Here is a 269,140-nt window from a genome sequence, read left to right on the forward strand (position 1 = left end):
CGAGAGGCACCTGGGATCATCCACACGAGGGCTGAAACGAGAGGCACCTGGGATCATCCACACGAGGGCTGAAACGAGAGGCACCTGGGATCATCCACACGAGGGCTGAAACGAGGTATAGGTGTGGCTCATTAGCGCCACACCGCAGAGAACATGGGGGGTAAAGTCATGCGAGGTGTGAGAAACCTAATAAGATTATTCAATAACCAGAAGTGTAACATTAACAACATTCAGGGAACATTAACAGGCATCAGAGGAAATTTAAAGGCACAAATTCATGCATGTGCATGTGAGAGAGGTAATGTAAGATTAAGTTATTTTTGAATAAACAAACATCAGATAAAAAGGTGAATTCTATATTAAAATTAAGGTATTTTAAACCAAACCAATTTACACTGAATGAGCTCTCTCCTGCAGATTCCCATCACAGGAGAAATAGCCCAGCCAAAGATGAACACTGAACAGTGACCCGCATCAACAGCGACACTCTTGTCCTGTGTGAAAACATTTATGGCTTATGACTGAAAAATACAATCATCACCAAAGGCTCATTTTGTTTCATTATAATGTGTGAGTATGTGTGCAGCCTTCCCTTGTCTCTTTGTATTTGTGCTGTACTTGTACTTGTTTGTCCATCGCTAACAGATGTCTATTCTTATTTCTTCACTGACTCATAAGAACTGAATCACACCCTTTGCCAAATAATTGCATTTGATGCGATACCTTCACAATTCAAAGGTAAGGATATGATGCATAAATTGATGAATACTCAGAGACAAAAGCTAGACGGAGTAGTGTTCCACTAAGTAAATGTGGTGATGAATAAATGTAAGATCTTGTGTTTATGCTCACAGCGGCTCATAAAAATGTTTATAAGCAATTCTAAAATATCCACAATCGTGTATAATGATTGACAGAGCAACTTTAAGTACTCATAATGACTGATAATACATCTACTTCATATAGTTATCTGGCAAACCAATGCTACAGCACAGGGTTTTACATTTTAGCCTATATCTCCTTACCCGTTAGGCCTAAACTTAAAATTCAAATTAAAATTTCATACAGGTACTGTGGGCCCTGCCCTACCAACTTGCAAATGACACTTTCAAGCTCCACCCACAATTTTTGGCTAATTTGCATAATTTCCCCACTTGTGCAAGCTAGTCCTAGGTTTTCCAAACAAAATAGACAAATGAGGTGTTTGACCAATAAGATCCCTGATCTGATCAATAATTCTCAAAAAAACCTCTCTACCTCTCACTAGCCACGCCCAAACTAAACCTTAGTCATGCCAGTTTTATTCAGGCTGCTGTAACTCAGCGATGCCTTGGCTTACCTTTATATTATTATTATTATCATTATTATTATTGTTGTTGTTGTTGTTGTTAATGTAATTTACTTTCTGATAAAGTATCTATCTATAATTGTTATTATTTATTATTATTATTACTAATTGATAATTAGTAATAACAATAAAACTATTAATAATTAACTTAAGTCGTTGTTCGGTTTTCAACAAACAATTTTGAATAGGTTAAAAAAACTCATTCAGTTCAGCACTCCTGTTAATCTGCAAAGCCAGATGCAATACAAATCCAGAATTATAACTTAGGTGTAATGAGCAGAGCGGAATGACAGGGCTAGACGAGACAGAGCAAGATAGCTGGGGAAAGATAAGTATTCAGAAATATGTCACGCTGTCAGACGCTGCCTGAGTAAAAGTTTGAAACGTTGCCCTCACAGTGATTCTTACAAATGTTCAGATTCTCTAACAAGCTCATTGTTGTTCCTTCAGAGATATCTGCTAAGTGAACCCTGCCTTCCTGGGTGACAGTCTGCTGCAAGGCAGAAGGAAAGGGAAGAGTGGAATACCACTTTCTTAAAGCAATACAAACATGTGATGTGTTTTTAATTAATTTAGTTGTATATAATGAATGAACGCTGCAAGTATGTTTTCAGATGTTCATGATTAAAACAAAAAGGGGAAAAGCAGGATAAATTCTAGCCTCATTCTGTTTGATGCTACAGATTGCTTTGCTCTATCTTAATCATGAATGTCTCCCAGCCTATAGGCCAGGAAAAATACTGGCTATTACACCTAAAAATGTTTGGGTCAACAATCCTCTAACATACAGAGTCAGATAACACGGCAAAATTACAGTACATCCTAGTGTTGTGGGGGGGGGGGGGGGGTTGCTGGAAGTCGAAAGACAGCAACCTATTGCGGCATATCTGTAATCTATCCTGGGTATATCGACAGACGGGCAGAGACAGACTGTCCCTAGAAAACAAATAGGTGAGCCTCAAGAAGAGGCCTATCTGAAAATAGATAAAGGGAAGAAAGACATAATAAAAGCAAATGACACTATGTGGAACAAATATATTCATCAGGTCGTACAAGTCAGTTTTGTATGTGCATTGTTTATGGCAATTGTATTTAATTCCAAACAATGAAATGGATCTTTAAAAAATCCCTCATTCAACAGTTCAAGCATAAACAATCCAGCATTCCCCAGTGATTTCGAAATGCTTATTATTACTGATTCACCTTCAAGTTTTAAGCCAGCATGTAAATGAAATGGGTTTATGATAGAATGTGGACTTAGGATAATCGCAGAAAAGGTAGTGAGAAATGCAGAGCAGTCTCCACATACTGAGCATGAGGTTCATACCCGTGAAGAGCCACGCGTGACACAGTAAGCATAAACAATGGCAGTTTAATTCCCCAGTATGTAAAGACCACCTTGTGTGCCAAGAGACCTGATAACTTATACATTTTCCACTTATATTAGCATAAAGCACTTGATGTCACAAACCCGTCATTTCTGATAAACCCGATAAAGCCTCCATATTCATAAGCCCTGTTACTCGTGCATTTTAAAGCACTATTGAGTGTTCTGGGCAGGTAATCTGCATCCCTGTCTGTAAATATCACAGATGTGAGATTGTTAAAAACAAGGTAGCACTACATGGGTGCAGGGGGGGGAGGGAGGGGGTGTTAGAAAAGGAGGGCAACAGGAAACTGGGGGGCAACAGGAAGTCACTACAGCTTGATATTAAATATTTTATTGAACTCTTTTACCCTGTAACCGACCCGACAGCCTTTGCAGAAATGATTTTTTTTTCTCTTGCTTGAGTGTTCATGTAGTCATCTGATTATCATCAAATACAAGTTCTTGTTTAACATTCACAAACCCTGGTAATTAAAACCCAGTGTTTTAATTTTTCCTTCACAAAAATCTCGATGAGCTATTGATAAGTTAATTGATAAGGCACTCATAAACCATCTAGGCCATCTTTCTATGTGCATACCTACTGTAAAGGAAAGATTATTCATACAGGACACAGGATTACCTGTTTCTAATTTTGGCGAAACGAATAATTTTTTGATTGCATACCGTCCAATGTGTATATTAATAGATTTTTTATTATGTCAAAGACCCGTGTTTTGATCTGTACATGTCGTTTAATATCAATTAATGTCAAATATAACATTAATTCAAATATCAAATCTAAGACATCAATGGTTAAAAAGGTGTTTAAGAAGTGATATTGCCTTCAACATATCAAAACAATATATTAAAAATTACATTTGTTGCAAACTTGAAAAGCAGGGACTAATGGCTAGTTCTCTTTTTTGTAGTTTAGTAGTAAATTATTCAGTGATTTTAAGGTTTAATTCCAGCTGAGTGCAGTTTGTATTTCAGGTTCTCTTGCAAGCTGGACAAAATAGCTGTTCACACAAACACTGCTTCTTCTTCCCTTGGAGAACTGAAATACTTTTTTATCAATATTGTTCGTGCTTTCAGTCAAATGTTCAAATTTGTATTATAATCATTCCTTCTGTAGGATAATGATTCAGAGTATGGTACGCATAAAATAAGCATGTGTAATTTTATGCACCGACTTCATGAGCCCTAAATGCACTGTCTTGTTAGCCAGCCAAATACACTGCATTCAGATGTTAATGATAATAACATATCTTAATGGTCTTGGTTATTCTGGTTTGCATTAGTTTGAAAATGCTGCGATGATGGATGGATTATTACAATTATCATTGTAGCACCAGTAAATGCTGTGGTGTTCTTAACAGATGCCCTACACTAGGGGATCCCAACCTTTTGATGTTTGTGAACCAGGAGTTGTGTGTGTGTGTGTGTGTGTGTGTGTGTGGGGGGGGGGGGGGGGGTAGTAGGTGCCAGTGGATCAAGTGATGATTATATTTTAGATTTAATTCTCTTTCCAGCTACAAACAGAAGGATACCCTGCTCCTGAATAGGATAAGCAGATACAGTAAATAATGGACGGATGGATGGATGGAAACACAGCGTGTGAACGTTAGAGGTTGGAAAATTTGAAAATATGTCATTTACTTTCAGGAATTAACTTACCTCTTACTCCACACCCCCGGCATTCTGCCGCCTGAGGAAGCCCTACCCTTCTCTACACTAACGAGGATGAGAAATTAGTTACTGCTTTAGTAGGTGAACATTTTTTTTCGGAGAACTAAATTACATTGAGTTGGAGTGGAGAGCGGAAGCTAAACAGATATTCATACAAAACCTGTGGCTTTTATCTTGTTCTTTCTCCTCCAAGATTCCTTTCGCTGACCCTGAGCGAAGCAGCTGTTTGATCCTGATCATGTTCCCCACATCGCATCGGCCATCCTAAGAACCATCTGCCCATGTACTGTTTTGAGCTCTACCACTTTTGGTTGTTCTCCAAAGCAGTTTTTTTTGTAAAGTGCTGTTGACTCATTTGGAGGACAATATAATGACTGACAGCACCCAGAGTGATGTCACTTCTGTCTACATCACTGCTCTCAGAAATTGATTTCACTCCCTGCATGCTCCTGTACTTGGGATTACTTGTAGTCATTGATTTGTGACTTGTTTATCCACCTCAGGACACAGTCTGTCTGCTAATTGAAGGCGGGCACGCTATGGCAACATGCTTTGGGACTGAGTAAGAATACCTTCTAAATGAGGCATTATTCATATTGTAGGTAATATGTGCCCAACGTTGCATTTTTGGCATAACTAGATGATTGCTTGAGAGATTGCAAGAAAATACTTAAATTTATTAAGGAACAATTAAAAACTCATACAGCACTAGAAAAAATGTCCCTTTTCTTTTGTATATAGGTTAATTGGTTAAAAAATGGTAGGTATATTTGGCAAAAATGGATATTAATTCCTGGAAAAGAGGATTGAATGTGGATTGTGTATGGATATAAAATAAGTGAGCATTTCAAGCAAGGTCCACGGGGATCTTAACTAGACTTCCGTCTTGAGACCAGATGGTAATTTTAGGCAAAAACGGGAAATATACCCCCCCCCCCATATCAAACACACACATGTATATGTACTGCAGCTATAATTTAAAACATATATATGTTTTCAGTCAGTGAACTGGAGTTTTGGCAGTAGCTGCCCAGATAGGCCCCGGGCCCCCGGACAAGCAGGTACAGAAAATGGATGGATGGACGGATGGATAGATAGATGGATGGAATTAGAGTTGGCATATGGTCCCTAGGTGTGACTGTGTGTGTGAATGGTGGGCATGCCCTATGATAGCTTGGCACCCTAGCCTTGGTTACTTGGTTACTCCCAGCCTTGCACCTTAGGTTCTAGAACAGTGTCCACTCTCCTGTGACCCTGCACAGGGCAAGCAGGGATAGTAAATGGATAGACAGGTGGATACAAGTAGTAATTAAGTTGTAGCAGAAATATTCCATTAATGTATTGTATGGCCTGCGATGGGCTGGTCCCCCGTCCTGAGTCGTTCCCCGCCTCGTGCCCGTAGCTTCCGGGATAGGCTCCGGACCCCCCGCGACCCAAAAAGGATAAGCGGTTTGGAGAATGGATGGATGGATGTATTGTATGGCTGGTATTTTCACATTTAATGTAAGCATTCACAGCCAATGCAAAGCATATGAAGGGCAGTGGTACTGTGGCTTCACACCTCCTAGGTCACGTGATTGATTCCTGCGCTGGCTTTGTGTGTGTGGAGCTGGAATATTATCCGTATGTGGCTGTGGTTTGCCGCCAAGTACTCGGTTTAGGCGTGTGCGTGTGTATGGGTGTGTGTGTGTGTGTGCGTGTTTTTGGGTGCTCGCCTCATGGATCATTACACGACAAATTTCAAAATACAACGTACAATATTAGTACCTGAGCATTAGCATGGCAACAGGTGCCAAAATCACGGACGTGAATCACTTCCTATGCTGCATTATCTAACCTAAAAACAGCAATATACAGTTATTCCTGCCACCAAGCAGAACGGGATCGCTTTCTAATTTTTGCCCAAATAACAGAAATACATAAATAATCATAAGGAAGTAGTAGAGGTGTTAGCTAGCTATCAGCATTAAAATGTTTCTAGATAGCAATCTATTATAGTTCCATCCCACGTTAGCCAACTCTGCTTAGAAATTCTTTCTGTTGCCTAGCAACTACTCCTATTTGCCCTGTTAATACCCATTAAGGATGATGTCTAATATACCGACTCATTCAAATATTTTTTAAATCAATATTTCCTCAGTATGAATTTACATCACATCCTGCCAGGCCTTGTAGATTTCATATATGTGAATGAGATAAATATTAATATTGATCTATTGATAATTTCATCCAAAATGAATTTCAATTAGGGTTTATGTGTGTACATGTCATTACCGATACTGAATTTTCATTTATACATTCTTGATATATCTAGGCAATTCATATACCCTTAAGTGATATAAGTTAATTATTTGCTTTTTAATAACACAAACATCCACCCTGCCGCCTTTCCTTTCTCATTCGTGTGACTTCCTCATTGCACCTCTCCTATTTATGCACATGCTTCTGTAGATATCATATTCATAAAAAGATTAGACAGCCAGATACAGCATCTTCGTCAGACACAAAGCCAAATAAAATGTCAGACTCCTCACAGCGGCAAAATCACTCCTTTCCATTAAATGCTATGAATATTAGAAATAGTTTGAAACCTTACATTAAAAAATTTACCTTAATAATTATTGATCAAACACACAGAGATATCGATAAGCCTGATGAATGAACAAATGGGATATTATAAAAATGCTTAAAAATACAGTGAGAGTTTCACAAGACAGTGCACACTGTTACAAATAAAACAGAGAAATCTGTAAATGATGCTGTGGATTACAAGCTCCTTGCTAATTCTGTGAGCCTTTCCATGTTTATCTCCAGAATTCAGCTGTGAGTGGGAGGTCTCCACACTTCTGTCTTTGTTTGGCTACGCCACCTGCATACTGATTGCACAGCCGGGGGTGGGAGTTTGGGGGGGGGGGGCGGCGGGAGTGGGGACGACGACGACACACAGCCCGGGGGATTTCCGCGGAGGGAAGCTTCCTACCGTCTATGCTACAAGCTCCCCGGGTGTCTTTAATCACGGCTAGCTTGTTTGCAACCCCACATTTAAAACTGAAATATGCGAATTAGGGGTTCTGCGTCTGCCTCAGTCTCCATTTTCACTGCTGAGCAGGTAGTGGGTCAAGACCTTCAGATGAAAGATTGCAAGCGAATGCATGTTCTGGTATACAGAGAGTCCATGAAGCTACTCCAATCCACCTGCAATTTCACGCTGCACATTATTCTGTAAATACATCTGACAGTTCCACAGGTAAAGCACGTTGTGAAATATGAGATGCTACAGTATTCTCATTATTTGATGTGTTATATTCTCACTGCATTACATTCTGTATTACAAACCAGAAAAAAAACATTGCTTATTATATTCTTTTAGGCAAAATTTAGTTGGCAGAATACCCATGGATCAAGGCCGAAAGCTTATGGATAAATCAGATTACATGCTCTCGTCATGCACCAAGATATACTACGGATTTCATATGTCTGTAGATTAGCATGGGTGCATTTTTTTTTCAATCGATAACTTATTTTGATTAGAAAATGTGTTGCAGTGTGTGTCAAGATTTTAGTCTTACGACGTTGACATTTATTAATAGACAGGTTGTAGACACTCCAGAATCTTCCCCTCTTTCTGCTGTGTTAAGTAGCCAGTTTTCCCAGGTTTTCACTGAGAATTGTGGACCATCCGCACATCTGTTTCACCATCTAGTCTGTGGTTAAAACAATACTTCAGAATCTGTCCCACGCATACAAAAAAGTCACAAATCACTGTCCTCCACTGAACCTGTAGGAATCGTGAATAAAAGCAGTTTTGAACTGGATTTTTTTCCGCACAAAATCATAGGTCAAACAGCTTATTCTTATGAATTGTTGATGCAGCCTCTGAAATAATACATAATAAATGTGTCTCTATGCCAGTCCTATAACCTAAGCATATGCTGTGATATCATTATGAAAGAATATGCTGTTTCACATTTTGCAGATGTTTTTTTCTAAAGCAACATGCATTTCCGTCAGTTCTGGGAGCAATCGGGGGTTAAGGGCCTTTCTCAGGGGCCTGACGGTCAAATCATTCTACCAACCACAAAATTTGAAGCAGCAGCTGTTGCAGTCACAGGTACAGCATCCTGACTCTGTGGGCTACACGCAACCACAAACAATAGCCGTTTTTTATGAATGGTTGTTTTTTTTGTACCATATTCATCACTTCTGTAATATAAAGAGATTTTGTCACTTTGCATTAGTATATGTAAGTAGTGTCATTTATCAAAAAAGTACCAAGTATTTTAGGAAAATAAGCTTTTGCATGTTTTGGAATGAAGACATGCTTGTTGTCAGTTGCTGGTAAATTGAATTCCTGGCCTGTGAGAATTCCACATTATTTACATGTCAGTTCGGTTAAGAGAGTCTACCAGAGAAATGGATGGGAATTTTCTCTGGGCATGTACATCCAAAGCTGGACCCAAAGTGGAGCAAAGCTGAATGTACTTCAGCATCAGGATGAGTGCAAGCCAAACATCTGCTGTTTTCCTCCTTCTCAGTTTACATTATAACAAACACATTTGGTTTGATCACACTGCAGAATACTGCAGGGCTTTCGCAATTATGTTAACTGAAGTATATTGATGTCTTATTTATGTTGAAAATCTGTTAAATTTTCATAAAATTTTCAATGGATCTGTCACTGACAGGGTTTCTGTGTTTATCCCGTCCTGATTTTATAATGTAAGATATAAATGATTAAATCCTTTACTATGTTGACTGGCATTTATGTGTCACTCTGACTTATGCAATATGCCATGAAAGAAAATTATTTTATTGATACCGGGTACATGCATTCTTCAATGTGCATGTCTGTCTTCAAAAAGGAATAGTGCTTGTTTCCAGGTATTTCAGCCAACATATTCATAAGCATCTGTTCAGTGTTACTAAACAAATTATAAAGGAAAAAAAAATCACAGATCTTATATAGTGAGCGAGCAATAATGACTGAATATCAAGGATTTTCCTCTCATTCAGAGAGTGTCATAGCTATAGATAATATGCAATTAAAAATAAACAGTGTCTATACAACAAGCTACATTGCAGTGGGTGAGATGACGGGATTAATTCCGCACAACATGGCTGTGCAGTGATTGTTTGAGGTGCAGCTGCTCAACGGTAAAAGTTGTTGAGTGGAGGGGGGCTGCAAATTTGGTGGCTGTTGGCACTGAAGAGTAAAACACATGAAAAGGGATCTCAGTGCCTTTACGGGGGGGGGGGGGGGGGGGGGGGGGCGCTTTTTAATACTTTGGGCAAAAAGGCGAGATGTTGACGTGCCCCCAGTCACCCCTGCACATGCCTGATGTAGAGGTATATTATTTCTGTGATACAGGGTGTTGGTTTTTTCTTCAAGGGCCTAATATTCTGCTGCCGTTGGTGCGCATTGTAAGAAATGTGGAAAGACAGGAGTCAAAATGCAGGGTGGAAGACTGAAAGGTCTTCTGGAGGTGGATTCCATGGCAAGGAGACCACATCTGCATGTCCTGAGAGAAACCCACTGAGGGTTAGGGGGAATATGGCAGGAAGGGCCCAGCAGCAGGATGAGAGACAGGGAGCTGCGAGGGGGTGTGATTAATGTGATTAGCCAGCAAGCCCCCCAGGAGCCAGGCTGTGTGGGGCTAAAAAGTAACCAAATAAATAAAGCATTCTGCACCATGCAGTGCACGAGGAGCAAAGGGCTTCCACACCGCTATTGCAGTCTGTGCTTTAAAAAAAAAAAACAACTGGAACTCCATTTAACATCATGTGCAAAACATACGATACAAAACAATATAAAGAGGTAAAATAAAAATTCAAGCCCTCAGACCCTCATTTTGACAGTTTACTTATCAGTTTATTATTGCGTAACCACTATTATGTCGGTGTTTTGCTGCTGCTAGAAACTGATTTTCCCAGAGGAACCGTCCCGAGGGATTAATAAAGTCAGTCTGTCTATCTATCTATCTATAGAAATAAACTCAGTTACTTTCTCCCAATTATGCATCATTCATTCATTCATCCATACATATTAGTTTGTTTTACATGCAGTTCCTTTCAGCGAATGAAGTTGGCAATGTGAAGTTGCCAATGTGACCGGCATTGAAGATATGATTATCAAGATCAATAGGCAATATGATGGAACATAGCTGACTAGAGATCTATAGTGAGTTTTTCAGGTTATACAAGAGGCAATATTGTAATGCGTTCAGTATCATCTGAGCTCTGTGCTTCAGTAATGGTCAGTTGTTACTCTATTCTGTTAGTGCTGACCAAACATCTCACTCAGTCATTTACAGAAAGTACAGCTGGTGTGGTCTAGGAGCACACACACTTAAACTCCAAACTTTATTATCTTGCCTTTAAATTTACTAAAGAAATTATTTTCTGCCTGGAATTCAGTCGTGGATGAAACCTTCTATCATATAACAGCAAAATAGATGTGCTATTATATCATATTAACTGACAAATGAGGGCTACTGTAAGACTGTCACAGAATTGCCACAAATAATTAAAACATGATTATGAATGAGTACACCGATGTTTTTTTTAATAGGGAGCTTTGTATTTTGTTTATTTCATTATGAAAATGTCAAGCATTTCAGACTTACATTGCTTTAAGGATTTCATTAAGCGATACATTAAGTTAGTGTCTCTCAACTCTGTCCTCTGAGACTTCCAGACAGTCCATGCTCCATCCCAGCTCATGGTTGGGAACTGGGATGGAGCAAAAACTTGGACTGTCTGGGAATTTCCATGGACCCGGTTGAAAAACGCTGCATCAAGCAATAAAAAGTAATGCATACAGTTCTGAAAACCCTTCAGCTGCAATAAAATGGCATCCTGGAGCAGATAGATACTGTAATTGAATCTGGGATGGCCAACCAAGGCATTTGAAGTCAACTGAAATTCAGCTCAACCCAGATAAGATATGTTAGGCCAAAGGATGGATTGTTTAGTTGAATCTGTGGTTGCTTGAATAGTGGAACTGTGGAACAACTTAAACTTTATTTGCGATGGTGTTTTGGATGGTGGGTGTGGCCATGTACCTGGTGTCCTGTAGGGAAAGACCCTGGTGAACAGTGTCATGCCAGAGTAAAATTCACCCCTGTACAGATATAAACATGTCTACAGTCTATAACTAACTCATGACTTCATTTAGAGGCATGAATTGTATCATGGCTACCTTGACAGACAGCTCATACAGCAAGCTCATTTTTTGTGGTGCAGGACAGAAGTGTCCATGATGTCATAATCGTGCTTCTCAGCTGCACTTCCAGACACCACCCCCCCCTCCCTGTTCTCAGTTCCATAATCTCAACAAATGTTTCTTTTCAGTGTGTAAAAGGAACCTACTGCTACATTTACATTTATTTTACTTTGCAGACACTGTTGTCCTATGTGAAGTAAAGGTGAGGTAAATAGCACATTACAAACACACGTCAAGGACGTCTCAACTAGGCATAAGTGCAGCTAGGCCGAGCTTCCTACCTGACATCATGATTCAGACATGAACTACTTCCAATTAGTCAACAATTCACAATGTGTACTATATCTGCTGCTCCCCATTCAGTTTTAGGGAAACCTGTAAACAGAGGTGGAAATTTCAGGTCCAGAAAGTACAAATCCAGACCAAGATTTTGTTTCAACCAACCAGTTGAGTACTCTGTGACTGTGACTATTTATGCTCAACTGGTTGGTTGAAAGTAAATCATGGTCTGGATTTTTACTTTCTGGACCTGAAATTGCCACCTCCGGCTGTAAATAATGTACATTTGCAATAGGTCGTCATTGATGAGAATCGAATGGAAAGCAGGAACATCTGGACATGCTTCCTGCTGAGATTCCCACATGTGTTGTGAAGAGGCAGACGGTCTGTGATGGCATTATAGCCCAGCAACGCCAGCCATGAATCCGTCACAGCAGACCTGATATCTACTGTAGCAAATGAAAATATTCAGTATGTGAGTGTTATGTGTGTGGAGTCCAAAGAAATAACCTGCAGTAGAAGGTAGTAATTTGCCTTGTATTTGATTTTGGGATAAATATGGCGTTCTTATTGGTGGGAAATTAAATGAGGCCTCCCATTGGATAGCAGGGTTCTCGTTGATTTTAGAGGGAGTATCTGAAGGAGGGCAGACTCTGATCGAATGTGACACAGTACGCTATTTTGGTTGTTTCAAAGAATAAACGTACCATCATTTGTTCAAAATCTTTCAGTGCCTCCTATAGTTATTATCTTCCAGTCATATTTATTCCCGAACATGACGATGTGGAAAAAATTTGTAGCTAAAATCTGAGGAAAAACGTATGTATAGATGGAATAGAAATACAGTTAACTATTAATTTTTGCTTCTTTAGTGCTTGCACAAGTGTGTGAAATCAAAAAGGTTTGAATATTGTATTTAATGAGTTAGAGTCTAGTATTTTTGATTATTTTAATTAGAGAATAAAATAAATTCATGCTAATTTAGAGCTGTATTTAGTTTTTAAATATTTTCCAGTTAAAGAAGAATGTAGGTTGTTGAATTTGGCACATTTGGTGTGTTTAAACTGTATTGACTACTTTGGGATATTGTGTCAGGAGCTCTGAAAATCAGGAACATTTGAAAATTGAGTCAAAGAAGTCATACAAACTCCAATATGTGACAAGGATAATAATTTGTGACCTCAGCATGATTACAGAACATTATGATTTCAGATTCCATTGCTGCATATCACACCACACAACTTTTGCTTCGATACACTGAACAGTAAGTCTCGACGGTACTTTTTTATTGAAATACTAAAATGGTAAAAGATTATTGTGTAAATAAAAGAAAATGTAAGATACCCACACCAGATTGGTAAGGCTCAGCTCGGACCCACACCACAAACACGCCCCCTTTGCTCTTCTTATTCTCCAGAAGACTGACAGCTGCACCTCTTTCCTGTACCGATTCCAGTGATTCGCCTGGAATATATAACCAGACTAACCACTCTACCCAGTGCAAGGAATTGACCCATGTGCAATTACCAAGCGTACGTTTGATCATTTCCTCATCTTCTCCCAGCTGCATGAGTTCCCTGCTGTGCTTCTGTGTCCACAATCCCTGATCCCTACCAGCTGAACGTGATTTCTCATCTCATTCTTGGTGTGTGTGTGTGTGTCTCTGCCGTGCCTGCATTTGCCTGCACTCTCAGAACTGACCATTTGACTTTCCGACCTATGCTTTTACTTCCAACTTCGTCTTTTGTCTGTCAGTTCTTTCCCTTGTTTCTGAGGTTTCTGCAAGACAGTCAGTGTTACCAGGGGTGAGACCAACACAACAGAATTAGCACATGGAAAAGAAGACAAATAAACGTTGTTCCGGCAGGAAAAATAGAAGCAAATGAACTGTGAAGGTAGTAGATGTAGTAATGAAGTAATGAAGGTAGATGGATGGTTGGGTTTTGGCTCACTGAAGGGCTGGGATGTGGATGGTGGGGCTGCTGTTGAGGCACCATACCATGAAAGTGTGTTTCTTTACCTCATTTCTCACTGAGACTGATTCAACCAGTCCTTTGTCACCTCATGCAATCCAAACATCAGCCTCAACAAGTATATCCATTCACATGCTTCACTGTACAGTACAGGAGGGCTGCTAGAGATTTCGGGCCACATGAAAGCATAACATATTGGGCCCCCAACCCAGACCAATCCAGTTATGTTCCAATTTTTTATGGGCTGTTAAGCCTGAACTCCCCACCTTAATACAGCCTCTGTTTATAACATGCACCTTTACAGTAGCGAAAAACAAAAAAACTACAAAATTACTAGTATGACATTGTACAGCAAAGAAGTTACATTGAACTATATTAGGATTTACACTACAAAGAAACGCTGTCTTTTTGCTCCTATGTGTCTGGCCACAGAATTTCATCCACCTCACATTTGATATAACACCTCACTGTAAGATGAGGATAATGTTTTAGCTTAATTTGACCGTCCTCTACATGGTTCTGATGTGCCATCTTCACAAGAAGACTCCATTACACCGACCAATGACATCTGATCATGAGCCGGGTGATTGTATTCCTAACATCTCCAACCTTAAATGAATTTCTCTACTGGACTGAGGAAGTGGGATTAATGTGGAAGAAACTCCATCAAAAATCATGGATAGGCGATGAACCATTCTTTGATTAGGTTTGCATGATGAAAGTTCACATTGTCCCAAATGACTACATAATTTGGCACGTAATTCCTGACCAATGTCCTTTCATTCTCAGAAAGTGATCCTGGTAGAAGTGTGTCCACAGGAACTAGACGATGCTGTAGGCTGTACGGTCAAATGAGATCGATGTAGATAATTAGGCCATTCTTCCATCCACATAGCAGCATGCATTGATACCCTGTCCCTGTGCTGGCCTGGAACGGTAGCTCAGTGATCTACGATGTTTCGACTACATCTCCTGACTTTTGTATTTTTTCCAAGCAAATATATGCAGGTCATACTAGGGAATGATGAAAGAAAAAGACGTTACAGTGTTGTGTACACTGATGAGGTGACGCAGCTCCTTCAATCTGTCACTATCCATCTCCGAAGGACAGCTTGCAGGTTTGTCTCATTTTTAGATGTTTTCTCTATAGCACCTAATCTTGTGGAGAGACTGACAGAGTTGATGTTGTGAAAGATGCCTTCTGTGATTGCACACTGGATCTCATTTTAGTCTGATGGCATTGTTTGCCATCAGCATATTGCAGATTTCTTCCTCTTGCAGAGTTGTGACAACTGCTGATTTACCACCAGCATGGGGCAGTCGTTCAGTCCTAAGCAATGAATACAATTCAACACAAACAAAGGTGGAATTGGTAAATCAATGTATTGAATCCTCAAACATGAATTGGTTGGGTTTACTGGAAAATTGGGTAATGCTTTACTTGTGCATCAATTAACCACGAACTAAGTTTTAGTTACATATTAAGTTCATGGTCATTAATGAATCGTGACTTTTGTCTCAAGCAGTTACTATATTTAATATAGCTGTTAATTCTGCAAACCTTTGTGATCTACTGAAGGAACTATGAAGGAAGTACTTAGGAACTACTGAAGGAACAAGTAAAGAATAACACAAGTGAAATACTGATCTCATTTGTTCTTCATTAATGAATCATGAGGAATCTATTTCAAGTAACTACTATAATAATACGTTCATGATTTGATTTCAGTAGTAACTGAGTTACTACCTAGTATTTGTGCCTCTTACTAAATATTGCATAATTACGAATTTGTTTTCCCTTCTAAATGTCTGGATTACAGTTTTTCTCATTTGCTCAAGCAGTTTTATCCATCCAGAAGTCACATTTCAAACCAGTGAACACACAGTTCAAAACAGCAGTTTTCTCACCAAAATGACACATTTTGTTTACAAAAATGTCTCAGTGTCACTGAACAATAAGCCAATAAAATGCAAAAGGCACAATTTAATTTGAACCTATCCGTTTGTCCTCTATGGTCCTGACCATTAAGCTACATGTTCTTGTTAGCATTACACTAGATGCCAAGGAATGAATCAAGGGAAATATATCCTTGCATGATATGTCTATCCCTGGCAGTCTTCTCTGAGGACTTCCAGGCAACCAGCATTCATTTCCTCCAAAAGAGACATTTGGTACATGGAGATAATGTTCTATTATCAAGCTAGGAAGAATTCCACAAGGAGGAATTCAACAAGGAGAGTAGACTGGTATGAACCAGCGTGATAATCATATGCAGATTTACTGCAAACTCTCATTGACAAGTGTAATGGAAGGTGACATTGTCCCAAATAAAGACAAAATGTGATTTGCCAGGTCTGCGCAGCACCTTTCTCGATTTCATACAGCAGACCAATAAATCTAAGGATATGGTCTGTAAGGATATGGTCTGTATCCTAAGGAATGAGGATCGGTATGTAACAAAGGAAGCCATTACTGCTCCACACATGGTGATGTTAGTGCTCTTAATACTTGGTACAAGAACAATAGCCCTCCAACTCATAATGTTCTTGCTGTTTCTCCTCACCTTAGATACCAAGTCATGTTGTTGTGGATCTACATGGATGGATGTGAACTTATGATGGAGTTAAGAACTGTGCAGTGCAGTCTCACACTGCTGGTATTTGCACTTATGAGAGTAATTTCAAATGGCCTGTCACTAACTGTTTTATACAGTTTTCCAATCAAGTTTACGTACCAGTCATTAACTGCGATGTATTTTACTGTATATGGTGGTGATTATCAGTATGTAAGGCATTTGTAGACCAGAATACTTTACAGTATGTCTGTCATATTCATGTTTCTCTGTATCCTTTTTATTGGTAGACAATTTTCGAATTTGATGCCAGAGAGACTGCATTTGAGTGCATCCTTATTGATGGAGCAGGAGGGAACCTGACTAAAAGGAAGAGAAGGGGTTGTAGCATTACTGGACATTGTGTCTTTGTGCAAGTGCTTGGGCAACGCGGAGGCAATGTGACAATCTGCACAGCCATCAGTCACCCTCCACTGTCGCCTAATCACCTTCATGATCACATAAATCAACAACGACAAAGGGAGTCGGGAAAGATGGAGCAGTTTCACTGCATTGCAATTTGGGACAATTCTGGTCGTTTTTCACCATCCTGCATCAATACGCAACTGGTACATTGGCTATCCCAGGTTTTCCGATCTATTCCTAACAGTGAATTCCACCCTCCTCAGTCCCATTGTGGAGTTTTACTCAGAATGGCTTTGGAAGGTATACAGTATGATATGACTGTGGAGGAAGACTATGGGGAAATTGCACTGGAGTTCATCCAAGGACGGTTAATACACAGCAGAGCCTATTTCCTCGACTGCCCTGGGAGGGCAAATGTCACATGTGATATGGGTGAGGTTATGCGGCTTGACCCAGACCAGAGCCAAGATGCTGAAAATGAGGACGCAGAGATTGATGGGTAGTGTGACTGCATGATGGGTTTTTTGACACCTTATATACCTTTATAGCCCTTATTTGATATTTTTTTTGAATTACTGACATTACTGGCTTTGATTTATGTGCTGTTACCTGAAGTTGATGTCATTGGTTGCTATATGAGGTGAGAAAATGTTCTTATTGGTAAATCACTAGATTAATCTTTTTCGATTTCTTTGACAGTGCAACAATGCTAGATCACTGCGATTTATGTAACACATACTGTATATTTATCAGTTTATGATTGTCAGCTGGACTGTTTTGCATCCTAAGATTTACACAATGAGCATGTTACTACATACAGTACATGTGATAAGAATTAGATTCAATAGAAAAGCAATGAAATCCATTCTGATGACAAAACCTTAATCAATGTACCACTTGGCCATTAAACACAACTTCTACAATTGCATAAATTGCTTGAACATTTGAATTTATGCAGAAGAAATGGGAAAATCTTATAAAGCTGTCAATAAATGCAATGCTGATGTGGAGAATTACACCTAGTGTTTGAATGATAAAAATTATCATTCAAGGATTGTGATAAAGTAATTGAGAAAAACGAATAGGTTTATTATATATGACTGCTGAATGAAGACATTTGTTAAAACATATAAAATAGTATTAATGAAGAAATATTCAGTTAAAATAATCCCTCCATCCATTCATCCATTCAGTACAGAATTATCCTAGCATAGGGCAAAAGGGAGGGAATTCCTTGGATGAGCTGCCAATCCTTCAAAGGGCAAAGACACACACACACAAAATTGGAAATGTAGAGACTGCAGATCTCTCCACCACATTTTTCTGGTTTGCTGAAAGAAACTGGCATACCAGTATAAAGCCTGCAACACTGGGAGAGCATGAAAACTGCAAATACAGAGGATATGGGGCGGAATTCAGGCACCCAATTCTGGAGCAAAAGCATTACAAACTGAACAATCATGCCACCCTCAAATCAAACAACATAAAACATATGAAATAAAACATGTCTCCTTTCATTTAGCTTACCCTTGTTTGTGTGCAAGGTCATGTGATCCAGCCCTAAGGTGTCTGAAGCCCTCAGTAAAACACTGAATGTATATCAGGATACTCAACTTCATTTAAACCTGTATATGAGAACACATACTGAACTGTTATCACATTGTGTACTTTGGAAAGGGACTTTTTAGCATTTTACATATATTTTACTGTGAATGGTCACAAGGTAACAGCCAGTTGGCTTATAACAGTAAATTGATTCAATAGAAACAATGGAGAGACAAATTGTCTGAGCTTGACACAAAGTCCCACTGTTAGAGTTCACGGCTGTTGCTTGGTTTTAGCTTAAGCAGTGAAGCAGCCGGAAGGAGATGGAAATTCCGCTTCCATCTGGGATACCGGACCTCAGGCATTGATTCGAACACAAGGCCATTCAGACAGTAATATACAGCATGGAGGGAGGCTCATGGGCAATAGCTGCAGGACCTGCCATTAGGTGTCTAAAATAGTACAATATTCTACAGACCTGTAGGGGAAAAAAAACCGACTGCAAAATATAAATATCAGACATTGCATAGAGACAATGAGAAAAGCGTGGGGGCGATATGTATCTTTGCCTCAGTGATAAGCAGAAAGCTGGCTGCGGCTGCTGGGTCACAGCTTGCTGCTCTTAAGGCAGTCTCTCTGAATAAGACTGAACAGGACAAAGCAGTTTGATATTTTCAGCTTCCAGACGGTCTCCTCAAGGGTATTTTGGCTGAAGGAGATGAACAGATGACTTTATTTTCTCTAGGTCTTTGTTTCACCCAGAACAACTTTGAGCTTTTAAAGTCACACTATTAACAAACCAGAGGCCAGCACTACAGAGCCCGAATCGGTCTGCCCAGTGATCCCTACGTGATCCAGCAGCTTCTTTCTGTGAAGGTGATATGGTCGACTTTGATGAATCTGATATCAAAAGTAAAGCCTGGATGTTTGATATTTTTTGAAATCATTAACCTCAGATGTCTTCTTGGTTTCAGGGCAGAAGGCAATATAATAGTTGCAAATGAAACAACAGGCCACAGTTTCAAACTCAGACTCAACAAATATGAGCATAACATATTACGTTTGAGCATTGTCACATTTACGTAAAATGTCAAACCTCCACCCTTTCACAAGAATATTCAAGCCTCCAAACCATATCATATATAGCTACAATGAAAAAGTACCAAGAAAACAAGTGTTTCAGATGAATATACTTTTTTAAATCATTTCATAATATATATTTGAATTAAAGGTAAAAAACAAATGGCAAGGCACGATTTGGATTTGAATACATTCTTAGTAGCCTTTGAAAAAGCCATAAACCACTTTTATTACCCAATATATGGTCAAAACCATCAACCATACTTTCAGTGTCAGGATCCTTACTCTCTAAACGGGGTGTAGCTCTACACCTGGGGCTCCATGAGGAAACATCACCTTCAGCCCACCAGCTTGGGTCGGCACTTTCAATTGCTCAGTTGATTTTGCCGAGCGGGGGGGAATTTGGGCCCCCTACAAAGTGCTGGACCCCCTGATTCAGTCATGGTATCTATGCCCCTCCGACAACCCTGTCTCTAAATAATTGGAATCTTCAATGAACACATTGAGTCAGGCCTCAATTTAATGTGTAATTTGAAAGAACAATTTCCTCTACAATACTCTGTCGCCTTCACTATACTGGGGCATGCAAATTTCATTCAACCAAGAGACAATCCCTCACTGCATTATCAGCATGACCTCCAGCTGCATTTTTCTGTTAAATCTTCTAAAGGTCAAAAAATAACTAATAAGCAGAATATTTTTTTACATTCAGTGAGGCATATTGTGAAATTAATACATACTTGTTTTATTAGCTATATCAACAGCAGCAAGGGATTTGTTCACATTTGTGAGAATTAGGGGGGAAGATCTCCGTGAATGTGAAAATTTTTTAATAATACTTGGACGCCCCTAACCTGAACTCATAACAGTCTGCTAGCTTGTACGATTACACTTTATGTGTTAATTTGTTGGTAATTTCCTATCTAAACCTGTTTAATAATATACAAACCATGTAATTTATGTTCCTGTATGTACAAGGTTACAACTGTGTGCACTGGGAGATATACATTTTGGACTCGGTATTAAAAATGCTAAATTAACGGCACTGAAAAGTTGAAAAACGTTCGAGGCTGAATGCCAGGACAAAGATGTGTGGCACCCCCAAGCCAAGACATTAATGTTAAACGTTTATTATGCACTTACACTAACCAATATAATGTATTACTAATATCCATATATTGCATGATTTTATGACCCCAATAATTTTCAGTATTGTTTTTGGCTTATGTCATCGGTTTCTGCAATCTATCAGCAAGCCACAAAAATATTCCAGTTTGATGTTGGGCAGTCAGCTCGCAAATAGCCAAAACCGCGAATGTCAGACTCATGAATCTGGAGTGGCAACTGTATTATTTTGCAATCAAATCAAATGGTTTGGCATAGATGTGCTCAAGGACTTAGAAAGAAGTGTAATATATAGGCCTAAGTATTAAAATGTAAGTTGTTCATTATTATAAATTGCATACCATAACCAGACCCATGCCAGAAATCAATCTTGGGGAGGGTCTGGAAGTCTACTAATGTACATGTTCTCCTCTGCAAATTTTGTCGACCATGGTCCCCCTCAGGGGTGCGACCCCCTCTTGTAATTTTACTGTCAGGCTCCAGCCCTGGTCGGGAGCAGGTTCAGACCCATCATTTTACTACACGGCTACGTGCCTGACCATAACTAATAACTTATCTAGAGGAAGGCCTGGGATAGGGAACATGGTTAGGGTACAGCCTGGAGGGGATGCAAACATAAACATGTTATGACCAAATCACACACGCCCACCCCAGGATGCGTGAGGCAAGAGAGCTGTCTGCGGGCTGATGATGAATACGTGCATTTGATTTATACATTGAATTGAACACTTGAATTGGTTTGTATCTGTCGTGTAGTGGGTCCCCACAATAAACACTGCCTTCAGCTTTGGTAAATATCCTTACTGAGCACCTCCTAAGACGTATGCAAAAAAACCCCTAACTTACATCCCGGTCCCGCCAATAACGCCACTGAACCCCCAACCCCCGTGACATCATCGGGTCAAATGGCATCAGGTTACATTACACCACAGTATCTCTTCCCATGATACAGATAATCGGTAGTAAATAATTGTTACCCAATTAATGAAATACAATTATATTATTTTGATATACTTTTGGTAACAATGCCCGATGGAGTCTGCAGCTAAAATGTGGTGATGCTACACCTCTTATTGAAACTCTCTCTTCCCCACAGCTTAGTGTATCTAAGTATCATGATGCACAGTGGCAGATTTGGCTAAGGAAGGACAAACAAGGATGCAGGATGAGGGAAACTATTGTGAGTTTACTGTCTATCCCAATGTTCCTCACCCTGGTCCCCGGGGCCCCCAGACGGCCCACGTTTTTCCACCCTTCAAGCTTCCTGCCAGACTGCCCACATTTTTGTTCCGGGTCCATGAGGCTTAGGTTGAGAAACACTGGTCTATCCCACATGCCTGAGCTCTTCTAACACCTGTCAGATAAGTGTTCTTCCAATGACCTATATATAATGTGTCTGTTTGCGTATGTAAATTAATTAACATTGTGTGGCCTGTGGAGAGGAGAAATTGGGGCCCACATTAACCTTAACCAATTGATTTATGAAATAACTGAGAAGGATTTAAACTATTTTACATTACATTTAATGCAGCAGAAATAATGCATACTAACTATGACTTTTACACTCTGGAAAATAATAACAGCAATAATAACGTTCAAAATGGTTGGCACAGTGCCTCTTACCTGCAGGGCTGAGGGATCCAGTGATATCTTTGCTGTGTGTGTGTGGAGTTTTCAAGGTCTAATTGTATTCTAATTGTGTTCAACTGATGTCTGCAGCTACTGTTTCCCGGTTAACACATTCTAATGTTGCATCTGCAGTGAATTTTGTACTGCACAAGCAATAATTTAGGCCGAATTGCCTTGTATCCGAGACATTTTCAGTGACACTGACAATAAAATGATAACAAGTATCAATAAAAAATTGTAACATATCGTAGCATTTGGCAGACCGGGGCATCGTGTTGCCAGCACGAAGCAATAAGGCGGCTCGCTTTAAGGGAAAACAAATGTCCTTTTATTAAGCTGAACCACCGAAAAAACAGATAATGGGGAAAACGCAGGGAGGTCTCATGGCACATAGTATGGTCGTACACGCGGTGAATAACTAAACATTACAAAGAGATACGCGAAGATCAGGCAACTGAGTACCAACTGAGTACCAACACAGGTAAGGCCACACTGGACAATCAGGTCCACTGTACAGCTATTTACATGACATAGACAATGGGCTATTTACAGCTCTCCCAGCATGCCCTGGGCTGTTAGTGGCCTCCAACATGTGGAGCCATCTCGCCGACACTCCCTCCCTCCTAGAGGTCGACCATTCCGGAGATCATCACAGCCAGTCCTCCACCATATCCTCCAGCAAGTCGCTAAGGACTGGCGATAGCAGCCTGCACCCTCTCCGGGGGCTGCAGACAGGCTGAGCAGCTGGGGACCGCTGGCAGAGCAGGGCTGCCAACAGGCTCTGGAGGTGCGGGTTCCACCGGGCCTCTGTCCTTCTTCCAAGGCTTGATGTTGGTGAGTGCCAGGCTGTTTCCTTTACTGGTCCGCAACTCCGGTGGCCTCATGCAGCCATCACCAGCTGCTCTTGCAGCTTCTCCAGGCCGTGGCACCCCTGCTTCAGGGACTTGTGCAGCCGCAGCTGGTCCCATGCACCCTGTTCCCATCTCCTGGGCCAGCTGGGCTTCTAAGGCATAACACACCTCTTTGTGGCCAAGCAACAGAGCCTCCACTGCCTTCTAGGGGTTGCACTCACATTCCTAGCTGACCAGTTCTTTGCACTGCTGCCCTCTGTTCCTGCTGCTTCTGCTGCTGCTGCTCTGCAAGCTTCCAGCACTCCTTGGGTTTTGCCCAAAATATCGTATAGCAGTCAAGGACTGTATGTCCAGATCATGTTTTTTTTTCTTCTTAGTCCATGAAGTTTCCGCGTCAGTCGACATTAAACCTGCGTTTGCCTCTTAAGCCAGGAAATTCAATCTTGGGTTTATTAACTGAGCTTGAACTAAACTTAACATGATACTTAATCCGAGCCTGGATGGTGAGTTGCTCACTAATCGGGAGGCTACTGGAATAAATGGACAAGAACAGGTAGCAAGTGAAGCAACAGTAGTCTGGAAGTGAACCAGCTCCCTCACAAGCTTTCCGGGATGTAAGGTGGGGTGTTAGAACGGTAACACCACAAGATTCACTACATTCACTACCACATGGCAATACTTCACAGACAGTGCTTAGAGGGGTGTTTTTGGCGCTAACTAAAATAATCTGACTAGCTTCCACTCACCTATGCACAACAACGCACAGCAAGGCTTGTTGAGTTTGTTGAGTATGCTCCACATACTACTACTCTATAATCGTGAGTCATGAGAGAGAAAAGCACTGCGTCAGAGTAAACTTCAGTGCCGGTGAAGGAAGCGCAGCAGCCACAACGTCTTTTTAAAAGGGAGATATTGTGGATGTTGGTGCTGCGGCCATTTAAAGAAGCCGACGACACACAACAGACTGGTGCCGACTACGACTCGGAATACTACGAATTTATTGCAGCACTGGAAGCATCGCCGTCCAGAAGAACATACAGAATGCAAGCGCTTACAATCACAGACACCAGTAATTAGTGCTGCAACTTTCAGTCGCATCCGTATTGGTTCAAAACAGGACACAGCATTTTATTTTTCAAAACCAGGTGGGTGGCAACTCTGCTAGCAACGTTTAGCCAAAGAAGCGGCGAGGTCAAGAAAAAAAAAAACAGCAATAAAGCATATTGTTTATGATTTATTAAAAATCGATTTCAGTCTGCAATCCATTCATTTAGTCATATTTTCCATGTTGTATTTAAGGGGAATCCTAAGGGAGTTTTAAGCATAAATAGAACTATTATTGAACTATTATTGAAAATAATAAATTGTGAATTATATTGTGATACTTATTGATATCGACTGAACATTTTTTGATCACAATAACATTTTTGGTCAGTGTCGCCCTGCCCTCTCTGGACAGCATTTCTACTGCACAAGTTGACTGTTTCAACATGACAATTTTTTGCATCTAACCGCAACAATACTGGGTCGCGTGAGTTACTCGGGTTTGGTGTGAACCTGGAAAGCTTTTTTTCCCTTGAACTATTTAAGGATAGCCACATTGTACTGTGCAAAAGCATCCTGTGCAATCAATTTTATTGCTGATATTGTTTCCTTGGCTGCTATTGTATTGTACTACATTTGCACCAATGCAGAAACTGGTCCCAGTGTAGTTTGCTCTGTATCCCAAGCGCTTGGGTTAGCTTCATTGGGTACCATTTATCTTAAAGGGACTGTCATGGGACTGACAGTGTTGGATGTCTGTATGCTCTGCTACAGTAAGTCAGGTTCCGGTAACAGACCTGTTATTGGTACATTTCTTGTGCTTTTATTTTAAGTTCTGCTAAAGCTCAAAGAGTGTAACTAGTGGGTAAACTAATGTGAATAATAATAAGCTTTTGGTAACTGCCGTTTATTTCCAGATTGATTTTTATGTTGCCCTAGTCATTCTTATCTCATTTCAAAGGGGTTTTGGAGCTGAGACTGTTATTTGAATTATTTGAATTGATACTTTGTTTTGAATTTTCTAATGCCTCATATGTAAACTGGGGTAAACCAGGTGAGATGTGGTGCATTTACCTGCCGCTTATTTTGTATTAAGTTACCCATTCGAATATAGTAACCCAGTTACTACCACAACTGTAATCTATTATATTTTGATTTGGGCAGGATAATTTGCACCGGGCTGACATTTTTTGCAGGGCTGTGACATTATCTGTTCTTCAATTCGCAAATTAATTCTCAACTTCAAAGAAAATATGTATGTAAAGGGAATGGGTGTAATAAGGATCCACTGTGTTTTAATTCTCCTCCATTGTTCTGCAGCATCTCATTTATTTAAAACAATATGAATAAAGGTGTGTGTGTGTGTGTGTGTGTGTGGGTGGGTGGGTTAGCTTCATTCAGTGGAGGCACCATGATATTTATTTAATTCACACTTAAGTGTTTTGTTGTTCCTGGTTAGATACAAGAATCCCCTTTTTCTAACATTAAAATTCAAATTTATTGTCAATAACAACAGTCTGTGAACCCAGCATTATGTTTGATTATATATATATAGGAGTACCTTATACTGTAGGGAAAAAAGATTACAACTATGCCAGTGTTTGGTGGGGAATGATTTGATCAATAATGAAAAAAAAATCTAGCTGTGTTGTGCTCTATTCCTCCTTCGGAGTATCAGTGATCTCTAACACTGAATAGACTTCTTTGTTCCACAAAAGACACTTTGTATAGAAACATATGGGCAGTTCAGTGAGGGTCATGTGTGGCTCTGCGGGTTGGGAGTCTGTACCATTTCCCGGAAGGTCAGTGGTGCAAATCCTGCGACCGGTTGAATAATAATTTCTCCACTGGGCCCTTGAGCAAGGCCCTGAAGGCTGGTCCAGTGCTGCCGGGCGAGCAGCTGACCCAGTGCCCTGACCCCTAGCTGCACTCTCACCTCTGTGTATGTCTCATAGCAGAGTAAGGTGGGCTATATAAAAATTAATGCATTTTTAATGCTATTACACAACAGCACAATATAATTACTATTACATTGTTTTTATACTTTAATTTCTTTATTCTAAAAATCAGTTTATAAGCCTTTTCAGTGACATTTCTGTCACCAAACTATTATGGTAGCCATATACAGCACAAAAAAACCTTCACCTCAGGCCCCTGAATACAATTAACCATAGACATTTGCCCTGTGAGAAAAGTCATTGTTCCACACTGTTTCAAATCGCTCTTGCTAAATTCAGTCAGTAATCTTCAGAAGGCAGTGGGCAAAAAATCGTGGTCTGTGGCACATTCCCTTCCCTAGAGCAAGGTCAAGTGCTTGGCACACAGGAAATGGGCTATTAATGCTATTAACACTGAATCCATGCTCCCAATACAGATATTATTTTTCATGGAATTGTATAAATTAAAGTAACCAAAACTAACACTGTAGAAAAAGGGGGTTTGGCAACTTGAAAACAGTGATTCAACAAAGTGGCTCAACATGGTAATATTATTGAAATCCATTTGTACACATATGATAAAATTAGGTTTCTGGCTGGCTTAAGCTTTGGGTGATGGGGAAGGGCGATGGAAACACAAACCACAATGTTACAGGCCTACTGTATGTAAATGTGGCTCCACCGGCAGATAATTATTTAAGTCTCGGTAACATTGAAACTGTCTTCTATAATGCACTGTAGATACATTCATAATGCATTATAATGGATGAAATAAGAATGAATAAATTATTACAGCATCTTCCATTGACAGTAATAAGGCATTATAGTGTTCATTATAATTGTCCATTAGCTCCAATGAAGCTCTCATCTATAATGCACAACAGATACCTTCATAATGCATTATAATGGTTAATATAAGAATTAAGGCTGCTTTGTACATATATACATGGCTGTAAAGTGTTATGCCTTTTCACAAATGTTTATGAATATATATTATGTTTATAATGCTTTATGAATGCATTACGATGTGTTATGATTGTATTGTAACCCCAACGAGATGGGTCTGCCCAGCAGAGCCCAGTAATTGCAAGGAGCATGCTGGGAAAATGTGTAAATAGTCCCTTGTTTGTGTTATTATAAATACTTGTGTTCCATATTGTCATGCATGCAATTGCCTGTGTCATGCATGAACTCTGTCTGATCCTCACATGTTTTTAGCCATTGTGTAAATCACCCACCATGTGTGCGCCTTACTGTCCGGCGTCTGACCTCCCTGTGTTTCTCAGTTGTGTGTTCAGTGATTGTTTAGTGTCAGTGTTAGTTTTTTTAAGGCTTTAATAAAAGAGTGTCCTATCTCCTTAAAACTAAGCCATGTATCATGAAGATGCATGGCTCAGTGAACTATCTTGCCGCTGCTGGATGCCTCAGCCTGCCGGATATTACAGCATTCATAGGTCCGTATAGACATGGCCTTCATAGAGGATATTACCACTGCGTCTTTGAAAATTAGAACGATTTGGTAGCTATGGAGCTCATGGGTCTTTCCATATAATTCTGTGCTGAGTCACACCTCACCTTCATAATTATAAATGCAATGCACTGGAAAATAAGGATTACATATATATGTATTTATATGGTGTACGTTCTTCAGTCATAGTTCACGACCCCTTGCCTTCTGACAGTCAGCCATTCTAATTGAACTATGTGATGGACCCACTATGTAATGGACCCAAGGTAACCTGCTTAAAGAAACATCTATTGTCACACTGCAACTTGCAAGTTTTCCATTCTGAACAGCATGAGTTCTAACCCACCTACTGCCATAAATGTCATTAAATGTCAGTCTTTGCTGTCAATGTCTATTGTGACACACTCACATTTTATCACAGGGGCTTTTGCAGGTTGGTGGAGGTCAAAGCTGCTCCCCCTGATCTGAATTGCTTTCTTTTCTGCTTTGGCTTCTTCCACTTCACTCTTCGGAAGGCACACGCTAAAAAACATGCTAAAGATCATGTTCGAGACGCGTTTTTCAAGCATGTCACCAGTTGAGAGCTAAAAACTGTTTCCCACAGTGTTGCATCAATTGGCATTGCTCATGGCTTCTGACACTTGATCATCGTCACATCAATCATAGGCTTATTTTACAGTTGTTTCATAACACATGACCCAAGATGCATCACATCTATCACATATGCAAAACAAGAATTTTATAAGAATATTTTCAAATGCCTGTTCTGACAGGTCAACCAGTAGATGTAGTCACATATAAATTAAGGAAAGGTAATGTGTATCAGAAATAATTTACCTTCTCTTGAGATGTTAATAATTGCGATCAAGATAATTGTGTTTTTACTTATGAAATAGGAGTTCCACAAAATAATAAAAAATAAAAAATATGACTAATAACTAATTTATTTAAAAATCTACTTAAGTTAGATTCTAATGAAACAGCGCACAATAGTGTTGCCAATCAAGTCTTAGCCCACCCCCAACAACCCTCTTAAATCCCCCCTTCCCATCAAAGCCAATGCTAAAAACTAAGGCCTTGTTATTTAATACCTACAAACGGATAACTTTGTGCACTGCTTTAATTACTTTTTTTAATAGAAGACTTGGACATCTTGGGGTGATTATAATTAAACAGAAAAGATACAAGCCAGGCTACCTGATTTCTAGGTCATAACTCTGTGAGATGCCAGCGGCTGTTCAGTACTGCATTCCACAGGTCCTTCAAATGTTTGCCATTTATAATACAAATAACTATACAATTAATTAGCAATATGCATTAATTTCCAACTAAAACATAAATGAAAACTCTTACAAAGTGTAAACTAAAAATAAAAATAACTTTTGTTGGTTTCTGAACTTTGCATATGCATGATATTAATTTATCTCACGATTAAATCAATGTTTGATTGAAAACAGTGATGTATGATATTAAATCTATTTCCAAAACATTTACGGGTAGTTTGAAGTCTTTCTTAAAGGAATTTTCATAATACTTTGTAAATGTGTTTCTAAATTACCAACCTATAAGCATGTAAATCATCCCAGTATTGTTTTATTTTACAGTACATGGGAAGTATTACATATTGTCAGGTTTTTTCCCATTTTTTTTACATAGTGAATTCATAGTTTCAGCAAATCTGTGATGACACTGATAAACAAAGTACAGTGGTACCTCAGAACTCGAATTTAATCCGTTCAGAACTCCGGATCGAATCCTAAAAAGTGCGAGTTCTGATCGAATTTTCCCCATAAGAAATAATGGAAAACCAATTAATTGTTTCACCTAAATGTTTTTTTTAGCATTTAAACACAAAATGAACCGGATAAAACAAGAAGAGCATGTACTGTACTAAACACATCTAAGCACATTTATCAAAACAGTAATTTGTAAAGTAAGAAAATAAATGTATCCAAACAATGTGTAAAGTTAAAAAAAACAACTGTACAACAATCCCCATACCCTATAGTGCGGGTGCCCAACCTTTTGAGGTCTGCAGACTGGTTTACTTCTCTACAAAAATTTGGTGAAACATCGTGGGTGCTTGCAAATCGAATGACCAAATTTCATAGGTTTAACTATTTCCATTTATTTCAAATGTGAACAGAACACGCAAACATGAAAGGTCGTAAAAAAAAAGGAAAACTGAAAATAAATCGTTTATTTTTAGATTAATTTTCCAACCCCACTGCAAAACCCCAGCATTTCACAGCTCGGTAGGATTCTGACCACGGACTGTAACCTTGGAACCGCTACCCTGTAGGGTCATTACCAGGACATTAACATGTTGAACTTGTGCTCCATACTCAATAAAATGTATTTGTATTGAGGGGGGCTTTCACAATACATATAAATGTGAGAAGAGCTGGAAATCCAACGTACCGGGGGCAGCAGCCTTTTAAACTTCAGAACATAGTTTGGGCTTAATTAGTTTTCGCTCCCCTGCCCAGAGGGAGCTAAGCCAGTGCTGGACAAGCGATAGCCACATCGCTTCCCGACAGGCTGCCTGAGCATCACTCACACCCCCCGTCTCTGTTCCACTGTGACTCACCACCCCTGTCTGCCAACTGCCCCATCTCCGCCAGACAGTCTGAGGCAGCCTTTCTGACAGTCAGCCAAAATAATTCCAGAGCAGGCAGCATTCAGGTGCTGTGTGCGATGTGAGAAGCAGAGAATGGAGATTACAGACAGCTCAGAACAATTGCTGAAAACACGCCGGTGCTACGAGAGTGTCACGGCCCGTCTGGATTTGTCACTGGAATTCCTGTACTCCATGGTCATGTGACTCCCGCAAATATGTGTTAATACACAGAGGGGAGCCATTGTGAAGAGTGAAGGTGATGGAATAAATTAGAGCTAAAACATAAGCATCACCCAGCACCAACTGGTGGGCCTTCATACTAGTGCTGGTTAATGCTGCTTTTACACACAGTCATGGTTATGCAAGTTAAAATGGAGCCCTCTGTTGTGTAAGCCGCACCAACTCTGGTCTTATGATACTTAAGGTTTCTGGATAGGTTTGTGTACACGTCAAACAAAGGATGGAAAATTGCATTATTGCAGTAATTTCAATTTTTGTTCAACTTACTCCAGATTTGCATTAATGGGGATGAGTAGCTTTTTGAAAAACATAAATCTGATAAATGAATGCAAGACAAAATAGTAAATATAATGAGACAGACAAGAAATGTTCTAGGCATTTTATCATTTGAAACTGCATAACATCTTGAAAATGGTTCTTTATGTATAGATAAAGGCTAGTTCGTATTATACTAAAGATAAAATGCATGCTACAAGACTTCCATGTATACGCCATAGTAAAACTACCTATCGCATGTTCTTCAAAACAAAAAGGATCAGAGCAATACTAATAGTCATTCCCATAACGATGTAGTGTAGTGTCAACAGTTAAAAAATACCCATAAGTCATTATGTAATGTAATAGAAGAGGGAAGTATATGTTGAGGAAATTGTTTTCATGGTAATGGGTACGATTAACAGTCGTTTCTAAAGGAATCTAAGTAATCAATACTTCAGTTCACCTCTGAGAAATTTAATTGCTTGTCAGGGAACCCTCCTGAATGTAATGCCACATGAATCTGTAGGACTTGGTCGGTCTTTACACAGTTACTGCGCTCAGATGTTCTCATTAGCAGATCACTTTGGCTGAACCTGCTGAAACGGGTGCTGCACTACTGGGGAGAAATGATTTAATTTTATTCTGGACTGGGAAAGTCTTACTGCTCGGCCTTCTGCTCTGTGTTTATAATGAGTCATCTCAATGGTGCTTACAAAACTTGTCACATGTCTTGATGAGATATGTATTTCAATTTTTAACCTTCGTGCTTTAAATTGTCCAAGTCTATGATGGTCATAACCTTACTCTGTATACTTATTTCTGCTATATATACTAAACACCTCAGAAGCACAGCTAAATACAGACATTGTTCAACGTACCTGTATCAATATCGTATTGGGGGTAATTTGTGGCCCCTAAAGTGCTGAACCCCCTGAATCTACCAGGGTATCCGTGCCCTTTGAACGCCCTTAAACTTGGCACCCTAAACTAGGTTCTGCAGAGCTTTGGTGTAGCTCTAATTTAACACATTGTTACAGATGGACATGGTGTAGGAGGGGTGATCCACACAGTGGCTCACAAAAAGGGACTATAATTACTCAACAACAAAAAAAAAAACACTAGAAACAAAAAGGCGGTCAAAAACAAAGCCGATAAACAACAAGAACGCAAACAGGGAACAAGACAGGAACAACCATAGCAGGACAAGAGCAAATACGGGGCAAGAACAGCTACAAACACACAGCGACCAACTGAAGAAATGGGGCAAGGACAGGCACACTTATACATTCAAAGCGAGGACTTCAACAAGGGACAGGCGTGAATTATTACAGAAAACTAAGGACTACGACTAGCAAAAAACAGGCGAGCATAATCAGGAAGCACTACAAACACTAGGAAAGAAGAATCATGGGTATATAACATAACTACAAGCAGGAGATAACAAGGAGCAAACACAAGGAACTAACAGTAAATAGAAAGAGACAAATATTAAATTCTAAGTAGTTGAGGCTGGCCACTCATTGGCCAAATGGAGAAATGACTCATGGACCAGGGCAGGAGAGGGAGCGATCCTGACACACACCTGATACAGATAATCAGTGTCTTCAGTAGCATCTCAGTAGTAGAACCAGCTTAACTTCAACATACTGTAGCTGGCCTTAAGGATCAAGGTTACTTTATTGTCATCAGTAGCTTCATACATGTGTACGCTACACCAAGTTCTTCAAGTTGAACTCCGTTTACACAATTTAATACCCCTCAAGGAATCTAAAACTCTTCTAAAGACTCTGGAATCGAGGTTATCTATATGTAATTGTAAATACTAACTATGTTTTCTTTTCTTTCTTGTATTATTTTGTAAGACTCTGCATTGTCACTGTGTTGCTGCCACCTTGGCCAGGTCTCCCTTGCAAAAGAGATCTGTGATCTCAATCGGACAAACCTGGTTAATTAAAGGTTAAATAAATAAATAAAAAAATGTACGAAGAGAGATGAAACAACGTTTCTCCGTGGCCCCGGTGCAACATATAGTAACATATAGTACACTTAACATCACAGTAACAGGGCGTGCAAACAGGCAGTAAATAAATAGTGCAGAGATGTAACTTTGTATGACTTGTGCAGTTGCACAAGGCAATTGGCAGGATTTACACCCAACATAAGATGCTACAAAGTGCAGTAACAGAATAAAAAAAACAGTACAATACAAACAATAATAGACAGGAAGATAAACAGACAGCACACAGTTAATACTGAGATGCTACTAAGGAGCCTGATTATTTGTATCAGGTGTGCAAAATTAGCGCTGGGCCTAAGCTCTACAGGGTGGTAGGACTCCGGGAGAGGAGCTGGGCAGCCCTGACCAAGACTGATGGTCAATAATCGACTCTGAGCTGTGATGTAAGGCCATGTGTTTTCAACCCTCAGGTGAAGCAAGTGCTAGAACTATCTACTGATCACCACTTAGTGAGCTGGATTTGGCGAGACAGGTCAGGATGACCATGACAAATAGAATTTCCAGGAAACATCTGGCTGAAGCTTCTGCATCACATGAATTCAGCGCGCAACTCCTGAAAAAGTCACCCCGTATGCCAAGTTAGGCCAAAGACAATGAGTAAAAATGGAGCAGAGTAAAAATCGCAGTCATGCCAACAGCTGCGAAGGGCTGTGGTCAGAAGGTAGTCGATGTCTATCAGGGCAGTACTCTGGAAGCAGATGGTGAAGGCCAAAACTGAAGGAAGCTATCAAGCTGAAGATGGCAGCCTTGAAGGCAGCGGAGGCAAAATGAAGAAATGTGGTGAGGCCCCTTAAAGAGACTAAACGTCAGAATACGTCTGGAATGTGAGATGCAATCTCTGCTCCGGTTGTGTTCAGCAGGAGTGGGGAGGTGAGGTCCAAGTGATGTTGTCAAGCAGTAAAGGAACCTACTGAGGAACTCCTAACCCTGGACAATATGCCCTCTTACTAGGAGGCAGAGAATCAGTACAGCTAATGCTCATATGATCAGAGGCACCTATGGAAAGGCTGCTGGGGTAGATAAAATATGTCTGCTGCATGATGTTAGCGCCACATGACTGACATTCCTTTCGGTGTGGCATGGATCCAAATAAAGTATTTATGGACTGGCAAATAGGGTGGTTTTCCCTGTTTTTGAAAATGGGAACCCAAAGGTTGTGTTCCAACTATCCTCTCCTCATCTTCTCTAGGAAAGCCAGGGAGAGGAAACCCAAGCCTCATGCTCAATCCAGTTCCCAGCCTGGCCATTAAACAGCTGTATGAGAATTAATCTGCTGACACGTGCTACATGTACTTTGTGAACTTTGAGGAAGCATATGGCTGCCTGCCCTGCCCGGACTTGGTTCTGCGGTGAGATGCGACGGAGATTAGAATCAGCACCTCCATATCTAAGGGCACTGAAACAGAGGATTGCTCCTTTCAGATGAGTGAGGAGAGTTGGCCCTTAATGCAGGATTTTAAGTACCTCGGGATGTTGACCACAAGTGATAGCAAGAGGGGAGTCAAGACAGGTGAATTGGTTCAGTTCCTGCAGTTTTGCAAGCACTCAGAAACTCTGTGACAGTGGGCATTGTTAGATGATAAATGGACTGCATGTATATAGCGCTTTTTACCAAAGCGCTTTACAATGTACGCCTCACATTCACCCATTCACGCCTCACATTCACACACCAGTGGTGGAGGCTGCCATGCAAGGTGCCAACCAGGAGCAATTTGGGGTTCAGTGTCTTGCTCAAGGACACTTTGATGGGGTCAGGAGGACCCGGGGCTCTAACCTGCAACCCTCCGGTTACCGAACGGTAGCACTATCTCCAGCACCACCACCGCCCCGAGATGAGGCTTCTGGTTTTCTGGTTGTCTAACCATCTACAAAATGACTAAAAGTTAAAGGTTGCGAGTATGAGCAGCTGAAATGAGGTTTCTCCATAGGGCTACTGGACTCACTCTCTGCAACAGAGTGAGAAGATCTGGATCTTGAAATAGAGCCATTGCTCCTTCAGATCGAGAGGAGTTAACTGAGGTGGTTCAGGCATTTTATAAGGATGCCACCTGGACGGCTCCCAGGCGAGCTGTTCTGGGCACGTCCCGCTGGGCAGGGATTATATCTCCCAGCTGGTATGGGAACATCCAGGGATCCCCCAGAATGAGCCAGAATCTTTGGCCATGGAAAAAGAAATCTGGTCTGACCTGCTGGGCATGCTGCCACAGTAACCCTCACCAGGAAAACAGATGGGAAGATGAGATGAGTGAAGAGATTATATAATACAAAACAACAATCCTTGTAACACCTTATTTCACAAGAAAATCCTCAAACCATCCCCAGTAGTTTGCTTAGATTTTTCATTAAATAACAGTATGAAAAGGAAGTTCAGTATCACCACCAATAACTTTTCTTTCTCCCACACTCCCTGCTCATCTGGCAGAGGAGGGGGACAGATTAGCCAATTTCCAAGAGCAGGAAATTTCTGTTTGGTCCACGGAATTACATTTTAGTGCCATGCAATTGCTGTTACTAACCCTGCTAAACCGCACTCTGTTGTCCCACATGGCCCTGCTCAGTAACTTTGTTAAAAAAACGGACAGGCAGTCATTCCCAGCAATGGCTGACCACTCGTCATCCTTGAAGACCTGAACAGTCGCCTTGACAAACTACAGACTGCCAGCTTCCTTAAACCCCGACCTCGTTTGGCCTGACCTGAGATTCAGCACCAACCCACTGGGCAGAAAATGAACTAGACCTCATCCTGACACATACTGTACATGTATCACAGACAGTCTACATTTTTACCCCTTTACATGTCTCTGATTACAGACAGTCTACATTTTTCCCCCTTTACATGTCTCTGATCACACAGTCTACATTTTTACCCCTTTACATGTCTCTGATCACAGACAGTCTACATTTTACCCCTTTACATGTCTCTGATCACAGACAGTCTACATTTTTACCCCTTTACATGTCTCTGATCACACAGTCTACATTTTTACCCCTTTACATGTCTCTGATCACAGACAGTCTACATTTTACCCCTTTACATGTCTCTGATCACACAGTCTACATTTTACCCCTTTACATGTCTCTGATCACACAGTCTACATTTTTACCCCTTTACATGTCTCTGATCACACAGTCTACATTTTTACCCCTTTACTTGTCTCTGATCACAGACAGTCTACATTTTTACCCCTTTACATGTCTCTGATCACACAGTCTACATTTTACCCCTTTACATGTCTCTGATCACAGACAGTCTACATTTTTACCCCTTTACTTGTCTCTGATCACTAATTTCCTCCCTTCCCCCTCCCTTCTTGGAGTCCCTCTCCCAGCTCTCCCACTTGCTTCTTTACCTCTGTCTCCTCCGCCCTTCCAAATCTGAAGGAGTTCTGTTCACTTTATGCCAGTTAAGTCTCTGATATGTTCTGCCTTGTCCCATCCTCATGTTTGGACACCCTCTGTCGCATCTCCTACAGACCATCATTCTCACAACCCTCTCAGTCCAGTCTCCAGCACTGTATGTGTGGAATGAGTAAAGCACAGGATGGCTGAGAAGAAATAGTAGAAAACAAGACACCCTATGGATCTGGCTGAGTACCGATCACTTTTATTATCTATCTCTGCTACCATCTCTGCTGCTAAAGCCACCAACTTCAAAGACAAGGTCACCACCACAGACATACAAACTATTCTTCACTTTCAACACCCTCCTCAAGCCTTCGTCTACCCACCAGCCTGACTGTTGATGACTGCCACTTCCTTCCTTGAAAAAGTGACAGACAGAAAATGACTTCCCCTCCTAATGACACTCGCTTGCTGTGATTTTTCAAAGCCTCGATAATGAGCTAGCTGCCCTGCTAATCCACACCCATGGCACACAGCTTAGATATTAGCACTTACTCAGTTACTCACTTACGGGGCAGTGATATATAGCATCTGACTGCTTATCCAAAGCAAACTAATAGACCAAATACTAAAGTCTTAATCATCCATTTTCCCATTCAACACTAAACTTTTTTGCTGCCATGTTATTTCACTCTCTCACTCTTGCACCTAGACTGAATGAACAATTAACAAACATTATCAAAAAAGTCTCCAGACATCATAAAGTCAGCAGGTCTTCCCCATTGCAAATAAATTAATAATGATACAATTATTTATTAATTTTAAAATAAAAACCAATTAGAGCATTATATTAGAGTGCAATAAGAGCATATTTCCAATTAACATAGATTTCCTTTTGCAACGACGTGATGTGGACATACCGCTCATTATAAACTTACATGAGGTCTGAAGTCCTATAAAGCATTTTATATTCATTTTGATTCATACATATTTGTACCCATATGTTGTTGTATTTACACTAATTTGTGTTTTATAGAATATAAGGACTTAGAACATGTGTGATATATCAAGAAAGGTGACTATTGACAAAGAATGCAGTTTTAAGTTCTGTGCAAGAAATACGATACATGATATATTCTGGAAATATTACTTGTATTGTAGCTGCAGATTTGATCTTTAATACATAAATGGGAGTGATTATTTTCCCAGAAGTTCAAGCTACAAAAATGAGTGTTATTTATATGCAACATTTGATTCATGAGGAAATTGGCCGAAATTTTTCATGATAAGCACCTAATATGCCAGTCAAGCTCATTTTTATATACAGAATTCACATGAGGACAATAACCAATTCATTGTGTGGAGCTATTATTTCTGAGAAGCAACCTAGATGCAAGTATGCAACGAAAGTCATTTCGAGACCTCATTCACTCCACTGTAGAAATCCGTACTATTAAATTGATCAGCCCTGAGACTTTTGGAGGCACGTGGAGATAAATCACAACGTTCTTTTATGTTCGAATGTGGAACCGGTGTTTGTTTATAGTATCCGTTTGGCTGATTGGAGATCAGAATAATGGAGCATCGTTATAGCTGAGCGAACTCTCCATCATGAAGCTCCTGCCTACAGTGAACACTGGGCTGACTGCTGTTCCCCCATGACGCCTTCTCGCATGCCTTTCCACCAGGATGGATTCACAGTGCATTGCAGATGATCCTGCTGAAATCTGTGAATGCACTGCATGTAAAGCAGTACTCCATAAAAACCCAGTATTTGCAGGGACTAATTAATTTGAAGGCCTGCTATCGGCTCTCTGTCACATCATTGCATTTATAACTTTGGCGACACGTCTCCTCAACCACCTGACAGGCAAGTTTTCATTTGCAACTCTTAAATTAAGGGTCCTTCGGGACCAAAGAATATAGTGGCTGCCACCAAATTTTAGTTGATAATAGCTTTATGAAGCAATTACAGTACGAATCATAAGTGATCACACCCTCGCTTCAATATCATTAAAATATTAGGAAGTTAAACGTTCAGTTGTGTTAAACTATTTGTGATTAAAGCAAAGTAAAACAAATTGCGAAAATGTTTGACTGATTAAATTGCAATGAATGGTCTATACATTAAAGGAAACTGACAGAAGTCAGTACACGGTTCACTGATGGGATTTCATGAGTTTGTTTTTATGTTCTCTATACCAACCTTTGATGCTGATGACACATTCAAGCCTCTTTGGCAAAGATATCAATGTAGCACAAATCTGCGGAGAGACATTCTGTCATTCTTCACAGATGATTCTTTTCACCCCCTTATCACAAGGGTGTTGTCACAAGAGTGTCACAAGCACACTTGCAGAAAGCCACAAAACTGCAAACTTAACCCACATTTTTTAAAACGTGAATTCCAAAAAACTCCTCAAAGTGAGTTAGATTAAGTTTAACTTTATTGATCCTAGGTGGAAATTCTGGTGCACACTGCACGTGAAGATACATACTGTATAATGCCAAACAGACAAGATTCAAAGACAGTGCATAGTACAAATGGATGACAGGAGGCAAGTATAGCGCCCCCTGAAGCTGGGAGGTAAAATTGTTCATAATATTGTCCAATTTTGCACATCCTCTTCTCTGCTACTGCCAGTGGGACTAAGGTCAGTCCTGTGATTGAGCAAACAAGTCCCCAATTTTGCAAAAAGCTCCTTGCAGATGTCTCATGCAGGGCAGAGCTAGACCTTGTACAATAGGGAGGCCGGACTAGACACAAGGAATTTACTGGGGGGGGCAATGGAGTAATATTTGGCCAACCGTTAAGGTATTACACCAACCAGGGAGGGAGTTCACCTTGGTAAACTGAAGGGTTGGGCAGCTCTGGATTACAGAATTAAATGATCCATATTTTGTTTTTATTTTCTTTTGTGAAGGGTGGCAGCTGGGGTGGTCACATGTTTATCCCTGACACCCCCCCCCTACCCAACCCCCCCCCCAAAGATCCACCCACAGTCTGACACACTCCAAAGGCTTTGATAACTGAGCAAGTGCTGATAATAACCAGCAGGTGTGTTCCCCTGGAGGAGTGCCAAGCCAAAGATTTCCGGAAGACTGCTGCTTCTGTATGCTGGCTGGTGGCTTCCTCCATGACTCGCCAAAGACGTGTCATTCCTCTCTGCACTTACACTTTTCACTTCAGGATTCCCCCAAGATGCTCTGCAGGATTCAGGTCAGGTGATGCCAGGTGGCACCTTTCATTTTAAAACCTCTTATCTGCTTATTGTTGTGCTGGAATATTCCTCTCCTGCCAAGTGTCTTCAGACTGGGAATCTTCTCTGCATGCAGTATTTCAGAGCACACGCTAGCATTCTTGATGCCATCTAAAAAAAAAATTCTCATATATCTGCTGAACTTATGCAGCCCCATATTAATATACTCCCTCCCCCGTCTCTCCCAGTTGGCACTATGGAGTCACTGTGAAAAGTCACTGTGATGGTCTCCTTCAGGTCCACACCGAACATGCTAAAGTCCACCCAGACAAGTTTAAACTAGTTTCATCTGACCAGTGAATGTGCTGCCAATATCCATCAGGCTTCTTTTCATGTTTTTTGGCAAACATTAGTCTTACAATTTTGTGGTGATTTGTTAGTAATGATTTTATTCTTGGATGCCATCCATGGAAGTTTATTTCATGTGATGTTGAATGCACTGTCTGGCCTCTCATTGAGAGGCCAGTTTCTCATGCTGAGTTGGAAGCACTGGTTTCCCCTTTTCAGTGTGGCCTAAATGAGGGACTGGGCCTTTTGTAATGTTGAGTTCCAATACATGATAACAACTGCTGTAACTGTGTTTCAGCTTGTTTGTAGTAGCTTGCCAATGTTTTTGTATCCTACCCAACTTTGTGAAGTTTTACTATCTGGTTCCTTACATTTTCAGGCCTTGTCATGTGGAACCATAACGCAGTGTTTCTCAAACCAGTGCTCAGGGATCCCCAGACATCGTGCTCTATCCCAGTGCACTAGGAGTTGGGAGGGAGCAAAAACATGGATTGTCTGGTGGTCCCCAAGGACTGGTTTGAGAAACACTGTCATAATGGAATAGAAGATGCCCAAAAGAGGTCAAAATTGGGTATTAACAACTTGTTTTGGATACTTAGCCATTGTTGTTACCCAAGACAGAGGTGTATTGAGGCAGGGTAGCTAGTATTTCTAAGGAAATTTGTTTATGACAGATTACTGTTTACCTCCAAAAATACCTGCCAACCAAACCAGAAACATAGCATCAATCAAAAGTTTGAGCGCATCTGCTTGAAACCATGATTAGCGATTAGCTATGCTGTAGCCTCTTACCTGCCCCTCCCCCGGGTCGACCAGTCTGCAATACTGCTGCTAGTTTTCAGATTTCAATACAAAACATCCTAATGTAAAAAAATAAATAAATAAAATCTGACCGGAAATGACATATATACAACAATTACAAAACATTATCCAAATATAAAATCACTTGCATAAAATGATCAATAAGATTTGTTAGCCTTTCAAAATGGCTGCTAGTCAGACTGAGCACTTTCTTTTTGTTTATATGAATAACATAACACCATACAAAGATGGCTGATCCCGGAATTCATATCTCCGTAAGGGTCCAAAGATTAATATTCTTCAAACACCTTTAGTCTAAAATAAGCTAAAATGCTCAAAAACAGAAACTTACCTCTGTAAATACGACATCCGTGACGTCATAAGTTTTCATCCATAGATTTCAGCATATGCACTGTGCCTACATATGATTCACAGTATTCAATGCTTAGATCTTGGCCTCCTGAACAAAATGAACCTGGATATGGGCCAGTCAGTTTGGTTTTCGCTGAATGGAAACCCTCCATTTTCATGGACTTTCCGGCCTCCTGAAAACCCGCAGCAGCTTAAAACAGGAAGAACCAGGAATAGCCTGAAAAAGTCGAGTTCAACAACATACAAGCCCCACCTTACTTTAAAGCTACGCTGCAGAACCGCTTTATGGCACTGGTTTCTCTGGTAGCAGGAGGAGTGGGCACTCAGGGGGGGTGGGGGACACCGGGAATAACTTTTAAAACTTAGGATACAAAGCCAGGAATGGAATCAAGTGGAAAAAAAATACAATTTAACAAGTACAGCTAAGGCAATTTTATACTTTTATTTTCTGTTTTCAAGTCTAAGTAAACTGGAGGTGCTGTGGGAAAAGGTGACCAAACGGAGCAGTCGCTGAGACAAGATTTATATCGATTGGTACCAGTGGATTTTCAAAGCTTGGACTATCTTCATATAGGGGGGCACAGGTTGTTAAACTTTGTTCACTGCTCATGTAACAGGAGTAGAAGTCAGTCCTATAGACAATGCATCAAAATGTTAAATATTTAGGTTCTTCTACTGTGCAAGACACAGTGCATGTGAGTTCTGCATGTGTGGTTCCTACTATCAAGTAAGGAGGAGGCAGTGTAAAGGTCTGGGGTAGCTTTTCTGGTGATGGAGATAGTGATTTTTACCAAATACAATCATGGAGTGTAGAAAAGTCACAGCAAAGCAACCCACTTCTCTGAGAAGACACGGCCGCTGAAGCGATTTAACCAAATGCCCAATGAAGCTGTCATGAAAATAAATGGTGGCAGTTTTGAGGAATCCAAGATATTGGGACAAGTTTCAATTTTCTTGAACACTGATTTGGTTTCCTTCTGTTTTGCTCATGTTGCAACTGTGATTATCCTGCTATCTGCTTAACATTTCAGGGAAAAAAATGCAGATTCTAAGTTACAATTTCCAAAGTGCTTGTCTGTATTAGTTAGGTAACGCTAGGCGGTTCCATTCTTGTTTATTGGCGAATTATCCAACACTTTCTGTTTCAATGTAAAATTTAACTTTTGTTTGAAAGCCAGTCAAATTATTCAGGAAAAAAAATGTGTGTGTAATGGCCAATAATTGTTCTTTTACCCAATATGAGAAAAATCAAGCCCGCCTACAGATGTGCTGAATTGATGGCAATGTTCAAACTGGTCCGGAAATTACTCCAGAAACTGTGATTCACTCTGAGCTGCTGTTCAGCTTCTTGTTATCCTTCATTTGGCAATCATACTGTCCACATTGACCAAACCAGTAATTAAAAACCTTTCATCACGTATTAATAGGACAAAATGACTCATTCTTAAATAGTCCAATTTTACCAGCATGGGAGAGCACGGTGATGTTTAATATAGGTTTATGATTTTTTTAAATTCTTAGAATAACATTACATTCATAGCAGTATCTCCATTTCTGTCTATCAGGCCCACTCATGAAGTGATTCCCAGTCCCTGCAAAAAAAGGGCATTTCCTGCTATCCAGGGGCACACTGTCGCCTCACACCTCTGACGACCAGGGTTCGATTACCTGCCCCGGCTCTACATGTGTGGAGTTTGTATGTTCTCCCTGTGTCATCATGGGGCTTCCTCCAGGTTCTCCAGTACCCCCCATCCAAAAACATGCTAGGTAGCAGATTGTGTGTGTGCCTTGCGATGGGTTGCCCCCCCATCCTGGGTTGTTCCCTGCTTCGTCTCTGTAGCTTCTGGGATAGGCTCCGGACCCCTGCTACCCTGTATCGGACAACCGGCTATGGAAAATGGAGGGATTTTAATATCCATGACAAATTATGCGTGAAACAAATTTAATAGTGATAAGTCCATCAATTTTCTATAACTGCTTATCCTATTCATGGGGGATTCCAGAGGCTATGGGCACAAAGCAGGAAACAACTCAGGATAAGGGGGCCAACACAGTGCTGGGTGTATTCATGCATGCAAACCAACAGGCAATCTTGGAACTCCAATCAACCTCAACATGTTTTTGCTCTGGGGCGGGGAGAACTGGAATACTTGGAGGAAATCCCACAACAACATGGGGAGAACATGCAAACTCCACACACATGGAACCAAGGCAGAGACTCGAACCCTTGTCCTAGAGGTGTGAGACAACAGTACTAACCACTGCACCACCAGTGATATCTGTCTCTGCACAAGAGTGCAATTAGAGCAAACCCAACTGAAAGCATTTGATCAGTTTTAATATATATCTATAGAGTCTTGATCCCTTAACTCCCACAGTTCAGAGACATGCAGTTAGTCTAACAGGTTTCTCTAACATGCCATAGTGTGTGGATGTTCTGTGATGGACTTTCCCATACAAGGTGTATATTTAATGTCATTGTTGTTTTTCTTACTGAAAATGAGTAAGATAACATAAGAGAAAGACGACATTTAGAACAGAAAATGTCATTAAAGTTACTCAGCTAAAGCCAGCTGTAGGAACATCAAGCTTTCTTTGAACCACATTTTTACTGGACTATTGACATATTCCAGTAGTGATACAGGTTTGAGTAGCAGGTGCACACAATGACAAGATATATTACATTTCTGCGCTTATCATAGCATCAGTAAATACAGGATGCCACCCCCAGGATCCCCAAAGATAAAATATTGCCAAGCTGGGGAGGCAAATGTGTACCAAAACACAAGACAAATGGCATACCATATTGGTTCAATATGGGACAATCCTGTAATTTACAGGACAGGTGGGGACTCTAATCCCACAGTACTGGTGAATGTTTTTTATGATGAAAAATAGTACATCAGGTGTCTGGCATTGTTAATAGCAAAACGTATTAGGGAATTAAAAACATAATTCTGCCTGAAATACAGTGTGGCTACAAACTGTCCTGGCTGACTTTGTCATCAGTATCATCAGCTAATTCAAGAGGAACATTCACTTGGAAAATAAATCAGTTAAAGTTAAAAACCAATATCTCTCAAGTGCAATACTAAGACAGTGAAAAGAGGTAGATTGATTCTGTGATTAACTGTCTATGTTAGCTGAGGTTTCATAAGATGAAAGAAAAATTACGGGGTTCTGTGTAAGCTGTATAATGTGGGAGGAAGTTGCCAAGAGACTACAATTAGATGACCATTTTTAGAAAGTGTTCCTTCACAGGAAGATTACAGATCACTAGGCAGATTGATAATAACTGTAGAACATCTGTAATGTATACAAACACCCCAAGAGGATAACAAAAAGATGTTTAAATATGGAAAACAAAAATTTAGGTATGTTTTTTGTGCATGTTATTCACAAATCAATATTCATCAAATCCATCTATAACTTAAAAGCAAATTGTGATGACCGTATGTAATAACAGTGAACAGGAAGCGGAGAATCACAACCAGGCAGGTAGAAGTCTAGAAACGGGCTTTAATTCAAGCAGTGGAACAGACACGGTACAGACGTTAATGACAGACCTAGGGAAACAGACTAGAATGCGGACTAAATGCATAGGACTGACTAGATCAAACAGGAAACAGCTGGTAACAAGCGGGATTCACACGAGGGTAACGAGGTGGGCGTGGTACATACGAGGACTGGACGCGCAGGTCATGACACAAATGTGGATAGTTAGACAGACAGACAAACAGACAGACTCATTGGCCATTTTATTGAGGAGAACAGGCTCCCCCACAGAGCGTGCATGCAGGGTCAAGAAATTCAGTTCCTCTTCATCTAAGCATTATAACAAATAAGCCACAATCTAAGTGATTTAAAACATGGTGTGACCGCTGGTGCCATGCATGATATTTCCAGCAGCCCTGAATCCACCCGCTTGGGATTTTCATGCTCTACAGCATCTACAGTTTCCAGCGAATGGTGTGACGAACAAAAAAACAGCCAGTCAATGGCATTTCAGTGCCCGAAAACACCTTGTTAATGAGAGGGGTCAGAGGAGAATGGGCAGACTCATTAAAGCTGACAGGAAGGCCACAAGTGCAAAAATAACAGCTCAGCACAACAGCGGTGTGCAGAATGGCTTCTCCGATTGCACAGTTCGTTAGCCTTTGAAGTGCTCCTGGTGACAAAGAGGGCCGTACTACCTGGTACTATGTAGGGGTATCTAATGAAGTGTCCATTGAGTGTACAGCAGTTTGCTAATGCAATGCTATAATATTTTTCAATGATATGCTTCAGTTATAATACAGATACGATGGGAAATGCCAAGTCATTCCTAGGGTAATTGCATTTGTGGCATTAAGCCAGACAGGTCACGCCCATTTACACCCACCCATCTACAGAGCAGTTCATTAACCTACCCTCATTAAGGCATGGATAATTAACATTGTTTAAGTACAGTACCACTCTGTAGGAATGAAAGCAGACCGTCTGTGTCATAGTCCCAATAGCCTGTCCCACCTTTACCTTCACAGCCGAATGAGGCATCTATAGCTGTAAAAATACCAAAGCAATACGTGCATTTTCCCACATCACCCTCAGCAGGGGACAGCAAGAACACGGTGATGAAGAATGTCCTGTCGAAACTGCAAATGACAACAGTAGGAACCCAATTCAGTTTTGTCAGATTGAAATTAAAAACATACCAGTGTAATACATTTTTATGCAGCTTGACAGCATATGCATTGAGATGCTTGAGTCATACTGATTTTTAACTCCCTAAATGTGAAAAGGATTACCAATGAGGACAGAAACGGTCTGTCAGGCATCCATAAGCAGAATTATTTAACAGACAAATAACTCTTCTGTCAGGATTCTGCTTGGAACAGATAAGAGACAGATTTAACTGCTTTCCACTACACATTCGTATCTGTTTACTTTTTTTTGTAGAAGTTAAAGTAAAGAATTGTACTATATCCTAACAAATTAAATGAAGAGACAAGAAATGTCAACAGTTGCATCTAGTGCATTTCCTTAAAAGTATTTATTTAAACACCAGCAACATTCTTCAGCATATGAAGCTTTCTCAAACCATTGTGAATGTTTTAAATCATCAGCACTCCTACAACAAACACTCAAAAACAATAACATGACTGTCAGATACTTCCCTGTGTTTTCTCATATTATTAAAGTACACGACAATAGTAAAACTTTGCTAATCAAAAACAACAAATCCTCCAGTGCTTGTTATTGGACATGAATCAGATATTCTACAGCGAATACTAAAATACACCAAGTCACTGCATTCTGGATGCCAGTTAAGATCTCAGCAGAGACGATCAGAGATTAATGCCAACATGTATTTTTACCCATTAAGCTTTCCTCTGGATTAATATATACTCTTTTGGACACTGAAGGCATCCTCAAGGGCCTTCACAACAGAGCCTTTTCATTTTCAGAAGATCTTTAGAAGTTCTCTCCCTCAGCTTCTCAGGGACAAAACCATTGAAGTTAAAGTAACATGCTAAAACATAACACTACGAACAATTCACTTTAATTAATTCAATTTATTTAATGGCCATGGTAAGTCTTCTCCATGAAGCACAAAGCATGGGAGAGCATTACAAGGGACACACTCAGTTATGGTATAGAGAACCCAGACATCCATCTACTGTGTGGCTTTGGACCATGGGATGAAACCTTGAGCACCTAGAGGACACTTACACAAATAGGGAGATCTCTCCAAACAGTGCCACCCTATAGATCTCCAAACAGTGCCATCCTATAGATCTCCAAACAGTGCCATCCTATAGATCTCCAAACAGTCCCATCCTATAGATCTCCAAACAGTGCCATCCTATAGATCTCCAAACAGTGCCATCCTATAGATCTCCAAACAGTCCCATCCTATAGATCTCCAAACAGTGCCATCCTATAGATCTCCAAACAGTCCCATCCTATAGATCTCCAAACAGTGCCATCCTATAGATCTCCAAACAGTGCCATCCTATAGATCACTAAACAGTGTCATGCTATAGATCTCCAAACAGTGCCATCCTATAGATCTCCAAACAGTGCCATCCTATAGATCACTAAACAGTGTCATGCTATAGATCTCCAAACAGTGCCATCCTATAGATCTCCAAACAGTCCCATCCTATAGATCTCCAAACAGTGCCATCCTATAGATCTCCAAACAGTGCCATCCTATAGATCTCCAAACAGTGCCATCCTATAGATCTCCAAACAGTGCCATCCTATAGATCACTAAACAGTGTCATGCTATAGATCTCCAAACAGTGCCATCCTATAGATCTCCAAACAGTGCCATCCTATAGATCACTAAACAGTGTCATGCTATAGATCTCCAAACAGTGCCATCCTATAGATCTCCAAACAGTCCCATCCTATAGATCTCCAAACAGTGCCATCCTATAGATCTCCAAACAGTGCCATCCTATAGATCTCCAAACAGTCCCATCCTATAGATCTCCAAACAGTGCCATCCTATAGATCTCCAAACAGTGCCATCCTATAGATCTCCAAACAGTCCCATCCTATAGATCTCCAAACAGTGCCATCCTATAGATCTCCAAACAGTGCCATCCTATAGATCTCCAAACAGTGCCATCCTATAGATCACTAAACAGTGTCATGCTATAGATCTCCAAACAGTGCCATCCTATAGATCTCCAAACAGTGCCATCCTATAGATCACTAAACAGTGTCATGCTATAGATCTCCAAACAGTGCCATCCTATAGATCTCCAAACAGTCCCATCCTATAGATCTCCAAACAGTGCCATCCTATAGATCTCCAAACAGTGCCATCCTATAGATCTCCAAACAGTGCCATCCTATAGATCTCCAAACAGTGCCATCCTATAGATCACTAAACAGTGTCATGCTATAGATCTCCAAACAGTGCCATCCTATAGATCTCCAAACAGTGCCATCCTATAGATCACTAAACAGTGTCATGCTATAGATCTCCAAACAGTGCCATCCTATAGATCTCCAAACAGTGCCATCCTATAGATCTCCAAACAGTGCCATCCTATAGATCTCCAAACAGTCCCATCCTATAGATCTCCAAACAGTGCCATCCTATAGATCTCCAAACAGTGCCATCCTATAGATCTCCAAACAGTCCCATCCTATAGATCTCCAAACAGTGCCATCCTATAGATCTCCAAACAGTGCCATCCTATAGATCTCCAAACAGTCCCATCCTATAGATCTCCAAACAGTCCCATCCTATAGATCTCCAAACAGTGCCATCCTATAGATCACTAAACAGTGTCATGCTATAGATCTCCAAACAGTGCCATCCTATAGATCTCCAAACAGTGCCATCCTATAGATCACTAAACAGTGTCATGCTATAGATCTCCAAACAGTGCCATCCTATAGATCTCCAAACAGTCCCATCCTATAGATCTCCAAACAGTGCCATCCTATAGATCTCCAAACAGTGCCATCCTATAGATCTCCAAACAGTGCCATCCTATAGATCTCCAAAAAGTGCCATCCTATAGAACATTAAACAGTGCCATGCTATAGATCTCCAAACAGTGCCATCCTATAGATCTCCAAACAGTGCCATCCTATAGATCACTAAACAGTGTCATGCTATAGATCTCCAAACAGTGCCATCCTATAGATCTCCAAACAGTCCCATCCTATAGATCTCCAAACAGTGCCATCCTATAGATCTCCAAACAGTGCCATCCTATAGATCTCCAAACAGTGCCATCCTATAGATCTCCAAACAGTGCCATCCTATAGATCACTAAACAGTGTCATGCTATAGATCTCCAAACAGTGCCATCCTATAGATCTCCAAACAGTGCCATCCTATAGATCACTAAACAGTGTCATGCTATAGATCTCCAAACAGTGCCATCCTATAGATCTCCAAACAGTGCCATCCTATAGATCTCCAAACAGTGCCATCCTATAGATCTCCAAACAGTGCCATCCTATAGATCTCCAAACAGTGCCATCCTATAGATCTCCAAACAGTGCCATCCTATAGATCTCCAAACAGTCCCATCCTATAGATCTCCAAACAGTCCCATCCTATAGATCTCCAAACAGTGCCATCCTATTTAATGTCAAATCCCCCATCGGCTGCACAGATAACTGACTCATTGATGACTTTGGCTTTGACCTTGACCACATGTTACAGCTTGCTTTTAGCAAGGACTCCTCTTCTTTCTTTTTTCTATAAAGTAATCTGGCTGGGGGGGTGGGGGTGGGGGGGGGCAGCCAGTTGACCTTCGACCCCCAGATGTTTTTTTTTTCTCCCTACTTGTGATTTTTTTTTTTGGTTATCCTCCTCTGCTGTCATCTGGCTTTTTCTTTCTGTCTTTCTTTCTTTCGTTCTTTCTTTCAGGCAACTAGTTATAGATGCTATATAGAAATCAGTTGAATTGAGGATTAAATAACAAAAAACAAATTAATAAAAAAAGAGGTCAATAATTGCAGTAATACCTCAAGTCATCCTTAGAACAAAATTTTATCTACCTGTCAGTAAATTTTATCTACCTGTCTACCTGAGGGGGGGTTGGGGGTAATCGTACAGCACCCGCCAGTGAAACCCTGTCCTGGAATCCAATACATTGCTGGCTGAAAGGTAGTTAACAAGTTTATTTTGATAAATTGATATATAAATATGACTTATATAGTTTGGCTTATATTATATATTGGTATTATGCTTGTAAAACAAAACGTCATTCAAATTTTAAGTAAAGTATAGTAGTTTCAGGTGAATAACATACTGCCTAATCCAGGCTATAAAAAGGAGGATTTATTAGAGCACGGACACCTGTGCTGGCAGCTTACAGAACACACATAAAGCCATGTGCGTCTAACAAACAATCCAAGAGAATCATGTTTTATTTAATTGCATTCTTATTGGCAACGACAAGAAAGCCAGTTTAGTAAACTCCATGTCCCTTTCCCTCCTCTATTTGATACTTTGCATTGAAAACCCTTAATAAAAAATTAGAGTAATTATGTTCTCATTCAGGTTACATAAAATGCGAGCTGAGTTTAGTATCATGTTGACCTTGAGAAAAATCAAGGAGGACAGACGAGAGGAGACACCTCAGACTGGAGGAGATGCTTAGAAGCCCTAATGGAAGTACGTGAAGGGCTAAATGTGATTTATTGGCTGAGACAGAGGTGGTGAAAAGCTCACTATCACTGCCAGGCTAAGAGATGCTACTGCTTCCTGCTAATAGGGTTTTCCTCACTGTTGAATACACAGCTGTTAATAGGGCTGCACATCTGGAGCTGGGCTTTATTATGTGTCAAATCTGTTTAGTGTTTGTCTAGGGGGGAAAAATTCCTCATTACTGAGCTGATAAAAAAACACTGGGCGAAACGTCTTACATATAGATATAATTTATATGGAAAGTGAAACATTGTCACTGGTTGAAGTGGGTGGCACATGATGCATTAGTTAACAAGACATGACCAAGCGATTGCTGGTTAAAGATGTACTGAGGAGCTGGTTGGCAAAACCTTGAAAAAGATTCGACATCAAGTTGCTTATTGTAAAGGACATAAGTCTAAAAAAATCACAATATCATACAAAAGAGTCACGCAACTTATAAAGCACTTCTGTGTTATTGTTCAGTATTATGGTTATTTATGTCATTCTGGAACCACCTAAATACCACTTAGTAAGAAAACATTTTGAGTATTCAATGCTAATTTGTTAATATTAGCCTTGTGATGTTCTCTGCCTTAGATTTGCCGATGCTGTAAAATACGTTATCCGTGTCCAGGTTTATAATTTACCGATTTAAAGTGTTGTGTTATCGATACAATTGGTAAGAAAAACATTTAAAGTCTAATGTAATGTGTACATGACGAAGGTCTGGTCCTTAGACTCAGAGGGAACCTCAGTCAGCTGTGTCGCCCTAATGTTTACATCCCCAAAGATCCTGGCAGAGCCAGGAGCGCGTGTGTGATTTGTTACTGTGTCATCATGCAACATCTGCTCCGTGGTCGTATGGGTGCGGCGGGCGCAGCAGCGGAGGCATACGTAAGGTGATCTTTCGAAAGAGCCCACCAAACGTGCGTTACGCAGACGTTTTCGGACAAATGGTTTTCAGTTTGATTAAAAAATGTTTATCTGAGAGATTAAAAGTGACTGTTAATGGCGGAGTGATGGCTCTGAGGCTGGGGATCTGTGCCAGCGATCGGAAGGTTGCTGGTTTGAATCTCATGAAAGCTTGGAGTGATCACACTCCGTTGGGCCCTTGAGCAAAGCCCTTAACCTGAAATTGCTTCATCCTGGGTATGATGTTACTCTACATCCAGCCCTGCAAGCAGGTCCTCCAACTTACAGGGACAATGTGGAGGTTGGTGGCAGGATCGGCACTGCAGCCACTGGAAAACTCACACTGGTCCATTCAGACTAGTGTGGTGCTGAGGTATCACCTGTATCACATCCCTGAGGTGGTTTGTTGGGTGGAGGGTGTGGCAATGTGCTGTAATCAGCACGTGCTCCTTACCTCTCTCTCATTAAGCAAACTATTCAGAAAAATACGTTCAAAAATGCAATTTGTGTGGAAGAGTATCTGTTCTGAAACAGCTGAGGGCCCCCATACCCGCCTTCAGTGAGGGAGCTGCACATGTGCTGCACTCATATACCACGTTCCCTCTGGGCTAACAGGCTATTAGCGTGCCAGTGCCTTGGGCTATGTCAGTAACCGGCTGCTGCTGAGGGCAAGCGGAGGAACAACGGGCGGCTGCTGCAGATGATAAATCTCCTGAAAACCAGGCAGCAACACTGAAGCAACATTTTTAGTCCAATGCTTTGGCACCGATTAATATGTAGATTTTAATCCCCATTAATGCACTGGATTTGGAGCATAAACATGAGTGGGCCAGAATATAAACCAGTCCAAAGGAGATAAATCATAATCAAAAACATCTTCCATAACTGCTTAACCAGCACCAGGTCCTGGTGAGCTGGGAGTCTATCCCAGGATTGGCAGGACACACCTTGGAGAGGATGTCACACCATCATGGGACAGACTGCAAGTAAACCTGAGACACAAATTCAACTAATGCCGTATTTTTGGAGAGAGACTCAAAACCATCTCAACACAGGCAGAACATGCTAATTGTATACACAACTTGACGTTTTAGAGCTCTCTCTGTTGTTTAAATGGATTTATTTTAATGGAAGAACATGGCTGCCCAACTGTATTGTGTTTTAAGTAGCAATGGATAGTTCAGGTCCAGAGAGTAAAAATCCAGACCAGGATTTTGTATCAACCAACCAGTTGAGTTCTCTGTGACTGTGACATTTTATACTCAACTGGTTGGTTGAAACAAAATATTGGTCTGGATTTGTACTTTCTGGACCTGAACTATCCACCTTGAATTTTAAGCTTTTGTGTCACAAGTACCATTGAAATGTACTGATGACTGCAGGATGGTAACAGGAAGTTGACCTCTACTGAATAGGAATCAGTCATGGAGATGCGCAGAGCTTTAATATTTGCAAAAGTTTGAATGTACTTTACATGACCATGCTTAACTGTAGGAGGAGCAGTGAACTCAGGCTTCTTCATTATAACAGCCTTATGACGTTTTGCATGGCCTGTTAGCTGGAAGATGCAATGAAGAGATCAGCTGCTGCATATTTAAACAGGCTCTACTCCTATAAGTACAGATTGTTTCTTTTTTGAGAGAGAAGGAGAGGGAGGGGGGGGGGACTTGCTGTCTGCCGGAATCAGCGTGATACATGATCATGTCGCTAGATTAATGAATCAGACGGCGGAATGGCTAGCAGAGATAAATCTCCAGATTAACAGGGGGATCTCAGAGGCTAGGGTTACCCTCACTGTGAAACGCTTAATTAGAGAAGCGTACCCATAAGCCCTTGGATATTGTGGCCCAGATGTTTCACGTTTTCTATCATAAGCAGTGATAGAGGGATGTAGCTATAAATTCTGGGCCCCCTGATAAAATGTGAAAGCACCCCCCGTCATCACCCCCACCAATTCGAGTGTCCCCTGAATCTGCCCGGGTATCCATACCGCCACCGCTGTCCAGCTCCTATAAAGCAGGATTCATCCCCACACCCTGTGAATAGAAATAGCCTGTAGTGGGTCCCGTAGAGAGAGGTTCTTTGACACTGATCAGTGGTGCACGACGCAGTCATGATCAAAGTCTTGTTGACCGCACTTTATGACAGTTTACAGGTCTCAGGAAGAGGAATCCACTATGCGCTGAGAGCACTGCTCAAGGCCAGCAAGGTGTCACGTGTGTCAGGGACTGTGAGGGTGGCATGACGGTCACAGGCACATAGCAAAACCCACGTGGTCCTGCCAAAGAGCCACACTGCAGTGTTCTTCAAGAAAGTAGCTAAATTGAACTGGTCCATATTTTACCATATAAATGGCAGAAAAATTAACTGCTCTTCAAAACAGGCATCAGTGCAAACGAGGAGCTACTTAATTGTGGGAAAAGGCACATGGGAAAGGTTCTTTTTAGTCATCATTATGAAAATTCTATGCAGAGTAAGCGAGATAAAGGGCAATAGCTCCCATATCAAAATGCCATAAGAGACTTTGTAGTAGAGAATGTTTCATGAGGGTGTGGAAAAGTACCATGAAAAGTACCAGCTCCATTATTCTGGGGTGATGATTTGAAAACATGCACCAGTTATGTTTATGGGGGGGAACAGAGTGATGATGGCAACTATGGCGATAAGGAAGTATCCGGTCAGGTAAATGATTGAATTTGTGTTTGGCCGGGGAAGTGGTTGAACTAGCATTTGTCTGGTAGAGGGGCAATTGGTCTCACACTCAGAGCTGTTGGGATCCGCCATCTTGCCCCGCGTCAGGCCCATCCGCCATCTTGCCCCGCGTCAGGCCCATCCGCCATCTTGCCCCGCGTCAGGCCCACCCGCCATCTTGCCCCGCGTCAGGCCCATCCTCCGTCTTGCCCCGCGTCAGGCCCATCCGCCATCTTGCCCCGCGTCAGGCCCATCCTCCGTCTTGCCCCGCGTCAGGCCCATCCGCCATCTTGCCCCGTGTCGGACCCATCCGCCATCTTGCCCCGCGTCAGGCCCATCCTCCATCTTGCCCCATGTCAGGCCCACCCTCCATCTTGCCCCGTGTCAGGCCCATCCTCCATCTTGCCCCGCGTCAGGCCCATTCTCCATCTTGCCCCGCGATACACAGGATCTTGCTGGTTAAATTATTTTGCTGTACAATACATCATCATTTGGCTGCAAGCGGATCCCTGACAGTGAGCTGTCTTTAGTCTAGGCTGGGCCTTTGTCCAGTGGCCTTCATACTGCCTAAATTATTCCCATTGCTTACTGGTTGTGATCAAACTCCATCAAATATGTGCTTTTTTTTTGAAGCCCACTAATGTAACACTTTACGAAGCAAACACTGGTAAAACTTTCCTTAAGGCCATGGTTTCAGTAGTTTATGAACACATTCATAATGCATTATAATGCGTTCATAAAGCATTATAAACACGGTTATAAATGGTTATAAAAAGGCATTACACTGATATTACAAGACATATAGCAATATACATTCAATACGTAAGACCTTTTCGTGAGCAGGGGGAGGCTGGAGCCTATGCCAGGGGGCACAGGGCTGAGGGACAGGCTGCAGGCACACACACACACACACGCACACTCACGCACATGTAGGGTAAACATATCCTTATGGGGACCGCTCATTCATTTCAATGGGAAAAATGCTAACGCTAACTATGACAACCTTAACCCCTACCCAGCCCTAACCATAACCATAAGTAACCAAACAAAATACAAGAGTTTTCTGCATTTTTAGTTTTTTCATAGCAGTCACCGATTTTTATAAAATAGTGTTTTCCCTTATGGGGACCAGGAAGCCGGTCCCCATAAGGGAAAAAAAACGGATATTTATCACGTTATGGGGACATTATGTCCCCATAAGGATAGGTAAACCCGCTCACACACATACGCACACACACACACAGATGCCTGTTAGCCCAACACCAGAGACCCCAAAGCAGAATGGAGGCGGGATTCAAGCCCCAGTCCAGATCGTGTGAGGCAGTAACGCTGCCCAATGAGCCACACCATCCCTATGCTTACATTTATTTTGTGTAGGATTTTAGGATTTTTAAATTTTGTTTTAGTTTTTTTTTTTTTTTTTTTAAACAAAATTTAAGATTTTATGTTGAAAGTAGAAATAGTCTTGAATCATATGGAACTCATACTACATACATATATAATACAATATCTACTGAAGAAAGCACCTTCAGGAATAAAGGTCCATTAGCTGGCTATTGCCTTGTCACCCCAGTTAACTGGGCCCAGTCCCATCCCAGTATATGAAGGGTTAGCAGCTTATCGGCTTTCACTGGCAACTAACTTGATGGGTCACACCAGCATTAAAACATCAACGTTAAAATCAGCAGCAATCAGCCAACAAATGTGACCGCTATAATTTAACGGTTTATCTGTGTAGTGATTCACTTCTCACAACATTTGTTAACAAAGATAAATAGGCAAGTAAAATAATAGGCAACTTATTCCATGACGCAGTCACACTCACATTCAGCCACTGTGTCCTTGGATATCTACTCTGTATCACACGAGGTTACTGGGCCTGATGAATGGCAAGATGTTGAGCAGCATGCATTCTTCACAGTCAGACAAAGTAACGCAAAGGTATTACACCTCAGTGATTGCAATTTAAAATTCATGCCATTAGTACAAGTGAAACAATGTAACTTAGATTTGCTGGTCATTATTAATTAGGATAATCATGCACCTTCCAATTATGCACCTTGCAATTCAATTGATTGCAAGTAATCTGTGCCTGATCAAAAACCAATCAGTGGAAAATGCATCACCCCCCTGTGTTTCATAGCCATCAGTCACCAAAAAATAATTACGGCGAGATACGCTTGTCAGAAAAAAGTATACAGCCCTGGTACATTTTTGTACTTTAAGTCCATTTCTGTACTTTAAAAGGCACATTTACCTACAGCTAGGGTGCAATTGGCAGACTTTTGGTGGTACTTTTTTTTTGACAGCGTACAGTTACCTTATATATTAATAGAATCGTACTCCTATCCTGTCGATGGAGTTTGCATGCTCACCCAATTTTGTGTTATTTACTCATGAGTAACTCCAATCATCTGGTGTCTTGAAATTAGGGTAAATACTGTATAAAGTGCTATACCTGCTGTGTACAATGAAAATAAAAGCATTCTATTCTCTTATCTTCTGCTCTATTCTGTCTGAAACGTAGCATTTCCTCATGCCCATTACTGTCTGTGTCCCTGTGCTAGATTAGCAGCTGCAAGATCAATGGATCCTGGGCAAAAAGGAAATACATTGGGCTCAGATTTCTCAGTCAGCCGTTTCTTTCGTATTTTTACTGTGCGAAATAATTTAGTGGCACTGTAAACCGCAGTGTATGACTTTTTTATTACATTTCAACAAAATGACCACACGAGGTCATTCGTGTTTATTTTCATCGTGCACAGGAGGAAAATGCAATATGGCAGGTTTACTTGACTGTTCAAAAAGCACAAACAAGTATAATATACGATGAAGAATAATAGAAAACGAAAAGAATAAATTAGCAAAGACATTTCCTTCTTCCCCTCCTAGACCCTCACCAGGATAAGCGGGAGGAGGATGGATGGATGGATCCCCTCTTCCCAGATGAAAAACATGGACTCTAATATTATACAACATGCTTGAATGGGGCTGTTGCTCATGGCATTATGCTGTGTAGGGATATATGATACATCATCATTCTTGTATTTACCTCAGTGGGCAGTGAATTTTGAAATGTCATATTCTAATGTCCCACTGGTTAATAATCTTGTATATTTCAAATGCCATTTTTGAACCTGAGACTAAAAGGATATCACATAAGGTCAAAACCGATCATATTATTTACAAACCGTATTTGTTCCCGAAGATTGGTTTGGAATTTAAAAATTATAAAATAGAAACACCATTTCCATTTTAGACTCACTTACATGGGGGGAGGGGCACTATCACCTGCATCACGGGGCCCGTAGGGTCTCACAAGCACAATGGACAGCTTAGAGATGCCTTTGGACAGAAGAACCACAGGAGACCCAAGCTGAGCTGCCTTTTGCGCCAATTTATTCTGATTGCAAATCTGTAAACCCATGTGTTATTAATTATTACCTAATTATTTAATAATTTAAACATTTATTGCATGTGTTGTTTAGAAATGTGATCTGTTAATTAGTTGTCAATGACTGATGTTGGTGTCTCCAAAAAATACTGAACTCTAAAGCAAAAGCGTCTTTTCTGAGATGTTTTCTTAATGTTTTGGCCAAATATAGTTACATTAGAAATACTTTTTCTAAACACATGAATCTCCAAAAGGTGGAAAGGCTACGTAATTCCTGATGTACCTAGTATGTTTCTTCTCGGTGACTTCAGGAACCTTCAGAAAAAGTTCTGGCCCGCGTTTCAGAGTGTACTGAAGACACGCCTTTCTGGACTGGATTTCTGCCCAGGGTGTTGTAATTCCTTCAATCGTCCATTAAGTCTTATGTAAAAAGCCAACACTGACCATGAAACACAGTTCTGTCAGGTTCAATAAAAGCACAAATTAGTATCCGGAATGATTTTGTGCTGTCTGCCTTATCATCAAGTCACCTGGTCAAGAAGCAGCACCTAATAATACTGTCTGCAGCTGTTTGGCATGATTCATGCCTCTCTGGGTGCATTTGCTGCCTTTTCACATCAAAGCAATGCAAAGGGGGACGGGGTGTCCCCCCCCCGCTCTGAATTATAGCCTGACAGACGCATAACCGAATAATTTGTGGACAGCGAGGACCCACGCGCTTCTTCCGACAAGATTGAAGACACCCAATTAATTTGTCAAGTTGTCTGTCAGCGTTCATCGGCCACGCATCCCGCATGTGTGTTTAGTAAGAGCATCCCATGTGGCAGCAGAGATACGGATAAGGAACCATCTAAATTCAGGATATAAATTGCTTTGCTTACAGAGATAAGGATCCATCATATAGATTTAATTTGAAATACTTTGTTAATGTTGTCTGCTGGGACTGATGTTATGCATATAGCACCACAGGGAACTGGGTAGTCATAGCCAGTCATGACCAGTACCGTAGCCAAAATCTTCACCATTATGTCATATATTATAAATGTATTACATTTAGGGCCTTCCCCACAGGGAGGTACCATCTGAGCTTAGGAGTGTTATGTATCCTCCACGAAGCTTGGTGGCGCTCATACCCTTTCTGCTTTGTTCATAGTTGTCTGTTTATGGTTGTGAGGTGCATGGCCCTTTAAAGTTAACATTTAAATGGATGGGGCTGATATCAGGTAGAGGGAGTGCAGGATAGGGGAGAAGAGAAGAGAATTCACTCTATTTCATTCGCTGTGTCTAGTTGGCAGATTTGGCTGTTATTAATTTAATGTTTTGTGTTGATACCATGGCTGTGCTGTATATATAGTTTACTCCATCATTCAGCTACCCCAGCATGGTCCGTACATCTGCATCATTCATCATATCTTCAGTTAACCGAAATATATTGGTAAGATTACACCCACAACATGAGACTACTTGTTTGTATGCTTTTGTATATTTTTATGTATTGGTTGTTGGTTACTGTGTTGATACGTACATTCATGACAATTTCTCACCATGTAGAATGTATAGAATGCATTTATGCTCAACATACTGTATGAGTAACAAGTACAACAAAATTTCAATATTTGCATATCCCATCTTGCTGTACGTGAGGGATACACACAGAGAAGGTGAAAGCAGAGCTTGGGGTCAGCCACTTATCCGGCAGCCCTGGACTTAGACCCCATGCTTAAGAGTCCAGTAGTGACACAAATACTTTGCCAGCTATGGGATTTGAGTCCAAAGCCTTCCGCAGAGAGCCACAGACTGCTGACCTGCAGAGCTACACGCTACACTTGTACCTGATGTATTCAGATTACCTCAGAATTCCCGCGTGTTTCTGTTTTCCATGCCTGTGTATATCGTGTTCGCCCTTATATGCACTTATCCTTAGTTGCACCTCATCTCAGAATAATCAGTGGGCATGTGCAGTGTTATTGTTGTCTGTACTAAAAAAACACAGCAGAAATCCAAGAGGAACATCCCATTTACAGCGCCAGACCCCGGGATTTTCTCACTGTGCATTCGCATGGTATTTGGCTTAAGGTGTCTGCTGCACGAGGTGCGACTGGAAACATTGGGCTTGTAGCCATGCTACTGTAGACTTTCTTCATATGTGGTTCATGTTAGTAGGAGTTCAGCTCATGAACACAACAGCCCTGTTATGTGCATGGAATGAAAGATTGCCATCATTAGGATCTCCTGAGAACTATTGCCCCGGGCTGAGGATGCAAAAAACTCGTCATCACACAATGTATTCCGAGGTTATCATTTTATTATACATCTCACATTAAGTACATGCATCACATTCATCTGCCTTCACTGGCCACTTATCCAGGACAGCGTCATGACAGTTCTGGATACTATGCCAGGAAGAACAGGGCACATCAGGCAAAGGAGACTGTGGGCTGGTTGTTAGTCCATCACAGGACACGCACACAATCACATTCGCTGGACAAATGAAAGATACCAGTACACTTAAGTACTGACAGAGAACCCAGAGAAATAGACAAACACAGAGCTGGTGACAGAAAGCAAAGCCACAACCTTAGAGGTGTAATGGCATCAAAATATTAATATTCATTCCATTCAGAATAATTTATGCTGAGGTACATTTCCAGATAATCCTCTTGTTTGGTTTGCTTTTTTTCCATTGTGCACTGTGGTTTACCTGAAAGGAATTGGACCCAAGTTTTAATTTCACATCTGATGTACCACACAGAAACCTCCCTATTATAAAGAATAGGGTAACGCTTTGCAATATGGTTCCTTAGTAACTTAGTAGTAACTCATTTACTACTCAAGTACAAATCATGAACAAATACAGTAGTTACTTGAGGTAGAAGATCACGTTTGTTACTTGTTCCTTCAGTAGTTAACAGAGGTGTATAAAATTACATATAGTGACAAATATAGTAACTGCTTGAAATAAATGATCAGTCGCGATTCATTAATGATAAACGAACATGAGATCAATATTCTTTTTGTGTTATTTGTTATTTGTTCTCTCAGTAGTTTATTATAGATTAATAAATATAGTAATTAGCACAGAAGCAGAACACATTATTAAGGACCCCCCCTCCCATCTTCTGTAACTGCTTGTCCTATTCAGGCTTGTGGGGGGGTCCTCAGCATGTTATTGGACTTTGTGGAGTACCCAGAGGAAACCCCACAATGACATGGTGACAACAGCAAACTCCACACACCAGGAGCCATGGCAGAGACTCAAACCGTGGTCCCAGGAGTGAGAAGCAACAGTGCTAACCACTGCCCCGCCCAGCCCCGCCCCGCCCCACCCCGCCCAAGCCCCGCCCCAGCCCCCGCCCCAGCACCGCCCCGCCCCAGCCCCAGCACCGCCCCCGCCCCGCCCAAGCCCCGCCCCCGCCCCAGCCCAACCCCGCCCACATATGAATGAGCCCAAATCAAATGGTTAATTAGCAATAATAACTAAATGAAATTAGTAAAGATGAACCCCAAAGGGAAAAGATTATTTATTTCCCCGCCTATTTAACATGGTATGTGTTCTGAATAAATGGATTAACTAGATATAAAAGCAGAAACAGGTTGGTTGCATGTTCTCTGACTTCGATCTCTGTCCACAGTACAAACACATCCCTGTCTTGTGAATCGTTGTTCACCATTAAAGATAAATCCATTATTTGCAATTTGCACAAGTACATTGGAATTCTTCTCTTCACCTACCCCATGTTGCTCTCCATAAATTTTTTTTTTTTGGGGGGGGGGGGGGGCACAGTGCAGAGTCAGCCAACAAATAGCACCCTGAAGCTGCTTAAGGGCCTTGCTGAAGCAGTTACAGACGCCTGACTGTTCTATTGATGCCAAAGATGAAAGATGATCACAGGCACGGTCCCTTAGTCCATTCACTGCCACCTATTAATGAATTGTGATGGACCATTTATTTCAAGCAGTTACTATATTTCTTACTGTGTCTGTTAATTCTATAAATCTTTGTGAACTACTGGAAGAACAAATAATGAATAACACAAAAGTGATATACTGATCTCATGTTTATTCATCATTAATGAATAGCAACACATATTTTATCTTAAGTAACCATATATATTCATTACCTGTTCTTGAATAGTAAATGATTTACTACTAAGTTATTAAGGAACTGTACTGTACAGTATTACCAGCAATAGATATAACTAATTAGGCAAAACCTTCACAACATGATTACACCAAGTGTAATCCTGCTCAAATAAACAACCAAAAAAATTTAAATATATGTCCTTATTGGAGATCATTGACTTGGTGCTGTGCTCTATTAATCTCCACTGCTTTCCACGCAGTACACTGAAACGATCGCCCTTTAGCAAGAATCAGGTAGCTGCGGCTGTGGATTCAAACAGTGAATTACTTTGGTCACATGACAGAAAATGAATGAGCTGACTCACATAAGTAATGTGCAATGCCCAGTTATTGATATGTACATGTGTCTGGGCACTGCATTCTGAATGTCGCACAATCTGCCACATCCATCTTCTTAAAACAGCATAAGTTTAGACTTACAGCGCAATGAAATACGCATAGGATCCAGAACCATTATTTGTTCCTTTTTTTATCTTGCCTTTCATCTTTATGAGAGTCACATCATGCTGAACTTCAGGTGCCTGTGTGAATATAAAGCAGAGGTTTGCTAGAATGCAAGCATATTAAAGGTAGGTTTAACAAATCAAATTAAGGTGACAACATGAACTTTTTTCTATTTTTATTTGATCAGAAATAAAGGGATTTTGATTTCGCAATTTTCGTAATGTTTTTAAATGGTTTTTAAGAGAATCCAAATGTCCTCTCAACAGTCATTACGATGATGGTTTCTTTACATATTTTGTTTTCAATCATGGGTCTCATTGTCTGATATATACAGTAGATCAGATTATTACCATTTTTATCCAATAAGTCATTGCATACCTGTTTCTTCATTTTCATGTTATGTATGATGGTAGAACGATCTCTTAATAAGAATATGAGAGTATATTAGTTTTTCCAAAGAGGAAAGGTGAAGTGTTATGACAAGACCCAAAGAAATCCTGTACTCTAACATAGGTAATTGGTAAGTCTTTCATTATGTTTGGTTTCATTATGCCATGCTTCATGCATGACAGGATGCTCATGTAGCTTTACTTACACAAAAAAGATCTGGGCGCAGAACGAAAAATGATTGCTTCAGAGAGATAACCAATCAGAGGCGGGATCAACCAATCAGATGTCTTGGTCCCGCCTCCTCTAGCTTCTAGGACCCACTTCCTCTATAATCTGATTGGCTATCTCTCAGAACCAATCATTTTTCATTCTGTCTTCAGAACTTTTGTGTGCAAGTGAAACTCCCATGTGCTGTTAGCATTGACTTACCATTACAATGGTAGGCCTGGTACTGAGCCATACTCTTTGGAGCAAACCATGCTGTTAGCAGGTACCGTGTCAAAGTGGTCGCCTGCAAAAAAACTGCAGATGAGAGCTCTGGTTTTGTCGCTATGTGAATGTTGCATAGCTGGGTTGCAGATGTAGATGCTGCTGAGAGGTGATAGATATCCTAGGGCCATGAAGGCAACATGCTGGTCTTGGAACGTAATTTGTACCTGCAGATGTGTCTGATCCACAGGATTCTGTCATTGCAATAACTTCATGCACTACAACACCAATGGCAAGCCATTCATTACCAGGAAGTGTTTTTGTGAAACTGACAAGAGAATTGGGCTCGGACGGATATCTTTATTATGGTTTTCCATTTGAAGAGTTACCAGGTTCGTCAAGGAAAGGGCCACCTAAAATTAAATGGAAATCACAATAACATCATGAATAAGAAAAAGAAGACAAGTGTAAATTTGTGCCAATAAACTTTTGAGAAGAAGACTGGACTCAGGGAAAAAAATAAACCCATCAAAATGGAAGAATCATGTAGTATCATGTACTATAAAGTAAATAAGCTTGCAAACAAGAAACATAGTTTATAATTGTTTTGTCCTGGCCCTCCAGCAACACATATATACATAAATACAATACATACATTTTATATATAATAGTGAAATGAACACTGCACTATTAAAAAATAACAGTAATGATAAAAATGTATCACTGAAATTTGGGGCATTGTCTTGTCTGTTCTGTTCATTTTGCCGTAAGTTTTCATTTGGCTGATTGTTTTCATCCACATCATTTATGTGTTCCGTTCCTGAGTAGTGATAGAATTGCCCTTGATGTGCTACTGCACTGGAATCACTGCAAGGCTCCTTCATTGTCCCATTGTCCAGAGAAGGTTCACTTTCCTCGCTAAAAACTCACTGGCTAATGAGGATTCCATTGTGAAAATGTGGGGGAAAAAAATCATTTGGGCTGAAGAATGGGGGAATCACTGGAGGCCCACATTGCCCCATATGACAGAAATGTGGTTTGGGTAGCTGATGTCATCCCATTGCGTGGTGGAGGAAAGGTCATACATATCATCAAGAAATACCAAAAGAAATGTTTTAAGCATCAAGTGTGACCTGGCTGTGGATAATCCCTTCGCTGTCTGAGAGCCTGATGCATAGTAACATTTCTACACCGTTGACCCACGATGCCAATGACCTTCCTACTCTGCTTCATACTCACACTGAGTCATGCGTTACTGACACACATGACCTGAGTTTGTCCGGTATTTGCATGAAGCTTTTGCAGTTTCTGAATAAAGGAGAAAGGAGAGCTTTACCATGCTTCCTGAGTATAGTGCTGCAAAAACATTCACACTCATAGTTATAAGCATCAGATTCGTTTCACATGAATTCATCTCACAGATTTACATTGTGTTACGTTCATGGGCATCCCATGCTTTCTCAACAAACAATCAATAGAGAATATTGATACAAGATGCATGTCTTGAAAAAATTCATTGACCTTGGTTTCTATGCATTTGGAACCTTTTGGAGTCTAATTGCATTATTTGTCAATGCCATGTTCACTATTTTAGCCTCTTTTTCTTGGGTGGATTTCTCTCATGGATAATTACACTATCTGTGCAGCTCCTGATTCATTCCCATTCTGTTGCCTTCCCCGGCTTCTGCCTGTGGAAGAATGATAAATGTCATAATACATTGTGAACTAGGCAGGTGCAGACTGGGCATCGGGAAGCTTGTGAATTTCTTTCTTCCCCAATGGTGGCATCATATAGCCTATATCAGGGCTATTCAACTCAGGCCCTCGATTCCAAATCCAGGCCGTGTTTTCAGGTCTCCCAGGTAGTGAATTTAATAATGACTGATTCTGATTGGTCAGAGGCTTCACACCTGACTGACAGGTAAAGGAAGGCTGGAAAACCAGCAGGGCTCGGCCCTTGAGGGCCGTGAGTTGAATAGCCCTGGCCTATATGATCGAGATTGGTACAATTTACCACCCTGGTAGGTGATTAAAATATACCAAGGGGGAGCCCCCCCCCACCAGGCTGCTGTCTGTTGCTAGTCCATCCCTGGAGTTGGGTGTAGTGATGTGTAACATGAATAGACTGGAATCTCAAGCTGATTTTTAGCAAGTATGTAGTTCGCCTAGTTCTGTAGAAATAGTCCATGGGTCTGGGATGTCTGACTCCTCTGTGCATGTCTACAGTCACAAATGGCGCGACAAACCTGTAACATGGAGGTATTGTTTACTTATGGAACTGCACAGTGCTAGATCATTCCTGTATGAATGTAGGGTTTATTCTCACTTATGTGAGTGACCTTGATGCATTAATTAGAAACACTGAAATTAATGTACAGTATGAACCAGCAAGGCATCTCATAATGGGGGAATTAACTTTTCAGAAAAGCCGCAGAGGAGCCGTGGAAATGGTCAAGTCATTTGTGAGTTACTGTGAGCGTGTTTTCCAGCCCCAGAAGGTGTTACTGTGGAAACTGTTATTGTGGAACTGGTTGGCATGGAGAGAAATGTGAATTGCAATGTCACCAGACTCCAAGAGGAGATGTTCATCTCCTGGTGCCAAGTTGCAGCAACTGAGCTTTAAATGCAGATGCAGACTGTCACACAGAAACATATGTCTTACAACGACAATGTTAAAATTTCTAATGCAATTATATTGTGCATACGTTTTTCTGTAGCACCCAGTTGAACTGGGTCATCAACATATGTAGATCAACGGGGCTTTGATGGCTCACTTTCCAGAATGCACAGCTGGGAAAGGGCAACTCCTATGATATGGCTCTAAGGTGTAAATAAGAGAGAGAAGCTCATTTCAAGCCTTTTAGAGACTGAGTTATTGTAACTGACAGGTACAAATGAGAATGGTATACCTTTGGCTCCTGTCCCAAACTATTACTTGGAGTGAATTGAGGAAAAAAAAATATCCCATCATGTGAATCCCTAAAGAAATTAATCAACACTTGAAAAGCCAGCAGCAACCAACCACAGAAATTATCCTTGGAGCTCTTCAGAAAGCACTCAATCGTTAATTAGCAGAAATTGGCAGGGGACATTTGAGGTCTTCCACATGACCACTGTCTTTCTCCTGTAATGTCTGGTCCAGTGTTTTGTTCATGGAGAGCAAACCTAGAGTAAGTTTTGTTGGAATTTTTATTATTCGCTTTTACCATGTTTCAAAGATTTTTGTTGGTGATGATGATGTTGTTGGTGTGGCAGATTTGTCATGGAAATTAGAGCGAGTCACTTTAGGCTGCTCCTGTGATGTACATATGTTCCAAACAGCGGCAGGCTCAATTTACAGACCACTCACTGTGTCCTACCTATCGAGACGGTTATGTTCCACTTAGGGAAGATGGCTGCTTATGTAGCTGCAGGGACACCCTCAAACTCAATCACTGAAGTGCAATAAACAGACTTCTGTATCCACATCAAAGCCAGCCATTGGGCAACAAAGCAGGCAAGATCAACATTAAAGGAGAATGTTCTTTTTCAGTAGTTATTATTCAATTGAATTGATTATCTAAAATTATTCATATACCCAGGTCTTGTTAGCTGCAGTTAATTTGTATCATCTGAGGTCCATTCATAAGAACACAACTGGCCAACACACACCTCCACACTCACATAAACACAAACATGGCCTCTAGCTTATGTACAGTACAATAGGAAAAAAACATAAAAACAAAAGCAATTTTCATCTGTCATAAACAAAGGAGTAAGACTTGTTCAGAAAATGTCTACCAAAGTCTAGCCATAGTTCTTGGAGACAATCCTCCTTCAAATGGGGAAACAAATGTTTCATTGATGGGTTTCAGGATAGAAGAAAGCAATGGAAATAAAGGACATGCTACGTGTATCATACAGGTAATCTCATACAGGTACAATAAGACAGATTGTTAATATATACAGTATATGCATAAACACAAACAAAATATCATACAAACAAAAACCACTAATTCTTCCACTAGGGCACCACTCACTCCAGAATGAATGTTTTGTACATTTAATTTTTAGCTATACTTTGGGTGTTTCTAAATATACGACCTTGACTGTACTTGTGTTTTCGCGTATGCATTTTACGTCTGTTCTTAGTATTGGAACTGATCATCCATTGCTGAAGATCAGTTCCAATACTAAGAGCAGAAGTACAGAGGATGGGAAAAATGCCTAGATGTCGTGAGGGGTTGCAGAGCCTGTCCCGGAGGCTACGGGTGCAAGGCAGGGAACAACCCAGGATGGGGTGCCAATCTATCGCAGAGCATTCACAAAGTATTATAAATGTGGCTATAAATATTATATAAAAGGCATAACATATAATAGCCATGTTTATTATGCATTATTAATGCTTTATGAAGCTCTCATTTATGATGCACTATAGATACCTTCACAATGCAGTGCGAAGCATCCTTAAGTTTTATACCGGTCATACATTATGAAGGTATCTATAGTACATTAATAGATAAAAGCTTCATTGGAGCTTATAAAGTATTATAATCAATACTTTAATTCCTTATGACTGTCAATAGAAGATGATGTAATGCTTTCTTAATTCTTATACTGACCGCTATAATGTGTTTTGAAGGTGTCTATAATGCATTATAGATGACAGTTTTAAGGAAAGTGTTACAAACTTCTTTTTCTACTTGAATTTAACATTTAAATATGTTGTGTCGTGCTTGTGTTAAGAATATTTTAAATCCGAAATAAACAGGGACCATTACATTTAATGACAGAATATTAATCTTAAATTACTAACCAGTCTGATTGAAACTAACCAGTTATTTTGTTGTTTCTTTTGCAACAACAGCTATAGAGGCTATAGAGGAAGTATCAGAATATTGAAATCAATGTCAGTGACTACAGGGTAAGACAAACAAGAGGAGCACGGTACTGGCCTTTGGTTTGCGCATTGTTACACTGCACGACTCTTTTATATTAATGATGGGATGGGGGTGGGCTCTCCCCCCGCTTCTGAGAGCTTTTGAGAGCCATGGGGAATTATGCTGTGCTTAGCAGGCGAGGCTGCTTTGGCCAGGCTGTTCCCGGCTGCTCCTCCACACAGTTCGTGATTGCTGCAGGTCACACTAAAGTAGCTCTCTAAAAATCCCTCCTACACCTAAATTGCTATATTAATGGCTTCCGTTGTTGTTGTTGTTGTTTTTTTCCTTTCTATCTTCTGAGCTCCAAATTATGAAGAATTCCAAGCCACTCTAAAAAAGAGAAAAATCGTTTTTAATGAAAATGAAACATGCTATTTCCAGTCTACACACCAAATCGGACCTTTGTCTGGTCAGTCTGGCACTGCAGCTGCTGGATGTTGCTTTTGGGCACTGCATCTGTCATGCAGTTACATTCAGCTACACCTGAGCTGTTTATCCACATACATTTGGTTGTTCCTTCAACTTTGTCCATTAACTCAAATGTCCAATTGAACACGAGCTTGTGGATGTCAAACCTAATATGACTGGTGCTCCTGAGACTGCTTTGGTAGCCTTCGGGAGTGTGCAGTGTACAGTGTGCAGTGTATCTCTGCAGCATGTCTGAAAGAATTGCAGAGAGCATCTCTTGTTATCTTGAGCACAATGAGGCTTCCTTAAATGTTTATAACTTGTTTCAGAACTTTTCAAAAGCTGCCAGCCACTGTTTTCCTTAAACATGTCACAACTTTTAAAAAATATTTTGATTTCTAAAAAGCAGGTTGGGGGCAGCACAGTGGCTCGGTGCTTAGCTCTCTCACTGCACACCTTTGGCACTGGGGTTCGAGTCTCCGCCATGGGTCCATGTGTGTCGAGTTTGCATGTTCTCCCCATGTGGTCATGGGATTTCTTTGAGGTACCCTGGTTCCCCCTCCTCCCAGTTCAAAAAAGGTGAATTGGACTTACCAGACTGTCCATAGGTGTGAATGGCGTGTGCACCCTGCAGTGGGTTGCCACCCAATCCTGGGTTATTCCCTGCTTTGCACCTGTGGTTTCTGGGATAGGCTCCAAACCCCCATGACCCTGAGTAGGACAAGCAGGTACAGAAAATGGACGGATGGGTAACAAGGTTATTAAATGTACAAAATTTTTATTAGCAGTTCTCCAAGACTTTTTTTTCCATGAAAAAAAATAGAGAGTCTCTCTCTCTCCACGGGCTGTTTGTCTCTGCAGGAAGCTGAGCATGTGGGGAAAGTACTCACTGCAGCATGGACTCCCCAGGGACAGGGGGGGGGGGAATCCTGCGGGTGTGACAAAAAGATCTGCCTCCCCACCACTCAACACACATTATTTCTCCAGTCAGGAGGATGCTTGTGCGTGACTGGTGAGTTTTTGGCTGCTTGATTGCTTTATGGACTTTCCCTGCTATTTTACAGGAACATCTACCTGGACAAAGACACGGTGATGGCTTCCCAGCAAGACAGAGTCTTATTCTTCTTCTTTTGTCGTGGTTTTGAATTTAGGTACTTTGCGGTTATCTTAAAATTTGAGTTTACAGAGTTACTGTTAAGTAATATAATTTTATTGGCAAATATAATATTACGCCTAGGCTTCAGGCTCCAGGGATATGGCAGAGAGCAAAAACGTGGACCACGTGTGGATCCCCAAAGACAGGATTGGGATACGCTGTGCTATCAGATACGTAGTTATCAAAGATGGATGGATAGTTTCTGATACTCTACTATTTTAATGCTCTCAGAATATGTATACAAAACCTCATGAAAATGAAACACACTTTACAACAATGGTACATCCCCACCTTTCAGAGGCAGATTCAGCATTTATATTTATTTTGCCAATTTGTTTTTAACCTTTTTGGTTGTTTAATTCTCAGACATCAGAAATATAATAGCTTGTTTGTTCTTTATTTATCATCGTTTTGTGGTGAACCTCGGGGCTTCCGCCGGAGTAATAACAATGTCAGTTCTCAGAAATACAATCACAGGGCGTTAATGAGGAAATTTATTGCATCGAAAAGGTTGCAATAAAAATGAAAGCCAACCAGCTGGCTGGCACACTCCTGGGCATTCATCAAAACCCCTGGCATTTATTCCATGTAAAATTAATATGAATTACAAAACATTTTACATTTAAGAAAATGAATGTTCTTTTCGGCTATTTTTTTTATTTCAACATCGAGAATATCCTTATCATCATCATCATCATCATCATCATCATCATCATCATCATCACAAATAAACAGAAAAATAATTAATAATAAACCCACATTGAGGGCTAGGTAGATAACAGATAGAATATTGCCGTCACGTAGAGGCAGCCATACGGTTATTGTCATAACAGCCAGACAGAGTTAAAGAAAATGAAACGTAATCTAACTTAAGCATATTAAGAGGGACCTGTGCACAGCACATGGCCCCAGGGAAAGGCAGGCACTCACATGGTCAGGATTTAAGCCTGGCGGTCCTGTCAGCTAAGAAGGATCCGGGCATCAAATTACAATGGGAATCGCTTCAGTCAGGACTGAGGAACAAAGCAAGATCAGACGATTTACAAAAAGACAAAAAAGATAAAACAGAAACCAGAATGAACCAAACGTCAGGACCAGAGAATATCTAAGGAACACAAATCATAGAATGAAAGCAATCCAAGAAATCAGACACATATTAAAAAAGAAAAGAAAGAAACCAAAAAGCTAAACCAAGACAATAGATCACCAATAAATAGTACTTAGGAAGATTGGTTTAGTAAAATTTTACTGTTTATAGATCTTGCAGCTTAGGTGGACATTAAGTCAAGATAATCCTCGAACAACCTCGTTTCTTAATTACCACATTTTCTTTCTGATGTTTGTTAAGCTTCATCTTAAATATAACTTTAAAAAGTTGATACTAAAAGTGCCAGTGATTTAGGAGACCTGCATTGAAACTTCTGAGTGGCTTGTAACAACTCCAGTTCAATTATTTCAGAAACCTAACATTGTATGACACTTGGTAAACTGGTTAGGTCCAGTGGATTAGGAGATGGCAGAGTGTAGCATCTCGCTATGGAACACTCAGAATATATTTTATTATGCAATAAGTCTTATTTTAAATCAAAGAACATATGGCAGTTATTGTATTCATAATATTTCTGTCAACACTTTCAAAATGTAATTATATAATTTGGAAATGTAAAAGGTTTAAAGAAAAACTATGCATATTTAGTTGAATTCATTATAACTACCATTAAAAAAAGTTAAAGGCGGGACAGATGAGCATGTCGGTGAAGACCTGTTTTCCCATAACGAACTTCCTAAGCATCTGCCACATCCCCAAAAAATATAAACACGCTTCAGCAACATAACAGCTATGAGCCACACATCTTGACTTGAAAATTATAAACAGACAATGGGTATGAGCAGTACCTAAGCCCTTGCTTGCACCCATCCTCATCGTCAAATGCGCAAGCCATACTTTTGCTGTAGATTACAAAAACAAGAAATGACAAACTGTACTTTCCTCTCAGAATTACCTTGAGTATTTAAAATAGTATTAACCTCTTAAGTACATTCGACTTATGGACTGCTCATACTTACAAACGGAGTGCCATAAAGCTTGTTATGTTAAAAACTCACGGTTAAATACATCCATCCATTTTCCGAACCACTCATCCTTCAAGGTCCCCGGAGCCTATCCCGGAAGTTACGGGTACGAGGCAGGGAAGAACCCAGGACGGGGGACCAGCCCATCACAGGGCACGCTCACACACCAGTCACTCACACATGCACACCTATGGGTAATTCAGTAACTAGCCACAGCACATCTTTGGACTGTGGGGGGAAACCATAGTACCCAAAGGAAACACCATGACAACAAGGGAAGAATATGCCAACTCCACACACATGGAACCCAGGCAAAGACTCGAACCCTGGTCCCAGAGGTGTGAGGCAACAGTGCTAACCAGCATGGCAGCTCGAGGTACAGTACAGTACATGTCACTGTTAGAATTACTGTATAATTATTATTATACAACAGGTAGTTCCGACCAAGAAATCTGATTGGACAAGAGGCGTTCTATGAGTGTGGTTATCAGAGTATAATTGCACTCGGACATTTCACATCAGATGTGTCACTCCGCTTTACAGGCGTATCTAAAAACGGCTCCGTGCCTCATTTCCACTGACACGGTGCTGGGCTGCGTCTTGCTTGGTGCCTTTTGAGAACCTACCGGCTTTTCCACCAGTCTCAAAAATATATGTAGGCGGAAGTTAGAGTAAAGTTCATATGTATTCCATTTTGTTGGATCTATTTTGATCTGTTTCGGATTTTAAGTTTTTATATATAAGTTGTCAAACCGAAAATAAATGTTTTCAAAGTATGACTCGTTGTGGTATGCCCTAATTGCCTGTATCCATGTTTATCTCCATAAAGGCTCCCCCATCTGTGTGTAAGTGAGTTTATTCTCGCTCGCTGTTTAACGCTGTCCCATTAAGTATAATGCTAATAACCGAACTTTGCTATCTGATGATCTCTTCGCCACTCGAACACCACAATATTTTATTTATTAGATCTACAGTTTGGTTTTAATGTACAATGCAAAGTTATTCCGCTAATAAGCTGGCTGGTTGTTTCACTGCTGGCGCTGGTGATATTAGACAAAACTATACTGGTTAAAGACTAGAGCCCATCTCACTTTCGCTAACGTTACACAAACTCTTTTTCTTTTTATGGAGGCAAAGAAGAACAATAACATACTCAAAGCTGTGCGGTTGTACTCCAATATATCACAGCTGTGATTGTCTTTGGCCATTTATTATTATTTTTCCAACTTACCTACAAATTTGAGAAGAACTTAGGGAACGGATCTTGTTCATAATATGGGGACTGCCTGTAATACAATGACAGAGGTATCTATCAGTACTCACAAAAGTAATCAATTACAGACAGTTCAGGTACAGAAAGTATGAATCCAGACCAATGTTTTGTTTCGACCAACCAACTGAGTATGAAGAGTAACAGTCGCAGAATACTCGACTGAACTGAAAGAAAACCTTGGTCTGGATTTGTACTTTCTTGACCAGAACTGTCAGTAATGAATTATTTTTGTATCTTCCCCGACTGTATCTGCGTTGTGAAACCATACAGTACATGCTGCATTAGAAGCCAACAGCATCTGAGATATTACTTGTTGATCTGTACGATATCAAGTCATAGTTGCCGTCTTGGTGTTAAAAGTGTGACAGATTAATCTTATTCTTAGGACGTGATTTTAGATTTTAGCATGCCAATGAGTTATATGATAGCTGTTGTGACACTGAAGCCTTGGAAGGGGACAGAAAGACAACACGCCTGGCAGGGTGGGGCTAATGCAACAGCAGATCCCAGCTGGCAGTCGGTTATTATGGCGGAAGACAATCAACCAGGCTCTCCTCAGGGTCTTAAAGAGCACCGTCACACCAAGGTAGGAGAGAGAAGAGCTGCTGGACCCAGACACTGCCCACCCGCCAGGCTCAACCCCCGACAACCCCCAAGGCAGTGCAGGAAAACTCCAGGAGTACCACGCACTGCCGAGCACCAGGGACGACGCACCAGGACACCATAAGGCTTCAGCTTTCTGCCCAGCACCCAGACTGCCCTACCTGAACTATAAATAAACACACCTCTCTGGGGATGCTGAGGCTTCCTCGATCTCTGGGTCCTTCCTGCTCGTGACTCAGTACAAAGTCATTCAGCAGAAAGTTATAGAGTAGGGCGTGGTGGAATATAAGATACTAGGTAACAGCTCCAAAATTGCCATCGAGATACGATTTTTAATCAGATATGATTTTTAATTCCTCAAGCCAAAAAAAGTGCTCTTTGATGTTTCAGTAAATGCAAAGTGATAAATGCGTATTACAGCAGCAGTAGCACGGTGCTCGCTGAAGTGTGGAGGTCTCAGATCGATGCGCGATGGCAGGACTGATACATGTTTTTGTTTAGTTACATTTGATTTAGCAATTTGCTTTTTACCAAATGCTTTGAGAAGTCTGCAGTTTCATTATGCTTGATCATGAAATATGGTTTGTATATATGATGAAATAGCAGGAAGAAAATCTGTTTCTGTTGAAAACTATTTTTGTCACATTTAGAAATTATGCGCAATACAAGAAATGCATAGAATTTGCAGAAATATTGATTGGACAGAAATGTATATGATTTGAAAATAGTTTCTGTTATCTTCTTGGAGCCACCCAGGAATGACACTGAGCCTTAATAGTTTTGAGCATGCAGTTTAATTTATACACAAGAATTGATTCTAAACTGTACAATAATCAATGCCAACAACTCAACTGTACCGCATCTGGACTTTCTGGCAACGGTTACATGGTTGATGGAAATCCCTGGACCCAGACAGTTCGTTGGCATTATATGTTTTGCCTCAGTGGAGGGATAAACATCTACTGTCGCAGGGCTCTAGAGGTTATCATGAAACACCAGCACTGCGGTATTTATAGTACTGTAGGCTGGGCGCACTGTATAGAACTTTGCAGTTTTTAAAATATACTGTAGTGGGTTTTCTAAAACAATGCAGTTCCCCCACCGAGCTTCTTTGGATTTTTGGTGTGAATCTCACTATATAATTTAAATGATAATGCAAAACAGCTCTGCAGAAAATATGATTTTCTCCCTGTTTCCCTGTTAAATAAAGTTTACCTGTATATTCCTGCGAGTTTCTGGACAAACCTGATTTCTATCAATCCTGGTTTTTCATTCAGGGTGAGAGATACATCCATTTACCAGGAAGCTGCAGGAGCCAAAACCAAGATAAGAAAATACTAAGATGAATAGCAAACACTGGCAATGACTGGACTGCCCAGGACTAAACAAACAATGAAACAAATATAGTGTATATGGCAGACACAATCACACAAACAGTCACTGCAGGTGAATGACACACAGCTATTGAAATGTTACGAACGATTTGGGGTCATCATTGCGGGGATGACTGTGATAGACTTCATGAACATGAAAACACAGCATGTGTCAGGCCTTGGGAAGGGCTGTAACCGGGTCTGGGCAGATGAGGCATCTGAGGGCCCAGGGTAATGCCAGAATTCAATCATATATGATCAGTAGCATGGCACAGGTGAGATAAACAAATAAGCTTGTCACTTTGTCAGACCTGCCTACTCAAAGGTGCACTGTGAAGTTATGACTCTAGTGCATCCATGGGCATAAATTATGGGGGGGGGGGTTGGGGGTTGTAACCCCACAATAATCATATTCCGGCCAATACAGCCCCTCCCCCCCAAATAATCGTATTGTCATGATGAATGGGTGGGGACCTCAACCACTCCTCCCCCCCCCCCCCCCAATGTTCCATACAAAGCTACAACCTTAAATGCATCAATTAGCTTAATTAAAGGAAGTGATTCAACATCTAACCGCTAACCACAAAGTCATAAATCCTGCAAAATATTATGAAATGTTCAACTTGCTAAAATTCCAGTTTCATTGCCAATAAATTAAACTGGATTCATACAGTGTTATAAAGTTATGGGACAAATGATGTGAAGTTTTCAACTGGGATATGAGCCGTCTGTCAGATCTTCTAATGGCTTATCATAGTCAGGGTGATGGGAACTGGAATGCCGCAGGTATAAAACAGAAGCTGTCTCCAGCATCTTCCAGGGCTTCAGCCTCACGACTACCAAGAGATCAAAAAACATGGTAAACCATTCAGAGTAGCAGGAGAGAACATTCAACGCACACGAGGGGGGGGGGGGTGGGGGTATGTGATCGTGGATCAAGAAGAAGGACTGTAATCTGTAAACAAATTAAAGGGGAGAGGTAGTAGCACGGGCTGACTTAATGGGAGGTGTTCTTTGCAGCGTAAAGGGAAATTTTTTTAACATACTGGTAAACAAAGACAGATTGATACTCAGTGAACCGTAAAGCTCCTCATTTAGTGTGCTAGCAGTATGACAATTACTCCATAACCCCAAACCCCACAACAATATATAAGCGGATGACAGTGCCGAAGTCCTGTTTGCATGAAAGCATTAGGTATTTCCCCGAGCTGTTCAGTGGGGACTGAATACACGGCACTTCAATACAAGAAGAGAGCAACCCATTTTCTCGGATCCCACATTCTGCTAAAATAAAACTAAGATTCATAACTTTCAGAGACAGAACAGCAAAGCGCTGGGGTAGAACTCTGTGTCCCACTGTGTAGCGTGGCAATAATAGAACCTAATACTGGGTGGGAAAAAAGGAAATAAAAATTATTTGCATGTCATCTTTTTCAATAGTTGCTGGCACTGCTGTTGTAGTTACTGTGGATTCTGTGGGGACGATTCACTATAGCCAGAGCTGGGAGACACGTCAAAATCAGTTAGGCATCTCAGGATTGGTCTACATCCATCTCAGGACTGAAAGGCAGGTCCCAGAGGTACTGCTACAAATAGCCTGCATCTGTTTCATTGTTTTATTTTGTTTTCACTTTGACCCCAAACTGGACAGCAGTTTTAAGGCCTAAGAATGCCGACTGGTTCATTTGTCCCAGGCCACTTTACGTTAACTGCACCTTCATGATGCCTTTATGATGCATTCGTAGAACATTCAGTGCACCTACATAATGCATTAATAATGCATTCCATAGAACATTCATAAGCAGCATAGTATATAGTACTATATATCCCAGCACCCTAACATTCCTTAACAGCTTTAATATACTTTAATAACAAAAATATTATTATACGATTATAATGTTTGTTATCATCATATCAAATTTGTTATTTGTATATATTTAGGTTAGGATATTAAGGTATACTTAGATGCTCCTCATGAATGTTCCATGAATGCCTAATGAATGCATTATGAAGGCGCAGTTAATGTAAAGTATTATCCACTGTTTTTTCTCTTCAATTGTGTTGTTTGGACTCCTTATCTTTCTTATGACCATTATTTCTGAGAAGGAAACTCCAGTATCCCTTTGCTTGCCTGGCCATTAGCCGTGTCTGGAGGTACCTTTTGCCGTCCCCTACAGAGTGCACCTCACACCCTTAAAGAGTGTCGTGAAAATGAGGGAATCTCATTGTGTTTACGTCAGAGTGCCCTTGCAAACAGTACGAGACGGATCAGACTGCTGAGACGACCACTGCTGCAGCACAGATCCTATTAGCACAGTGTTTCAGGCTGGCTTCCAAAATAGATGTGAAGGCGACTTTCTTAAAATGACTGGTATCAAAACAAGCAACTTGCAGAGTGTTACAGCATCTCCAGTGACAAGACCACCACACTGGACCATCGACATTATCAATTTGCACAAGAAAAAGTGACAAATTGTCCTTTGTTATGCAAACATCTGTGTAAAAAAAAGGTGATGTGTCTGCATATTTTCATGGTGGCAGGTGGAATTCTACGTAAAGTTTTATGTTCCATTGCAATATAAATTTAGTCTGCTGCGAAATCTGATACAGAGCAAAAGAATATTCTGCTTCTGCTGGCTGTAGCACAGGTCACATTTTAGGCTTCTTACTTTAGCATTCTTAGGGATAGCAGTCCCCAAGTCTATAGTCAAGCTGTTGGTCACCGTTTGGTATGGAAGCTATCAGACTTTAGCTCTGTTAGCTAGTGATAGCCAATACACCGTCAAGGATAATAACAGCTGTGTGGAGGAATTCATATTCCAGCAGCTGACGGCTGCTGCAGCACCCAGGACAGAATGACAGGGTACATGAGCTATGCAAATTAAGAGTGGTCCTTGTGTTTTTTTTGTGCTCCAGACTTAACCAAGGCTTTCCAAAACTCTGTGGGAGTGTTTAAACACTGGAAGCAGCTCTTTGACCTGGCGATGATGCTCACATCAGAAATATCTGTAACAGAGGCAATCCATGAGACTGCTGGCAGAAGAAAACTTTAAACCACAAGGCTGAATAAGGGGTCTCTAACGCCGGTCCTGGAGAGCTACTATCCAGTAGGTTTTCTATCTTACCTTGCTTCTATTTCTGGCATTTACCTAAGAACAGGTGTGGCTCATCTGAAGCCGGGTAGGATAGACAACAGTAGCTCTCCAGGACCGGAGCTGGAGACACCTGGACTAAAAAAATATTAATCAAGTGGGAACAAGGAGAAAAAACTGTACAGAATGGGAGACATTGGATATAGATGAGAATCAATGAGGATTTGTCCAGTTCTAGGAGGACAGTGTGCTGATGCACCAGCAAGAAAACTGTAAGACTTAGAGCCGTAATAAAGAAGCCATGGATCATAAACACAATAGCATGCCCACAATCTGGCAAGAAGATAATACCATGGAACAGAAATGTAAGAGAAATACTTCACAGAAGATCAGTCACAATTTAACCATCAGATTCCAGTATGCAACTGATGGAAACACTTAATAAATATCTCCTTTATTTACATAAAATTGTTTGTGTGTGTGTGTGTAGCATTGTTTTCATTCATTATGCACTGCAATGCATGTTACATTTTTGTGGGACATTATATATTTTATACTTTGTGTAACTCAGTGTTTTTGTTAGGATGAGATGAGAAGATACATTTGCAGCACCACCAGGTTTAAGGCAATTTGCAAAGAAGGAATAAGTAGCCTAAATGAATTCCAAGCCGTGATCCAAATCTACAATCCAAACTCAGGCAGAAGGTCAACACAAAAAAGAGTGACACGGGGTATTATCAAATACAAACCAAAAAATGAAGCACAATAAAGTTAAATGAACAAATAGAAACTATAAAGACACTCAACAAGAATGTCACTTAAACCTTCGGGCAGAGGGACCTGACTAGTAGTGGCCCACTGGCCGTACACTGCAAATGACTTCCGGACAAATCAAAATTGTGTCACACCACAACCGCAGTGGGCGCAGAATGTTGTTCTATTGTGGCAAGTGCGCGAGTCATTTTAATAAAGCAAATGACCGGTCGTTTAAAATGGAAGTTGCACTTTTTTATTAAAAGCCGCTATTGGTTTAAAACTTGAAGTGGCGCAGACAAGGAACCCAACAATTTAAATAACACTCACGGTTACACACTAATGAAACACACATGATTTTGACATTTACTATTAATAGAAAGATACGAATACATATGTTAATGTACACTATTTAAAGTTCAGTGTGGTGCAAAGCATGCTGGTAACTGCATAATTAGTCCTGCTGACCAACCCCCTGTGATCACATTTATGTCAGCCAATTGTGGCCAGTGGGTTGGATCAGGGGACTCTGCACAGGTGGTGAATCGAAACAGTGATCACTGCGATGATTAGGCCTATGCGTCATATGACGTCATTGCAAAATGACATTGATTCCATCGATTTTTCCTGAAGCATACAGCTAGCTTCAGACTGCCTACCAGGCAGGCAACCTAGGGGGGACCGAGTGGGACAATCAGAGTGAAACAGGTGGAACTCCTCAATGAGTTAAGGGCCCAAGATTGCATGGATGTGGACCCATAATTGCTCCTCAAGGCCATAGCCCTCCTGGTCCTCTAGGTCTTTCAAATGGCCACAGTGCCTGGTGTCCAACAGGACCTGGATGCAGATGTATCTGGAATACAGATTCCCCACCAACATCTAAAGGAGGAGGGTGTATCAGGGACAGACGGCAGGTTCATGATACTGTAGAAAGCCCACTTTAACAATGAGACATAGCGCATAGGAGTAATCGGATAGTGGGGTATTAACTGTAAAAGGTAGGTAACAGGATTAATATGATCTTGTAAGGACCAATATACTGGGGGCTCAGCTTCTTCATGGAGATATGCAGTTCAATATCCCGAAGAGACAACCAAACCCACTATCCAGGGTGGAACAAGGGAGTTGGGTGGCGGTCGGTGAATCACTTCTGTGTTTAAAAGCCTTCCGGAGTTGCACATGGGACTTCCTAAAATTGGCGACTCCAGGTAAACCATTCATCAATAGGTGGGACATCACTGACCTCCATCTCTCTTGGGAATAGAGGGGGCTGGTATCCTAGAACACACTGAAAAGAGGTTAGGTGTACAACAGTATGAACCAATGAATTGTGAACATATTCTGCCGAAGAGAGATACCTGTACCAGCTCCAACTGATATGGGTGGATCAGTACCGTCGTAGTTGATTCAGTTCACTGTTTGTCAGTAATACCTGGAAGATTCATGTTGACCACAAATGGGTACAGAATGCTTTTCACCTCCAAGATGTGAATTGTGGGGTTTGGTCTGGGACAATATTCTCTGCTATCCTGAAAGTCGTAAAAATATGGTGAAACACATAAATTCAGCTAATTGCATTGTCTTAAGTTGATACCTGCCCCTGGTCTGCCTTTCAAATGGCACATAAAAAAATAACCTATCTATAGTAATCAGGATAGTAGTAATTCCATGTTAGAAGGGAAGATCACTGATAAAGTCTATCGCCATATGCAACCACGGTCTTTGAGGAATGGGTGGAGCCTCAAGCAGATATGCATAGTGAATATGGAGTTTTAGTTTAGGCACAGAAGAGACTTGAGATTACAAACATCACTGAAATCAGTATGAGAGGGACTACAACAACGTACGAGTTAGTAGCTCTGTGGTTCATGATATTCCAGCTTGCCAGACCCTCAGCAGTGTCTGCACCTATTAAAGCTGGAGGATGAGGTTCAGGATGGTTTCAGTGATGCCAGTTTCAAACTGACAAGAGAGAGCATCAGCCTGGGCGTTCCTTGTTCCCAGGTGACATGGAACAGTAAAATTGAACCAAGTGAAGAACAGGGAATACTAAGCAGGGGAACAATCTTTCTGCATCTCAGATGTGTTCCAGGTTCTGCGGGTTTAACACCACAGAATAATGAGCTTCCCCTACCAAATAGTGCCTCAAATCCTTCAGCAACAATTTCACACCCAACAGTTTTTCATACCCTCATACAACAGAAATCTTATATAAATAGAAAGCACAGAGGAAGAGCTTAGAGGGGGTACCATAGCATTGTGAAGAATCACCCCAACACCCACTACTTAGGAATCCACCTGATTGGCAAGTGGAAGAGTTGGATCAGGTTGCTTGTGCACAGGTGTGGAGCTGATAAGGTTTATGAAAATGTTTATACGTGAGAAACCAGGAAAGTACTGCAGATTGTTGGCAATTTTGGTGTCAGGCCAGTGGAACACTGCAGATACCTTATTGTCATCCATGTGATCTCCATCTGGTCCTGATCTATAGCCCTAGAAGGACATGGTACTGTAGCTCTGTAAAAGCCACAGTTCTCAGTCCTAAAATATCAGTGATGTTCTTGGAGTATTCAAAGAACTTAGCTTATGACGTCCCAGTGGATGGCCATACTGGGAGAGTAAGTGAACTGGTCGTCGATCTACACAATCTGAAATTTACCACACCTGAAAAGATCTCATTTTTTAAAAAGACTGAAAAACAAAGGGGACCTTCACTAACCCATATAGCACCATCAGTATTAGCAATGCCTTTTAGTAGAAATAAACATTTTCCATTAATCTTCCTGTCATAATTGAATTTTGATATATGCACTATGATGGCAGACACACATTCAAACATGAAGAGATTGGTACAAACTCACAGCGAGAATGGGATCGAGACACTCACCGGGCAGGGGGGGAAAGAGTAACACACAAGCACTCGGGGAAGATCAGGGCTAACTAATGCTCAGTGACTGGACACAAGTCAACAATTCCTCACGCATAGGAAACCAACTAGATCTGCTATTTAGCCAGAGCAATTAGCAATTTGTCAAACCAAAAATGGGATACAAGAGCTTGTCTGAAACATACAGCAGGTCAGAAGGCAAATCCAGGTATCCAAAGAAAACCAAATCTGCCACCCAAGCTCATGTCAAAGGTCACAAAGTCAATATCAGCAAAGCAGGAAAATCACCCAATACAAATAATGAAATGAAGAGCAAGAAATCCAGAAGAACAAACGGAGGTCATGTGTAAACAGGGTGCTGGCAGTAACAAACAAACAAACAAACAAACAAACAAACAAACAAACAAACAAACAAACAAATGCTCAGTAAGATGAAACACTCAATACTTAAAAAGGAAGTAACTGAAGACCAGGTGGTTTTATACCCTGCTAATTACGTCAGGCTGATAAACTACAGGTGTGCCTTTATTTTCAGGCAGAGGAGGAAGTGACTGGGCGTAGATGGCTGGTCTCTTGGTGTGATATGGATGTGACAGTATTAAATAATAAGTAGAGATAACTCGCATCTGCTGTACAGTACGTGAATAGACACCAATGTTTGCCAAAAAAGAGCAGTATTTCCAGCAGCAATATTTAACAGATTGGTGCAGCATAAATTTATATTATTAAGAATTGTGTGCACAAAGGAACCATTACATTTCCTGGAGCAAGTGCAGATTTAATGCATTTTTATAATTTAAAGCCGCAAACAAACAAAACAGTCTTCAATATTTCCCTGTATGACATTACTCTGGCTGTTACAGAAGGATGCACACTTCACTGAGCTGTGCAGTTCAGAGGACCGCTAACTTAACTATTGGTAAAAAAAAAATATATGCATTAATAATAATACAAATAATAATTTGTATTTGCATAACCTGATGTATGATAAAAATCATTAGCTCAAGCAAATGTACATTTTAACACAAACATATTTTAATTCATATACAATGACAGTCACTGATGCTTATGAAGTCATTATTTGCTGCTACTTAGATATTCTGTTATTTATTTACCTGCGCGCCTCCAAAATGTTGCTTTACATCCGTACTTCACATTTGGTCATTTTGACGCATCCCTTAATAAGTGGGATAATGAAATGCTTTCCTGCCAAACTTGTTTCAACCCAGAAGACCTCTGTCCAATATAACTCCTGCCTAGATCTGTTCTACTTGGCTCAAGACACTCAACTGCTCTCGTTGCTCTCATAGCCAGGAAGTGCGAGAATCCGTGCTAATTGACACCTGGAGCTGAAATGCAGACTTTTCGCAGTAACATGTTCGCCATGGTGATAAGACAAGTTCTGACTTAAAATTAATAACGTGCAATGTGTGAATTTAAGGTCGTATCACAATCCTTTTCATTCTTACGTATATATAGAGTAAAAGACAACTGTGTGATAACATATTAAAGTCAAAAATATTTGGTAAAGCTGGGAAATATCCAACTGGAATGGCATCAATAGAGAATTATTTAAAGCAAGAACACCTGACTGGAAAAATGTACATACGTATATACGTTCAGTGCCACTTTATTAGATACACCTACATGTAGCCAGTACCAGTTAGAACCCACTACTGCCTTTCTGCACACCAGAGTCGTACTGAGATATTTTTCCACTTGTTGACTTCCTTGTGGCTTTAAGAAGTCTGGTTGTCCTCCTCTCACCATTCACATTAATACTCTCTTTCCAACCACAGCAATGCCATGGACTGGAGGGTTTTTCCTCCACACTATTCTCTGGAAACTCTACAGCACTGGTCACACACCTTATTCACTTTTATGAAGAAAATCATCTGGCGAGTCCAAAAACTTGGAGTGCCACCTAATATTCTGGCCACTGTGTGTATGCACAGTTCAATAATTTGATTTTGTTATAAACATTCATTAGGACTATATATTATTTTAGTAATTTTCCAACAAGGCCCAAATAATGTTTATTAATTAGTCTGAGCAGCCATCCTTAGGAATAAATCAGCTCTTGAGGCATCTGAGAAAAGGACAAACTAGCCCCAATTTGCCTTGCAGATGCTGACAGGCATATTAAACATTGCCATGGTCGTCTAGGGCGATAAAAGATGCAGCTTATTTTCTGACTTGGCCCCTTCCCACAAAGAGTACACTCCCTGATAACCAGCCGGATGCTGTAAATGCTTAGAGACGCAACAAAGTCTGTTTATGTCAATCGACTGCCATTTATGTTGCGAATGGAAACAACAGCAATAAAGCCATTTTATTAATCGGATACATTCCCAAGAAGCTCTGTTGAGCATGCTTTTCTGTTTTCTTTCATTTTCTTCTTTTTTCCCCCCTGCTTTCTTTCGTTAACGTCCCACGCTCTAGAGCATCTTACAAGAGGAAGTGTCCTAAACTGCTATCTCAACAAACATGACTCATTTTCCACTGCTGACCTTTCATCTCCGGTGATGATTGAAGGGTTGAGCCATACGCTGCAGTTCAAAAAGGCCTTGACCAAAACGACGGCATTTCAAAGCCAGTCTTCTAGGCAGGGAAAATCAGGGAAGCTTTCTGCTTGTCAATAGCAGCTGGCACAATGAACAGAGGAAGCCTATTATTTTGCCCATGAAAGCCAGATGAACAAGATAGACAGGAATTAATATGCAAAATATGATGAATCATGGGTGATGCAGTGGTTAGCACTTTTGCTTCACACCTCTGGGTTCAGGGTTCAAGTCTCTGGCATTGGCTGGATGAAATATGCAAGGGCTGTATGTAGATTAACATCATACGCAGGACAAAGCAAATGCAGGTTAAGGGCCTTGCTCAAGGGCCCAACGGAGTAGGATCACTCTGGGCATCCACAGGATTTGAACCAGCAACCTTCTGATTGCTGGCACAGATCCCTAGTCTCAGAGCCCCAACTCCCCTTTGGCCAAACGCATTGGCTAAATAAATAAATGTTTTCCTAAATGTAATGCAGCCTGCTCAAAGGAACTAGAAATCAGGGTTTAAACATAATCACACTTCAGTGTCGGAATGAAACAGTCCTGCCCTCATGCGTCAGCTTTTTCCATTAATATGGGAAATACTGATCATTTATGGCATGAACAGGAAGCTCAAGCGTTTAGATGGGAATGTTGAATGCTATGAGATTAAGAACCTCAGTTTGTAAACAGGACATGCATTTCAGTACAGGGGCAAATAACTGAAACTAATCAGGTTTTATAATGCAATTTGCCAACTGAGTGGCTAAAGATTATAGTGGTTTTTGGTCACATGTCACTTAAGGTGAATGTTAATATCTAATGTGACTTTCTTTTATTACCTTGGAGCACCATCTAGGGAATTTCACTGTAATGGTAAGAGAACAATCCGGGGAACTGATTAGTTAACTAAAATTAATTATATTGACTGAAGGAAGCTGTCATTTGAGTCATCTGAGGAAATTAGAATTTCATTAGATCAATTACTTTGTACAGCCTTTATTTATCAACACAAGGAAAGCATGGTCACAATAAAATGGGTTATTTAGATACAAAATCATTCAAGAGCAATGCCAACCTCTACTGAATACCCCTAATGAATCAGTTACCATTCATGGAGAGCACTATGAAGGAATAAGGTATGGTACTACAACAAGAATAATTTAGAAGGAAAAAGGTAAGTGAATGCAGTAAAATAAAATGAATAAAATAAATGCAGGGACGGATAAATGTACAAGCTACATTCACTTTCCAAAGTGACATGCAAGTGAGGCAAAAAGCACATTGAAAACATAGACAAACAATTACTAACAGGAGTGTTGCAAAGATGAGACCTGGGGGTGATGTTACATAGTGGATGGGTTGATTGGGGCGGATTATTGCAGGGTACCCTTTAATTCTAGGGGGGATACAAAGAATGGCATCTCTTTTGAACAACAACAGCTACAGAGCATTTAAATGTAAAAAACTGAAAATGAACACTGTCCAATAGGTTCTATCTGTACATTCTATGCTGGGCGAATCCCCTTCAAAATAACCCTGAATTATCCTAATAATTCCAAACATGCAAATTTGCCTACATAAATAGTTGAGGACAATCAATAATAAATAAGCATGCATATGTGTCTTCATCTGCAATGGGTTAGTGCCCCATCCTGGGTTATTCCCTGCCTTGTGCCAATAGCCCCCAGGATATCCCCCCCGTGACCCTGCATGGGACAAATGGTTTCAGAAATTGGATGGATGGATGGATGTGTTGGATGGATTGGATGAAGTAAATATGTTATGACAAATGTAATCTGTCGTTGAAGTGTGTTTTCCCATGGTTTCCTCTTTGTGGAGCTCAGGTTTGCCACATGGCCGGGAAGGCCGTGTGTCCAACTGATGGGTACGAAAGACTCCTAAGGAGTTGTTGTCTCCAGTTGAGGGATAGCATGGTCAGTAGGGCAAGGGGGGTTGAGTGATTGGGATGAGTGCCCATAGACTAAGGAACCATTCCCTGCCAAATGAGGTCAAGTGTTACTTTTTTAATTCCCAGCTTCCAGTGAGGGCTCTGACTTTGCTTCATCATCCTTATCTGATGGTAGTGGACATCTGCATGTGCTGGTCCATGAAAACTCCAATCTAACTGTAATGAACTCCACCGAATTGCAATACATCCCCCTCAGGGAGCTCTGCCACTGAGAGGTAGCCTATTAAATTTATGATTACTAAACCCACATTTATAATTATTCATATCAGAGATTAAAGTGCAGTGGTGATTTTTTTTAAATTGGGTCCCCAAAAAATAACAGGTATAAAATGCAATCTAAGAAACATAGTTAAGGGACAATGATCCAGGGTGATACACATACTGTACCAAAAACCAAACTGAAATCCTTAAAGATCTGAAAACAGGCAAGTCAGTAATCATCATTCAGAAATACGAGGATGATATCCAGAGGACACTTTGAGTCCCTCGTAGAATGCCTTTGACATCACCAAGGTGAACTGTGGTCCACAGTCCAAGACAAATCCCCTGTTATTGTGAGAAATCTAAAAACATGGTTGAAGAGATACTCTGTAAGTTCCATAGCCTTAGGCAAACCTGGCTGGAGAGTCAAGCGGCACATCTTGGAAAACAATAACCATAAGTATGATGAAACAGGCTTTGGGGCTGATCCAGGTAGGTCAAAATCCCTAGACAGAATGTCAGTCTTTCTGTTCTTAGGGCTTAGATGGCACATGACCATAAACCTGCCTAGGCTTAAGCGGTTTACCCTCATGGAGGTATTGCATATTTCAGTTCTTAGTGAGAACCACAGATAGGTGAATTGTGACTTTCAACCCAGTGCCTTCACTCTTTCAATGTTTGTTTTATTGAGAGAAGTTTGTGGTTGTCTACATCATAGTAAGGTCGAGATAGTTTGTTGAAAAGAAATCTTCAGGGGAAGAGTTATGAGGTATTCTGAGCCACTGGGGAAGATCCATCCTGCCTCCACTACAAAAATGGATGGACAAAATGGATCTGGTTGCTTCAAATTGGATCTAGGAATCACCTGTAGAAATGAGAAAAGTCTAGAAAATGGTATCACTACTTGGAGACCTTGGCTTCTGGCCAATCATGAATTATAGACATTTAGAAGAATCCCTGTATTCATCGTACAATTCAGGGATAATGACCTATAATTCAGGGATAGATAGTGGATAAATACACCTTTGTGCAAATAAATTGAAACAAGTTGTCGCATCTATATGCAGACAGACTGACCACAGTTTAGACAGACATCACAGTCATATTGATTTACACTTATCACCATTGGTCCAGATAAAGAACCTGGTGGGCTGATAAAAATTGGACAGGAATAACCCAAGATGGGACGCCAATCCATGGCAGGGCAGACACACCATTCATGCCTATGGGGTCTTTGGCAACTCCAACTAACCTTAGCATGGTTTTGCACTGTGGGGGGAAACCAGAGAGCCTGAGGGAAACCCCACGACAACACAGGGAGGGGCCCGAACCCCAGGGCATTCACTTGAAGATTACATGGATGGCTGAAGCACAGTCATACCACCCAGCTCATCACCACCCGAGCAGGCCTGCCAGTCTTTGGGCAAAGAGCCTCCTCTCTCCATCCACTCAGCGAACTCTCTCTCTTGTTGGCTGTGCCAACCAGCAGGTCCCAGGCCACTGCATGCATGTCCGCGTGTCAACGTATTTCAACTAATTTGCACAAGCGTGTATGTTCCAGTGGTGGAGGGGCACCTGGCAGCAAGTCAATAGCATGATCCCAGTTACGATGCAGTGGCAGTGTGGTGGCCTCGACCTTCTGAATACTTCCAGGAGATCCCAGTATTCCACCAGCATAATTTCTGTGGTGTTTTCCTAAGGACTCTTGACAGAAGTGGAAGAACGAGGCAGAGTTACACATTTAAAAAGACAAGATTTACTGCAGGAAATATTCCTTCTGTCCAGGATACCATAGGGTCATGCTGTAGCCAGGGGTGACCTAACACCAAAGGAACTTAATACAAGAATCTATATGTTTTCAAAATGCAGGTCAAGGGATTCAGTATGTTGAGTAATACAACCTTCTCCCATGGGTTACCAATCAGAGGCCTCACATGGAGAGAGTGGTTGATGGCTTAACATGACACTCTTAATTGGTGCACCGACTTCTTGTCAATGAGGTTCCCCTCCACACGGCCAACTATCAGCAGCCATGAGTGACCTGGTAACGAGTCCACAGGGGATCAAAACAGGAATGGTAAACTGCTTTTGGGTAATACTAACTAGGGCTGATATTCCCACCTGCCTCTTGGCTGGTCCTCTTATCACATAGAGTAGACGACTTTACCACACATGTCCAGCTTCTTCAAAATACAGACAGGTGGTTGTATATTAAACAGTAACAGTCCTCTAGAGACAAAGGGGATCAGAGAATATGTGGGGTGAAGAATCAAGAGAAGAAACTGCCGTGTCATGGAACCTACCCAAGTGCAAGCTCTGACTGTTCTTCCTTTGCTCTTGGACCATCTTAGATTATACACAGATATGGACATCTAGACAAACTGGTCTGTAGTGGAGATATCTCTCCAACATGCCAGCATATCTTCTGGAATTTCCTGTGACCCAGTACTGGCCAAACCATTTGGCAACACAGGTGGGTGCCAACTTAACAAACGAGCAGGGCTCTCAGATCTCAAGAGCACTCTCCGAACATGCACTCCAATGGCACTTCGCATTTACATCCTGTACATACTCACAAGTGGAACTGGGCAGTACAGTCTACTAAGCTAGTTGGTTCTCAGCAGGAAAGCTTGCCTAGGATGCCACTTGGGCTTTGATGCTCATTGCTGTAACCTATATCAATGCATGGTGAATAAAGCAGGTTCATTCCAACCACTCCCTGCCACTATAGTTTGGAATTCCAGTGTGTAATTTGCTCCTTCCTGATCTCCCTGTTGGGATTTACATAAACAATTACCCATATCTCTTCCCACAGCTAGATAGTTAAAGACCTGTTAGAAAAATACATGGAAATCCGGTGCTGTGACCCACTTTAGGACTCAGGCAAGCAGAGAGAAAATATTGTGAATCTGGTCCATATTAGAGTGAAATCGCTCTGGGTGGCGGGTCATATACAATGAGCATTTCACCACAAAACACTCGCACATTTCTGAGTGGCTGTCATACTTCCCAAGCATTGCAACTAAGATCAGAGTGGTTGAAATGGCAGGAGTGGAAGATTGCAATGAACATTTAACATTCATTCCTTCCAATACCACATCTTATCTGGATGAGAAGTACAGAAGTTTATCCAATTTCAAACTGTAGTTCTGTCATAAATGGTCTGTCAACAACTTCTCTTCGAATGTCAGGGGCCAATGTCCTCTCATGCCCAGGGACTTGTGTGTTTTATTAAAAGAAACCTCTATTTCAGGACAGATCAAAGTGTTGGCAAAATCGATGCAAAGGGCAGAGCAGAAAGTAGGCAGGACATGCTCATCCGAACAGGCTGCACGGAGGTGAGAGCTGATCAATAAGCCAAGCATGATGTGTCATCATCCATTGCCATGGCCGTTAGGCCAAAATGCTGGTCACGACTTGCATGGTGCCCCTAGAGCAGGACGGATGGCCCAACTTCAAACAACATGTCCCCCTGTGGTTGACTCCTCGGGGAACATGAGTCAGGGCCCGCGGTAGTTATTCACTGTTAATCATGCAACATTAAGATTGGTGAAAAGTACATATGCATATATTTAACATTTCTGTTGCTAAATCTGTCATGCAGCTGACATTTCAATGAATGAATGATGTGAATCAGCAGTTTGGTAAAAGATTTACCTCGTCTCACCATCAGTATATGCAATTCTGCACACAAAATACTGAAAAGACTCATATGTTGCCCTGAAAGCAGACGAGAAACATTCTAGTATGATTTGAATACCTCCAACTTATGTCAGAATCTTTAGATGCTGGCATTGTAGCGAGAGTTTACAAACACATAAGGAACGCTAAGATTGAATAATTTTCAATGTTAATAATTAATGTTAGAATATCTCTGAATCGGCTTTTTCATAAATATCCCATCCCCAAATTGTGAGTTTACCATTACAGAGATAGCAGTCAAGCGTGCTATTCTGATATATTCATCCCTTCTCTGTGAGTACAAGCCTCGAAACCCCAGCTGCATCACAATGATGTGACGATAGGTAATCCCCTTCCATAGCTCTTAGTATAGCTCTCGTCATTAGTCTTAAAGTTGCTCTTCTTAATAAGCAAAGGCTGAGACAGCAAAAGTTACTATGGTGACCACAGTGGGCAGAAAAGCGATTTGGGCATAACTGTGGAATTTCTCCTTGACTCCTGTAAAGAGCTTCATTACCATCAGAAGTGCTATACTGCTCTGCCACTGAGAGGCTGAGCACTTTGAATATAAGGAACTGAGGAGTCTCACAACCACCGGCTCAGTGTTGCCTCATCAGTGAACAATGACACTCAGACTGACTGAATTATTTAGGGGGGAAAAAATCTTATGTGACAGAATATTGCTTTGGGTTTTTGAAGTAACTACTAATGATTTTCAAATGAGCACATGAAATCAACAAGCTATGAGAATTAATAATATGACGCAAAATTATTTTAAATTAGATTCTTTGTAACTGGTTGGTTTCTGGCAAGTCACATATTTGTAGGATAATGCAATTTCAGGCTTGAAAAATGGCTTTTAATACCATCACAAGTGTGGCCTCTTTCATATACCTGCAATTATAAAATGCTCTAAGCCATTAAGATCTTTATGTAACTTATTAAATGCTGGTTTTGATGCTCTAGCATCTGACTCATTGATATACCTGTGCCATGTTGCAATCAAGTAACTGAACAAGATCTATGTGTTAAGTTGCTGTAAGTCAGGGGGTAGCTCTCTCTGAATATTATTTAAAGTGAGCGGCGAATGTTGCTCAGGAATCAGTCATCATTGCTCTAGCTTCTAGATTTGTGGGTCTGACTTTAGTTTGCTTGTGTTTTATTTTTGGGTTTTGGTTAGGGTTGTCAGAATTGTCACCGGCTTGTGATTCAATGTGCTGTTGTGTTGTTTACAGAATTGTGGTTCTGGGTTGGCCGGCATCATATTTCAAAGTTCATGGTTCTGATTAGCCAACATCTTGTTTCTGCATCTGTGGTGTTGATTAGCCGCAGTTCCACAGCTGGTGAGACAGACAAATAGCATCTTGTTTTTAGGCTTGAGGTGGCCATCTTGTTTTCCTGCTTCAGCCCAGTGGTTTCAGGTATTATTGGCCAGAAAACCTGACATTGTGCATGAGTAGCCTGGTTCAGGATGCCCTGGTTGTGATAAAGACATGTTCCGAGCGTTCTGATTCCATGTTGTGACAGTAACACCAATGGGATACTGCACTAGGTCTGTTTTTACTAGCAAAATCATAGACCATCTGCAGTTCCCTGAGGGCCGGACTGGGAAACACTGCCTAAAACAGTGTAAATATCAGTAACGTTGCATTGTAGGAGATGCGTGTGTTGCCCTGCAAAATACAAAGACAATACTGCAGACTAGCATGGCTATTTATAAATTACTTAAAATTACCTTTAAATGGAAAACCATGTCCTGTGCATGAGGAATATTACATATATCTAAAATTTGAATGAATGTTGTATAATTTAGGTTTTAAAATAAAACTAAACAATATATTTTTAAATAAATATCTTTTTTTCAGTAGTAGCTCACTGTTCATTGGCATACATTTGCAACATCTCTTAGACAGGCTTTTTCGGCGGGGTAGTTACTATAGTTCATGCAGGTCAGTGAGTGAGTGCCAGTGACTGTGTTTGGAGAACCTCCAGCAAGCCGCATCAGTGCATGTTGGAACTGCATCCCGGGCTCATGCTGCCTGTATAATGGAACCCGCAGGTGCAGTTTAATTGCGACGTCGCTCTCCTAAAGCAATCTGAATGCTGCGAGATTCTAGCTGATTGAGTCAGCCGTGCATATGGCTCTTTAGGCTGCATCACCCATCTGCAAAACCCAGGACATTACGACGTCTGCCTGCATGCTAGACACCGCCGGCAAGCCTCGTGCTACTGACCGGGGCATAGCATGGTATCTGTAGCACTGTTGGTCCTTTCCATTATCTACCCACTGTGCAAGAGCGCACTGATATCCAGATGGCTTCCCTTAAAGGCATTCATCAGGTTTGCATCCTCCCACAACTCAGAATACACTTTCACATGACAAATCTCACCACATGTAGCACATAATTACCAACAGAGCACAGAAAAAAAAAAAAACAGAAATCAACTAGCTGACACCTAAATGATGCAAAAGGGAGAGAATGAAGGTTACCAGAGAAAGGCAGCTCATGTTGAGACCTTTTTAAGGGCAATGGATTTTGAAAAGCTTAATTAGTGCACAGGTTCAAGTTACCCTTTAGCACTGTGTGGTAACCTTTGTTTGCATTGCAAACCTCCTGCTGTTAAATCAAGAGTAAAAAAAAAATCGCAGTGAAAATTCCTTCTTTCTCGCTCCTATCTAATGATAAAAAGCCTCCGTCTGGATTAATACAGCCCTTCTCGTCATCATATTTTCTGTATTAGCCAAAGATAATAATTAATTTGTATTTTTAAAAGAAATTGGATTTTTTTTTAGATTTGATTCCTCACATTAACTTGCAAGAATATTAATCCTGACCAAATTATATCTGCTATAATTTGTATATCAATATTTCATGGGACCTTATTTCCTCCACCAGACCTATCTAAATAAAAAAGGATACCACATCTAAAATTAATGAGCCACCCTGTTGAATAGACATATTCAAGGTGTTTTCACCTGTCAGCTTCCGTATGTCCCATTAAACCTGCTGCTTTATGATGCAGAAAAGGACCTTCCATGGATCTTACTGTTTGCTACCAAATATGCCTCTACAAGATTAATACAGTATTCTGATGCAATTGCAGAGGACACAAACATTATCGGTTTCTGTAAGTGCTGAAACAATACTTATCTACAACCTAAAACTCTCACACTTCCTTTCATATCCTCTTTTCTACAGTAACGTATTATCGTATATTTTTATTGTACATGATGTTCCTCCCCTCCCCCCCCAAAAAAAAGAAATAGCAGTTATAAATATTTTTGTTATAAATATCACCTAAAACGTAAGCAAAATGAGTACAATTTGTCTGTAAATGAGCTGTTATGTGTAAATGAGCTGTTAAAAATACTGAAAATGGTGCATCCAATCGGTGTTTTGTACTGTCAAAATATGAATCCAGTGAAATGGTACATTCCATTAAACTGCAGTGTGCAGTTGGCCAAGGCAGAAGGAGAGGGGCAGGGTCCTCGTTTATGAGAGCGATGGCCTGAGGAGAGGAACTGCGCAGGTAGCAATTGGAGCCAGACTTTGGGGCTTTTCCTCTCAGCCTAGCAATTTGAAAGACCCTGCCCTGTTATTTGTGTGTGTGTGTCTGCCTTGTGTTGCATACTGCCTGAGGTAGGATCCAGGTGCATGAAGGATGGATGGATGGATGGATGGATGGATAATATATGCATGTGCGTGTCTACATTTTGATTGAGGATTGGAGGATTGGTAATTATATTACAGTCTCTTCCAAGGACCATAAATACATATCCATGTACGTCCGCATGTTTGCCTGTCTAAAATTATGATTCCTTACATAAAGGTTTTGATTCAAGTAGAATGTTTAAAAGAGAGGACTGTATACACAATTTTGTAGTTTCTCCATGGAACAACACTCAGGGTATCTGAGTACCTCGACATGGCCGACACATGTGCAGCATATGATCAGTAACGAGGGTAACATAAGCTTTGCTAGAGGAATCACAGGTTGCTGCCGTATCTCTCCCAGCATTTAGTGATTCAGGCAAATGCCATCAGGAGGAATCAACATATGGCACATTTGCCAAGATTTAAATTCCAGTGAACCCTGAATGCCTTTAATTAGGCAGGATTGAAATGACGCTGTGAGTGATAAAAGGACCGTCAACACGGTACTGATGACGGTGTCACAGGACGGCTCTTCCTGTGTGTCAAAGCTTGCTCATCTCCCGTACTTGTTTTTTTTTCCCCACCACACCTTTTGAAAAGCTCGCGAAAATGATCCGGATGCTGATTCCAGAGCAATCTGTCTAAATCAGCCTCCATTTTCTTTGTGTCTTCTTTATAAATGCAGTCTCTTAACCTCTCCTTTTCTACAGGACATCTCCTGAGATCCTGAGCTTGCCGAGTGTGTCGTGATGGACGTTTCGCAAACTCTGCCAGTGTCCATCTTTTACCCTCTGACACCCATATGTGACAGCGACAGAGTCATTTACATAAAACAATGTTTCATCCATAGAACTTCACTGTGATTTCAGGCTGTGTGTCTGCACTGTATTCCTAAAGACATCTTATATTCCATCCCATTGCAAAAAAATGAAAAGGAAGGTGACACTGGAAAACGTCACACTGCTAGTACAACTAAAAGAGACAGTGAGACTAACGTGACTGCGTAAACCTCGGTAAACGGTGTGTTTAAATAAAAAAGAACTTGGCAAATGATATTGTTTATCAATGCCTTCAGTTATTACTGCTCACACAAAGGTTTGCAGGTTCATGTACTAACTCTTAAACCAACAAAATTGAATTATCCAAAAATCAGTAAGAAAATACCACATTCATTTTCATAATGTAATGTACATTCAAAAAGAGATTTAGGTTGTTGACAAGAGAAATGTATAGTTCTAAAGGAAGCCATTTGTCAGAAATGAAGTTGCTCAAAGTGCCTTCAGCACATAATTATTCTTGCACTTCAAAAGGCAATATGAAATGCATTTTGACAAAGGCTCCATGTGGCTGCCATCGCTACAGGATTCGTGTTTGTGGCCAGGGGAGCGCTGTGTGTACAAATAGTGTCGGAAATTCATTTCAACACACACACAGACGCACACAAACGCACGTTTCAAGCACCTGGCATTCAGCAATTTACCACGCTTGGCCTCAAGCTGAAGACGCTTCCTGTATTACCCGCTAAATCAGATTTTAGTGTTACAATCCATGGAAGAAGCTAAAGTCCAAACAAAGAAAATCACTAAGCAGTCTCAGCTTTGCTACACTGTGGAGGGAGAGTGATAAAGCACTCGACAGGTGTAGCTACTTTGTCAGACACTTGGGGCTCTGTGTTTAACAGCCTGGCTGAATGTCAAAATGTGGACGGGCAGCGACTCCATAGAAAGGGAGGCTTTCTCAGCATTCCCTCGAACCCCAGCCAGTGTTTCCAAAACTGATTCAATACTTTGACGCGTTTTGCAGTTGTTTTGTTTTACCTTTATGGATGTTAGCTGCCGTATTACATTTGTATCTTTAAATTAAAAATGACTAAAAACTTGAAATTATATGTCACTGATTACCATATTAATAATCTGACAAAATGACCACACATTTGGATGTCATTAATATTGCCTTTCAGAAGCATGACAGACAGCACAGCTGTGGCTAAAGACTCCAACCTGCAAATGGAATGACACAAACTCACAATCACCCTGGCCCAATTGCCAATAATGGTCAAAATATGTTACTCCTCTATATCATTTTTTTTTTCTCTGCAATCAAAATATTTGTCAGCCGAGTTGCAATGTAAATATTTTGCACTTGGGAATTTCACTGGTTTGCCAAAGCATGCAGTTCCCATTACATGTCCCACTGATGAGTGATGTGGATAATTGAATGTATTAGGAATGGTTAGTGGTTCATTTCATGCTCCAAAGACTGTCATTTGAGTTATTTAAACAGTAAAAAATTGGTGTATTTCTAACATCTCCGCAGGTATATCTCAGTTCCTGGTTCCTGATTATAAGGGCTCACTATTTTGGTTATGCTTCAATAATAAATCTTAAAATATACATTACCCTCCACACTGAGATGTAACCCTGTTTTCCGCATTTAAAAAAAAATGCATCGTAAATGACAGACTGGTCACATAACCGTTCTTTGTGTTAGCAATCTGACTCATGTCTAAAGCTGCATGCTAATTTAGTGAGGTTAAGGGAAGATTTGAAAACAGCAGGTCAATGCTGGGAAGGGCTGGGGCACAGTGAAAAAAACTGCCCCCCCCCCCCCATGACTGGAAACAGTGGGGTGATAACAGACTCAACAACATAACAGCCTGTGGTTCTTAGAAAGGACAGACGTGAGAGAAACCTATTGCTTGAGAGCTAGTAAACAAATCCTGCCTTCATCTTTCTCAAGGTGTGGTACCTGCATAATTCATCTCAGAGACATATGCAGGATTAGACATGGACTTGCATGCAGAATACCTAATGCAGAATGTATTCGCCCCTTTGACCTCATAGCGTGTAGGTTTGACATACGGATCATGCTTCCCCATTGATAATCTTCAACACAATGCAGAAAATCAATTGGCATTTGATTTGCATTCCATTCTCAGTTCTACAAATACATGTTTTCATATCAATGCAAAAAAATTCTGATGAGAGGGGCTGTGAGGGTCTGTGTAAATCTTCCTGGAGAATTTATCTTAGGCACAATCACAATGCACAGTCTTATTAGATTTGCGTCATCTTTCAGTTCTCAGAATGATGAGTTGTGAGATTTTCTGGGCCACTGGAGACCATCTGAGTTCTACATTGATCAGCCTTAACTTTAAAACCACTGACAGGTGACAGGTGAATAACATTGATTATCTCATTCCAATGGCACTTGTCAAGGGTGCCGTTATATATTAGGCTAGTGAACAGTCAGTTCTTGAAGTTGGTAAGGATCTGGGCAACTGTAACAAGGGCCAAATGGTGATGCCTATAAGACTGGGTCAGAGCATCTCCAAAAGGGTAGGTCTTGTAGGGTGTTCCTGTTATGCAGTGGTCAGTACCCACCAAAGGTGGTCCAAGGGAGGCAAACCAGTGAACCAGCAATGGGGCCATGGGCACCCAAGGCTTACTGATGCGCGTGGTGAGCACACGCTAGTCCATCTGGTCAGATCTGGTCATAAGAACATAAGAACTATACAAACGAGAGGAGGCCATTTGGCCCATCGAGCTCGCTTGGGGAGAACTTAACTAATAGCTCAGAGTTGTTAAAATCTTATCTAGCTCTGATTTAAAGGAACCCAAGGATTCAGCTTGCACTACGTTATCAGGAAGACTATTCCATACTCTGACTACACGCTGTGTAAAAAAGTGCTTCCTTAAATGTTCCAGTTTGAAATGTTCTCCCGCTAATTTCCACCTATGGCCACGAGTTCTTGTATTTGAACTAATGCTGAAGTAACTATTCAGTTGAACAGCATCCAAACCTGTTAGAATCTTATAGACCTGGATCATGTCCCCCCTCAGTCTCCTTTGCTTGAGGCTACTGAGCTACTATAGCACAAATTGCTGAAAAGCTATTGCTGACTGTGATAGACAGGTGTCAGAACACACAGTGCATCACAGCTTGCTGTGCATGTGGCTGCGTAGCCATGGACAGGTCAGAGTGCCCATGCTGACCCCTGTCCACCGCTGAATGTGTCTACAATGGGCACATGAGCATCAGTGCTGGACCATGGACCAATGGAAGACCGTGGCCTCGTCTGATGAGTCATGTTTTCTTTCACATTATTTGGACAGCTGGGTGTGTGTGTGTCATTCGTCTGGGGAAGAGGTGGCACCAGGATGCACTATGGGAAGAAGGTCAGCCGGTAGAGGCAGTATGGTGGTCTGGGCAAAGTTCTGCTGGGAAACCTTGGGTCCTGGCATTCATGTGGATATTATTTTGATGCATACCACCTACCAAAACATTGTGCAGATCAAGTACACCCCTTCATGGCAACGGTATAAAGCTTTTTAGTTAGCAAATTAGACTCTCCACTAACTTTGAAAACCATTAGCGTAACAATTAGCTTCCACTAAATTTAGTTCTACTAACTGTAAATCTGCTAAAAAATTTTGCAGGTAAAGTGAATAAAGTTTAAAGGTCAAAAACATTTGTAAACTCTAAAATCATACGTTTGTTGCTGTTTGTTATGATCCTGTATGTCTGTCTGGTGAGCTGTTAGCCAGGGTTGGGGCCATTCCGGAATGCATTGATCAATTCCAGTCCAAATCAGGAAATGGAACTGGAGCTGGGATTGGAAAAAAACTACAGGGAACAGAATTGGAGTTGAATTTGAATTTCAGGGAGATTTAAGTTCCAACTCTAGTTCCATTTCCTGATTTGGACTGGAATTGATCAATGCATTCCGGAATGGCCCCAACCCTGCTGTTAGCTGAATATGTGTAAACACAAGACATGATTAGGCAATAACTTGTCAGATTGAAGATAGTCTGGGCTAAATGTAAGTGAACGAAGAAAAAGCCAATTTAAACTGGGGTACCATGAACTAAGCAGAAAACAGGGGCTTACACCACAAAGCAGGATTACTTGCTTAGCTGGATAACTTGTCGATTTTAAAGCACCCTAGTTTAAATGGACTTTATATCTTTGTTCACTTACATTTAGTCCAGACTACCTTAAATCTGACAAGTTATCTAACCCTAACCCTAACCCTAACCCTAAGAAATCTTCTTCGTGATACAGGACCCCAGTTGTATTTTCCAGCTTATGACTGACAGAGCTATAGACCAATAGAGCTGAAACCCTCCTTCCTAGTTCTGGATAAATGGCACCATGTTTGTAGTCCCAAAGCGGCTTCACTGAGGTCAAAATGTCAGCATGGGCTAGTTGCAAATTGTTGCTTGTATCTTGCAAACAGAATACCATGGAAAAAAAAATTCAATGCAGATTTATTCCGGAGACTCTAAAAAATCCAACGATACCCAATTGGGTAAGTCCTAAGCTTCCCTTGAGAATCACTCTAGTCCAACAGATGGGATTTCAGTGTTAATCAGGTTAAAATTTTAGCTTTCTAGGTATGTTTTTACCAGTTTTAGAGCCTAAAACCAAACCAAAGTTAAATTCATATAATAAAAGTTCTAATATCATTAGCTTCCACTACATTTTTTTGCAGTTTACTGGTTATCAAAGATAATTTTTGGATAGCCATGCCCACCACTGCACAAGGGGGAACTACACAATATTAGTCACATGCTTTTAATGTTATGGCTGATTGATGTGTGTCCTTCAGTGATTGCAATACTATCAAATAGCAGGGGAACACCACTGCACAAGGGGGACCTACACTACACCACTACACTACACCACTGCACAAGGGGGCTCTACACTACACCACTGCACAAGGGGGACCTACACTACACCACTACACTACACCACTGCACAAGGGGGACCTACACTACATCACTACACTACACCACTGCACAAGGGGGACCTACACTACACCACTGCACAAGGGGGACCTACACTACACCACTGCACAAGGGGGATCTACACTACACCACTACACTACACCACTGCACAAGGGGGCTCTACACTACACCACTGCACAAGGGGGACCTACACTACACTACTACACTACACCACTGCACAAGGGGGACCTACACTACACCACTACACTACACCACTGCACAAGGGGGACCTACACTACATCACTACACTACACCACTGCACAAGGGGGCTCTACACTACACCACTGCACAAGGGGGACCTACACTACACCACTGCACAAGGGGGACCTACACTACACCACTACACTACACCACTGCACAAGGGGGACCTACACTACACCACTACACTACACCACTGCACAAGGGGGACCTACACTACATCACTACACTACACCACTGCACAAGGGGGCTCTACACTACACCACTGCACAAGGGGGACCTACACTACACCACTACACTACACCACTGCACAAGGGGGACCTACACTACACCACTACACTACACCACTGCACAAGGGGGACCTACACTACATCACTACACTACACCACTGCACAAGGGGGATCTACACTACACCACTGCACAAGGGGGACCTACACTACACCACTACACTACACCACTGCACAAGGGGGATCTACACTACACCACTGCACAAGGGGGACCTACACTACACCACTGCACAAGGGGGACCTACACTACACCACTACACTACACCACTGCACAAGGGGGACCTACACTACACCACTACACTACACCACTGCACAAGGGGGCTCTACACTACACCACTGCACAAGGGGGACCTACACTACACCACTACACAAGGGGGACCTACACTACACCACTGCACAAGGGGGACCTACACTACACCACTGCACAAGGGGGATCTACACTACACCACTGCACAAGGGGGACCTACACTACACCACTGCACAAGGGGGACCTACACTACACTACTACACTACACCACTGCACAAGGGGGACCTACACTACACCACTACACTACACCACTGCACAAGGGGGACCTACACTACACCACTACACTACACCACTGCACAAGGGGGACCTACACTACATCACTACACTACACCACTGCACAAGGGGGATCTACACTACACCACTGCACAAGGGGGACCTACACTACACCACTACACTACACCACTGCACAAGGGGGATCTACACTACACCACTGCACAAGGGGGACCTACACTACACCACTGCACAAGGGGGACCTACACTACACCACTACACTACACCACTGCACAAGGGGGACCTACACTACACCACTACACTACACCACTGCACAAGGGGGCTCTACACTACACCACTGCACAAGGGGGACCTACACTACACCACTACACAAGGGGGACCTACACTACACCACTGCACAAGGGGGACCTACACTACACCACTGCACAAGGGGGATCTACACTACACCACTGCACAAGGGGGACCTACACTACACCACTGCACAAGGGGGACCTACACTACACCACTACACTACACCACTGCACAAGGGGGACCTACACTACACCACTGCACAAGGGGGATCTACACTACACCACTGCAGTTTTTGTTCATTTTTTTTTTATTCTAATGCAGTTTATTATTTATTTGATTTTCACTAATCAATCCAAAACCCATCCTTAAATAGTCATTGACAGTAGTGCCCTTTCTTCCTGTATTGTGTGGTGACCATAGTGGATAGTAACATGCGATCACCATTATCCATATTCCTTTAGGTTTTCTTCCATTTTTTATGGGGAATGACTTGCAAAGACACATAATGTAAATAATGTTGGTGTGCATGGAATGTTTTGTTATTTGAGCACAAACTCATGCATATTGTCCATTCTGCTGCAATAACTCCTCTGATGGGACTGTCTCAGAGATACAAGTTTCTGTCCAGGCAACTACTGGACTGTGCAGTGAAGAGAAGACGATTTTGATAAGCCTTCCTTATTTTCATAAAACTCAGGGAAAAAAAATGCATTCTGATAAGTATCATGAGAAACATTTACATACGCATATGCATGTGAATGTACAGAGAGGGTTTTATATAAACTCTATATATGTAGCTGAATAAGGTTTCTGTACATATATACTATAAATACATAAGCATATATTACTTGTATTATCTGAGAATAGTCAATGCTTCTAACTGTTAATCCATATAGGGGACTGTGTTTCATCACTACAGGATTAAAAAAAAACCTAAGAGGTCAGACTCTTACCACTCATTGGTTCCACCCTCAGCACAAGAAAAGCATGTGTAACTGTGGCAACTGTGACTGCCGAGAAGGGCGGAGAGGCACAGCTTGTGAAACGTGGATGAGTGCAGAATTCTAATACCAGAGGACCCTGCAGTTCTTTATGACAGTGTTCCCTAATCTGGTCCTTGGGGGCCCACAGACAGTCCACATTTTTGCTCCCTCCCATTTCCCACTAGGGAGGTGAGAGGGAGCAAAAATGTAGACTGTCTGGCACGGAAATGGGAGGGAGCAAAAATGTAGACCGTTCGTGGGCCTCCGAGGACTGGATTTGGAAACACTGAGACCCGGATGCGTTACAAACATGGCTGACGCACAAGTAAGATGGCACCTCAGAGAGGAACTGAAAAGGCAGTACTGGAGCTGTTAGACACCGATCTTCATCTCTTAATTTTAATTCCATTCCTTTTATAAGTAGAATACTAAAAACAAATTCTGAAATTATATGGTATTTTTAGGCAGGAATGTGTAACATATTGATATCCATACTGTGAAAACCCCTAAACAGTGATACAATGTGCTGCTTTGTGGTTTTATTTAATACTTCAGTCTTTGTTGATTTTATGAAGACTTAGAAAGCCTTGATCTGTATTTAAAGTGCTGCATTTTACCATTGCTTTTTTAACAGTAGCAACACATGTAACATGACAGAACATGACATGCACGTACTAAATATGATAAGACACCTAAGAGATTATCTGATATAAAAAATCTGTTCATAAGCATCAATTGGTAAGTAGACCATTGAGTTTTTGCCTTTTTATTAGACTTAAAAAAACAAACATTCTAACCTGCAGTAACAACTGGACAAGTGAAGTCCACACACATAAAACATTTTGATGAACATTTTGACTCAGTCATATTAACCTGCGGCATTCTTCCATTGCACCTGGCAACAAAAGGTGACACATGAATAAAAAAAAAAACCTACTTACTCAGATCAATAAACAGGACTGGAAACCAAGGTTTTGCCAGACGTACGCCAATACAGGTGCATACGGACACAAATTTGGATAGTGTGTAGATGTGTCTGTATGTCTATCCTCGACCACATTCGTAATCATAAATATTAAAGATTTTGTTAAGCCTTCAGTGCTTTCTAGGCTGTGTCACCCTCCGTTTATTGATGTACTCAAATAAGCAGAGCAATAATGTACCACACTTTGTATGTAATTCCATTTGTTTTTGATATAACAGCTTTATATAAATATTTTATTCAATATGTTGTATCAGTGTATACAATGAACACAAACTGTACAGTGCAGACAAACTGTTTGCATATATGTATGTAAAGTTAGCGGTACATACCAACAGTTCTTGATACATATACCCTACCACATGCATTTCATCAGTGCCATCCTCTTTCCATGCAACAGATGAGACAAGACTGATTTTGAAATAAAACCCAAGGAACAGATAACAAGGACCCTTTTTTGCGATGTTCGATTATGCTGGAAAAAAAGGTAATATTATGCATTAAAAGACCTTCACGCATTAAACCCCATTACAGAAGACACTACCTAGACACACGATTAGGCAACAAATATTACAAAAATAAATAACCCTTCTTTCACCTGTCCTCTGGTCTGCAGGGCAAGTATAGCCCAGCATGTAGAGTTCAATGTTTAAAATAATCACTTGAAACATGTAGACAGTGCACATCAGCCCTAGATAAAATTAAAACATTAAACCCCTTTATGAATCGTACTGCATTGTATAATAGCATTAAAGTAGCTTTGTACAGACATATTGAATTATACATAATGTGCTTAACTGGCTCCTAGCTTAATGTTCTAATAAGGTCCAAAAATTAAAAATATTCAAATTAATCCCTTAATATATTTGCAGTTTAGCTGTATTCCTTCAGTCTACTTTTATAACAACATCCTAACTGTTATTTAATAAAACTATTATGGAAACCATTAAAGCAACACATGTTTTATGTTAATCTGCTGACTCATTCAGATAATCCTCGATAAAAGTGAAAAGACGTTCAAATGATAACTGAGAACACGTGCGCAATGAACGAGTTTACGTTTGTACAGCGGCGAGCTGATTTAATTTGGAACTTAATGCCAATCTGACAGAACGACACTCTGCCCTCATCCTCGCTTACTTTGGTCATTTTAGCACTAGCATGCATCTGGTTATTTTTATTTTGTTATATATTGTTTAGGCTATTAAAATGATCGGTAGCTAAACTCGGTATATGCTATAGTGCCGATACGTTAATGTAAAGGCCAAAATGCAGGTTATCTGGTTGGTTATCTTTTATATATGTCTTATAAGTTGCTAATGTATCGTCACAGTGAAAACGAAGAACAAAGAAAGATACAAGTTATGGATGTTGTTGCTGTGTATATGATTACTATCATTAATTTATTTAACGTCAAGGTCAAACACTTTGGTAATTTAATGTTCGATTTCTGCAAAGTGGATTGAAAAAAAAAACTATACTTAAGTGAAAATGCTACTAGTTTCCTGCTGAACATGAATGAATGACGAGGCACCTTTAACCCAGCAATGGCTGGGTACATGTTTTTGCATGCTGGGTTAGAGGTCTTCACAGGCACATGACAGGTCAATATGGGCAGTATGGACTCTGCATGCTGAGCTAGGAATCTCACCTCACACACATAATCATTTCTGGTTGGTAAAAAAAAAAACAGAAACAAAAAACAAAAACAAAATCACATTTCTCTTGCTTCATACAGTGAACACATTTTAATCATAACCTAACTCCTGCACTGCTGCTGCAAGAAGGAAACACAGCGCTAAGCCCTAATGTATCGGCAAACAGAAAGGGTAAGCGGCCGGTAACAGCATCTGCTTATATTCAGCTGTTTTCCACTTTGAAGAAGGCATTCCACAACGACTGCCGATCACATGACATGTCAGGTCTCCCCCCAGTCCACGGTCCAGAGGAACTATTGTAAGAGGCATCGAACCTCTGCAGAAGGCCTACAAGGCCTATAGGTATTCCTAGAGCCACGCTCTAAAGTAAAACTAAACGGAAAATAGAAATCAGGTTCCTATTTACCAGACGAGGCAAACGTCACCACAGGTGGAGTCAGAGTGTGATATGTGTACTTCGCGTGTGAAGAACCCATCCTTCGCTGACAGCCGTGCTCACAATCAGCGCTCTGCTATTGCCAGTCACTGGAGGGATCTGCTGGCCCTCAGTGTGTGTGTGTATGTGTGTTTTTTTTTTACCAGGAAATAAAAGTTCACACTGAGGTTGGTACGCCGCTTCTATTCCCTTGGTGTAGCAGCCAATGTGACTTTTCCATCCCAAAATTTTAGGACCGCCATCCTAAAAGCTCCTACAAACCCAGGCCACCTGTGGTGTATTATTTGTAATGTAATATCAGTGTTTGTGGGCGCGCGCGTATGTGTGTGTGTGTGTGCGTCTGTGTGTGCGTCTGTGTATTAGAAAATCGCACATAGCCCCTGCAAAATTCTCAAAGTATTTGACAAAGAGAAAGATTGATAGAAGAGAGATAGAAAGAGAAAGAGGAGGGAACATATTTGTAAAAAATAGATGACAGTCCATTTTAAGTATATCTGTACAGCATCTATCCAGAACACAGCTGGTGTACTGTGGTATAGAAAATAGATCTGAATTCAATGGAATCTGCTGGGACAGGGTTCGAATGGGGACTCAGGAGTGACCACCAGCAGGCAAGGTACTGTGTGAGACTTTGAATTATATCATTTTCATGGATTGTCACAGTTACAGAAAAGATTAAAAAGGCATTCCATATCTGGTAGGATAATCCATGGCGGGGTGTGGCCGACTGTCCAGGCATCTCCTCCTAGCGCCCTGGCCAAACTTCCAGGTGAATCCACCAGTGACGAGACTACGGAGAAAGAGCAAGGAGGTGGAACGGCCTGAGCCCGACCCGCAGATGAGCATGCTGGAGCCTAGCGGGGAGAGAGCCCGGCCCCGCAGGTCTGGCTATGTCGTCTTGGCCGGCTTGCTGACTGGTTTCCCGCCATTCATTACCACTGGCTCACTTGTGCTTTTGCTGCGCCGAAGCGCAGCCTTTGAGGCGGTCTCTCCGACATCATGCAAAGATGGTTCCCTGTACATGGCAACTGAAGAGAGAGGACAGGGCAAGCGGGTTAGGGTTAGGTTTAGGGTTAGGGTTAGGCTCACGTGGGAAACTGAATACGCTGATGTTACAAGTGACCTAAAAAATGACATGTTCTGAACAAATAAATACTTTTACATTACACATTTCTTCATTTGTGATATGTATTCATGGCTTTGTGTTATTTATTAATAAAGGTAATCTATCCCATATAATATAATATAATATAATATAATATAATATAATATAATATATGTCCACTTATCCACATTATAAACAACAGTTGAAATGATATAAAGGTATTAAGAGGTATTTCACTATCAGGACAGACTCAACGTAAAATCAATTTCCCTTCGTATAAGTTATCTATAATAGTGTGTTAGAATTTCAAATGAGATATTGATATAATGTACCTTAGTAGGTACATTGTATTTTGAAACACTGAGAAACAGATATGACGTCTGTTGAAGAGTAAAATGTAAGTCTAAATGCCAATAAATCAACCAGGGGCAAGACCAAAATGGCTACAAGACTAACGTGTCTGTAATGTTAACACTGCTGTTCTGTTAATAGTTTTTGAGTGTACTTCACTGCAGGAGCATAGCCAGACCTTGTACAATGGGGTGGCCAATCTAGACCCAGTAATTTTACTGGGGTGGCAATCCACTAGGCTACGTGCAGCTATCGACTGATCGACGAGTTGGGCAGCTCTGGTTTACAGAACTAAATGCTCCAGATTTCATTTCTATTTTTTTGCTGAAGGGGGGCCACATATTTACTATGGGGGCCACGGCCGCTCCTGCCCCCCCCCCCCCCCGGATCTGCCCCCTACTTCACTGGTACAGTATATCCTTAGCAGGCATTTCTTTGCTGAAATTCCCTGTCTTCTGTGTCAAATGGGCTCAGATTTATGGGCTTTACCTTCTAATGGCTTAGGCAGGAAGTGAGCAGCTGGTTTGGTTTTCTTCACCCGATTTCCCTTCATTGCTTGGCCTTCCTTATTAAGGCCCAGGAACCAAGCTCTGCCAGACTCCTGTTGTCTGTACAACATGGAGGAGTAGATCACGTAGTAGTTTTCAAATACCGACTCTTTGAACTTGCACTCTGCTGTAAAGAGTTCCTGCAAGAGAAAGTTAAAGAGCGGAGGAGGTGGTCAGTTTTAAGCAGCATCCGATAATCACTGATGATGATTATGTGATTTTGTCTCCTACAAGAGAGCGGTACATTCTAAATAGGCTGATGTATGAACCCCACTTAATATATTTGTGATACCAAGCTTCACTTCACAGACATACGGGTACAGGTGAAGACAGCACTAAAGACAGTACTGACACTAAAGGTTACAGAGAGCACGAAATGTTAAGGACAGTACTGACACTGAAGTTTACAGAGAGCACCAAATGTCAAGGACAGTACTGACACTGAAGTTTACAGAGAACAGCAAATGTCAAGGACAGTACTGACACTGAAGGTTACAGAGAGCACCAAATGTTAAGGACAGTACTGACATTGAATGTTAATATGTAGCGGTTTAGGGAATCCTACAGGTAGACAGGTTCATTTAAAAAGCTGGATGATGGTTCATTTAATATGATGATAACATAATCATTTTACATTGTGATCTGTAAGACTCTCTCATTGTCAGTTGGCCTCAGCCTGGGCTATGGGCATCAAGAAGGTGTCCGATGTCAAAGTCGAAATGAAAATAAAAGGAAAGCAGGAGCAACAGTCCAGCTTCAAAACACACCAAAGCGAATCTGCTGCCACCCCAAAGTCTTTAGGAACTGTAGCATCATTCAGAACTTTGGCCTGTTAGACAGGCTGCTTTCAGAATAAGACCGTGACCACATGAGGTGACTAGCTAACATGAGCCACTAATAAAAACAGCATGAATGCAGCTTTTTCCCATGTTACCAAAGCAACAAGCATTTCACATACTGAACAAGTTCCATTTGAAAGCAAATTGCCTGTACATTTCAGAAAGATGGGAAGAGGACATGCATGTTTACATGTGAATGACATAGTCGGTTTCACATTAATCGCTGCCTGGCACTGAATGACCTTATAACTAGTGGCACCTATAGATACAGTAAAGATAGACAGTAACAAAACATACTCGCGACTTTCTGAAATACCAGAAAAGATCCACCATTTGCCTTCAGGTTATACCTTATTATGATTCTGGCAGCTTATGTGTTGCGCATTACATGACTAATGCCACAATAAAGTGCTTCGTTGTCACATATTGCATGTTTCAGAATACTTATTACGCCCCCCCCCCGATCTTGGTTAAAACACAGCACATTTCCAAATGATAGCCATCATTAGTCTTAGTTAAATCACTTTTGTCCGATCCTGACAACCACTCAGGGTTTGGCTGATGAAACAAAGACGGGAACCTAAGTGACACTTTGGGAATTATAATTGGAATTTAAACGAGATGAGATTGCTTTGCGTGCGCTGTGGGCAGCTGCATGTGGGTGTCTTAGAAAGCCCCCCAGTACCCTTTATTAAACATTCAGACTCTGATTAACTCCTGAGAGATCAGCAAAGCTGGACAAAAGGTCTCCTGCAGAAGTGGTGATGTCCACCAAGTGTCATTCCAACAATTAAGCACTATTAGTGAGTTGCCCCTTCACGTTTTAATGGTACTTACACCCCAGATTCGAAATGCAGTGCGCTGACTTCAACAGTAATATTTTACTATACCTGTCATGGATTGCAAAGCTTGGGTCTATATTCAATGTTACTATTCATTTTCCATTTGCCAGTCTAGACCATTCAAAGCATAACAGAAGACCTGCTTAAACAGTGACATAATGACTCTGTAATCACTACCGTGCAGATTACAGTGAAAACTGGCAGAGGCCTGGAAGAACTGGAGCTGCCCCATGAACTCAGGTCCCCTCCTCCTGTTAACTGCACTTACTCTTATTAACATCTTGCCAAATTGGTCACTGAAATCACTTCATAGCAGGTCCAGTTTAAAGAAACAGCAGCGGACAAATCTTTTCCAGCTCTTTAAGACTGTACCCTTGTTAATTGATTAAACCTTGTTTTTTTTTTCTTTCTCTAGTCTGTAATGATCTAATGCCTTCTGGTCATATTCTACTTAATGGAAGCCATTTTCCTGCAACATTGATGAAATACAATAGAGACTGTGCTCAAATGGAACCAATCCATTTTCTAAGTGTATTATGGCAATGCACTGTTTTGCCTTCATGGTTGCCTGAATGACCTCGGTTAGGTAATTGTTTGGAGATCTATGCTGTCAGGTGAAGGATCTTGCTGGTTGACTGGTGAGAGTAATTAGATCATTTTGTATAATACTGGATGGAAAACCTCTGCCAGTATTTTCATGTTTACCGCAGTTCATTTCAGCAGCATGCATTCAAATAAAAATGCATTAATTATGAGCAGTTATAGCACCTTTAAAGCAACACAAAGAAATTTCCTTTTTTAATCTGATTATCAGGGCAATAAGAATGGCGGTTGAGTTTTGGACTGTAGAACACGTCGGTATGCAAGATGGGAATGTTTTTTAAGCAAATTGTAATGAGTGTAAAAGAATAATATGAAATTAATTTTAGACTTTATGAAGTCCAAAATATTATAAGAAAAAGGGGGGAAAACCTTGAGCTTATGCCACAAATAACAGATAAAAATTTGTGTTTATACTGTATTTTATAAAAAATCCCTCTTTGGTGGGATAACTGGATGGTAAAACCGCCGAATTTTGCGGTATACAGGTCACCGTTGACCACAATTGGTTCCGACTGAACGGTCATAAGTCGATTTGGTCATAAGTTAGCTCTTTATATGTAAAACGTATCTTATGTAAAATATACTGTAAAATAAAATTATATCATCTTTAAGTAATATTGTTGGGCATTTTTTCCCGCTTTTTTCACCATTTTCTTAATTCATTGCTGCCAGCGGCTGGGGCAGAAGCGCTCGCTCGCTCACGCAGCGCAGTGCACACGCTGCCAGATGTGCCGCAGATGTGGTCACGCATTTGCGGTCTCTGAAAAGTTGTGAAGCTGATCAGTCGCAAGTCGCGTGAGTCGTAAGTCGACGACGAACTGTAAATTTTACACTATCCAGAAAGAGAGACGTAAGAAATAGACTGACGTGATGGAAGGGAGAGACACTTGATTGGGCCTCAAATTGAGAACGTGTGGGAGGGGGGGGGGGGTGGCAGGCGGCAGGAAGGCGAGCCCATAGCAGAGGAAACCGGCCAGACAAAAGCTCCTCACTTCCTGACCCACTAATTAATGAAATGCACCGGTGGCATTAGTTATTACACACGTCTGCACTTATCACTCCGGAATGACAGTCTTCCTTAACCCTGTCGTCCTTATCAGGTGAACCCACAGCAAATACATGCACGTATATTCCTTTTGCGCTGGGTTGCCATAGTAACATAAGAGAGCTGCTGGAGTTGGCAATTATGCATTTTGTGAGCTGTATGAAGACAAATGTTTCACTTGTCTTGCCACGAAACCTATTTGAACAACTGACATGCTGCATTTTCTGAGGGACCAAAGAAAAATTGATGTAATAAAATGGCACATGTCAGGAAGAATTATATTTACTTCAATAAAACCTAATTAATTTGAATTTTGCAGGATGAGGTATTGCGCTATTTCTGAAGAAATGCTCCTGATAATAGTGTTTTTAAACCACGCATATTCTGAATAAACCATAAGGATGTTTTAGAAGAAGACACAGCTATTGCAGGAACTATTTATGAACATCTGTGAGTTTTTAGGTTACCACATGGCTAGCTTCTGCAATAGGAATTAAATTAACAGTTTGTACTTTAACAGACCTTTTCAGCCGCAACATTTTTTGCTGTTATCAAATGAGCCATAACCACAAAGATAACTGAATGTGTGCAACTGACACACCAATTATATTCAAAATCCCTAGCAGTACTGAACCTACTTGCATCGTTAATGCAAAACCGCTGGCCAAACACATGATTGTGTATAGGAACATGCAGAGAATCCCTGCCAATGCATTTTTTTTTCTTATAATTACCAGTATCGATCATAACCACTCACTCACAGAAATGTACAGCCAAAGATCCCATGTTCTGAATATGCCCCGGGAAATAGACCCAGTTCAGATCCAGTGGGTCACGTCAAAGTTATTTGTCCTGTTTTGCGATTAGCGCAGCAAAACAGTCCAAGAGTCTGCATTCTTTTAACTGGCCATAACATTGGCTATGAATCCACTCATTTCAGATGCAAGAACGAGCGCTAACTCTCTATAAAAACAGATGCTAGATCTGTAAAAATCATCTTCCGGCAAAAAAAAAAAAAAAAACACATTTGATGTCAATATTACAGGAAGCCGAAATTTCATTGGTAAAAATGTATGGAAAAGTCTGTTTGTGTTAATTTGACAAGATTACTGTGTTTGTATTTTATGGCTACGCTTCATCATAAATTATTTCACTTATCAGTGCATTAGTAGGTGTGTGTCACTTAGAGACAGGTTAGAGGCGACCATAATACATTTTTGCATATTTTAGATAAATTGCTTAAAAAAAACCTGCCACACTTGAACACATTTAATTAAAGTCAGTGCTTCAAACCATCAATGTGTTCTTGAGAAATTAAACTGTACAAAACTAGTTTTCTTTTCATTATTAGTTTGTTTTTCAAGAACGAGGCATCATTTTATTCTCTTTTTGAAGACATATTGATCACAGTGCAGTCCATAAATATTTGGACAGTGACTTTTTAAATTTTTTGTTAATTGTCTCTATATTGCTCTCCTGCAGATTCTCTCTGTAAAATCAGACAATGACTAAAACTGAGTGCCAAATTTCTGCTTTACTTTGAAGGATTTTACATTCATAATGAGTGAACAGTGTGGGCAGTGTGTCTCTTTTTATGCCGTCTCCCAAATGAAGAGGGCCAAAAGAAATTAGAAAAATTAACATCCGCTAAAATTATATTAAATCACCATGTTTAATATTAGTTCAGAAATCCTTTGCAGTCCATGGCTGCATGCATCCACGGTCCATAGACATCAACCAGATGCTTAGATCTTTGATGGCGATGTTCTCTCTTTTGTTGCTCTGATTTAATGCTTGTCTCATTGTCCTTCCACATGATGGAGTTTTGTCATGTGACTTTTGATGTGTTCCCTTTAATAAGCAAGCAAGATGCTTCTGTACATTTCTACATTTGTGTGATTGCTGCTATCAGCAGTGATATCAACAATGACAGTGAGTCAGGTCCACTGACAACTGCACATGTTCAAGGCATAAAACTGCCTTCACTATGCTGGATAGATGAGGCAGTACTTCACTATGCTGTATAGATGAGGGGATACTTCACTATGCTGTATAGATGAGGCGGTACTTCACTATGCTGTATAGATGAGGGGGTACTTCACTATGCTGTATAGATGAGGCGGTACTTCACTATGCTGTATAGATGAAGGGGTACTTCACTATGCTGTATAGATGAGGCGGTACTTCACTATGCTTTATAGATGAGGCGGTATGCTTCACTATGCTGTATAGATGAGGCGGTACTTCACTATGCTGTATAGATGAGGTGGTACTTCACTATGCTGTATAGATGAGGCGGTACTTCACTATGCTGTATAGATGAGGCGGTATGCTTCACTATGCTGTATAGATGAGGTGGTACTTCACTGGGCTGTATAGATGAGGCGGTATGCTTCACATCATGAGCTGATATTTTATTTCACCATACTTTCCTCTTTCCATCAGTCTGCAATGATAGTTGTCTGATCAGTCCATAGCACATTGTTCTAGCTTTTTAATGTACTGTTTGTACCCTTGTCATCTTATTCTTAAGGCTTGCTAGGAGTTTGCATCTTGTGATGAACCCTCTGATAATGTGTTGGTGTAATCTCTCTTGGTGGTAATCTTTGATACATCTACTGTTATATCCTGAAGACAATGTTTCACTGGTTTAACAATTGTCAAAGGTTTTTTCTTCACCGTACACTATTCTTCTCTGATCTATTGCACTGGTCTTCCATGGTCTGCCAGGTTGTTTGTAAATGCTGAGCTCACCAGTGTGCTGAGCTCACCAGTGTGCTCTCACTTCTTAACAATGTGACACACGTACAGTGCCCTTCACATTTATTCGCACCCCTTGTAAAGATCTGTAAAAAGGATTTAGGAAAAATCTACCTGAAGTAGCTTCATCTCACACTGAAAAAATGAGAAAAATCAAATCTTTCATTAAAATGAATTTCTTCAAAGAAAACCAAATTCTTCATCAAAAAATAATTATTTAACACATGTGCCACGATTACTGGCATCCCTGGAAATTATAGTGAACATGTAACTGAAATATGTTTTCCCTAAAATTTATATATCTTTGAGTTGACTGGAGTGAATAGGAACCTTCAAGCTGTAATCCATGACTTCCAGATTAACTGGGGTACAAATATGACGTGACACTGAGGCCAAATTCTCTTAGCCATCCATCAACATGGGAAAGATAAGAGAACATACAAATCAAATGAGGGAGAAGTGTGTTGACCTTCATAAGTCAGGGAATGGGTATTAAAAAATAGCTACTTGCCTTAAAATGCCAATTTCTACTGTTGGAGCAATAATGCAAAAGTGAACAACTGTAGCTGTTACAAACCAGCCTGGAAGAGGACCCAAGTCTTCCCCCTACGTACAGTGAGGAAGATTCCCAAAAAATTATTAGACACAATGGACTTGGGAAAATTTAGGTAAACACCATACAATATGTTGCTAAAAACTGTATGAGAAGCTTATGCTGTATGAAAAGCGTGAAGCCCACTTGGGCGGATGCTGCAATCGCTCAGCATCAGTTGTACAATATATTGCTAGACTGGGAACAGATCAAAATTCAAAGTTTGATGACCACTGAATGTGCATCGCTATCATACAATCATAAGGTCGAAAAATCCAAAGTCGAACCATTGTAAAGCAAAGAGCATCTGATCAGGACTACAGAGCCAAAACAACAGAAAAGTGTTTCTCTCCAAATAGTCATATAAACTAAGTCACCATGAAGCATCGAGTGTGCTTTGAAAACAAAGTCTGGGTGCATGTGTGTTTTAAGTACAGATGTACTGTAGGTCTGTAGTTTGTATTAATTCAATATACTATCGGAGTGCTTAAATTTAGAGTACAAGGAGATCTTTCGAAATTGTGAGCCTATACCTATGAATGTTGCAGATATGCTTACGTAAAGGAAAGCAACTATTATATAGCTTAGAGGTAGTTGTGTCTGTTTTTTTTTTGCTTAAAAATATGTCAAGCGTGGTACATTAATCCTCTGAATGTATCCCTACTCTGTACCTCACGTGTTACAACAAGCAATTCACTAGAAATCCAAATTAAAAAAGGGATTCAAAGTCAACAGCCTCTCACAATAATCCAATAATTGTATGCATGACCTGCACTTTTTGGAAGTTACAGCATGGATAGCGACCAAAAGCAAGGGCCCATCGATATGCTAAAGGGCTTATCAGCGTAAGACAAAAGGGAAAAACTCAATAAGTTAAATCTATGACCAAGGAAAGAAAAAAAAATCGATTGAGTTTGGAATCTTTACTTGTGACACCAAATGCACACCTTTGATAAATGCCACAGAGGCCGTTCCATCTAAATCAGTTGAATTACAATCTTCCCTGCTCTTATTTCCAAGGTTACCTTATATTAAGAAATAAGAATAAAGTGTAGCGCCTCTTGTAAGACTAGTTCATTTTTCTCACTATGTCTTCATCCACCAGGATCTATCCCCTTGCTATCTGACTTTATCACTGGATCAGTAAACATGTCTGCCTTTCAGCCCAGCAATCTGAAAGCAACACCAGTACATAGAGAATGTGATGAAAGACAGAAACTATTTAAAGAACATTTGAAGAATCATTCTGCTAAAAGGATATCTATTTTATGTTAGACTTCTGTATGGCTGGAATTGTACGTGAGAAGCCCGGCTGGATGAGTCTTCAGTAGTGTCTCCGGTGTACTAAAGATTGAGCCTTTTTCGGAAATTTGCAGCTGATTGGCTGTGGAACTCAAGGACACCTCATTTCAAAGGCATCTGAGGTGCCAGTTTGTTGCTAATGCACCGGAACAGTCACATGGTCTCCTCTGTGCTCAAGAGATGGAAAAGCTCTAGGATCCAGTTTACATCCATGACTGGAATAAATCCTATGCCAACACCCACTTCTGTGTTTTCAGTCTCAGTGCGTGCCGCCTTCCCAGAATTCATCACAAAAATATGCTTTAAAACCATGTTTGTAACTGACATGCAGCAGAACGACGGTGAGGTTATATATGCTTTCCTGCAACACATTTTGCGATGTGTCACCGATGAGCTACATATTAACGGCTTGGGCAGTACTACCCGTACACATAATATCAAAGCCCTGTACATAATCAATGCCCCCGCTGCCTGAAAGAGAAGAAAACACTGGCCCCACCTTGCTAAGACACATGGTACACATGGGGGAAAAATTGTTTGTTGAGCAGTGAGTCTCACGGTGCAGAACATTGCTTTGTCGGGTAAAGGATTTGATAAACACATCATGCAGGGAAGGTGTGGTGGAGAGAGCAGGGATGCTCTGAGCCTAAGGCTACTGGTCAATGCCCACAGCAACCCGACGGCTCAAAAGAACAAAGAGGCCATATTCACGGTCACCTGGCCCAGACACCGTGGTTTGGGCTGATCTCTAATTTGGGGCTAGATGGGTGTTTAAGGACGTGGCCCCCTTGCAACGCAGCAGTCACTTTCAATCTTAGAGAAGCCTTCCTAACAAGCTGACAAACTCTTCGTAAATAGGACTGCAGGCCACAGAGACCACGAATCGCAAACTCTGACAGCCTGTCCAAATGCGGGGATCTTAAGAATTTGGCGTCCAATTATGGAACAATCAGATGAGACTAATGAGTTTATTATGATAATCTTTCCCACTTGCCCTTACAATCCCTCTGATTCATTAATATAAAAAAATCAAATCGGAACTCTCGATTAATAAAAAATGGATATAGGCAAATCAGCAGCTGTTGTCAAAACACACACACAATTTATTTCATACCAAACAAGATGGTATGAGCCTTAGTGTATTTATCTCCAAATTATGAAATGAAACATGCAAACGCTATCAGGCTTCTACTGATCAAATACACAGCTTGTTGCCGGAACTTTCTGTTGTCAAAGACAGTCTGAAGGCAGGTTTATTGCATCTGGCTGAACTGTCAATATGGATATAAGACTCAACACACACAGAATTTAATGATAAAGCCACTCTATTGATGAGCTGGGGGTTGATTTAAGGGTGCAGCCTTGTCTGACTCATGTATGAAGCAAGCAATCTTCCATGAAGAAATACTGACAAAGCAAGCTATATATCTTGATATATCCCTAAACATAGAGAATATGATGTATTGCAGGCTATGCTGTGTTAAGCAGGATTTATAAACCTCAATATAACAGGCAACACACACAGGCATATGTTTTTATTTGTGCCAGGTGACTGATATAACCCAGAACACCCCTTCAGATGGACTGTCATCTGTACAGAACAATATTTGAAAACGCTTCACATTAATGGCACCTTCATAATGCCTTCATTGTGCATTCATAGAACATTCAGTGCACCTTCATAATGCATTCAGAATCATAGAACATTCATAAGCAGCATGTAAGTATACCGTGACATCCTGACATACGTCAGCAGCTTTAATATACATTAATAACAAGCATTATATAATAACAAACACAATCACATTTCACTGTTAAGGTATGTTGCGATATTAAGGTATACTTACAAGCTACACTATTTATAAATGTTCTGTGAATACATAATGAATGCATTATGAAGGTGCAGTTTACGTAAAGGGTTAACCAATATTCACACAAGAAATTGCTAGAAATGTCCTGAAAACAGATAGTCCGTATGCAATTTTATTTGTAAAATGCACATCTACGAGGTAATTTCAGAAGTTACTTACTAGACCAAATAATCCTTTTTTACTTTTGAACCCTTTCTACTTTTCATTGCATCGTTTCCATATCGTCTTCTTCTCAGTTTGCTCATTAACTGTTTGCTTAAAACCACAGCCTAACGGCTGCATTTTTTGATTCGATATTAGTGACATACAGCTTAGTTAAACGAGGTGTGTACTTGTTGTGTGAGTGAAAACAGAAAAAGGCAGAATGAAAAAGCAGCTGTGTGTTTCCTGTATCCTGCTAAGTACTATTTTTCATTTTTTTTCCCCACACAGTTCTTTCATCTTAAAATGCTCTCCACAGGATCTGTGCTGTGAACTGCATCAGAGACTCAGTCAATTCGAGAGACTTGGTGACTCTAGATGACTCAGTGAGTCCTGGAGCTGAAAGGTCGCTGTGAGCAATGCTTGCTTGTAATGATCAAACACTGCAAATATGATGATGTGTTTTCATTTCATATGAGGAAAAAAAAAAAGCCACACTGGTCCTCTGTGATCCTCAGACCCAGTTTTGAAGAGATACTGTACATGCAGTGACAGTGCTGTGAGTGACAGTGGATACCACACAGTGTTACCCAGCCCGGTCCTCGGGAACCTCCAGACAATCCTCGTTTTATGTGGATTGTCTCGCAGGAATCAGAGAGAGACCAAACATGTGGACTGTCTGGGGTTCCCCCCGAGGCCTGGGTTGCGAAACACTGCTTTAACATCCCCTGGCTACCTGTACTTATTTTAGCAGAGGTGGAAAGTTCAGGTTCAGAAAGTACAAATCCAGACCAAGATTTTGTTTTAACCAGCCAGTTTTGCACTCTGCGAACGTGATTCTTTATGCTCAACTGGCCGGTTGAAACAAAGTATTGGTCTGGATTTGTACTTTCTGAACCTGAACCCTCCACCTCTGCATTTTAGTGTCCCATTAATGCAATTTTGGGGAGATGGGGTATAGTGGATCACTTGTTAGCACCACTGCCTCACACCTCTGGGCTCATGGGTTTAAATCCCACCCATCCTCCGTGATTGCATGTTCTCCTTGTGTTATGTGGGTTTCCTCTGGGTACTCCACTTTCCTCCTACAGTCCAAAGACAGTTTTGCAATTGCTGTGCACTCGTGCCTCTACGTTTCCCATAGTGTGAGTGGGTGCCCTGTGAGTAGCTGGCTTCCTGCTCAGGATGTTTGCCTGCCTTCTTGCCTGTGTGGCTGGAGATGGGCTCCAACAGAAGGCTACACGCCCTGCTCCCACACCCCGGTACTGGATAATCGACTGAAGGATGAATGAAATAACTCCGTTTCAATACTTGTTTCTCTTCAGTCATTCCCACAAAATCAAACAAAATCTTCCTGATTTCCAGTATAATTTTAAACACTTAGCTGTATGTTCTCAGGTCAATATAGTGAGACCCACAGAACACTGTGATGGGAGAGGAATATGTATTTTATAAAGGACATGGGTGCAACAGGATTAATGAAAATATGGGGCAGTCATTTTGGCATGAGAAATCTGAAACATGGTTGGGGCAGAAATGTGCAAGGACACCTTTCTGGGTCTGAGAGCATTAATGGTGGTGAAACAGTGCAAAAATCAACCATTTACTGTGCAGGAAACAGTCAAACGGATACAATTCTCCCAGTCATCTGATCTCCAGAAATAGCCACACCCTCCTGTATTTTACATAATATAATTACCCAAGATTTTGCTACATGTATAATTTCAATTTTGGATGCAGTGATCTGTCCCACTGTAATTTCTCTATAACTGCTATGCAGTTATGCGGAAAAGCGACAAAATCAGGGAGCAAATGGTTAATGCAGGATAAAATGTAGGGTAAAGGAACAAAAAACATTCTCTAGCAGATCCAAAGGCTATGCGGCGATTGCTATTTGCTATTTGAGCAGAGATGAAAGCGATTTCACTGGCAACTAAAGTAGTCCCAGGTTGAACAGTAGCAAATTATTCTGAACTGTAGGTTGGGAATAAAATTCTTCCAAGGATAATTTGACTAAGAGCAAGCCTTGATGTTCTCTCTTTTGGCCCTTTCCTTCCTAAATGAGAATTTTACAGTTCATGGAAAAAATACTTTAAAAGGAAGCGAATAAACACTTTTTTTTCTTTCAAGGTTTTTAACATATTTTAAGTCTAAATCTAACTTAAAAATTGTGACAATGATGTTGCACTTTTAAATTAATTCCATCCATTAAATCCGTGTGGAAAAAACTTGTAATCTACATTGCACACAAACATCTGGGCTTGTACCAAGTCCAGTACCATCATACCACAATTATGCTTAGTAACCATGTTGATATACAGTACAGCTGTGCAAGCTGTTTGATAGTGTGAACATTACTCAGGTGAAGTTTAGTCAAACTGCATTTGACTGTCAGATAAATACCAGTAATGTTAAAAAGTTCCAGAGGCAGAGGAGCAGGACAAAGGCAGACACAATGGAAGATGGCATGTTCAGAGCAACTGTGTTATTCACAGAGATGCCCTCAGTCTCCTACTGTACATCAAGCTGGGTCACACATATAAAAACAACACTATAGCAATATAGAAAAAAAGAACAGAATGACTCGTGTCTAGAGGCTGACATGCTAGAGTAAACAAAACAGCGGATGTTTAACTTCTGAGTCTCTCTGAACTCATAAGACAAGAAAAAAAACTAATGAAATACCTAATAATATATTGAAATGTTTATTGGCAAATGTACTTGGAGATTACAGAGACTACAATATTTTTATGGTTAAAAACCCTCACTATTAAACTGCTGACCAGAAAATCAGTTAGAGGTTAGTTTTATTTTTATATGATATAATTTTTATATATTTTATATCATTGTTAGATATAACACAAGAGGAGGAATCAATAATTGTGGGTCCTGACATGTCTGAGATCAAGGACAAGTAAATTATTATGGATTAAGGAGAAGCAGCTACTGAAAATATATGACATTCTAACCAGTCAGGCCAATAGAGGCGTATCTGACAGGGCACCTGAACTTTCTCCACTTTGGATTCTAATAATTAGGAAGGGTAGGCCCTGCACTTTCTTCTCAAGTAGAACTGTGAAATTACACCTCAGCATTGCCCAAGCAGCGCGTTCCACAGAGCCTAAGGGCCCACTGCACATTGCATTTATTCAGGGATGCTTAGTTTGAGGAAAAGCAAACCCCACGCAATCGAACATACATACAACTGTATGTGAGGTACACTCTCAGAAAAAAAGGGTACAAATTGCTTGTCACTGTTGTAATTGAACCTTTTATGGTACAGAAATGGACTCCCAAAGGTACAGACAGTATCAATGTGCCATCAATGGTACAGAAATACTCCTCAGAGTCCATTAACGATTAAACTGCGGTAATTCAGTTAAGGGTAAATGTCTATTTTAGCTCCGCATGGCCTCTGGTTAGGTCTGCCATCGCGGCCCTGATAGGTACCTTTAACCTTGTTGTTCATTAATGCATAAAACTGGCCTCCAGTTCACAGCCCATCATCTCGGAGCTTCCTGACACCTGCACTACATTAAGGAAAGGAATGGAACACTTCAGAAGTAACGCTCTCTTTACCAAAACCAAGAGTGTTAAGAACTGAATACCTGAAAATCCCATAATGGTAGATCCAGGGCTTCAAAACTACAATTTAGGTCCATTTTGCAGCATGCAGTAATGGGTGACCTAGATATGTACATCTGAAAACATATCAACAAGTAAATATGTTTGTATCTGATGAGAATTCACAATTATAGTTCAACAAATCATAAAAAGTAGACTGACAAGAATGACATAGCTTTAAAAATATTTCCTGAAATCTGTGCTATAACACTATATCTGTAAATTTACATTGTGAATTTAAAGACTTATTGACATATTATTTATGCTATGGTTTTGCTGGCTGTTGTAATTAGTCACCCCTGACCCATAAAAATAGAAAAATCACACATGCAGGATTCAGTATCCATTCTCCATTGTACATTCTTTTAATGTTTCTTGTTTGAAAGATTTGCTGTGGTTTTAATGGGCAGAAAATCATGTTAAAATGATATGCTATAAAATACTTGCTTCTCTTTGAATACTGATTTCCATATTGAAATTCATGTTCACTATGCAAGACATAAGGACGATAAATTTGAATTTCAGTTTTTCATAATTTTAATTTAAAATGAATAGGTGATCTACAGCCTTCAAAGAGCGCTAAGGAGAACCGAATTAAGCGTCTCAGTAATACGAAAGGGGCCCTTTCTTTCAATTTTTAAATTTTAACGATAATATCACCAGCCAGTGTTACAGTCATGGGTTCAGATATATATTAGCCTTTCAGAATGTTTGGAATTGTGCAATTAGGTTAATTGAGAATCAGGAATGGCACGATGTCCTGCAGAATAACCCAAACTACACTGGAAGGCTTCTAATCCCCGGAGCTAAAAGGCTCTGTGGCCCCTTGGCACTGATACAGGCTTCATCTCCGTGGGAGGTGCCGCTAACCAGGTTAAGGATTACGTACATAGATTTACATGCATTTACCCTGAGAGCCTAAAGAGCTGCTCACTGCGCCTCGCGATGCTCTTCAGATATGCTGGTTTGAGTTTAGGAACTTTGCAAAAGACGAAGAATTTGTAGACTCCTGGCTGCAAAATGAGAGCAATTTAGGTACTGCCAAGTCAGATTATTCTGAATGCAGTATGAAATAAAACTAAGTGTACATATACCAATACATGTATTCCACTTTCAGTAAAACTATACACACACAAACCCAGTACAGAAGATGGATGGATGGATACACAAAATACACATTTCACTAAGATGACTCATCCAGAAAATGTGTTAAAATCTAAGGCCTTGAGCAGGAATTGTACAGTCAAAGGGAAGAGGTTCTCAAGGTGTGAAAACATGAGAGGAACCTTCAAGCAGAAGAGCCACAAGCACTGGCAACATGTCCAGAGCTTCTGACCGCTCTGCTTTATTGGCTGCCACTTTGTTCCAGAGAATCACAGACCCACACAGCAGCTCACATTTCCTTCAAAGGCATGTCAGGAATTTCTGCCTGCCCGTGATCATTATAATTCTGCCAGGCTTTAAGAAACATTTACTAAAATAGTTTACTGAGCTTCAGATAAGGTACGAAAATCAAACGTAACAGTGGACGTTCAGTACGTGTATCTCAAAAATCAACACTGAAGCAAAGGTATGTGGTTGTATTGCACAACACATCATGTTTTGAATTTTATTAGTTTGATGTTTCATTGCAATAATACAAGAAATGTGAAAACATGTAATTATGTATTTCAAATTATTTTTGCATCCACTTCTCATTTTTGAAATTGATGCACAGACTCTCTTCACTGAAAGAATACTCGGCAACAGCAAATGTTTGCAACGACATGGCATGCATAGTTACGACAAAAGGACCGGCTGTGTGAATCGTAGCTACACTTGGAAAGATGTAGAGCCTTGACTACAGAGTTCAGATTTTGACTTCTTTTTTTGTAATGTGATTAATTTACAGATTTATCAGACTGAACCTTTCATTTATGACCTGAAGCAGAGCCCAACGAACTGCATCCCTTTGATACAGATTCTAATTTTTATCCTTTATGTGAACACGAGTCATGGAACATATCGAGCAAAGAGAGTGGACCCCTCAAAGACTTTCATCTATTTTACCAGGTCATTCCGTGGCTTCAATAAGTAAATTTGACAATTGTGAATAGCGGCACCAACAATGGTGGGCACAAGATAAAGGAAGTCCGTCCATCTGCCAATCAGGTGAACTGAAGTGGAAACCTTTCAAGAAAACCAACAGGGCATAAAATGCCAATTCTTTTTTATTGTACCAGGAGATTTAATGAAACGGCATAGGCCAAAGTGAGGGGGGGGGGGGCACTCTTTGCTGTCTTCAAGTATAGATGAAATGCAATTTAATAAAAAAAAAAAGAGAAAAGAAACACACAAGCAAGTTCTTTGCCTAGCCTTTGGGTCGCAGTCTAATTCCATGCCATGTGGAAATTGCAAACTGGCTCCTTCTCTCAGACAAGCTAGAAAAAAGCCATATGCAGCTTTGCAAAAAAAAAAAAACAAGCTACTGTTTGCCTATAGGCCTGAACAATGAGGGGCGGCTGCGGAAATTGCAGGTTAGATCTTAAAAGGCTATATTTTCATTTTGGGGGTGTTTTAACTGCTGTTAAATTCAGATGAAAGTAGATCAGCATTAGGAGTTGAATTTAATGTGGGATATTGCTGTATTCAAATAGTACACGCAAAAAAAAAAAAGCACAGCAAAGTGAATTATACAAACTATACCAAATCTGAGGACAGCTGACAAATATATCTACAATTCTATTCATTTCCAGTCTTTAAATATATTTTTTTAAGTCAATTTGGCTAAAAATGTCAGATTCAAAATCATTATTAAAAGGCACTTAACTGTATCTGTATCGCAACTATCGCGGAATGAAAGGGACTGAACGCATTTGTCCATCACTGTTCATTAAAACAATATAATTTAGTCTCATGGAGGAGAAAGAATCCGGGGGCTGCAGTGGCAGGAATGTGTCAAACTCAGCAGCAACCTGGGGGCTCTGAAGCTGCCACCCTGGTCCGCCAAATGCGTCGAGGCTTTGTGCCCCCCGGGCTGCCCTGGGAGACGGCCCTTTCAGCGGGCACCCCCGTGTCTGTTCTGAAAACGGCGGCCAGCTGTTCCAGATTGAGGCTCCGATCACGGGCATTGATAAGCGGGAAGCCGGTTTGATTTGGGTTATTTATTCAAGGGCTCGTCCCTTATCTTCAGAAAGGCTGACTGCTGTAGAAATGGGCCATGAATCCTCAGAATGGGAGTGAATCATAACCCAGACGGACGGCGTTCGGGCCTGGGCTCTTCCCACAGCGGGTCCTCTAGCTCGCTGACAACTGGCAGCAGCCGACGGCAGAACCGTCACCCAGGGGCCCACAGACATGGGCACGTTTAAGAGGAAAATTCAAGCAAAAACACCGCAACAAATGTCATGCAGGCCACGTGCTCTGCATCCACAACGGTCAGATCTCAGTGTTAACGCCCTTTTTAATATTGCCTGTACATACAAAACGCAGTATATATTGGTGTGTTGATCTAAGATAACAGTGAAGTACTAACAACCAGACATAACATAACACCAATGATAGAAAATAATCTCCCAGATGTAGTACTTGGTAAACACATAACTAAGGAAACTTACACAATGGCCATATGCATACACCCAAAGTACTGAACATCCCTGAATGGCATTAAAATTCAATTAAAATAGCAAGCGCGAATAAATAATGAAAACAATAAAATGTATATACCCACGTACAGAATAAAATCAGGGGCTGAACACATTAAGAATTTTGTGACATTTTGGGAAAGTTTATTTCCTTTGGAAGTGAGCAATGGATTGAAAAAAACCTGGCGCACAACGACGGTGCATAAAACAATGCAGAGCCAAACAGCAGCGATCAGATAGCCTCACCCTCAGGCCCTTCATCAACAACCACTTTGGGAGGGCAGGGAACTCACCGACGTGTAGAGATGACCTTCCCCATTCATGGCAATGTATAACCCTGTCTTCACGGACTGTATGGCGACAACTCGAAGGCCAACAGGGATGAGGTTGAACAAAGCTATAGCAGGACACAAAGTGGTGGTCAGAAGGACAGACTGACTGCACATAAGCATATTTCAGGGCAATCGGCGAGGGCAAAGCAAAATTCAGGCACGCGGGCGGATACCGCGAGGTAATGTGCTCCGCCAAGATTGGCTGGCAGCTTTAATGGACCTTTCCTCGGTCCGCAATGTGCTCTTTGCTTCCCGTTACGTAACGACAATTATTTGCTCCAGTGAGGAAATTACAGCCCTAGCAGCGACGTGAAGTGTGTCCACGCTGCTCATTTAAGCCTGACGACAGGGTAAACCCCCCTCGTGGCGCGCGCAGCGACCGAGCCGCGCTGCAGCGGGAGGGCTCGCGATCACGGCGCGCGTCCGAGTCCGTGACCAGACGGGACGGTGGGGGGGGCGACCGCGCCGCGGCCGCTGAACGCAGAGCAGGACTGGCGCTGGGCGCCCGGCTCTCCGTCTGCACGGCGCAGCGAAATCAAATTAACGAGCTCACCCATAACACTTTGAAAGTGTAGCGGCTCTGGCTAATGACAGGCTTCCCCGCCCACACAGCAGCATGACGGGCCATTCTCACACTCTCAAAGGGTTTTCCTTCCTCTGCACCTGTTCCCTTGTCACATACGGTGGCACCTAGCAGTGCTGCCTGTCTCTCAAAGCTATCGCACTTTCTTGAGGAATTGTGGGCGTGTGGGAGAAAAAAAACAAGATTTGTAGTGGCATAGATATAAAAAAAATTAGAAGTCTTTTCTACCATCTATGGTTTGTTTGTCACATTGCAGTGCAGTGTTTGCAGCTCATAACTTCAATATTCAATACGGGAATATTTAAATATAGCCTCTCTCTTACCAACAAATAGGAAGGGGGTATTTAAAAGCGTGCCTGCTCTTTTTTTCCTAATTGCATGTTAAATCATTTGTAATTGTACGGTCTACGTGTGCTTACTATATTTGGATCAGGGCTTATCGGCCCCAAATGCAGATGCAATTCCCCTAGTCAGCCCCAAATACTAAAAGGAAAACATTCCTTTAAAATAATAGCACAGCAAAATAATTTCCTTTCATTTAGAACATGAAGAAAACATACGGTGTGGAGACTCTCACGTAATCAAAACAAGCCAACTAAAGACCCAATTAACCCAATGATCTTGTGCTAAAATTGCCGGTAAAATTTATTATTTTTTTTTAAGTCGTGCCACATTGTCCAAACAGAAAGTCAAAAAAAAAAAAAAACAAACTCACAAGAATTAGTGCTGTCATCCTTGGTCCCGTCCAGAGATCCATCTGGATTCATTTGCAAGTAGTATCCCTGTCTGCAGTATAACCTGGTCACTATTCCCTTGAGCTGGGGATCTGAGAGAGAAAGGGGGGAATGGGATGGAGTAAGAGGGCATCATAGTCTGGTCAGAAAGAAACGATCACAGTCCTACAAAAAAAAAGTACAATTTGTTTTTTAAGGATGTTGCATACTGTGTAAAAAATGAAATAAACTTCACTAGTGACACAATTTAATAGCATACTAGTAGGTTTAAAAGTTTTTTGTAAATGTAAAAATGACTTCCATTCTTTTTGCATATTTCACATCCGAGATACATGCAGACAGTAAATTTAAAGGAATATTACCAAACAGCACACCTAACTTATATGCAGTGCCAATTTAAAGGATATTAAGTGTGCAGCTACTCTTCCTGCTTTGGGCTCAGCAGTGCCCTCTTCAGGTTCATGGGAAAATAATCGGAAACGTTCATCTTCAATCCACCCATTTTCCACAACCAATTATCTAAAGACGGGTCATTATTAGCCTAGAGACTATCCTAGGAAGCAAAGGGAACAGGAGCTAGATGTACGTTCCAATCCATCACAGAGGGGACAGGAACACACACACACACACACACACACACAGTCTTTTTATTATATCTTTGTGGGGACTCCCCATTCAAGATGATGGGGGAAACTCTAATCCAAACATGACGACCTTAACCCCTTCCCAGCCATAACCTTAAGCATATGTAACCAAACAAAATACAAGACTTCTAGCATTTTACAGTTTTTTGATTGCATCCACTGATTTTTACAAAACTTCCTCTTGTGGAGGCTGAAGAAAATTTGGTCCCCACAACATCAAAATAACAGGTTTTTATCACACTGGGGAACATTTGGTCCTCACAATGTAATATATACAGCAGTACATAATACACACACACAAACACACACAGATTTGTAATTATATCTTTAAGGGGGGAAAATCCTAATCCAGACATGATGACCTTAACCCCTACCCAGCCCTAACCTTAAGTAACCAAACAAAATATGGGACTTTTGGCATTTTTGTTTTTTGATTTCATTCACAGATCTTTGTGGGGACCTGAAACATGGTCTTCACAATGTAAAAAAAAAAACATTTGGTGCCCACAATGTAATATAAACATAATCCACACACACCTGTAATCATATCTTTGTGGGGATCGCTCATTTATCTCTATGGGAAAAAAGCTAATGCTAACTATGACAACCTTAATCCCTACCCAGCCCTAACCATGACTATAAGTAACCAAACAAAAATTTTAGTTTTCTGATTGCAGTCATGGAGTTTTAGAAAATTGAGTTTCCCCAGTGTCCTGGTCCCCATAAGGTAAAAAAAGGGGGTATTCATCACATTGTGGTGATATTTGGTCCCCATAAGGTAAGGTATATCTGGACCACACACATGCACAGACACACACAGATATACAATTAGAGAGATCAATGTAGAAACAATGGCAGTACACTTCAACATGGGAAGAACATGCAAATTTCATACACACACAGTGAGAGTGAGAAAAAAGGTTTGAGGTCATGTTTGAAAATCACTTTGGCGTATTACAAAGACACCCAATCAGGAATCAGCCCAATCTTGACGTATTACAAACACACCCAATCAGGAATCAGCCCAATCTTGGCGTATTACAAACACACCCAATCAGCAATCAGCCCACTCTTGAATGCAGCAGCTGAGCTTTTACAGACTGCAAAGAATGTGTTTTTATTTGTCGGTATATTTACTTTGCGTCATTGCATCAGCATGGAGACCCTTATTAATGGGAAGTCAAGCATGACAAATATGTGCATCATATTGATAAAGATTTATTAAACATCACTTATATTGGGCAACGTTTTTTCTACTGCCATAAAGCAGTAGGGGCAGTCTAAACAATGGCTTGTAAAACAGATTACAAGTTATAAAACTCTCAGGAGCTCCCATCCAGGTCATTTAGGACAGAATCAGCTGGCTGTGTATCGCAGCATCCTGGTGTTTATAAGGGCCTGTGATTTTGAGTGACTGAAAAAGAACCACGGTCCTCTGTTCCTCGTAGCACGACTGTCATGGCAAGTCCAGGTAAAAGACTTCCCCCGAATGTGGGAGAATGGTTTTTTACAGCTCTGTTTCCACCGAGGATGTCACCCTGACTTGTGAAAAAATATAAAAACGTTTGCATCATGTTGCCGCAGCAACGTCCAAACATAAGAGCAGCGTTGAATTGGCATGACTGAATATACAACACTGACCAATACAGAATATAAATGCACTGTAAATGTTTAATGTTTAACGCCCCGTTTTATTTTTTTTATACTGTTACTCATTAAAACGATCTAGGAGTTAAGTAACCAAGCATTTAAATTATACATTTCACTGAGGATGACTCTGTGACATCCTATTTGTATTTATTGGTAAAATTCTAGATTTCTCACTATTATTCACAAATGCCTTGAGGTCATAATGGTGATGGAACATAGTCATAGAGAAAAGACATTGGCTTACAAGAACATCAGAGTGTTTCCTACTGAGCATCTTGCATTGTTCCTCATTGTGCTTAATGATACTCTGATCGTTCTGTTTCTGATTCTGATTCCCTGAATGTGCGCAATCACAGCAGTAACGACAATATTTTCAGCTCTCCTTTAAGAGGCCAACGCCCTTCGGTCTGCAAGCTCACCTTCCCATCTCTGACATTTGTCGTTATCTCTGCCTCAGCTGAGACACAGCAGACATTCTGGGTTCTGGACAAGATGACCCATCAGCAGCTTGGTTCTGATGCTGCCGTTTTAAGAAAAACAGAGACGCGGTACACAGCAGCAGAGCAGCCGTACGTCTGTCTCCTGTGTGTTTACCGAAATTGCGATAACCGTGCCTGACTTTATGGTGCTGGATCCAGTTGAGGTCATTCTGCTGAAAGCTTTTTTATTGATTCAGACAGATTTTCATGTTTAAGACGGCCATCCCACATAAAAGACCAGTGAGAATCCTGCAGCAAGGCTTCAAAGATGACAAGCAAAGCTTTTTTCCTGACTGGGAACAGACTAACCGCCCACTGGCATGGAGGTGGCTGGGGGGTGTTTTTCCCTTAATCTCCCAAATACACACACACACACACACACACATGTCGGGTAAACATATCTTTATGGGGACCGCTCATTCATTTCTATGGGAAAAATGCTAGCGCTAACTATGACAATCAACCGTAACCATAAGTAAACAAGCAAAATTCAAGAGTTTTTCTTTTTTTAGTTTTTTCATTGCAGTCACAGATTCTTATTAAATGTAGTTTTCCCTTATGGGGACCAGGAAAAAATGGGTATTCATCACATTGTGGGGACGGACATTGTGTCCACATAAGGTAAGGTATACCTGCTCATGTATATGTGTGTGTGTGTGTGTGTGTGTGTGCATGCCTTAACAAATCAGTTCATATCATTCTATCAATAATACAGTATATTGTATGATTCTGTTTGAAAAACAATATATGCAATATGCCATCAGCAAATATCCATCATTTTCAAAATCCAATCAGCTTAACTGCCTACATTTTCTCCAAAAAGTACCATAAATACTAATCCGTTTATCAACAGCACAGTACTTCAAATAGGCAGGTATCATTGCAAGCGACACCCCACTTTTGACCTGAAAGGGGCTGACCCAAGATTAGCAAGCTCGACACTTCAGGTTCAAACTCATTATTAAGGCTTATACTGGACTTGGACACATATCATGCTAAAGCATAAGTGTATAGTTCATGTCCAAAATGGTCAAATCCAGGCCAAGATTTAGTTTCAACCAACCAGCTGAGTACTCCATGACTGTGACACTTTATGCTCAACTGGTTGGTTGAAACAAAATCTTGGTCTGGATTTTTACTTTATGGATCCAAATTAGCCGGTTCTGTCCTATAGTAATCACTTTTTGCATCCAGAAGGAATCTCAACTATTTAATAAGCAGTGGTGGCTTAATGGTGGCTTCCGCACTTGTAATTGAAAGATTGCAGGTTCGAATCCCCAAGTAGCAAAGCACCACTGAGGTACCCTGAGCAAGGTACCGCCCTCAGGCACTGCTCCCCGGGCGCTGAATTAGCTGCCCCCTGCTATGTCACGATGTCACATATGGGTTAAATGCAGAGGAAACATTTCATTGTTGTGCTGTGGTGTGTCAACAATGACCACTGATCACTAAATTCTAATATGCATGCATTTATAAGACGACATTTGTTGATATCCCATTTACTTAGGCAGGAAAAAACAAGCATTTCACAGATCCTTATCATTTGTTGTGTAACTGATTATAACATACCATATGTACACTTAGTTTACAATGCAATAGGTTTAGGGCAACAAGATAAATACTGCGAAGTGTGGTATTTGTGCTCCGGACTGAGTAAAAGACAAAAAGATTAAACTGAATTCAGTTGTTGCAAAACTATATAAGACGAGTGCTTGCAGTTAATTTGGATGTCTGTATTTACTTACTGTTTTTATTTGTGAAGAAATGATGGAAATGGTGCCTGAGAAAGAGGTCAGAGTACAGTAGCTACATGTGTCTGTGTATGCTCTGAGAGAGGAAGAGGAGATTGCAAGGAACGCTGTAAGGCTACAGCAAACAGGGGGAGGACAGGATTCAACAACAGCTCATAAAATGTTAGTGAGCGCCCTTGGTCATGAATCACCCTTCACCAGGTCTCTAAGTTTTCTTGTTGCCTTTCAATGCAGCATCAAAGAATGTCCTTCAGACTGAGGGAGAGGCTGAGACAGGGACACAAATGCATCTGACAACCGGTGTGAAGGCAAACCGCACCTACTACAGAATGTACAACAGCCACAAACAGAGAAAACCGGACGGGAGTAATCGGCAGTTTACGAAGATCCCACTCAGCAGCATCTGAATGTGTTACTTTGTGAACAAGGCAAAGGGGGTTAAAAACACAGACTGCATTTCAGCCAAGCTGAAAAGGTACTTATGTCAGTGATGAAGATGACCTTCTTAGGCAGTGGTAGATAATCTCATTCCAACCTGACAGTCGGTACTGGTCAATCAACATTGTCAATGCAAATAACAAATAATAATTTTGTATTATTCAAGGAGATCTGTCAAAATAGTGAACATGAATACATTCTATTTCATTAATTTTATTTACAATTAAACAATGCACACAAAATATTTAATACAGAAGGGAAACACTGTAACAAAAGCAAAATATTGTTCAACAGCACGTATCCTACACTAGAGCTTTGCAGTCTTGGTCCTAGTGCCAGGCTGTGAATATTGGCTTTTGTTCCAAACTGCGCTCTTAATTAGTTTTGTTAGAGTTGTTGATTAAATGAATTACCCAATCCAAATGCCTTTAAACTGAAAACATTTGGCAATATGTTGATGACTTAGTCAAAGAATGAGTGAAATGGAAAAATTTCCCATAAAATAAATCTTATTCGCCTGCATTATTTCTGATTCAATTAGTATTTAACAGCAAAATATGAAAACAAATGAGTGTACTAATTGCTTGTGCTCCCTTTATTTGAACATTTATTTACCCACAAAAAAAAATTTAATACATCTGTATTGACCTAATGAAAATCTGCCCAATTAACTGACATTCTGTTTACAATAATTTCATCCATTCCAGCAATAACTCATTGAAGACTGATTTATTAAGAACACCAAGCATACTGGTTTTGTCTGTATAACACCATGTTGGTCAAGCTGCTAATCAGTAAGACATGGCACCAAAGTTCCATATACGTTAAACACAAAGTCTTAAATAACCAAGAATAATGCAATATGTAGGCCATACATTATGTAGTTTGAAAACCAATCACAAGTGAACAATAACTCATAATATTTAAATACTTCTGCTAACACATATGATACAATACAGATGTTCATTTTTTTGTTTTTTTTTGTGTCTTTGAAGGTATCTTGTTTGAAAATTATGCAGCAGTGTTGTGCAAAGCCATAAACTGTAATGTACACAGCCAGTGTGACAGCGCAGTGCAGAGTGTTCTGTTTCAAACGGGTACGTTTCCCAAAAGCATGCAGTAGTTGGTAAAAATGTTAACAACTTACATAGTTGGAACCGCGCAACTGAATGGTTCCAACTATGTGAGCCGCTAACAGAAGCTTTTGGGAAACGTCCGACGCAGTAGGTGTAAAAGTAAAGAGGAAGACTAGAGAAAATGCAGTTTAAAATAGACAAGCAGCCAGAAAGAACCACACATGCAGTTCTGGTCAGTCATGTAACATTCCTTCAAATGAATTTTGAGCATAAAATTGCAATTATTTTGACATCAGAAAATCTACCCTCCTCACATGAATGGCGTGCTGTATGACACCTGTACGTGCACACAAAGGCAATAGCCAGCAGACCACATCAGAGGGGGGTTATTAAATGCTTATGCAATTTTAAAGAGGTCAGTTTTGTGGCTGCACAAAAATGACCCGCAGAAAATGTAATCTAGCCCCGATACAGATGCATATCTGGGAAATGCTGCTCTGTTTGCTCTTCGCTGGTTTAGTGTAAGTCGAGACATCGTCTCTCAGAAGAACACTTTCATTAACAGCTGTATATTAAGATTGAATTTTCCCTGAGGTTCAATTTTCCACAAAATCAATTTTCTCATACTATTGCTCACTGCCTATGGGCAGTGTCAATCATCTGTAATGGCTATACCTTTGGCTCACACTCACGCGGGAGTGGTCACTGTCTAGCCTCACACTAAAGAAAAGTATGATGCGTAATTCAAGGCATTCATTTATTGGCTGTCATTACAGAGAAACTGGCAGGTCTAGAGGTACGTAGAGAAATGTGGACATGGAACATTTATCTCGGGAGTAGAGTGATTATACCAGCCATGAGGTGACTGTTTAGCTTGGGTAGCACAGTCAAGTCACCAATTAAATGAGGGGGGCACTCTGCACCTCAAACAGCTTCCCAGTTCTCTCGCATCTTAAGACGACTCTCCCCTGGTTCGGGATTCAACTTCTTGAAAAGGACTGAGGTGTAAAAGGTGAAACACTCACATGCTCAACATATACCCTTTGTTCTTAGCTTGTGAAATAATCTGCAGCAAAATAATAATAATAATAATAATAATAACGGAAATATGGACGCTGCATCTGCTTGTGCTGATCAGAGCTGTGATTGAATTTAAAAATTTATGTCTGACCCCGATCGCAAATCTCCACTGAGGCCAGAGCTGTTTTTTGATGCTGTTCCCGACCCAAACGTACTAAAACAATACTTGCAACAAAACTGTTTAATCACAGAGCCAAATGATACATTTATATCATGCTAATGTTTAACCACATTTTTCTGACTGGTTTGCCGTGTTTTGTATTTTCATATAAATGCAAATCATGTTATTTTGTAAACAATTTTATAATAATTTCATTTATACATTTTGACTATGAATATCCTAATTATAATATATATTATAAAATGTATATTATATATATTTTATCTCATAGCATGGCAGAACAGAGAAACAGTGTGTTATCTTATACATTTTAAATATATTGTAAATGAGCAGGACATTAACATCTGACTTAGAGCTGTAACAATCAAAGTGAAGCTGTGTTGTCATCTTAAAGAGAACAGGAGCCCATGTAGAGGCACCACTGATGCCTGGCTTCACCGTGACACGTCTGCTATCCCCGCAGACAGGAGAGGTCCATCCTTAATAATAAATGTGGTCTTCTCTTCCCCGTCTGAAGCCAGACGAAGGGATCTGCGTCGGGGGGAAGCCTTTCCAAAGCGTCAGGACTACAATCAGGCGTGTGCCAGCTGCAGGCGTCAAGGTAACATGTGTCTGACCCACTTTAGGTGCTTCTGGAATGTGAGAGGGGCTTTTCCAGCCTTCGGAGGTTATTCCCATTCATTCTGCATCACCATACGGTGTCTGGAAGTATTCAGTCACAGAACTCAGCTACTCCTATCATTTTAAACAATTTAGCTTTTTTTTAATGTAAAGTGCTCTGGGGTAATCCCCGTTACAGAATGTTTTAGAAATATAAACTCCATATAGTTCAATTCAGAAATGCAGGGCTAGCATGGCATGACACTAATCATTTGCTAATCTTAAAATATTCTTAAAAATAATAAAATAAAATTTGCACTTGTTCTACCACACAGGTGCAAATCATTCTGCTACCTCTGCATTGATTTTTTAAATCGTTTTATAGCTTTCCATATGTTAAAACCAGTTTTCTATGGACTGATTTTGCAGACCAGAGAATAAGGAAACAGCAAATGTCCATACTTCATATAGTGCATAACAGTAATAAACGACTGGTGGAACAGATGGATCCAGTATTCCTAAATGTTCTCCTATAGGACGGTGGTGGAACTGATGGATCCAGTATTCCTAAATGTTCTCCTATAGGACGGTGGTGGAACTGATGGATCCAGTATTCCTAAATGTTCTCCTATAGGACGGTGGTGGAACTGATGGATCCAGTATTCCTAAATGTTCTCCTATAGGACGGTGGTGGAACTGATGGATCCAGTATTCCTAAATGTTCTCCTATAGGACGGTGGTGGAACTGATGGATCCAGTATTCCTAAATGTTCTCCTATAGGACGGTGGTGGAACTGATGGATCCAGTATTCCTAAATGTTCTCCTATAGGACGGTGGTGGAACTGATGGATCCAGTATTCCTAAATGTTCTCCTATAGGACGGTGGTGGAACTGATGGATCCAGTATTCCTAAATGTTCTCCTATAGGACAGTGGTGGACCTGATGGATCCAGTATTCCTAAATGTTCTCCTATAGGACAGTGGTGGACCTGATGGATCCAGTATTCCTAAATGTTCTCCTATAGGACAGTGGTGGACCTGATGGATCCAGTATTCCTAAATGTTCTCCTATAGGACGGTGGTGGAAGTCCTGATTTAATGTAATCACCATTTTAAAAAGTCGTCTGAGTGAACACCACAGTGAAATAACGAAGAGATGTTGCTTATATAACATAGAAATGAAACTTGGTCAAATTAAAATAGAAAATAAATCCTGCTTATAGGACTGAATCAAGACTGATCACAAAAAAATGTGACAAGCGATGATCAGTGGTGCCATTCTAACAATGAACCGAACATGACATTTAAACGCCTGTTAGCTTGTAATAATTTTCTGATAAAGGTTTTACGAAGTTTTTCTATAGCAATCTTCCAAGACTCCCATCATACCTGCAGCCCCCTCTGGGAGGACATGCGGAGGTGAGCACATACATATTCCATGAAATTGAAATGTGCATGGACAACCAGGAGAACTGAAAGGGCACATCTTCTCTGTGCCTCAGCTTGGGCCTAAAGACTGCACCAGTAAAGTCCACCCTTCCATATCTGTCACCATTCTTTTACACCTAGATGTTCTGAGTCGTTGGAAAACAACAGGTTATAGACTCAGAGGCTTCATAATTTCCTTGGACTAGTCTCGCTCTCACCAGGCAGTACTGGCGGTCATCTGAATTTTCTCTGAATCCCGGGTCGTTGGGCGTCCTCTTATTTGTCCTTCAGAAACAGCTAATTCAAGGGAATGGCTGAATATCAAATGGAACACAGCGAGAAGTCTGATCATGTGGTCTGAGGACTGCCTCGAAACTCATGGAGCTGGAGATGTGATTAAAAACCGGCGGGCTCCTTCACTGAAAGGTTATTAATAAGGCTGGTGGGATTTGCTGAAATGGGCCACACTAGGGGCTGTATCAGAGAAAGACATTGTTCCGTAAGACAAGTTCATCCTTGGCAGTCTTTAAGGTGGCGGGGGGAAGGGGGGGGGGTCTCAGTCATTTTGATTTTGCAGTTGCGACAGATTTAAGCACCCAGATGTGTACACGATTCCAGCCAAAGATCTTTTTCATTTTGCTGAGCTAGAGAGCAAGGTACACACCTTTAATGTGTGTAGCTCTTTGATGAACACTCTCGGCTAGAACAGTCAGCAAGTGCTGTCAGAGACGCGGAGTGCAACCTCGCCTTCCCTAAAATAATGGAAATACCATGTTGGATTATAAACAATCAGAGTGCAGTGGCGGATAAAACGCTTAAGTGTTTCTTCCACTTCTGAAGTCTGAAAACAAGGGTTGCCCAGTCATTGAAGTGGGAATGATATCAATGTGCTGTGTTCATTTTTGACAATAATGTCAATGATGCATTTCTAACAAAGACTGATTGGATTGTATATCATGAGTCCTCCAGTTATGGTACCTAATCAGGTACAATATCTCCTTGGGTGTGACACCGACTTCCATCAAGAGACTTTCTCTTTCTATATCAGCATGAACCCCTAAAACAATAACTACCGTCATACCATGTTCCTTTCAGCTAAAAAAAAAAAAAAAATCACCTTCTGGAGATTCACACAGAATAAATTCTTTCGTACAGCCTATTACTTTTCCCATAAGTCACAACTAACAAAAGCACATAAGAAGCTTTTAGAACAATAGATCTTTCGCTAGCCTAAGATTTTCTGAATCTCAGGAGGATAAAAAAACAATGATGATGTATTAAAACCCCCAGAGGAGCCACAAACTAAGCCAACACTCTTCTATTAGTTTGCCTTGTGGCACGATTAGCCCACAATCATCTGTGAAACCAGGACAAATAATCCATATTTCTATATACTCTACCAAATATTTTCATTGTCTCTTTGAAACAAGGTCATAGGAGATAAGGACCAATGTGTCAGCAGTGTCCCTCGAGCCATAATCACTGCAAATCTAATTCCAGGCAGCCCAGTGGCTCTGTGGAACCAGCTGACACACATAAGCATGTCAACGTTTTCCAGAGGTAAATAATGACTTCATGTCCTCCTGGCATGTCTCTGTTTTACCTAACATGTACATGCCTTGGAAACATACTTGCTCTTACTCTTTTAACGGTTCACCTATTTATTGAGTAGACAAGCATGAGCAGTTCTCCAACGACATTTCTTGCCGTGGGCAAAAAAAACGACTTGCTTTTTATACTGCCTGATTTTTTTCAAAACACATGAACACACTGAGAAAAAAAATGTGAATCACAATAAAATGTTCACAAATTTTTCTCTAATTTTTCATCATCTTACAGAACAAAACAGTAATACTACTCAAACTGACAGAATGCATCACATGGAAAAGTCTTTACTATCCTAATATAATCATAATATCTAATACAGTCATTAAAAACACTGTATTCCATTGTGTTTTGTTTTTGTTGGTCACTATGCATAGCATGGTGATTAACACAAAGATGTTCTACGTCACTGTTTGTACATAGATGTTTTTACTGCAATATGCACTAGAAAACTTTGAAAGGCCAAACTTAACTATAAACAAATGTGTAAGACAACAGTACAGTTCTCACCACTGATATGTACTGAATTTGTTATTGGTGTGCAAATTATTGTCAGTCTGTTGTTTTATTATCACAAAGACAAGTTAATTATTAATATACTTCCTACTGCTGCTCTTTGATACTGTGTGGTTACTGCCTGCAAAACAATCAAGTCAATAGTAGTAGTAGTAGAAATAATAATAATAATAATAATAATAATAATAATAATAATAATATCATATGGTGAATACATGCTAAGGTGTGTTCCTGATTACAGATGTTCAAACAGTAACATACACCCTGCAACAAGTTGGAAACCTGCTGAAGGTGGGTTAACTGTATTCACTAGTCACTGGACATGCTTTTGTAATTGTAATCGTTGAGATTTTCATTAATTGATAAATCCTAGTTTCAATGTGCCATCGAATACCAGTGACATACGCTGAGCAATCATCACAATGTGCACAGACAAACAACCACACAGATCTATATATATATAGATAATGAATGAATGAATGAATAAATAAATAAATAAATAAATGGTTGACGTTTACCTGTAACGCATACTTTTCCAGAAAAGGGCACTAATTAAGTCATCGAAAATAAGTGACTGAAAGATGTTGTGACCATACTCGGTTTCCAAAAGCGGTTTGGGACATGAATACATGAAAGAATGGATGACTGAACTAATCCATTATTTTTATTTTATTTATTTATTTATTTATTTTTAAGTAAACACTCTTCCAAACCAATGCAATTCATTCAAGACAAAAATGTTTCGCTTTCTCTAAAGGTTCACATCTTCGGAATTCAATCGCAGAGACTCGACAGTTACACCTCTGCAAAAACCACAAGGTCAGTTAACTTCAATAACAAACGCAACAGGGCGAACCTCGCGGGTACCAACTAACTAACCCATATTCTGGTAAGCAATATCCTCATTAAACCTAGTAAGATTACTATCTCTAACATTAATTGCATAAGCCTTGCATGATTCAGATTCACAGTTATAAAATCCAGCAGTCATTATTTGACTCAACTCATTTGACCACGTTTCTGGAAATTGGAGACTGTAAATGAATACGCATTATATGGAGAATAGAGACCTTATGACCATTATATCCAAATGCTCTACTTTATTTAATGAATTATTAACCTGTGGTTTGGCGACTTGAACACGAAAAGCGCTCCGTTTGTAGTTAAAAGTGTGTGATATATTGTAATTACTGTGAAGTACGTGATTTCCACACCTTGTCTCCGTAGTCTTCTCTTCCTGAGGCCGAAGATTCTCACTTTGGAGAAGATGTCGACTAGGTTCCCGTTGCAGAGACCCTTGTTCTTACTGGGGCTTTTCCTCCTCCTATGGGTGGAGGGCCGGTTAATATTCTGCTCCCGAGCTTGTCTCTTTTGCCGGATTAAACCGCTGGCGATAGCCGCTGCCATGTCTCAAAAACACTGAACTGTTCAAAGCAGACAGCAGCACACACACACCCCGCCTCGTCTGTGCTCGGACCCGTGCACTAGCGTCCCATAGCCCTGCACGCGAAGCCCCTCGATCTACGAAAAACACAAATTTATATTTCTCGGCGAAGTCCACAGCCTACAGTTTAAAGGAGCTGCCAAGCGGCGTGTTTTCATCGTTTAAACATCCGTGCACACAAATGCAGTCTATGGTATTCAGGATATTACAGCCTTTTTAAATCGATTTTATATAGGCAAAATCATCCCGTGTCAACAAGCGTCGCTCAAACTTCAAAAAAATGCAGATTGCAGACAAGTGTCCATTCGCCGCTTATAACGTTTAAAAAGCACCGACTCCCACAGACACGACAGGTAACCACACAGTCTAGTTCACGTAAAAAATGTACTTCTTTACTTTTTCCGTCATATTTTCTTTCTTTTTTTGGACGATGGACAGAAATGGCCACCGCCTGAGACAGTAGTCAGGCAATAAAACAAAACAGAAAAAACAGAAGATCTTCGTGTGTTTTTTCCTTGAAGGACGACGGGTCGCCTCCCAGGTATGGATTTGCTATTGCGATGTTTCAGTTTCCACATTCGTCTGCTTTAAAGGCAATCGGAGACTTTCCTTAACGCTGACAAAAGGATTTCCATTTACCTTGACGCTGTCCATCATTTTGAGGAGTGGTTAGTACGATCGACGGGGCACTAGCAATTTTAATAACAACTTTCTAATAGACGCTCACATTTACGAACCAAAAACTTCTACAAAATTAACGGGCTGTTTATTCGAAATATATTCCGATTATATTCCACTTTGTCCGGACCGAGAGCGTTATCAGTGATCCTCGTTTCCAGTATAAAAATATGAAATCGTACAATTGGTGGGGGGAAAAAAAACTAAAGCTGACCCAGGTCTTGTGAAGATGACGTCTGCCTATGACAGCACCGCACAAATAAATAAAGTTAAAGAAATCCCTAGCAATATCATTCAATAACAGTGTGCGAATCGCAGTCTCCTACCAGCCATCACAGAAATAATTGCAATATATTCTGCAAAACGGGAAAGGCGGCAGCTACAGCAAACATAGTTGTCAGAGCATGGTCACAATTTTGCATTCAATTCCCGGCTCATTTCGCGCAAATCCAACGTTAAAAAAGCACCAGCGTTTTGTTTCCATCGATAAATTCATGCATGCTGAACATCAACAAGTCATGTCAACTTCCACCTCGTTTTACCATCTACCTCGGAGGAGGAAAAAGCCCACCCTTCGGGAAGTAGCAGCTGCTCCGCGGATATCACTCTGCTGTGTGACTGTTTGCTGGGAGCCTGTAGTAAATCGCACGCTTCTGCAGGACTCTTCGGCTGTACGAGGACTAACGCCCCCGCTGAAACGCGGACATAGACACGGGGACGCAGAATATGTTTAATTCTGCTGTTAAAGATGCAAGCGGCTCATTAAAACAGCAACTACATGCTGTCAGCAAGGTTTCTCATAAAATCCAGCTAATAGACTGTCATTAATCAGTACACTCTGCCACTAACCCTAATATTTTCTCTCTCTCTCTCTCTTTATGAAGTAGCCTACTACTTGCTTTTGTTTACCAAGCCTTATTAATAAATACATAGAATTTTATTAAGTGTAACATGAATGTTTTAGAATAACTGTTATTATGTTCTCAAAGCAGGGTGGGTGAAAGGGAAAACAAACTGAAAATGTTCATACTCTGGTGGATCATTTACTGAATCACATTAAATTCAATACAACGGTCGGCGACCTTTGCTGAAGCCACGCGCAACATTCCGGCCATTTCGACGCTTTTTACCTTTGATGTCTAAATTAGCGGTCAATCCAATTAACGCAGGTAAAATATAAATGATATGGCACTCAAATGTGGATCTAAAGCATCATCTGGCACTGCTTTATAATAACAACCACACTCGAGTGTGTGTGTGTGTGTGTGTGTGTGTGTGTGTGTGTGTAGAAAGCAGTGAAATAAGGAAGGGGTGGGTGATCCGTCCGTTTACAGTTCAATAAGGCGACATGGCGGTGCGATGTTTCGCGTACAGACGAATTGCTGTGTGCTGGAGGCCCAAACAAATCCAAGGCACAAAAGGAAAACTCACGGGAGCCACCTGCCGTTTGAGGCAGCCACGAAGCGCGCCTCCCTCCCCGTCCGCGGCGGAGAAATAGGCGTCGGGTTTAGGGAAATACATTTCAGACACATTCGATTATGCCTGACACACTGTTTGGACTAGGATTCAAGTTTGTGAATTACAAAATATGTTTAATGTAAACAAAACGTTGAGACTGTGACATAAACTTGTACTGACAATATCCTATTTTTGCACTACATTTAACTTTAACGAATTGTCTGTATTTATTATTGATTTACTTTTTATTGTCAATCAAACAACTATAGACTAACAACTAACAACTGCCCATCATACAGAAAATGGAAAGGTATCACACAAAAATGACTTTGATTTGCCTTTTATGAAACTATCCATCCGCCAAAGTATCAGCGAAGTGCCTTTTTCCGGCGCCCCGTGGTTTTCCCCAGTCGCTGGCTTTCGGAAGGAAAAAGGAAAAGGGAAGGAAAAAAGAAGGCTGCGGGCTCCGGCGTTTACAGCTGCCGCCTGTAGCGGGCGCTGTCCCCCAAACAGCGCTCACGATGTGACAGCTAAAGGCGAAGGGCTTTACTTCGGCTGTTGATGTCGCGGGTGTCGCCATTGTCATCCATGACATAGTATCACCCGCAATGAATGCATTTCATTATCGCCACGCTTGCTTAAAAAAATCTGCAATACGTTAAAGCATATGGAAAATTCTATGCAGTTAAATGACTGAATCCCGTTATTTGAAAACTATATTAATCAAATAATATAGTGTAAACGTAAATCGATCGTTTTGAATATACAATAGCCTACATTACATCACAACATTCAAAATTAAAAGGATTTACACGTATCGCAATGAAATGGTCTTAATTAGACCGTCTCTCTCTTTTTTTTTAGCATCAAACTAGGAAACTCATTAAGGGGATTTGTCTGGGTTCATTAATATGTATCCAAGACCCGAGGTTTAAAAAGATACAAACACTATGGTCTAAATATGACTCAAATGATAGCAACGGTTTAGGTATTTCGCAACGTACTATGCAATTTGACAGTTTCAAATTATATTGACAACCAACGACAAAGGTAATATGGGAGTGGATCATGACAGAAGATTATTATCCGTTAAGTTCATTATCGGCGCTGCTTAGCATATATTGGTAATTCAACTCCAACAAACCACTGAAGAAAACCTGTATATGGCGTATAATTGCTCATCCTGGTCTTGAACACCAAGAGGTGGGGGGAGCGGGCGGGTACTAGAGCCAATCTCAAGCAGCATACAGCGCGAGGCTGAAGTGCACCTTGGACAGGATCCCAGTGCAGCGCAGGTCTCGTGCACACACACACACATCACACAATTGCCTAATTGACTGTGGGATTAAGTCCACGTGACGCAGAGACAACGTGCAAACCCCACACACGCGGGGGGAGAGGCGGGATGAAAAACCCCTAACCACAGAGGCGCGAGGCAATAATGCTAATCAGGGAGACACTGCCACCCCTAGGATACACGCATGTCCCATAAAAATGAGCACACTGCCAAAATTTTTAGAAGCGACTTCAAAGTATTTGGTAACATTGATGGTATTACAAGGTACAATGAAGTAGAAAAAGAAAAGAACAGCATGTTATCCGCCCACTTTGAACTTCACTCAGGATTTTACTGATGGCTTAAGTTATTAAACTGGATTCGGCACCTATTCAGATTATGAAAGTACATGTCTTCTTTTATTTATATAAATGTATGTTACCCTGTGTGGGATAACAGTTAAGTTGAATTAGATCTCATTTGTAGTGATGGGAGGGTGAATGCTTTGAAGCCCTCAGTCATGGGATTACTGTGCACTGACACTCACTGGATGCTTTTAACTCACCTGTCAGTGGGTTAAATCAGCTGGTAACTGACTGCACATGGTAATTTCACCTACAGTCTATTTCAAAGCCCTCTTTCCTCTCTCGCCACAGATAAAAGCTACATCAGAACTTGTCCCCAAATAATATCCAAGACAGTTATAAAAGTACTGATTTCTAAGTGTGCATGTAACAAAAATATCCAAGCATAATACATCCGTGGTACGAAAGTGTGTATTTTTACAGTTAAGATAAATTCCGGGGAGTATGAGAAGATGACTGGAAAATAACGACAAACTTTGATTTCTTCCAGACATTAATGAACAGTGTATGTACCCCATGCAGCAAGGGTAAGATATTATTATATATATATATATATATATATATATAGTTGGTATGGTTGTGCAAGGGTTAGCATTGTCGACACCTCTGGTACCTGGGTTCCAGGTGTGTGGAGTTTGCATGTTCTCCCCGTGTCGTCGTGGTGTTTCCTCCGGTTTCCCCCGCAGTCCAGAAACATGCTGAGGCTAATTGGAGTTGCTAAATTGCTCATAGGTGTGAATGGTGTGTGAACGTGCCCTGTGCTGGGTCAGCACTTTGGCTCGGAAAAAGGACGGAGAGATACAGACATGCACACCTTTAGAAGCGACACTCTGTTGGGTGCCTATGGTCACTAATATGATTCATTACATGTTCATTTAATTCCTTAATAATAATGCTTTGTATGGCTTGAAGCTCTGTGGTCATAAGGAAATCTAGCACTGTATAAATGGGATAGAGAACGCTGAGGTGGAAAAGCATCAACATTCAGCTGTAATAATGTCATCCTTAAAGAGGAAAGTCTATATATTACATCACAAAGGTTAAGTGGCTCCCAGTACCTAATATGCAACTTCCACACAACTCTCATACGCCACCATATCTGATTGAGAAGCTCTAGGTCCTACTTTATAGTGTTAGACTCCTACTCAGCTAAAATAATCCATATAATGTAATAAGGAAGAATATCTATGCAGGTCAATGAACTGGGATACTTCCCTGCAATATTTTACAGGAGCTGTGGTTTCAAAAATTCACTGCACTGCCAATTTCTAAATACACTCGGTGACAAAAAAAGTTAAGCACCCAGAAGTAATGGTCCCATTTGGATGTAATTGGTACACGTGCAGACCGGCGATGGGTGTGTAAATGATTCAGTTTGCAAGGAGCTGGCACGTCTAGTCACCAGACACAGAGGACGCCTCATAGACGCATTAGACAGCGTTACCGGCACTTGACGGAGTTTGATAGGCGTCGTATTGTGGGTTTGCCTGAGGCCGGGTGGTCATGGGGCAATTGCCCGGCATGTGGGGTGTGTAGATGTCAGTCACCCGACGTTGGAACCAAAGGGCATCTGAGGGCACCTACACATCAGGAAGGTTCCGGTCACCCAGGACAGACCAGACCAAGGGAGGACCATCATATTGTACGCCAAGCATTACAGATCCTCATGACATCCTGCCATCCAGAGACAGGTATTGGACTCTCTACAACACCATGTGTCATCCTGCACCGTGTCTCGACAACTGGCATCAGCCAGACTACAGGTTCACCGTCTCATGCGTAGGCTGCCGTTAACACCAGCGCAGAGACGGTTGAGTTTGGAGTGGACCGTAACCAGGAGGCATGGGACTGATGACGAGTGGCATCATACCAAGTTCAGCGATGAATCTCGGTTCTGCATTACCACAAATGACCATGTGTCGGATGTCAACTCAGACCCAGTGCCAGTCTGTAGGATCTCGAGGGCCAGTTACAACCACAGTGGGCTGACATGACGCAGGAGAAGATAAAACGGCTGTATGACTCCCATGTATCCAGGCCCGGGGGGTGCCACACCCTACTGACATGGGACCAGCAGTGTTCCCATACTGCCAACTCTGTTGTCTGTTTAACCTGATATTATAATCATTGCAGTACAGTCACATGACCTTTCACCACATGCAGATTCATTTCATCTCCAGCACTCTGTCTGGGAGCTTTTTCGTTACTGAGTGCATACTGTTTTAGTATTATATAGGAACTTTTATTCATAACAATGTAACACTTGAAATGAAAATGTTCCTTTAGTTTTTTAAGGACGATCAGGTAGTAATTAAGCTTCATATCACAGCTATTCCATATATATTCACATTTCACTTCTCACACTGTTACAAAACCCTCCATAAAAATGAACCTCTCTGCCACAGCATACTGTCAACCGTGAGCTGAGTAGATCTTGTGCCAGACGCTAACAGGGTACAGTAAAATACACAATGAACAGGCAGATATATATGTTAATAATATCACTCTTCCATGATTTCCTGCTGGGAGATTGCTGGAGAAGGTCCAAACCATGATACATCAATCATCAGAATGATGTAGCGCATGTTATGTACAGTTAAAAGGTGCCTCTGTGTTGTGCTGATTGATGTGTACCTTGCTTCCAAAGGCACAAGCAGGGATATTAATCTCTAGGTACGTATGTCGCTTGAGACAGTGAGCAGACAGTCAAATTTTTCCGTCTTTTCCGTGCTCTGGATGGGAAAATTATTGCCGGAATATTAAACGCCACTAATGAGCTGCCTGTCTGATTATAAAGTTGTGAAAAGGGGCATGTAAGCACTTCAGATGCGAGCGGCCGGGACGTTTAACATGCAAGAGGGGTTTTTGCATGTGAGAGAGCAAAATGCATTGGCCGGGAGAAGAGAGAGAGCCTGCAGACGGCTTGAACACGTCGCTCCCTCTTTGATCCATCTCTAAGTATGCAATTCTCAAAGTGTTCTGTCAGCACACGCACAATGGCACTCCTCTGAAGTCCAGGAACAGGCTTGAGGACCTTCTGAATATCAATTAGCCACAAATCCTGCTAACAGACACTTTTTCGTGCAGCCAGTGGTAGACGATGTGGGGGGGCAGAAGGAGGGGCTTTTGCACAGGCAATCTCATTTTCTACTAAACCGAAATTAGTACTCAGTGTTTCAGAGAATCACCAGAGGATGCTTCATAATCGTATTTTCTCCCGTAATGCAGTTTAGGCTGAAAGGATGGAAGGCTTAAAATGCACCCAAGGTCATTTCTTTGTCATGTACAGTGTCACAGACACGCTGGAGGATGGCCGTGTGGCAGGTCAGTAATAGGAGATGCTTCAGGTGTTCTCAGTAGAGATGCGTCTTGAGATGCAAGAAGATTTCTTGAATGTCGTGAGGAATTCAGCAGAGAGGAAATTCCTGCTGAATCGCTGATAATGTTTCTGAACTGTCTTGAGCATATAAGTCACAGCAAAAGAATAACCTTGACTCAGATGGAATTTCCAAATAGCCTAGAACCATAATCAAAACATGACATCATAACCCACCTAGGCTCAAAACTGGCTAAGAATCTTTCCCCAGAACTCTTTATTGGCTTCTGCAAAATCTTAAAGCCACACACACTGTGAGCCCACTGCCCTATGCACGAGAAGTCTATAATGCCCCTTTATTAACAAAAAAAAAGCTCCTTTTCAGAATATAATGATGGATGATTTTAAAACGATTGGTGAACCACTTTCACATTGTGGGCGTCACTGTAGCTGAGAGCAATCAAAGGTAGTTGTTATTAAATGCTGGGAGGTTGAAATGCTGCCCTCTGCTGGGAGCTTGTAAGCAATGGCACTCACGGCAAAATCCAAGGGGAGCCTTGCCATCAGGGGGAACAGGGTGGCATGCAATCAGACACGAAATGCTGGTGGCAGCACCGGGGGCAGGGGAATGAAGACGCAGCCGCTAGCCAATCGTCAGCACGGATTCAGGGAGAGCACCAATCAGGATGAGCGGAGTGTACCCATCTCAGCATGGTACAATCTGAACGGTAAAGGTCACACTGCTTATCACAGAAGCTGCATGGAAGTCAGAGCAGCCCCTCATCGGGGAGAGCAGGAGTACATCCACGCTAAGGCTGATGCAACACAAAACCACCACACATAAGCAAACAAAACAACGCTTGTGTTCTGCTAAATCGCCTGGAAAACAAAACTTTCCAAACAGCAAAAGAAATCACAGGAAAGAACACTCTTCTGTCTGATTCTTTTTGGTTATTTCATAACACACCAGGAGTTATGCTACTTCAAACCCTGTTTAGGATAAAAGAAAAAAAAACACTTCTTTCAGATGAACCGAGTCCATAACTGTGGGCAGACACAGCGTGATGTTTCTATTATTTCTGGACCTACAAAACGCAGGAGATAAGACATGGAGTGCTCCACAACAATAAAAATAAAGCACGCAGCTCCGCATGTGTCTGTCAGGGATTACTTTGGCATGTGCCAGTCACTGAAATCATCTCGCGTCCAGGTTAATTTTACACAATATACTGTAGTTTGAGTTTTAAAATGATAGCGACGCTGATCCATATGCATCCAGCTAAATGATTTAACTTTCTACATGGCAACAAGCCATCCTGTTTTCTGCAAACGCCCTAAAATATGCTGGCCGGAGCGATGGAGGGATGTCCGGTTTAACTTGGGTTTATAAATAGAAAGGCAGCTTCAGCAGCAGTCGAGGCGGGCCGGAGGCACCGGCGGCTTGGCGATGGCAGGGGCAGGAGCTGGCAGCGGGCAGCGGGCACCGGGCGCCGCTTTCAGATGTGACTCCTTCACACCGTAGCTGTGAGACGTTGGCCGCAGCCAAAGCTTCCCATTCCAGGCCCGGTGACTGTTCTGCTTTCATAAAGACAGAATCCTGTCCACCATCTGCGGTCTAAGTGGGAGCACTTTGGCTCGGGAAAAGGACAGAAATTACGTAAAGGGCTCACAGCACTAATCGCAGGGCATTATTAGAAACTTCCTCGCTTTTCACCAGCGACACGACATCTGATTTTTATCAATCCAGCATCGTTTTAAAATACTTTAACTGTTACTCATAGCAGTGCTGCTGTACTTCGCTATTTTCAATGGATGAGTGGCAAGGGAAACCGCATTGAAATGCACTGGGTGATTAAAATGCAACATGCATGGTATTTTTAATAGATGTTTCAGGGCTGATGCCATGAGACAGATGTCTAATATTAAAGGCAATTATATAAACAGTTAAAAAGAGAAAAAAAAACTTACACATAACAAATGTTATCACTGTTCTGAATACATAATAATGAAAAATAATCTTTTCTACTAAACATACAAAATGTTGAAGTAAAGGTTGAAAATGGGGCCGCAGAAAATAGCAATAATTTAAAGACATTTTCTCCTTTTTTTCCTCAGGACAACTCAGATGCCCCCAAGTGGCCTCAGGAGGCTACTACATATTGGATGGGTGGCAATTCAGGCCAACAGCCGGAACCCTGCAGACACGTCAGATGCGCTGCTCTGCCCCGCAATGCCTGACGGGTCTCACCTCCAGATTTGGTGAAATTCTGCGTATGCAGCCATTTTCCAAATAAAAAATAAGAGTTATTAACTGAACAGTCTGTGACAATTTCATCAGAATGACTAACGACTGACGACTACCCTGGATGCACACTTTGGTACCAGGTTTCCCATAAAAGAGAGTAATGTCTCCAGCGTTTAGTTTCCTCTAGTCAAAACATGAGCTATTGGCTCATTAAGCTACAACACGAAACATTTCTTTTTTATTCCTGTACATTCGCATTACCAAAAAAAGATACTTTCACATTACAAAGTTTTACTGTTTCAGTCATGTTCACAGCGGAAGTCCGAGGTAGGATTTAATAATAAAAAAAAAAACAGATTCAAATCTACACCTAGGAATATCACAAATATCCCAAGAACCGCAAGTTCACTCCACAAAGCATCCAATCTGCCTTCACTTCTCCCCCCTCTCTGGTTTTGCTATCACCCAATGACCAATCCCCGTGGAGGGACTGCCAGCCAATGATGAACACCGAAATATTACAAAATGTTCACTCACAGCCAACCAGACCATAAGTCCAGATGGAAGTGTACTGATTAGTGAGCATAAATACATGCACTGTTTGACTGCTTTTTAAACTATACAGCATACATACAAATAGTCCACAATTCCAATATTTATTCCTATGGAAAGTGACAGCCGATACTATACCCATAAATTTATGATGCTCAGCTGTTCATGGCCAGTTTACAGTGCCAGCGTGGCGGACAGGGGAAAGAGTGATGAAGGATTTCTGGGAGAAGAATGGAGAAAGACTCCACCACATGGGTGAGATTCTTATTTTTCTGTTTCTTTCAGTTTTACAGGTTTTTTGTTCACTGCTTCTATTGGCCTATGACTCCCTCAATTTGTCTGCATTTCCCCAGCTGTCCTTCACCGGTGGCTCAACTGCACCACTCACCTGCTATAAAATCAAACATAAAAGCAAAAAAGCCATAAAGTCACCCAGTAACCAACCAATATACCCATTTATTTGTATGTTAATTAAGTGAGCTGGTGGTGAATTTTAGCTAGTATGTGGAACGGCGGGGGAGCTTTTCGAGGTCTGGAAACTGAAGCGATGTTCTTCTAGAAATACAAGAAAATTGTAGGAACTTTTTGAAGAACAGAAGAAATGTTTTCTTCCAGTCTGAAAAAAAAATGTCCATGTTATTGTAGTTTATTGTTCTCAGTTCACTGAAGACACCAGGAGAGAGAGACATACATCACAGAGAAGTTAATATTTCAGAAAAGAAGATGCATAAAGGATTGGCTCGTTTTACCCTGCAGGGCTTATATAAATGATACACTTTAAATAAGATATTACAAGATAATATTTTATTAATCTCAGGAGGATATCTTTTATAGTTAAGTATTGTACTAGAGCCAAAATTCAAATTATCGGCGTATTTTTATCATAAAGAAAAGAAAAAGATATTTGCAGATTTGACTCAACGTTGATAATCTATTGCAGCCAGTTCTTTCATTTGCATCTGTTGTGCAAAGTAAATGGATGATTGATTTGCCTCATACAGTAGAAGGCCATATGTAATACCACAGACACCCACCCACAGATTAAGGAAGTACTGAACGCAGGACTTTTCTCTATTTTAAGAGCAGTATTCTTGTATCATCATTTCTATTAAAATTATAGGTCAAAATGTCTTTCAAGAATGAAATGTGACCTTTCATCATTGAAATGGATGTTTAAACATATATTAAAAACCTTTCAGAATGTATAGAACATATACATAAATGTGCATAAGTGATGTGTTTATAAACGTAATACAATGCTGTTATAAAAATTAAAATGTCATCTTGGAGAAAAGTGGATGTTTTGACATAAAGGAGCAGATGCCACCAGCCTTACAAAGGAAACTCTGCAACTGTACTTCTGGGTTACAACAGTAGGTGGCAATAGAAAGGGACAAAAGGATACAGATCAAAGGAACCGCATGACAGAGACACAAAAACCAGACTCATCTGCAGTCATGTGAATGAGTTTCCCTCATTCTGTACCCATCCCAAAACACCCTCCCCCCCCAAAAAAAAATAAATAAAATGTGATCCTCTGGTTGTTGCACGATATTTACAGGAAACAGCTATACAAGAATGTTATATAGTCACTACTGTAACACTTAAAAATCACTTGCTTCAAACTATTCTAAAAAAATGTTGGGTGTGTAATAAGTTCATTGGAATTCTTAACTTTGTCATTTTTTTTTTTTCTCAATCCTATTTTTAAACCAAATATCCACATATGACAAATTTCACGGCAGATACTTAAAGGGGAATTCTACCTAAAAATACAAGTTTGTTTTGTTGATCGCCACACAATAATCCAAATACATCACATAACATACAACACCTGCAACAAATATTTTCCTTGTGAATCAGTGTCATTAAGCACAAATCTCTTGTTTTTACTGAATCCTTGAAGTACGGAGAAAGACAAAAAATGTATAAAAAATACCCACTGGAATAGTGTATAAGAGCCCAAAAGGTTTTTAAAAACTAGGGAAACACACACACACACACACACAGACACCCAACCACACACACACACACGTTTGTATTCACATCTTTGCGGGGAATCTCCATTAATTTCCGTGGGAAAAATCCTAATCCCAACAATGACAACCTTAACCCTAACCCAGACCTAACCTTAACCATAAGGAACCAGACAAAATTCAAAACTTTTAGTCTTCTATTGCAGTCACAGATTTGTAAGGACTGGAGAAAAGTTTTTATCACTTTATGGGGGTATTTGGTACCTGCATTATATATATATATATATATATATATATATATATATATATACACTGTATATATACAAACATAAGGATTTAGTGCACACCATGCTATGGTGTATAGAAATCATTCACACCCCACAGCATGTTCCCGGCCATGTTATTATGCTTGTGGTTTAAACAGAAGTATAAAATACTCAAGAGTTTAGCTGAGTAAATCATGGTGAAGGACAAACCATAAATTAAGCAGAACAGAATGCATGAGTAACTTTCCAGGGATTCTCCAGTGGAAGTAAATCCGTAACGAGGCACAGCCGGAGAGTTTCTGAGTCCAAAAGGGCGACACAGAGCCAGCATTTTCCCATTCCAACAGGTCTGGCGAGCCAACACAGAAACCTGGGGTATCCATCTACCAGGAAGGGGGGTTTTCCTATCGCCAGGCAGATCTGCTGAGTCATAAGCAGCCGCCCACGCCCCCCCCACTCCCTGCACACTCCCCAGCTCTGCCTTAATTGATAAAGCTGACCGAACATATCCAGCGTTGCTAGGTAACAGGCTGGCATGTTCCTTGAAGGAATCTCCAGGCGTCACACTGGGGAGGCTGCCACAGGAGCGTGACAGACACCCACAGTCACTATGGCACCGGTGCTGGACATGTCACATCTCTGCTCCAAGTCCAGCAGCAGGAGACTGACACTCAGAGACGGCTGCCATACTCATTCAGCATGCATTGGTGCTGAGCCCAGCCCATGTAGGATTATGGGTAATATTAAAGTTGCAACCTCCTAATGTCATAAAATCCGCAGTTACATGCATATGAGGAACAGGAATTGCTTCAGCTTAATATACGATGCAATGTTGAAACTGTATATTTTATATATTTTTTCATAGTTCCTTCATAGTTTTGAGGTAAGTTGCTGAGTGTAGCAGAGCTATATATCTTTATCGTGTATGTATGTTTACATGACTGCTCCATAACCATCCATCCATCCATCCATCTTCTAAACCAGTGTTTCTCACCCTGGCCTTCAGGGGCTCCCAGACCGTCCGTGTTTTTGCTCCCGAGGACCGGGCCGAGAGAAACTACACGAAACACAAGCCATTCTTCAGATGCACTGAAATTGACAAGTGGAAGGCAGAGTGAGATCATAACCAACAAGCTCAACAGCACAACTACGGACATTTTTAACTTTCAGAAGCATCTTCACATACAGAAAACCATGGATATAATAGCTAGTATTTAACTTAAGCTAAGTAAATATTAATATTAACATTTGTTTATATTATCAGTGTTCTTTTATACATTGTATTTTGTTTAATATTCATTTGCAGGTTGAAAAATGTTTGTTAATGTTGTGATGTCAACAGTTGCTAATATTGTTTGAGCTAAAAGTCTTAAAACATTATAATTAACTATAGAAATAATGGAACACTGGGAATGAGCCGTACCGGAAGGTCTTGCCCATTACTTCAGAGACCTGCGGTGAAGACTTGTTTGCTAAGTAATACAAATGCTTTCCCCAAATGTATAAACAGCCACTTCAAGTGTTTTTGAGAACATAAAAAGGTCATTTAGTTAGGTACTCAAATAAAATTCATTTACTTAGGTACTTATGCAATTCACAGCAAGAGGGATTTCATGTTTCAAAGGAGCTTCAGAGACCCGATTATAGGCTCCAGTTCCTATTTCTAGGGATCTACCCGTTTCTCCTGATCCAGCCGATCAAGCAGACTGATTATGTGGATCAGATATGTTGAGTTGGAACTGAACTCTTCAGGAAGATACGTTGCCAGAGACAGGGCTGGAGAGTGCTGGTGCAATGCCACCATAATACACTGCATCTCATAATACATCTTTAAAACTGTTTATTTTGATACAGTAGCTTGAAACTTTGTGCAATGTATCACTGTAGATATCTAAAGTGTCACAGGATTGTGGACAGTCTCATTGCTATCCATTTAGCTAGCATTTAACATTTTGTGTTTAGGTGGCTAAATTAGCTACTGCAGTAAATTGCTATCTACCTAACCATTCAATTTTATATCAACATGAGATAATTCTCTTTATTTTCAGAGCCATTCTCCATTATATGCATCACTGACTCTGTTCTTCCTTTTTCCTAAATACCAAGCCCACAGAGTTTGACTGATTTTCTCTTTCTTTCTTTGCTTGTTTTTTTAAAGTAAAGGGTTTGTCGGGACATCTCAAGAGAATATGATGCAGATGATGCAGATTCATCTACATGACAGCGTATGGCTTGAGGGCACAAGGAATGTTCTTGATGGGTTTACCACTGTTTTGGGGGTGTCATTTAGGCCGATTTACACCCAAGATATTGAGCATCCAAAAGAATGGAGGTACGTGATAAACGGAACCCCGACAATGAGGGTGTAACTACGCCGGTCACAAGGGAGTCAACGCTTCATACTGATGTTCAAATTCCCGTTTTATTTTATCCTCTTCTTGCAAAGAACACCTTGAAAACTATGGACGCAAAATAAAGTTTTTCGGTATAATACACACACATATATGTACATCTTTATACAGAAAATAAACATATCTGAAATATTTATGCAACAAACAAAAATAATAATTACCGTGTTGCCTCTTTGACCAGTCGTAGAAAGAGTCGTAGCTTGCCATTCACTGTCTATTACTAAATGCCCTTACGTGAGAACTTCCGGTTCAAAGCCACGTTGGTCATGTGACTTAATAGCTCATTCTTATGCAAATACTTTTAAAACTTCAAATAATGTAGGCAACACCACAAACTCCTTTAAACAATAAATAAAATTAATGATATTATTTTAACTCTCTTTTGGGAAATTCACTTTAACAGTGTTGTCATGGCAAAATTAACACACTTCTTAGTGTCAGCTACACTCCCACCAAATTACCTTGATTTAAGACCCGTTTGAAATTACACTGTTGACATCACAAATTTTACAGAAATAAATCAATGGTAATTTCTTAGTTCTTAGTCAAACACATTTGGAGTAAACATTTCAACATATACATATATAACTCTTAACAAATTCTTAAATCAGAAATACTGTATTGATTACATGACCAGAAGTATAAACTTTAATGTAAACAACATGGAACTCAATCTTTGTGGATCAGTAACCTTCCCTCAATTAAGTACTAATCAAATAATATCTGGAGCTCTAAAGAGTTTTCAATTGCTTTCCACAAGAACCACTAACTTTTGAATAGGACGTTCTAAAATGGTTGGTTTGGTAAGGCGTTCACCCTTTTTGCCTAATTTCGCTTCTCCCATCTGTATTGTCACTTTTCGCACCAGTCCGTCATCATCTTTCTGGACATCAATAACTTTGGCGAGTCTCCACTGACAGCGAGGAACCTCTTCATCTTTAACAATGACAATGTCACCGACTTGAACGTTTCTCTTAGGAGTATGCCATCTTTGTCTAAGAGTAATGTTGGCGAGATATTCTTTTCTCCATCTACACCAAAATTGTTCAGACAGGTACTGTACTCGCCTCCACCTCCTTTTGGCATACAAGTCTTCCTGAACAAACTTTCCTGGTGGGGGAAGTAAAGTAGAAGACTTCATCTGGAGCAGATGGTTAGGTGTCAAGGGGTTTAAACTTTTTGGGTCGTTGATACAGTCAACAGTAAGTGGACGGCTATTGACAATGGACATAGCTTCGTAAAAAAATGTCCTCAAGGAAGCATCATCCAGTCTCCCAGCACTTTGGGCAAGAACTGAGCTTAGCACGTTCCTCACTGTTCTAATTAGTCTCTCCCAAACACCTCCTACATGACTTGAATCTGGTACGTTCATAATAAAGTCACATTGTCTTTCTGTCAAATATACAGCCAGTCTCTCTTTGTCCAATTCATTTAGGGCTCTTCCAAATTCATTTTTTGCTCCGACAAAATTAGATCCTTGATCTGACCTAATTTGTCTAACAGATCCTCGGATTGCTATAAAACAACGTAAGGCATTGATCAATGCATCAGTTGTCATGTCTTCTAGCATCTCTAAATGAATTGCTCTGGAGCTAAGGCACGTAAGAAGTAGTCCATATCTTTTGTGCTCTTTACGACCTTGTTTGGTATGAAAGGGACCAAAGCAATCCATACCGCAGTAAGAGAAAGGCGGTGAGGGATCGACACGATCGGTAGGCAGGTCTGCCATTCGTTGCCCTTCTGCTGGTCTACGAGCCTTCCTACAAGTAACACACTGTCTTATGTATTTAGCTACTGCCCTGCTGCCTCCAATAATCCAGTAACCACTAACCCTCAACTCATTCAGGGTTTGACCTCTGCCTTGATGCTGGATTTTTTTGTGACAGTGACTAATAATCAAATTTGTGAAGACAGAGTCTTTGGGAAGAATTATCGGGTGCTTAAAGTTGTGAGGTGAAGATGCTCTCCTTAGTCTCCCTCCCACTCTAAGCATGCCATCTTGTATGATGGGATCGAGCTGATACAACTGGTGATTAGATGGGAGCTTTCCAGATTCTTGGCTAAGAATATTCAGTTCCTCTTTGAAAACATTTTGTTGAACAAGTCTAATGATTGCAGCAGCAGCTCGCTCCTTTTCTTCCACATTTAAAGGGTCTGTCTTCTTGATCCGCTTAGCTAGTCGTTGAATTCGAGCAACAACATTTACTGCAGTGGTCCACCTTGAGAATCGTGACAGCCTGGTCAAAAGGCCATCTTCCCTTTCAGCTATTGTATTTAGCACTTCAATAATCTTCACCTCTGGATCTCCTATCAACAGCTCTGTAGTTCCTTTGTTTGTTGGTACTTCTCTTTCCCATAGGAACTTGGGTCCTGTGAGCCAATTGGAGCTGATAAGCTCCGATACTTTGAGACCCCTCGAAGCATGGTCAGCCGGATTCTCATCTGTCTCAACATAATACCACTGTGCTGGATCAGTGGTCTCCCTAATTCTCTGAACTCTATTTGCTACAAAGACATGAAACCTTCGAGCCTCATTATTGATGTAGCCCAAAACAACTTGAGAGTCAGTCCAAAAGTACTCTCTGTCAACCTTGAGCTCTAATTCGTCTCTTAAAAGGTTGCTCACAGAAGCAGAGATTACAGCTGCAGTTAACTCGAGTCTCGGTATTGTGACTACCTTTGTAGGTGCGACTCTCGCTTTGCCCATGATCAGAGAGCAATGTACTTTATCCTCACTGATGAATTTAATGTAAGAACACTGCCCATAACCATGACTACTGGCATCTGAAAAATGATGCAGTTCAACTCTCAGGATCTGTCCAAGGTTTAGGGGTACAAAGCATCTTGGAATCTGAATATTCTGAAGGTTTTCTAAATCATTGAGCCAGCTCTCCCACCTTGGCTTCAATTTGCCTGGCAATGGTTCGTCCCAGCTGATACCCCTTTGACACATCTCTTGGAGCACCCTTTTCCCTGTTAGGAGAACTGGGGCCAAAAAACCCAATGGGTCATACACAGAGGCCACAGCTGAGAGGATTCCACGTCTAGTTGCTGGTTTCTCATCAACCGAAACTGTGAAGGAGAACATGTCACTCTCTACATTCCATCTCACTCCTAGCACTCTCTGTACAGGAAGGTCATCATAATTAAGATCTACGTCTTTCTTTCCGGTTGCTCGCTCAGAGTCACAAACAGACTCCAACACTTCTCGATTATTAGAGATAAATTTATGAAGACGCAGGTTTCCTTTAGCACATAATGCTTGAGCCTCCTTCACCAGTTGAATTGCTTCGCCTACAGATTCTAGACTTATGAGGCCATCATCAACGTAGAAATTTTTTCTAACGAAGTCTGCCGCTAAAGGGTACTCACTCTCATTTTGACTAACAAGATATTTCAAGCCAAAATTTGCACAACCTGGAGACGATGTTGCGCCAAATAGATGTACTCTCATGCGGTATTCTGTGGGCTCTGAATTTGTATCTCCGTTCTCCCACCACAGAAATCTTAGAAAATCTCTGTCATCTTTGCTAACACGAAACCTGTGAAACATTTTCTCAATGTCACACATGACTGCAATCGGGTGTTTACGAAATCTACAGAGCACTCCAATCAGACCATTCGTAAGATCTGGTCCTGTCAGCAAATGATCATTTAAGGCAACACCCTCGTACTTTGCCGAACAATCAAAAACCACCCTGATTTTGTCAGGCTTTTTGGGGTGGTAAACACCCTGATGTGGAATATACCATGCATTTCCCGTTTCCGGTTGATTGTCAGCTTTCTCTGCGTCACCATCTTGGAGGACACCATCCATAAACCTCACATAATCCTTCTTGAACTTAGGATCTCTTTCAAATCTCCTCTTCAGATGCTTCAGTCGCACTAGGGCAAGATTCTTGTTGTCTGGTAGCTGAGGACGTGCTCTGAAAGGAAGGGGCATCTCCAGGTGGCCCTGCTCATTCTGCTTGATTCCTTCTTTCAGAATGTGTAGGAATTTAATATCTTCCTGCGATACACTCCTTTTCATTGAGCCAGTATCTGCAAAGTCAGACTCAAGGGCCTTAATGACAGCCATCGGGGTCACGGGTGGTAGCTCTCTGACAGATATACGATGGCACAGACCTGTCACTTGCTTGGAGTTTACCCTCTGTTGTGAACTTCCAACGATGCTCCAACCTAAGTCTGTCTTAATGGCATAGGGCTCATAATCACCTCCTGTGATTACCTGTCGTGGCACCAGAGCTCTAGAGCAGTCATAACCAATTAGAAGTCCTACACTACAATCCATCAGCGGAGGCACTTCATGAGATATGACTGAAAGGTGTTCCCACTCCTTGGCTGTTTCACAGGTGGGAATGTGTGCACGTTCAAGAGGTATAAAATCTGTGGCATAGGCTGGAGGTAGGTCGATAAAGATATTTGAGAAATATCCTCTGGCTCTGAGTCCACTGACTCTCTGACTCTTCACAACAGAGTCTCTTCCCATCATTGTAGAAAGCCTGAGTTTTACTGGTTCCATTGTGGTCTGGAACTTTCCACAGAACTCCAGATCAATGAATGTGTTACTGCTCTGTGTGTCTAACAAGGCATATGCAAGGGTTTCTGTTCCAGGTGAATTAAGTGACGAGATCCATACTGGAACGATCATTGATGTACTGCAACCCTTGCTTTCATTCACGGCGCATGACAATGCAGATGCGTTTTCTTCAACTTGAAGGTTACTCTGTGAAGGAGTTTTGTCCACTGAGGGGCGATCTTCATGCAATAGGGTCGGATGATGCCTTTTACATATGCCACATACGGCTTTTCTTTTACAGTCCTTGGAAATATGTCCTTTCCTCAGACATGCAAAACATAGTTTATTGTCATAAACAAACCGTTTCCTTTCTTCAACAGACCTTTCCATTAATTTTCCACATTTGTATATGAAGTGGTTTTCTCGACAGTAGGTACACACCACAGGATTATGATTGTTTACTTGTGTGTTCTCTTTCTTTAGTTTATCAGCGTCTTTTAATTTGATTTCATCCACATCGTTAGACTTGGCCTTTACGTTGATAGCAAATGCATCTGCTTTTGCACGCTTTGTCTCTCTTGTTGGCTTTTCTTCAGAGGGTTTTAAAGCATACAGAGATGATACTGGATTGCACGCTATACGCGCTTCTTTGGAGACAAATGAAGCAAAGTCTTTAAAACTGGGATAATCTCTGCCTTGGTCCAGCTGTTCTGTGACGTAACGATTCCATCTTGAAGTAACCCAATCTGGAAGCTTGATTAGCATTTTCTGATTTTCTTCACAATCGTTTAGTATCTGGAGACCTTTGACATGAGGCATGGCATCACTGCATGCTTGCAGAAAGTCCCCATACTCTCTAAGCTTAATGTACTCTTTAAAACCAATCCTTGGCCATTTACTAAGCTTTTCTCTAAATGCGCGCTGCACAACAAATGAGTGGCCATACCTTCTATTCAGTTTATCCCAGGCTTGTTTGTAGGCTTCTTCATCCTTTCTATAGAAGCTGCCTTCCAGAGCAAGCTTTGCTTCCCCTCCGATGTACCTTTTCAGATAAAACAATTTATCTGCTGCATTTGAGCAACGACGCTCTATAAGTGCTTTGAAGCTTGTGCTCCATTCAATAAACTTCAATGGATCACCATAGAATATAGTGGGTTCTGGAAGTGGAAGTCGTGTGAGGACCATTGTCTCCTGTATCGCTTGAGCTAGAGCTGTCTCACCTTTTGGAACACTCTCACAGTCAGTGCAGGGGGCAGGTGGACAAGGAGCAATCTCTTCACTGCATACTGATGTACATCTCTCCCTGTGCTCCTTTGACTCCTCCTCAGCATACACTCTAAGCTTGGCTTCTATTACCTCAATGTCTCTTTGGTTTTCCAGCTTTTTTAGTTGTTGACGTTGTGCATCAATAGCAGCTTCCATTTCAATTTCAGCCCTTTTTGCTGCTAATTGTGCGACTGCCTCTGCTCTCTTAGCTGAGAGGCTTGATGATTCTGAGAGACGGCTAGACCGTTTGCTACAATCAGTTGCTCTGGATACTGCGGATCCGTATACAGACTCAGCGTAATCCCTGTCAAAAAGTGTACGTAGCCTAGCCCTTTCAGCTTCTGCATTGAAGTCAACCTCAGTCAACCGCACTCTCATGAGTCCTAATAAATCTACTGTTACGGCCGTACATGCATCAATTTTCCTTCTGATTTCTTGGGATGGTGCTGCATGTTGTCGTAAGTTGTCATATGTTACTTTTAATTCCAACTCAAACTTCTCCACAGAGTCCATCATGTCACATAAGACACTCTCTGAGCATTCATGTTTTAGCTTGGTGCGGGTCTCTCTAATATGAGTTTTCCATTTTTCGTACAGTAAGCTGAACTTTTGTTCTCTTTGAGCACATTCTTGTTGCTTTAGTTCCTGCATCTTTGGTGTAAATCGTTTATCACGAGATGATCTCCTTAATACATCAATATTCGATGTGGCTGCATTAGACTCGTTAAGCATTGTGCTGAGTTTTTCAATTTCAGAATAATGAGCCTTTATAGCATTGTTTATTCTTTTCAGCTCTTGTGGATTGATCTCTGTTTTTAAGATTTCTTTCATCTCTAATACCTCTTGTTGCAGAGAATCAATCTGTCTACTTAACTCACTACATTGTAATGATGAATCACCATGAACTGACATTTCAGCTGAAAGAGTTAAATACTTTGTGAAGACAATGAAATGACAATAAACACGTTGCTTAAGTCAGCATACAAAACCCTTATAACTTAAATAATTACTTCACCACTTCAGGGATGTAAATTTAAACAGATGTAACTCTACTCTTGCAATTTGATTATCAACATATATGACAAAGCCTAAATAAGAACAGTACTTATCAACAAAATGTGTAACTCCTACTCGGTTTTTTCTTAAATTCTCTTTCACCTTTTTACATTTTTATTTTCAATTTACTTCGTCTTTACTTGTGGTAAGATCCGTACTTTATCCGAGGAAGCACACTGGAAACACAAAATCTGACCTCTTGAGTTGCAGATCTGCTCGCTGAAACGTGATCTTTCGCGGGAGAGAAAGCAGCGCTGCACGTTGAAACCGTTGGACAACATGGAAAAGACGCAGAGCTCCACGCTGAACCCGCGTACACGTGGAAATAAAGCAGAGTTGCACGCTGACGCCTCGGCAGGGTGGATTTCAGCTCACGTTTTCACTGTAACTACGCCGGTCACAAGGGAGTCAACGCTTCATACTGATGTTCAAATTCCCGTTTTATTTTATCCTCTTCTTGCAAAGAACACCTTGAAAACTATGGACGCAAAATAAAGTTTTTCGGTATAATACACACACATATATGTACATCTTTATACAGAAAATAAACATATCTGAAATATTTATGCAACAAACAAAAATAATAATTACCGTGTTGCCTCTTTGACCAGTCGTAGAAAGAGTCGTAGCTTGCCATTCACTGTCTATTACTAAATGCCCTTACGTGAGAACTTCCGGTTCAAAGCCACGTTGGTCATGTGACTTAATAGCTCATTCTTATGCAAATACTTTTAAAACTTCAAATAATGTAGGCAACACCACAAACTCCTTTAAACAATAAATAAAATTAATGATATTATTTTAACTCTCTTTTGGGAAATTCACTTTAACAGTGTTGTCATGGCAAAATTAACACACTTCTTAGTGTCAGCTACAGAGGGCTAGTCGACTTTTGCAGTAGTTTGGTAATATGACAGCTCAGTATTCGTTTTTAGGCTGCCTTTTTACTGGCTTTTACACATCAGAGGCTTTATGTTCTAGGAATTTTACCTTTGGCAAGTTGTACGAGTGAATGTTGTGTTTAGGAGGCCTGCTTTTTATATTTTCAAGGTCTTTCTACCTCAGAGTAGTTCTTCATTTGAACATTTGAAAATGTTTATGTCAAGGGCTTTATGTTGAGGGCATTTTAAGTCATAGAGTTTATGCTGAAATAAATATACTGACCATGTAAAGATAGTAAAGATTATGATGTAAACATATCAAAACCACTGACTAAAAGGTATTGCTGAAGTTAATACATCATTAAGGTGTTGATATTAATGACTTAAATGCTTTAGTATCTATGATGTAAAGACATTAATGTTTATGAGGTAAATATTAACAGACTAGCAAACGCCTGTCAAACACGAAGCATAACCAGAGACTTGCACACGAGTCCACGATTTATGTTTTGCTTTTGACATCATTTTGCGTGAATTTTTTCAAGGGCTTCCCTTGCCTTCATGAGTTACCACTCTGATCAGGGATTTTTTTTTCTTTGGGCACCAACCTCAGAAGATGCTGATACAATCACTTAATTTGACATGGCTGTAATCACACAGACAGCAATACAGTCTGTATATCGGATACCAATTTGAATTTCTCCTGTGTAATTCATCTAATTCCACATTCATAAAATATGCATCATTGAGAGTAGTGGGCAATTAGGAGAAGTATCGCCAGCCCTTTGGCTCAGCTCAAATCAAGGCAAGCATGTAAAACGCCGTATGCAACTGCACCACAAGCACAAGGGCTGAAGGCCAGGCAGTGTCTGGGGAGCTGTTCCATCCAGCTGTCGCAGAAGCAGCTAAAGATGACAAACAGCTTGGAGATAACAAATTTTTGTTGGGAGATTTGGGGGGGGGGGGACCTCAACACTACAACTTCTTCAGATAAAAGTCTGAAGGGAATGAAAGAGAAAGGTAGTGATTTTAATACACATAGAAATGGTAACTTCTGAAACGTTTAAACACCTCAAACTTAAATCAGCCGCGTTACGATTCCATTGTCCGATCCAGTAACTGTCCAGTCATCTTTATGGCCTAAGGTGATCAGATAACCCTGACACTCATATAACTGAGTTCTTGCTGTGTGCTGATTAGTCAGTCTCCTATTATCATGCATTTGTCACTAACGCTAATATGAAACAGCTGGATGAGTCTTTCAGTCAAGGAAACAAACCAGTCATAGCGGAAGAAGTAAACTATTTAGCCAAACATAGGAGCCTTTCAGTTTGAAAGTAGATTGTAAAACCTGAAGTAACTCAAAATGTCCCTCCTGACATGGATTATCTGGTCAGAACTTCATAACTGTCCATGACTGTGAATACTATGGTCCGGGGTAAGAAGAACACAAATGCTTTACTGCAATATAAATAAACAAAGCAAATGGATTAACTATGCAGCTATCCCTGTCAGTGCCAATCAGAGCACGGAAAAAGCACATTCTGTCCTACACTGCAGCCCACGTCCGACCTGCCCCGTGCCCGCTCCGGAGGGAGCGCGTCAGAAGGCGGGCGGCCCACGTCCGACCTGCGCCGTGCCCGCTTCGGAGGGAGCGCGTCAGAAGGCGGGCGGCCCGCGTCCGACCTGCGGCGTGCCCGCTTCGGAGGGAGCGCGTCAGAAGGCGGGCGGCCCTCGTCCGACCTGCGCCGTGCCCGCTTCGGAGGGAGCGCGTCAGAAGGCGGGCGGCCCGCGTCCGACCTGCGCCGTGCCCGCTTCGGAGGGAGCGCGTCAGAAGGCGGGCGGCCCGCGTCCGACCTGCGGCGTGCCCGCTTCGGAGGGAGCGCGTCAGAAGGCGGGCGGCCCGCGTCCGACATGCGCCGTGCCCGCTTCGGAGGGAGCGCGTCAGAAGGCGGGAGGCCCGCGTCCGACCTGCGCTGTGCCCGCTTCGGAGGGAGCGCGTCAGAAGGCGGGCGGCCCGCGTCCGACCTGCGGCGTGCCCGCTTCGGAGGGAGCGCGTCAGAAGGCGGGCTCCACACCTCACGGGCACATTGGAGGCCTGAACGGCGTCCAGGGCACGGTGCTAGCGACCGTGCTTCCTGCTATGCCCCATTAATTGGAATCCCCACACCGACTGAGCCACGCCGGGTCAGAGTGGTCAGCTGCTTCCCTCACTGCAGCTCGCACTGGGCCTACGGCAAGCTGGCCCGCCAGTGAGAGCGGCCTCTCAGTCATTCCGGCGTGATACGTCTTCCTAGCCCAGTAACCATTTATAGGTACGAACGTTTCTTCTGCCATGCGCCTCTGTTTTCTGCTAATTGCAGGGCTGAGAATACAGTTCACTATTCCTTGGGTTATGCTGCATTAACTCGGGGAGAGACAAGTTAGCATTAAGTTTCTCGGTCTTTGGGGGGGTCTCTCTCTGACTGGCCCGGATACCCTGTGGAAGTTGCAGCCAATTCTACACCCTATTCAGAGGTGCCTCAGCCTGCCTATTTTTCACCTCGACCCCTGAACAGTTATTATCCTAAATCCACTTGGCGATTTCACCCCCTGTTCCTTGGCGGTTAAGCGTCCCTAAGGGTAAAGACCTTAGGACCAACCCTGGCTGGGGGTAACGAAAGAATAAATATGCAAAGCATGTTTTTGGGGCACCTGGACGTATACATATATATGTATTGGGGTGGAGTAGGGATGGAGCACAAATATGGAAGAAACAAAGCAGGGAAAGATCAGAGCCAGGAATAGAGGTGGAGATGGAGCAAAGACGTAGTATAAATAGAGTAAAGAGGTAAGGAGCGTGTGCTGATTACAGCACACTGCCACCCACACCCACCACCCGACAAACCACCTCAGGGATGAGAACCTGAGTGCAGCTTCAGCACCACACTACTCTAGATGGAACAGTGTGAGTTTTTTCCGGTGGCTGGAGTGTCAATCCTGCCACAAGCCCAAAATTCCCCCTGTAAGTTGGAGGACCTCCTTGCAGGGCTGAACGTAGATTAACGTCATATCCTGGATGAAGCAATTGCAGGTTAAGGGTCTTGCTCAAGGGCCCAACGGAGTAGGATCACTCCTGGCATTCACGGGATTTGAACCAACAACCTTCCGATTGCTGGCACAGACCCCTAGTGTAAAGACAGAGAACAAATGCTACAAACTGGGACAAAAACACGGTATAAATGGAGTATAGTTTAGGCAGAGTACAGAGATGTGTATGCGCCGTGGGATGTTTACTCAGTTTGGTTTACTCAGCTACACAATGTCTGCAGTTCCATCAAAGTGAACGTCGGCATTAATAAAGGTCAGCAGACACCAGCATGATACTTGTGTGAGCTCTGAAAGCACATACTTACACTTAAAAGGATTACCAGCATAATATTACAATTCCTCATGCAGACTGCAAATTAGAACTAAAAGAAATATGACATTAGTTCAAAATTATTGATCTGTTTTCCATCAATGCTTAACTCTATGTAGGGTTGTGTTTGAGTTTTGAGCATCCCTGTGGCGCTGGGCAAGAGAGACTATGGATGGGATACCAGTCCATCCCACTGTGGCACTGGGCAAGAGAGACTATGGATGGGATGCCAGTCCATCCCACTGTGGCACTGGGCAAGAGAGACTATGGATGGGATGCCAGTCCATCCCACTGTGGCACTGGGCAAGAGAGACTATGGATGGGATACCAGTCCATCCCACTGTGGCACTGGGCAAGAGAGACTATGGATGGGATGCCAGTCCGTCCCACAGCCGACAGTGAGACATAATCAAACACTATGGACACGTGTAGACAATCAAATCCACCTAAACTGTCTTTCAATTGTGGAGAAGCTAGAGAAAATCCACGGCACTAATTCCAGGCCTATTCTTCATAAATAGATGGACATGCTGACCGTACATACCAACCGCAGGCGTCTGTTTGCAGTTTCATTGACGAAGCGGCAAAACTAAATCTGCTGTGCAAATATTTGGCCAAACAAGTGATGTCACAGCCTTTTGCTGGAATTTGCTGCTATTCAAGAGCGATTTTGAATAAATGCTTTGGTCTCTCATCTCCTGATCTCATTTTCATGCCTCTGGTTCTATTTTGGTAGCAAAGCTACTTGCTTATTCCTAAATAGATTCAGCCTGGCCAAAATCATGATGTATAATTCATCAGAAAATGATAGCTGAACCATTAATACTCAGCATATTATAATTAGGAAAACTTTTTATGATGTATTTTATGGTTTCTATTTATTAACAGATTAATTGATTTTCTCTTTATTGATACTAATCGATTTGGAATCACTGCTCCACAAGGTGGAATAAATGAAACAAACTGTACAATTAATCTGAAAATTTGATAGTCACTGAAAGCAGAACTTTCTAGAAGGCATTGTTTTCTTTAAAATGACAAATACACCATAACAGCAATTATCCTGTATCATTTACACTCACCTAAAGGATTATTAGGAACACCATACTAATATGGTGTTTGACCCCCTTTCACCTGCAGAACTGCCTTAATTCTACGTGGCATTGATTCAACAAGGTGCTGAAAGCATTCTTTAGAAATGTTGGCCCATATTCATCGGATAGCATCTTGCAGTTGATGGAGATTTGTGGGATGCACATCCAGGGCACGAAGCTCCCGTTCCACCACATCCCAAAGATGCTCTATTGGGTTGAGATCTGGTGACTGTTGGGGCCATTGTAGTACAGTGAACTCATTGTCATGTTCAAGAAACCAATTTGAAATGATTCGAGCTTTGTGACATGGTGCATTATCCTGCTGGAAGTAGCCATCAGAGGATGGGTACATGGTGGTCATAAAGGGATGGACATGGTCAGAAACAATGCTCAGGTAGGCCGTGGCATTTAAACGATGCCCAATTGGCACTAAGGGGCCTAAAGTGTGCCAAGAAAACATCCCCCACACCATTACACCACCACCACCAGCCTGCACAGTGGTAACAAGGCATGATGGATCCATGCTCTGATTCTGTTTACGCCAAATTCTCACTCTACCATTTGAATGTCTCAACAGAAATCGAGACTCATCAGACCAGGCAACATTTTTCCAGTCTTCAACTGTCCAATTTTGGTGAGCTCGTGCAAATTGTAGCCTCTTTTTCCTATTTGTAGTGGAGATGAGTGGTACCCGGTGGGGTCTTCTGCTGTTGTAGCCCATCCGCCTCAAGGTTGTGCGTGTTGTGGCTTCACAAATGCTTTGCTGCATACCTCGGTTGTAACGAGTGGTTATTTCAGCCAAAGTTGCTCTTCTATCAGCTTGAATCAGTCGGCCCATTCTCCTCTGACCTTTAGCATCAACAAGGCATTTTCGCCCACAGGACTGCCGCATACTGGATGTTTTTCCCTTTGCACACCATTCTTTGTAAACCCTAAAAATGGTTGTGCGTGAAAATCCCAGTAACTGAGCAGATTGTGAAATACTCAGACCGGCCCGTCTGGCACCAACAACCATGCCACGCTCAAAATTGCTTAAATCACCTTTCTTTCCCATTCTGACATTCAGTTTGGAGTTCAGGAGATTGTCTTGACCAGGACCACACCCCTAAATGCATTGAAGCAACTGCCATGTGATTGGTTGATTAGATAATTGCATTAATGAGAAATTGAACAGGTGTTCCTAATAATCCTTTAGGTGAGTGTATATACTGAGACAACAAATAAAAGATGTTGATTGATTTGTGGGCAACTTACTACTCGCTCTTTAAAATAACAAAAAACAGCATAGTAAAAAAATGTGTCAACACCCCACAAAAAATATTTTCAAATATATATGAATTTATTTAAAACTGTAAACAAATGTATTTAATTTAATTAATGTAACTTCCTCAATGTAAAAAAAAGAATAAGGGAATAAAATTTCCTTCAGTTAAATCCAATGTTGTTCAAATGATAATGTTTTACATTCACTGCACCTTCATGATGGCTTTATAATGCATTCGTAGAACATTCAGTGCACATTCATAATGAATTCATTATGCATTCCATAGAACATTCATAAGCAGCATGTAAATATACCTTAGTATCCTAACATACATTAACAGCTTCAATATACATAAATAACAAACATTATATGACGATACACATTGTAATTATATAATTACATAGTGTTTGTTATCAACATATATTAAAGCTGTTAAGGTATGTTAGGGTGTTACAGTTACATGCTGCTTATGGATGTTCTATGAATGCATTATGAAGGTACAATGAATGTTCTATGAATGCATAATGAAGGGATTATGAAGGTAGAGTTAAAGTGTTGCCAAATGATTATATGAGTTCATGACCCTTACAGAGAGGCCTGGTGGCCCCACAGGTAACACTGGAGTCTGCCACCTCCAGGCTGGAGAGCCTGAATCCTACCTTCGGCTCTGTCTTCTCCCAGTGTTTCCTGCTGCAGTCCAAAAACATGCAGTTTGGCAGACTGGTGCCTGAATTGCCTGTAGTGTGTGTGCCCTGAAATCCAATTCAGGCTGTTCCCCTGTTTTATGTGACAGACGGTGTCCAGGCTCTCCCTGCCCACAGGGTGATATGCAGTTATCAGTAATGGAGAGGTGAGCACCGCACTCATTCGGCGTGCAAATCGGCGTGCAAAGGGTTCTATTGAAACACAGTGTGCAAAAAAATCTCACTTATTATTAAGGAAAGGAAGTCAACAATATCAGCATTCAAAATACAAGTAACTAATGAAAATTGAAAAAAAAACAACATTCTCACAATCATGCAGACGCAGACTTGACCTTTCGTGAACAGTAGCAACAGACAAATCTCAGAGTCTCACAATCAGCTGTGTGGCCAACGGCAGAGGAGGACATGGGCAAGGCGTGCGAGAGACCTTAGCACAAGCAGGACACCGTGGATTTTCACCGATTCTCATATATATCGCAAACCTGCTTTCCGTGCTGCGTTTTAGTCAGGAACTCTCCATAATGTTTTACGTGCTCTTACGACAAACCACTATACTACATTATTAATGTTAGGTATTGAGATTAGGTATAATTAACCTTAGTTTTATGTTCCTATAGTTTTATCCAATCCTCTTAATATCCTCGTCAATTTTCCGAAACAGAATTTGACTCGCATGCATATTTATTAGAATGACTTCTATGAATACTGATCATTATTTCTGGAAAACCCTGATTCACCCACACATTCCGAATGATTCATTTTCAATAATTATTTCTGAGGTATTTAGCAGTTTTCATCCGCCAGTAAACACAGTTCCCAGTGAAGAAACTGCTAACTCTGAGCATTCTGACAAAGTAGAGTCAAAACTTGGAACAGAACTGAATACCGGCCTCTTTCCAATCCCCTTATCTTGGCGCTTACTGATGCTGGCCATGTACAGATCACTTCTTGTGGGTTTTGCTACCAGTAATCTTCCATGAGTCTATCTGAATGGGTACTTGGGACAGGCTACAGACGCACTGCCACCCTGTGCTGGGTGAGTGGTAATAAAAGGCAGCTGGATGGATATCCAGCGCAATAAGCCAACATACACCGAACAGCCATAACATTCAAACCAATATTCTGTATGTCTCCCTCGTGCCCCCAAACCAGCTGTGTCCCGTTGAGGCATGGACTCCACATGACCTCTGAAGGTGCCCTGTGGTATCTGGCAGCAAGACGTTAGCAGCAGATCCTTTAAGTCCTGTAATTTGCGAGGTAGGTCCTCCATGGATCGGACGTTTTTTGTCCAGCACATCCTACAGATGCTTGATCAGATTGAGATCTGGCGAATTTGGAAGCCAGTTCAACACCTTGAACTCTTATCCATGTTCCTCAAACCATTTCTAAACTATTTTTGAAGTCCTGCTGAAAGAGGTCACTGGGGCATACCGTTGCCATGAAGGGGTGTACTTGGTCTGCAACAATGTTTAGATGGATAGTTTGTGTCAAAGTAACATCCATATAAATGCCAGGACCCAAGGTTTCCCAGCAGAAAATTACCCAGAGCATCACACTGCCTCCACCAGCTTGCCTTTTTCCCATAGTGCATCCTGATACTATTTCTTCCCCAGGTGAATGACACACATGCACCTGCTCTCCAGATGATGCCAAAGAGAACATGACTCATCAGACCAGGCCACCTTCATCCATTGCTCCATGGTCTAGTTCTGAAGCTCATGTGTCCATTGTAGGTGCTTTTGGTTGTGGACAGGGGTCAGCATGGGCTTTCTGACTGGTCTGAGGCCACACAGCCCCATACGCAGCAAGCTGCGACGCACTGGGTGTTTCTATCATAGCCAGCATTAACCTTTTCAGCAATTTGTGGGACAGTAGCTCTCCTGTGGGGCCAGACCAGACAGGCTAGCCTTTGCTCTCCATGCGCATTAATGAGGGCGGGCAAAGGGCCGGTGTGTATGCAGGTTTTTGGGGTAATCTTTAGGACACCTGTTCAAACCCAGGTGTGAGGACTCTTCAGCCAATCAGCCCTCTAATTCGTAATCTAATTAGGGAGTTGCCGTGAAAACCCGCATACACAGCGACCCTTTGCGGATTAGATTGCCCACCTCTGACATAAAGAGTCACAGTCACAGAGTACTCAACCGGATGGGTGTATATAATTTTCCATTTGCACATCTGAGTGTTTAATATGCTCCTCACTGTGTATAGCATAGTGTAAAATCCCTACCTGTGTATAATGTAGTGTATAGTATGCTTTGCACAACATATAATATAGTTCATAATATACTTGCACTTTTCATGTTGTTGGCACAAGTCAAAGTGGTATCATATCAATAGCATCTATGAAGGACACATATACCTGCTGAGTTTTATTTTTAGCTACACATTGGGTAATTTACTACACTTACTGGCCAAGTGTTTTTTTATTGTTTTTCCTTCTTGTTTATTGTAATATTCATGTATTACTACTTGTACTTACGTTTTACTTTACATGCTCTCCCCTTTTCTCCCTTAATTGGTTGTTGAGCAACTGCATCAAAATAGTTTCCCTCCGTGAATCAATGAAGTGTTTCTGATTCTGAAACAAAATTTTGATCTGGATTTTCACTTTCTGGACCTGAAATGTCCACTTTTTATTGCAGGGTAACAGCTAAACACTCACAGTCATACAATACTGGCAATTTGGAAATGCCAATTAGCTTAATTGCATGTCAAAACAGGCGAACGTCACGCACAGAGTCCTGGTGGGATTGGAAGGTATGAGCCAACAGTGCTAGACATAATTCTAGATTTATACGACTCACATTCAATAAAGTGCTGCATTTAATAAACAATCTCATATATTATGTTTGAAATCCAGCAGTTTAACATCCCATTTATAAACTGAAATATCTACAATAATCTGTCTGTTTATTTTATCGCTGTTCATGCCTGTTTTCGAAAACCTGGACCTGGGCAGGACCTGGTAGCTGATTCATGCATTAAACATGAAGCGTTTTTGGTTATCAGATACATCGATATCTGTTACCTGGTACATAAAGATTACCTTTGTTTCCTGTCGCAGTTTAAATATGAGACTAAATGTCTGGAAAAGTGAATGTGTGCTTGTAGTGTTTAGCACCCAGCATTTTTCAACGATTTATTGTTTCCTAAAAATAACTTTAATGCTAAGTATAAAAGCACAGAGGACATCAAATGCTGATTAAGGTAATCCTGTTTAATATTCTAGGGCAAAACAGCGTTGTGAGCACTAAACGGGGTTAATACCTTTGCTTCTCTTTAAGGCAAATATAAAACACACTGCAACACTACGGTTTCAGGATGGAAAATAATCCCCATCACTATCAGCTGGAAAGTTATGCTGTATTCCAATGGGAGCGTGGACTTAAAATCAAGCTTCATGAAACCTGTGAAGTAATATATCATGTTCGCAAAGACAAATAAATTACAGAGCACCCAAGAAGTTAAAGCGGACCGCTAAGCTGACACAGCAGGGTGAATCAGACCGGTGGAGTGGGGCATTTATTGGCTATCATGCTCAGATTGAACCAGTCTGCTCCAAAATATCACACTGATCCTAATTTAAACCAGCCAATTAGAGGCAACCTACTTTAGGAAGCGCAGAGGTAAAGGCAGCCCACTTTGGCAAGGCCTTTCAGCGTTGACGGTGAAATCTGCGCTGCTTAACACGTTTCAGAGCAGACGCTGGAAATGCTGATACGTGGCGAAGAGGGAAACGGGGCTGAATATCAGCAAAAAAGGGACTCAGCAAGTTCACAAGCGATATCATGGGAGCAGGGGGCCGCACGTCTGACCCGGTCCGCGAGTATGCGACCCCCGCCTCAGCATCACTCTACCAAACAGCCGTTCGGCCTCTGCTCAGGGACCTGACCTCACGTAGTAATACTGACAATGAGTCACATGCGAACATTCAGCATGACTCACCGCCATGTGAAAAGGGACATTCCCAGGAAATCACTGCCATTCCCATGCGTAAATATGTGGAAACATGCTGATCCTCACCCAGTGAAGAAACTGCTAACAAAGAGATAAGGTGACGACATTTAACAAAAAATGCAAAAATGTACTGCGGTGTAAAAAGTTAGCATAACCATTTATAGCTGATTTATTGTCCACTGTTGCACCAAAACAGGCGGCAGAATTTCTCTGTTAATATCAGATCTCTCAGACATTTTTTTTTTTAACTTAAGTTAAAACTCATCACTTTGTTTCTCTTTGTATTCCAGTCATGAAAGGCTGGAAGTAGGTAGGGAGTACTGCACACTGTGCTTGTGACAGAGAAACAGAAGCATGCGGAACGTCCCAGATCCGCTTCACCATTCACCAGGGTTATTCACCTGGTATGCCCACAAGATGCAAACCGTATTCAGAAATAATAATAAAAAAGAAACAGTAAATTTGCACTTAAATGAGAAAAGACGGAACTGGTTTCTTAAGGCAAGATTGTCCAACGTTTTACAAATATCCAGAGTTTAACAGGCTGAGCTGTGTAGTAGTTTGCACGCTATAGTCAGTACGTTTTGTTACGTGCTACTCGGTGTGTGAGGTGGGGGTGACTCCCCAGGGAATGCCCTGGGCTTCCCCACATTCTAGGCTCCACTCTTAACAGCAGCCCGGAAGACAGAACAGAGCCAGAGCCTTTCTTCGCCCCCTCCTGTGCTGCACTGAAACCTGAGAGGAGCAGGGAGGCCACGCATTCCTACAGGTGGAAAGTTCAGGTCCAGAAAGCACAAATCCAGACCAAGATTTTGTTTCAACCAAGCAGTTGAGTATAAAGAGTCACAGAGTACTCAACTGGTTGGTTGAAACAAAATCTTGGTCTGGATTTGTACTTTTTGGACCTGAATTTTCCACCTCTGCCAATTCCTTTCAGGCACTATACAGGAGTTAGCCAAGACATGGTCTGGAGTTTCAGGAGAACACCTTACCAAAAAGCCCCTGATCAAACACTCAAACAGAGGAACATTTCTCGGCCACTTCACCTGGCCCCAGATCTCCCTGCCACACTTCCACCTCCGCTGGCTCCTGCGGTGGATCTGTGCGCCATCTGAGTGAGCCGCATGGATCTCCCAGAAAATGGACCTATCACAGCTCACCCTGCCCTCTTACCAGCTGCTCAGTAGCCAATCCATGAAGAGAACTGCTTTTACCCTCCGCAACCCTAACACCAGAAGGATTACAAGGGTGTTGAGTGTGGGCCGTCCAGCACGACCATCTCTGTTACAGTTCTGATAGCACTGGGTTCCACTTGATGAGGCTGTATTAGTGATCTTCCCTACAATTCACCAGGGCAATTGTGTTCAACCTGCAATGTGTGAAGCACAACTGGTTCTCCTTCTTATTACAGCTTTCAAAATATGGAATAATACTCATGGTAAAATGATTAAAACGCATAAGTGTGCTTGTGAAAAGGTCAGTCTCATTCTTTCAGCCCACGTATCTAAGCTGCCCACCTTCTGTTTCCTGTCCTCTTCATTGTCTGAAGGCACGTAGCAGTGCATCCACACAGCTCTCTGTCACGGGGGCCGGCCTCCCTCTCACACCAGGCCTCTGGCCGCTGAGGGACGGCCTATCCTGGCTCTCCGACAGCGTCCAGGCCAGAGCATCAAGGTAGGAGGAGTCAATGCTGGGGTGGCCAAACCAGGTAGTGACTCGTTCCCCAAGACATGGTCGAACTTTCTGCTCTAGTTTGTATTAAAAAAAACGGCTTTTCGCACGAGCAAATCAGCATTTATGTATAACATCAACAGAAGACAGAAGCACAAACTGTTTTGCTTCTTTGCACTATCGATCATACCTGCAGTGTGCTCAAACTCAAATCTATTTTATTCTATACTTTTATAATTATAATTTTTCCTAATTAATGTTTTTGTTGCAGGTGAAGTGTGGAAATACTGCCAAGATAAATTTCCAGGACATGCAGATGCACCTGGCCAATAAAAGTGAATTCTGATTTTGCAGACTCACACAGTCAGATGACATTCATCAGAGACAAGGTGCAAATCTGAGTCAATGCAATCAGCATTAAGAAACTCTCTGGAATGAGGCACTGCATTTTAAGCCAATAAAAATTTGAAGCAGAAAAAAAATATTACAGTGTCCAGAATGTTACACGTGGCACTCGGTATGGCATTCAGGCAGACAGCCGCATCGCTGTCTAAGCTACTCGGTTACACCATGTTTTAGGAGCGGTGCTGAGGCTGCAGTGAGTCTGCAGACCACGCTACAGGCTGATGGGAACGAGATGGAAAAGAAGCTCGTTGGAGGTGAAATTTATTGCATTAAAGACACAACCCACACAGTGTGGTACACACACGTGGTACACATTGCGGTACAGGATTTAAACCCCCTTTTAATCATTCTTACAATGCAATACTGCATTCCGGGGCACATGATTGCGGCAGTGGCATGTCAGCAAGTGATGGAAAATGCTGTTTAATGAGTGGCTCTTCAATCCCACGTTCAGTGGAAGCCACTACCTGCACGCCTGCACCTCAAACTCCCCCTGACTGCCTCGGAGAGAAACAGACTCTCCATTTCCCTGAGACTAGGCCAACACCTGGGGGAGAGAGAGCTTTGTTTGGACAGGCAAAGCAGGCCACGAAAACCCAGCGGAGCCGGAGATGGGATGGCGTGGCCCAGTCCCCACACCGCAGCCGCCAACCACTCTGCCCTTGTGTAAACCGGCGCTCCAAGACGAGGCGGGGGAGACGGAGGGACAGTGCGGCAGCCTTGGACGCTGGCTGTGACACTCTCACCGGGTTCAGACACAAAGTAAACAGAGGCGGCCTCAGAAATTTGATGAGTTTATACATTTCAGAGCAAACACACGGAATTCCTCCTGAAACAAGCCCATGCTGTTAACTGGCATCAAAGCCCAGGCCCTGCTAGACTATACCGTTCCACGCTCAAATAAAGTTGTCCTCCGAAGAGGGGGGTGGTGGTGGGCAATAAAAAATAAATAAATAAATAATAACAAATAATGCTCTGAATGTTGCACCTTCTGCTTATTTGAATAGTATTTTCATTCGGTTTTTGCGTTGTTTGGAACATACTGTGTAGCTCCTGCTCCAATACTGCTGACACTTGTACTGGGCATTCATCGGAAGCTCGGCTGTATTTACATGTAGGGCCTCTCTTTAAGCGCTGACGTACAGCCTTCACACGCAGAGGACGGCGGTGATGGTGAGGTGGGGCAGAGTGAGGTGGCCACGTGAGCGTCTCGGAGTTTCACATCCCAGAAGTGAAGTGGGACAGCACTCGGCGGAGCCCGGCTGATCTGCACCTTCTCCCGGCTCTCTCCGGCCCACTGCAGGGGCTCCTCCGCGGGAAGGCGAAACAAGGAGGGAGGTCAGGAGGGGACGAGCAGAGTGAGACTTTGGGGAGGGGGGGCAGGAGCATGGCGCACGCCCCGCCTAAGGATAGCCGAGAGTCTGCAGAGCAGGGCCTGACTAGCAGAGGCCTGTGGACAGGCTCGGCGTGTCACTCACAGCACTTCCACTCTCCATACCAAAAGCAGTGAAACGAGCTCACAGGCGGGACTGCTGTCTCACACGCGGGACTGCTGTCTCACACGCGGGACTGCTGTCTCACACGTGGGACTGCTGTCTCACAGGCGGGACTGCTGTCTCACAGGCGGGACTGCTGTCTCACACGCGGGACTGCTGTCTCACAGGCGGGACTGCTGTCTCACAGCGGTTACAGTCTACAGAACACTAACTCCCGTTTCCTGAGTGAAAGCATGAAGATCTATTACGTTCACAGTCGCCTCCTCAGCAACAAAAATAAGCAGTCAACAACCTAAGCAGTAACCCACAGCTACTACCATAATTAGTGAAGTTTAACCATGGTTAACTGGAGAAAAAATAATGAAATGGTGCTTTATTTGCCATTTCCACAAGTACAAACACAGGTATATCGGAATGCGTCTTTTGGTATTTCCCCATAATGCTCTCCTTTGAGACACAGATATATATACATGATTGAGAGCAAAGCCGGGGGTTTGTGCCCCTGGGGCATTCAGTAGTAGCAAAGGATGAACGCTTGTATCATTGGATTTATAATTCAATTATTCACTTATATATAATCAAATGTGCCTCATGTTGCTTAAATTATCATGGTATGGATACAGTACTCTGTTCACTAAAGAAGGCAATTACACTTGTGTTGAATGCATGAGAAAATGCTTATGATAGACTGTAAAATGGTATATACATACATTGTTATGCAGTGAATGAAACTGCTGCTTTCACAGACTCAAGGTCAAATATTAGTAAAACTCTGCCAGAGGCATCTTCAAAAAGTGCAAGTCGGGCAGCAAAGGCAACAATCAGAGCAGAAAAACTTTAAGGTGCACGCTGACCATAGTAAACAGCAGAGACAGGCCACGGGACAATTAGTGCTGGAGAAGTAAGCTTTTCAGAAGAACTACTCATAGGTATACATTAAGTCAAATATTGTCAGCGTAGTGCATAGACGTCGTGATCTTGTGAGAAGACCTCATGAGTATGGCAAGAGAGAAAGTACAGATTGTATGATAGTTTATAAGTAGGCCTTATAGATTATGGTAAGAGTAGAGATTCTGTGATTGACTATGAGTAGTGACCATTTGTTAAAAGGGCTTAACGGTATAACCAGTGTGAGAGTGTGTCTTGTGAGTATAGGTAGAGGGAGATGCTGTATGACAGCTTGTCAGTTTGGCTTGTGAGTATAGCCTTAGGAAGAGCTTCACAGCAAAGCTTGGGGAGGAGTACAGCTCGAGAGTAAAGTTTAGCAGCAACACTTTTGTTGAGTCTCCTGGATTAACTTGCAGGCGCAGCTTCCCAGCAGAGCTTGTGTGAGTATAGGATTTCTGAAGGGTTGGAGAGAATGCGAGTGGAGTTGGAAGGACGTCTTATGTGGGAGCTTCTGAGCAGTGTGTGCTTCATAGAATTGAGGAGCAAATTTCCATATCTCACTCTGTTCACGGGATAAGTTCTCAAGAAAATATCTGTGGAGTTCTGGAAATTTAATGAAAGTCCTGTGTTGGATTACATGAGGAGTGAGTGACTTTCAGTTCCCAGTCCTGTAACATATGAGGATGAAGCCTGAGTCCAGGACCCCGGCCATCTCATCTGTCTCATGTCAAGTACAAGAAACGAAACAGATCAGCGAGTTCTGGTCATTTGCTATTCTGAGTGAGTAAAATTCGGAAGGCTTGTAAACAGACCCACCGATGCTTGACCCCCCCCCAGCTCCCGTGCTCCATGACTCAAGCACAATGGGACATTCGGTTCACTGGATTGCAACACTGAGGACTGATGGAGGTCAGCAGGTCAGACATCAATCAGCAGACTTGCCAGCAAAGTGTGGAGCTGTAGGGTCAGGGACACATAGGGGGGGGGGGACACAGACAAGCACAAGCAGAACGGCAGGCATTGAAAACGAACTTATAATGCTTTGCGGTGGATATCTGAATGCCAGTAAACAAAACAGAGTGCAAATCACCCCACGGGGACTTCACATAAAAAATACATATTGTAAAAGAATTAATGACCCTATAACTCATCTATATATTTTTTTCCAAAGCATCAGGTGTTTTGCTCAGAGAAAATATGACTCTTGAATTCAATCACAGGAATAAAACTGGATTGCAGTTCAAACGCAAAGGAAATCCACTGGTGACCCTATAAATGATCCAGAAGTGATGATAATTCTAATTCTAGAATTCTAATTCTAATAATAAGTCATAGCCTCATTCACTGAGTGGAATTTAGAGGTAATTATAAAACCTAGTGTCTGCAAACCTTTAAAAAGTACACAGCAAGATGTGCTTGCATCTCAGAACCATGGATATTATTGTTAATGACAGTCGAGGTCGATAGTAACTAAACACTAAATATGACAGTTTGCGAAAAGAACAAAAGCTACATTGGCTAGTACAGCACAAACGAAAACAAAACCGAGATATACAGATAAAAATCTTTACTTTTGGGATTGCCATTGCGAGTATGGCCTTTGAGGAGTGGATCTCTTCCATGCTGTTAAACCCAGTGCCCAAAGTAAGGGTTATAGGCTAGTCTTCTGAGGCTACACTGGCTGAAACACTGCTGTAAATGGCAAAACTAATCAGTAGGCAGCAGCAGAGTCCAATTTGGGATCACGTTGAGAATGATCTAAATAAAATTTTATAAAAATTGACTAGTAATTTTTCAGAAAATTATTTATGCACTCAAAACTGAAATTGAAAACAAACAAAAAAAAAATTAGAACTAAATAAAATTTCTAAACTGTAGCCCCTCTCAGGACTGAACGATCATGTGGCAGAGATGTCTACCTGGGGACAGGCAGGTTCTGCAGCTGCTGCACGTGAGCCACTGCTCATGCTGGGGCCTCCTGCCCAACACACGTGGGGGGGGGGGGGGGCGGGGGGGGCATCAGTATGCTTGTGTTTGTGTGTGGATTAAGTTAATATTACATTGTGAGGACCAAACATTCTCCACAATGTTACAACAGATAATCAGTCTTTTAAAAAAGACAAAGCATAAAGTTATTTTAATAATTCCCCCCCCCCCCCCCCAAACAATAACAATACCCGATCGTCATGATTTTGTCTGCATTGCACTGTATGAGCACCGACGGCATCAACAGAGAGAGTCCAGTGCTTTTCTTCCAATGCATTTTTTTCCAACAAAAAGTCCTGTATCAATATAACCAATGAAACTATAAAAATCAATATATGTCTAAAACACCGCAATACGATAAGAAGATACGTTAAAATTTTTAAGAAAGGCAACTGAACTCTCCCTAATTAGTCCAGACCCTTAAAGACACTTGCTTGTTGCAGTGGGGCTAGCGGCCGCGCTCCTCCGCTGCCGAGCTCGAGGGCACCTCTAATCTCCAGTGCTCCACTCCTGCAGCCCTCAGCGGGCACGCGGGCACGTGGGACCCGCAGCTCCCACACCAGCTCGCGGACAGTGAGTAATCACTCGCCAGCGCCTACGCTACAGCGTCCCATTAATGGCGAGTCATGCGGTTCATACCCGGGACATTCAGCGCTTTGTCACTGAAACGGCACAAGCAGCATCCTTTTAAGTAAGGTTTTGTAAAGCATGAAGCTATCAAGAACTTCTAGGTCCAACAGACGTCTGTAAAGCACTAACTTGCCACTAGGCTGCTGTCCACTAGCTGGGTGCTGAAATTAGTATTCAACACAGATTCGTACACAACATCCATCTCTATCACATAGCCCAAATCGAAACAGTATTAGCACATACACATATCTCCCCACTTAAGTGTTTTCAATGCCATCTGTTACACTCCAGTAAATGTCTCCAAAGGGGGTAATGGGTTGATTATGCGCTGTTTTTTCCGGACGAATGACGGAGCTTTGGACAAACCCGAACAAAACCTAGTCGCCGCAACATCGGTAATCACCGTTATTCACCGTTATTCCTGTTTTGTAAGTGCCGTGAAACACAGGGACTTACAACACACGTTTGTGACAATACTAAACAGAAGTCCCACTTCAAGGAGTCCGCAAACAAGTAATGAAATGGTGTAACAAGTCAGATGACATGAAAAACATAAAAAGTAAACATCCCTGCGCAAGGCCGTAACTTTGGCTGGAACATTGGGGGGGTTGAGGTCTCCACTCATTACAGGGGAAACATGATTATTGGGGGGGTTATATTGGCTGGATCTGATTATTGGGGGGGGGGGTCATGACCCCCCTAACCCCCCTGGAAATTACGCCCATGTCCCTGCGGCTTCTGGTAGTAATGTCAGGCTATAGCAGTCCAACAGATGTGATGTAGACAGCACACAGCATTAACATTATAATATATAGTTTTATTATATATATATGTGTGTGTGTGTGTGTGTGTGTGTGTGTGTGTGTGTGTGTGTGTGTGTGTGTGTGTGTGTGTGTGTGTGTGTGTGTGTGTGTGTGAGTTTTGTTTATACCACACAGCATTAACCATCTGTAGTAGACCTGAGGACAAAGCTGGACAAAGGAGAGACAGAAGCAGGGGATTAGAGAGTGGCGTGGTGTGTAGGAAGGTACAAACATGAAGACAAGAGACAAGGAAAGACTTTGAGAAAAATATGAGCAGTGCTGGGGAAGCAATCAGATGGCCACAGCCTGGGCTGCCTTACATCTGCAGTTTTTATAGCCTGCTTCTTGGGGAAAGTATATTTCTGTCCACAAAAAAAAAAAGACCAGGAATGTCTCGCTTCCGGGAGAATACACAGATATACCGCAAGCCATTCATAAAATGGATTCCACCCCAGCAGCACCTTAAATACAAGATTTAATATTCCCTGTAATACCAGTGTTTTCCCTGGAGATCAGCTCAGACAGGGATTTAAACACCGCAAGCCCAAATCATCGCACCTACGGGACTAAACAAAGGACTGGGGCCTTTTCTATTCTGAATCCACCAAAGCCACTGCATCTACTGTGACCAAACCAGTTTATCGATAGCATAAATAGAAAAAATTATAACTGTTTTCATTGTTTCTAAAACACAAGAAACAATCAAAAGTCACAAATGTTCCCTGTGTTTTTGAGTGAAGTCTCCCATGTAGGTATGGACTCGGAATCACTTGAGGGAGACTCCAATCCACTATAGCTGTGTATCGCATACAGGGCGTGATAAAAATACTGAGCGCGGGCAGCAATTTTAGAGCCAAGGTGCACATTAGTGACCTGCTCTGCGGGTTCAGAACTGAAACACGCTCAGTTATAGAAAGGACACTGTAGGGGCTGTCTTGGGAGGAAGGAGGGCCATTGACCGGGATCGTTCATATCGATCAGTTCTGCCTGCCCCTCACTGCCAGCATCCTCTGTGTGTATATGGGCTCTGTTGTGCTTCAGGCCCAATGTTAATGTCGGCACAAATACAGCCACCACAACTGTAACCTCCAGCAGTTACATTTTATCCGGAAGCATCCAGCTCTGGCTTGTTTTGTCCTCTGTCTCTTTTGTCTGGATTGTTTTGGCTTCCGCTCCTTCAGTCATCATTTTACATTTGTGTTGTGTTTTCCTGTCTCCCAGTTTCTTAAAAACCTCTAATGGAGCTGCTGATCACCACATTCAGGGGTGATTCTAGGATATTTTTGGATATTTTTCAGGCGAGTGGGGGTGGGGCAGAAGAGGGGCCATAATTCATACCTTGGGGATCGGTGACTGACAGCAGAGGGGTACCTCTGTTGGCCAATCAGCTTTCAGCCACCCCTGTATACGGCCCTGTGTGAATAACCATCCCACGTTACGCTGCCAGGGGATGCATGCAAACCTCGCCGTTTCCACAGCCTGACTCTCACTGCCTCATCCTGAAAAACACCAGTTCCATGAGTCAGCTAGTCAGAGTGGGATGTGGTGGGACCGCAGTGTACCGCTCTGCCTGATGGTTCAGGTCCCGGTTCATGGTGCCCTGAAAACCCACCTATTCCCGTGAATGAATTACAGCTCCACTGAAAGCTGAAAAACCCAAAAGGGGAGCATAAATCCCCAGCTGCGCACTGCGAGGGAAAATCTGAGGCCCAGTTATACCTCCCAGTTACATCCACTGAGTGACTGTGGCACCTTAACATCCATAACTATCATTTAATTTTTTGTGGAGGAGGGCAAAAGACAAGCGACAAGTGTAAAAAATTTCAAGTGAAAGATTCTGGGGTTTGTATTAAAAATCAGGACAACCGAACAATCAGCAGGTTTGAACAAGTGAAACTGAATAAAAACACAACACAAACATTTTTGCATTTCAACACCGTTTCAGTCTCGTTTCATATGCATTTTACTGTCAGAAGAGAAGCTGGTTGCCTGACATCCATCCTAAAAGAGCCATTAACAGGAAGCTGTAAGCTATCCTGTACTATCACCTTTTCACAGGCTGTAGTTGAAAACATCAGCTGTCCCTGCATCCTCCATACAGACTATACTACCAAAACAGCCCAGGATTTATAAACATTACCATAAATATATGCTATGAAATTATACAACTTTTCAGAGGCTCAGGACATACAGAATAATTACATACTGCACCAACTCCCAGGGTTTTCTGCCAAAACCCCTCTAAAAACCTCAGCACAGTTAAATGTTCTTGTAAATGCAACTAGTGTATAAAAAATGCAAATTATTGGAATATATTTAATTATCCATTCACATTAAGGAGAGGTTATAACATCACGAGCCATATAAAGTCAGATTTAAGTGCTCATTAATCAATCGATGAATGACGTTACGAATTATTGATAAAGCATAGCATCGTTAGAATTGTGAGACTGTGGCTGTCCGTCATCACTTTCAGAAAATTATGGGATGAATGTACAGGTTGTGACTGTGAAACTATGGCAGAGTGCAATCAAAATTCTCCCACGTCTCTGTGCTATCATGGGGTCACCGCAGTCAGTCCTACAGGATCAGCACCTGAAGAATGCAACAGATATAGAAAACAAAAGTTCACAGTGTCAAACCTTTTTAAATCCATCAGTACCATTTGTTACAGTAGGAAAAATGAGGGTTTGAAACCCACAGTGGATAGGCCTCTTTTTTCTGTCAATCACTGATTTAGCCAAAAGCGAAACCAATGGGAAGTGGGATGACAACAGGAAGCTGTAACCCCGCCCACCATGGGTTTCAAAGGCACTTGTTTTAACTTAAGATTTTCCCCATTACTATTTTTTTTATTCCCAATTCAAGAGGGCTTTAAATATTCATAATCTTTTCAATTCCTCAGTACAGTGCTGTAACAATTACATTTGTTGTAATATTAAACTTAAGTCCCTATCACACACTTAACTGATGCTAAATTTTGGCCTGATGTTCTGTGGCATTACGGATTAGAGTTCAGATGGCTGCAAACCAGAACACATGTTCGTCAGACAACCATGAACTCAGGCCTTTACTGAGGTGGTGATCACAATCGCAAACAGTGGAATACTAGAGTTACACAGAATGGGCACACGGTAAACTCCAGGTCCCAAGATGGCATCTGTTGTATTTTCTACAGAGCACTGAGTATAGTTCAGAAAACAAGACAGACCCACCGAATTGGAAACTTTATCTATGTATGTAGCACTTCAGATACCTTTCAGCTGGGAGCAGCAGGGCATTCTGGCTGCCCCAACAGCACAAGGGCTCACACAGCTGCTCTTACGCCACTCAGCGCTGTCAAGACACCCACCACGCGTTGTCAGCCCGTTGGGTGACACGTCTACTCCTGGAGTTTCCATCCATCCATCCATCCATCCATCCATCCATCCATCCATCCATCCAGGGAGCCAGGGTCACACAGATGTCATTACGGCACTTCATGTTACACCATGGAAAGACTAGCGAGCTGCCTGCTGATGTCACCAGAGCATCGCACAGACTTTCCCGGGGGCAGGTACTAGAATGGGTGGTGGCTTTGGGCACATTATACCAACGGGGGGGAGAGGGGGGTTCTATTAGGTGAATTTTGCGTGATCGTCAGTTGTCAAGAAGCAGAACTTAGAACCTCAAAAGAGGGGAAGCACATTCAATCATTCGGGCAAAAGGGTCAGGTGCTCAGGCTCCCCCCACACAAGTCACCATCTTTTTATGGGTGACCGGTCACCATGGAGATAACAGAGCTTGTTGCGACTCCCTTCTCCCAAAACAGCAGCTCTCCTGGGGGCTGACTCACCACCGCTCCCCTTTTCAACTTCACTGCTCTGAGAAAACCTCTACTTTGCTCTTTCTGTGGCACAACTTTGCCAGTGCATCTTCCGGCAATAAATACCACATTCAGGCGTTATCTTTTAATAAAGCACCACACTTTAATTTACCTGCGGGTGCCGAGTGTTTATGAGAGTCACCAAAACCCTTCCTTTGTTGTGTCTCGATAACCATTCTCACAAAGAGTGCTACCGTTAAAAGTGTCCCCAGAGGAACATTTCCACTCATAGGAAAGTTCCGCTTCACTCCCAAAGTGCTCTTGAGAGAGGGTATCTTCTCAGAGTCACGGTTGTTCGAGCTCAGCTTAGGGACATATCTTAAACATGTGATAAAATTTTGTGAGCATAAGCAAATGTAATAAAGTCAGTGTTACAAGGGTTACAAAACGGGGGACCTCAGACCCCAGAGAGAGTGGATCAGCATGCGGAGAAAAGCGATTGCCTGCTTGCTGTCAGGAGGGACCACACTATACATATTCATGGCAACCGCAAAGCCTTGCTGGAAATGTGCCACTGAAATCAGATTTAAGTGCTCTCCTACTGTCACCATTCATCAGCGCGCACCGTATCGCCTCTGTATGTAGAGCATGTCGGGTGCTGGGGGTGGGGGGGGGGAGCTGCTGCAGTGTGACCGGCTCACCCCAAAGGGGTGCAACATCCCAAAATAAATAAATAAATAAAATCCCCTCCTGAACTGGTTAGTGGCGATCCGCTTATCCCAAAATACACAAGCGAATGCAGCCGGTGAAATCTTATCTGGCGGGAAGAAACTTGAAAAAGGGAGGAAGTGGGAACAGCAGTAGATTTTAGGAAAACACTCCACTGACGCCCTCTGGGTGTAGACCGCCCTCTGGGTGTAGACTTCCCTCTGGGTGTAGACTGCCCCCTGGGTGTAGACCGCCTCGCTACACATTCCCACTTTACTACACACACAGGCTCCGGCTTAAACCAAACGGCCCCCTCCTCATTAGCACTCCAAATCTTTCCTTATTACAACACGAAATCAATTTACCTGCCACTAATTACTTACTGTCAGATTAAATAAAAACGAAATTAGCAGGATGTCTACAAACCAGAATCTTTATCAAAGGCTTAACCGGGTCAAAGTTTGCCATCTTCTCTAAATCAGCCCGCCTGCTTCACGTTCAGTCACACGTGTGCTGAACATGGACACCTCCCATGAAATGCGCCCCGGACCTTTAACCCCCCCCCCCCCGCCACTCGTGTGCGGAATCCTGTGACTCCGCCTATCACACACACGCTTAACTCCACACACCCTCCCCGGCAGGTTCATCGTACTCGTCTCCCTTGTGACCAACGTTTGTATTTCCGCCGAGAATACTACATCTCCGCTCTGGTTAATTACTTAACGAGCTTGATAAAAAACTGAGCAACATAGCAGGTGCAGGACCGTGCACATGGCCCTCGAAATGTTACCCCCCCTCGCACTGGCAAAGCACTGAGCCTGATACGACAAACACAGGCATAGAGAGAAATGGGCAGATTTATGTGTGGGACGTTATTCACAGCCAAAGACCTCTCGAGTCAGCATTCCCTGCCCTCCACCACACACACACACACACACACAAACACACACACATGCACAGATCTCACACACAAAGGCTCTTTTACGGCAGCATTTAGGAATGAGGCAGCGTGTGTCTCCTTCCAGCTACATGCTGAGTATCTTCAGCGAGTGACATCACCTTTTTCCTCAAGAATCGTCCCGGCAACGACTAATATTCATAAACGGCCCTTTAGCTGAAGGTGACATGTGACCCACTGTTCCTGGAGAAGTAATAACAGCGACCCAAATCGCAAATGAACCCAACCTAGGCATGTCCTTCATGTGAGAACACATCTGGGTCTCCTGCAAGGATGTACCTTGCGTGTACCTGCTGAAGCAACGTACCATAACATCAAACCACACACTCATTTCGGTATGTGGGGGTCAACTGCATTTAACCCACACTAACAGAAGAAACAAAGGAAATGCAGATCAGCTTTAGTAAATCTCACAGACTCTCAGTTACTACATGAAACAGAGAAATAATGGACCACATCAGAAGTAGCTGTTACATCAGCAAAGACAATAACCATCAGGGTTCGTAATATTCCTGTGCAAAGATTATGTTCCTTTTTTGTATGCTGATAAACAGAGGTGGAGAGTTCAGGTCCAGAAAGTAAAAATCCAGATCAAGATTTTGTTTCAACCAACCAGCTGAGTACTCTATGAATGTGACACTTTATACTCAACTGATTGGTTGAAATTAAATCTTACAATAAAATAAAATAAAAACACATAATTAGCTCCTGTAACATACATCTTGAGGCTTTAATAATTTTAAATGTGTAAAAAATTCCTACATTCCTACCATACAGGGATGCATACATTCCTCTTGACTTTTGGCTAATACCCCTGTAATAGAGTCCACCTTATGTCCCCAGAACCTACGTTCTCTTATTGAATGGTTCTAAGAAAGAGCTCTACGGTTCCAAGGCCCTAACTTTCGGAATGAGTTTATATTTTCTCGACTTAAGGTTAGGGGTTAGGGTTAGACCACATGAGCCTAACTGTGACCCTAACAGACCCTGTCATAAGTCTCCTGAATATATCACACTGACAGAACACAGGGAACATAGACTCCCTCGCTTCACATTCGCTGTTCACAAGTTTGACACATTTGGACGGGACAAACGCTGCCGTTTTCACACAAGTATGTCATCTTTGCCCCAGAGACATCTGGCCCTACTTTGCAGACAGAGAACCGAGCAGAAAAGAAACAGACGGCTTTTCAAAGCAACAATTACAAGTGACTTTGTTGTCAAACAGATGCTGAGGCACAACAGTCATGCAAATATTTGTTATAGATACATTCCTGATATTTTGGAGATCAGAGGTTATAAAACTCAGCTGTGAATGCAGAATGACTAGGATGTGCCCAAAGTCAGTCACAGCCCTAACAGAACAAACACTTACTCACTCGCTCTACATGCTCACTACCTTCATTCCTGACTCATTAACCCCGGCTCCAAACACTCCTTACACCAGGGGTCTCCAACTCCGGTCCTGGAGAGCTACTATCCAGTAGGTTTTCTATCCTACCTGGTTTCTGATGAGCCACACCTGTTCTCAGGTAAATACCAGGAACAGGTGTGGCTCATCAGAAGCCAAGTAGGATAGAAAACCTACTGGATAGTAGCTCTCCAGGACCGGAGTTGGAGACCCCTGGCTTACACATATCATAAAAACCTACAAAGTTACATATTTCTCAATAAATATAAACTACAAAACAACAATGTTTATTTACACAGAAACTCAGTACATGTCTTCATGTTTCCTGGTTTGAATGTTTTTTGGTTACTAGCTAAATACCTTACATCAGGTATTTAATTAAACGAAAAATACTGTCTATGGAAAAAGGGATCAGCACAGTGGTGCAGTGGTTAGCACTGTCGCCGCACACTTCTGGAACCTGGGTTCGAGTCTCCACCATGGCTCTGTGTGTGGAGTTTGCATGTTCTCCTCATGTCGTCGTGGGGTTTCCCTTTGGGTACTCTAGTTTCTCCTCACAGTCCAAAAACATGCTGAGGTTAATTGGAGTTATAAAATTGCCCATTAGAGTGTCTGACTGAGTGTGTCCTGTCGTGGGTTGGCGCCCCATCCTGGGGTGTTCCCCGTCTTACGTCCGTAGGGTCCGTACCCCCCCCGCAACCCTGAATAGGATAAGCGATTACAGGAAATACATGTAGATGGGATCAGTAAATCTTATGGGTGAAATCAATGTACATCCTCACAGTTACTTCAATGAATATGTATTAACATAACACATGAATTGTAAAAAAAAAGTCATAACTCACAGTCTATTTCACACTGCTGGTTTTGAAAGGTTATAGAACACAGAACAAGCTGTTGTTCAGTAACAAAGCAGGACCCGTGTCATCTAACACCTTGAAAGAAGCAAAAAAAACAAAAAAAAGAGATTTTTAGAACACGTTAGGCAGCTGTAAGATGAAACACTTTCAGAGAGAGAACAGCACATGAATGCTTTTGGCCACTGATGCATAGGGCATAGGGTTTCGCTATGAAAATGTTACAGTACTCCGGTGCTTGTCACATTGAGACACATGCAAGCACTTCCTTCCTCTGCACCATGTCCGCTCACGGTTTCCTCCACCACAGGTGACATCACGAAAAATTCACAGACGACCAAGGTGATGTCATTTTGAACAAGCAGAGTGCTGGAAGGGGAGGGGGGGGGGGGGGACAGAGAAACGATTTCAGCACAGCCTTCCGTGAACCTAGCTGGATGCTAGCCCAGAAGCTAAGAGTTAGCCTGGAGGGGTGGAGAAGTCTGCACTGATTTTTAATATACAACAGTGTGTTAGTGTTTACCAGGGGGACGCTTTGGTCTCTAATCCTACTGTTATACTACAAAATTGCAACAGAATCAAGTTGCTTTTTTTCGCTGCATACAATGTACTGAATCTAACAGTAAGAATCTCTTTAAGCATGACAGTCCAATGAAGGTAGAGAGCAAAATCTTTTATGGATTAAAAATAAGACTGACAGCAGTCACACAATGTGTATATATATGTATCTCTCCAGTCTACTCAAAATTCTGATTTCCGACATTCATAGTTTATTTTTAAAATGACCCAGACACTGACGATAATTGTTGAAAATGTAGCATCTTCAGAAGGGAGACGCGTTGAGTTTTTTGGGTCACCCAGACTGCGGGGTATTTCGAAAGGCCGACGAACGATTTGTTCCTAAGGAACAATCTGCCGGTCTTTACTTATCTATGAATGGCATTTCCGTGGGAAACGAGTAACACTGCCGTGCCAAAAGGTGTCACAGGAGATTACTTTTATGCAATATTATACACACAAACACCCACACACCAGTACCTAGAGATGATTTTAAAATAATATCACTTTATGCTCAGTACATTTGAATTAAATGGAAACACCAGTGAGTATAAAGGGTGACAATGGCCTCGTCTGGCCACTGCGCACTGGTGTCAGCCGGCTGGCAGTGCGACCGTGACCTCACTCTTGCTGCCTCAGCCTGGTTTCCTTTTACCTCATTCTCCGGTCACCCTGGGCCACAGCAACAAACTGCAGGTTCCTGTCACAGAGACCCAGCCCTGCCTGTCTGGAGAACAGCAGAGACTTTAAAATATGCTACCAGCACATGAAACCCATGTTCAGATCTACAAGTGCAGATGTGCCGATTCTAGAGGGTATATTAAACAAATACATTCTCCTTGGAACACATTACAAGACTGAAACAATAATTCTGCCACATTGACATTTGTTTCTGTCCTTGTCTAAGGAGTCTTTTTTCCCCAGATACTGTCTCTCTTGATGCAGCTGCTAGTTTCAGGCTTGCTGTCAGCACTTGTTTTATTGCCACAGTGTCGCATTGGTGAACTGCGGCCCAAGAGCTATCGATCGACTACGCAAGTTGAAACCTTAACCCTATTAGCATGAGCTTAGAGCCGCATTCTCCACACCGGCAGCAGGGGTGCAACACTCTCCGCACGTCTTAAGTTCTGCTGATCGGCCTGGATTTTTCAAAGAAAACGCGGGAGGTGTTGTGTTGAAAGGGCACCCAGTGGTCATTCGGACCGACCAACAAAGGCTTGGATCACAAAACGACGGACCAGCAATGCTGCGGAAGATCGAGTTTTCCTGACCGGTTACTTCTTGAGCCGTCCTAAAGGAGGGAAACCTGCCTTAACAGCGGAAATTGACACTCGTATGAAAAGTTAGGAAAGTCTGGCGCTGCAAAAGGAAACTGGACTTCTGTGAATAAATTGTCTTTAAGCAAAAAAAGAAGCTGCTTGGCAAACAGATGCCTGATAAAATGTGCCTCATTCTCCCTTCTGCCTTCCTCTAAAACAGATTTCAATTTCACATTCATGAGCTCTGTAATAAATACAGCAGGAAGTACATTTACTTAGCAGAAACCTCTATCCAAAGGGTCACACGACTGAGGAAACTGAATCAGAGTCCCTGCAGCAAATGGAGGTTAAGGGTCTGGGGCCCAAGGGTGAAATCACTGCACCAGCCCTGGGGATTTGAACCAACAACCTCCCAATCACAGGCACAGCATCCTGACCCACTGAGCTACACCCCACATGTACATTTTGATTTATATGTGTGCGTGAGTATTAAGTCTTCATAGCTATACAAACAAGAACGGGGGGGTGGGGTGGGTGCTTGTCTTGTTCTGCTGGCCTGCCCCTAGCCGTAAGGCCAGCAGGGTGGCCTGTAGCGGCTGGAGGGGCTCTGTGAGGTAGCGCCTCATCGCTGGCCCCGGATAGACGCAGCCTCAAGCTTGTCAGCACAGCCATCAGCGGCACCACCAAAAAAAAAACGAGCTAATGCGGGAGGCGAACCCACCAGAACAGGACGACACCTCAGCACCCGCTGTGTCGCAGGCAAACGAGCACAAAGCGACCAGGAAAAGTACACGGTGACACTGCGCTCCTCGCCGAGCTGGACACAGATATACGAGAAAACCAGAAACAAAAGATTTACGGCTCACGAAATCCACGAGAGAATCAGGAGTGCCAGCCGGGATGTTTTAATGCAACACAAAGTGCAGTTACATAAAAGAAAATTATAAAGAATAGATAATGTAAGAGGGGAAAATCGTACCATCCACAACATAGACAAGCTTGTCTGTTGCAGTTGCCTTAGTAGATAGCCTCACTGGCAAAGGTATCACTGCCAGCTCTCTTCCTTCAAATCTCAGGCTCTCAGAAAAGTCATTAAAGGTGAATATTTTAGGTGTTTGCCAGACACCAAGTTACCAAGAATGGAAAAATGTTACCTTGGATTACAGCAGCGCACTTTGTTTGGATGCATTGTCATTAATATGAACCTACATGATCACTGCAATGACAGTTAGACTCACATGCACTATAAACCTGCAGATATGGCCCCCAGACCTGTGAACTTATTCGGGGTAACATTTTGCACTCTGGTTTATTGATCAGAACCCTCCAGAAAGTCTCAATGCTGTATCAGCGAATGAAGAGATTAACTATCGGTTCTATTCGCTTTAAAGCATCAATTCTCTCGCAGACAAGCCTAAACGTAATCGGAAATTCAGCTGATTACCCAACATTACCAGCTAGAGAACACGCCAGGCTCTCTGACAATCGGCTGTGCATCATTCGACATCGCTGCAGCTTCCAGGTTGGCAAATGTAATTTCATCTCCCCTTGTTCGTGAAATTAGATCATCTGAGCAGTAAATAAAGCCTGGAACCAATGGCGATACTGAAAAGCGGGTGTTCAGCCTGATAAAAGATCAGGGGCTGCAGAAAACAGGTCAATGCCACAACACACATATATACCCATTTACTTCAGCTGCCCAAAAGCACATCTAAGCTACAATGAGACATGCCCACTAAGTGCTAGTCAATTACCAACTTACAAGGGAAAAATCAGACTGACTCTGCTCTAGGCTGACATTACCAGGAACCAAAGTGTTCAGGTAAAATACAGCAATCAGTCCAGAAGAGGAGACCCCAGACCGGGCCATCTGTCCACAAGTCCAAGGCTTCTGCTAGATGATCCCTATAGACTCCTGGACACACAAGAAACCAAAAATGACAGAAAATCAGACACCAGCGCAGAGAACTGAGACATCAGCGACGAGAAGCTGGAAAAGCTTCATCAAAACCTGGAGATGAAACACCGACAGGATAAAACCACAAACTAGACCCCCAACGGAACAAAGTCTTACGCTGAAAAAACAACAATGAGGAGAATGAGCAACACTGGTCAGCCTAAACAATATTTGGTGCCAGCTACTTTGAAGGCTACTTTGAAGCCTGGTCAATCACAAAACATGGACCTCAATGCAACATGGACCTCAATGTAACATGGACCTCAATGTAACATGGACCTCAATGTAACATGGACCTCAATCCAAATTACCGTCCATTGTGATGGGGATTTAAGAATGTTCAACAACATCCTGTAGTATACGGCAGTAACCAGCCACCTTATCATTGCTGACTTGCAAATATATTCTCTGTCTCAAGACTTTCTACACGTCATACAAGATAAAAGAGTGTTTGTTTTCCATTATGTTTGTCGACATTGATATACTGAACTGTAGTGAATTCCCAGGGAGGTTTGGTAGCTCAGTAAGCAGCCCTAGCCTGTACCTATGTAGCAGTTAGCCTGTACCTATGTAGCAGTTAGCCTGTACCTATGTAGCAGTTAGCCTGTACCTGTGTAGCTACAGTATAGGGGTCTGAATCCCACACGTTACAGCTAATAAGTACTTCTAAATGCCCATAGAGTGTGAGTGTGTATGTGTGGACTGGCAACCTACCTGGGGTAGAGCCCAGCCTTGTGTCCTACCCTGCCTGGGATGGGCTCCAGGCCCCCTGACCAGAATGAGCAGTTAGAAAATGAACAGATGCATTAAACTCCCCAAGAACAGACACTCACCAAAACAATAAGGTCAGTTTCTGTCAACATGCTGAATAATGCAGAGATTGCAGCAGAAACATTAAAAATCTTATGGCAGCTCAATCTCCTCTTATAAACAAACATCGCAGTGTCCTCGTCTGACCCCCCCCCCCCCATCACCAGCGACACACAGGCTCACACACTCAAACCAGGGCACCATAGGACTGGAAAGAGCAGAGATCAACTAGAGATTAGAATGATTTACTCCAAATGTCAAAACAAATTATGTTAGAGTCCGACCGCGAATCGCGAAAAGTCATCTGCAACAAAGTCACAACTTATAAGGAACAAGCCAGACCTGTGAAGCACACACTGCAGCCCCCAGTAAGAGAAACACACACACACACACACACACAGACCTGTACTCATATCTTTGTGGGGATCGTCTATGCATTTCTATGGGCAAAACCCTAATCCCAACAATGACGACCTTAACCCCTACCCAGCCCTAGCCTTAACTATAAGTAACCAAACAAAATCCCAAAAGCCTTTTGGCTAATTTTGTTTTTTTTTATTGCAGTCACAGATTTTTATAAAATTGAATTTCCAGAAAAAAAGTCACAACATCAAGATAACAGGCTATCACATTGTGGGGACCAGGTATATCTAAATCTCATACACACACACACACACACGTGGGTGAGTGTCCAGACAAAAGATCTGTTTTTCTAATTAAACATTAACAGCACTTATAGCTAGAGGCCTATCCACCAGAGGTTTGCAGATGATTACATTTCCCTGACCTTTTTTTTCTTCTCATTCTACTTCAGCATAAGCCTAGGAGGCTGCTGTGGAAGTAAAGATAACAACAGGAGCAGTGACTCAGTGCATTAGCTGCACTCGCGGGAGGCGGAGCGCGTGTTCAGCAGGGCCGCGATGCTCAGCAGACTACCAGCCGCGCTAAACGCTCTCTAGGTGAAGGGCCAGTGAAACCACCCCAGCGGCTGCAGGCCAAGCGTGCGGCACATGGCCTTCGACAAGGTGCCCCTTGTACGAAAACCAACCACATGGGTGCCGTAACGCAAGTAGGGATCAGCGTCTTGGAAAAACCGTAATGTCAGAAAATAAAGGAAGAACTGCGCAGCTGGGCCATCCTGCATTTACAGCGGCCGGCGTTTCACACTGAAGCTGGGCCTTTACTGTCATTTTACAGAGCAGCGGAGCACGAGGAAGGGGGTGTCACACTGAAGCTGGGCCTTTACTGTCATTTTACAGAGCAGCGGAGCACGAGGAAGGGGGTGTCACACTGAAGCTGGGCCTTTACTGTCATTTTACAGAGCAGCGGAGCACGAGGAAGGGGGTGTCACGCTGAAGCTGGGCCTTTACTGTCATTTTACAGAGCAGCGGAGCACGAGGAAGGGGGTGTCACGCTGAAGCTGGGCCTTTACTGTCATTTTACAGAGCAGCGGAGCACGAGGAAGGGGGTGTCACATGACTTAGCGCTCCAGACAAGCATGGCGACGGCAAGCGGGAATTCGGGTTTTATTACGGCCCCGCGCTCAAACTGTTTTCTTTTTTCTCTTTTCGCTTCCACAGATGTTTTATTCTGCTGGGGAAAAAAAAAAAAAGAGTCAGAAATGGAAGCTCGTGCAGGAGGCAAAATTCCCTCCATTCAAAAGAATTTAAAAGGCAATTATGCACTTAAACTTCATCTCCTAAACATCCTTTTGTTGCTATGGCAGCTTTGTGTAATGCGGCTATATTTAGCTGTCGATCATTACGGAGCTTTTCACACATCACAACAAAGATAAAGGGTAAACGTATCTGATGTCTATTGTTCTGTCAGCAAGCTGTTCAGCAGCAACGTGTCGGGCCGACGGCTGGAATCTGGGGCTGGTGTCACAGAACCGTGCTGCTCTAGACCAGATCAAACCCTCCTCATTACCGCACTCATTATCCAAAGGATCCCAGCTCTGAATCCGACTCTTTTCTGAACTTGGGCTCAGAAGAACCGAGATGTTAGAGGAGGTTACTGTAGCTATTAAGGGTGACATTTTGCCCTCAATCATGTAACAGGGAAACTGCGTCGGCCTTTATTTTGGCTATTCATGTATTCATTATTGTCCTTTGTGAAACGGATCTATTCAGGACTGAATGCCATGGGCAAGTGCTGGGCTCATGATTATGACATCAGAGCGTAAACACAGCGACTTCCACTTCAGACCACTCACAGATCCAGCAGATAAACGCAGCAGTGCCCCCCCCCCCGCTTCGAAACGCGCACCTTGCAGTACTTTACACAGTGTCTGGAGAAGCAGAGAGCTCTGCTGTCCATAGCTATTCGCTCCATATCGCTCCCGGAGCCTGTGAAGATGACTCATGTGACACTGAAAAGCACAGCGCGTGAGACAGACAGCCCATTCCATTTAGTGCATTACTGCCTCCTGCAGGGGTGTCGCAGGCAGGGAACCAGGGGCTGGACTGTACCACCCCAGACCAGGGTAATAGATACGATTCATTCAACCCTATTATCACACACCCCACTCAGACAGATACACAATCACACGTGAGAACCAATGTATGGCAGGGTCAGCTAGCATACAGCACACCTGGACGGTTGGGGTTGGGTGCCCAAGAGGGATTCAAACCTATAACCTTCTGAACATGAACACAGGTCCCAAACCTGCTAAGCCATACGCCACTCAAATAAACGCAACAAGGCACCCAGATGCATGCAGGACAGCAGGCGAAAGAAGATCTCGCACACTGACACGGTGATAATTACTGCATTTATTTGCTTTTAGCAGACAATTTGCTTTTTTTTTCCCAGCAGGAGCCCAGTAACACAAAGAATTAGGACTTTCAGGAAAATCCAGGCGGTACTGAAGAGTATGGTCCTACTACTAGGAAACATTGCAAAACATCCCAAAATATCACTCATTTCTCAGCTTATTAAAAGATAAATGAGTGAAGTAACTTCATTCGTTTGGGGTTTCTGTATTTGCATTGTTTTTTTTGCCAAAACACTGAGGGCACTTGAAGAGAAGTAACACTTTGCTTCCAGCACACAGCTATGATAACAAACAGCTCGAAAAATCCACCACTCTCATCTCTAGAGACACTAGAGACATTCATACACCAATACGAGTGAAAGACAGAGTGCTAGCAGAACACTGACCGATGGTGATAAAGAGCAAAATGATAAAGTAGAAACAGCATGTGATTTAACATGCCATTGGGCATGAACGGCACTGAATGTAAAAGCTCAGTTAGCTTATTCACTAAAGCAATTCAGGTACCGCAGTTTGAAGAGTTAATGGCTCATCCTGTCACAGGTCACGACTGGTGTGGATGGCCCACTGGAGAAAACAGCCAGAGATGGAAGGACCTGGGTTCTAATCCCACCGCGCAGAAGATGTGAGCTCTGCCTCTGGATGTCAGTAGAGCTCAGTGGGGCATGTGATGCAGCGAGCCAGCCGATAAGCAGGCGGCAGTCTGAAGCACCTCTCAGCTTACCACTGCGGTGCCTGTCCGGAGGGTCCACCCTGGGGCTGTGTGCATTCCGAGGGGCCGGGGGCCTTGGGCGGCAGCTGGGCTGACGGCATGAGGCTTTGCCATGGTTCGGTCCAAGGATGCCAAGCAAGAGACCAACTGACCCGCTTAAGATTCTCAGTGGCAGTTAGAGGATCTGTCTGATCAAACGTAGACAAGCATTCCCTGACCAACAGCTAGTGACAGAGAACAAAGTAACAAACAGCAAATTAATGTAATAAAACTAACACTTTACTTGAGGGGACACAAGTAACTTGAACAAATATTACAAACCATGAACAAATATAGTAACTGCATGAAATACATGAGCCATCCTTACTGATTAATGATCAGTATATAGCGAACACTTATATCCTGGTTAATTAATACATTAACTAAGAGTGCACTACTACATCATTTGCACCCACACGACCCTGTTTTACAGGGCTGTGGGCTTCCAGATCCCATCCTGCAGGCCAAGGCAGCAAGGCAGCGAACAACCCAGGATGGGGTGCTGACCCACTGCAGGGCTCACACACACTCACAGCATTCACAGACGCAGCATTCACAGACGCAGCATTCACAGACGCAGCATTCACAGACACAGGCAACTTGGTAACAACAACCTCACCACTGTGCCACCTCTCCTCAAGATAAACTTTTACCAATAAAACATACATAATGGGTATATAATATAAGAATAAACATAAGCCTATATAATTAAATTAAAGAGTTAAAATAGAATCTTACAAACAATGACAAACCCTGTTCTCCAGCTTACGTTATATTTAATATGCTCTTAACATTCACGCATGAGCAAACATCTGTGGCATTTGTCTGCACCGGAGTCGCTGGCTTTGTGGAGAAGCACATCTTGCAGGTAAAGAGAGTGCCGCCTTATTTAAAGCAACATCAATGTGTCGTTAGCAGAGCTTCTTCTCTCTCGGCTTTCGAAGCGGCAGTCGTCGTTCTTCCCATGAATGGTACTATTATACCAAATGACTCCATGTATCCAGAATTATTCTCTGGCATCCAAGATTGAGTTGGTATGTCTTCAGTCTGGCCCAACATACAGACCCGGGGGTGGGGGTGGTAATGTCATTAGCCACCGGCATCCTGCAGATCCTCAGCCCCCTGCAACCTGCCATGTGCATCTCGTGGGGGTGGGTAAGGGGCACTGCGACCCAGAATTAGTAGAGCAAGATGCTGGGAAAATCAGAGATGGGGTTTCCAGGGAGCCCAGGTATCTGCTTACGCCGTGTCGACATGAATACCTGCCCGCACAGGTCACTTCCCGTGCTAATCCAGCCACTTCAGTGCCTGAACACCTGCCCACACAGGTCACTTCCCGTGCTAATCCAGCCACTTCAGTGCCTGAACACCTGCCCACACAGGTCACTTCCCGTGCTAATCCAGCCACTTCAGTGCCTGAATACCTGCCCACACAGGTCACTTCCCCTGCTATCCAGCCACTTCAGTGCCTGAATACCTGCCCGCACAGGTCACTTCCCCTGCTATCCAGCCACTTCAGTGCCTGAATACCTGCCCGCACAGGTCACTTCCCCTGCTATCCAGCCACTTCAGTGCCTGAATACCTGCCCGCACAGGTCACTTCCCCTGCTATCCAGCCACTTCAGTGCCTGAACACCTGCCCACACAGGTCACTTCCCATGCAATCTAACCACTTCAGTGCCTGAACACCTGCCCACACAGGTCACTTCCCCTGCTATCCAGCCACTTCAGTGCCTGACTAATCACCAGTTAATAAACATCAAAGTATTTAGGGACTCTTGCATGCTCTTGGAAATATAACAATTTATCATTTTAAAAGTTCAAATGAGAAGAGAAAATGAGAAACATTTCTAGTCATATTTATAACATATCTACAAAGAATCTTGACAATTAACCGTGTGCTGATTTAAAAGCAATAACCAGCACTAGCTCTCCTGTGGCAACTAATGACCTATTCATACAGCTAGAACAATGTGTTTGGGTTCATAACTTTTAAACACATGGTATAATAAACAAATCAGCTGCCATGCAAACTTTTGCGTGGTGCACAACCAGTGAACATGCTGACACATATCAAACAGGATAGGCCATGTAAGGGCCGACCACTGCAACAAGCTCAGCATCCGTGTGACCACTGCAACAAGCTTAGCATCCGTGTGACCACTGCAACAAGCTCAGCATCCGTGAGACCACTGCAACAAGCTCAGCATCCGTGAGACCACTGCAACAAGCTCAGCCAATTTATTATGGGCAAAATGAGTCAGGACAATACACACAAGGTATTGAACAAAATGCCGCAACACTGACATCGAAGCCTAATTAGATTTTCCTCCTCTCAACGAAGGATCTGTGGAGTATCAATTATGACAAATAAAAAACTATTAAATTAAGGAATTGACATTCTTGCTGGAATTTACAAATGAATCACTATAGACAACTGTAAGTATACTGTAAGTATGCTCAAAATAAGAATGATTTTATATCAAGGCAACACTATTTATGGAAATTAGAAGTATATTGTTATTCAACTCTGTTATTGTAATTTTGTTATAGGACACTGTCATCGTAATTCATCATTGCCAGGATACAGAGTCACTGGACGTTGTGTGCATCACAGGTCAGATCAATGCTCCACTCACCCCTATCTTCAGTTTTCAAGACGCCACGCATTCGCCGATCTATAACCTTCACCAAGCTCTTTGTGTCCATTTTCTATTTGGCGGAACCTGACTTTGACTATGACACTGCGCTTGTTCTCTAAAATGCCACACGGCACGACTCCACCTTCCATTCACAAGTGGATCATTCTATAAATACATAGGAAAACACTATGTCATTAAAGTCCCTAAAATGTCTCTCACACTGACTGACATACCAGGCCTTGCCAGGCCACGGATCTGCTAAAGTAGGTGTGAAGTACACGCCTGAAGCTACCCTCACTGCTCACTGCATTCTGCAAACAGTGAAACCAATGATAATGCATTTACAACCAATGCAGGCTACAGGTTTTTATTAATAATATCTTGAGGTGAAGTGTTGGTTATTCCAGACCCAATGATTGCTTACAGTTCCAGGCCCAGAAGTCCACTGAACACCTCTTCGGAATTACATTAAATGTGAAAATATAGATAGAAAAAAGAACCCCCCCAATTAGCTTTCTCGGAAATACCCAGTGTGCCGTTAATTGCCGCGCAGCCATTATCTCGAAGAGAATGGATTTTCCACTGGAGCGAGGACGTGTGGACGGGGTAAGCTGTACATTCGACGTGAGGGGAAAGGAGAAGGGAAGGGAAGTGAGATCTCCAAAGGTCAGCAGAAAGTGTTGACAAAGCTGCGCACGTTTGGGACAAAAAAAAATGGAAGGGGACCAACGAAATGAAGTCGTCAGCGTTAATGGATGAATGGGGGACTGCGGAGCGAATCATTTTCGCTTTAATCACAATGAGCCACTATTGTTCCACTATTCGGGAACGCTGAACTGCACGTTGTCACTGAGAACAGCGACGTCGCAGCACTGCATTACTGCACTGCACCAAAAATGTATATGCTATCGCATTCCAGCACAACCGACGGCCAACTCTGCGAGCTGGAAGCCACACAGGATGTGAAGCCACATGCCACATAAGCCGGGCAGCCCCCCCCCCCCCGAGCTCCAGCTGTAAGGTCTCCATCACCACCTTTCCATATAAGCTGTTACAGGATGTTCCTATGACATAGCGATGCTGTTCATCATCTTGCGTGCCACACTGCAGTCTGTACGCAGCTCATGGATACGGCTAAACAAGGATTCGAGGGAGTCACTGCACTGACACGTCCAGTGAACTCCGTCACTGCACAGGCACGTCCAGTGAACTCCATCAGTGCACAGAGACCTCCGGTGAACTCCCTCTGGTTCTCCGAAGTCGCCAAAAGCCGTGGAACAGGGAAGACGCCAGTGTGCTGCTAATGTCATAACCGGGCTGCATATCTTCCCATGTCGTGCCGTTATCGTGAAATATTAAGGACCCTTCTGCAGGCAGCCCATCTCCTAATGGTACCTAACAGGACCATCATAAGGAAATTCAAAGGAATTCAATTTCCTGGTGGGTTACACAAGTTACTTGAAGGTTAAGATGCATCCATCCAGTAGCCCTTCTTTTGTTTACTTTTCAATGTAGATGTCAATAATAATCAGGAATTTCATGAAATTCATTACATCAGCAGAAAAATGGGCTTTCCATCCATTCATCTTCACTAAATGCTTAAGGTCAGTTTTGATCAACAAAAGACATAAACAGGTACATCCTGGACTGGTCACCGGTCTGTTATAGGATGTTCATACAATAAGGGTGATTTAGAGTCTCCAGAGTGACATGGCACTTTGGACTGTCAGAGAAAAACGGGGAGAACATTCAGACTTCTGTCTGAAACCCATAGATCTGCAGGTATAAAGCACCACCAATGCTGCAGCTACCTGCTAAGCCACCTTTCCATTCATCCATCCATTCTCTAACTTTCTAGACTGCTTACAAAAACATATCACACTGTTTGTTAACAGAAATTCAATACATCTATCCATCTTCTAACTGCATGTCCTGGTGAGGGTCACAGCGGGCCTCAAACCTATCCCATGCAGCACGATGCTGAGATATAACCCAGATGAGATGCCAGTTCATGGCAGGGCACTCACATACTATGACCGATTTAGAGAGGTCAGTAACTGCAGGGCTTGGGACAGCAGGAAGACACCCACAGATACATGGGAAGAACATGCAAGTCACACACACACACACACACACACACAGACCTGTAAGCATATCTTTGTGGGGACTGCTCATTGACTTCTATGGGAAAAATGATAATGCTAACTATGACACCCTTAACCCCTACCCTGCCCTAACAATAACTATACGTAACCAAACAAAATACAAGAGTTTTTGCATTTTTAGTTTTTCAATTGCAGTCACACATTTTTAGAAAATAAGAGTTTTCCCTTATGGGGATTAGGAAAGTTGTCCCCTTACGGTAAAAAAACAGGGATTCATGACATTGTGGGGACCGTTTGTCCCCACAGATAAAGGTATATCTGGACCACACACACACACACACACACACGGGGGAAGTCACAACCCAGAAAGTGTGAGGCCACAGAGCAGCCCACTAAGCCGCCGTCATGATACAGTAGAGATTTAGTGAAATATAACAAGTGATCCATCACCTCATCGAAAGCAAACGCTAATTAACAGTCTGCAGATTCAAAACCATGACGGAGCACTTAAACACTGACATGAAAACACATCACAATGGACTGCTAATCTTTGGCTTTGCTAAAACACTTCCAAGGACAGTCACAGCCCCATACAATCACCAGCACCTCCATTCATAGACACCATATTAAATGTGTATATGCTGGACCACTATGAGCTTCAGCATATCAAACTGAACCCAGACCAGAGACATTAAACCTCTACATGGAATAACCTTGATCAGTTATTTATGGGTATGTTAACATATTGTTTGGTATGATACAACAAGGCTTTTGGGACGCAAGTGTATCCCTTTAAGATACCCTCCCTTCTGCAGTTGGGCTTAAATCAACTATGCAGCAAAAGAGAACAAAGAGGAAGAGTGTATAATATACCTGTCCCTATAAAACGTTTTCCTTCTATAGATACAGGGACTGGAAACATTGCTATTGGGTCTTTAATGTATAATAGTGAGTACGAAAAACATTGTAGCACACCATCAATAACATCAAATGGCTCTGTTATTTTGTACATCAGTTCTGTATTGTTATGTCATGTTTTCATGTTGGTTACATATTCACCTGCTATTGAATCAACTACTTTAAAGATTATATTTGTATAATGCTGATTAACGATAACAGTGACAACCATCCCATAATGTGCACACAGACTTATCCCTTAATTCATTTTTTGAGTGCTAGTGCTTTCTGGCTGTAACACACATCGCTGCTCAGTCATGCTAAAGCTCCGAATGCAGCACGATCCACAAAAGTTGAACTCTGTGGATTTTAAAAGAAAGGAGAATGTGTTTATTTTCTTCACATGAGCTGCCAGCATTCACTGCCACAAGGAGGCCAAGTCTCCCCAGTGCATAGGGCCCCCAGTGCATAGGCCCCCAGAGCATCCAGACAGGAGTTTCTCCTCTTCTGCTGTAAGTTCGCCGACACAGTCTGTTCACCTGAGGGCCGCTTTGGGTCCTTCAGAATGTCCCTTAATTGCCTGTGATTTGACTTACACCAGCACTTCCAACTGTTTGATACAAAACAAAAACACTTCAACAGTGAAGCTATTTGCGTTCGCTGTGTCAGCTAGCCCCCGTCAAACAGAAATTAGAAGATCTGTGTGTGATTTATTTTTCTACTTGTATTTTTATCCTTCAACTCTTACATGCTCAATATTGGTATTTATATCGCATTTTGAACATTGTGTCATTATTTCACTTTTGCCTGCATTGTCACCCAAAGCTGATTAAACAATATATATCTGTATGTGGGTTAATAAAATTCCGCAGCTCCTTTGCCCTATAATTAAATACTTCATCCTGTATGTTTTGTTTCACATGAAGAACTATTAAACTACAAAGAACAAAATGACTAAACACCCAACTCGTCTTCAGTGTCCACAGTCCTAAGTCACAACAAAACAGATGACATGCGTAACTCAAGGATCAGAAATGTGTTTCTCGCGTCAGTTATGACAAGCCTCTATATACTTCGAACAGCTTGATAATTGTGTCAGAATGAAAAACAGGTCTCTAAAGCTGATATTACACTGTGCATAATCAACGCTTGATTTTAATTTAGGTGCCACAAATAATTAAGAGCTGTCTCAATAATTACAATGCCTACAGAACACAGGTACAGGAGTCTATTAAAGAATGTCAGTTTCACATTGGTATGCCAGCCTTTCATGAAAAATAAAAAGATTTCACAAGGACCTTAATGATGTATGATTAAGTCATTAGAACAGAAAGTAATTATTTACCCTGACTGATTCATAACATTACTGATTCCTGAGTTCAATAAAAAAAAAATTAAACACAGTCAAAAAAAGGTCACGGTGCCTGGAATTCACAAGCAAGAGAAAAGGTTACTCCTGTTAACAGATAAATATTCATGTGAGTAACTCAGAGGAGTATCAGTAGTTCAAGCTTCGAAACATGGTTTAGCGCCACAGACAAACACTCATTTTCTGTGCCGGACAGGTGTCAATATTTTAAGATGCACATGAGCACAGCCACAGAAATAAGGACAAACACAAAGGCACACTCTACACTGATCAAAGACACACCACGGTACTGCAATTAATGCCCACAAACAAACATTTCTCACTCTTGGTTGGATAACAGAATAGTTATTATGGAGGATGCAGCCAAAATAGCACATTTATACAAAGCATGAATTATATGTATTTATATATTTTCCCAATGAATTCATTGCCACAGTACGGAACCCGTCTGGGTTCAGGTGAGAAATAAATTCATAATCCGTTCCCACAGTTCAGCAATTCGTGTACACGGCTTTGCAGTCCATACCCACGGTTCAGCAATCTGTGCGCACAGTTTTGCAGTCCGTTCCCTACTTGTGGTGCTAATTGTTTTTCTTGTGCTACTAAAGTTTTTACAGCACTAGCATTAGTGATACAACTTAAAGTGTAAAGCCCTGCAATGTTAAACTGTGACTCTGACAGAGATTACATACATGTGTGCATGAAACATACGTGGCACCTATTATCCCGTTAACCTGGTGGGTACGGATTACGGATTTATGTCTCAGCTGGACCCAGGCAGTCTCCGTAGGCCACAGTCTAACTTTAAAGTGTTGTAAAGACACAGAGAAGCATGACATGACGTCAACACCAGGATAAAAAGGCCCTACGGGTGAGGTCACGCCGCATCGAGCCGTCCCAACGAGAAACCGGCAGCAATCTACAGCATTATAAGGAGTTTGCGTGGTAAAGTCTGAAAACTACAGCAGGTGGCATTTTGCTCAATCTGGCTAGGATTTCCTCCACATATTTTCATACTTTTTGTAAATTAATAGGATTTAGGGCTTTTACTTGAAAATAAGCTGTTTCACTGAGGTCGACTGTTTCAGATGAGGAATATAAACATTGCAATTGTTATTGTTGTAAGCTATACCACCTATAGTGCAACTACATACACAAGAGCAGAAATAGCATGTTTCAGCGGCACTGTGCACCTCTTTTGACATCAGTCACCTTGTTCAACGACCATCATCTCTTCTCACATTAACAAAATGTTCCATGTATTTAAGCAAAACAAAATCTTCATCTTTACATTAAAGAAAGCTCACCGGTAGCTACAAAAGAGCAGTTCTAAAGGAGTTCAGGGTGAACACAACATTGAAATTAAATGGACACAAGTATCCAAAAAGTAATATTATGTCAACTTTGGCGACATTAGCAAAATTAATCACAGGGCTGCTGGGATCTCTAGGAAACTGAGCACAGAAAGCCCATAGCAAACTTCCAACAAGCCTTCGTTTAATTTTAATGCATCAGCTACAGGTGAACAGGTGCTGAAGTTGTATGGTCGGAGTCCCACCTACAGACTCCTTAGTCTGTGGTACATTTCACCAGGTTGGTAGCTTAGGCATTTTTTGATTGGCAGAGGTGGAATTCTGGGAGCTTTTTCCTCCAATGAAAAAGAGTGCTGCTTTGTAGCCTTATAGTTGGCAAAGAAATAATACAACAGTGGATTATGGAGGCATACTGTAAAATATGGCAATAGCTAACTCTCCAAGCAGCTGAAGCAAATACTGAATACGTTGAGAAATGCTCCATACTACCTTGGAGTCAATGACTGAGTTATAATAATAATATTATAATAGCGAAATACAGTACTAAAACAGTAAGTGACGAACATATTTAGTTGTAAAAGCCAATTACAAAGTACTCCATAACTTTCACAGCCATGCAGCAATAAGTATTGGCAGTAGAATGATTGATCACCGAGAGGTTGAAGCCTTTCTACTTGGCACCATCGGAGAAAATCTTTCCAAGTCACTTTCCCAAATTTCTGCCCTACGTGAGCTGCCCTGGTCAACTGCAAGCAAAGTGATTGTGACGTGGAAGCATCAAGTGCAGTTGGCAAGCAGTGGGGCCACACAATTTCTCAGAAAGGCACCTGATCATCCAACATCAATACCCAACCTGAATGGCAGTGAATCCCACCAGCAATGGTCCAGCATCTGACAGAAAGCCATGCCATCAGAGCAGAGGCTACGTGATCACCAAAGTGCAGACCAACTTCATGTCAGTACTAGAGATGGCACCGATCCACTATCGGTATCAAGGCCATACCGGCAAAAAATTCAGGATCATATATCGGGGTGGCGGGGGAGTATGAAACCGATTCGATTTTCCATCAGACGTCTACCCTGAAAAAAGCAACGATTTTTTTAGCCTTAGCACGGCATTCAGTAAACATAAGTGAATGTCAATGACGGCTAGTTCTTCAGCAATGCATGTGCGTTAGAGCCGTTACATCAGAATTACAGTACTTTACGCTGAAGGAAGAGAAAAGCAAAACTGCAGAGTGAAATGTGTGTAAGGCTAATGCTGATTTTTCTTGAGCCTGAACAGTAAAATTTATGTCTTCAGACTTTTATTCTTTCTAAAGTTTAATTACTTTAGTTTTAGTTTCTGTGTTCCAGTGTATATTTTGTACTAGAGACTTGTACGGTTTTTTTGTACTGATGCTCAGTAGTTGATAAAGGCGAAAAAATGTCGGATTGGTATTGGTATCTGCAGATACTCAAAATTTTTATATCAGTATTGGGATCAGACCTGAAAAAAAAATATTTCATGCCTTCTCTAATTAATACCTTTGGTTTTGGAATGAGATGTTGGGCAAGCTGTTGTGCACATACTTTTGGCCATATAGCATATTATGTAAAGCAGCTCTTTAACCAAGACAGATCCTCATCTCCAGTTCATATGTGTCGGAATATGCTGTCATTTAGTGCCGTTTGCAATAAATTTTATAACCAAGACCTTTGGTTGAAAAAGTACAGAAAAAATTGCATATACCTATATTAGTCTATTCTAGATAAAATAGTCAGTAACTCAAAGCTTGATCCCTGCCCCCAGCTCTGTGTGCGTGGAGTTTGCATGTTCGTCCCGTGTTTGTATGGCTTTCTGCATGCTGCTTTCCTTCCCCAGTCCATAAACATAGTTAGGCGACCCGGTGTCTCTACATCGTCCATAGCGTGTGACTAGGTGCGAACGTGTCCGCTGATGGACGGCATCCAGTCCAGGCTGTTCCCCAGCCTTCTAGCCTGCACTTCCGGCCATCGGAGCCAGGCTCGATGCCAATCTTCTGCTGAATAAAGCAGTTAATGTACAATGGAAGGATGGATGGGTGGCATGATTTAAAAGCTAACAGCATAATTTAAACATAATGAAAAGTTAAGGATTGAAAGCCTAATTCAAACATTTACAGAAAGGAACATTAACTGATCGTTTATCAAAAACAGCATCTGTGTATATGCTCAAGCGATTTCAGTACAGGCACTACAGACGTCCTGTTCCACTCTATTCCTGTCCCTCTCATTATTACATCCTCGCTTGATTACACATACTACACCAGAATACTCTACACTGGCAATAAATTAAGTAAATTACAATCATTTTCAAACCTGCGCATTTTGTACAGGCGTGATTTTCAGTGCTGCTTCTAAGATATATTACTTTGGCAATAGCCCTGACATTTACTCAGAGGTCAGAGCCACATAAAGAAACTGTTTTATCTGCAGGAGGTGGCCGTTAAGAGCGCCAGCTATTTCATAAACTGCATCCGAAAAAGTCCATACACCAGCTACGGCGAAGAGGCAAAGAACCCGACGTGTACGTTTGTCTTTCCTTTTGTCCATGATGGCAATCTGCTGTTTTATTCTGGTGGATCCTCACAGAGAACGATGTTAAAGAGAATGTTTCAGTTGTTAGGTATGGTGCCTCTATACAGAAATACTAACTGAACAGGCCGCCGTCGTCAGTCGGAAACCATCCCAAAATGCCCAGGGGAATAAGAGCAGAACAAATGGTGGCAGATTAGTCACCTTTCATTTTAGCCAGTGAAGCTTGATTGATCTCACAGGACAGTGTAGTGAAGAGACAGGGAAGCAGGAAGCTATTTCACGAGACCTGGGGCCTTCATTACAATCTACACTCCCAGACCTACACACCAAGTATGTTTCAGCTGTTTGCATATTCCTGACCAAATACATACCTCCTATTGTGTTAATTATTGAAAATGCTATTATGCATGTTAAAAATAAGCATTTGAGGATGGATGGATGGATGGATGGATGGATGGATGGAACATTCCCTGCACACCCTGACATGCATGTTTTAATGAGGTCTGTGAAATCCACATTCTCCACAAAAGCCCCTTCAAGGTACGGCATCTGTTTGACAAGTAGATCAATTTTCACCCACACAGGTGTAATATTAACCCCACACCCTGGTCCCTATCTCTGCAAACAACAGTCATTCACTCCTGACCGCTATTCCCAAATAAGTTCCAAAAACGCCTCAGGCCAAACTCCCCATTGTAGCATTTACAAAACACACCATTTGTTTGCGTTATCTTAGCTCCAACTGACATTCAGTTGAGTCTAAACTGAGCAGAACTGATTTCCAATTCATCATAAAATAGGGAGAAGAGACTTACAAGTTAGCTTATCCTTTACAGTAGATACATATACAAACGTGGGGCTCGTCCTCTGGACAGAAGGTTTTATTTATTAATAAAGTAAGGGTCCCTCCAATAGGCTCAAACCATACCTTCACATGGTCAACCTGCCTAATATTTCGGCAGTTGTAAAAGGACATCATTTACCAAAACATTTCAGTTTAAATTTAATTTCAGGGTACATTCAGTGTAGCAAAAGTAACAATTCAACCCAATTTTAAGCCCAGTCATAGACAAAATTGAAAATGGGGGTTGATCTAATGCAATGTCACTCTTAATGCTTAATGTCACTCTATAGAAAGGCCTCTTCGTTTGTATGTTATACCTAGCAATTAAACTTTCGGGTTAAAATAACAACTTACACTTAAGAAAATTAAACAACCACAGCTGCTCTGTCAGCTGAGTAGTAATGAACTAAATACTGACTTCAACAACACTGATTATATGTTACACTTAAGCTATAGTTAAAAATTATCCAATAAGTACACTAGTACCTCTCAATTTACCTTTAATTTGGTTATATACAGTTTTTGTATATAAGGGACTGGGGGGAAATGTTTCTCCATAAAATTTACATTGTGTATTAAGTAAGTATTAAATAGCTTAACAGCAGTATCAAGTGCATAGCAAGTATTTAAAACATGCCATTATCCCAGACGTTATTACCATTGAGAAACCTTAGACAATGCCAGTGTGTATCAGAAGACAGACGTTTTGAACAAACTGGACATGCACATTTTCCTTGATTCTGCTTTGAGTTGCTTCTTGATGCTAAGCCCAGACACCAAAAATGAAAAGTTTATTTTGTTCTTGTTTTTTTTTTTTATACCCCAGCAGACTGACCTGTATGATCCCATAATTTCAGTCTTTGAAGAGATATTTTAGCTGGGTGTGATGGATTATTACAAATAAACTTTTTTTTTAAACCACAGACATCCATCCTGCTTCTCTCGCAAATCGACGGCACCTCCCCGACACCCACGAATGATGCACAATGTCCCAGAAATCTGTCTTTCTTCCGTTTTAATGTCCAGACATTATATATGGTATATGGTTTTCTAATGGTATTTTAAAATGCTATTCCAGTATTACCAGATAAAATTAGCCGAACAAGGGATGGGGGGGTAACTTCGAATCCACACGATCCTGCCAGCACCCATCCATCTGCTGCCCCATGACGTCATCTGTTACAATACATCTGTCCTCTGCAGGTCTACTGGATAATCATCGCTGTACGTGAGCATGATTGTCTGCAGCCACGGACAAATTTAGTACGTATGCACAAAAGAGTCCGCATATCACTTTTATTGTCACATCACTAGAACGAGTGAACTATTGAGTGAAAATCTTAGGATTTTCCTATTAGCAGTGCAATACATTTTATAAACGCAAACAGGCAACTGTACAATATTATACATTCTACATATGCACAAAAATTATTGACGATGTTATCGATTAGTTGTTTCGGCCCTAACCAATGTCAATTTGTACTGGTTCATTTAATTTACAAAATTAAAATGAAACAACTTTCATTCACCTACCCACCTTAAAAAAACCACTTACCCAGTACAGTTCGCTATAAGCCTGGAGCTAAAACCAGAAACACAGAGAGGAAGGCAGGGGAAACCCTCAGCATTAGCCAAAATTAACGTCTCTTTATACCTTTCCATCTTTAGTAGTTCTGCCGTTTAAGTCTGTATTTCATGACATTAATTAATGTCGTAGTTCAAACACAAATCGGCCATAACCAGTGGGACCAGGATTAAGAAAGTCTGATACTGACCATTCAGACCACAAGGCGATGGCCCAGCAAGAGCTTACTAAAGCCGACGTTAATTCGTGGGTTTGCATTCTACAGAAATAAACCTCAGCATTTATGGCTGACCCTCATTCTCACTGCAGTTACCCTTGCAGGAGAGCAGTCCTCAGTGCTGGGATCTCTGTTATTCTATTTGTACAGCGTTTTCCCAGTAGGAAGCATTACACTGCCAGACACAACATTAACTTTCACTTCTAAATACACATATTTACTGAAAAATCCAAGCTGCAAGGTTGCAGCCTTTTAACGAGACGCAGAACTTTATTAGGCACAACCATAGTAAATTCTTCATGAACGACTTCTTTCCAACACATGAATTTCAAAAAAAGTATCAAAATGTATTACAGGGATCCAAGTTATTTTTAACAGACCTGCAATTTCAAATACTTTTCTTTTTCTTCAACTGAAACATTTGAATGTATTATTTTTTAAAAGATCCACATATCAGAAGTGAATTCATGCATTTACACCCAGCAGTGTTACAATGTAACAAGCTAATTTTAACGAGCTGACCGCTATTCCCAATGATGATAGAGCCATTTCAGGCACAAAGGGAGCTGCTGCAGAACCTGTTCTGTCTGCGGAATCGAAGATGCAGCTGCACTGAAAGACTGAGGAGTTTTCCTTGCTTAATATTGGACTGCCAATAAATAAGAGTAACACAGACGGGGTCCAGAGGTTTCCAGCCAATTAGCATTAAGACTGTCTGATCCGAGCGAGTTTGAAAGGGTGATTGTTGGTGTCGTTCATGGTGGTTCCAGTATCTGAGATACAGTCACACTCCTGGGATTTTCAAGCACTACAGCGTCGGAAGTTTACAGAGAACAGGATGATGAACAAAAAAAACATGCAGTCAATGAGGGAGGTCAGAGGTGAATGGGCAAACTTGTTAACAGGAAAGTCACGAGTGGAAAAATAACAGCTCAGGACCTAAGCGGTGGGCAGGATGAGCTCTCTGCATGCACAACTCACCGACACTTAGAGAAGGTAGGCAAGAGTAGACCCTGGGTGGCACTAGCTAGCTGCCCCTAGTAAAGTTGTGACTTCATGAATAAACTTAAAATATATGCTATAACATTTATCTTTTCTTAGACTGAGCTATAGTAACTTAAGCTGTTGTTGAATGCAGCATTTTGAATTACAATTATTTTCTTCCTTTTTACAGTAATATTAGATGTACTCTTATGAAGAATACTGTAAAGCAGAATAAAGATATTACACAATATAAACTGTGGGTATTTTTAATGAGTTATGCATTGAGTCTGGTACTTTATGGATATTTAAGTGGATATTTAACTTATCTTGGACAAGAAAACAACTTTCAGTTTCACTTTCAATGGCATTAATTTAGTCAATGTCTGTCATACGCCAAGCATGTTACAATTAAGGAAGCCATTACAGTTATCTGTGAAGCGAACCTCATACATTCCCAATATTTAATTCAGTTCCTGCCTGCTGGTTAATGTACTGTGATAGTGTGTCAGAAAGGGCAATTTATACATGTAAACAACATTTTTCAATCACAATGCAGGTCAATAAAAATGACAGCATAATATTCTCAGACGTTATCAGTATAATGTGATGTCTATGGTGTTGCCCTTGGATCCTGAAAATGAGTTAAACGGCACATCGCTATATAACAATGTACTTTTAAATACTCTGCATTTCAGCTTTAAATGTGTTTACAATGCAGGTCCACGTAGAAATGTTGTCAAAGACCAAGCTCTCCGGCAAAGAACCATTTTAACTGTGAGTTACGCATAGACGCCCTACCCACAATGTACTGTAGGACTGAGGCACAGAAAACACGGATTCTCATTGTTCTTGTACATTAATTGTTATTGAAGAGAGATGCAGTATAATTACACACTTTATGTCGCTCATGTCTCACTTACGTTCATTAACAGCATTGAGCACATTTTTCAGAGAAACAACTATTTTTGGCGCCGGTCATTTCTGAAGTTTATTACTTTTGCATTATTTTGGTGCTTAACTATTGCGGTTAATAATTTTTATGATTTATATTACTGGGATTTTAAAGGAAAAATTCTGGATAGATACCATCTATATTGCTGGATATCTGTCTAGGAAAAATATGAGGTTAAGTGCAACTCATGCATCTGAATATTTTAATAGAATAATTCAGGCTAAGTACCCAGCTCAAGGGTATCAAGGGTACAAGGCTGGTCCTGGTTGGGAATCTATTCCAGGAAACGCAGGGCTCAGAGCAGGGAAACACCCTCCACTGAAATACACACTTAATTTATCCACTCAACTAATTTCCATAACCAAATGTCCATCACTACATTTACGCTTAAAATATTCAGCTCATAAGCAAGCGCCACCCCAGCACTATGAAAAGAATTGCTCTTTCGACTATATGACTGGAGATCTCTTTCCGAGTCCTGAATCCACCTGTTGTTTTACACACATAAATACAACGTAAATATAACTGTTTTCTCAAAAGGGAGAAGCGGAACACAGAAAATAAGTGTGATTGGGCCATGTAAGAAAAATAACAATGTATTTGTCAAAAACAGTCAAGGCGGTGAAAGCTGGCAGGAGACACCTATGACTCAGTCTCAGTGTGTGCACAGCTCCCCCCAGTTCGGTACTAAATGTATCATCACAAGAATTACTTCTCTGCCATTTGGACACTCGTCAGCATTGGAAGCAATCTTTGTGTTACAGTCAAGAATGTCTCCTATCATTCAGAGCAGAGGGTTCAGTTTTCCAAGCCCACGTTAGGGAGAGTTAATTCCCGTCGATTGCTTCCTTGCTGGGGGGTTTTGTATGTTGCTGTGACTTCGCCATGTAGGAGCACAAAAATAGGCTGATCATTGGCAGAGAATGCTGCCATTAGGCTGACACTGGTGTAGATGTACACCGTTGTTTACACACATTATTGATCCCTACTGTGTATTTCTACCAATACTTGAATCAAATCGCTGAGGAAAACCAGGTAAAACTCTATATTGGACATGCAGTCATAGTTGGAGTACTATGTAACAAACAATCACACCAAAATATCCAGCACAGGAACCCATCTATAGGGATAAACTATCAATAAGTGAGTAATTCCTCACTGTGACAATTCTTCTTACTATGCATGTTATGCCAGTCACTAAGCCACGGAGTTTGGCTTCACTGTCCACCTCCGAAGTTGCAGAAATTTCAGGAGATACGTTTGGAGGCTACATTTGGGCAAGATTCTGAATTGCCTTGATATAATGTCTTCATTTAATGAGCACATCTGAGAGCCTGACAATCATCTCAAGTGCATAACATTCCAAATTATTCACAAAAAAGGTAAAAAGAGAATAACTGTATCTAGCATCAAAGTAGGTTAGCCAAGATATTAAAAGTGGGATACATTTATGTTAAAAGCACACAGTGGATTATGTTTGGATCACTTAGACTGTAATTCGCTCCCTGCGGACGGTGATTTAAATTCACCCGGTTTATATGAAAGTGTTGGCGGGCTAGTGCTAACTACTCCTGTCGTAGCTGAATTTAACAACTCCCCATCTGCCGTCGTGGAGCAGCCCCCCTCTGCACTGTCACTGAAGAACACAAACACGTTTTGTAGTCTAATGGACTGCTGGCATTGTTTTTAAAGCAAGACTGGCCAATTCTCAGCAGATGACGTCTAATCATTTAGCTGCATCACCATAATGGGTGAAACAAAACAGTGATGGGACAGAAGTCAATAGCATGATAGCTATTTACAAATACTGCATAAGGACAATTCACATGATTATATTTTATGACTCCTGCAGCTTAGATAAGAAGAATATTCTGAGCTATTAGTTAACTTCTCCCCAAACGAGCTTGATGGGCCGAATGGCCCTCTCTCATTTGTAAATTTCTTATGTAATATATATAGAGTGACATACAGTATGCCTAAAGTTACTATCACCTAAATACTGGGATTAATTTGCATATATAAATAAATATTTTAAAATATAAAACACAGGGAAAGTAGATCATGTTTAGGCAAAAATGCATTTAAAGTTTTGAGGTAACCTGCTGCTGTAAAATATCATGTGAACGTAACCAATCAAGGCCAAATAATTCCCTTTGTATCTCTTTTAGTACGCGGTGCAGCATTACAAGGCATCGACCACCCGGGCAGTGTCCTCGCGCACAGAAAAACTTGCTTATATACTTCTATGTTTCACATATATTTACATACATCTCCAAACATTAAGCTGCTGCTTGCAGACATCGCAGTGATCTTTCCAAATTTGGAAAAAAAATGAGAAGCTACGAGAGAACCGAGCGGCAGCTGCTGCACCTCCTCATGTCAGTGAATAAATTCCCACAATGCACGTGGGCTTAAAGAAAATGAAACTCCCAGGAACCCAAAGAGGTTTGCATTCAGCACCTGCCTTGCGTATAGTGAACGTTTCACCCTGTTTGAAACTGATACGGATTATGGGCTAATAAGGTACAGCACCAAAGACAATAGAGAGGTTTTCGAGATTAACTCCCCATCTCATGCCTTCCTTTGTTTTATGACCGAAGGTTTTAAAAATAGAACGATAAAAGAAGAATTTTAAGCCTTATGCTCTGACAGTCAGCACAGATTCCTTGGTTATGCATGGCAGCTAACTAAAAACAAAGAAAAAGAAAGTCAAAATTGATTAATAATGCAACATTTTGCATCAGTGGGGGTTTTATTCAGCCGAAAACTGCCCTCCCAAACCACAGAAGCCATTCAAAGGTGCTAACAGCAGAAACATCTTCACCGCATAGTTTTTACCAACAAAGCAACACTTGCAACAAAATTTAAAGCAACACGCCATGTTCTCCTACAACTTATAATAGTCGTTTAGGTATAATATATGGGGAAAATATGCAAAGAGACATCTGATTTGCACAGCAAATAGAACCACAAGACCTGGAGATCCGAGATAAATAAATTAACAAAAATTCTATTTTCAGTGTTGGTCTTGAAGAAGGTACAGGTGGATTAATACCACACAAAGGTGAAAAATGTGCTGGCCTCTTTGATGGGGAGAAAGAGAGAATAACAAGGGGAGGAAAAGAGAAAAACAGAGAGAGCAGGGCAATGCCCGGGGGGCAGGAAATGACAGGTCTGGGGAATGGTGTAAATGGAATCTGGGTTAAGGGAATGAAGCAAAACGGTATGGTAGAGGTTTATACATATGGCGAGAACAACAGGAATCACCCTGGTCACCTGACTCTCCAGTCTAAGATAACCTGGGACTGACCCCCTCCTCGCAGGCCAGGCATGCCCATGTTAAGTGTACAAAAATACAGGGTACGAAAACCTCACTGCAAAACTTCTGGCTGTAATATGAGGAAAAGCCAGACAGACCCTGCCAGACTGGATGAGAGAGAGTGAGAGAGAGAGAGAGAGAGAGAGAGAGAGAGAGATGGCTCTAAATGTAAACCAAGCAAAGGGAGCAAACGGTCATGAAATGACAGAATCTCTGTCACCCGTGTTTAATCGAAAAGTGGGGTGTAAATATGATTTTAGCGTCCAAATCCCAGTGTGAACCGGCACCCACCAGCAAAACTCTTTTTGACAAATGGAAGAAACACACAGGTACCATTCAAAACACTCCATCACAGTCACAAGCAAACATGCTTCAAAAGATTAACCATTTGTGAATCAAAACTTAACACTCTTCTCGGACCATTACTGTACGCTTAGGATAAAGGAGAATAACTGTATGAAATAATCTTCAGCGTTGGTAGTATTGATCTCCTGTTATCCAGCTTGGCGTTCCTTTAAACCCTCAGAAGTAACCATCATTTCCCTATTACTTCCAGCAGCACAGAGTATTATTTGCAAGCAGAAGAGTATTGAAATTTGTGACTCTCCCTTACACTGGTTATCGCCTCTGCTGACCGGAAGCCCCTCGTAACCAGGCCATACTCCTGCCGTTTCACCAAGGCACCCTGAACTACCGACTGCATGAATTTACCCCTGCCAGACAAAATGTTAGGCAACCAATCAGAAACAGCCATCTGCTGGAGCAGAAGGTACTTCCTCAACTATGGAAGATGATAATTCAGGAAGAAAAAAGTTATTCTGACAGAGGCTATGCACGTCAGATCTTACTGGGGGACATGATGTAGATGGGACAGAGGACTTTAGGAAACATTTATGTTGTAAAACAATTAATAATAGTTCCCAACTAATCCTAACCTAACCTTTTTCAGTGATACACTGTGATTGCTGTACTTCCCAGTTAAGAATTCCACTTCGGCAAAATAAATATTCAGTACAGCTGTAGAGACTTCATTGGCAGATCAGGACATAAATGCCACAAGTGAAAAAAGGTAAATATTTACGTTGAAGATTGAGCCTAGTCGTTATTTTCTTTAGAAAAGGCCGTGCAGACTCAAGGTCTTGGGTGCATTGATAACTTAATAGACGTCTGGAGTGGCTAAGAAATCCCCCGTTTAAAGGGAAACGTATTATTGTATTTTTCATAGAAACGTGACTGTGATCACACACTAAGTCATACTTCGAAGGCCGTGCTTTAATAACTGTAAAAGTAAAGGCTGTTCCCAATGAACACACCACCGCATCCATAGCGCAAATTTCCTCAACCGCAGGACGTTGCAAATCTGGCATAGGCTATATTGCATGTGAAGTTAAGGCACCACCTGGTAATGTCCTCAAGTTAGGAGTGTGAGCAGTCTGCAGCAACAGCAGCGGCGTCTTTATACATTGTTTTGAAACGCATATAACTAGTTACGGGGTCCCCCGAGAGCTACTTCTTGAAGTTGTTTTGCTGCAGCACATTTCTTGTAAGGGGAGGTCCTAGACATCCACACCGTAGCCCCCGATCGGCACGTCGCCCCCCTCCCCATCCATCCGACCACCATTTCTCCAAATGCGGTATTTTGTAGGTTGCCGTTTTCTCTATGCAAACTTGCGGTGTAACTTGTAGCGGGGTGGGCAGCTAAAACCAGCGGAATGACTTGTCAGTCGTGTCAGTGCAGTAAAGAAAAAAAAACCTGTGATGTACTACACTGCAGTGCCGACGGAGCGGGGCTCAGCTTTTACCCCCGTGATTGCTGGCAAACACGTTAACTTAAGCTTCTCGAAACCAGAATTAAATCAATTATCTAAAACCCGATACATCCCCATCCGCAACAGCGACCCGTTCAGAAGAAACGTTGAAAATCGTGGAGGTGAATCATGCTGTAAAAGATTATAAATCTTCAGTTTGTACGCATCCGACGAGTCCGGCTTTGATTGCAGATGTAAGATGTAAATTGAAGACACAAGGACGCCGTAGTTCTGTGCACTGCGATCTATACAAATTCAAATTAAATTAAGATGCTTACAAAGTGAATTTAAAGGTATCTGAAAGATTTGCGCACAGATTTTGGGATGTTTGAATGAAGCTAATTAGAAAAACGCATTAAAACTTGCCATGTATTTGCAAGAATCCTCAATTAATATGGGCAAAAAAACATAAATGTATGTGTTTAAAACGAGAATTGACGAAAATGATGGGTGTTGCGGGGAAACGGTGCTGCAGCAACGCGGGGTTAAAACCTGTTTAGTGAGAACGACACAACACGGTGCAATAAGAAGCTCAGCTGCACAACATGTTAATTACGATAAAAAGTGATATTCTAATGCCGAGGTTCCTCAAACTTTTCTGATAAGTCTCAGTACTTCTATCACCCCGCTTGTAGTGCTGCGGGGCTTTTTTCCAGTCGGCTTCAGGCTTGCAAGCTGCCCGACTCGCCACGTCGGTTCAACAGGGTAACTTGTTCGCCGTCCCCCTGAATTCACTTGCTGCACAAATTTTATCGCAGATCTCAAACCCATCACTATAAACAATCCACACGAGTGCAGACTCACATACAAATCAACGCACAATGGCTTACCACTTGGGTTCTTGTTTTTCTTGAGACTCTTGCCACAAAGACACTGCAGCATATGCGTTCCTTTGCTGAAAATTCTCCACAGAAACCACATTGATTTGGACGAAGAGCAATCCAGTAGCTTAGGCACCGTGATAAAGAAGAGATCCTTGCGGTTGCATAATAATAATACAATTGAATCAGTTCTCCAGGACAGGGCTACCAATTGAACCATAGAAAAAATAGCTAATATCCCAGTCTTCGGCGTTTTCGTTCACGTGGTAAAATATTTCGTGAGACTTCTGAATTAAGGTTATTCTGCCACCTATGTATAAATAATGACACCACCCGGGTTGTCAGCATTAAAAAATATACTATATAAATTGTCCGTATAGCACAAGAGGAAGCATTAGGCAGCAGGCGAACAGAACTAATGTAAGAACGAGAGAACACGGCGCATTTCCGAAGAAAGGAACATTGCCTGTTAGTTCACCACTCTGAAGAAGGGTGGATCTGCAAACCATCAAAAGCCAAGAGAGGATGTATAGCAGGCAAAGACTGTAACGGTGGCCCTAACAAAACAAAACACGGGCTACCCGAACCTACTGTGGTCACATTAAACCTCACAGCCGAGCTCAATTTCCAAATAAACTCTCTTCATTGTTAAGCAACACTCGCTAGTTCAGTGCTTATTATCCCCCTTTGAACGTGTATGGATTTATCCTGCGTTATCCATCCGGTTGGCTTTATGTCTGTATTTTAAAAAAAGGATGCAGGGCGGACATCGCTGCCTCTTTCTAAAGTGTGGTGCCTTCGCGAAGAGGGGGGGGGTTTGCATGGATTTGGCTTCGCATTGAATGTGATAGAAAGTGGATGGAGAGGAGGAGGGGTTGCACTGAAAGATTGACTGTCTATTACGTAAATACGCGGTCTCAGCACCGTCACACGCCGCTTTATCCCCCCTGCATTCCAGGAAAGAAATGCTAAGTCTTCAGCCACAGATTGAATGAATGAATGAATGAATGAATGTGGGGAACTGGCAAGACGCGTGCTCTTCTTCCTCTGCGATTATGCACCGTGCTTGCTAAAGGCAACAGCGAACTAGTCATCTACTAAGGTAAAATAATAATAATAAAAAATAAGCTATCGCAAAAATAATCAAGCTCAGCCACTCGATTATTTTTTTTATACTTTACTTAGTAAATATTCTGTCAATGCAGCATTATTCGATCAATGCATTTGTAAACTGGCCCATTACTCACCTGTCATGCATGCATGCGCCTGTTTCGCCAGTGAATTGGCTTTTAATGTCTTTGTATATAAATAAGCTGAATATTAAAAACTGTAAACTGGGACTTAGCATACAGGTGTCGATTAATTCAAGTTGAGGACGTTTCAGCATCATCTGTTATACTCCGTGGCCTTTGGGTTTTTTTAATGATGGCTTTCTAAAACGACCACCTGAATGCTGAAGACTGACTCGGTACGTACAGTATGAACAAGCGACGACAAAGTATCGTTCTCCACTAGGTAAGCTAACTACCATGTCTTCTGTTTAAGGTCGTTTTCATCCAGGAATTGATCGTTGTGATATTCGAAGTGGGAGGTTTTTGATATTAATTTCACACGCAGCATTACTAACACACTAACCGGTGTTGTCATCTGCGGTCATAAATAATAATAACCGTCATCATAAAACATAAAACATCTGTCCTGACCTTGATGGGAGTGTTCTGTTATGTTGGGTTGAGTGGCTGCATTCCGCTGTTTAGAGTGAAGCCGCAAACTGTAAGCCACTGAAGTGAAAAGGGGAAGTAGCATTGAAAACTGTACCTTGCGGGTAAGAAGAAAGTTTGTTTGCTTGGCATATAATGAAAAACATTTATTTTTTCCAGAAACACATACAGAGTTACAATATGTCCCGTCAGGGGTGTGTGTGTGAGGGTGTGTAAGGGGGTTGAGCACCTGCTCCGTTTGGCCAGACGATTGAAAGTGCTTCTCTTTTGAGATCCCGAGTGGACGCTTAGATCACCTACTTAGCAAACCGCAACCCGATCGATTTTTTAAAAAATGGTCCCCCCCCCCTCCCCCGGGCGGGTTAGAACGGCGGTGCAGTGGTTAGCACTGTTGCCTCACACTTCTGGGATCAGGGTTCAAGTTTCCACCCATGGCTCCACATGTGCAGAGTTTGCATGTTGTCATGGGGATTCCTCCAGAAACTACAGTCACACCCTGCCCCCCCCCCCCCCCCCCCCCACCACCACCACCTAAAATCATGCTGAGGCTAATTGGAGTTGCCAAGTTGCCCGTAGGTGTGCGTGTGTGACTGTGCCCTGCAATGGGTTGGCATTGCCATCCTGTGTTGTTCCCTTGTGCCCATAGGCTCCAGACCCCCCATGACCCTGAACAGGAAGGATAAGCCATTACTGAAACTGAATGGAGTGATGGATGGGCCTGCCCTCCCCCCCCCCCCCCCCCCCCAATCAGCACCTGTCTCCTGGGAAGCCCATACCCCCCATATGTACAAGTTTGGTGTAAAATTAACTTAAATACGTATTAAATCAGACTAGAGAGGCAGCTGTTCCATTTTTTGTCAATTAAAAGGGTACTTGTACATATCCCTACATAAGAAAACAGATATTTTTATTATTTATTTCATGGCAAAGATTCGAAGAGTGGAAATCAAAAAAGTCTATTGATGCAAATCTAATTAAAGAATCACCTGCAATGACCCGACAGATACACTGTGGCAAATTTTCACTTTTTTCATATGTGAAAAGTGTGGCGATGCACCACAGACAATTTTATCTTGTCGATGAAATTTACCGTAGAAACACTCATCTGTCCAGTTTATCAGTGTGATCGGCGACAACTGCATTGGCTCATCCTCGGTCGACTATGTGGGCTGAAATGTACACAGAGCAGTGAAACATGTGCCCTGTGAACTACAGTACCAGCTTATCTTGGCATAAAGGTGACATAGTCTGGTGTCACTTGAAATTAAATCTCTGGATTTCATCACTCAGTTAATAACAGTGAAGCAGGGCTAAAAAAAAAAGTCTGCACTGCACTGGGACACTGGGAGTCAAATGAAGAATGTTGGCAGGGAAAGACATTTTAGCTGTTCTATGTTGAGACAAAACTATGCCAGGATTTGAATGATAAAATGCAATAAATGCTCACAAAAGTGCCCCAAAACGAATAAAACCCAATATCAATGTGTTAAAATAGATGTTTACTAGTTTTTCAGGAGACCCATTGTGCGGGTTGTCAGTGAAACCACAGCATCTGCAGTTGTTCTCAAGTTCAGTAGATCAGCCATCTTTAATATGTATGAGAATGATTAATGTCATTTTTATGTCTGTACATCTGTTAATAAGGTTGCATAAACCAAATTACACATAAAGTATATCATAAATGCCTCTATGTGAATTATTTATGCAAACCCCCTCAATCCTTTTCACAGTCATGATATTTTTTCTTGACTGGTGGCAGCCAGGTTTGAAACTGGACGTGTTTCATGTCTGTCACTATAGTGAGTCTTTGTTCAGTCTTTTATATATCAGACCTACGCCGGAATCTTAAATTTAGGTCCTCTGTAGAGTTTGAACTTCAAAGTGGTCAGTAAGCTAATATAAATCAAGTCCCAGCCGTCAAATATAGCACTGCTGAAGTGGAAAGCAAATGATATCAGTATTGAAAATGAATCTGTGGAAGAATTTCAAAAAGTTTGATCGGAAGCATGTATAATATTTATGTTTTATTATTAAGATTTTAGCATGAAATAGAGCTGTCACCGTTTTATTACAGAGGCTGCGGTCCCCAGCAGATTCCCGGTTTAGGACGGAGGACGTCCTGCCGTGACTCACGCTGGGAGACCCAGCAGCACATGGGCTTACTCTCCCCTGGTTTCCAGATCTGCCTCCCAGAAGGTAGCTGGGTACGATCACGTCGCTCATGACTACTCTGTTTATCGCGTACATTTTCACATATCCCAGGGCATCATTTTCCACCCAGAGCCGAAGGGAAGAGCTTGTTTGCTGTTTTGTAAATCTACAGTCAGCCTTCAGAGCTAAATGGTTACCCTGCGTTTGACCAGCCAGAGGAACTTTTTAATGCTACGCTTTGTTTATGACTTAGCTAAAGTCTAAACCAGCGAGGGCTTGGTGTGTGACTCTGTGGGTTAAACCTCTGTGCCTGTGATCGGAAAGTCACCGCTTCAAGTGTCATGGTCGCCATGATGGTTTCAACATTGGTCCCCTGAGGAAGATTCTTAACTCCAGTTGCTCGGGGGGGAAGGCTGACCCCACTTTCTCACTTGTTTGTCACTTTAGTTAAGAGCATCTGCAAAGTGTGATTTAAACTAGATGTATTGCTTAAAATACCATTAAATAAGTAATTTTCAAAGAACTTACTTTTAATTATGATGCATTTATTCATTATAAAATCCATTTATTTGTCATTTATATTTATTTTTTTTGCATTTTATCCTTTGTAGTGTGTATAAATTTTATGTATGCCTGTACGGTGACCTTGAGTGTCAGAAAGGCACCTTTTAAATAAAATGTATTATTATTATTATTATTTAGTAACCATCAGTCCCTGAGTGCAGTAACCCTTATAAACAGATCACATTGCGGGGGGGATCTTGTTTGTCTTAAAGACAATAATACTCAGATTCCCAAAACATTCTGTGGTGAGAAAAAATGCGTAAGTGAAACACATACGTTGTACACTGTAGGCCAGGAATACGTAGCCAAAGCATATGGATGAGGGTCAAGACATGTTAATTTTAGCAAACAGTGTATAACTAAAGGCCTTAATGCATCAGAGATGACATTCTCCCACTCTGCAAGAGATTCTATTTAATCACTGCTGGAAGGTCAGCACCACAAGTGTCACTTTGTTATATAAAATTATTGTGAGAATGCTTTTTAAATAAGGTAATTGCTTGTGATTTCAGCTGTGTTAAGTAATCATAATGTGCGTGGTGTGCACAGAACAGCAGATGACAATGTTGTTTATTAGAAATTCATTTCAATGATCACTCATTCACCAGCCCACATCTACGTCTGTTTTACAATGAAATAGTGTGAGTATGGAATTTGACTTCAACAGGAGGATCCATGTAGGTATATCCGTACTTACATCTTCTCAAATGGCAGTTTGACACATCACCACATAGATCAAGGACTAACAACTCAAGTAGAGTAATGGGTTTGTGGAAAGAAAACTCCATTCATTATTTCCCATATTTGCCTTGGAGAATAATCACAGAAATAGCAAAAACAGTGAATCTGTAGGTGAGGGGTCCCCATCTGTGTGATGTTTACATTATACAAGAATGTCATGGACTGGTAAAGCAGGGGGGGCTCATCGATCTGCGTTTCCATTTTTCCTTAAAAAAGTCGTCAAAATGTGCAAATGTATAGTTTGGAAATTAACCCCATTACAAAGCCACCAGTGGCTCTCGGCCTGGTACATTGGCGATGGGACTCCCTGGTATCCATCAGTTAGTTCATCCATTCACCATTTTCACAGGCACACAAACAAAAACAGAACAGACCAAATCAGCGGGGAGAGGAGGAGCTGAACCACAGGTCTCACAGCATGGTTCACTGCAATGGGATCCGGTCTCTACTGGCTCTAATGGGAGCGGAGAAATGAGGAGCGTAAATAACACAGAACAATAAGGATGGATCAGGTGACAGAAAATACGTTACAAGAGGCACGTGATTGCATCACCAGTGTAAATTATTTAATTAACCTTTGGTCACTGGGATCTGAATTTCAGTTGGACGAGGTAAAAAGCAGTGATCTGCTGTCTGTGTCACGCCAAAGAAGGCATCAGCAGAGCTTTCAGGAGTTCAATGGATGGTTTTTATTTATAGCATACTAAACTTTGTATTGTATTCTACGTTAAACTTCTTTTCTTTCTAGTGTACCCTCATATGCTGGTAATGTGCCAATATTTTCATATAATATTGCAACATTACTATAAACGCTCTATTAAAATCGAAATGCCAGCAGAACTGGAATCTATTTAAGTTTTTAAAATCTATAAAAATCGTGATGAATTCAAAACACAGATGGAAGATGAAAATTAAGCATTTTTATTGTTTTTAATTCCTCCACAGGTACACAATCACACATGGAAACCGCAGGCAAAATACACACTGCACTATTTTTAAGCAGTAATAAAACATGAAACCTCAATTTCTTTCTAAATTAATTTCTTTCCTTAATAACATCACTGTTAACCTTGCATGGGTGGGTTGTAAATTGTTGGTTAATCTGCCACATTAAAATGGCAGTACACCTAGACTAACGGGAATATTCATGTATTAAAATGTATTTAAAAACCTCCATATTAGAGTTGGCATGCAGTGTTTTAACAGCTGCACAGCTGAATAAATGGAATTTATCGTGGATATTCTGTTCTAATTATATCTGGTCATTAAAAGGATGCTGACTAGCTGATATATGACCCCAATCCAATTACAAGCACTAAACCCAACCTCACTAATGAATCTCTATCCAAACTGGTCAATATGTAAAGCTGTAGATTGTCTATGCAGCTGGGATGCATCTTTTACTTTGCATTGAATTGATGATGCCTGCATACATTACCATCAAATGGCTAATAGATCTATAGCACCCTTAGGTGCTAATCATTAGTATGCTTACAGATCTGCCTCCTTGGTTTTAATTTACACAGCTGGCCCATATTATACTTTTCTTGTAATGTCTATCCATCCCTCTATTCTGCAACCATTTATCCAAAACAGGGTTGATGCGAGCTTGGATGTTGTGCCAGATACCACAGTGCATGACAGGACACTCCCTGGACAGGATTGGGTTCAAAGACATTGCAGTTCTTGTGAGTTGGTGTCTCTGAATTGTCTTAGTATTTGCCAGTGCGTGAACATTGTAATTGTACAGGTATGAATTGGCCCAGATTACAGTTTGAATAACCACAGAGTTAGAACAACACAAGTCTCTAAAGCTTGTGGGAGTTTTACTTACACAAAAATGCTCTGAGGGCAGAATGAAAAATGATTGGTTGAGAGCGATAACCAGTCAGATAGTGAAAGAGGAAGGTCTAAGCAACTAGAGGAGGTGGGACCAAGACATCTGATTGGTTGGTCCCGCTTCCTCTAGTTGTTTGGACCCACCTCCTCTACAATCTGACTGGTTCAGAGAGATAACCGGTCATGTTTTGTTCTGCACTTAGAACATTTTTGAGTAAAACTCCCATGAGCACTTTTAAACTAAACAAAAGGAGACAAATCTACGTGCTTAGCTTCTGCAATAGTCAGCAGCCTCGCTTTGTGAAGAAGGTTCACATATCTAAGGCACATGGGCAATAAAGGATATTTAATCTGAGAGGACAACTCTCTCTTTTCAGGGTCCATGTGCACCAGCTGTTTGATTCTGGAAACGCGCCAGACGTGACCTTGTGTTGGCGATATATAAAGCAGGCTTGTGTGGTCTCTTCTCATTTGTCCCTGTTTAAATACTGTGTCCTGGTTTTGATATCCACATATTCTGTTGTTACGCTTTGAAATTCTACATTACTGTTCTGCTTCGCTTTGTCATATTGTCACCATCCAAGATCATTAAACTATTTTGATGTGACCTTCACTCATTGTCATGCCTTGGCAGGTGGCATCACTGGCTTCACCCAACTGAAGTAAAGGAACTTAATTCCTGTGCCAACTTAGACACAACTGGCCTTTGACAGTAACTGAAGCTGCCTGCTTGTCATAGCAGAGCAGTGGGCTGCGTATGACCTCCGTGTTCCCGACCGCAGACAATTACACACCTGATAGGAGATGTTTAGTTCCATTAAGCAGCCACGTTACCGAGTGGCACAGAACTACCTGAGATCTGCTGCCTGAACACCACGTTATGCTTCCAGCGAACACTGCATGTTTTCTCGATTAGTCCACTGCTTTGCTTGTCAGCTCTATGGGCCAGTTTTTCCCAGCTGTCCTCAGGGACTTCCAGACAATCCACATTTTTGCTCCCTCACAGCTCCCAGCCAATCAAGAACACGGAATACCTGGTTTTGAGAGCTCGGAGGGAGCAAAACGTGCAAAAACGCTGGTATAGACCAATGAGGTCTGGGGATGTAAGAGTCATCATGTTAATAGAAACAATTTAATGAACGAACTTACACCCTTCTTTCTTTGGGTTGTTGTCCTCCAGTAAGACCAGGCTGCTTGCTAACTATTCTGTGGCATACTGTCTGTACGTGTTTTACCTCATCGCACCATGTAAGGCTGTTGCTAAACCTTGGTTTCTGTTGTCCATGATGGGGGTTGCATCCGTCATCCAGATTAAGTGAGTAATCAATGTTTGTATAGATAGTCATCTTCTATTGCAGAAAGCAGTTGTAATAATGTATGTTGCAGGCCTACCTGGAAGGTACAGCGTTTGTGTTGCTAAGGGATGCCAAATGACATTGGGATGGTTTATGTGTCAGATGACATGGGATTCATCTGCTGAGATGGTGGAAAGAGTGTCTCTCAGATCCAGCCCTCCTGCTACCAGTCATCCTGCCCCAAATATGAGTGAAATATGGTATCTTGCAGGACATGATGTTGACGACAGTAGTATGTGTCTTCTGCGTTGCCAAGTTAAGTTAGCTTTCATTCCAACGCCAGTGACATGCAATCAGTCATGTAGAGTCACGTTCTCTGTTGCCTCCTTCAAAAAGTAAAAATGGGTATTTTGAAACCTCTCTTGAAAAAAGCTGCAATTGGCGCCCATCCATTTTCCATAGCTGCTTATCTACTGAAGGGTCGTGGTGAGACTGGAGCTTTTCAAAGAAGCAATGGGCACAAGTCAGGGCAGCGCCCATCACGAGCAACGCACTCACATACTATGGGCAGCGGAAAGACAATTAACTGACTTTGAGATGACTGCAAGACCTGCAGGAAACTCACACAAATACATGTAAAACTACACTACAGCCTTGCAGAAGTGAGGTCACTGTGCCACTCCAGAAGTGCAATTACATCAATAACAAAGCACACCGTTGTCAGTCAGATTTAACCAGAGGTGGATAGTTCAGGTCCAGAGAGTGAAAATCTGGACCAAGATTTTTCTCTGTAACTCTTTATACTCTTCTGGTTGATTGAAAGAAAACCTTGGTCCAGATTTTTACTTTCTGGACCTGAACTATCCACCTTTGGCTTTAACTTTGCTAGATCAGCTCAGAATGTATGAGTCATTTTAGACACAGGCCTTTTACACATAGAACTTTAAATACTCTTTAATACTCCCAAATATGCCTCCTAAGGCTAAAGCATTTTCTTACTGGTGAAGACAGCGAGACCATAATGTAAGCCTTTGTCTATAGCAGATTTCAGTAGTTCTGTACTCTCAGGAAGCACAAATCACACTCTGTGCCCTACAGCAAATTCAAAATGCCACAGCAAGAAGTGTAATCAGATCTAAAAAAATCCCAGCTCATCTGTGTTAACTGGCTTCCATTCAATTTCAGGGTGGATTTTTAAATTCTCTTGCTCAATTAGACAGAACTGAAAGGTCAGGCCCCTGCTTACCTAACCAAACTAATTAATGCGCACAATCTGGAACACATGCTCAGATCACAGATAGCTTTACGAACACCTGAATGCTGCAGCACATGTTTGTACGTCCTTATGTCTGTCTCCTGTCTTAATGTCAGTCCTCGCTGTAGTTTTTTCCTATCCTTCACACCTAGGTGACTCTGCGCCTGGGGGCAGACATGAGGCCACCTGGGCACACGCAGCGAAGTCTGGAAGCCGAATCCGCACTGCCCATGGGGCACCGGCATCAGCCGACCCGCGGAGGATCACCGGCTGCCCTAACAGAAGGTCACTGCTCACCTTTGTTGTGATACTACAGTACTGTAACTCTTTAAGTGCTGAAATCACGTCTCAGGAATTACCTGTGTGATGTTACTAAGTTTGGTTTACAATATGGTGGCTCAGTGGGAAGTGTGGCTGCCTCAGTCCTCCTGGTTGGGGGTTTGAATCCCACCTTCTCTGTGTGAAGGGGAGTAACGACACTACAAATTCTGCTTGCACATAAACAATTTAATGCATATGGTTTTATTTTGTTGTTATTTGTAATTTTGTGTAATTATTCTTATTTCTAAATGACAGTATTATTTTGGAGATACAGACGCTCCTCTACTTACGAACTTTCAACTTACGAACTTTCAGACATACGAGCTGTAAGTCCAAATTGTGTTCATTGGGCTCCCGTTTCCTGTCCGCAACAACAATTTGTTTTTTCTGCTCACCAATTCCTCCTAGTACGACTTTGGCCGCTACTCCCGCCGCGCAGCAGCGTAGCGTTCGGACTCCCAGCATCCTAGCTCTTTGTACTTGCATATACCCTTAAAATGATGTTGAATAACAACTTATGAACATTTCAAAAGTAAGTAGAGGAGTGTCTGTGTATGTATATATATAAATATATATAATATATTTTTTTTTTATTATTTTTATTCTATTTTTTTTTTTCCCCATGACTTCATCTGGCCGCCCTGGTACAGATCCGACCCTCGACAGCTCCCTGGTTTGCCTGTGCCTTGATCTGGCGCTAATGCTGCCCACTGGGTTTCTGTGTTGTAGGTCACTCCAGTTTCCTCCCACAGTACAAAAGCTTGTACTTGTGCTTATTGGAGTCTCTAAATTAATTATAACTGTGTGTCAGCGGTGGTTAGCAGATGGATGGATGGATGGATGGATGGATGGATGGATGTGCAGATCCTGTACCGTTTGCTTCCTGTTAAGAACATAGATAGATGCCTCAAAATTATCCCACAGCTCTCAGGTTTTCTCTTAATAAACGTACGGTTTACACCACTGAGTAATTAATATGTTGCCCTATTCCTCTTCTTAACTGTCAGCATAACTGGGCCACCTGGCGTTTTTGCACTTGCACTCTCCCTCACTCTTTGCGGAACAGACAGTTCATCGGTTATGTCTTGTGTTGGATGATTGAAGATGGCAAAAAAAATGCAGCCCTGCTGGGAACAATCAGACAGACCTGCAGCGGCTCCTTATTACACAGCAGTTTATATCAGTATTGTAAGCTAGTAGTAAGAATAAAGCTATATGCATGGTACAGTGGGAGCGATGAAAGCCTTTTTAAAAAAGCATTAAAAAGTCATTGTGGCATAGTTACATGTCACCGGGTTTATGTCAGATGATGATAAAATGGGCCCCTCCCCTGGAGAATGCCCATGCTACACCAGGACATACGTGGGTGGGAATACCAGAAACTGCAGCGTCGCAAGCTGGAAAGTGCCGGAAAAGCTTCCAGCAAGCTGTTATTTACCATGCATCAGGTTATTCATCGGGCAATCTTATCCGCAATGGGCTGGTGTGTATGCAGGTTTCTGGGTAACCTTCAGGTCAGCTGTTCAAACCCAGGTGTGAGAACTCGTCAGCCAATCAGCTCTCTGATTAGTAGTGTAATTAGGGAGCTGCAGTGAAAAGCCACATACACAGCGGCCCTTTATGGATATGATTGCCCACCCCCTGTCATGCATAACCAGTAAAATAATAGATGAAACATCTATCCCTCCTCCTTCTGTTCTGGTCAGGGTTGCAGGCTGAGAAAAACATGGAAACTCACTGGTCATTACTTTTTTTTTTTTATTGAAAAACACTGAATACTTTTGCCACATTAAAGAATATCATAAATAAATAAACCCTGATAATATTATATTTGTGTAATTTTGTTCAAATATGATATAGCCATACAGCTAAACACCAGCATCCCTTGGGGCTGTTACCTTAGTCACTTTCCATCACAGTGGAAAGAATTCATGTCCCATGGGAAAATCCCCAGCTCGTGTTTTTAAGGGAGAGGCATCAAGGAAAACAAGGCGGCTTCTCTTATTAAATCTGCAATACTGCTGTATGAGGACCTAAGATAGGCTTGTGTTTTGATAAAGTGCACGAATGAACATACCTTCGATACCATTTATCAGATTGAGCCATTGCATACCCCAGATAGGGCTCCAGTCTTTTGACAGCTGGTCACAGACACACTGTAGCTAATTTGGGGGTCACCCGTTTCACTCAGCAGCAAACCTTCGCAGTGTGAGTGAATACCAGTAAGGCAGTGAGACTCGCTCAAACACAGGATTCCACAACAACGAGAGCTGGGGCTGACCCAGACTTTTGGAGGCATGAAGCAACATCACTACTGGCTGAGCTGACGTGGCATAAAACTAATCCAGGTCAAGTCACCTCATTTTATAATCTTTTCACACACATAAAACGAAATTGCAATTCTCTGGCGCATCAGATGGCTAGAACCAATAAACACTGAACAATAATTACTTGTGGGGGAGGGGGAGTAAATTAAAAAAATAAAATACAAACAGCATACAACAACAACAATGGAAGTCCACACAGTAGAGAGTGGTAAACAGTTAAAACATCTGTTATGATTAGTAATAATCCACATGTTATTGGTGTTAAATGGAACAAAGAAAACCTTTGTGCCGCTCATTTTCAGGTGATATTCTTGTAAATGACACACAATCAGGTAAATGTCTCCAGGCAGAAATACTGATTATTTTGTGGCATAATTGACCAAGAAAAAAAATGCATATGGAGTCAGCACATTGTTCAAATAACGTTTTAAAAACTAAAAATGCTGCTTTGCTTTCAAACTGGTGAATCTGTTCCACAAACTTAAACATGCATGTCCGGTTGCACAAGAAGAATATATTCCAACCGCTGGTGTGTTGGGGTGATGTGTCACTTTTCCTCAGTCCCACCAGGCATAATCCTCCAGATGACTGAATAATATCCACATCTATTGCTAACAAAGAATTACAATGACAGTATTCACTGTTAAAAAAACACAAATTTAATAAATTGGAATTACTGGGTAAAATTTGACTATTGGATGTAGCATAAACTTAGACTCCATGGAATATGCAGCTCTTTAAACACCTTGAGGAAAAGGAAATACAGTTGGAGTAACTGTATGTGTTATATTTGTAGCCAGAAATGAAGAAAGATATGAATACAGACCTTATTTCACCAAGACGGTCTCATCTTATATCAGCCACATGAACAGGGAATGTGCTTTATCTACTGGTGCTGAATTCTCCTATTTCCCAGGGAATTTACTATAAGCATTGTCTCGTAACACACATAATTTACATTAATGAAATCCTTTTTTAAGTCAGGTTTTAATGAGTTTAATTTTCAGATAGAATAGCTCCATATATTTAAAAAGTACCTTGGATTTTGCAAAGAACCACTACAACACTTATTTAGCCCTGCTCAGATATTGTACAGACGTCCTCTGCATGCTTATCATATTTTAAGGCACAACATATTCCCCAAGCACTCACTTTTGATTGCCAATGAATTGGACAGACAGCTTCTGAAGATATTAAAAGCCTCTTGTCTGAGTCCAAGCACATGAAACAAAGATGAATATACAGGAGAACTCATATGGAGAGCCGAGGCAAAATAACTGTGCCTAAATCCTTTTAAAGTGTTTGGTTATATCATTTTATCCACAGGAATTTTAGGAGCCCCAGGATGTATTATCGATTTTTTATAATTCTGTGAGTAATATATACAACCAGTGATTAAGAAGCAGTTCGTATGTATTATTTGAACAAAGAGGAGGCTGCACAGTATAATCATCACCGCTGATTTTTGCATATGACTTGAGAGAGATGAAGAGCATTTTACAGTCCATAATTCACACGCTTAATATCAGCGTAATAAAACAAGACAACAGAGAAAGGGCACACTCATCGGAGTCCCCGGGGGACCTACGCTACACAATAACACAAAGCCAAGGGGAGCCAAGGGATATGAAATCTGTACTTGGAGACACAAGAGACTGGAAAACACAGCGGCGTTGCCAAGTAGCAGTGCCTTCAAAACAGAAACCTTCACCGCCCAGTGCTCTGAAACCCTGACGTCATATTTCAGAAGCTTACACCGGCGAAGAGTAAAAACCGCATTTCTTCTCCCAGTAATTAAGGTTTATGAATTTGCAGCATTTTCTAGACAATTGGGCACGCGTCACATAAAATTAAATCAAAATGAAAACAAAAAGTATGGGGAATCAAGACATCTCTCTTCACAGTACAATGAAAACATATTTTGAACTTGTGCGCTCAATATTAATTGTCTGTCATTAAATGAACTATGTTTTTTTTGTGAATTTAAACACGTCTCATGTTTTGTTCTAGTTTCCATCATGCATAAAGGAATGTAGTTTAATGAATAAAATGAATGTGGATGCTGTTTCAAGGTTCAAGAATTACATGCAAGGCTTTTATTTCAGTGGCAAATCTGTGATGCTATTGACAGATACAATCAACGGACAAATTCACCTAAAAAGTGTTTTAGCTACTACTACTGATAGTCGTTTACAGCTGAGTGACAGAAATTTGTTATATGTAATACTACATTTTCACCTGCAGGCGGCACGGGTGCTTTAGTTACATTAGTTAAACTGAATGATGTGATATTTACAACCGTTTTCCATAAACCCACACATATTTCATCGCCTTACAACACAGAACACAAGACAGCCCATCACATGCACGCAACCGCACACCTATTACACATTTTTATTTTTATTTTATTTCATTTTTATTTTTGATGACCGGGGTAAGAAGTAATCGCAGAAGGGCGCTGTGGACTCGGAACCAATATGCGGCTGCCTGCGATTTCCCGCCGGAACATTTTCGTTATAACACTGCCGGTAAAGAGAAGCCGCGGGACTCCGAACGAGCACTGTGAATGTGCGACGGTAATCTAAGAAAAGAAAATGAACTGAATAAACACAAAGAAGCTACTATGGTCCCATTTTATAACATAGCTGTAGTGTAAGTCGTTTTCAGATAGGAAGGAACTCTAAAAGCAATTAACCATGAATCTTGACAGACTGCGGAAACGTGTGCGACATTATATCGATCAGGTGAGATGACTGGTTTAAGTTCATGGTGGAGTTGGGTGAGAAAATCCCAGCACCTCATAGGTCGCCGAAATTAGCGTCGGTGTAAAATACATAGAATCGCAGATAAATGCAGACGAGAGGCCGTTCGTGGAGGACATATTAATTCCTACCGATTGATTTATTAAACCAGGCCTCTGTCAGTCATATCAGTTTGAGAAGATTGGTTGGTCGGTTATTTTTCCATACATTTTTCTTTGCATTAATGTTGATGTCCCGAGAACTGACATTAGGACGGGGAATAAAAATGATTGAGTTTATACTTAGATGCATGGATGATTAGTTGAATTAACTGAAATCCGAGAACTCAAATAGCTTAGTCAAATAAGTGAAATAAACATGGTTCAATGTATTTCAGTGCATCTCCCTACTATTCATATGATTTCCATAACCTGAATAATACTAGGCTGACATTATAAAATTATTATCTGTTACAGATGGTAGTTTTCAGTCATTTACCTGTTGTCTCTGTTTGCAGCAACAGTACCAGAGCGCTCTGTTTTGGGCAGACAAAATTGCGTCCCTATCACACGGTGAGCTTTCGGTTCTGCACTTTTCTGCCATGGGGCGGCATGGTGGCTCAGCGCATGACAGTGTAGCTTTGCATACAGTTTGCATGTAATATGCTGGATTCCTGCTAGAATTTTGGTTTCTTCCCACAATGCATTTTGGCCAATCTGTGTGTGTGTGTGTGCGTGCATGCACCCTTGCATCTCTTGTTCCCTACCCTGTGTCCTATGGCAGTGTTTCTCAGATCAGTCCTTGGGGACCCCTAGACGGTCCATCATATTGCTCCCTTCCAACTCCGTGGGGGAGCAAAAACGTGGACCGTCTGAGGGTCCCGAGGACTTATCTGACACACTCTTCCCTGTGCTGCCTCACATACACTCCAGGCCCCACCTCAGTCCCTTACTGGATAAGCAGTTGGAAGACTGATGAGGGACCTCTGTCCTGCTCACTTCAATCAGCTGTTTGTGTTGTTATGCAGTAAAATTAAATGTGGGATTCGGAATGTTCTGTGGTGTTCCAAATGTCCATAGTGTGATGTTTTCTGACCCATGAATACTTTGTCTGCAGAAGACCCCCAGGACGCTTACTGGCTAGCACAGTGCCTTTATCTTACATCCCAGTATCACAGGGCTGCTCATGCCCTGCGCTCAAGGAAGCTAGATAAGGTAGAGCTCCTTCTCTTGTGCTGACTGTCTTTGTTTTGGTTCAATAGATATGTTACAATTGTAATTTAAAGGTCCATGCATGTGAAATGAACTTGGGTTCTGAGATGTTGCATTTCTGTATTGATGTCTTTGCTTTTGTAACATGCATTTCTTTCCTTTAGCTATATGGAGCATGTCAGTACCTTGCAGCAAGATGCCATGTGAGTATTGCTAACTGAACCGCATGATGACAGAAACATAGGTAACCTTTTCATAGAATTGATAATTACTTTAAGAACTCTCCTCACCTCAGTTTTTCATGGTGAGGATTTTTGTCAATTCATGGGAGTGTCTCTCGATGCTTGTGCATTTTAATGGAGAATGTATCTGAATAATTGCCACTGAGGAATTACATTTCAGCTATCATGTTTACAATAGAGCTCAACCAATATATCTTTTGGCTGATAAAACCGGGTGGAATTTAAGTTTTCACTAGTGGAAGAACATGTCAATAAATTATAATTTCTCTCTTAATGTTCTCCCATTCACTGTTCTCTCACTTGAGAAGCTAAGCTACCACTCAGCCTGGGGCATTAATAAGGTTGGCCAAAAAGTTAGCAGTATTCCACTGGTGTCACTGGGAGTACCTTCACTGACTTTGGGCAGTGACTGGTGAGCTCAGCACTGGGAGCTGGGAGGACCGCCTGTGGGTCCCCGAGAACCAGGTCGGGAAACGCTGATATAAATAGTTGTTGCTTCTCCTCTTTTAGTATGCTGCTAAAGAGTATCAGCAAGCACTCGATGTTCTGGACATGGAGGAACCTGTGAGTAAGAAGCTGCTGGACAGGAGTGTGAAGGAGGACAGTGTCGTTACAGAGTCTGTCAAGGACTGGGGCATGTCCCCTGCTTCAGTAAGTCTGCTGATGATCATCTGAAAGCACACTGCAGAATGCACTGCAGAATGCACGCAAGCTGATGTGCGCAATGCATGATAACTGTCCTTAAAGGTGTATAACTGGATATGATGTAATCAGTATTTGGATTAATGCTAGAAGAACCACAACACATTTCAACATGTTAATCTGATGATTTGAGTAGTTGTTCTGTAAAGTAAATCTTGTGTGTTTTTAGCTAGGTGACTCTCTTAGAAATGGCAAACACTTATTAAAAATTATGCTACAGTGTACTGTAAAATGAGTACAGCAAAATACCCCTGTTACATTGATTTTTTTGCTTTGGTTGATCTCTGCATTCTGAATGATTTTACTGTTGCTGTGTGGACTTATTGTGATTTTATTATTGCTTTTATTTATCTATTCCTTTATATATTCTATAATTAATTAGGTAACTAATAATGACTAACAAATAAATTAGTATTGTGCGATATCAATAGCATTATGACGACTAAAATGTTTATTAATAAGGCTCCTATTATTGGTTGTATCAACGATTGACACTTATGAATCACCTGCATTGTCAGTTTCACCAGTAACGGGCCAAACAGCCAATTTGTAGAACTTCGGAGTTGATAAAAGCACATTGAAGCTCTGATTGTAGCAAACATCCCACCGTAGGCATATTGATTTCTGGGAGGAGGAGGAGGTACAACCAGGAGGGGTTTCTGTGGGGGGTATTATGGTAATATTATATACTGCTGTATATATGCCCTCCTCCTCCCCCACCCCAGCAAATTTTATTGGGGAAAAATTGAAACAGCAGTTCTTTTCAAAATACTGTATACTATGTAGGGCAGGGTTCTTCAAATCTGGTCCTCGATTCCAAATTCAGGCTTTGTTTACAGTTCTCCCAGGTAGTTTAATGATTACTGATTCTGATTGGTCAGAGGCTTCACACCTGACTCACAGGTAAAGGAAGGCTGGAAAAGCTAGCAGATGCTTATTTGCATATTGTAAACATAGATATGTAAAATTAATAAATCAAAATTACAGCATCATAACAATCACAATGAAATAAATTTAATCTAAATCCGGTGTTCTCTACTACCAAGTATGATTGCATATCCATAGCGATAAACTCCTCTCTAGTTCGGCCTGAATTTCCTGGCAAAAATCCCATGGGGACATTAACTTGCCGAGGTGGTTTCTGCCTTGCTTCTGTGACACACTCTTGGATGATCATCTCAGTTGAATTAGCACGCTGGATGTGTTTCCAGCAACATAGTCGGCAGACAGTCTAGGTCTTATCAGCTGCTCCCTCTCTGGTCTTGGTGTATTTTATTGGAGAATCAAAAGGGTTTCCAAACCACCGACTGACTGACTGTTAACAGCATTAGCCATAAACAACTCGCAGCCACAGTTAACCTAATGTTTTCCATGTTGAACATTTCCCCTGTGTCAATAAATACATTAATTCATTTCATTGTGCGTAACGAACTGAAAATTATGCCTTTAACAGAACATGAGGAAAACCATTATAATCCTAATACTGTGGTGTAATATCTGTATGGTATGATGATATAAAAATGCTGCCATTAGGGTGCGCTGGTGGTTAAATTTGCTGACCAGTTGGGGCGGAGTTGTGGCAGTGAATCTTACTTCCTCATTTTGCCATCACTGAATAGCAGAACAAAAGATTTCCAGGATATTGCTCGTCGTTCGTGGGTGATTAAGCTGCTGTCAATTCACGGGAAATTCCTGAAACTTCCCAGAGAGGTGGGATGTCTGTCGTTGTGCAGGGATCTAAACTCTTCCTTTCAAGTCAAGTCAAGCCAAATCAAAGCAAATCATTTTTTCTTGGTGTGTGAGACCCCTGTATGGCTTTGAACTTGCAAGACATACTTTGAACACTTGACTGTCTGCCTAAAGTCAAGAGCATCATAGGACGGAGGAAAGAGTGAATAAATAAATAAACAAAGAAAGGAAGAAAAACAAACCACCAAACAAACAGGGAATATAAGTAAGCAAACAGCGGTGATACTGGGAAGAGATACAGTCACACACTGGATTCATAGCACATCCAGTTGTTCTAGATCCCTGCGTTTCATTCATTTAACAAGATTGCTTTGCAAAACTTTACTTTGGTTTTACCTGTTTTTTTGGTGATGTCACTTGACTTTTGGAATAAATTTTGTCGAAGTTTTTCTTTTGAATTTCGGACCATAGTTAATGCTTCATCTCATTCTTCTCCAGATCAGCAGCTCCATCTGTTTATTGAGAGGAAAGATCTATGACGCTATGGACAACCGTCCACTGGCCACTGCCAGCTACAAAGAGGCATTAAAACTTGACGTCTACTGCTTCGAGGCTTTTGACCTCTTGACCTCTTATCACATGCTGACAGCTCAAGAAGGTGAGAAAGTGTCACTGCTCCTGGCAATGGATGGCGGTCACCCTTTACTGACACATGATCACCCAATTCTGCTAACGCTGCAATTTCTGGGCAGGATTTGTAATCAAAGAGGAAACCAATATACTTCCAAGTAATATCTTCTTGGAATTTTAAAATGTTTTGTACTTTTTAGCAACAAGCGTGATCAGATATGCTTACATAGACTAAAGAGTTTCTTTGTTAGGTGTTGTGCAACTGTAGAAACAGACTTTGGCTAGATTTCCATAGTACTGTTGGTGGGAGTACCCTTGACTGTTAATACATAAATCTATTACTTGACATTTATCTTAACACTTCCTCTACTCAAATAAGCAGTTATGACCGCGCACCATGTCTGAACAGCCTGAAAAACAGGCAGCCAAGATCATTGTGAATGATTTCAGATGGTACTCCTCTGTAATTTCAGTATTAAGTTTCTTGTGGTGTGGGGCAGCCATGTATTACCTTACAAACGCGAAATTTATATTAAAAAAATTATGACTGATATCTGGTCACTTAGGCTCTCATTTATGTCAAGATATCTTAAACTAAGCTCCGTTTTTGGGGGAAAAAACTGCCATTTACCTACCTACTACTCGTGGGTGGACAGTTGAAAATGAAAGTCCTGTGTTTTGCATCTGTGGGGCAGTGTAGTCCGCAGAACCAAAGGTTTTCTGCATTAATCCATGCATGTATTTTACATCCTGTAAAATGTTTTAATCTTTTATGATAAGACTTGTTTTTTAATTTATTTTGGCATAATAAAAGAAAAAGCGGGTAAAAGGTTTTTTTTGTGGATCAGATTTATATTAATACTTTATTACAGTCCATCTAATTACAATCGCACCTCTGGGGCCTGGGTTCGAGTTTCCGTGTCTGGAGTTTGCATGTTCTCCTCGTGTCATTGTGGGGTTTCCTCTGAGAGTTCCAGATTTTTTAACTTAAATAGCTGTTCCTTATTCTTACTTTGTTCATTTAGATTTTTTTATACAATTGACTTTAAATTAGGTTGCAATCAAGTTAATTTTCAAAAGCAAAATTAAAACCTGCTCCGATGTTGCATTGTAATGCTTACTGTAACTGCATCACCACAGAAAGTGATTTCCTGGATTCACTGCCTCTGAGTCAGCAGTGCACCGAGGAAGAGGAGGAACTGTTACGCTTTCTGTTTGAGAACAAGCTGAAGAAGGTGACTATGTATGATCTTAATATCAGAAGGTCTGGGAATGTTTGAAATACATAAGTAGCGTTTTAATAATGTTCATTTATCTAGCTGTACTTATACAGGATCCTTACAGCCATGATGTAGGTAATGCCCAGTGATGCTACGATTATACAATTCTTTGGTAAGACCCCACCTAGAATATTGTGTGCAGGTTTGGTCACTATATCTTTAAAAGGACATTGCTGCCTTGGAAAGGGTGTAACGTAGGGCTACAAGAATGATTCCTGGTCTTAGAGGAATGTCTTATGAGGAGAGGTTAGCTGAGCTGAATCTCTTCAGCCTTGAGCAAAGGAGACTAAGGGGGGACATGATCCAGGTATATAAGATTCTAACGGGTCTGGATGCTGTTCAGCCAAATAGTTACTTCAATATTAGTTCAAATACAAGAAACCGTTGCCATAGGTGGAAATTTGAAACTGGATTTGAGAAAGCATTTCTTTACACAGCGTGTAGTTAGAGTATGGAATAGTCTTCCTACTAGTGTAGTGCAAGCTAAAACCCTGGGTTCCTTTAAGTCAGAGCTAGATAAGATTTTAACAACTTTAAGCTATTAGTTGAGTTCTCCCCAGAGGAGCTTGATGGGCCGAATGGCCTCCTCTCCTTTGTACATTTATGTTCTCATGATTAGTGACTTCTTTTTGCGCTTAAGACAGATGGACCGATGACTATATTCTGATCAGTTTTGTTTACTGATTGTCAAATGTACTGTAAAGAAAAAGATTGTTTTGATACCTTTAAAGTATATATAATTATTATGTAGTTAATGGCCTAACATGTTTTTTGTATGTTTTTCGCAGTATAACAAACCCAGTGAGATTACTGTCCCAGACACAGTGAATGGTCTCCAAGACAACCTGGATGTAGTGGTTTCTCTGGCAGAGAGACATTATTACAACTGTGACTTCAAAATGTGCTACCAGCTTACATCCATGTAAGTGGAAAATACCCTGATAACTACACCCCGATAGCAGAGGCTGAAGAAGTTTCCGGAATCTTGGAATAAATAATATTTCTTACACTTGCAGTTTTTTTAGTAATTTATTGCCTACATTTTGTCTTTTGTAATGTCCTAACAGTAATTTAGTATTATGATCTGAAATCTTTCTGTTCTCTTTCTGTCTCTCTGTTGCTCAGGGTGATGGTGAAAGACCCTTTCCATGCTAACTGTCTACCAGTACACATAGGAACTCTAGTGGAGCTCAGTAAAGCCAACGGTGAGATCAGCTACCTGTACTTTGGGGGCGTGCATTTGCAAGGGTTGCTGTGTGACACCTGTGTTGCCGACGGTCGCTGTGTGAATCCTGTGTTGCCGAGGTTCGCTTTGTGACGCCTGTGTTGCCGAGGTTCGCTTTGTGACGCCTGTGTTGCCGAGGTTCGCTTTGTGACGCCTGTGTTGCCTAGGGCCTCTGTGTGACGCCTGTGTTGCCGAGGTTCGCTTTGTGACGCCTGTGTTGCCTAGGGCCACTGTGTGACGCCTGTGTTGCCGAGGTTCGCTTTGTGACGCCTGTGTTGCCTAGGGCCACTGTGTGACGCTTGTGTTGCTGAGGTTCGCTTTGTGACGCCTGTGTTGCTGAGGTTCGCTTTGTGACGCCTGTGTTGCCGAGGTTCGCTTTGTGACTCCAGTGTTGCCTAGGGCCGCTGTGTGACACCTGTGTTGCCTAGGGCCACTGTGTGATGCTTGTGTTGCTGAGGTTCGCTTTGTGAAGGGCAGACAGAATTTGTAAACAGTGGTTTTGTTCTTACCCTTACAGAGCTGTTTTACCTCTCACACAAACTGGTGGATTTGTATCCTAACAGCCCTGTAAGTAGATCTCTCCTCCCTTTCCCCATCATCCACAATAGAAGCCCCTGTTTGGGTTCTGTGTTCTGTGCATATAACTGCACAGCGAACTCACTCTCCATTTCTGTGTTTCCTGCTAATTGTCATATTGTGTTATCAGAAGTGCCCCATTTATAAGTTTGCATATCGTACCTCAGGTGTCCTGGTTTGCTGTTGGATGTTACTACCTGATGGTCGGACACAAAAATGAACATGCAAGGAGGTACCTCAGGTAAGGCTGTTTGGAGGGAAATCAACTACCTTAATGTATCCGTCCATCCATCCATCCATCCATCCATCCGTCCTCTAGCCTCTCTATGGTCACTCGCATGTACACTTGGACACCATGGCCAAATTAGGGACTTGAATACAGAAAACTGCATGTCTTTGGTGTAAAGCTTGTGCAACATGGGCTGAAGATACAAACTCCACACACAGAGTATTCATTGTTTTTTTTTCCTTCCTTATTGCAAAGATTTTAATGACCAATATCACCACAAAAAAATAAAGCTGAAGTGAAAATAATACCGTTCCATAGTAATGGGCAGTAGTGTACTGCAGTGAGGGTTTTCAGTCAGCAGAAATGGTTCCTCCCTTCAGCAAAGCCACCACCCTGGAGAGGAAGTACGGCCCGGCCTGGATCGCGTACGGACACTCGTTTGCCGTGGAGAGCGAACACGACCAGGCCATGGCTGCCTACTTCACTGCGGCCCAGCTGATGAAGGGGTATGTTTCTCTGGACGTTTACAATCCTGAGCATCCTCTGGAAAATAATACATCAGTGATACAAGCACTGTAACTGGAATTCAATGTCCAGCTGACAGGTGACACAGAGTAACACAGGCTATGGCCCCCTTGTCAGCACGTGATAGGCGGTGACCTTTGACCCCGACCACAGGTGCCACCTGCCCATGCTGTACATTGGCCTGGAGTACGGGCTGACCAACAACTCCAAGCTGGCCGAGCGCTTCTTCAGCCAGGCCCTCAGCATCGCACCCGAGGATCCATTTGTCATACACGAGGTGGCTGTGGTAGCCTTCCAGAACGGAGAGTGAGTCTCATTGCAAATAAAGCCATGTGATAATTACAGCCATGATTTGGCTTCTCTAATATACAGATTTGCTTTTGCCACTTGTTTCAGCTGGAAGGCAGCAGAAAAGCTGTTTTTGGATGCGATGGAGAAGATTAAGACCATTGGAAATGAGGTAAGCATCCTTGTGAAACTATGGACCTGCCCCCCCGCCCGCCCCCTCCCAAGCCACTGATTTCTGAATTCATTATTCTGTAAGATGATGTCAGTTTTTTAAACAGGTTACTGTGGATAAATGGGAGCCTTTACTCAACAACCTGGGACACGTTTGCCGGAAGCTGAAGTAAGTACACTGCACTGGGCTGTGCTGAGTAAGTACTCTGCACTGGGCTGTGCTGAGTAAGTACTCTGCACTGGGCTGTGCTGAGTAAGTACTCTGCACTGGGCTGTGTAGCTTTCTAAGTAAGTACACTGCACTGAGCTGTGCTGAGTAAGTACACTGCACTGGGCTGTGCTGAGTAAGTACACTGCACTGGGCTGTGCTGAGTAAGTACACTGCACTGGGCTGTGCTGAGTAAGTACTCTGCACTGGGCTGTGTAGCTTTCTAAGTAAGTACACTGCACTGAGCTGTGCTGAGTAAGTACACTGCACTGGGCTGTGCTGAGTAAGTACACTGCACTGGGCTGTGCAGCTTTCTAGGCTTGGCGTCTCTGATTCTGTAAACATACCAGCTGCCTTTTCTTGAACGTGTATCTGTACTTTAACACTCAAATGTTTCACATGCTATAGAAATAAGAATGATTACAACCTCTTACATACACCCTTGCTGCAGTGTTTGAGGGGTACACTCACTGTCGATTCCAGTATCGATAACATGAGTGTACTGACAGATGGTTTCTCCCTGCAGGAAGTATGAGCAGGCCCTGGAGTACCACCGTCAGGCCCTTGTTCTCATCCCCCAGAATGCTTCTACCTACGCCGCCATTGGCTACGTTCACAGCCTTATGGGAGATTTTGAGAGTGCTATCGACTACTTCCACACGGTAGGGCTGCTTAAACACTTAGCAACTATTCCCTTCCTGGGAGTATATGTTTATCTGTGGAAAAATCTGATGTACCTCAAAACTTTCCCAGTTTAATGTATTTTTAAATAACCTTTGATCTGATACAGTCTCTCCCCAAGTTATGATGGGGTTACGTTCCAATAAACATATCGTAAGGCGAAAATGCATTTTAATACAGTACACCTAACTTAACAAACGTCATAGCCTAGCCTACCTTATACATGCTTAGAACACTTACATTAGCATACAGTTCGGCAAATTCATTAAAATCATTAAAGCGTCTGTATATTGATTTACGTGTATTTTTCCCTAAAATTTTTTGACAGGCACTTGGCCTTAAAAGAGACGATACGTTTTCTGTGACGATGTTAGGACACTGCATTGAAATGTATATCGGTGACACCGAGGCCTATATTGGTGAGTTGCAGTGGCACGGCCTGCCCTCTGGGGCCCACGGCCTGCCCTCTGGGGCCCACGGCCTGCCCTCTGGGGCCCTTGGGGAAGGATGGTGCAGAATGAGAACACTGCACTGTTTGTTTTAGGCACTGACATCAAGGACAAGCTGAGGAGCTCCCTGGGCGCGCCAGCGCTGATGAAGCTGCTCGACACCTCTGGGGACGCCAGTGAGTTCCAGCCCCTGAACGAAAGTTTTATGAGAACCCTTGAGTCGTCCTCCCCCAAACCGGAGAAGCCATCAGAGGCCAGCCTCAGGCGCACGACCACGCTGGAGTTCGACATGTACGAGAGCGACATGATGCTGGAGACGTCGATGTCTGATACCAGCACATGATGGTCCAGGGCCAGATCAAGGCTGTCAGCATGTGGCGCTTTGGACAGTGGGAACATCAAACTCAGATCTTCCCTATTCCTCCCATCAGAAGCAATGTCTGTATTAGTTTTACCTGTGGATTTTTACTTTGAAATAAATGAACTGAATGCAAGTGAGGCTTCGCAACTCTAACAATCCCAACAATAAACAGTATGTTCATAGTCGCTTTTGTGATATCTACAGTATCATTGAGAGATTTTTTTTTCAGCAGAAAGTTGTGGCCGACTTCCTGTATCTAGAGCCAAATATGCACATGTTCACTTTTGTAGTAACAGAATATTAAAGGTTGTCTTGAGGCAGGTATGTTTGAGGAGCATAAATGTGAAGGTTCACGTTAATCACCAGCAGGGGGAGCTTGCTGTTCAAATTCCAGTAAATGAACCATATGGTGCTGATCTCAAACCACATGTATTAAGCTCCACTGTAATACCCATTGTATCAGCCTGCTGGTGTTTTCCTGGAATTTCCATCATACTCTGTCATTGCTAAGCAGTTTTACAGAAATGGTTGCCTGCAATTTTCTCTTTTCACTTTGCCAGAGTCCAGGGCCCTGATAGAATATCGGGCCTCAAATTCAAACTGGCTTATGCAGCCACCTTGGCAGCAAGATATTTGCAGTACAGATGAAGAGCGATTTGAGCAAGTCCTCTAAAAGTACTCTAATAAGTACTCTAATTTCAGATACAGGTTTTTACAATGTCAATGAAGTTTTATCCGTGATGAGTCTTAATGGCTGCACTTGTGCTGTGTTAATAACTACACTTATTAAACCATTATTATTCTCTTTGCAAGTGAAATGGAAATTCTGCTTCTCATATATTACTGAAATGTTCTTTCAGTAATCTTTATAAAAATTTCTTGAATAATAATCAGTATAGTCTTTTTATTTATAGTTTCAATGACTTCCACTGATGGTCAAACTTACGAACTATGCTGTAAGAAGGACTTGTCTACGTACCCCTGTTACCAGAAGTACATCATTATTTGTACAAGCTAAGGTATAATGTTTACATTATTTACTTTGTAGGTTAAATACACTAATATTTTTATTATTTTATAGTGTTTTAATGTAGCTGCACTCAGTCATCCAGTGAACCTGATCTCATACAAATTCCAAGACTTAACTATGTGTTAACATTTATTTATATATATTTTTTTATTTCAGTTGAGAACATTTACACTGGTGCAGCATGGTGGTGCAGTGTTTAGCCTCTTGTGTTGACTACGTCTGTGTGTCCTCCCAAAGTCCAAAAACACCAGGGGAAGTGGTCCCTCAAAATTGTACCTAGTATGTGTGACAGTGTGGCCTCTGATCGCCTGCCATCCCATCCAGTGCATCCGCAGCGCACTGTCTTGAGCTTCCTGTAATAGGCTCTCCACAAATCGGTACTGGATGAAAATAAATAAATTGAATTTCATTTTCAATGTACATATGTAGAACTGGCGGTCAGCTCAGTGGGTACCACTGTTGTTCAAATCCTCCTTCTAGTCTGTCTATGTAGTTTGCAAGTTTCCCTTGTGTTGTGGGGGTTTCAATCGGGAGGGTGCTCCACAAAGCAGGATTTCTTGCTTAGCCGGATAACTTGTTGGATATAAGGTAGTCTGGGCTAAATGGACTTTATCTTCATTCACTTATATTTAGTCCAGATTACCTTAAATCTGACAAGTTATCCTGCTAAGCAAGAAATCCTGCTTTGTGAAACGGCCCCCTGGAATCCAGAGATAGGGTTACTGGCATCTTTAAGTTACTTATTCTGCGTATAAATATATTTGTGCCCTGTGATGGCCTGCCACAGTTACCCCGCCTTTTGCCCTGCACAGCTTGGAATAGGCTCCGGCACACCCATAATCCTAAGCAGGATAAATGGCTGGAAGATGGATGTATGAATGTGTAAAACTGGTCTTTTATTTTTTTCACTTACTTTTTCCTAAATCCATTTGACCCCAGAGGACAGTCCCTCAACAGGTTAAGCTTAAACAAGCCCTACTCTTGTGTCATTTGTCTCTTGTGTCATTTGATTTTCTATAATTAAAATCAAGTGGGGGGAAAAAAGATCATTTATATATGTACATTTCCTATATGTCTTCCTAGTATCATATAATATCCTGAAAGACAGCAGTGGAGGTGACACAAGGTTACTGATTGTTCATGAGTCTGATTGCAGTTGGGTAGAAACTGTTCCTGAACCTGGAGGTGCGTGTCGGAATGGACTTTAGTCACTTCCCAGATGGGAGGAGGGTGCAGGGTGGCTGGGGGCGCGCCTGATACAGTTCACTTTCCTGAGACAGCGTGTAGTGGGGATGTCATGGATCGCAGGGAGATGTGCGCCCGTGATCTTCTGTGCTGAGTTCACCACATGCTACACCTGTACACCTGTAGAATCTGCACAGGGTTGTGGGGGACATCCAGGCTTTCCTCAGTCTCCTGAGGAAGTAGAGGCGTTGTTGGGCTTTCTTGACTATTGCCACAGTGTGACTTGATCATTTAAAGTCATCAGTGAGCACCAAAGGTGCTACTAAAATCACCAGTTCCACCATCAACTCTTCATGTGTGGAATGTCTGTTCATTGTACAGGGAATGTTCTTTCCACAAAAACAATTAAATGTGAAGATAAAATAAGAATCCTCTGAGGTTTCGTAAACATAACTGGCCATCTACTAGAGCACCTGCTCCTTCTGCATAAGAACTACTCTAACTGAGCATTTTGAAATGATGTTTTACAATTATTGAATATGCTCCTGTAGAACATACACAAACATACTTTCTTTGACAAGGTAACGCGAACTAACTTAAAGAATGCATCGATGCAAGTGTCACAAGCGGAATGACAGTAGTATCAAAATAAGAGCCGACCCATCGAGAACTGCTTCCGGTCACATGGTATCAGCTCTGCATATGATTGGCAGACATACCCTATGCGTAAATAGAGTACCATAGCAGCCTTTTCTGTTATGGGGTTATGTTTCTGTCGATCCCGAATTCCATATACCGTTACGATTTTAATAATAATAATAATAATAATAACAACAATAAACTTATGGACACATTCTAAAAATTGCTCGAATGACAGTCATGTTAGATGAGAGGGTGGGTAATGACAACCTCTCTATCAAGAGTTGTACATTAGATTCTCTTACGGCTTCTACCAACATATTGTTGTTAATCACTGTAGCTGATTCCATATAATCACACGCAAAGGAATCCTATGAGAAAATATGCCAGTAACTACCGAGCGTCAGACTGATCTCAGCTACATGCACACAAAACGTGTCTCATCATTCCGTTCACTACAGACGCCAATTTGGTTTAATGGTCTCTAATAACAGATTAAAATTATTTTTAGTTGCGGGAGAACCTGCAGGTATGATTTGCCGGTAAAGCAATACCGCTGAACACCAGTCGCGGAAATGCTGAGATGGTTTTGCGGTGATGTTGCTTCATATCCACAGCCAAAGGAACATATGAAGCTCATCAAACAGTGAGTATTAAATATTAACGCCGCATTTTCTGAATATAACGGTATGAATACGTTTCAATTAAATGCCAAATTACTTGCAGGACAGTAGCATACTTGCTCTAACCCAAAAATTTTAAGTCCTAAATACAGTACATGATCTAGAGATAAAAGACAGGTAAAAACACATTTAATGTGTTTCAATTCAACCACGTTCCTAATAACAGAATACCGTATCACCCTCTGAAAGGATCAGTAAAATGGATCCTTTATGAGTGATCATCCTCATAGTAAATGAGATTAGGAATGACCTAATCACAGGCATCCAAGGTGTATAGATTTATTAAGGAATATCTTGGCAGGAGAGAATAATATTTGTTAGTCAACATAGACTTTTAACTTTACAGATGAATGGTCAAGGGGAGCTAATGAATTTCAAGAAAACAATAAGCAGTTGTGTGGTGAGACATCGTCTCCAGTGTGCCTTCTGCAGTTTCCAGTGCAAAAGCAATGTAACATATCAGATTCATATTGGCACCTACCACCCAGTGCACTGTGAGGACATTGACCTTGGGCGTCTTGGTAAAATAATCTTCTACCAGAGAAGCGGCAAGCTTTTCCACTGTCAGACGTGTTTTTTCACAGGGAAGACATTTGCTTGTGTGTATGACCACGTCATCTCCAGACATTGTTTTGCACGTAAGGCCAAGCAGAGCAGGAACGGGGACCCAAAAGACTACCTCAGTGACAGCAATGACAGCAAGGAACACAACGAAGAAGACAACCTGGACACCTGTCACAGTGAGCCGCTGGACTCAAAAATTGCGGAGCATGAGTATGGAGGAGATCCCTCAAAGTTTGCAGCTCTGAGCAACCTCAAGATTGAGGAGGAAGAGTGTGATGATGAGTATTCTCGCTGCTCTGGCTCCCCTAGCCAGGCCTTAAAGAGAAAGAGGGAGGCTGAAAGTGATGAGGAGCATGCCACAGATGACGATTTCCCAGACTATTCCCTAACCAAGGAGGAGCATGATGGAGCGAGAGCGGATAAAGCAGAGCTGTCCAAGTACTTCCGTCGCAATGGTGGACGCTACTATTGCAACATCTGCAACTGGCGTGTCAAGATGAAAGGCTTCATGCTTCATCACGTCAGCAAGAAACATGACATCCCCAAACCTTACATCTGCAAGGAGTGTGACAAGTCTTTTCTCCTGGAAAGCATTCTCAACAGCCACATAAGCATGATCCACAAGCAGGGGATCTATCAGTGTCCCTACTGTTCTTTCAAATCCAATTTCTTGCGTGGCATCCGCAGACACTTGAACCACTGCAGCTCTTCCCGGGCAGAGGGTTGGGTGTCAGACAGCGACGAGCACTTAGATGATCAGGATTAGTCTCATGCCTGGCCACTCTTCATTCAGACTGCAGTGTGCACTTTCAAGGGGCTCATGTCTGTTCCTTCACCTGAAGCCCATCCAATACTTGATTACAGTAGCAGATAACACTTTTCCAGGAATGATGAAGTGCTGCACAAAATATTGGCCACTGAAAGAGACAAGTCCAAATATTATTATTGATTTCCATGCTTGATTTTCATCAGCAAAGTCCTGAATAAGCTACAAGTGTCTCATCCCATCAATAATCTATATTCGGATAGTTTTTATGAACTGGTAGAGGGAAAAAACAAAGAACTTATCACCATGAATAGTATTGTTACTACATGTTGAAACTGTGATTCAGAAATGTATATTTTCCTATGAATTTTCTTTGTGTTAAATGTCCAAATTGTTTAGTTTTTTTGTTGTTGTTTTGTTGATGTTTTTCTACAATCACCAACAAGAATTTCTCCATATTGAAATCTCTTCATACAAAACTCTTCATACAATTAGCACAAAAGTGTTAAAAATTCATGATTTATTCAAGGCAAAACCTGGAACAAAATAGTATGTCTCTGACAAATAAAAAATATATGCTTTGATGGAAAAATGTACCGTTTAATTTTCTGGTATGTAAACAAAGTGACAGTGCTTTTCTGTTGCAGCAATCCAGGAGGGTTTGCAGTGTTTGCAAAACTCAGAAGTCGGGGGTAGAAATGTTAATTGTAGTTGAATAACAGTGCAGATTTAAAAAAAAAAAAACGTTTGCCTAGCTGTTACTCATTGGTGAATAGAATAGAATATCTTTATTGCCATTGGACATGTACTCTGTGTGCTTCCCACCAAAGCTGTACAAGATAAATCTACTGTATACTAAATTATGAAAAGTATTGCCTTGAAAATACAAGTGTTAGTAACAACATGATATGCTCTGTTGACTGTAACAAAAGAACATAAAAAATGCCATCCATCCACGCATCCGTCCATCCATCCATGCATCCATCTTTATACCTGCTGGGATCATGTGGGATGTAGTGTGTTTGAAGCCTGTCCCAGGAAGAGTGGCACATGAGATGGTCTACACCAGGAAGAGTGGCACATGAGTCGGTCTACACCAGGAAGAGTGGCACATGAGACGGTCTACACCACACTTTTGAGAATTCATATGTATTACTATAAAAATATGTGGGGCCTGCAGTCACTGTGTTTTTGTATGTTTGTGTATTAATGAAAAAAATGAAATCTTTGTAGTCGTGTGTCGTGTTTCACATTAATCGGTACTTTATCTGCTTGTATTCATTATCGTTGAGATTTCCTGTCATCTACTCATCATCTGCAATGAGTAAAAATGAAAATGCCAGTTAGTAACTAATAAGTGGAGATAACGAGTGACTCAGAAAACATTCTGTTAACAATTCGGGTCCATCTCACATTAACTGTATAAAAGACTTCATCCAATTGTTTTCTCTGGGTTTTCAAAGGTCAGAGATTTGTCATTTTGCCCATTCGTTTTTCATGACTTTAGTGTGGTTTCCTGAGTACTACGTGTACTTCCTTAATGAAAGTCATAAAATGCTAATCAGTTAAGACACATTCACCCAACATAGCCAGCTAATCTTTGCTAATCTATCTAGGACATACATCCTTATTCTTTTCCACAGAAGCACAAGTTCATGTGGTTTCATATAAATATACTCATAACAGTGAAATACAGTAGTATTAATGAAGAATGTATATGTGAACAGTGGTTTTATCTGGTGAATTTGCCATTTAAAGGCATCTGAATTATGTCGGTATGCCACTGGAACCTGGTGTCCAAGCACACATTTCTTTAGGTCGGTGACGTAAGAATGTTTTTTGATGGCTGTTCACTGCACACTTTCAGACCGAAGCAAGGGAAATATTGACGCAGTTTCGTCTGTGCTTCCTAAGGACCTATCAGGCTGAGACAAGCACTCGTGCGAGAGAACTGTGTTTTATTGTAGACGTCCCTGAACAGAAATTGCTATTACACGATTATTTGGTCTCTCATTCATCATTGAGTTATTTTTCTTTCTTTTTTTTGATCTTACTGTTCATTTGAAGGTATTTTCATATCCTCTGCAACGTGAAGGTATCCGCATAGCTGTAATGGAAAAGGTGAGTGTCAAGTTACTTCTTGTCTTAATGTCTGTCTCATATACATGAAGATTTTCATAAAGCTTTAGCAACTTCACATGAAACTTATATGTTCAATTCGCGGCATTATATTATAGTGTATTTCCACTGTATCATCCATTTATATATAAAACACACACATATAAAATGCTTCTATATTACATATTAATACAATATGTAAAAGGTTGTAAAAATTATTTTTATTTTTCGCTAAGCTGCAAAGTTCAATTCAGCACAGTTACAAAATGACCGTGGAAATTTCCTGAAAGAATTGTATTTTATTCTCTTGACTTCCTCAAACTTATAATTCTGTACTGATGTTTAACCTGCACAGTTGGTCACCAAAGTGCTTCTATTTTTCAGTAATTGGGAAGATTCATGTGCAGATGGATTCATTAAATAACATCTCAATTCAGAATATTAGCGCCAGCACTTTAGAGATGGTGACCAGCCCCATCCTGACACGGTGGGTGCCAGGTGTCTACCTGTTGGTCTTCGTCGTCAGCACACCTTGCAACATTGTCTCCCTGTGGTTACTCTGTCTCCATACCAAAAACAGAAACCCGACCATCATTTTTGCAATTAATCTATCTTTAACCGACCTCATCTACAGTGCCTTCCTGCCCTTTCAGATGGTCTACCACTTCCAGGGCAATGACTGGCCATTTGGAAGGATTATGTGTAGCATCTCCACCATTGTCTTCTACTGCAACATGAATGGCTCCATCCTGACCACCTGTGCCATTAGCCTGGAGCGCTACTTGGCCATTGTGTACCCGCTGCGCTCGAGACACTATAGGACAACCAGGAACGCCCTTCTGGTTTGTGTGTTCATCTGGACCTTAGTGCTATCAGTCCAGGTGCCTGTGCTGTACAAAGACATCACCTTCCGAGTCCACCAGCTCAATGTCACCACGTGCTTTGACATTCTGCCAAAAGGCCTGTTCAGTCACATGACCCTGGCGTTCCTCTACTTTGGTGCCTTGCTTTTGTTCTTCTTCATGGTCCCTCTCCTTGTACTGGTCGGCTCCTATGCCTCCATCCTGAAGACGCTTTGCAGCTCACGGCACAGAGACACGTGGCAGTCAAAGAACCAAACCATTGGTCTCATTGTGGTTGTGATGCTCTGCTTTGTTTCATGTTACCTGCCAAACATCCTGCTTCAGACTTTACACCTAGTCTACTTTGCCTATGGGAGGAGTTTGTATGTTTATTACAAACTTTCTCTGGGCCTCAATAGTTTAAGTTGCTGCATTGACCCATTTATCTATTACTTTGCTTCAAGGGAATTTCGACAGAAACTTCATAGGAAACTCCTCTGTTGGTCACATGATGAAGCAACAACTGAAGCAAGAATTGATTTGACAGATCTGAGGAATACAACTGGGGAAACTTCAGATAGACACAGGATGCTGTAAAGCATCGAATATCATATACCTGTGAAATAGTGTGACCAGATAATCCATGTCAGGAAGGACACTGAGCTAGAACAGGATTTAGGATCTTCAGTAAACTACCATGTTTATTAAAAGGACCTAGATTTCACTTTAGCACTGAGTTCTTGTTGCGTGTTGATTGGTCAGTCTCCATTAATCATGTATGTGTCACTAATGTTAATGTGAAACAGCTGGATTAGACTTTCAACTGAGGAAACAAATCAGTCGAGTACAAAAACAACTGAACTGCATAGCCAAACACAGGAGCCTTTCAGTTTTAAAGTAGTTTGTAAAACCTGAAGCAGCTCAAAGTGTCCGGGGTGACATGGATTATCTGGTCGTCCTACTGGAATAAAGCTGCAGCTGTGTAGATGGATACTGCATGTCAGAATCAGTGGGAAAGATAACAAGCCGTAAGTTGGACCTTTTGTCAAGAGAGGCAGACTAATTCTGTTCCTCCATGTGAAAAGCAGAAGTTGTGACATAAGGGGACTTACTAAAGATAAAGGACTGTTTTGTAATATTAAATTTGTTAGCATGGAAGCTTCCAACAAGGCAGGTAAAATTCCAAAAAAATCTTCAAATGAAATCAATTCTACAAAGAAATTCCAGATAATTATTAAATAGTATGACCTCAAAACATAACATATGTTAATGATGATGCAATGTAATAATGTACAGTGTTCGTTGGACATTGTATTCATTTTGTATGATTCTCAACAAAAAGTGCAAACTGTTTGTCCATTTTCCCGATACTTGGTGTTATACAGTCATTAAAAATGCATCTATTTTTAGCTGTATGTGACTAAACACTTCAAAAGACTATTGTCTGTGTCCAGTGTCTATCAGTATTAAGCATAAAGCCCCCTTTTTTTTAAATGGAAATAACAGCCCGGATTTTAATCAGAGGCGCCAGAGACTTCTGATTAACATAAAATGGGAAACACTTTATTTGCAGACAGTTCACTTAATACATGAAGTTTATTTCCAAAGATACACTGTGGGTAAATGTTACCTGTTAGCCGTTAGGCTTTCATGTCTGCTTGTTCCATACTGCCAAATAGCCGTTTTTTGCAGAAGAAGACGTACCCGTTTCCTGGAACATCAACGGCCCCCACATTAACATCATTGTGAGAGAAGGGGAGGGGCTGGCTGTAATGGCTCATCTCAGTCTGTCCTGCGGCCAGCAGCGATGCACGTTACTGTGGCGGTGGGGGGGGGGGATTCCCCTTCTCTCACTGTTTCTCACCCCCCTCCCCCCTCTCAAATCATATTTCCATATTTACTTGTTACCCTTATCCCAATCTCAGCATAATTTCGGTGTTTGGGATACAGAACATGCATTTGTTGAACTTCCTTCATCTCATTTGTGCAATTATCAGCATTGGTGCTAAGAGGCTTTTGGTAAATACCTGTTGCTTACATATCAACTAGAAACAGTTTGAAGATAGGATATGCACTATTCAGTTTGTTCAATGCCTACAGCAAAGGTCAAACAATGTATCTTCATTCTTGCACTGATGTCACAAATCTGTTTGTAAAGTTTGTACTCTGCTTTTGGAGAGTCATTGGGACTGGGACGTAGAAACGTGATGCTTTTCCTCTCAGTGCCACATCAATGTTACTTCCTCCTCCGAGCCATTCTCTCTTAAATGTGATTTGAAGCGGTAAGTACACATTATTTTTTTTCCGCACAGAAAAACACGAATGATATCAGCATTCTTCCTTTAAGTACAAATTTTAGTATTACTATTATTGCAAAAAGAACACAAAGAACTATTTTAGTGGTGTCAATTAATGCAGATGGAAAAGTGATTTAGCAACCTTGCGTTTGGGACAGATTCGTTAGATGTTCATAGCTCACAAGGGCCTTTTCACTCCTCTGACAGGAGAAACACTGGTTTCCCAGCTCTTAGAAATATATAAATTCTCTCAGGTGATTTAGTTGTTAATTGTAACTGTTCTATTAGAGTTTCATTGTAAACACTTACACCTTTACAGATTACGCTACAGGATGCCATGGTTGTAATTATTATCAAAGGGATGAAACGATCGCAAAGGCCCACATGTTTTGTGGGTCGGGAGCTTTTTTGCCAGATGCTGGATATATGTGTTAGGAAAGTAAATTCAGAAGAAGTGCTCAAACTGAAAAGTAAGATAGACAGACAGACAGAAAGATCAATGAATGGCCGCATTTTCAAAAACGTATTCAGCATTCATAAGCATAGCCAAGGTTATTATTGAAAAGTATTGCAAAACTCAACAGAGGGTATTAAAAGATCGCTAAAATGAGTTGTCGCAAAACATTTCCCATAGTCTGTCACCTACTTTTTCTGTATTCTTACTTTATCGTCTTCCGCCATCACTTCAAAGTCGCACATCTCTTAAATTATAAGGTATGACTAATGCAGTGAGGAAAAAGGCATCAGAGACACTGTCACTGTTTTTATACTGCATGTGAACTTTGTTTAGCTTAATTTTGATGTTTAGTTTTAGGAATTGCAATTATTGTGGCTCAGTTGATCAAAGTAAACAAATATTGGGGCAATTTAAGTCATTTGCACCTGGTGACAATACAGGCTCCGTACCTCTGCTTTGGTATTTTAAGGTGTCCAGAGGATTGTGGAGAGAAGCCTCTGTGCCCTGTTTTGCACGCCAGCTCCCACCATGAGACTCACCAAAGTCACTCTTCTGCAAAAAACACAAACTGCAAGCTTGGCCAGTGACACTTTCACAGCATTAAACTAAATATATAAATAAATAAAGTTATCACATTATTAGTAATCAAGATGTTGATAATACTTCACTTGAGAGGGCTTAGATAATGTAGTATTATGCTATTACCTGCATATTAATTAACCACAAACTAAGTCTTAGTTACATTCTGATCCAACTGCTATCAGATTGATGGCAAAAACAGAATAAAGTGGTGTTTTGTTTCAATGATTGTGTTGCAGTCCAGCTGAAGAAGTATTTGCTTTCACTGTATTTGTAAAAATTGGTTTTGGTGTTAAATTAATATGCATTATGTTATACACACATTTCAGTTTGCTCTGATGCATGCATAATATGTGTAATTAAAAAAATTAAAAATATATTACTGAATATTTTCTGTTTTACAAAATCACTTACTAAATTGCAAAATCACCACTGTGTTGTGATTGATAATGAATGCGAGAGTACACTGATTTACCATAAATCGTGTTTATGAGTAAAGGAACCTAGATTTTTTTTTCTAAATGAATTCACCTTGAGTCACAGAAACCTTTCACACAGTTGAGATTACCCGTATTTCGGGCTATATTCAAATCTCACCTTGCCACCATCATATGTCAAGGCATCAGCAGAGAGGCAGATGATTTGCGATCTTGTTTTATTTCTCATTTATTTAACATTTAACAAAGGGATTTTTTTTGTTGCATCTGCAAACTGCTCTGAGTGTCCTTTTCAGGTAAGAGAAATACATTTATTAACTTTATTGATGTGAAAAATGAAACAACAAAAAAAATCATTGCAGAATGCAGGATGTTATTAACAGTCATGATATTTCATATGATGTACAGCAAAATGCAAATCTGATGACCTGCAGGATCAATAATGTATCAGATATTTCTTTCTCATAATTTTGCTGTCCTTATCAACCCATTTCACCACTATGAATGCTGATAGGGTGCAGTATAATTTATATGCACGTACATATACAGTACAGTATACATACATATATTCTAAATGTTCTGTCACATCAGAATAATATTATTAGTAAAGAGCGGGTAGTACAAAATAATTAATTTTAAACTGTAAAAAAAAATTTTGTAATGTTCCTATTTTATAATACACGTCATCATAATTTAATGATCCACACGTGTATTTCATGTATTAGTAACATGTTAACATTGTTGTTTTTTTTTTACATATTTATTACAATATAACATAATTTAACATTCACAAACAATCCCATGCTTTATGGATGATGATGTTTAATCATTGTATGTCTTTGTCTAAGTGATGTACAGCAGATGAGTTGAGTCACATACAGGTCTCGTGGAATGCATTGCTCAGTGCAGGTCTCCCATGTTCTACTGCAGTCACATTGCATGGTCCACTGCATTGTCCAGTGCAGGTCTTCCATGTTCTACTGCAGTCACATTGCATGGTCCACTGCATTGTCCAGTGCACGTCTCCCATGTTCTACTGAATCACATTGCATGGTCCACTGCATTGTTCAGTGCATGTCTCCCATGTCCTACTGCAGTCACATTGCATGGTCCACTGCATTGTCCAGTGCATGTCTCCCATGTTCTACTGAAGTCACATTGCATGGTCCACTGCATTGTTCAGTGCATGTCTCCCATGTTCTGCAGCAGTCACACTGCATGGTCCACTGCATTATTCAGTGCTGGTCTCCTATATTCTGTTGCAGTCATATTGTTTTGCCAGGCATTTTCTGTTGTGGTTTCCGGTAGCACAACATGAAGAAGCAATCTTTTCTGTAAGATTCCCAGCCTTATCTAAGAATGATAGAATCCTTGCATGTGCAGGATGTTACAAAACAGATAAACTTGTATTTCTAAGAATACAGTGATCCTGCTTTGGGGTTCAGGATGAGTAAACCTATTGCTACTTCTTGCTACTAGCCAAGTAGGATAGTTCAGTAAAAAATATAGTCCAACGTGCAATTTGTTTTACTAGCCAGCCAGCTAGTGTTCAGGTTCTTTTTTTTTTTTACTCAGCCTTTGTCTAAAACAATGTTTCCCAGCCCAGTTCTTGGGGACCCCCAGACAGTCCATGTCTTTCCTTCCTCCCAGCTCCCGGTGGTGTGTGACTCCTGCCTTTCTGTGTATGACTTTGGTATTTACTAATAATCAGTTAGAGAGCTACCTTTTTGAAATGTGTCAGGCACTGAAGGTCAAACACTGCGTGCAGTAAAAGTTCTGTTATAAAAACATAAGCTAAGAGGGAAACAAGTAAGTACAACTTAATACAGGGCTGAAGTGGAAGGGATGGGGCATTTCATTTCTGTTCCAGCTTCGAAGAGTTACACTGGTGTAGGTGCAGAGTACTCAGCTTAAGGCCTACAGATCCACATTCCAACCACATCACATGCTAAGGACCAAGGGGGCAGGGGGTGCTGGCCATAAAGTTTGCTATTGCTGGGGGAATTTGCCAAAGCAGGGGAGCAGGGTGGGGGGTCTGGGTGAGCGCTGGAGATAAAATTTGCCGTGGGCCACTTGTTGAGTACCTGGAGTGTAACTCGTGGACTGGTGTAACCCAACACAAAACCAGCGCCTGCAGGATGCGTCCTAATCATGTACTTTGCGTTGCTTCGGATTGGTTCTTATTTGCAGAGATTTTTTTTATGTTTAGTGTTTCATTACAAGATGAACATAGTCAAATAATTGCAAACACTTTTAAACTTTAAAATGATGTATATGCCCTGTTAGGTTAGCATTGTTTACAGAACAAGGTTTCAGTCTTTTACTTAGAAATACCTATTATCAAATATGTACTTGTTCTTTAAGATGCAGTTGAAGATTATTCACTAATGCACAGAAGTTCTTTGTCAAACCCAAACTCCTCCCTCCTCCTGAGCATTTTATTTCCCTTCACCTTGTAGATCTCTACTGCCTCACCATGACGCAGAACTTCAGCCCGAATCTCCTTGACAATACCACCTTAGCTTTTTTTAGGGACAAGTCCATGAGCGGCGCTGTGTCCGCAGCCTATGTCCTCATCTCGCTCATCAACTTCCCCGCTAACGGCCTCTCCATGTGGCTCCTGGTGTTCCGCACCTCTCCAAAGAGACCTTCCATCATATTCATGATCAACCTGACCCTCACTGACCTAATTATTGGCTGTGTCCTGCCCTTCCAAACCATCTACCTAATGAAAGGCTACAACTGGACCTTTGGGTCCAGGATGTGCAGCTTGACAACAGTCTTGTTGTATGCCAACATGTACTGTTCGATTCTGACCATGACCGCCATCAGCATTGACCGCTACATCGGAATCGTTCGGCCCATGAATTTCAAAAATGTTAGAAAGAATTTTTGGGCTGTGATTGTCTGTGTAGTTTTTTGGGCGGTTGTTTTGGCTGTACTGTACCCACTGGAGAGCACTGACCTGATGTATCAGGTACCCGATCTTAATATAACCACTTGTTTTGACGTCCTGAAATATAAAATGCTTCCAACAGTCAAGCACTGGATTCTTTACCTGATGATCTGGTGTGGCGTCTTATTCCTCATCCCCTTCATCATAACAATCTTCTGCTATGTGAACATCATCCACTCTCTAGCCAAGACGAGGAGTGACAGAAAGGACAAGGCCCTACGCCTGGCACTCTACGTGCTCCTTGTGTTCATAGTTTGCTTTGCCCCCAACAACATCCTTTTGGTGGCTCATGGCATTAGAAGACTCTTCTACGGTGACTCCTTGTACACGGCCTATAAGCTATCGCTCTCGCTTAGCTGCCTAAACAGCTGCCTGGACCCCTTCATTTATTACTTTGCTTCCAAAGAGTTTCGTCAGAACTTTAGGAAAGTGCTGGGATTGAAGAGAGCAAGGAACCAGGATTCATCCCAGCAGCACACTTCACACCATACCTTGCTGTCGATGAAATGACCGCCTTCGTTATTAACGTAAAACAGCCTAGTAGCTAGCTTTGAGATCTGCGATTTCTGCTGACTTTTGAGTCCAAGTATATGCGACAGCTGTAAATACACATATCAGCTTTAAGAGCAATCTGTGAATTTTTGTATCACAATTCACAGCTGATTTTATTACATTTATTACTATTCTCTAGTTTTGATGTATTTTTCATTGAAGACCTAATGATGTAATTTTGTAATTGAGTATTAACATGAGTATTAATATTTCAGATTCAAGACAATTATGATACTTGTTATGCTTCTTATCATATTATACTACATGATAATGTATATTATACGCTAAAAAGTCTCTTGTGGGCTACTTTGAGTATTTTGCCATTAGCTGTATTATCGTTATCATTACCATTGTGTTCTTTTTTGCATTAAAATGACATTAATGTAATATAAATTAGTATCAGTTGTGCTCTTAATGTTTTTTTAAATTACTATTTAAAAATGAATGCTGCCTTATTTTTAAGTATTACAGTTTGTGTTTAAATGTGAATGATTTAATCACATTGGGGCTCAGATTTATGCGGTAAGCCTCTACATTAAAACAACACCGGAAGTGGCATTTGCCTTCAGAAACCTTCTTTGTTTAGTTGAACACAAACATGTTGTCCAAACAGTTTACCACCCAAATTAATATCAAGCATTCAGTTTCCAGTAATATTAAATCTCATTCACTTCACTCTTTTTTTATTTTGATTTTTTAAACAGCAGTATAAATAGCTGAAACAGTTATATACTGCAAAGCAAAACTGTGGTTTCTATTCATTATTTATACAAATCCACTTATATTTTAATTCTGCCTATCATTACATCATCATTAATGAAGGTATCAGGCCTTCTCATCAGATGGAATGACCTGACAGATATAAAAAATGCAAAAAAGATGATACATGAAATGTATCGTGATTAGTTTTGAATTTGTGTAGCAATTATTTTTAATGACGTAAGAACCAAGCATTCAATTTAAAGTGAATAACCTTTTTTGTATATTTCTATTAATGTATAATTTATTATACATAATGTCCACAATGTTATGTTTTGACAAATATTCAATATGAAAGTAAAAATGTTTTATTTCAGTCTTGAGTACTGTCTTCATTTTAAAAATGGGTATAATAATTTAAAATCATGTTTTCAGTAATTATTTATATACTTGTATAGCTAAATACAGAAAAACTGGTTTTATGAGGATTAGGGCCACCATGAAAATATTATTTGAATTCTGACTTTAATGTCAGAATTCTGACTTTAATCTCAGAATTCTGACTTTTTTTTCTAAACTCAGAATTCTGAGATTAAAGTCAGAATTCAAATAATATTTTCATGGTGGCCCTAATCCTCTTCCGTAATTAGTATTAATTACCTAATGCTAAAAATGCCCACTGATAGTAGTGATATATGCTACAAAATGTCTTAACGATACACAGCTGACTTTTCAAAACTAGCCCAAGTGGTGATTTTTGTGAACATTGTCAAAGGCGGTCAAATTCAACCTCAGCATGAGTTTCAAATTCAGTGATTGTTCTGGGAAACTTAGCATATGATTCTGAGAAATAACAGAAAACCCAGAAGCTGTGACCTCATATTTTACACAAAGCAGATCGTATCCATTTAAACAGCTACAGCCAAACTCCGCCTCAGTAATTGTCAGGCTGTAGGTTTATCTTCCCACTCAAACACCCAACAGCATACATAGAATGCCGGTCTATTGCAAGGCATGGTTGTAAATTCATGTTCTTTGCATACCCATTAACCACTACCAGATCTTATACTTAGGCATTCACTTGTCACTCTGCAAAACTCTTAAGTTTACGATTATCTTTATTAATCTCAAGTTGTGGTGCATACAGCAGCAGGAACATACTGTAGTGCACAGATGAACATACAGCGGGGAAAATAAGTATTCGGTACACTGCTGATTTTTCAAGTTGTCCCACTTACAAAGAATGGAGAGATCTGTCATGTTCATCGTTGGTACACCTCAACTGTGAGAGACAGAATCTAAAAAAAATCCAGAAAATCACATTGCATGATTTTTAAATAATAAATTTGCAATTTATTGCATGGAATAAGTATTTGATACAATAGAAAAATAGAACTTAATATTTGGTACAGAAACCTTTGTTTATGCATACCCTCTCTGTAGTCCTTCTAAATACTGCAGCACCGGCGGGGCGCATTTCCCAGCATGCCCCGCGTGCAGTTGTAATTAGCCCTTGTTGTGTTGTTAATATTAATGGTTACATTTCCTTATTGTTGCACGTGTGTTTGCCCGTGTCTTGCGTGTACCCGGTCTGATCTCCGTGTCTAATTAGCTTACGCAAATATCCCACCGTGTATGCACCGTGTATGCATCTCAGAGTTTGGCGTCTGGCAACCTTCTGTTTCCCGTGTGTGACTGGTGCGGCGCTGGAGCGTTAATAAAGAGCGTTTTCTCCGACAAATGAGTCTCCGTGTTTCTGTTTGCTCCCGCGATGCCTCGGCCCGACGCCGCAATCCATATGCTATTTGGGTCTGAAATAGGTGTATTATTCTTGTTATTAAGGATGCACCGATCCGATATCTACAGTATATCCGTAGACTATATCGGTCCAATGATGGTTTAAATAGGTGGATCGGATGTCGGTAGCATTGGAGTGATCTATGGGACCAATATTTTTGAGTCTGTGGGACCAATAAGTTTTTCTGTATTTGTACACGCGCGGTTAAACCAGCACGTTTTGGACCACAGCACAGTATGGAGGGAGCTAACAACAAAATGTCATCTGTGTGGAGGTATTTCACTCTTGCTACACCAACAAGTTCCACGGTTGTTTGCAATATCCGCAAAGCCAATGTTTCGCGGGGAGGCAGCAGCACTACAAAGTATAACAAGACAACTGAAATGGTCTAGAACCGCCACTGGTCCTGGTCACGGATGTACCAGTGAGACGCACACTGACAATTTGTTCTCTTTTGAACTCCGATATGTTGTATTTTATGTACAGTTGTGCGATTGCACTGCTAATTCGACCTTTACACTCTGTTCTTACCGATGGAATGTGCAACCACACGTATATATAGGCGTGAAACCTCAAATACTATTTTGGTGAATGTTTCAGTTTCATCGTCCATCCTCTGTACATTTATGACTTTATACTTGCGCTGCTGCTGGCATGGTATGGTGAAGAAATAAAGTCTGGTCTCCATGCCTCCTTGGAAGTTTCTGCGGAAGCAAAGAGAGGAACTGTGGCAGTCAGAGATGGAGGACAGTCACGATGCAGGAGGTGCAGTTGATGGCCAACCAATGCAATTGTCAATGCTTGGGGGCGACGTCACCACAGCGGCCCTGTCCTCCATTTTACAGATGTTACAGCAATACCTGCCAAAAGCACAGCATTTAAGAGCAGAGATATGGCCATCTGCAGATCCAGCTGAATGTGATGCAGCAGAAACTGGAGGAGAACCAGGAGTGCCAGCTAGAACCAGGAGTGCCAGTCTAGCAAAACCCAAACCATACTGCCCAGGGGTCAACCTTATCTGATCTAGTGTCTCCAACGTCTAGTCCATCTGGAGGAGGTTCCTAGTCAAGAGCAGCCGTGATAAAGCTGGAGTAAACATGACATTGATCCGCCTTTCCGTTCCTGATTTACGTGCATTAAAGCCGCAGTATGCTGCCTTTCGCTTAGGTTATGTTTAACATTGTAGAATCTGTTCATTTACGCAGCAAATCCAGTTCCCAGGCTGCATTTTCAGGTTATATCATCACATTCTTCTCACTGTTATCTCACTAGTTTTTTGATGACTAGCTTCAGCCATTCTGGCAAAATGAATAAAGTAGCGAAAGTGAAAGTGAGCCTCTAGTGGCAGATCCCTCATTCTATGTTAAATGACAAGGGCTGATGATTAGACAATCATCACCTTAGACACAATCACCTTAGACAATCATCACCTAAGACACAATCACCTTAGACAATCATCACCTTAGACACAATCACCTTAGACAATCATCACCTTAGACACAATCACCTTAAACAATCATCACCTTAGACACAATCACCTTAGACAATCATCACCTTAGATACAATCACCTTAGACAATCATCACCTTAGACACAATCACCTTAGACAATCATCACCTTAGACACAATCACCTTAGACAATCATCACCTTAGACACAATCACCTTAGACAATCATCACCTTAGACACATTTCAACTGTGTTGGTCTTTTAACTCCCTGTTCCTTCTTTATTACATATTTATTGTATTGTTACTTTTTTTGGTCATATTACTTTCACTGCTTTTTTGGGGGGAAGCTGACCACCTTGCATTTCACTGCAGATTATGCTCTGAATGTGCACCTTGCATGTAACAAAACCTTTAAATCCTGGTACACATCCTGCCCGTTGCCTCGATCTACCGCTTACTTCCTAGTATAAAAACGAATGACCTCTGTTCTGATTTATGTTGTCTGTTGTGGGTTAGCCACAGGGTGCATTAGGCACTGAGTACTGACCTCTTTTGTTACTTCCCGGATGAGTTTATGCTTATTGTACCTTTAAACTGAATACCCGAAAAAAACAGTGTACAAGGCTATAGAAGAGATTTGTTTCCTGACAGTGTCTTAAGAGTAGTTGTCAGGTAGCGTAGCCCATTATCTGGATTCCATAAATGGTAAAAATCTCTACTTCTGTGTATGTTGATTGCTGATTTGGGAATAGCTTGATGCTTCTCCTGAAGGTGGTTACATGTCCTTCATGACAACTTTGTGCTTGAACTCTCATCCCGGTTTGGAAGTGAAGATATCTATGGTGCTTTTCCACTGCCACCAGGAACCAAGCTGTACCATACCCATACCAGGAACTGACGGTTTTACACTGCAAAGTATAGGAGCCGTGCCCGACCCGTACCTCTGATGACATGGGTACCAACCTGAGCTGGTTGCATCACCATCTGACTGGTTGAAATGCACATTCACAAAAACGTCCTCCATAGAATATAAATAAAGCTTGTCATATTTTTTGTAACTGTCAACAAAATGTGTATTTCTTCCTGCTACCCATCTAATCAACCCACTTATCCTGGTGAGGATCACAGAGTCTTAATTTTTATGGTTTTTATGATATTTTACAATATTATATAGTATACAGTATAGTATGACCTATTATATTTAATTTCAGTCTGAGACTCAAGACTTAAGAGTTCTTTAATGTCAACATATCCAAGTACACCATTATCATGGTACAAATACCATTATCCATGGGCTTCTTAAGGTGCTACACATAAATACAATTACAATAAATAAATGTTTAACATTTATAAATAAACATATATTATCAAAGTTGAAACAGCTTTAATTAGTAGTGTTTCTACCCATCACATTTTGCCATGATACAAATGCAGTTATATAAAAATGCGTTACTATGTGGCGTAAGCACTTTCATGGGATGTAGCCTTAACACATACATCTATTTCAATATTCACTATACGGAGCCTTATTTCCCATCATCCTTATTATGATTACTTATGGCCAAGTCTAGTTGGTACTCTAGACACCACTAAACAAGAGTGTGACACAACAGCCCACAAGGAAGTAGTAATGCACCAGCAGGGAGCGATCAACACCACGTAGACCTACAGTAACCATGGTTTCCTCAGAACTAAATACAAGGATGTGGCTGGCAGTAACTGCTCCAATCAGGGGATGGGATTGTCTTTAAGCTACGCTTTTTCAGTAGAAAAAGGAAAGGGTTACCTCTGTCCATGTGACTTCTGGAGCCCACAGGACAATCGGTAATTGTTCCTGACTTTTTGCCTCTTTCCTTAACTATGACTTTTTGAGGTGTTTTGGTGTCATCAATAAACAGACAATGGAACATACTACAACTGGACCTCAGTCAGCTCCAATACAGCATGCAGGAAGGATGGAACTTTGCAGCTATATTGTTAAGATTAAGGAGTTTATTGTCATATACATGGTAAAAGAGTCCATGCTATGAAAATCTTACCCTACATGTTCCAACTGGACACAGCTGACACAGATCAGACATAAGACACAATATCAAACACATAAACATGTATAGTGCAGTAGACAAATATACATAAAATATATCAATATGATACAAATATGAAAAAGTCATTCCTCAAGTAGAGGTAGATAGATTGTGCAAAGTCTGCAGAATTGTCCTGTGTGTGTTGGAGGGGCACTCACTGCACTCACTGCACTCACAGCACTCACTGCTCACAGGTAGGTTTTATCAGCAAAGTCAGGTGTTGGGGGGTGGGGCAGTGAATGCAAGTCGCTGACAAGCCTGATGCCCTTTGAGTAAAAGCTGTTCTGCAGGCGTGTGGTCCTTCGTTTCACACTTGCGTCGCACCTATCTGACGGTAGGAGTGTGAACAGCATTTATGATGCCGCAGGCCATCCTAGTGTGATAAATGTCTTCTAGTTATGGCAGAGCTGCACCTGTGATGGTTTGTGCTCCTCATCACTCGTCCCAGATCTTTCTCTTGCTTTGCAGTGGAATGACCAAACCAACCTGCGATGCTGCTGGTGAGAATGCTCAGTACCCCTGTAGAAGCTCTTAAGGATTCTGGCTGGCGTGCAACATTTCCTCAGCCACCTCAGGATATACAGATGCTGTTGAGACTTCCTCACCAGCTGAATGGTGTTCTGGGACCAGATGAGGTCTTCACTTCATTTAACATGAAGGAATTTAAAGACTATTGCTCTCTCCACATCCATCTCACCCGTGTGTAGTGCTGTGTGATGTTATTGTCTCTTGTGTGGATCAACAATCTTCTCCTTAGTCTTGCTGGTATTTAAGGAGAGACTGCTGTCCTGACACCCCTCTACTAAACCTGCCACCTCCCTCCTATAGGATGTCTCATGAATCCTGTTAACAAGTCCAATGACCATCGTATCATCGGCAAACTTGATGATTCTGGTGTTGTTCTAGGAGGCAGTACAGCTGTGAGTGAGGAGGGTGTGGAGCAGGGGGATTACTGCACAGCCCTGGGGAGTTCCTGTATTGTGAGTCTGTGTAGCAGAGTTCCACCACAAAGGTCGGATCTGAGGCCTGTGTGAGGGACAGACTGAATGTCTGCAAAGACGTCAGCTGATACTGAAGAATAAGCTCTGAGCGCACTGTGGAGGTCAAGGACTAGAGGAAAGGAAATGACCCACAGTGGAATTTCCCGGCACCCATACAACTCATATTTCTTAAGAATCTAATTTCTTAAGTTAGTTGGTCATGACAAATCCGTAATACAGTGTGTCCCATCCTGGTACTCGGGACCTGGAGAAAGCCCTCATTTCTGTTCCCTCTGCTATAACACAAGTCCTGTGAACTACTGTTCTGAAACTTTTAATAAGAAGGTTAGGGTTGAGGTTAGGGCTGGTCCCACCCTTTTCTGAATTTGTTTTTAATCCAGTTGTCATTTGTTGTTTTAGTTCCCTAATGACAGGGGGCCAGCTCTGACCGAGGACAAAGCTCAGCTTTTACTCTTTTTGACTCCAACACATACTTTAGGTATCCCCTTACTAAATAGTAGGTAGGGTATTTAACAGACTACTATTATTCCCAATTCCTGTTGACTGCCGACGAATACAGCTGAAATTTTTGAAAAAAATGTCAAGCGCAAAAGTATTATATTAGTTTTACGCTGAGATCTGTAACATAATTCATACAGACTGTTGTACTGTCCCCCTGAAAAGCAAGATACTGTAGTTATGTTGGAGGAACAATGTGATTGCAATTTTACCTAAATACGAAATTAAATGTGAAGGATACTTAAGGTCATTTTTGACATAAAGAACAGTGTGTCCGTCATCTCGGGTTTGGCCAGTACAGTGGGGGAGTTTTGTTTTGTGCTTATAGTTCAGATAAACTGCAGAACAATTCCTGGAAAAGGGTATTTGTCATTTCCTGTAAAATGCACTGGCTGTGATGACCATCTTGAGATGGTTCCTTTAGATGAGTTCAGGAGGCTGTGGAAGTCCCTAAGTGTAGTGTTCCCCGGCCAGGAGGACACACTGGAAGGGGCAGCAGATCCCCCCAGGCGGCATGGAGAGACGAGTCGGCCGGGCCTGGGGGAACCACCGATGCCAGCGCCCACTAGCCTCGCCAATTATAAAAAGCGCAGATATTCAGTGTCACCCCATAGTTAGTTCGATTAAAATTCAATATGATTCAAATACCGATTGCCTCATTTGTGTAGCTATAGTCAGCATTGGGGAGTCAAAATGTTTTTTTTATAGTCATAACTGTAGTAGCTTTATGTCCCTAAATTTTCATTAAGGCTTTTAAGGTAAACAACCTTAGCTTCAGGTATTGAGTTGTGCTGGTTCAGTATACTGAAGCTCTTATGTTCAGAAATCAGTACTCATTTCAGTTTTAAAAAAGTGTTGATGGTATACTGCTGAGGTCAATGAACAGAAAGACGAACTTATCTGAAATATTCATGAAATGTGAACAGACAAAAATTAGGCTGCAGATATCTATGCTGCTTTGTTGCATCTGTATCCTAACACTGGCTGCAGCTGGATTTCTCTGCAACATCATTTTAAAATCCTCAGTAACAGTAGTTCTTGTGCAGAAGGAGCAGGTGCTGTAGTAGATGGCCAGTTATGTTTACGAAAGCTCAGAGGATTCTTATTTTATCTTTGCATTGAGTTGTTTTTGTGGGAAGAACATTCTGCAGACAATGAACACACGTTCCACACATGAAGAGTTGATGGTGGAATTATTTTTTTTCATACTGGAATTGTTGTATTTTTATTACTTTAACTTAACAGTCACAGCTTTGTTGCATTTCTATCCTAACACTTCGGCTGCAGCTGAACACCATATTACCGGATTTCTCAACCACTGGGCCACCGCCCATTGATGGGCCTCAAGTCTAAAATAGGGAGAAGCCATTGCTCCATGAAGGGCCACCAGCACTATACCTTATTTGGGCAGTAAACATAGCAGGGCTGAACAAACATCGATTTCAAATGTAAAAACGCGATTGGCAAATCGCAAAGGCTGCAATTTAGGATATGCCTCATACAGGACGTCTGACCCAGGGTTTGAAACTGTTAATTTATTATTGTTAAACCCAAACAGCCAAATATATATAGCATAGCCTCCCGTTGACCACAGCTCCAAAGTACAGAATCAGACGTTCCATTGCCTCACTAACTACAACAACATTTATGAAACAACTTCCACAGTCCTTCAGCCTTACATCTGAAGCATCGTGTATAAATGAACTTGAACAGGCGACTGCAAACATGGATAAATCCCTTCGTAGCACACTAGATCTTGTAGCTCCACTTAAGAAGATAAAGCATAGAGATAAGAAACCTGCCCCCTGGTACTCTGATCATACACGTGAACTCAAACAGGCATCACGCAAGCTAGAGCGCAAATGGCGCTCAACTAAACTAGAGGTTTTCAAATCTGCATGGAAAGAAAGCCTGTCTAAATAGAGTCAAGCACTAGTGACTGCTAGGTCTGTGTATCTCTCCAGATTAATAGACGGGAACAAAAACAATCCAAAATTCCTATTTGAATCCGTGGCTAGGTTAACACAGAATTCTCCATTAAACTCGCAAGTCCCACAATCTCTTAAGAGTAATGACTTTATTACATTCTTTAATGGTAAAATAACTAAGATTAGACAGACCATCCAGTGCACGTCCTTAGCTACCTATGACTGCCAGACTCCTGCTAGTCTTATGCCTATCAATAATGAGACTTTTGAATCTTTCATTCCTATAAAACACCGAGAACTCCTGAGCTTAATTTCCTCCTGTAAATTCTCTACAAGCCTCATAGACCCAATTCCTACATAACTTTTCAAGTTCATTAACTTTTCAAGGAAATCACACCACCGATTAGCAATACCCTGTTAAATGTGTTAAACTCTTCTCTTAAGCTTGGATATGTTCCTAAACCTTTTAAAATGGCTGTTATTAGACCCGTTCTAAAGAAACCAAATCTTGAACCTAGTGTTTTAGGAAACTATAGACCAATCTCAAATCTTCCTTTCATTTCAAAGATCATGGAAAAGGTTGTAGTTCGTCAGTTGTCTTCTTTTCTACAAAAAAATAATACTAATGAATTATATCAGTCTGGCTTTAGACCAAACCATAGCACAGAAACTGCTCTAGTCAAAGTAATGAATGATTTACTTATGGCTTCAGACCGTGGCTGTATATCGCTGTTGATATTACTAGATTTAACTGCAGCATTTGATACTGTGGACCATAATATCCTCTTGGACCGGTTAGAAGGTGTAGTTGGCATTACAGGGACAGCACTCTCTTGGTTCCACTCATATTTAACTGATCGCTATCAGTATGCACATGTGAACAACGAATCATCCAAGGCCACCAAAGTCACATACGGTGTCCCACAGGGATCAGTACTGGGCCCACTACTGTTTACACTATACATGCTACCGCTTGGTAACATTATTAGAAAACATGGTGTTGGGTTTCATTGTTATGCAGATGATACACAGTTATATATATCTGTTAACCCTGATAATACATCACTCCTATCTCGGTTAGAAGATTGTCTGTTAGATATTCAGTGCTGGATGGCAAAAAAATTTCTAATGTTAAACACAGAAAAAACAGAAGTACTGGTGATTGGTCCCAAGGCTGCAAGAAATAAGTTTCACCACCTCAGCATTAGTGGCCTTCCTACACAACCTAACACAGTGGTTAGAAATCTTGGTCTTCTAGTAGATTCAGATCTATGTTTTGATGCTCACATAAGAAGTATTACTAGAACTGCGTTTTATCATCTACGAAACATAGCCAAGCTTCGTAAGATGCTTTCACTTCGTGATGCAGAAAAATTAATACATGCATTCGTAACTACCAGAATAGACTACTGTAATGCCCTCCTTTCTGGTTGCCCGTCTGGTTCCTTAAATAAACTTCAGCTGGTACAAAATGCGGCAGCCAGAGTTCTCACAAACACTAAAAAATTTGATCACATCACACCAGTCTTATCCTCCCTTCATTGGTTACCAATTAAGTCTCGGATTGACTATAAAATATTGCTGTTAACCTATAAAGCACTGAATGGCCTTGCACCAGACTACCTTAATAACCTGCTGACCACATACAATCCCCCACGCTTGCTTCGATCTCAAGGTGCGGGATATCTGTTAGTACCTAGGGTAGAAAGATCTATGGCAGGCTGCAGAGCTTTCTCCTATAGAGCTCCTCAGCTGTGGAACGGTCTTCCACCGGATGTGCGGGTTTCAGGCTCACTTTCAATATTCAAGTCTAGATTAAAAACACACCTATTTAGTTTAGCTTATAGGGACACTAGTTCTAGCTCTAGCTAGCTTCTCACTCCCAGTTAAACCTATAGTGTGAGGTGTAGAGCTGGGTGGAGATCGGTGTCATTGGCTTTGGATAAACTGAATTGACAGTGCTGTCACTCTAGCTTCACAATTGCTTGTGGGATTGGAGTGCTGACATTTCAGGGACTCCCCATGCCTGCATTCCCACCTGCCTCTCCCTCCTACTTATGCTACCATAGCCATATCTGCCAGAGCATTGCACTTCATATTGCACTCATCTAACTTTTAGCACTGCCTATAGTCTCCCTTACTTGAACTAATTGCATTTATTTCCACCACCTTCTCCTGGGGGGTGCTGCCTGGAGCCCTCAATCTATCAAGATGTCCAGCACACACTGCAACATGTGACGTCGCCACTACCAATGACGTCCGTGCATCCAGTTCTCCGTTCTGCCTATGTCATCTTCCTTGTATGACCCGCTCCCTGCCTTCTGGCTGCCTGCCGATTGGAGGGAGTGGTGGCACCGGCTTGTCATCTCCCCCCTGCTCCCCGTTTGTGTTTCAGATTTAACTGTATTTGACTCTCCCTGCCGGCCCCTGGAGGATGGGCTCCCCCTTTGAGTCTGGTCCCTCCCAAGGTTTCTTCCTTCTGGGGAGTTTTTCGTTGCCACTGTCGCCTATGGCTTACTCACTGGGGGCTTTGGGTGGGGATGCTGTAAAGCGCTTTGGGACAATGTAATGTGATAATGCGCTATACAAAAATAAATTTGTTGTTGTTGTTGTTGTATTCACTGTAGCGATGACGTCAGGGGAGGCCATCCGTGGCAGGGGGCAGTTTAGAGCACAAAACCTGCATTGCAGCCAATACGCTGATCCCTTAATTAAGTAAAGACCCCATCCCCCAGTTCACAGTTTACCGCAGATGTTTTTCTTCTGTTTGAACGCTATAAACACAAATAATGGTCGAGAGTTCACTTCTTCTCACACCTTCGTCATCGCGTAACTTCCTCTTCTCCCCCCAAAAGCAGCGCCTCCCCCACAGCGCTTCTGAAGAGTGAATCACGCGTGTGCACTCTATCCACTGCAGCTTCACAATTACGCCGGCAGCTTGGAATGCATTTTCAGAAAACAAAGGGAAATCTTTTATGTACACTAATAATAACCTCTGAGAACCGATCCACAGACGAGTAGTTTGACAGACTAATGACACTGAAAATTACCCCGAGGAATGTGTAGTAGCATCGTCAGAGTCTTAATTAGTGCAAATAAAATTTGCTTAGTGGGAAGAAAAAAATAAAGTAGAATATCTGTAGAAATTCACGGAACCCATATATGAGTTTTAAACGGTCTGTTTTAGGACACACACACACTTTTGAGGGGAAAAGAAAAAACAAGACTACATGCAAGTAAGTTGCATCCCCAGATATGGATGGATGTGTAAATATTTTAACCCATCAAACCGTCGACCATCACGAAGCAGGCACAGTATATGTTTGCTGCAGGTTACAGTCCATACACAGTCTGCCAGTATCTCGGTTTATAGTGAAGTGCACGGAATCCTGTTAGTCCACACATAACTTCAAAATCTTCCACGTCCACAATGACCTACCGATTTATTTATTTATTCACTATTTTTTGACCTACCGATTTTACGAGGGATAAATAACTCAAACACTGATGTCACTTTCAAAAACATAGTTTCCGCATTTGCGGGTTTTGGGTCCTAAATGA

At 41.5% G+C, this 269,140-nt stretch overlaps 5 protein-coding genes and 2 long non-coding RNA genes across 21 annotated transcripts; 5 read left to right on the forward strand and 2 right to left on the reverse strand.

Annotated features, from left to right (window-relative positions):
- Positions 1-101,715: 101,715 nt before the first annotated feature.
- Positions 101,716-216,428, reverse strand: LOC111852793 (fibroblast growth factor 14-like). 12 transcript variants are annotated; one of them, XM_072700490.1, is made up of 6 exons: positions 215,607-215,687; positions 186,060-186,149; positions 124,918-125,028; positions 123,581-123,684; positions 105,987-106,185; positions 101,716-105,069 (listed from the first exon to the last, which is right to left on the reverse strand). In XM_072700490.1, the coding sequence occupies exons 3-6, from the start codon at positions 124,967-124,969 to the stop codon at positions 104,930-104,932; spliced, it is 495 nt and encodes a 164-aa protein (XP_072556591.1). In that variant the 5' UTR covers positions 124,970-125,028; positions 186,060-186,149; positions 215,607-215,687; the 3' UTR covers positions 101,716-104,929. The 12 variants fall into 12 exon arrangements, with proteins under 12 accessions (XP_072556591.1, XP_072556589.1, XP_072556588.1 ...); XM_072700488.1 differs by lacking the exons at positions 186,060-186,149; positions 215,607-215,687 and adding exons at positions 194,156-194,331; positions 196,822-196,925; XM_072700487.1 differs by lacking the exons at positions 186,060-186,149; positions 215,607-215,687 and adding exons at positions 194,156-194,367; positions 196,822-196,919.
- On the reverse strand, positions 152,305-160,658 carry LOC140578770 (uncharacterized). The gene is made up of 2 exons (XR_011983045.1): positions 159,745-160,658; positions 152,305-159,631 (listed from the first exon to the last, which is right to left on the reverse strand). It is a non-coding gene; the product is annotated as an uncharacterized lncRNA (long non-coding RNA).
- LOC111856268 (uncharacterized) lies at positions 215,387-224,629 on the forward strand. Its single transcript, XR_002841085.2, has 4 exons — positions 215,387-215,481; positions 219,393-219,522; positions 222,371-222,462; positions 222,991-224,629. It is a non-coding gene; the product is annotated as an uncharacterized lncRNA (long non-coding RNA).
- Positions 224,630-230,306: 5,677 nt separating this feature from the next.
- cdc16 (cell division cycle 16 homolog (S. cerevisiae)) lies at positions 230,307-241,204 on the forward strand. Its single transcript, XM_023836061.2, has 18 exons — positions 230,307-230,555; positions 231,070-231,124; positions 231,669-231,766; positions 231,928-231,966; positions 232,516-232,656; positions 234,895-235,054; positions 236,167-236,261; positions 237,095-237,228; positions 237,432-237,511; positions 238,049-238,098; positions 238,275-238,348; positions 238,717-238,842; positions 239,015-239,167; positions 239,258-239,321; positions 239,428-239,489; positions 240,055-240,190; positions 240,538-240,628; positions 240,754-241,204. The coding sequence occupies exons 1-18, from the start codon at positions 230,508-230,510 to the stop codon at positions 240,999-241,001; spliced, it is 1,854 nt and encodes a 617-aa protein (XP_023691829.1). The 5' UTR covers positions 230,307-230,507; the 3' UTR covers positions 241,002-241,204.
- Positions 241,205-244,104: 2,900 nt separating this feature from the next.
- Positions 244,105-246,572, forward strand: LOC111856261 (uncharacterized). Its single transcript, XM_023836060.1, has 3 exons — positions 244,105-244,159; positions 244,903-244,956; positions 245,141-246,572. The coding sequence occupies exons 1-3, from the start codon at positions 244,105-244,107 to the stop codon at positions 245,884-245,886; spliced, it is 855 nt and encodes a 284-aa protein (XP_023691828.1). The 3' UTR covers positions 245,887-246,572.
- A 960-nt stretch (positions 246,573-247,532) lies between these two features.
- LOC111856263 (S-geranylgeranyl-glutathione receptor P2RY8-like) lies at positions 247,533-249,448 on the forward strand. 3 transcript variants are annotated; one of them, XM_023836064.2, is made up of 3 exons: positions 247,535-248,007; positions 248,389-248,491; positions 248,639-249,448. In XM_023836064.2, the coding sequence occupies exons 2-3, from the start codon at positions 248,412-248,414 to the stop codon at positions 249,441-249,443; spliced, it is 885 nt and encodes a 294-aa protein (XP_023691832.1). In that variant the 5' UTR covers positions 247,535-248,007; positions 248,389-248,411; the 3' UTR covers positions 249,444-249,448. The 3 variants fall into 3 exon arrangements, with proteins under 3 accessions (XP_023691830.1, XP_023691831.1, XP_023691832.1); XM_023836062.2 differs by having other exon boundaries at positions 247,533-248,007; positions 248,389-249,448; XM_023836063.2 differs by having other exon boundaries at positions 247,534-248,491.
- Positions 249,449-249,783: 335 nt separating this feature from the next.
- On the forward strand, positions 249,784-257,199 carry LOC111856265 (P2Y purinoceptor 8-like). Of its 2 annotated transcripts, none has more exons than XM_023836065.2 (2): positions 249,784-249,874; positions 255,076-257,199. In XM_023836065.2, the coding sequence occupies exons 1-2, from the start codon at positions 249,844-249,846 to the stop codon at positions 256,080-256,082; spliced, it is 1,038 nt and encodes a 345-aa protein (XP_023691833.2). In that variant the 5' UTR covers positions 249,784-249,843; the 3' UTR covers positions 256,083-257,199. The 2 variants fall into 2 exon arrangements, with proteins under 2 accessions (XP_023691833.2, XP_023691834.2); XM_023836066.2 differs by lacking the exon at positions 249,784-249,874 and adding an exon at positions 250,783-250,865.
- Positions 257,200-269,140: the final 11,941 nt, after the last annotated feature.

This window comes from Paramormyrops kingsleyae, chromosome 16 (assembly GCF_048594095.1).
Source record: "Paramormyrops kingsleyae isolate MSU_618 chromosome 16, PKINGS_0.4, whole genome shotgun sequence".
Classification (NCBI taxonomy): domain Eukaryota; kingdom Metazoa; phylum Chordata; class Actinopteri; order Osteoglossiformes; family Mormyridae; genus Paramormyrops; species Paramormyrops kingsleyae.

Coding starts and splice junctions, on each gene's coding strand:
- cdc16 (XM_023836061.2), top strand. CDS start 230,508: ATGAATCTTGACAGACTGCGGAAACGTGTGCGACATTATATCGATCAG. Junction 235,055..236,166: donor CATGCTGACAGCTCAAGAAG/GTGAGAAAGTGT, acceptor GCATCACCACAG/AAAGTGATTTCCTGGATTCA. Junction 239,490..240,054: donor CACGTTTGCCGGAAGCTGAA/GTAAGTACACTG, acceptor TTCTCCCTGCAG/GAAGTATGAGCAGGCCCTGG.
- LOC111856263 (XM_023836062.2), top strand. CDS start 248,412: ATGGATTCATTAAATAACATCTCAATTCAGAATATTAGCGCCAGCACT.
- LOC111852793 (XM_072700482.1), bottom strand. CDS start 215,817: ATGGTTCAATTGGTAGCCCTGTCCTGGAGAACTGATTCAATTGTATTA. Junction 125,029..215,606: donor GAAAAACAAGAACCCAAGTG/GTAAGCCATTGT, acceptor TTTCTCTCTCAG/ATCCCCAGCTCAAGGGAATA. Junction 123,685..124,917: donor GGATGACAGCACTAATTCTT/GTGAGTTTGTTT, acceptor GTCCTGCTATAG/CTTTGTTCAACCTCATCCCT.
- LOC111856261 (XM_023836060.1), top strand. CDS start 244,105: ATGACAGTCATGTTAGATGAGAGGGTGGGTAATGACAACCTCTCTATC. Junction 244,160..244,902: donor CAACCTCTCTATCAAGAGTT/GTACATTAGATT, acceptor TTAACTTTACAG/ATGAATGGTCAAGGGGAGCT. Junction 244,957..245,140: donor AAACAATAAGCAGTTGTGTG/GTGAGACATCGT, acceptor GTTTTTTCACAG/GGAAGACATTTGCTTGTGTG.
- LOC111856265 (XM_023836065.2), top strand. CDS start 249,844: ATGTCAGAATCAGTGGGAAAGATAACAAGCC. Junction 249,875..255,075: donor AGTGGGAAAGATAACAAGCC/GTAAGTTGGACC, acceptor TTCACCTTGTAG/ATCTCTACTGCCTCACCATG.